The sequence below is a fragment of the Aspergillus ambiguus genome (assembly GCF_047715705.1).
Source record: "Aspergillus ambiguus strain CBS 117.58 unplaced genomic scaffold BDV59scaffold_30, whole genome shotgun sequence".
In the NCBI taxonomy this organism is placed as follows: Eukaryota; Fungi; Ascomycota; class Eurotiomycetes; order Eurotiales; family Aspergillaceae; genus Aspergillus; species Aspergillus ambiguus.
The window spans coordinates 1-255,122 of NW_027395543.1; the positions used below are offsets into that span (position 1 = coordinate 1).

The following is a 255,122-nucleotide window of genomic DNA, read 5'->3' on the forward strand; positions in this document are numbered from 1 at the left end:
TGGTGGTTGAATTAGACAAAAATTTTGACGCGGTCAAAAACGCGAGAAAGTGGCGGGTCGCTTGTAGTGGCGGGTCGCTTGTGAAATACGTTAACTGGGATTCGAGTGATGGTTTCCCATTTAGGTAAGCATTGCGATTGCCTCTGATGAATTATATACGAAGTACGTGTCCCACAATCATGCAACGTCTATGATCTAAGTCAGGAACAAACATTCATGTCACATGGCTCATATTTCAGACTGAGATTCGGTCTACTAGGCAGCTTCATTCTCTCTCATGCCGAACCGTCGGCTGCATCAGATAATATTCATCACACTTGGGCATCGCCTAATAGCCACCACGTCCGGATAAAGGACGTTGGGAATCAGCTGATATCCTGAATACCTGTTTATTAAAAATATTTGTGCTGAGTTGTCAGAGCTCGAATTTCAGAGATTCCTTATTGCCCCAGGAGTTAGCCTCAACAATCCCCATTGCCTGATGCCTAGGCTTGGATCATTGGCAAGTCTTCGTACACATAGAGTGGTGGCACTTTGGGAGCACAGGGCTTCCTACATGGGTGACTTTGTTAGACTATATGTACATCCCCATACAGTCCGTCTTCAAGTAAGCCCACGCCTCCTCAGTTCAGGAATTGATTAATTCACTGGTGGGTTATAACTACAACTTCTAGGTTCTGTCTGACACGAAACTCTCAACAGTAAAATTAATGCCCAATCATGACATAGTGTTATGCTGGGATTTCTCTATACGCTGCCTAACCGCTTCTCCAGGGAACATATCACTTGCAACGAGGAACTCCATTCCTTTCTATATGATTCAATTAATTCTGCGGATTCTATCACAAACAATGGACGCACCCTTGCATTCTGAAGAGATCGCAATACACATCAGTGCGATAAATCCAACATCGTATCTAGCTAATGGCAATCGGTCTGATTCAAGTTTCCTCCAGTGAGTATCACTATCGACTTTATTGATATTGCAGTCACATTTAACCAGTTCTCTGAAAGAGAGGTGTAGTTGTTAGACCAGTAGACAGGTAATATATCCTCCTGGCTTCGTGGGTGGAGGAGTATTCTAAGGTGGAGAAACAATGCTGGGACGTCAGACATTTTCTAGCATGACCTCCATGCGCATGAACCCCTCCATTGTTGGTAAAATTTTCACAACACATGTGATGGAAGCAGGTGGTAATAGACTCAAGGCCGTATAATTTGCATAACGACTCACTGGTGTAGTATAACACGTAGAGTTATTCGACTCAAGCTCGCCATTCCCCCTTGATAACCAATATACATTTCGGCTAAGAACGGTATCCTCCAGCATCAACCGTAAAAACCCAACATTAGATTGGTTAATGAGAAACACTGCTCAATTTTCATAGTCATAGGCCACATACTCTATCCTCGCTGCTGCCTTTGTGCCAAAATACGCAGCAGTTGGTCGAAGACAATAATCAATAAGTTGCAAGTTTAAATCGGGCCATGCACTATTTAGCATCCAGTATATTGCCCCGGTCGCCGGACGATCTCCATTTTGACGATTTGTCAATGCTTCAAACTGGGCACGCGTAGCCTCGTAGTCCATCATCTGTGCCTTCCGAAGAAAATCTTCTAGTCCCGTAGGGCTCCCGTACCGTGCAGATATGGCTTTGTTGTAAAGGGACAGATCATAAAATTGAAAATCATTTCGAGATATATAAAGACCCCTTATTAGGTCGGGCCCAGAGACCTTTCAGGTCTTGAGGGGATAAAACTCGCTTCAAACTACCCATCTCGCGTGTCCCAACACCTCCATCCAGTTCTGACCCGAAGCCAAAGGCAGCTCCCATGTGATTTTCATACCAGTAGTTTGGTGGTACCCAGTCATACGGCCTATCCATTTTCATTCCAGATGGGCCTAACTCTTCGGGGTAGCCTTTTTTACTGGCGGAAACAATTATGGGGCTTGGCCAATCCACGCAGTGCGCTGACATATATTGAAGCGGATCGATCGTCGCGCCAGTAGTCTGATCCCATCAGAAAACCTAGCATAGATGGATGGGTTTGCATCATCTCGGCCTCGTAAAGGATTGATGCTTGAGCAAATTTATAATCGTTGTCTGCCGATTTCTCACCAGCAGCATCGCTGATATGCGGTCAATGTCAGCTGTGGATGTGCATCCTGAGAAGGATTCATACATTCCAAGCCTCCCATTTGTCACAACACTCGAAGCCCGCAAGCACTATCAGGCCTATATATAGGGTCTGCAAGTTCGTAGAATTCTGGGTGCTTTTGCTTTCCCTCAAAGAGAACGGTATTGAGCCCCATGTCAAGCGTATATTGAACAATGCCTGCTAGACGTTTTTGGTCGAAGCGCAAGAATATATCTGGTGAGTAACCTGCCCCTTCCACAAGAAATCGATGGCCATTTATACTGAATACGATATCAGTGTAGTCGTTCAAGCGAGACGTTATCATGCGAATACCAAACTGCTTTGTGGCGCTGATTTCCGAAACTTGATTTCTTTCAAGAGGAGGCATTTAACGTCACATAATAAATCGGCTGCTCGCCCCTTGTAGCAGGCCACCGGAGTTTTGGGTTTGATAGATTGGAGGTTGTGGAAAGTGTCGATGTACCATGCGCCGGTACGCTGAAATTTTGAAATAGCTCGACCAGCTGCGAATCATTGTCACATTTAGTTTTCCCTTGAACGACTCCCTGAACAGATAAGTTACTGTGGTTTTCGAGATCCATCACAATCGTGACTGTGACAGCTTTTTCCACATTGCCATTCCGGACGTTCGCTTGAACTCGGGCAGGCGACATAAATATCGGCCCAGTACGTTTGAATTTCACATCGCGCCAAATCCCGGTGAGATTGTCAGGAGGGTATAGATTTCAGCCGATAAAACCCACGGACAGGTGACGTAGGTAGTTTGTGGGATAGGCCTTGACGCGCAGTGTGTTTGAGCCTGGTCGGATAAGGTTGGTTATCTCATATCGATGGCCAGCATAAGAGCCTTGCTGAAATGAACAGGACGCTACCCGGATTCTGTTAAAAAATTATATCGGCCTTTGACGTTATATCGTGAATAATTAGAAAAATATGCTGTCTGTTAGAAGGGTCATCAATCTTCAACTCTTTGTCAGGTAACCAACATTCCTGAAAAAGCAGGAAGACTTATTCCCTCTAGCTTATCCGAGTAGAACAGCATCGTCGTTGTAGACCACATTCTCTAAAAGCCCTGTGAGAACGGTTTTTCAGCGGCCATTCCGGTACCAGGAAGTTACGTCTAGGCCAGGCAATGATGACTGTGTCAAACTTTTTGACACTTGAACCGAGGATTGGAGGTGCCAACCAGAAACTATAAGAGTGTCGCCTGGTAATGCAGCGACTATTATCCCAAACAACCTTCAGGCCGCATAAATGATATATTTCATCGACATCTCACCATGGAAATACCCAAATGTGACATACCATGGAGCTGGAACCACTGAAGGTGAGGTAAACAGCCCGAGATGGTTCTGACGTCACATTTACAAAATCACGCGTTTCATCACATGCCAACGGAAAAATCCGCTCCTAACCTTTTACGCAGTGTGCTTAACTTCTTCATTTGCTGCTTGGTGCCCGGGCGAAAGCAGTTACTTTGCCAAAACCTTTATGGAGTATGAAACTCTTTACCCGAGGTGTACTTAAAGCAACAGGCAGGCCTGCACTACTCAGATGTCAACCATAGCCTTAATTTTGATTGTGCTGATACTATTGCCCATTATGCCCAGGATACTATCTAATAAAGAAGCGGGTATTTCCCTGATGCATACAAATAGGATGTCGTATCACAGGTCATCTACGATCATATAACGCTTCTCCAAATGTAACTTACCTGGAGTATTTCTAATGAGATGATACAATGACACTATCTACTTCAGTCAATAGAACATGAACTGGAAGGATTACGTTACGGGAAAAAATGAATAAATAACAATTGAAGATTATGCCTTCGCTAGCGCTGCTTCAACCACCTGAGAGTGCTGTATGAGGACCTCATCTTTCAGTCGCCGGCCGATCAACTGAATATGGCAGGGTGCGCCTTCAATTTCCTTTGGTTTATCTGTTTTTGTTGGCACACACCGTAACAACTGGTTGTGTGGGACTCACATGCTGGAATATAGGGAACATTGCGGATATAGGGAGCGTCGGAGACTTCATTAGCTTGACCGAATGGTAATATGGATGCAGGATACTACAGCGCTTAGTTGAGTGCGGTAAGACGTGTATAAGTGAAATACCTACATCCACTAAGTTTGCCAGAACAGTATACATTGGGGCGCCATATGTGTCGTGAGGGACAGCAGTAGATTGGTACCCTGGGGCCAATATAACGTCCAATTGGTTCTCGAGGAAGACTTTTCACATCTTTGCGGATATTTCTGATCGCTTCACATTCAGGTCATACAACTCACTGAGGGTTGGCTCTGGGTCTGTTCCTTCTGGATTGTAAGTTGTCCGCAGAGATGGAACCCATGGTTCTGCTCCACGCATAATATTAGTGACCTGGGTTTTGTCAGGGTCCATGTTGAAGAAGCGGAATGAGGTGTCATGGGCTGCAAAAATGGAAGGTGTCTTTCCGGAGAGGTCCACAATCCGGTGGCCAGCAGCCTGGAGCATCCTACTTGCTGTATCCAGGGTACGTTGCATGCACGGATGTAAAGGACGGACAGGATCCTCTGGTAGGAGACCAATAGTCAGACTCGACTGGGAGGGGGGCTCTCTCCAAGCGATCCCCAGGGCTGCATCATCTAGATCATCAGGGTGCGAATTAAAAACTACTTTCAAGAAAAGCTCTGCATCCCGCAGGGAACGACACAATGGCCCTGCAACAGCAGCAATCCCGGCAAGACCTGGACGGCCTGCGCTTGTTTGGCCGCCGTAAGGAATTCGGCCAATGCTTGGTTTGAAGCCAATCACGCCACAGCATAAGGCTGGAATTCGAATGGACCCAGCGATGTCAGTTCCCACACCGAGGATTGATCCTCGTTGGGCTATTAGAGCACCTTCGCCCCCAGTACTACCCCCCGCTGTCAAATTGAGACGGTGTGGATTAAGCACACGGCCGAACACATTATTGTGTGAGTCGGCTGTCATCATGGTCTGCGGAATGTTCGTCTTGACATACAGCACCGCTCCTGCTTCCAGCAGGATCTCAACGAGAGCGGAATTGTGTGCTTGAGGGGGACGGTCAAGGAAGGAAATAAAACCAAGCGAGGTGGGGACGCCTTTTACGTTGAACGATTCTTTGAGACTGATAGGAAGGCCGTGGAGAGGACCAACTGGATTTCCAGTCTTGGACAGGTGATCGTCCAACTCCTTGGCCCGGGCTAACGCGATATCGAAGAACGTTTCAGTCAAGCAGGATGTCAACTGCTGGGCAATAGCGGCCCTCTTGCAGAAGGCCGTGGTGACTTCCACCGCACTCAGTTCGCAAGACAAGAGCCTCTTCAGCAGCTCGGTAGCATCGGTAACCCCAGTTATCAGGAGCTCTCGATCGGATAGAATACCAGACTGGCGAGGGACTTCCAGGACGTTCTGCATCGCTCCTTGTGCAACCTGATCGAGGATTTCAGGTGATAGGCGCCACTCCAGTGGGATATTAGCCGCAGCTTCGGCCTGCTTGGCCTGTGCTTTACATTCCCAGACAGCTGGCTTCATGATGGATTGGGATCAGATTTGTCCAATGTAGAATGTAGAAACGAACTGGGGAAGTCGACCTGTAGATACTGTGCGCCCCCTCATATGGAATTAATAATAAGAGGGGAAGAGGGGTCAGCGGGGAATTGTCCGTAGTCGATTCAAGGAGATCAGTAAGTGGCCAAGCTGGATAACTGTCGGAGTTACCTGTAAGATTGTCCTGGAACCCATAGTGGGCACCATGTGTTTGCGCATAGAGGTCTATAGCACGGCAAGATACTCATAAAGCTGTTGATTTGGTTTCAGCTTCAGATTGAGTGCAGGTAACTTAATACTACCAGATTTCGCGGTCTTCGAACGCCGCCGACGGCAGAGGTTCGCCAGATACCCGAAGAACCGATAACCATGCTACTGGCTGGTCTTCTTTGCCACTTCCTCCAGCCATTTGTATATGACACTGGTATCCGTGGGGCTTTTTGGGTCATATTCCAATAGTCTACGAGGGAAACTTACCTAAGCTTCTGCGGTTTACAAAATGCATGCATGTGGTCTGTAAAACTTTGAGTTTGGATGACAAGAAATGCGGAGTACCTTATGTCGTTCAAGTCTCCCTATCTCAAGAGCTGTGGTATTTTTGATTGGAAAGTAGTCTTAATATAAAACTGCTACTGCGGGGGAAATCCTTAGTATGTCCTTCGAGCTCTGTGCCTATTGAGAATCTAAGTGGGCAGAACAGGGTATCTGTTGCAGTTATGGTGTCCAGATGGGGTATTCATGCCTTTTGTGAGATGAGTATCGACGGTCATGGCTTAGGGATATTAAGTTATCGCCCTCGCCAAGTGCCTCATTTTTACTAGATGTAGTATCATTTGCCAGGATCTATAACTCTTCCATATAAGTGTATAACGACATTTTCCTGGATCGACAAACGGCTCTGGGCGGGTGTCAAGGAGCCGACCTAACATAGCCAATCCCAGTATCCGCCCTGGTCATGATACCAAGCCCACCAATTTGCCTTTGTGAGTCCTGGATGCCAGTGGGTATATTCGTCTAGTCAAACAATAGAGTAGGGACTGACGGCAATGAATGAAACTTGGTGGCCGGGAATCACACGATCTCGATGGCCATCCAAAAGCATCCGTTCTCATGAACACTTTATCCGGGATCAGTAGACTCTAACAAGGATATTAATATCAAACTCCTCTCAATCCCACGGTTTTGACAGTTTCCGGGCGTCTCACACCATTCAATGAGCAGGCTACAACAAATCTACTGCGTCGGGAACCAACCGCCTGCGGAACCCCGCAGATTCAATTGGCAGAAACACAGGACGTCGGTCGTAAAGGGCCAACCAAACGATCACTTTCATTCATGATTATCCAAATTCATACACGTCTCTGCTTTAGGTGGGTAGTCAATTGAAGTGTACGATACGCGCAATCCTGGTAGGACGGCAGGATGATATCCATGGAACCATCGGACAATCCGCATATGACAGCCTATACGGTAATACCATGAGTAGACGTCATGGTCCACCGGATATATCAGATTATTGGTTTTATTCTTTTAGTTAACAAGGGGAGTCGTCAAGGGCCTCAGGCGGTTGCACTGGTATGTGGTATTACCGCATCCGGCGCCAGGGATGAAGATGCGTTACTCGGATCAATCCACAGTCGCCCCTAGATTCATTGGCCAGGAACCAATGGCTAGCCCATCTGGGAAGATGTACGATGCGACCTTAATATTTTGCAGGCAATAGAATGCATTGAAGCATTCCGATCCATTGTCTCCTTGGCAATATATCGCAGGGCCATGTGGAGTTGGCTTGTTTCTATGCTACTACCACATTCCCCTCCCTAGAATGCCATCTGACGTTAAGGGATCATCATAATACCGTGAGCCGATATGGTCCTTTAGACTTTGGTTCGTTCTTTTCTGCCCTTGTTTTATTCCTCTCCCCAGATGTGCTGGGATCGAAAGAATCAACATGCGGAGACCATGGCTTCTCATCCTGGCGCTGCTGGTCGGCGTCCAGGCAGTTGATATGGAAATAGACGACCCAGGTAAGACACTAGCAACTATTTTTCAGGTCTTTATCATAATCTAAGACCGCCTAGAATCCATCAAGAAGGCCGCCCAGGTGGTTGCAAAAAACATGCTCTCCTTCTATACGGGGTACCGGCCGGGCGATAATCCTGGTAATCTTCCCGACCCGTACTACTGGTGGGAGGCTGGTGCTATGTTCAACAGCTTGGTCGACTACTGGTATTACACGGGAGATGACACATGGAACGACATCACTATGCAAGGGCTCCTATGGCAAGCGGGAGACACTGGTACATTCATGCCTACTAACCAGACAAGGACCGAGGGAAATGACGACCAGGCCTTCTGGGCATTTGCTGCGATGTCTGCTGCGGAACGCAACTTTCCAAATCCCCCGGACACGTCTCCTGGTTGGCTAGCCATGGCGCAGGCCGTCTTCAATACACAAGCTGCGCGATGGGATACCGAAACCTGTGGAGGAGGGTTGCGGTGGCAGATCTTTACATTCAACAACGGCTTCAACTACAAGAATACTATATCAAATGGTTGTTTTTTCAACCTGGCTGCGCGGTTGGCGAAGTATACGGGGAATCAGACGTATGCGGAATGGGCGGAGCGAGCGTGGAACTGGACGACGGCAGTCAATCTAATGACGAACGACTGGCTCTTTTACGATGGAACAGACGACACGTCGAACTGTACAACGTTCAATCAAATTCAATGGACGTACAATTCGGGCGTGTATCTTCTCGGAGCGGCCAATATGTACAACCTGGTAAGCGTTGCATCCACACAGTAGGGAATCCAAAGGCTAATTCCATTAGACCGGAGGCGACCCCATATGGAAAGAAAGAACGGAGCACATCCTCAACGCCACGGAAGTCTTCTTCCAGAAAAACATCATGTACGAGCGGGCGTGCGAGCCTATCGACACGTGTAAGGTGGATCAACGGTCTTTCAAAGGCTACTTAGCGCGCTGGATGGCGCAGACCACTCAGATGGCGCCTTTCACGTTTGACTGGGTCATGCCAAAAATCCGCGCGTCTGCGAAGGCAGCAGCTGAGACTTGCACTGGTGGCTCCGACAACGGGATGTGCGGGTTGAAATGGGCTCAACGCAAGTGGGATGGCATGAAAGACGTCGGGCTACAGATTGCGGCGCTTGAAGTTATTCAGTCGACGCTGATCAGCCGTGTGGATCCGCCGGTGACGAACGACAACGGTGGTACCAGTAAAGGTAACCCCGGCGGAGGCTCAGAGCCAGCCCCCCCAACACCCCACAGTCTCACGATGGATATCACGACAGCGGATCGGGCGGGGGCAGGGATCCTGACGGTACTTATGTCGGTGTTTGTGATCGGATCCACCGGGTGGGCATTGTATGAATAGGACAACGCGCAGGATACACATACTAATTATTGTTTATAATGTCGTTTCGGAGTGTATAAGTGGAATATATTTAGAACAAATCAGGTCGAACAACAGAGTATCGCTTGCAATTCAACGGAAATGCGTCAAGGCGGTTGGTACATCCATCCTCTCTACCTGCGAAGATCACGGAATCGAAGGCCGAGAGGCCACGGATGTGGATATCCGGAAATGCTGGGAGTGTCTGCTTGTCCGCTCTCCTCACTGACCGGCCGCCACTGAGGTCGTAAAAGAGGGGAAATGAGGGGATGGCTGGCTCTGTGGGCGAGTACCGCACAATACCTCGGATGACTCTGGCATAAAATGCGAGCGAGAAGCTCATCCTCTTGTTACGCCGATCATCCTTTCGGATAGATCACCGTCACTTGCGTACCAGCTGTAGCTATCGAAAGGTCCCTCCTGATCACATATCGTCCATCAAACCATCAAACAAGGTCATCGTCGTCATCATTATGTCCCCGGCTATGCCTCTGTCGGAGGTGCACATCCCAACGCACTGTAAAGCGGGTGTAGTGGTCAACGAGGGTCCCAATTTTGAGGTTAAGGTAGAAATGGTCCCTGTGCCGAAGCCTGGTAAGCTCCTGCTGGAGGTCAGTGTAGGGGGAGGCGAGAGTTAGAAACCGGGCTAACCCCCACAGGTCCCAACGACATTTTGATCCGGTTGAACGTGACGGGCCTCTGCGCCTCAGATATCCACTATATGCAGGCAGACCTAGGCACACCCCCCATGTCGACTTGGGGGGTGCGCTCCCCGGGCCACGAGGGGGCTGGAGTGGTGGTCAAGGTCGGCGAGAACGTTACCAACTTCAAGGTCGGCGATCGGGCGGGGATCAAGCCGGTGTTGGACACTTGCGGCAACTGTGAGCACTGTTGGAGTGACAAGGAGACGTATTGTGCGGCTGGGATCCAAACGGGACTCATGGCTCCAGGTGAGACCTTCGCGCTTGTGACAGAAATTTCCGCGACTAAGTCCTCATGGTAGGAACGTACCAACAGTACATCGTCTCCCCGGCACGATACGCTTCGCCCATTCCCGACTCAATCCCGGATGAGATTGCAGCTCCCATTATGTGTAGCGCGTCCACCATCTATCGGTCGCTGAAGGAGAGCGGGTTGAAACCGGGCCATTGGGCAGTGTTCCCCGGTGGAGGCGGCGGCGTGGGCATTCAGGGCGTCCAACTGGCCAAGGCGATGGGTATGCGACCGATAGTCGTTGACACGGGGGCATCAAAACGTGCACTGGCGATGAAGATGGGGGCCGAGGCGTTTGTGGACTTCGTGGAGACGCCAGATGCGACCAAGGCAGTGGTGGAAGTGGCCGATGGCGTCGGAGCTCACGGAGTGTTCGTCACAGCGCCCGCAGCCTACAAAGTAGCCACGTCGTACGTGGGAGATCGCGTGGGGGCGGTGGTGATGTGTATCGGGCTGGGGAAGACGGGAACGATCCATCTGGGCGAGGATCCCTTCCGGTTCATCGTCCGCAACCTCTGCATCAAGGGCACGATGGTCGGCAGTCGCGAAGACACGGCACGAGCGTTGGATTTTGCGCGTCGCGGACAGTTGCAGCAAATCTGCGAGGTGTATCCGATCGATCGTCTTCCCGAAGCAGTGGAGAAACTTCGGCGAGGAGAAGTGGCAGGACGGATTGTGGTGGACTTTAATCAGTAGAGAGAAAAGGAGAAGATGAGCGGAGAATTCGAACTGGGGAAGGAGGTCTTGAGGAGGATGAAGTTATACCGTTGGGCTATTTGGGGGGAGGAAGTTTCCGCAAAGGTTGTAGGGCTTTATGTGTCACGGGGGCTCCTGGTCCTTCCCCCTTCGGAGTCCCATCCGCATGATTGATCGGGCGGAACTCGAAGATTATAGCATTTATATACATCCTACACCCTCTCTGATGCTCGCTTTTACCAAGTATGGCTATTCTTTGTTGTCACTTGGCTAATTGGTCTAGATCGCGTGGCCCATGAGAGCATATTCTTCAAAATATATCCTCCTGCACCACGTGCGCACAGTGGTGGGATTTCTATTTTTTCGCGCCAGCCATCAACGTCGTAAATACAAGTGCCTGATGACCCTGGATATCTGCTGAACGAAGAGGACCATCGATACAAATCAGTGACAAGACATGGAACCAAAGTAACTGTGGAGAGCATCCGGGTCGCCTGGCAAAATAGTAAACAAAAAATAAGAATCTAGGACGTTTACAGCTAGACGTCTCTACATCACCCATATCTCTCATCCCCTGGACTTTATAATAATGTCAGAAGCCTTTCGTTCCAGATACGGCCTTGTTGGAATTACAGCCGGTCAACATACGAAACCATGTGCGAGAAAGGGCAGGGTCAAATTGCCCTGGTACTATTTATTTGAAAGATCGTTTTCTCCGGTAAACATGAAAGTAGTCGACTTCTTACACGGACAGGCTCCTCTATTTTCCGAACCTACGGAGCCCCGTACGACCGGAAGGAAGGGACTATCATTCGGTAATGTAACCCTGATGTCGACTGCAGAATCATTCCCCTTTGAGGAACTTGAGCAGACGTTTCGTCTATACCGAAAATGTCATTCCGCCGTCCAGTGCCGGAAAACCCTCATTGTAGTGAACGCAATCCTCATCTTCCTCACCACAGAATGGATGGCAATGCGCATTTATTCTCGACATGTGCGAGGAGTTGGATTAGCGCTGGAGGATACTGTTACCTTGCTGCGTTGGTACAGCGGTGGTCTGTGCAGAAGAGAACGATATGCTGACAAGTTACGCACAGGTTGTGTTCTATGGCTTCGTTGGTGTGAGCATTTCGAGTAAGTGCTTGCTCTGTTACATTCGGTGACTGTTCCTATGTCTAGTAATTCCCCAAGTGATCCTCAGTGGAGGCATGGGGCACCATATATCAGAATTAAGCCCCTATCATACGATAAGACGGCTCAAGGTTCGTTTTGCATCAGACCCTTGCGTGATGGTGTGTGTAACCAAGGAGGTAGCTCTCTTTTGCTTCAGAGGTGCTCCCATGCCATTTCCCTAGGTCTTGTCAAAATTGGAATTTGCCTTATGCTTGCTCGAATATTCTTTGTCAAATCATTCGTCGTCTGTACCTATCTAGTGGTTGGCCTCGCAACATGCTGGGCGATCATGACAACACTGATTGGAATTTTGATATACCATTCAGTGTCGATGAATTGGGATCCCACAACACCAGGAGATGCATGTGGTGATCAGAACGCAGCTTTCTTTGCGGTTGGCATTGTGAATCTCGTGGACTTCTTCATCCTTATAGTGTCAGTTCCCATGCTCATGAAACTGCAACTGCCCATGGCAAACAGAATGGGATTGATCGCCATCTTTAGCATTGGTAGTCTGTGAGTCTCTTAAGTTATACCAATAATGCCTCATCCTATTATTAATTAAATAACAATGATATTTGGCGCAGTCCGTTTGAGTGAGGTTCTAGCAGTCGATTTCACCGACTTTCCATACAGCGCTTTTGCCTTCCATGCCTGCTCGGTTGCGGAAGCCGGAGTTGCCATTATTGTCGCATATAGCATTCATCTACGACCGGCTTTCGATCATCTCTTCTGTCGACTGACTAATTCCCTCCGATCAACTGGACGCGGGGCAAGTACGCTCCAGATACTAAGTTCACGAATAGCAAAGTTCCCGGCAGCTCCCAGGCTGGCAGGCTGTATCCAGACTTCGAGATGTGGCCTGTCCTTATGGATGCGCAAACGTCCGTGGTGGGATCAGCTCCTCATTCCGATGAGGGGCATGATGGAGATGGAGGAGTATTGGAAAAGGTGCCTTCGAAAGATCAAATTTTGGTCAAGACAAAATTTACAGTCCATGGGTAATACCCCGCCCTTTCGTTGGTAATTTGCTCACTACTTGGACATTCACTAGTGCTTGAAATTGTGCTGAGACATCATGCAATTGTGTTTTATGTGATGGGACAATATATTTTGAATATATTATAGCAAACTGGAAGCCCTATATATGAAGGAAGCGAAGAGTAACTCCTTTGATAATCGCCTCAGGAAACGAGGAACAACAGGGTTCACAAGGCGCCAATCATAACCAAGAGTTCTTTGTAATATTCCCATAGTAAACCTAGCTTCATATTAGAAACTTGACTAACCAGGGTCTCAAAACCCAGTGGCACAGTGAGAAAGGAAGAAAGTCTTGTTAACATAAACAAAACTTTAAACACACAAGCCACAATAAATCTTCCGCAGCTTGGGACACAGCTTTACACACAAAACAATTTAGATTAGGGGGCCTGAGAGCATTATCCCCACAAGCCCCACAAAGTTGAGATGTCAGGAAGAGAGGCTGTGGTGAGTAAAGTGATCAGAAAGACAGGGGTCTGAATTGCAAGACCAGGCTTGTCAGATACAGCGAGTCCCGTTGCGAGTATACGTAGCAATAGCTTCTCCAACTATACAATTACGCACTGTTATAGGAGAGGACAAACGTCCCAGTGTTACCTCCAAAGGTCCGTCTTACGTTATTGCAGTGCTTGGAAGTCATCATGATGAAACATCTGTCCCTAGGTGATTTATCTCGCGTCCTCAACTAAAGCAAGTAAAGCGAACAGAGATAATACGTGCCAGCAAACTAATGCTACAAAAGCTCAAGGAATATCTAAGCATCTTGGTGTTGATCGGGAGCTGCAGATGCCGAAATAACTACCTACACATCCGATAGCACATCCGACGCCATAAGTCCCAAGAAAAACTCGCTTACAGAGCTTGGACCTAGAATCCTGCGGCTGGCTTGGTTTTCGTCTTGACGCAATATCCTGGTTCGCCAAGTTGGTGTGAGGCCCGGGGAGGAGATGTTTCGTAGGGGACAGGATGTAGGTAGTACACTGGTATCGCATACGGAGTACTAACAGGCATCTACTGCGCATGTCGCTTCTACCAAAACGATATCTTTTCGCCACCGTTTTGTAAATTATCAATAATAGGCAATCGTCTCTACTTGATTCTTTCCGAGCATCATCAAAGAGGCAATTTGAGGCTTGTTGCTACGTATGGCCATAACAAAACAGAGGAGACCTGTTGAAAAGCAGCGCCTCTTGCCAAGAGACTGGGATGATCGTGACTGGAAATAGCAAGCGAAAAGAGGCATGTGAGTGGTCCCCTGTAATGGCGTTACATATATTCCGAGGAATAAAATTGAAATCCTGGGCTCGTGACCTAATTTCTACTGACTAATAGAGGCCCGCCAGCGGGCTGGGCTTGGCCTCTTGCCCCAGACCGAAAAGGTGGACTATCCCTCGGCTCGAGATTCTGGGGTTTCTGTGGGGTCGGTGATGTTGGGCGAGAAGCGAATGCGGGGAGATGATCAAATGCTCTTCATCTCTTCTCAGGGCTGTCCTTGGAGAAATGAATATTTCGTACCTGTATTGCTGTTGACTGCGAGCGCTGTGCATCTTCCACATAGTCCTTCTTGCTCGACATACCAAGCACCAGAGGAACACCGAATATTGCAGTTTACACCCAGCATTCCTTCTCGGAGGGTAGAGAGTTAAATTTACCACATATCTCTGAGGTGTCTATTGGCCCCTGCACAGCCAGGATGCTTTGGTGGCTGTCAGCCTGGTCAACCACGGACGAATCCAAACCGACTGCCATGGCGCCAGCGTGGTCCTTGGCAGTTAAGCCAAGGCCTGAGCCGGCGCTCGAACAGTCCGAAAACGTCGTCCAGGATCTCGGGGACAAGTCCAGATTGGGCATCTCTTTCAGCCAAGATCCATGGCTGCTTGTAAGCGAAAGTCAGTTGGGAAGATGGAAAGGTGGAATCTCCGCTGATTCGACCTGATAAATGTGGTCCTGACAGTCATTCCCGCGTGGCAGCTCTTTGCCCCCGCGAATGATGAGCCGGTCGAGCTTTCCATGCCTGTCCATCTGAAATGACACGCGGTATCGCATCGAAGAGGGGGGAGCTAACCCTAAGGATGTCCATCCCCACACTCGTCCAAATGCCGCATCTCTGAAGCGATAGGAATACCAACCTGCCTTCCTCTTACTGACCATTCACCTCTGGAGTAGATGTTAAAATCTGATCTCAGTCATGTAGGATCCCCACCGTCCGATACTTTCCACCCCGGATTCCCCCCATTTTGTCCCCACGCACCCATCCGAGCATCACTCCCGTTCAGTTGCCCGGCAAATCCGACCAGAGTTTGCTATCCGATCAACAGTAGAGCTATAAATTCTTGAAGCCCCCTGTAGGATTCACTGATCCGCGTTTCAGTCATCCCCTCCTTCTTCGTTCATTTCTGGTGGAGTTACCAGCAGCGGCGTAGCATGGCCTCAGACTCTCCTCCCCCTCCGGACGTCGCGGATGAAAAGGGCATGTCCCAACACAAAGAGAATTTTGCTGTGCATGCCGCACACGAAGCTGCCGGACATGATCAGGCGGCGACAGATCAGTATGGCCGGGCGCTGGTGGAATTTGATCGGTCTGCGGAGCGGCGGTTGCGATTGAAGATCGATTTCTATATTGTCCCAACGGTGGCGCTACTTTACCTCTTTTGCTTCATTGATCGCGCCAACATCGGTATGAAATTGTGCCCCCATGACGAGCCTTCGTTTGTGTTTTCTGTCCGTATACGCCGTACTGATCGCTTTTTTCTTGAAATCTAGGAAATGCCAAGTTGGCCGGCTTGGAGGAAGATCTGGGTCTCAAGGGCAACGACTACAACAAAGTTTTGTCAGTTTTCTACATATCCTATATCCTCTTCGAGGTCCCATGTAATGTGGCCTGTAAGTGGATGGGCCCCGGTTGGTTTCTTCCATTGAGCACGGTCCTGTTCGGCGTGTGCTCTCTTTGTACAGCATTTGTCCACAATATCCACGCGGCATCCGGCGTCCGATTCTTGCTAGGGATTTTCGAGGCCGGTATGATGCCAGGGATCGCCTATTACCTGTCCCGGTGGTATCGGCGTAGCGAGCTGGCCTTCCGCATTTCCCTTTACATCGTCATGGCGCCGCTTGCCGGTGCGTTCGGAGGTCTGTTGGCCTCCGCGATTCTGACTCTCGACCATTTCGGCGGCCTGAAGACATGGCGGATGATCTTCGCCATCGAAGGCATCATCACCATAGGCCTCGGTCTGATTGCTTTCGCTACCCTCACAGACCGACCGGAGACAGCCCGCTGGTTGACCGACGAAGAGAAGGACCTGGCAATCGCGCGTCTCAAGTCGGAGCGTGTGGCCACCACGGAAGTTTTGGACAAGATGGATCTCCCCAAGATGCTGCGCGGCATCTTCAGTCCGATTACCTTGGGAACGGCCTTCATCTTCCTGCTCAACAATATTACCGTCCAGGGTCTCGCCTTTTTCGCGCCGACGATCGTGAAGACGATCTATCCGCATGCCACCGTCGTCTCTCAGCAACTACACACAGTACCGCCGTATGTCGTGGGTGCCTTCTTCACCGTACTGTTCCCCTTACTGAGCTGGACATTTGATCAACGCATGATATTTTTCGTGATCGGACCCCCTCTGATGATGGTGGGCTACATCATGTTCCTTGCCAGCAAAGTCGCCATGGTGCGATACGGGGCAACTTTCCTGATCGCGAGCGGTGCCTTTGCCTTTGGCGCTCTTTGTAACGCTCACGTCTCCAACAATGTGATTTCGGATACCGCAAGATCAGGTGCGATCGGCACGAACGTCATGTTGGGCAACGTGGGCGGGTTGATCTCCACGTGGTCATTCCTCCCCTTCGATGCGCCGGACTATCATATTGGAAACGGGCTGAATCTGGCGACTTCGTCCATGACTATGATTCTGGGAGCCTTAATGTGGGCGTGGATGAAGTGGGATAATCGCAGGCGGGAGAAGACAGATATCGACCAGGCCCTTGCGGGCATGTCGCAAAAGCAAATCCAGGATCTCGACTGGCGCAATCCAGCTTTCCGGTGGAAGCCATAGCCGGATATATGTACATTTGCTCTGTTCGCGCTTTCCACATAGCAGTTTCCTGTTTCCTGTATTCTATTTAGGTCTCACAACCTGGCCGGATGACCGCTGTTCATCTATCTACAGTTAATGAAGAATGAATCTCTTGAACAGCCGTACAGTTACGAAATGTAAGGTGAGTGGAGCCTCCCTAGAAAAGCTATCATTCTTATACGGCGTACTGCGTACTCGCCATAACTACATAGGTAGTGTGGGGGTATACTGCGGATGGAACCGACAGCTTGACCTCCCCCCATCAACTCTTATCAACTCCGACCGCATGGTTGGCGTAAGATCCAAGAGAAGTGGATCTCTTTTCGAGGTCTCGTGAATGGCTAGCCAGCAGTAGTAGGTACACCCACCTTTCCCGGGATGGTTTGACTGATATAAACCACCTGAATCCTTCGGACCTTGACCGAGCCCCTCATTACATCGGCTGATCCGATATTGAGCGGTAGACGAGGGTGTTCCGACATCGACGATATTGATATTGAAGAGATTATCATAATAACAAATTTCTTTCCTCAACCTTCCGCATGACACCCACATTACCAACTGGCCAAGACAGAGAAGATAGAATAAGCTCTTTGGACAAGAGAGCTTTTACGACATTCCCTTGGCGTCAGGGATGGCTCCATCGGGTCAGGCATGAGTAGCGAGTAAGAATGACGAGAGTGGGAGCCTAGTCATACTCCCATGCTAGACAATTTTCCCCGTGGAGGAGAATGCGCTCCGCGTCCGCTTCCCCGCATCTCCTCGGATGTTGTGCGAGACGATCATCGGGGGTATTGTTCTTATTTTCTTTCTGGGCCAAAGAAAGCAATCAGACGGTGAGGTGCGAAGGTTGCAATGCAGATATCCAAGCTATTTAAATGGACCCCGGACCCTCCATAGTAACTGCAATGAGTGTTCCTAATCTTCCTCCACTGAATATCACACATTAAACACCCTGCTAGTCTCTTCTCTCTTGACCCTGTTTGTGCCTGGCATCGTCTGCTAGTCCCCACAGACACCATGGCGGGTGGTTCGAAGAAACCGATCAACGTCTTTCGCTTGGGGAACCTCGATGACCCCAAGCAGGTCTTCAACTGGCGTTTGTGGTTTGCAGTGGTCTCCTTTGGCTTGATGGGCGCTGCCCGTGGTGTCGATGAGGGTTTAATCTCGGGAGCTTTCAACTCTAAGGACTTCCAGCGAACGATCCATTTCGATTCCTATAGCGAGGTCGAACAGACCAACATCAAGGCAAATGTCTCCGCTATGGTGCAAATCGGTTCAGTCGGCGGTGCTCTTTTGTAAGTTCTTATCGGCCCCGTAAAGCTAGCATGCAGTCGGACTAACACCGGGCAGTGCGTTCTTGGTCTGCGATCGCATCGGCCGTATCTGGGCAACTCGACAGCTCTGTGCTCTGTGGATCGTGGGCATCGCCATTTTCATGGGTGCGAACGGGAACCTTGGGGCAGTCTATGCCGGTCGTTTCATCGCCGGGTTAGGAGTAGGCCAGACGGTGGTTGTCGGGCCAGTCTATCTGGCTGAGATTGTATGCTCCTCGTCCTCCCTTTAATATGCATACCCATGGACGTCTTTGCACTAATTCGATATACAGGCACCTGCCTCCGTACGAGGTCTGTGTACGTGCGTCTTCACTGGATTCGTCTACCTGGGAATCGTACTGGCTTACTTCACCAACTATGGCTGCGAGGTCAACCTGGGCGACAACACCCACAACCGATGGGTGAGTAAATGGGCGGACGTCGAGAACTATGCTGACCGCATATAGGAAGTCCCTACTAGTCTCCATATCATCTTCGCCGGCCTGATAGCTCTCCTCTCCTTACTCCAATACGAGTCTCCTCGCTTCCTCGTCAAGAAGGGAAAATACGAACAGGCGCTGAAGAACCTGGCTCGCGTCCGAAATCTCCCCCAAGATCATGAGTACGTGGTCAACGAGATCCAGGGTATTCAGCAATCCCATGACGCTGAGATGGAGGCCACCATGGGTGCCGGACCTCTCGGAGTGATCAAGGAAGCATTACTCGTCCCCAGCAACTTATACCGGTTGTACCTTGCTGGAATGGCACAATTGATGTCCCAATGGTCAGGAGCCGGCTCGATCACCCTCTACGCCCCGGACCTGTTCAAGATACTAGGGATTACGGGTTCCAACGAATCGCTGCTAGTGACAGCTGTGTTTGGTATCGTCAAGCTGGTGGCCGCTGTCATATGCGCACTGTTCCTCGTAGATGTGATCGGTCGCAAGCGGGCCCTACTCATCGGCATCGGTCTACAGGCCATCTCGATGGTGTACGTGGCGGGATTCCTCACCGCAGTGCCGGAGATGGGCATTGTCGATGACTTCCAATTACCTGAAAGCAAGGTTGGAGCCAGTCGCGGGGCGATCGCCATGATCTATATCTCCGGAGTCGGATGGGCCCTCGGCTGGAATTCGATGCAGTACTTGCTGACTGCGGAGCTGTTTCCACTGCGGATTCGCGCGCTCGCCACGTCCATGGCCATGACATTGCACTTCGTCAACCAGTACGGGAACTCCCGTGCCGTTCCAAACATGCTCTTGTCGACCGCTGATGGTGGCATCACCCCTAAAGGTACCTTCTGGTTCTTCGCGGCTGTCACAATCGTGGGTGGCCTGTGGGTGCTTGTGACGGTGCCAGAGACGGCGGGTCGGTCGCTCGAGAGTATGGACCGCCTCTTCGAGCTGCCCTGGTACAAAATTGGTCTGTACGGTAACAAGGACGCGGATCAGCGAGATCTGATTTCCGCCAGTAAGGCCCAAGAGGCAGTGGACAATATGGCTCTTGATGAGAGGTATCAGGAGAACAACACGGCCAGAGTTTAGACGGTCATTTTGCTGCTGGTTGCTGATTTGAGGCTTGCTGGGGTGTATGCGCCGTGTTCAAAGAAAACGGATAGAAATCGAACATTGCTTATTCATGTATGGGTATCAAATCTAACCTACTCCGAAAGGAAATGAATTTATGAGACCACGCGCATAACCACTTCCTTTGACGTATTTCAATCAGCGACTCTGGAAATCGCTCTCACAAATTCCATCAGACCAGGCGAGCTTGGGGGTGTTGAGTCCGGTCTCCAGCTTTGCGATCGTGGAGTTTTCTGTTCGTCGCTGGATTTACTGGATTCTCCACGTATATAGGCCCGCGCCGATAACTCTTGTGGCGACAACTCTATCTTGATTTTTTTGCTTGAACCGGCCGATGACACGGCTACCAGCTCACCATGGTGCGGATAAACGGCTGACCACGTCCGAACCTGGTCCGTCGGCGATCTATCGTCGGTCAGTTCCGCGGCTGGTGTCGACTGTTGGTCTTGGCGAATGGCTGAAAGGATGTCGAGCATGGTGAAGTGCGTCAACGCTGCAGCAACTTCACCCTGTAGTCCAATGCGATTGGGAGGTTGAATATCGGGGTATTCTGGCATGATTGTGGAGATATCGAAATGGGTGCCGAAAGGCGGCATTACGGTATTGGTGCGAACCCTGACCTTGACAGAGCCATGAGAGGATGGGAGTTTGCAGCTGAAGACGGATTCAAGAGGCGCCAGGAAGGTTTGGACGAGAGCTTCGACGGTTGGCAGGGTGGATTTTGTGGGGAGTCGGACGGACGAGAAAGGAATAGCCTTGAGCTCGCACTCTAGCCCTGCAGATTGGAGCACTTGACGTATCCCATTCAGAAACGACTCCACCCACCGGACGTGCGAACTATGTTGAAGGTATGCCATGACCGGCCGTAGGAGAAGGTATTCGGGGGTGTGTCGACGCTTCGTAGATAGCGGAGGCGGGGGTTGGGTGCGACGTCGCAAATTTTGACGGTGGGCGTAGGCAAGAAGGATACGAATGGAGTGGGAAACGGAATTGGCGAGTGTGTCGTGTTCATGCGAGTTCGAAGATTCATCTGGAGGAAGACCTTGTTCGACATCTACTAAATCCAGAAGAATGTCCTGCTCTTCCGAAACAGGTATTTGGACAAGGTTTTGGCGAGTTATGACACCTTGATTTCCTAGAATCCTCGCCTCACGGAACAGCTCGTGGAACAATTCCTCCTCGTATAGAGTATCCCGCGCTTGAAAGATGCGATTCTCGATCGATTCGGCATCCTCCGTCACAGACGGTTGTACCTTGGAACAGCCGGATATTGCCCCACGATATTTCACCTGTACTCGCAACATGCGTGTTCGTTGTGGTGCTAACCCTTTGTCCAGGAACAACCGCCCATTGTCGGCCCGTCGTAAGGCTGCAAGACCCCGATCACGGAAGATGGGAGTCGCTGACATGAGTCAGTATATGCGACAGACTGATAGCTTGATTATTATATGGCAACATACCCTCCATGAAACCGTATTGAACTCCCAATGCCTGTCTTTCACGCGGCAATCGGCACACTTTCCAACCCTTGTTCTTGACCGCAAGCACTTCGTCCCAGTACCGAGTCTCTGAAGCGACTTCGGATTCTAATCGTGTCGCAGCATCGAGCAATCGGTTGGCAGCGGCATCAAAGTTTTGTAACCGCCAGCCCCGCGACACGGTTTTGACATCTTTCGTGGTAGATTCGGGTTTGGCGGGTGGGTTGACGATCTCTGTGTTGAGGGAACCGAGAGGGGCGACCTGTTTCAGAAAGGCTGAGATGGAGGTTTCGGCCTGACGGGGGGCATGTTTGGAGAGGAGAAGAGAGACGAAATCCAAGGCAAACAAGGCCTCCATATGGGCCTGCTCAGCGAATTGGGTGATCTCGGCGCGGCGCTTGTACAGCCGATCCAAACGCTCCGATGCATCGACATCCGCGGTAGACTGACCATCAGATTCGTCATCTTCAGCCCAAGGAGCCTTGTTCTTCTCGACTTCGATTTTGGCTCGTAGGTTGTCCTCAGTGACATCGCGAAAGGACCCCCACTGAGCATTGATCTGGGCGATCTCCACCGGTAGAGAGTCCTGGTGTTCACGCTTGTCAATGAGAGGGCGCAGAGGAAGGCTAAGAGAATCTGGCATGATGGGCCCCCAGAGAAGGACGTGGGGGGAAATTGGGAGAGAAGAAGAAGTTGTTGCTGTTGTTGCGTCGTTGACGGGAAGTTGATTGATTGATTGAAGCTACCATTCACGTGATTAATGCGTGTATAGCTGACTCATTACACATAAGCATGTAGCATAGTTCCCCATTTGGTCTAGCGCGGGGTGCTGGGCAGCTCTGATGGCGCTAAACCCAAACCAGCAGAGGTTGTGACATCAGCATTCTTCTGTCGTCTACGAAAAACTCCATCCAACTTCGCCGTTCTTCTCATCTCCAGCGTCACGATAGCTCCGAGGACGCCTGCAAGACGCTCGTCTCCTTTGGATCCCTCTATCCCATCTATTCTCGCCCCGTACCACCCCATAAAATACCCGGAGAAGTACTCTCAACCCGGTCCTCCACGGTGACGTCGATTGCCCACTTTCTCTCACCGGAATTGCTCTTCCCCACTACACCATCATCATCTCTTCATCTCATCATCGTCATCGTCTTTTTCCCCCTCTCCCTCTTCAATTCACTCAAGAGACTGATCAATTGTTGGCTCCTCCCCTCTCTCAATCCATTTCTCCAAGAATTGATCGCGCTCCCCTCACTCCCTTAAACGAATCGTCTTCGCCCACCATGGCCGCGACACAAGCCCCCGTCGTGCCGCCCAAGCGTCGCCGCATCGGAGTTCTGACCTCCGGTGGTGATGCTCCGGGCATGAATGGTGCTGTGCGCGCGGTGGTCCGCATGGCCATCCATTCCGAATGCGAGGCCTACGCTGTCTTTGAAGGATACGAGGGTCTCGTTAATGGCGGGGATATGATCCGTCAATTACATTGGGAAGATGTTCGCGGCTGGCTCTCAAGAGGTGGCACCTTGATCGGTTCAGCTCGCTGCATGACCTTCCGTGAGCGCCCTGGCCGTCTGAGGGCCGCCAAGAACATGGTCCTGCGCGGAATCGACGCCCTAGTGGTGTGCGGCGGTGACGGCAGTCTGACCGGTGCCGATGTCTTCCGCTCTGAATGGGCCGGGCTGCTGGAAGAATTGGTAACCCAAGGGGAATTGACCCAGGAACAGGTCAACCCTTACAAAGTCCTGAATATCGTGGGTCTCGTGGGATCCATCGACAATGACATGTCCGGCACCGACGCCACCATCGGCTGTTACTCCTCCTTGACCCGCATCTGCGATGCCGTGGACGATGTTTTCGACACCGCTTTCTCCCATCAGAGAGGTTTCGTTATTGAAGTCATGGGTCGGCACTGTGGTTGGCTTGCCCTCATGGCTGCTATCAGTACTGGGGCCGATTGGCTGTTCATTCCCGAAATGCCTCCCAAGGACGGCTGGGAGGATTTCATGTGTGATGTCATCACCAAGGTAAGCTGAACGGCCGATCAATGCACACCTTAAGCGCTGACATCAATGGCTTCAGAACCGTAGTGAGCGTGGCAAACGCCGGACCATCGTCATCATTGCGGAGGGTGCCCAAGATCGCCACCTCAACAAGATCTCGAGCAACACTATCAAGGACATTCTCACCAAACGCCTTGGACTAGATACCAGGACAACGGTGCTGGGTCACACGCAACGAGGGGGTGCCGCATGCGCCTACGACCGCTGGTTATCCACTCTGCAGGGCGTGGAGGCCGTTCGTGCCGTGCTGGACATGAAGCCCGATACCCCGTCGCCCGTGATCACCATTCGCGAAAACAAGATCATGCGTACCCCGCTGATGGAGGCGGTCCAAGCCACTAAGGAGGTCACAAAACACATCCAGAATCGCGAGTTCGAAACCGCCATGGCTCTCCGTGACTCGGAATTCAAGGAGTATTACGACGCTTATCGAAACACGGCTACTCCTGATCACCCGAAGATGCTCCTACCACAGGAAAAGGTACGTTGTCTCTGAATGGGAGAACTGTCGCGGATGTTAATGTGACTGTAGAGAATGCGCATTGCGATTATTCATGTCGGTGCCCCAGCAGGAGGAATGAACCAAGCCACCCGTGCCGCTGTCTCTTACTGTCTCACTCGGGGCCATACGCCCCTGGCTATCCACAATGGTTTCCCGGGTCTTTGCCGGCACCACAATGACAAGCCGTTGAGCTCCGTGCGAGAGGTTGAATGGCTGGAACAGGACGCTTGGGTGAACGAAGGTGGTTCTGATATCGGAACAAACCGTAGCCTGCCATCGGATGATCTCGCTGGTGTTGCCAAGTGCTTTGACCTGTACAAGTTCGACGGCCTGTTCGTTGTCGGTGGCTTCGAAGCCTATACTGCGGTCAGTCAATTGCGTCAAGCCCGTGACAAGTATGCAGCCTTCAAGATTCCTATGGTGGTCCTTCCCGCGACCATCTCTAATAATGTCCCGGGAACCGAGTACTCGCTGGGTAGTGATACTTGCCTGAACACCTTGATCGACTTCTGTGACGCTATTCGCCAGTCGGCGTCCTCCACCCGCCGCCGTGTTTTCGTTATCGAAACCCAGGGCGGCAAGTCGGGCTACATTGCAACCACAGCTGGCCTGTCAGTGGGTGCGGTGGCCGTCTACATTCCAGAGGAAGGTGTTGATATCAAGATGTTGGCGCGGGATATCGATTTCTTACGAGACAATTTCACCCATGACAAGGGAGCCAACCGCGCTGGAAAGATCATTCTGCGCAATGAATGTGCATCCAACACCTACACGACACAGGTGATTGCTGATATGATCAAGGAAGAAGCCAAGGGTCGGTTCGAATCACGTGCCGCCGTGCCTGGTCACTTCCAGCAGGGTGGCAAGCCCTCGCCGATGGATCGAATCCGGGCGTTGCGGATGGCGATCCGCTGTGTTCAGCACCTCGAGGAATATAAGGGCAAGTCCCCTGACGACGTAGCTGCCGACGAACTTTCCGCCTCGGTCATTGGTGTCAAGGGATCCCAGGTGCTCTTCTCGGCCATGGGCGGCGCAAATGGCCTGGAAGCTACTGAGACCGATTGGGCCCGCCGTCGCCCCAAGGACGAGTTCTGGCTCCAACTGCAAGACACTGTCAACATTCTGTCGGGACGGTCTAGTTGGAGTGACGGACGGCGCACCTGGGCCCTCCATGACAACGCATGAATCGTCGCCCCATTTTAAAATCATGATTTAGACTTCTGGGGTGCAAAACCTGGGCGACAATTGAAGGCTTGCCCGGACAAGCCCATGTAGCCATAACTGCGATGTACCTATGATGATTAACATATTAACTGAATGAAAATAATGAATCTATTATATAGTGCGATGTGGAGAGACAGTTATCGTTTCTTCGTTAAATATGCATATCCAACTACCTGATTACAAACTTGTGCTGTATGTGTTGCATAAAAACATTATACAGAAACCATCCCTGGAAACTCCCAACCAAATATCACAGACCTTGGATTTGCTCCAGCTCATCCAGAAGTTGCACTGTCTCGCCAGGGCTTGCTATCCAGGCTGTTGTTGACGCCAAGCGAGCCTATTGAAGTTAGAAACCGGGAGAGACCTCACGGGAATGTAATGCACACCTTGAAATCATTAGCCCCAGCGGATAGGAACTGATCGCCAACGTGGAGGGTTCGCGTGCGTTCGATCCCACCGAAATACTGCTGGCAGGCCCTCACGCCCCATGATTTATCCCCAATGTCGACAAAGACATCGTTACCTCCTGTTACAGATGAGCGTTCCATATAACACAACCGCGATTATTCCGGGAACCTACCATTGAACGCGCAGAATGGCAGTCGGGAGCCAACTGCCGACCCTTCCACTGTATTCTGCACCACGAGCACCGTCTCCTCCAGGTGTTCACGGGCAATCTTACTACGGTCCAACGGGTACACGCCGACAGCGCGGTCCTTGCGGAGGACGGCGACTGGGAGGTTTAGGTTGCTAGCGCAGGCGCGCAGGGACGATTCAGCAATATCAAGCAGCTCGGTGATGTCGTCCTCTTTCCAGGAAACCATCTCCGGGAGCAGCCATTCGGCGCGCGGAACGTAAGAGAGCAGATGAGGCGAGGAGGCATCATAACGGAAGAGAAAGTTGCTTTCGCCACCCATGACCACGAGCCCCTGACGGTCGGCCGGGGTCAACTCGGGAGAAGCCTTCATCTCATCAAGGAGGCCCCTGAGGCGTTCGTAGTACTTCTCGGCATCGGTGTAGCCAGCCGCGGTAACAATGCCGACCTTGTGGCCCTGACGTAGAAGACGGATGATTCGTGGGATGACAGGGTTGTCGAGGGTGAGGCACGCGCCGTCGTCGTACAAAGTCACGTCTCCATCGAAAGTGACCAGATCCAGGCCGGTGTTGCGCTTGAGACCCAACAGTTGGGCGGAGTTGAGGATCAGGCGGATATCGTTGAATGAGGGCGCGACAAAGCGCCGACGGCTGATGAAGCGTTGACGGTCTTGCCATTTAAACGCGTCCTCCAGCGGCAGAGGCGTGAAGAAGAATCCCACAGTGGGTACTAGCAATTTCAACTTGGATTTTCCGGGAGTATTCTCCCGGTCATGTTGAACTAGACTAAAGGTCAGTCATGGCATAGCAACTCGGAACATCGCGCAGGAGTATTAAGTATTACTGTGATCGCGGATGAGATTCTCAACGTCACGGAAGATCTCCGCGTAACGCTGATGGGTGTCGGCCGCCACCACAGAGAGATTCTCGCTCTGCTCGTGGTATATGGCAGTGGGCTGGGAATGCAGTACAAACGGGACCGCTAGAAGACCTTTGATCCATTCGATGAGTTGATCTCGACGATGTGACTGTCCCAGTGAGCGGATGATAGGGGTGTCTTAAGGGACCCGCCTACCTTGAGAGCATCTGTGGGAGAGGTGAGTTACGATTGCAGCAGGAGGAATAATTGAGACTTACATTCCACACGATATCTGGTCGTCATAGTGGTGGTCCCTTAAGCAAAATTACGCTGTGATGGGTGGAGGGTTGAGGGATGGGGGTGATCGACGGCCGATGTTGTGGTGTTCTTTTGGGCCCCGCATAACGATGCGGATCAGCCAAGACAAAATGCCACACCCCCTGATAAGAATGCCTGTCGTGCAACTTGGGGTGTGAAGAGAAACTGGGTGGGTTTATGACGAGTACGCTGCAAGGGAGATGGCTGCAGGTAGTATGGAGGCAGTAGATTATGTCGGCATGGTCTAAGATAAGCACTGTATGTAGATCCTGAGCTACTGCGCACAATGCCCTTGGCCATCCCTATGCTATGCGCTATGTACTAGCCAATAATCCTCTTGAACTAGTGCACTAAATATTTACCTACTGAAAATGCTTGGCTGCCTGCTCGACGGTCAACAGTTCCTTCAACCTCGCGTCGGTCACTCGGTAAGCTCCTGGTAGCAATGTATGATCGTCTTCGCCTAACATGATCATTGCCAACGCCTTGCCGGACATCAAACAATTCGCCATGCCATACCCATTAAACGCGACAGCGAGATATTCCCCCATCCCCTCCCTTCCAGTGAGGTGCGTTGGGAGCTGTCCCACAACTGGCAGACCATCCGCCGAAAACCCCATTATACCGCTCCAGGAACTAAGAATGGCCCATTTATTGCTGCCTGCGCAACCTAAGAACGCAGGCAGCTTCTCCCGCAACTGAATCACCGATGCCTCTGCTGCGTAGCTGTCATCGGAAGTCAAGCACAAGTCGATACGAGTGTCCTCGCCGCCAAAATAGAAATGACCCGTCTTTGCATTCTGTAGGAGATAGTAGAGACCTGCTGCCCATCGTTTTGAATGCAGGTCGTATTTCGCTGGATAGTGGAACCCCCACGAAAGAGCGTGTCCCCGGTTGGGAATAGAATGGCCGGGATCTTGTACCGTCATAGTGCCCTTGTATGGGTGAACTCGACCCCTGAGACTGGGAAGGAGATGGCCTATATACCCATTGGTGCAGTAGGCCACCTTGCCGGCTTGGAGAGGTCCGCGGGCTGTATGAACAGTATACGGATAAGTGATTGAGGGGCGGTCATATGCAACGGATATGACTGGAGTGAACGTTTCGATGGATAACCTGGACGGATATCTCTCTCGGAGACGGGCAAAGGTGCTAGTAACCAATTTATATGGCCAAACCGTCCCAGCTGGGAGGAGGCAACCGCCTGCACCTTCAATATTATATTGTTGCTGGGTAGGTTAGAAGCTGTGTTCACATCGACCGTCGGGCGCCGTACCTTTAAGATATCTCTACCAATGACAGTATAAATTCCTCTCAGAGACGGATGGTCTCGTTCCATCATGGTGATGCTCTGTTGGAATTCACCAAATGCATCTTCTGTAAGAAATACTCGGAGCTTCTGAACCTCCTCCCAGTCGCATTCGCCGGGCGCATATTCCCGGATCAGCTTCTTCATTTGATTCAAATTGTCGAAGGTAAACTCAACGATCCGTCCGGCCATTTCGGCTCCGTGGACTCGCGCGAGGTGCAGGTACTCTTCGCCAGCATTGGCGGCCATCTGTCCACCATTGCGCCCAGTGGCCCCCGAACATAGAGCGCGAGCTTCAAGGACAGTGACTGTCGCTGTCGGATGAGTTTCGAGAAGGGTCAAGCTGACTGCTAACCCAGTAATTCCAGAGCCGATAACGGCGAAGTCGGTCTGTCGGGGAAGAATGGATGACTGCGCCGTCGCTAGTGCATGGGGTTCGCGCTGCCAGTATGACTGGGTGGGGTTAGAGTTGGGGACACCTGGGTCAGCTGTTAGAAGATCACGAATAAAGGCGACGCTATTCATTTTCCGGAGTAAACGGAGGATAGATAGACCAGATATCTATATGTCGGGGCGACAGTTGCAGAGATTGGACGTGCGGGGAAGCCCTCAATATGTATCCTCGCCTTCGGTTCCCCGCCCACAGAGGGAACAATGTCATCTCTTATCTATAAGAATCCTGATTCTCCGCTCGTACGAGTTTCGAGTATACGTAGCGATCACAGGACACCACAGGTTGGCCCTACCACGGCACCTCCTTTCCATCGTACTGGTTCGGTCCAGGATTATTCTCCCAACCAGGGACATGGATGTTCAGGAATTTCCCATTTTGCTCGCTCGTAGCATTCATCATGATGTTCACCACCGCCTCCGCTCCCGTTGCGACTGGAAGATCCGCGTGCGACCCCCCCATATCTGTTTGAAGCCACTGTCCAAGTAAGCGATAATCCTGCGTTATAACAAGAGAACACTCACACCGGGAGAGACTGCGAGAAAAGTGAATCCCTCGTCCGTTAGGTCTTCCGCATATTGTTTGGTCAGCATGTTCAAGGCAGCCTTGGTGATTTTGTATGCAGGAGCGGGCATCGATTGGAAGGTAGACGCGGCACCGATGGATCCTAACGTGGTAGAACTGCGATCGTCAACATTCGCTTTCTGACAGCCAATCGACCAGTGAGACGTACATGTTGGTCACCAACTTTCTTTCCCCCTTGCGTAAGAGAGGTAGGAATGTTTGAGTGACCATGTGAGTGCTCGTCACATTGGTATGAAACGTGTCATCTAGGTCCTCCCTATGGCCGGCCAGTCAGCTTACTTCCAACTCCATCTAACCTCGTGAGAATCGAACATTTTCTCTACTCCTCCCCAAGTCGATGGCATGGTGCCCACATTGTTCACCAGCACGTCGAGTCCCCGACCATGAAGCTGCTGCTCTACTTGACGCGCCGCCCTCTGGACGCTTGTTCTGTCGGTCGCATCCAACGGGATGAAAACGACTCGACCCGAGGAAGAAGACACTAATTCCGTCAATGCAGGAGAATTGTCACTCCGAGACGTTGCAAAGATAGAGGAGACCTTGGCTTTGGGCAAGGAAGCCAGATGGGTCGCCAGAGCAAGTCCCAGCCCTCTGGCGGATCCTGTGATGAGATAGTTCGCCATTGAGGCAGTCGTTCTTCGGGAGATTTGGTTGTTCGAATGTAGTGGTTGCAAATTATGAGATCTGGTCGTTTGTCCTAAGCCGTTAAACTGAGACTTTAGGTCTGGTGAATGCTAAACTTGTGTGCTTATGTGGTGAAGATGTTTGTTGGATGAGAGTAGCGAGCGGGAATATATATACTCTCTGACATCATGTCTCGTTAAGTCCGGTTATCTCCGCATTACAAACCACCAAGTTCGAGTCTTCATCATCCTCATTATTCTTTTCGCAGAACGAAAGTGTATAGCTGATGGTCTCCTGTCTCAATATCGCTGTTGGACCGTTGACTTCTGCAGCAACTCCGTTCGACGACCGCTCTCTGTCCGATGTTCGGCGTAATCCCATCCGAGGTCTAAACAAGGCCCTCGAACTTCCTCCATCACCAATAATGCATACATGAATAGATGACAGCCCGGGAATCATCCCTGAAGTATCACCACCATGTTGCCCAGAAAACTCTCTACTCTAATTCCTACTACTGCCCGTGCTGCGCCCTTCACCTCTCTACCTCCCTGTCGCGGCCCACAGCGCAGTCTCCCAGCCGCCTATTATCGTGGTGGAACATCGCGCGCAGTCTTCTTCAAGCAGAGTGATCTCCCCACCGACCGTGCCAGCTGGGATGACATCTTCCGTCATGTCATCGGGAGTCCTGACCCTAATGGACGTCAACTGGATGGACTGGGAGGAGGCATTTCTTCATTGTCCAAGATCTGTGTGGTCGGGCCTTCAACGCGACCCGATGTTGACATCGACTATACCTTTGTTGCGGTGGGCGTCAAAGACAGCCAGGTCGACTACTCCAGTAACTGTGGAAACATGATCAGTGCCGTTGGACCCTTCGCTGTTGACAGCCAGTTGGTACCCGCTCAATTAGACGGGAGTACCGAAGCTGACCTTCGCATCCACAACACCAATACCGGAAAGATCATTCGGTCGCGTTTTCCCGTAGAAGACGGTGAAGCGGCGTCCTCCGGATCTTTTGCTATCGACGGCGTTGCGGGGACTGCGGCAAAAATCCAGCTCGATTTTCTAGATCCTGCCGGCTCCCGGACGGGTGTCTTGCTTCCGACGGGAAAGGCGAGAGACATTTTTGATGATGTATCGACCACATGCATCGACGTTGGGAATCCGTGTTGCTTCGTTCTGGCGTCTGACTTGGGTGTGAAGGGTACCGTCACCGCCGACGAGATCGATGCGCATCCAACCCTCCTGTCGCGCCTGGACTCCATTCGACGACAGGCTGGAGTTGCTATGGGGCTCGCACACCAGCCAGACTGCGTTCCTGGGAGTGTTCCCAAGATCGGAATGGTTTCGACTCCGCCAGAAACGCAAGGATCTGAACCTGCGGTGGATGTCCTTGTGCGAGCGCTTTCCGTAGGCCAGCCCCATAGGGCCGTTCCTATTACGGTCGCGCTGGCCCTGGCCGCAGCCGCCAAGGTTCCAGGGAGCGTGGTGGCCAGCGTGACCAGAGCTCCTCCTATCGATGGATCTGGAATCACTCTAGGCCATGCCAGTGGTACCTTGATGGTGGGAGCCGAATTCACTCTCGACGGCCAGCTAAGTCATGCTACTGTGTTCCGGACGGCACGACGCTTGATGGAGGGCCGTGTCTTCTGGAAGGCGTAACTTGTACATTTGATTCTCTACTAGGTAGCATTGTACTTTTACTTATAAACCTACCCTTTGTCAACTCATCCAAATTTGTCCAAGCGTGGCATGTCTGGAGCGGTCGTTACGTACGTACTCAAGAGTACGTGTGCCCGACGATATGCTATTGCGTATGCATAAGTTTATGCTCACAATACTTGCATACCTTGCACAAAATATGTTAGTCAGAAAACACGTGTGTGTTGCCAATGTTTGTATTTGTTTGGGATTCCCCAGGCAGTTTCATTTGTATTCTGGTTTTCGTCCTCCGTGCAACGGACTTTTAAGTTCCCCCTCGGATGAATGAAGAGGATTAATCAACTGTCCTTGAGCACCCAGAAGGCCACAATGGTCGTCCTGGCCAAGCACAAGCCACAATTCAAGGATTATCCTCAGCCCAAGAAGGGGTGAGTTATGTACACATCCACAGACCGAGGAAATGAGTCTGACAATGGTCTCCAGGCCGGATGTCCCTCCAACTTATGACCGCAATTCCAACCCGGGGATTCGTGGCTTTCTGATAAGTGTTAGTGCCTGGTTGTTAGTATTTGTAACCCCAACCAACAAAGTAAGTTGGCTTATGCATCACAGACTGGACTGGGTATGGTTCCTACCCCAGATCGTTTGGTTTAATGCTGGATTTGGAAATCTCCGTAAAATCAAGGAGCATTTGGATTATATAGAGCCGCGATATGATCCAACGGTCATTCCATTGAGTTCGGGCAATCTACTCGAAAGTGAGACGCCCCCCGAACTTCCGGCTCAGCCCGGGCGTCATCCTAGCTCAAAGTATTATTCCGTTGCCGACTATCATGAGCTTTATCTGTCAGGCGCGTTGACGCCTTTGGCCGTCGCCAAGGCGATTCTTCCTATGATCCGACGTGATATGGTCACCGAAGGCAAACACGCCGTTGCCTTTTTTGACAGCCGTGTGGACCTTGTCCTCGAAGCTGCCAAAGCATCTACTCAGCGTTACCAGGAGAAGCGTCCCCTGGGGTTATTCGACGGTGTTCCGACTGCGGTAAAGGGTGAGTTTGATGTTGATGGTTATAAAACGCATCTCGGTTCTATCAACGATTATACGCCGGAACCGACCGAGGACGATCCGTCCATCACTAACTGGTGTGTGCGTCAGCTGCAAGAGGCAGGCGCAATCATACTCGGAAAGCTGTCTATGCATGAGTATGGGTTAGGTACGGAAATCGTCATTTGCTTCTAGGTGCTCCAGCGAGTTAATCTAACAATAATGTACCAGATACTACCGGCAACAACATCCACTACGGGACTCCGCCAAATCCGTATCACCCGGGTTACTACACGGGTGGAAGTTCTTCCGGATGTGCATATGCAGTCAGCACCGGACTCATCCCCATTGCTCTGGGTACGGATGGAGGTGGCAGTGTGCGGATCCCTTCCTCGCTATGCTCGGTTGTAGGACTCAAGCCCACTCATAATCGCCTCTCGCATTACCCTGGAGTGAACTTTGCTAGTACTACGAGTGTCATTGGGCCGCTGGCTGCGGATATTCGCTCCTTAGCTGCGGCATATAGTCTTGTTGCCACCCCAGGCCCCGACACCTTGTTCCCACCGCCTGGGCGCGTCGTTCTTTCACCCTCCTCCAAAGGAAAAAAGGTTCTAGGCATACCAGAGGTTTGGTTCTCTCGTGCCGCTCCTTCGGTGCAGCGTCTCTGCTATTCCCTTCTGGATAAGCTGGTCACCGTGCATGACTACTCTCTCGTACCAATTGAAATACCGTTCCTCGTGGAAGGTCAAACGGCCCATGCAATGACAATCCTGGCTGATGCTTCTGCGGCGCTTACCGACACGACAAATATCACTGCTGCGAACCGTATCCTGCTCAGTCTCGGCCGTTCCACCCCAGCCATAGACTACTTGCTTGCACAAAAGCTGCGTCAGCTGCTCATGCAGCACCTCTCTGCTCTCTGGAAGGATTTACCAGGGATGATTATCGTCACGCCTACGACGGCGTGTGCTGGATGGCGTGTCCAGTCTAAGTCGGAGTATACCTACGGGTTGAGCGATGGCGATCAGACTATCAAATGTATGGAATACGTTTGGTTGGCGAACTTCACGGGCATTCCGGCGATCAGTGTTCCCGCTGGATATGCGGATCCCGAAGATGAGCTGGTCAACGGCAAGGTCCCAGTAGGATTGATGGGTAACGGCGAGTGGGGCAGTGAAGAAGCTCTTCTGCAATGGGGATTGCACGCAGAGGAGGTAGGGTTAGATCTACAAGAGCGACCTCCAATCTGGGAGGATATCGTCCAGATGGCCAAGGAGATTGTGGACGACGGGGGGCGTAACGAGTAGTCCGTTTTTGTGAGGCCTAAGTCAGTAACATTGACCAGAGTGGTTTCATCGAATACGTGCAAACAATATGCAGTTTGCCTGCAGCTTCAATTAACGTTGCCTTCCATTGACTTGTCGCCACACTGCTGCTCAATCATCGGCGAAGAGTCCCTAGTCGTTGTTTTTCGCCCTTCCCGAATAGTCTGATACACAATTGCGGTAGCCCAGAGGACCAAAGCGATAGAACAGCCAATCATCGCCCACATGCCTCTGGTGAATCGTGGTGCAAGATCGGCAGAATAGAAGATGATACTCCACCACGCGTTGACCGCATTATTCCCCATGTTCATGCTAGCGATTACCACAGACCGCTGCCGAGCGTCCCGTGACCTCATAGTATCATTGCACCAAGCAAAAAAGGTAGCCTGGCATGCGTATACTGCACCAGCCCAGTAATATGCCCCAAATACGGTGGCTGTATTCTCAAACTGAGTCAGAATTAGAACCGAAGTAACAATTCCTGTTAGTCCGATAAAGTAGGCCACAAGATAGCGCTTCCCACCAAGTATATCCGTCACTGTAGCCCAAAAGAGAGTGGATACGATGCCCACAGCGGGTACGCCCGTCGGATAGTTATTGAGTTGCGCGACTGTGTAGTGAATAGTAGGATGAGCTTTCATATATAGCGCTAGTAACGAGTTAGAGGAGAATGACTCGGTCTCTCCTGCAATAACCCAGAGGATGACAAAGGCCCACCAATACCACGTGGTGAAAAGTTGCTTTAAAAACGCCCGATTCACGGGGGCTCGATTAGCATTGACGTCCGGTAAGCGCGACATGGCTAGTGCGCGCTCGGAGGCTGTCAGGTACGGTGCTTGCGTAGCAGCCGGGGTATCTGGAAAAAGAAGGAGACCATAGATCGCGATAGGAATGGTTATCAGACCATCAATCTACACCTGCTATTAGTGATTATATCATGTAATGAATCGGTCGCGCCTACAATGAATAACCATCGCCATCCGGACAAGCCCTGTGCACCGTCTAAAGACGAATGGATGCCAGTTTGAATGAATCCCCCAAACATTGTGCCAGCTAGACCCGATGCGGTAAATATACCGCTCCGCTTGCCTAGTTCACTCTCGGTATACCAAGAGCCAAGGATATAGTGGGTTCCAGCAAAGGTACTTGCCTCCGCAAGCCCTAAGAAGAAGCGAATGGCCATAATGCCTTGAGGGTTATGCACAGCCGCTGTGACCATAGTCAACGCACCCCACAGGAGAATCATGGCAGGGAAGAAGATGCGCGGTCGACAGTACGTGATAGCTAAGTTGGAAGGAATTTGCCCTAGGATGTAGCCTACCGTGAAGATGGTGTTGATAACATTGAACTGGTTGCCATGAAAAGCCAACTCTTCCTTCATCCCTGAGACGTAGGCGTTAGACAGGTTTGACCGGTCCAGGTAGTTAAAGAAGTATGTCAAACAGCAGAATGAAAGGATGAAGAAGTCGATTTTCATGACAAGCTTCGTCTCTGCATCCCGGATCGGCCACATTCTGCGGGTATAAAGACGTCTCCCACAAATTGCCGTTGTCAAATATTGCGTCGCATGTCGCCTCCGTTGGAAAACAATCTGTTCCGCAACAGAATCTCTTCGTCTGGGGAAATAATCTCGATGTCTGTTTTAGTGGGGATGCTATCGGGTTGCCATTTTCGGAATTTCTCAGCCGAGTTACATAATATCAGTCATGTGAGCGTCGCTGCTCACGTGCAGGCCACATGAGGGAAACGACAACAAATCGGGCCGGTGTGGATGCAGGTATATGACGTATATATACATGTACAGGGCTTCATTCTGCTGACCGTCTTCGATCGATTGATCAATGTCTTCCGACTCATCCATGTGTGGTCAAAGTTTTAGCACTGCCTCTATGTAAGGATGCCAATCCCGTTGCATCTCGCATACCGCCCGCTGTTGCCCGCTCCCATTGGCCCCTGGTCCGAAGCCCTTCGTTTGTGCTGGCAGAAAACCTCACCGGCGGTGACCGGTATGGTTTGGATTGGCTGCAACCCTTGTAACTTCAACTTCTTCGACACATCATCCCTTCCAGCCAGACACGTCAGGATGCTGCGTGCGCCCTTTAATCCTACCGCTCCATATATGCCGATCTGCAGAAGCTTTGCCGTCGCCGCTTAATTATCCCATGGAATGGGTGTCGGCCCCATTCGACTTCACCCCTCCGGGGAGAATTGCCTAGACATCAAGTCACCCGTTTTAGTACCACCATCCGCTGCGTCGACCATGGCGGGCCATGGCGAAACCGACTTCCTGGACGGGAAGTATGCCTTTTCGAGTGCCCAGGATGAGAAGTCCGCGGTGGAGACCACCAACTTCTCGTTTTTCACAACTCGCCTGGACTCCGTGATCCACGCTTCGAGCCTGTCGTCATTGAGGTCTTTCTATTACCCCTTCGATACGCTCCTGGAGACCGGTACCCACTCGGGACTGTGGTGGTTGGATGTCACTGCACCATCCGATGAGGACATCGAGACGCTCTCTCGTATCTTTGATATCCATCCGCTGACCACCGAGGATATCAAGATGCGCGAGTCCCGCGAGAAAATCGAGTTGTTTGGACCATACTACTTCCTGTCATTACGGCCGCCCCAGCAGATCCAGATGCAAGACGGTGTCGGTACATCGTCCCTCAATTTTTATGCCATTGTCTTTCGCGATGGCGTACTCAGCTTCAACCTGGGAAACTGTCCTCATCCGAGTAACGTTCGTAACCGGATTAAAGAACATCGGAGCCACCTGGCGTTGACGAGCGACTGGATATGTTATGCTTTGATGTGTGTCATTCTGGGCTCCTGTTGAATGCTTTGATTGTGCTAACTGGCTATGACAGAGACGACATCGTGGATGGTTTCGCCCCCTTCATCAGTCGTGTTGAGACAGGTGTTGAGATGATGGAAGATGGTGTTTCAATCACCCGGCCCGATGATATCGGGCTGGCTCTGCAGCGTATCTATCATTGTCGGAAGGAGGTCATGCAGATCCGTCAATTATTGAATGACAAAACCGACGTTGTTCGCTGCTTCGCCCGGCATTGTGATGCTTTTGGCTCCGCAACTGCCGAGGTGGCTCTCTATCTCAGTGATATCCAAGACCATGTTCTGACTATGATGGGCAATCTAGCACACGCCGAGCAGATGTTGTCTCGGTCTCAGTCGAAGTATTTAGGACGGTTATCGTTCGATTCCACGCGGATGCGGAATCAGTTGACTGCGACATTGAGTCGTCTGGCAGTAATTGGAGGTATCTTTGTACCAATGCAGTACACGACAAATCTCTTTGCTGTTAATGTCCGTGTTCCCGGCCAGGACACCAACCTTGGCTGGTGGTTTGGTATATTGGGTGTCATCTTGGGCTTAATATGCTCCGCCTTGGTGATCTTAAAGCGCTTTCGGATCATATAGAACAGCACTTCAGTTATGCGGAGGCAATTATATTAAATCGGATATATTACGCTTGTGGACGCCGTCAAAGCAGTCAAAACTCCTCGATATATAGCCCTAGATAATGACAGTAAAATAGCAAGTGGCGTGTCAAAACCATGTGCACAAGCGTATATGTATTTCAGTGACCATCCACCTCGCTTCCTTGCTCGATCGAATAAATTCTCTTGAAGGACATCCCCCCGTCGAATCCAGTGCATCCAGCATAGAAAGGAAGCCCAAGCCTATGTATTGACTCAATGGAGGATAAGCCACTATTAATGAGTACTCTCGTTACAAACCAGTGGTCTGGAGATGTATGAAAACAGCCTATGGAAGACTAAGCGCAGCCACGACACATACAGCACCCCTTGATGGGCGCAATACAGGTCCTACTGGTACTAAACGCGGTCCCTCCAAATTCCTCAATCACTACTTGGCAGCCAACCATCAGAATTTTGATCCCGATGAATGCCGTAACTATATTAAATTTGTCATCGGAGCGGCGTTGAACTTATCGAAGATCTGTATCCAGACAGATGTGCCGAACATAACTGATCTTCTTGATCTCTTCATCTGGCCAGTATAGGGAACGCAAAAAGTGCATGGTGAGAGAGGCGCATTAACTCTTGGTGCCTTCCGGCCAAGATTTACCCTGTCGGATTGTAAGGGAGGATGATCCATCCTCTACTCTTCCCCTTTTGCTAGATGAATGAGATGCTATGTCGTCGAGCAGTTAAGCTGTGACAGAATGATCTCCGCCGCACTCTTGACAAGGAACCGAAACTGTCCGGACGAGAGTCATACCACCGTCCCCATGTGATTCCAGCCAAAATTGAACCGCAGGGCTGTATTGCCGGGCGATTGGCACGATTCCTTGCCAGGGAGATCATTCCAGGAGTGCTATTTCGGTTTTGAAACTAACAGACCTCAGAGCTCCATTTTCTTCTTCCTCAACCGCGTTAGAGTTAATGGCAACAAACTCAATGATCATGCGATCATGCCCGGAAATAAGCCTTTGCGCAAATTCTGCCGGCCTTTGCTCCCTTCCATTTAGGTTCTTGTCGGTCGACCTCGGTGTCTGCAAAAGTCCTAAAAACATCAGCCATACGATTCTGGAAAGGAAATAAAGCTCCAACTGGTTCTATGATTGCCTTTCTGTGCCAAAGTCGAGAAACAATTCTTTTAATGGAAAGGCTGGGGGCTAGTTTCAAGAAAAGTTTGTTGAACACTACTAGTCGACCGTCACGCTTGTAGGTCTCGTCTCGAAGTCATCATGTATAAGTAATTTTTTATAAGCTCTGGTACGGCAGCATTGTAATGTTCAAGGTATCACCAATGAACAAATGTTTGGACGCGTCTCCAATGAGGGTCATTGAAAAGAGCTGTAACCACTAGAGAATTGGAACAGTCTGCTACACATATTAGGCTGCATGTGACGTCTCCTTTCATGTTCTTCTCTCAAGGAAATCAGGAATACGCAATGTATTGACGTACTATTAATCTGCCCAGAAATCATAGTCGTCCTGGGAAAGAGTCTCGTAGTCCAAAAATAGACTAAAGAGACAAAAATATCCAAAAAGCAACCGAATACCCATGTACTGCAGAGTAACATTGTGTCTGTTGTCCCAGTCGCCCGATCCGCCCTTGTAAGAGGTGCAGAACTGGAACCTGCATCAAGCCCGCGGATCTAATCCTAGAGATATCTGATGTTCCTTGACAGACGCCATTAAAACCTCAATATTCTTTTCTGTTGACTCCCATTCGTTCTCGATTATCGTCCGTACATGCTCGCTGCGTGGTTTGAAGACCGCTTGAAACGGAAGCGGGATAGATACAAACCCTGATCCAAAAGCCATATCATCGACTTTTTCGGGATTTCCGTCATGTCCAATCGCTGGCTGCACGTTGTACGCCCAGAGGATACGTGACATGAGTAAGAACAGTGAATTCCGGGCAATATGCCTACCCGTGCAGACGCGACGTCCATAGCCAAAAAAATTGGTGAAGGTGCCGTCGTCTGCATCTCTTCCAATCCATCTTTCAGGATGGAACTCCAAAGGGCTTTCGAAATGTCTCTCGTCAAAACTCATTGACCAGTGCAACGGTATTACCATAGCGCCTTTAGGAATCTTGTAACCCCTGAATGAATCCTCCTGCAATGTGGCGTGTGGAACCCCTCCAGGTGCCATTGACCTCCATCTAAGTGTTTCCTCGACTACCGCAGCAGTGTATGGGAGGTTTTCTCTGTCGCTTAAAGTGGGAAGCCGGTCCGGTCCGATGACACCATCTATTTCCTGTTGGGCCCTGCTGATGAAGTGAGGATAAGTTAGAAGCGCCAGTATGAATATCTGCATCACGGCACTTGTTGTCTCTAAACCTGCATCTGCCAAAATTCCAAGATCGAACGCTAGTTCTAGTGGGGACATGTCGTGGGCCTGCTTGGATACCACAAACTCCTTGGTCCAGTTCCATACCTTGTTATTCTTGGCGTTATTCATATTTCGCATGTGCTGACTGGCTTCAATCTGGAAGTACTTCTCTGCTGTCTGCTTCCAGGGAGATATGCACATCGGTAAAACGTTGAGGGAGGGAATTGCATCGACAATCCAGGTCCCAGGTCTTGCTGCTATTCCAAAGTTATGCATGACCTCTCGTGCACTCTTCATCTCCTCTTCTTCGCCAGTCGTGAGCCGAAATCCGTATGTGAGAGTATATAGCAAACTGGCGCTGTAACGTTCAAAATGCTTGACGAAATTGTTGGAAGACAGCAAGTCAAGAAGAAGCTGTTTGCTCTCTAGGTCTTGGATGGGATAGTATGTCGATGATGCACGAGGGCTCAAAACAGGAGCTTCCATGCGCTGGTGTAGTCGATACCGCTCGTCATAGCTTCGTAATAAAAGATGCATTCCCTTCGTCAGGTTCTCATTCGCCATGACCATGCGTGGTCGGTCGCTATAGATGCTTCCACGTTTGTCCAAAAGCTCTCGCGCAATAGCTGCATCGGCTATTAAAATGATAGTCTGCCCACCAAACTGGGCGCTCATAATGGGACCATATTTTCTGCTCCATTCATGAAATGTCCTCCATGGCAGAACCTGTGGTGCCTGGTGAATATTACCGATGAAGGGAAGTCGGCGCGGCCCAGGGGGTAAATTTCGATCTCTGTGGTATTCATAGACGATACGCAGAAGGAATAAACCAACAATGATTGTCAACGTCGTGATGGCCATGTTTATCTGATTGGACTCTCGAGGCGGAAGGGATCGAACCTCTGAATATCAACCAAAATTTATCGATTGTGGGCAATTTAAGATTGCCTGTGGAGATTGGCGTTTCCCCTCTCTGATCGGTACAAACTTCCATCACGGGAGAAGTAAAGCAACAGTAGCGCCGACATCTTGAATGGTTATGGGTAGCGATCATCCCGGTTTCGTGCCCTATGAGAGAGTGGACTTACAAATACCCCGGCCGGAGGAAACTGCTGAGTGGCATTATGCAGAGAAAGAGCTTTATATTACTGGATGCTGTGAGTCATAGCGCAAATAGTTCATGCATAGCCGCCGTTGCGCCTAAATTAGGTGCGTTAGTGTAGGCCGTCTGACTGGCCAGAAGCTGCCACACGGGCTGCGAGTTTCTTAGTGGTGGTTTGTGGTGCTGACGTGCTTCTTTAGATAATAGGTTTATGTGCAATCATCCAGAAGGGAGCATTTATCTGTTTGTTCTTCGTTGGCTAGCGCATATAGGGTCGTCTCTCCGACCGGGGTTAATTCCAGACAACGGTCAAAGACACGTATTAGTAACAAATGGTTCGGCAGGAGATCATCTATCATGCACTCATTTTCCAAGTAATGAGCTTAACCGGGTCCACACTATTCGTGAGCGAAGCTCTGGACTCCTGTATTAACGATGTGCCCATCCATATGGCGCCTAGAAACGAGGAGATTCCTCATCCTTGGCAATGTTGTTTTTAATATCAACATGCACCGTTAAGTAAGACATCATGTAGTAGAACTTTAAAACGTCACAAGAGGTCAAGTAGACGTCCTATGATAGGTAGATTCACCGCTGTGCTCTTATTTTGACCGTCTTTAAAATAGAGATAGGGAGTTGATACGATGTACTGAGTGGGGTCGCCAACGAAGAAAAGAAACAAGACAGCCTTTTCAGTAGGAAACTGTGATAGTCGCTATGCCATCTAATGGGCTTTCCTTCCAACGCCATCTGCAATATTCGGCCTCGAGTTGGTTAACACGGATTGTTGGCAGGGTAACCTTCAGCCCAATACTCTTTTCCTACTAACATGTAATTGTGCACAAGTCCCTTCTAAGATGGTCATATGGAGATAAATGTGACGCAATTGTCCAGAGATGGATTCAACGCGTTCTACTGCCTAAGGTAGGTACCTGGTCCTATGTACAATAGTATCGAATATATATGTTATATATCCGCCATAAGCGCTACTCATACCTGAGACAACAAATTCGGTTGACTTTAAGAACCAGTTACTTGCAGATACCTGCAATTGAGGCGCGATTAAAGCAACCAAAATAATGGCTCTACCTATATAATGAAAGTTGTTTCAATGGGTTATCTGTAGTATTCGGTTCGGAACGTCCGGAAATACGGATAGGACACGTGACCTACGGGGTTGGAACTGGCCCCTTCAAGCAATGATAGCGTTGTTTCATCCCTGGGCAATAATGCTAGGGGAATAAATTGGATTGTTAAAACTATCGCGTTTCCCCCACCTGGAAATTATGGACCATGCTACACAGCACCATCAGCCATCTGGTTGGCGCACCTCCAAGGCTTGCCAAGAATGTCGCAAGAGGAAGATCAAATGCAATGGCATCAATCCTTGCAAGACCTGCCAACTTCGACATACACCCTGCGTGTATCGTGACTGGATTCGCCATAGAAAGAAGAAACATCAGGAGAAATCAGAAAAGGACGAATTTGAGCCCAGTGTGGCTGGTGTTCATGCATCCTCGCCTGGCTTCCACCAACAGTCATCGTCAACAGGTCGGCGCAACCCCAGTATGAACTATACGTTTAACAACAGCGTATCTGCCACTGATACAACATCTTCCTCTTCTGAGATTCAATTGTACTATGGCTCAACTTCCCATTTTGCTCTCATGCATGAGATCTATCGCGATCTGGTATCTAACCCCGGCAATTACTCTAAAACGCCCCAGGCCGAGGTGGAGGAAGCTGGTGCAGGACTAGATATGTTCAGCTTTCGGCGAATATTCTTCGGTACTCCAGTCGGCCCTCACGATGCGCTCAGATCTCTCGGCGCGACAGATGTACCCGTCATGTTTCTGCCTTACGAGCTAGCGAGAGTCTTCCTTGAGCGCTACCTGGCGACTTTACTTCATCTAGTTCCGTTTCGATCAAAGGAGTCATATAGAGAGCAGCTTGAACAGCTGTACAATCGAGCCCCAGGGACTGTCGGTGACACTTGGTCTCACTGTATGTTGTTGATGGCGTTGGCGACAGGCTCCCTCGGGACTGAACATTATAGCTGGGGTGATATCCTGTTTGAGCGCGTCAAAACAACCTGCGCACTCTCGGATGATCTCGTGAACCTTCAGACAGTCCAGTTGTCATTACTCATGATAAGTTTCATCCAGAACCTGGGGGTTACCTCGTTGACTGACCTGCTAGAACGCCCATTACCAAACAGACCAAGGCCGGCCAAACTCATCGTTTCTGCACTTGGGCTCCGCTGCCAGAAAAGCCCTATCAGCTGGGTTGCATAAAAGAGCTCCGAATGAGGCCGAACACAAAGGGCATAATTTTGAAGAGCGCCGGACAACATTCTGGTCGCTCTATGTTTATGAAACGTTAGTACCTCTGCAATCATCGCCTCCATGACTTAACTAATGCTTCTACCAGTTGGATTTGTTTTCACCTAGGTCGACCGCGATCTCTTCTCCAGAGGGATATCGGAATTGAACCTCCAGCTGATCCCCTTCTACGAATTCTCTACGATCTTTCAAAGATGATGTCACGCTCTGCGGATGAAATGTTTGGGAGACACCATGACTCGCTACTACACCTGTGGAAGCTTGCACGCTCTATAACTGATGACTACCGCTCATATGATACTAAAGTCCAGGAGACATTAGGGTTCGGAGTTGACAAGTGCCCTCAAACAGGAGAAATTGGTGTCCAGCAGGCCATATTGGTCACTCGTAAGCCGCCCACATATCTACTTTCGTTCGATTTTGGAGCCTTACTCACCACAATAGTGTATTACCACACAATATTGCTTACATATCGACCTTTTTTGATATTTCGTGGTAGGTGGCAGCAAGATATGAAGATGTCCTCCCGTGAGTGTGATAGCGGCGGAACGAAACGTCCCACTGAAATCCCAACTTGGCTGAACGATGCCTGCAACCAAGTCATTGGCGCAGCGTGTCGAACCATTCATTTCTTATATGAAGCTTCTTTGGTCAATGACCTTGTGAAGGTATGCTCAATGGCAATTTGTATATAGACGGCCTTGGAAACGCTGATATGGGATTAGGAACTGCGGTACCACGGATACTTCCTTTCTAGCGCAGCATTTGCGCTCATATTTGACCTTATGCATGGTGACAATCTCGCATCGAGCCACCTTCCATGGATTCATGCTTCAGTTCAATGTCTTTCGTCAATGCGCGCTGGCGACCCCATAAAGAGCTCCATGTCTGCCATACAGACGGTTTTGAGGCAGCTGGATCCGTCGTATGAATGGATTCCACCAGCAACACAAGCAACCATCAAAAGCAACGAATATGGCTACGATTCAGGTACAATAATTCAACATCCGTCGAGAAACACATCAAACAGGTCAGACACGACAGTGTTCGAGCAATTTCGCAATGACTTATCAATGGGAGGAGGGCTCCCCGCTCTATCGAATATGCAGGGTAGTCTGGTCCCAGGGAATATACCCTCGACAAGTGCTAGCGTGGGCAGTGGAGAGGATCTCCTTGACCTTACTTTGTCTGATATGGGTTGGGACTTCGATTTCTCAACCATGGACTTGGAGACCTTTTTTTCCATATACCCGAACATGAACACGCCAACGTCGCGAGAGACTTGATAAATCGCCAATCATCTGAATTTGCGACAATGAAACATCCCGCCGACCCAAAGGGATTTTGACCTGGAGTAGGTTGCTCTGGAAGAGTGTAACCTGTTGTGGATTTTAATATTCTCACGATTACCAAAGAATAACTCCAGTCAAATCTTGTGCACGTGTGGAACAAAATTGATTAGTAGGCACTACGCAAACGGCCCTTAATCAATACGGAGTTTAAGTCGTCGCCTTTTGTTCGACCTTCCACTTATGGAAACGTACTAAGGGGCTCGGGTGGAATCGACGGATCATAGCTGTGAACTATATCACATGTCCCCATTGGCAATTATGCACCGTTTGTTTTAAGAGGGCGTGGGAAGCCAAAGAACTGGTAATAGGTTTGGACGATAAGGGACAGAGCCTCTGAGAGGGTCGAAGTCCATATGACAGATCCACTTGGCTTCTTGAACCATGGCGAATATTTTGAACCTCTAATTGGGGAGTTTAGGAAGCCGCAATAGGTAGAAGGAATCATAAAAGCGGATCCAGATGTCAGATGCTACCCTTGATCAGTCATCCAAAGGTGGATGATTCATACATTGCCGACGTCCAATCCGTGGCAGAAACCGTCGTTCAGATTCTTCGTCTAGCTCCACCACCATCAGTATATCACCGTGCGTTGATATGATTGAGTTACCCGCACAATGCGTTGGAGAATTACTGGAAGTTCTCTGGGGTGGATTATTATCTCAGGACACATGGTTGATATGAGGCTTCGCAAGGAAGCTATGCTAATTAAAGGTGGGTATGGTCTACTGGCAAGGTGATAGATACGATAACAATATTCGCCATCATTGCAATTATCAACCTTGGTTATCCTGGGGTTCCCCTACGGGACGACTATGTGGTGGGATGGATGTGATAATGCTAATTCTAGACCAACAGCGGGGTAATCTATCAACGTCAATGACCTTAATGCCATCCCTATCTCATTAACATAGTACGACTCCAGTCATTTGTTAGAATTGTGGGATTTACTGATTTAATAATGCCTGCTAGCGATCTTTCGGCGGAATGTTGGTCACCCTAATGCGACTTGGTTTTCTCTCATCTGATTAAGTAGCATATTACTGAACTATTCCAGCGAGGCGTCTCCAGACTTTCAGCTTGTAGAGCGAAATATATTGAGGACTAGCATATAGTTAATCGGCCTGATCCATTCTTTTAGTGGTCTTTTATTCTCTATGTTGCTTTCGTTCCTCTTGCCAGTGGATGCTTCTGGAACTCGTGGCACTGAGGGCGGACCGAGGCTGGTAGTCCTGATCAGTGGGAGAATTCTATTCTATCTTATGATTTGCAGGCGTTTTACCTGCCAATGAACCCTCAAAAGGGGAACCAAAGAGCGATGTAACGTCTTGTACTTCTAGTACGGATCCGGCCGAATGCGGCGATGAAATTAGGGGGAGCACAAAAGGCATTAGTTATTTACTTATGCACTGGAAAAGCAACTCCGAACGAATAGGAGACGAGAATGGGCCACCGTGCTGAGTCATTCTCGATCGGGGATGATGGACTTGATGGACATCAGACTTCACTTGTTCATCTTCCACGGCCGTGCTCTTGTTACGACCTACCAGTATGCTAACTACACGCATCCTAGCTGCGCCGGGTAAGTTCTATGCCATTTTCCAGCTCCTGATCGCTTAATTCCATGCAAACGTGTTGTCGGAGCCGACACTGCAACTTGAAGATATTCGGCCGGGACACTCTGCAGCGGCGGTGGCAGCTCCGAACCATGGTGCTCTTCCCGTTGTCCCGAGGGTAGCAATCCATTTTCCAGAGGTTATCCCCTATCGATGATTCTCTTATCCACGGTGGGGCTTCCCGGTTGTCCACCAGACCATTGCAATGGCCTAGACCTTCCCCAGAACAGGAGCGTTCGGCTGCTCGGAATATTCGAACGTGTCTGGAGGTGAAAACCTTAGTATTTCTTCTGGCCGGCCAATAGAACCGGTTTTGAAACTATGGGGCAAATCTTGTACTTAAAGTCATACCTGATCCTACCCGCCCATGTGCCTGGTTTTTCGGTGATTCGGCAGGTAACTACCATGCAATAATTCCTCAATATGGTGCTCTTGGAGCCAGCACTTCCCTCCTCTTCACATTCACTGCCGAACCGGCAGCGAATGGCCTCAGAGCTGCTCAGGTGAGGCATAACTGCACTTGAAATTGTTCAGTTCTGGACCTTGTGACAGCTAATCCTCTCTAATAAAACAGATTGTACAGCTCGCAACCTTTAGGTGAAGGCAATGCAGCCCAGACAAATGGTCTCTCCGTATCTGGTCACAGGAAGAAGGGATCATCGGCCTCTAGTGCTTCAGATCAGACGCTTCCGGCCCTCACCCAACTTGGGCTCTACCGAATAGGCTGTGACCAGGCATTTACGACCTTGTTCGATGGCTCGGAAACCAATGTTATCGCGCATGCGACACTATCTATGTATCACGAACTTTGCGCCAGTGCATTCGGCATGCGAACGATTGGTCTAAAATGTGATGGTTACGAGGTCATTGATTCGCCCAATGTAACAGCAGACGCCACTCGGCATATTATCCGCGATATGTCTCTCCAAAAGGAGCTCGCAGTACACCCGTTCGTTGTGCGCTATCCAACCTTTCGATTTTATGCCGAGATTCCCCTCAAGACTGCAACTGGAGAAGTGTTCGGAACGTACTGCGTAGTCGGCGAGGAGCCACGACCGGTCTTTGAAAATAGCAGTCTTGCCGCCCTCCAGGAGGTCGCCAGCTCCATCGCTTACCACCTCGAGAATGTCTGGACAATACAACAGCAAAAAAAGTCGGATAGAATGCTCAATGCCCTCGTGAAATTTGTTCAAAGCCAATCTGACGCCGTGTACACGGAACAAAGAGCCCGCTCCATGAGCAAGACCTCAGATTCTGCGGCGCGGAGGTCGTCGGGGATCTCTGATATCGAGAGCATATCGAGGACATCTTCAAACGTGACACGAGATATTTCTCCCATGTCGACATGGCATATTGAGCCTCGCACTTCTTTCTCTAGCTCTCGCGAAACGGGGTTTAAGGAGAAGCACCAGGAGCATGTTCGAAGATGCTCTGATGAATCGAGCACCCTAGTTACCGTCTCTGAAGGCACAGCCCTTTCGCCGGGGACCTCGCTGCTGTTTGCTAGAGCTAGTTCATTTATTCGTGAATGCATGGATATGGATGGTGTCTTGTTCCTCGATGCCTCACGAAGTAATTCTCGCAGGTAAGTACTCTCACTTTTTTTTCTTTTTCTTTCGCCCAAAGGGGTAGTAACAGCGTATTAGCTATTCCACTTCTAGTACGAGCGACTGCGAGTATGTTGGAAAAGACACAGACTCTGTTGCTTCTTCAACCCACTCTACGACGCTATCATCCCATGCTCAGTGGTCTGATCAAGTGTGCGAGCCGATGGGCATGGCTGTTTCAGACTTGTCCACAGAAAGCAAAGACAACGTCTTCCGCCTGACCCTGACGGAAGGACTACTTCGTGATATGTTCACCGCGTTTCCAAATGGCGAAATATTTCATCCAGGACAGACATCGGCACCGTTCACCATGACTCCGAGCGGCGATCGAAGACACAGTCTGCAAAGCGTTGAGTCGAAACATGAGTCGAAACAATATCTTCATCATATTGTTATGACTCGGTTAGCAAATGAGTTTCCGGAGGCGAAGTCTCTCATCTTTTTGCCCCTATGGAACTGGGATAAGTCGCGGTGGCTTGCTGGCATGCTTGTCTGGAGTTCTGAACCCCATCGCCTGCTTAGTCTGGACGACCTAGCCTACCTAAAGAGCTTTGGTGACTCCCTTGTTTCGGAGTTCTCGCAACTTGGATGGACAGCAACGGAGCAGTCGAAATCCGATCTCCTTTCGTCAGTGAGTCACGAGCTTCGCTCCCCATTGCATGGTATGCTTGCTAGCGCCGAGCTTTTGCAAACAACCCCGTTGGAACCTGCCCAACAAGATATGGTGACTATGGTTGAAACATGTGGCCTGACGCTTCTCGATACGATGAACTACCTGTAAGTAGTCTTGACGCATTGCAGGAATACCCAGCTGACGTTTCTCGGCAGACTTGACTTTGCCAAAATAAATAACCTAACGCACATACATAAAACGGGCTGCCAGCATGAAGGAGTCGATCTCGATAACCTCGTAACGCCTTTCGACCTGGACAGTATGCTTGAAGAAGTCACAGAATCACTTTATGCTGGCCATCGGTCATTCATAAATGCCTCCAAAATTGCAGGTCGTTATCTTCCAACGGGGACCGGTATGACTGGAAGACCGGGTGGCTCGGAGAATGAGAATCCCGATGACCTATCCGTCGTTGTTCGTATCGAGGAACAAAATTCGTGGGCGATTCGTTCAATCTCTGGAGCGTGGAGGAGAATTGTTATGAATCTCCTTGGAAATGCCTTCAAGTTCACACGTTCTGGTCTCATTGAAGTCTCATTGTCCAAGGTAATGGAGCGCAACGAAGACTACAAGTCGGTATTTGCGCATCTTTCGATAAACGACACTGGGTGCGGTATATCTTCGAGCTTCCTCGAACACAAATTGTTCAAACCATTTGCACAGGAGAATGTCCTGAGCGAAGGCGTGGGGCTGGGGCTTTCTATTGTCTACCGACTCGTGAATTACTTGGGGGGTAGTGTTGAAGTGAAAAGTGAGCCCAGGGTGGGAACCCAAGTCGACGTCCGCATTCCCGTCGAATTTGCGGCAGAGACAGCACTCAACCCTCGTCTCCTGAGATTACCTGATAAGCCGGGTTCCCGCACGATGACTCGTGTATGCCTGATCGGTCTGAATGCCTATGCTGATCTCAAAGACGCTCCATGCGGAGTTCTTAGTGCAGAGGCAAAGCGTAAACTCTCCATCCGGGGAGCTGTGAGCAATGTTCTGCTCAGCCAGCCTGGATGGATAGTCTGCTTTTCCGACTCACTCGGAGACTCGTGTGGCGATATTGCGATCGTGGAGGAATCCACTCTAAAAAAAATCTCTATCGATGGTTCAACTAGGCCAGACTACCGTACCATTATTGTCCTTGGTGAACGAGGCATATCGCTTCCGGGAAATTTTGCAATTGAAGGAGCCGACGTTATCTATCTGTCTCAACCGTAAGTATTCACTATTTCCATCTATGGAACTAATGGGTTAACAGCAGAATAGGATCGGTCCTCGGAAGATTATCGAAGCCCTGCAGCGATATATCGACTCGCATCATGAGGCAAGCCCAATGGCGCAGAGCCCGGTGTCTGGACCATTCTCCGGTGTCCCCCACCGTGGACGCTCATTGTCAGATGCATTCGCCCTTGCCAAGGGTATCGAGTCCCCCCCAGTCATAAAGGAGAATATGGAAGAATTCGCTCCCGTTCCATCCCAGACAGTTAGCCATAAGAACATCCATGTGCTCATTGTCGATGATAATGACATCAATCTTAAAATACTAGCCACTTTCATGCGGAGGATTGGCTGCAGCTACGAAACTGCCACCAATGGTGAGATAGCGCTCGATAAGTATAAAGCCCGCAATGGCCAGTTTGATTACGTCCTCATGGGTATATAATTCACTTTATTGGAGATAACAGCGTATCTGTGCACGGCTAACGATGGAGCAGATATTTCCATGCCCGTGATGGATGGAATCAAATCATCCAGTAAGATCCGTGAGTTTGAAGAACACAATTCGCTCCGCCGCGCTGCCATAATGGCAGTTACTGGGGTGGCATCCAGCGGAATGCAGCAACAAGCATTTGCTGCTGGGATAGATGACTATTTGGTCAAGCCTCTATCTCTTCACGATTTGAAACGAATTATGAACATTGCATGATAGGTATAAAATCACGATAGAAGGTTTTGGACATGTTGGTGCGCATATATCAATTCATATGCAATATTTTGGCCATCTGATCGCACTTTGAGATTCTATCTCATGATGAACTAGCTCTTGTGAGAATGACTCTTGTGAATTATCCTCAAATATTAATGCAGTCCTAATACAATCGTAATCCACTAGACGGACTGGATATTGTGGTACAAATTACTCGTAAATGGATGCCTGTATTACCGGAGATGGCCAAGGTTTTTGTAGCCACTAGCGGTCAATTGTACGTGCTTATCAACTGCGATATGCCGCCCACCAGAATCTCAGGCATTGTCTGCCAATTTCGGAACTAGGGACTCATACGGGATTCGATTGGGTTTCCCTGGCCTCTGCTCCCTAATCTCACTGACCTAGGCCATATATTTGAAAGATATGCGAAAATTTGCTAATAACATTGTGCGAATCATCTATATATCCGTGACCAACGGGGCGTAGAAGCATGTGTAGTGGAGCACTATACAAGATATGGGGGCTTCATTGGTTTTGCCTGAGTGGAGAATAACGGAATTGCGGATATAAGTCTCGACGGCTATACGGGTTTGCGGACAAGAAGATTCTAGCTGATGTCTCTTATTTAAAGGTGTAAGAAAACCAGATTAGGCCTCAGACAACCGACTCAATCTTTATCCTTCTTTGCTAATAATACCTGTGCTCCGGGTTTGTTCACTTTGTTAGCTGTTTGGATGAAGCACTAGGGTATGACTACCAAGGTTCATTAGCTACCCAGCACACATTATCAGCTACCATGGACACATCCTCTTCAAATACGATTGACTTAGAATACGGAGAATCGGGCGTGCACAAGCGTCTGACCGTTACGTTTCGCCATGTCAACGTTCATGTCAAGGCACCCGATGCGGCTTTAGGGGATACGTTACTATCTGTTGCTAACCCGCGGCGGGGCTTGGATGTTCTTCGTAGAAGCAAACAGCCAAAGAGGGTACGCATAATATCAGAGTTGTGCTTGTTTAGACTGCAGGAATGCTTATGAGTTTCCAGTCTATTCTGAAGAACATCCATGGCCAAGTTAAACCCGGAGAAATGGTGAGGTGACTTGACACTTGAATATAGACCCCGGAAAGACTTACTTGGACTAGATGCTCGTTTTAGGACGACCTGGGTCCGGATGCACCTCTTTGCTGCGAGTTCTATCCAACGACCGCGAATCCTTCGATGAAGTTTCCGGTGAAACCTGGTACGGCAGCATGGACCATAGGGAAGCCAGGCGGTTTCGACAGCAAATTATGTTTAATAATGAGGATGACGTGCATTTCCCAACGCTCACTGTCAACCGCACATTGAAGTTTGCCTTGTACAATAAGATCCCACGAGAGCGCCCGGACCATCTGCAAAATAAGCAAGATTTCGTGCAAGACAGACGAGATGGGATATTGAATTCGCTCGGAATCCTGCATACCAAGAAGACATTTGTCGGAAACGAGTTTATTCGAGGTGTTTCTGGCGGCGAAAGAAAGCGAGTGTCGTTGGCCGAGGTGATGGCGGGACAGGTAATAAATACGAGCGACTCTTGATAATTCGTTCACGGCACTAATAATTTGGATAGAGTCCAGTCCAACTATGGGACAATCCTACTCGTGGACTTGATTCAAAGACTGCGGTCGAATTCGCACGCTTGCTTCGCCGCGAAGCCAACGAAAATGACAAGACTATTGTGGCGACTATGTACCAGGCAGGAAATGGCATCTACAACGAATTTGACAAGGTTCTTGTGCTCGCGGATGGAAGAGTTATTTATTACGGACCCCGCAGCCTGGCGCGGCAGTACTTTGAGGAGATGGGCTTCGTGTTCCCTAAGGGTGCCAATATCGCGGACTTCTTGACGTCTGTTACTGTGCTCACCGAGCGTGTCATTCGTCCCGGAATGGAAGGTAAAACTCCTAGTACTCCGGAAGAGTTTGAATCCCTTTACCATGCGAGTACTATCTATTCCGAAATGATGGACAGTATAACTCCGCCTGAAAAACTCAGAAAGGAGTATGACGATTTGATCATGTCCGTGGCATGTGAGAAGAGAAGAAAGCATGTGCCACGCCCCCAAAGCCCATATACGACCAGTTTGCTAAGCCAAATAGCTGCCTGTACAGTGCGGTAAGTTTGATACGATGGTGATTTGGCTACCGATATGGCTGACTATATATGATCAGGCAATTTCAAATCATGGCTGGCGACAAATTGTCCCTTGCGATAAAAGTGATTTCAGCCATCTTACAGGCCCTAGTATGTGGCAGTATTTTCTATGATCTTAAACCAGACAGTACCTCGATCTTTTTGCGTCCCGGTGTCCTATTCTTCCCTGTACTCTACTTCCTTCTTGAGTCATTGGGAGAAACGACCGCATCCTTCATGGGTCGTCCGATTCTCATTCGCCAAAAGCGATTTGCCTTTTACCGACCCACTGCCTTCTGCATAGCAAATGCTATAACGGATATCCCTATGGTAATCGTTCAAGTGACGTGCTTTTCGCTCATTTTGTACTTCATGGCAGCATTACAGATGGATGCAGGAAGGTTTTTCACGTTCTGGATCGTGATAACCGCTCAAACGCTCTGCTTCATGCAGATGTTTCGTGCAATTGGTGCTCTGTGCAAGCAGTTCGGAAATGCATCCAAAATTTCCGGACTACTATCTACCATCTTCTTCGTGTACGGAGGTATGAAAAATTAAATACTGCATAACTTCGTTCACGATTACTGAAGAGAGTCCTGCAGGTTATTTGATCCCATTCGAGAAAATGCATGTATGGTTTCGATGGATTTTCTATCTCAATCCTGGCGCTTACGCATTTGAGGCTCTTATGGCAAATGAGTTTGTGGGCTTAGAGCTCGAATGTGTCGAGCCAGATTACTTCCCTTACGGGATTGGGTATAACGATGCCGCAGCCAGTTCCCGTGCCTGTTCAGTACCTGGCAGTGACGGAAATATGATAAACGGTGCCTCATACATTCGTGAGCAGTATAGCTATTCGGTTCACCATATCTGGCGCAGCTTTGGTGTCATCGTTGGTTTCTGGGCGTTCTTTATATTCCTCACGGCCGTGGGGTTTGAGCTGCGCAACAGCCAAGGAGGTTCCTCGGTGCTACTATACAAACGCGGAAGCGAGAAGAAACGCCCTGTGGATATCACCTTGAAGCCCAAAGCGGACCCCGGTGTTCTTACTTCACCCGCGAAGCAGTCAACATTTACCTGGAATAACCTGGACTACCACGTCCCTTTCCATGGACAGAAAAAGCAGTTGCTTGACCAAGTGTTTGGATACGTGAAACCAGGAAACCTAGTTGCTCTTATGGGCTGTTCTGGTGCAGGGAAGACGACGTACGTTACCGTAAAGAATTTTCGGTAGCTCACAAACTGACTTGTCTAGACTATTGGACGTTCTGGCACAACGGAAGGATAGCGGTGAAATCAACGGATCAATTCTGGTTGATGGACGCCCTCAGGGTATAAGCTTCCAGCGAACAACTGGATACTGTGAGCAGATGGATGTCCATGAATCCACGTCGACGGTTAGAGAGGCTCTTGTTTTCTCTGCACTACTCCGCCAGCCCGCAACTGTAGCTCGGGAAGAAAAACTCGCATATGTTGACCAGATAATTTCCCTTCTAGAGCTCAGTGATATTGAGGACGCTTTAATTGGAGGTATGAATACTTTTACATACTTCATAACAGCATCGTATTAACGTGGATAGTCCCCGGAGCCGGTCTGAGCATAGAGCAACGGAAGCGGGTAACATTGGGAGTTGAGCTTGTGGCGAAGCCGACACTACTGTTCTTGGATGAGCCAACTTCAGGTCTCGATGGCCAATCTGCCTATAACATCATACGGTTCTTGAGAAAGCTTGTAGATGGTGGACAGGCAGTATTGGTAAGTTGGCTGCGCGATCGAGGATCTCCGTGTTGTTAACTTGGCTGTATAGTGCACTATTCACCAGCCCTCGGCAGTTCTATTCGAAGCATTTGATTCCCTTCTGTTGCTCGCAAAGGGTGGTAAGATGGCGTATTTCGGAGAAAGTGAGTACATCTCATGAAGACCCGACCCATCTGAATGAGATCTAATTTTACCCAGCCGGCAAGGATTCGGTAAAGGTGCTCGACTACTTTGCCAGGAATGGTGCCCCATGCCCTCCAGATGAAAACCCTGCGGAGCATATTGTTGAGGTAATCCAGGGAAACACCGAGAAAAAGATCGACTGGGTCGATGTGTGGAACCAGTCGACGGAGCGGGAGCGTGCACTTGCCGAACTGGAATCACTGAACGCTGATAGCAAAGCCAACACAGCGGAAGACGAAGACCAGTCAGATTTTGCCACGCCTCATTGGTTCCAGTTTCGCATGGTACTGAAGCGTCTTATGGTCCAAATTTGGCGGTCTCCGGTATGTACAAATTGAGCTCTATTGTAGCAAGCATGTGCTAACAGGCGGAAGGATTACATGTGGAACAAAATCACCCTGCATATTTTTGCGGCCCTTTTTAGTGGATTTACCTTCTGGAAAATGGGAAATGGTACATTTTCTATGCAACTCCGATTGTTCGCTATCTTTAATTTCATTTTTGTGGCTCCGGGTTGCATAAATCAAATGCAGCCATTTTTCCTACATAACCGTGATATTTTTGAAACAAGAGAGAAGAAGGTAAGTAATTAGTCCCAGGTGCGAAGCCAGGCTAACCCACATTGCTAGTCCAAAACCTATCATTGGCTTGCATTCATTGGTGCCCAGGCGGTTTCCGAGATCCCTTACCTGATTATCTGCGCGACACTCTACTTCCTGTGCTGGTATTACACCGCCGGATTCCCGAACGACTCGAATGTTGCAGGCCAGGTATATTTACAAATGATATGTACGTTCAAGATTTACATTCAACAAAAAATAACACTAACATTGGGTAGTCTATGAATTCCTTTACACATCCATAGGGCAAGGGATCGCGGCCTACGCACCGAACGAGTACTTCGCGGCAATTATGAACCCCATTCTGATTGGTGCTGGCCTGATCAGCTTTTGTGGTGTGGTAGTTCCGTACTCCGCGTTGCAGCCATTTTGGAGATATTGGATGTATTACTTGGATCCCTTCACGTATCTTGTGGGGGGACTTCTTGCCGAGGTTCTTTGGGATGTGGAGGTGAAGTGCGAGCCATCTGAATTGGTTCACTTTACTGCTCCTCCGGGACAGACGTGTGGAGAGTATATGGCCACTTTCCTGAGCGAACAGCCGGGATATTTAGTGGATAACTCCACGTCGGATTGTTCCTTCTGCCAGTACAGTACCGGGGCTGACTACGCAAAGACCTTTAACCTGAGGGAGAAGTACTATGGCTGGAGAGATGTAAGTGCCGCTTTCTTTAACTGGACCTTTATTTGGGTGATTGTGCTAAGTGTGGTTAGACCGGTATAACGGCCCTCTTTTGTATTAGTTCGTATGCAGTTGTCTTCCTGATGATGAAGCTTAGAAGCAAGAAGACCAAGAGTGCTCGGTCTGAGTAAGATGTTGGGAGCCCACATAGGGGCATCAAAATTTTGATATTGGCAGTACTGCTCACCGGTGTATGTCGAGGCACCGGAGCCGATCAGCGCCGTCTCACAATATGGCTAGAAACCTTTGCTATATAAATATACATGGTTATAGACACGCCCAGTTCTATTTATAGTGCGATAAGCACATTGAAAGTGCCAATTCATCTACTTCAAAACAAATAAGATAGATGGGTACTTATGCGGCCTTCATACCCATATTGTTTTAAATATAGTGTTGTTTGTACTAATTTGCTTAAAAACCTGGGAAACAAGTCTTGCTAAATCTGGAAATCTATGTATTATATTTTTATTGGGTTGGAGGTATCTCATCCTTGTATATAAACAGGGTCCATATCTCCAGCCTACCAGGAAGTGAAGCAAACCATAGGGTTGTAAGTAAATCTAGGTGGGATACTAGTGGTATTTGTACCTCTTGCTTTTGTATACTATAAAAATAATAAAACTTAAGTTTATGGAAACATGTAATGCTCAAGAGTAGCTATAGCAATGGATCTATCAACGTGAAACCCTAAGCAAAAGCTCCAACAACGCTCATGCAAAATGCACCCAGGAAAACAAGAATGCACGCACATACTCTCTTCCTCCCCCGCAGAATGCGCCAGCTCTCATCACTGAGAAAATCCTCTGACATAAGTTCTATAAGAGACGCGAAAATCAGAAGGCCCGCAGATATGGCATTCATGATACCAACTAGTAAGAGGCCCACTTCCGAGTCTGGACTGTAAAGAGAGTGGGTTGCGAGGCCAATTGCCTGTCCAATAGGTGTCCTATTAGGAGTTAGTTGCTATGTAAATGATGAAACGTCGCATATTAACATACGTGCACCCGTACACCAAAGACATAAGCCATGGTTGCCAGGCTTTTTCGGGCCAAGAGAGCACAGCAATCCTAGAACCAAGAGCTAGTCCTTCAAATGTTTCTAGAACACGTGAGCCAAGACTCTAAATCATCCAATGCAAGCGACGATTAACTTACGGTGGAAGACAATCGCTATCAGCAGGATCACAAATTCACTCCCAATAGACACACTGAGGGACATTCCAATGAAAACACTGTGAAACAAAATCCCCATCTCTAGCATATAGACCTGCATGATTTCTTTGCGATGCTTCTGGTGCGAACTCAAAAAGCCTTCAGAATTCTGCTCACTATCCTTGATAGGTTCTGCTTGGTATTCAGTTTCATATCGGCGACCTTCAGGGGCAGAGGCGATGCGACATATACGGTCTGCATCTTCCCCTATCTTATTGATTGCACGACTGATGCTGGAAGACCTGCCAATGAAAGAACCCTTGTTACGAAGATGTTGGCGAGAGTCGAGGCCAGAGGGCAATGGCTGGACAGCTTGAGGATTCGAATGATCAGTAATATCGACCCTTGGAATAACACTAACATTTTCTGTACCAGATGACTCGCATATTTGTGCTGGCATACGGCAACAGTGCCGGGATGGGCTGAAGACCATTTCAACAACAGTCACGAAGAATATCCCTGCCAAGGCGATGGCACCAGGCATTTGTGGATAGTCAGTGGTCCAGAAGCCGGACAGACATGGGTCATTAAGAGATGTGAAAGCAGTTGGTAGCAGATGCACAAATGCTGTAGCTATCAAAACCCCGGTCCCAAAATGACTAACACAGAAGAGAAACGACGAAGGTATACGAAGTCGAGGAAACCGTATTGCTAAAACCGGAAATGCGCAGGAAAGAAACGAAACCGCAAGAATGATGAAAAGAGCTCCAACGTGCAGCGAAGTGTTGTATTCGTCGCTACTCACACCCCCGCTTGCACATGTTCCCTTTCGAGGAACGAGAAGAGGCTTATTATCGGAACCTGTAGGCAATAAATTACAAACTTAGACGACTGGTCGTTCTGATGTATTTGAGGGAGAATAATATAAGGGGAAACAAAATACGGAGGATATACCTTGGAAGAGTGAGGGAGCGGAAGGTTTTGTTACACCAAGATTTCTCGCCAAACTCTTATGGGAAATGATGGCAGACGTAATCAAAACGGAGAGAAACCACAATGCCCAGCTCCGCAATTTTTCGCCCAGTGATTGACAGTTGCTTCGGTAGTATGTACTGTGGTGGCCTATGTTCCTTATGGCCATGGGGTGACGGAGGCGTCCTGTTGTTTGGTTAACTGGTTTCTGACAACGAAAGACAAAAGTCAATGTACCTGACTGTGTCAGTGACGCCTCCAGATTGAGGGGTACGAGCCTCTTTGGGTCCTTCGACTGTGAGGTTGTTATGCCCGCTTCTTCAAAGGCAGACCGTGGTAACCCATTCAGCCCGATACCTTGCTTGTGTTCGCGGACATTGGAGATCCCATTCAGGTCTTGGCGGGTGGTCAAGTCCGGAGCCAATAAGGGCGGGTTCTGGTTCCAGTCAAAATGGAGAAGTGTGTCGTCTGTCCGAGATGGGCAATTCATGACTGCTGCTGGAGCGAATGGCTTATATGATACTTTCTGAACAACTCTGGAACCTACAGACGTTTCGAGAGCTGTGGTGGCTGTTACATAATAGGCTTGAAACCATGCCCACGCCCGCATTAAATAAACCCTGTGCCAGCTAAGGGGAAATCGCCCCGTTTTCCAGTTAGAAGGTGCGTAATTTTCATTTGGTTCCGAAAGGGCCCACTTCCGCTGGGCGATTGCGACACTCGCTGGCCGGAGGCCTTCTTGGCAATGACGACGAGTTTTTTCGGCCCGGTTTTCTCCACGGCGGTCGAAATATTTTCCTGCTCATGTTCTCGTACATAGTAACAAGTTATCTTCATCTGGTGTCCGCCTGATGTTATGCAAATATTACAACCTGAACAAATGTACCCGCTGGGACGGTATCCGCGGAAGAGATAGACTAGCACATCATCATGAAAGTACTATACATCCAGGAAATGCTACCTTGTCGACTGAAGATTGCAGGAAAACAATCCCAATGCTTATTACCCAAGGAAAGGGCGGTTTTCTTGAACAAGAACGTACCAGTAGGTCAAGAGTGAGCGGGGCGAGTTCATTCTTTGAATGCTAAATATTAGGAGGCGGCCAAAAGGATGATAGGTCACTTTTCATCACTGCCAATGTCAACCTGAGTCACTGCATGCGTGTGTGAACGAAAAGGCGGTGAGCAAGACCTCATGGATATGTGGTGGACACAACACCATTCCCTACTGGCTTCAAATACAGTCATGTTTGGATGCCCGACGGATGGTTTATCCTGTGCTACAATTTTACGAAATCTCCCCAGTGGATGCTTCATATTCACCACTATTACACATTTGTTAAGGGACCCCCATCGCACCGTGTGGAAAGCATGATAACATTGTTGCGACTATGTACTACACTTGGCCAACCGCATCTGGTAGGCAGGCTAGTACATATATGAGCATTATTGGAAAGCTCATTGGGGTCTAAAAAGCTATTTTCGTCTCTTCAGGTTATTTTGTTCTCCTTGTTGGCTTTAGCGAAGCAGAGAATAGGGTAGGTAAGGGACCATTGACATTCTGAGTCACATATAAGAATGACCGTTTGCCTCTTTTGCCATTAAACTTCAGGAAAAATACCCACATTATTGGAGTCTCGCCGCTGTAGCTGGACAGCGACAGGATGCAACCTTTCCGCACATAAACCGTCAATATCATACTCTGAGCATCATATAGGCAATTTTCGACTAATCAATAGAGCGGTTCAAGTGGTCCTTTCATTCTCCACCATGCCGCCCATCGTATCGGGTGTTGCCGCATTCGGCACCGTTCGAACACATGATATCACCACGGGTAGTACGCTATAGATATTTAAATGCCAGTAAAAGATTAAATCACTAAAGTTAGCGAATGTCTCCAAGGTCCTTGCACCTGAGGTTCTACCAGTCTATCATTCATCATGGGTTACGATTTCACTGTCTTCAAAGGAGCCAGCGATGGATCCATCAAGAAAGACAGTACCCACCGCGAATCTCTGACAGGTGACCAAGTACTCGTTCGGGTGACTCACTCTGGCGTCTGTTATACGGATGTTCACTATCGCCATGCGGATATGGTTCTGGGCCACGAAGGTGCGGCAGTGGTCGAAGCAACAGGCCCCGAAGCTAAAGATCTCAAGAAAGGAGACAGAGTTGGGTGGGGATATGAACATGACTGCTGCGGGAGGTGCTCGCACTGCTTGACTGGGTGGGAAACAATGTGCCCCGAGCGCCAGATGTTCGCCAGTGCGAATCTGGACCAAGGATCATTTGGGACCCATGGCGTATGGCGGGAAGCCTTTCTTTTTAAAATCCCCGAGAGCCTCAGCAATGAAGACGCAGCTCCTCTTATGTGTGGTGGCTCCACTGTGTTTAATGCCATGCATATTGCTGATGTTAAGCCAACATCACGGGTTGGAATTGTCGGTATTGGCGGCCTAGGACACCTTGCCATACAGTTTGCCGCAAAAATGGGCTGCCAGGTGGTGGTATTCTCAGGGACTGAAAGCAAAAGGGAGGAGGCATTGAAACTCGGCGCCACGGAATTCTATGCGACAAAAGGCGCAAAGCAGTTGGAAATTGGAAAGAAACTCAGCCACCTTATCGTCACAACCAGTGTCCAGCCAGATTGGAGCTTATATATCAACATTTTGGAACCAGGGGCTACTGTTTCTCCATTGTCGGTCTCTGACGATGAGTTTACATTCCCATATATGCCCATGTTAGCGGACGGCCTCACCATACAAGGTGGAATTGTCTCAGCAAGACAGGTACATCGAGACATGTTAGACTTTGCCGCATTTCACAATATAAGGCCAATGAAAATGGTCTTTCCAATGACAATTGATGGTGTTAAAGACGCGCTGAAAACACTGGAAGATGGGAAGATGAGATACCGGGGGATTCTTATTCCAACATAGACTCGGTGGAATTAAGATGGGTAGAATAACTTGTGATCTGGAATATACTTTAAGCTAAAACGATATCAGTATATATTATTAAAAGCACATAAGAACAGAACACGCGCTTATGTATTAAGACACATCTGCAGTCAATGATCGGTGTTTGTAACGTTTGCTGATAATGGCATCAAATCCCCACGCTCGACCCAGTTCTTTATGCTCGATGCCAGCCTGTCCTTTGTCTCAAGGAATACATGCTGCCATCCGAAAACACACATATTTCCCTTTCCCCCGCCAAGCCCTTCGAGTTGCTCGCTTGCCGCCTTCCAGTTGGCTCGAAGGCCGGGAATAATATTGTCCATTTTGCAACCCACAAATTCATCCTCGCTCTCACCATTCTCCAGGTGAAACGAATAACTCCGATGATAAGCGAAAAAAGATAAGGCAAGTTTGTCATGGTCTGACTGGAGAAATGTTTCTATATGCCTTTTGTTCTCCAAGCAATCGGACTCATTGTGGACCTTGAGTGGGGAGGGTGACGATAAACGTGCCTTGTAATCTTCGACACTCCCCACTATGCTGTTCCCCATTGCTACAAGCTGTGGATGTGGTTGAGGTTTTGATGAAAGTTCGGAAATTGTAGCCTGCCTGGTATGCCATGTAGCTGGAAGAGTCGTATTCCGCTGTATTCTATCCTCTGGGGGGCAGGCAATATCGATGATGAATATATTGAAATGAACCCCTGGCTGAGTTAGAACTTGGAGTAGCTATAGACCCAAAACCCCTACCTTCAGCGCAGAAATGACGATCAATCATTACAATTTGGATATTGTCCCTCGCCATCTTCTCCCGTAGGAGTAAATAGCCGGGGTAACATGGGACAGCAGAAAGGCCTGTTCCAGACCTTCGCGTCGTATTAACTAGGAGGCTATATAGCTTTCATTAGTGTTTAATCCCTCTCGGCAAAATAAAATTGACATACCTGAACATATTGGTAGGTTGGGAACATCGTATAGCCAGCGAATACAGCCAGGCGCAGCTTAAATCCGACAGCCATACTTGAAGAGCTCTGAATTCCTGGGCTGTACGCTGCACCCGTGCCTTTTTGTACTCCGGGTTTTCGAAATTCCAGTGTCCTTCCATCAATCTGTAGCCATAATCTGTTGCGACTTCAGGGCAGAGCCGCGCGGCTACCGTGCGTTCGGAAAAGAAAAACGTTTTATATTTCGATAAAATGAATGAGTACACGATAAGCCTGACCATGGTCCGACTATCATAAATGTTCCATTTTGTCCGCAAGGGATATATGTCGTAATCTTCAGATATATCCGTGGACGAAGGACTTGAGACCGAATCCGCTGAAGAACAGGGACGAGCGTCAGGTGAATTGCGGGTGTCCGTGTTGACCGAGGACTTCAGATCGTGAGTGGCTGAATCCACTGATGAACACTTTGGGTGGCGATAAAGCACCGTTGAGTCCTTCTCTTGCCACCCTATTAGCCGGACAACGCGGTGTGCATGGGTATCTTTTGCATCAAAACCAAGCTTTGACGGACGAGTGCGGTTATAAGTAAGTTGTGCACAAATTTCCCTGGCACGTTGCTGCGCATTTTCCAAATGTTCAATGTTATCTTCGATCCACGATGGAGCCAATGGGGCTGTAGTGTATGGATCTCGGGATAATCGGTAGTGGAGTGTGAATGCCTCCAGGATCATGCCTGCACGCAGATGGCAGCCAGTATCGCCCCCATGAGCATCAAATGCCATAAATCCATTTTTCTGTGAGCTTTTTGGGTTTCCGCGTAAGAGTTCCTGGAACAACCTGAGGGAGTCAATCGCATCGGACGCTGCACGGACAATGTCAGTGAGCAAGGCAGCATATAAGGCTTTACGCTGGCCTTGCAGCCTGGGCTGGAATGCCGGAAAGATTATATCAGCCATGAGCTCCCATGTAGAGACACTAAAGAGGACACAAATTTGGACTGATTGGAGTTTATCCCTTCCAGGGCGATTTAAGTCTGATCCGGTTCCCAAGCGTTCGGCCAGCAGCTGGCTACTTCGGAGATCTCGAATCTCTTTCCAGGGACTTGGTTAGTCCAATGGAGCCCGAAATTTCCACAGTTCGTCCGGCACAGACTAGAGCAGAAGGCCATGGTTATGCCGGCACCGGAGGGATGTACCGTTGAGCCGGAAATGTGTTTGCTCCATCACTGCCTTGTAGTGTACTTGTTCCAAGTTGGAGTAACCTTGGCCGCATCCATCGTGCTCCTTTGTAGCCAAGATTTTCATGCTGATCCATTAGACACGAATCCTGAGTCCCACTTTGCGTACTTTCGAGTGGTATGTTGTGTTGAAAGAACATTTCACGAAGATCTTCATGTATGATTTCTTATCTGATCGTGACGTGATCCAGGCTATCTCTTCTTTCCCTCACATTACGTAGAAGCTTCGCATCCGAGGTCCGTACTCCGGAGGAGTGGAGCTTTGCAGATACCGAAATGACGATGCCCATCCTTGATGCTGCCAGCGGAAGCATATACTCCCAGGATACTTGGTGCGTTAAATCAGGTTTATCTCGCTATGGACCCTCATATCTATCGAAATCTACAAAATAACCTTTCAACAGGGTGTACTGAGTTATAGTAGATATTAGATGACTTGGTCAAGTGCTGCGCAGAATAAGGAACCGGCCGGCTCGGTGGCTAATTGCCATGGGATTCCGTTCGAATAACTTAGAGAGATCGTTCACATGCATGTGAATGGGATGGCCGAAGACAACAAAAATTGCAAGCCCATTGTTTCATACCCAATAGCTGCCGTTATAGCCGTTGACAGACAATAACATTAGACATTTGATCGACAATCAGATAACTTAACCTGCTCCCAATTCTCCACACACTGACTGGTAGCACAAATAAGCTTTTTGCCCAGACTTCGAAGTCATAAGTTTACCGTCGATCCTCGGACAATTCACTCGCCTAGGTATCGCGAAGGGCCCTTCCCGCTGACATGAGCATAGTGCGGTCCACTTTTCCTACTTTGTCTGGGGCGTGACAATGAATATCATACCTATGTGGGCCCTATCCACAAGGGAAGGAGTAGCTGTTCCTCACCTCCTATAAGTATTTTCAGGAAAAAGGGCGGCAGCTTCGGCAATGGGCTTCCCCTGACACCTAGAAGCATTTACGATCATCGCAGGACACGCAAAGATACTCAGTGCGAAGAGTTTGAGTGTTCCTTTATTGTCTGGGGTTTATTTCCGTACAGATATTGCGGAGATGTAGCCAGCCATCATGTATACTTAATAGATGGAATAAGTGAAACATTTTATGAACTCAAGAGTACGGGATTGAATCACAATTCCTTGACTATGCAACACGCGCGGCTTTCTAAGTATGTAAAACGAGGGTTATCTTCAGCTATGTTAATTCGCTTGCAGCCTGCACTCCATAAAGCTCTGATCTCCCATATTGCTCCAAACTTTCACTAGTTCCAATCCGGCTTGAGCTGCAAGGTCCTGATACTCCACCTTTGTTCGTTGTTTAGCATTAATGCAGGTGTAGACTTGTAGATCCAAGCGGCTCGTAGGGGCATCACCAAAGTTAGCAAGAAGAGGGTAGGGCGCAATGGAAGACTGGTCTTCTAATTTCCCTTCGCTGCTGGGAACAGGAGACTCGTCACAAGACCGATAAGTCGGACACACCACATGCTCACATATGAGCAACTTGCTATGTGGAGTCATCGCAGTTGCACACCCTTTCAATATTCTAATCGCTTCCTCGTCGGGCCAGTCATGGATGACATGACGCAGGAAGTAGATATCCGCCCCATGCAAAGGGGAAGACCGGAAGAAATTTAGCGGAGTAAACTGTATTCCGCCATGTTCCGCGAGGTCGGGATAGTTTTCCGATAGGTTCTAATGCACGTTAGCCTTTCCCGGGTTTACTCTGTGTGGCCCCATTTGGCTTGAATTGGCAATGAACATTACCCTTTTGAATTCAGCTGCAGAGTCTTCCATATCCTGCACCGTTAATCTTAGGTTGGGAAATGCGCGAACGATAGGCATGGTGGCCGCCCCGATTCCACCTCCAACATCCACAATATGCGCATTCTTTTCAGAAGCCCAGGGATATACTGCACCATGGTAAGAGTCCAAACTGATTATTTGGGGACATATTAACTTACAGTTCAGGTACTGCCCTAGATTAAACCCTTTCCCAGCCATGGCCTTTTTTGTTCTGTTGCCAATATCGGTTCTGATGGTGCTAGTATATGCGAAGTAGTCCATTGTAGTATCGTAGGCGATGTTAAATGGCGCCTTGTTAGTATCCGTGGCGTCCTTATATTCGGGCAATGTCAGCGCCTCCCAAGCCCTGCAAGATGCAAATCTGCACTCATCGACACTTCAAATGGTGGTCAGCAAGGGATTATAAGTGCCGATTGTATTAGTGCTTACCAGTGTCCGACAATAGCACGCTTTGCCTCGGACTGAAATTTCACAGACAATGCATTATTTGCGAACTTGTTGGGAGCAATTTCTTCGAAAATGTGGCAATTACAGAGGTTTCTTAAGAATCGTCCAAGTCGATCCGCATTGATCCCTGTTTTGCTTGCCAGTTCATCCACATGACAAGCAATATCCCCTAGAATATTGGGAATGTCTGCCTGGCAAGCAATCAACAGCGCAGTTTCGTCTTGGTACTGTGAACCTCGCGTTAGCGTATCGGAGGATGAGGATCCGGACCAAACATACGCCGTAAGTAACGTCATTTAAGAACCTATTTGGATCACAAAGTGCTCGGAGCATTTGAGAAGCCGAGGAGATTGTTTTCAGTGCATAAGAAGTGGTTGGGTCGTGTCGCCGGTAAATCGGATGTTCCTTGAGGGTTCGCAGAGACAGCGGAGGGTCATTGTTGCAAAGAACAATTTCTTCGACCAGGTCAACGGATGAGTTTATTAATCCGCGAAGCATCTCCAGTTCCTCAATAGTATGTTGATTGGATGTCATGGCTTTGCACTTGAACGCGACTGGAGAGAGCAATCGAAAGGCGCCTTTTGTAGTTGTACTTTTCAGTACGTATGTTCGTACCGACAAAACTACGGCGGGCATTCAGGAGAATATAAGCCATTTTCTGTGCGGATATACGCCGTAAGGCACTGGGTCCAAAACCAATCCCACTGAATACTTCCGAGTGTGGAATAAACCAGTAGGGGGTTGATCAGCACAATTCCTACTTTATTTACAAGCGTTGTAGTGATCAACGTCAGCGATTATCACTCCGAAATCGGGATCGGGTTGTAATCAGCTCTTATGGCTACCTAGTATCATCACCTCTCATTCCTTCCTAATCAAGCATTGTTGATCAACACTTGGGCATTTCATTCGGGTATCCCCAAAAAAAAGTATCCGGAATGGTTCATCCCGAAGTGGTGGATAGAACTGTGGGACATGCCCATGACTTCGGTAGGAACGTGGTCCTACTGGACGGTTTGTCAATACCCGAATTACTGCAAGGGTCATGCATAGGTGTACGACGGGCCTAGACGGTCTAGCAATTAAAGGCACTTGAGCCGTGATTGATGATCACAGTCTCCGCAAGCATCGTCATCCTACGACATGCATTGGACATCCGTGACTTTACGTACGCACTACGTTCAAAAAAAGACCTGAACTGGTCTTTTCGGCGTGGTGGGGTTCACCGTAACGACCAATAAGCGCTCGAATTCCCGCGAGAATTTGGCAAACGGGCCCTTCCTGGCATGTTCCAACGAGTGGAAATTGAACAACCGAGGACCATCATTCTGGTATGGGATCCTGCCCGGTTCAGCTAAGGGGGAGCCAGGTCGAAATGAGAAGATATATTGTGGGAACCGATCCCTTTCCTCAGCGTATGTGCTACATGATTATTATGTACAGTACTGAACCATACCACTAATATGACAGCAGAGTACACTGTGGCCGGCGATAGCTATCTCCTATGGCTGCCCATAGCTATGTCCTTGTTCAATATTCGACTGGTTCTTTTATTCGTTGGTCTCTTGCTATTCATAGGATCTTACTTCAAGAAATCCGAAAGATCCCTACACTTCACCCATCTTGACGGTAGAAAGCTCCGTATTCTACCAGAAGACACTCGTTATCTCCGGTTCACTCATGGGTACGTGGAATCGGCACATTCCGCACACAAGGCTAACAGGATACAGGGGCGAGCTTTCTAAGGCCGCAGAAGAACGATTTGGCAATGATCCTTACCTTTTAAAGAACAAAACCGGTATTGACTTGGTTCTTTTTACACCCAGTCAGTTACGTGATTTCTTCAAGGAGGACGGCAAAGGTAGGTTTAAAATTATTCTTGACTCTACCCGGACTCATATTTTGAATACAAGACCATAGAAAGCGGCAAGACGCAAGCATGGGAAATTATTTCCTACGAAGTCTTGGGCAGTGTGTCGGAGCCCAAAATGGCGAAAGATGGCATCAGACCCGTCGCCATCTGGAACCTCATTTCTCTGCCTTCGAGGCAGCAGGGATGATTGAAGATTTTCAGAAGACATTGAACTGCTGGGCCAAAGGGCTACCAATGGATCCAATGTCCGAGAATCTTTCTCACAGTGAGTTTATGGCAGATAGCATAGCAATCTGCCGGCAATTACCTTTTCGGATGATCGCAATGTGTCTATACGGCAATATGCTCACAGATGAGGTAAGCAATAGCTAGTGTTTTCCGTCAACGTCTTGATTTAGGTGGTCCAGCATGCTGAATATCTCGTATAGAGATATGAATCACTCTGGGATCTGAACAGTATACACGAAAGAGTGACTCATCATACATTCTTCGGGACGTGGCAAAATATGCCATTCTACGATCTCCTTCCTACGCACGCGAATCGTGATTTAGCTGAATATGAGGGAAGATGGAAGGAATTTAATTTGGAGATAGTATACAAGTCAAGGGCGGTAGGTAGCATTCATGAAAATTGGCTGTGCAGAACTGATTCGTTTGCCTTAGACACACACGCCATGCCGGGCTGCTCGAATGTTCGAAGCTGTCGAGAATGGGGACATGAGTATACAGATGGTAAGGAACAGTTTATATGTCTACGATATCGAAGGATCTGACATTCTGTAATAGTACCTCCAGTCGCTTGATGAAATCCTCTTCACAAATATCGATGTTACGTCGGCACAATTTGCATATGCCCTCATTAGTATCGGAAAGGCCTTAGTGTCCCAAAGGCGCCTGCAACAAGAGGTAGAGCATATGCTTAACGAGAAAGAAGACATTGATGTCTACGCCAGAAAGGAGGACACGTTCCTACACAAGGCATACTTGGAGATTCTACGAAGCAATCCACCCATCTGTGAGGGATAGTCTTGATTATTCCTTATGATAATTTGTGTTTGCTAATGCAGCTTGATAGGGTTCACATTTCCCGAGACCACCGCGGTGGAAAAACGCATCGATGGCTACCTTATTCCAGCAGACACAAATGTCCTTATTGATACGCGTCGATTGAACAAGGATTCCCCAATTTGGGGTGGTACTGGTCACCAATTCCAACCGGAGAGGTGGGATCATATCACTGCCGGACAGGCACGCTACAGCTTCCTTGGGTACGGCATGGGACCGCGCAAGTGCCTGGGGAAAAACTTTGCCAATATTATCATCAAGTTATTCTTGATTACAGTGGCCTACAATTTTGATTTAATGGCTGGAGACGGAATCACAGGAATCAAACGGGATCGTTTTACATGTATGCCAGAGCAGGTTGTGATCTTTAAAGAGCGTAGATAGTGGAATATTTTGCGTCAGTGAGATGGATATGTGCTCTATTTCTTGAATTGTTGAATGCAATCTCTTTATTCGGATCGGTTAAATGGTCTCGGGTATTGAAGTTGGCATGGCATACCTCACAGTTAAGCGTGTCATTCACTTGGAATCCGTACCTGGCGTACCTTGGCATGGGTATACCTTCTTTTCGTGTCATATTTGTGAATTTTACCTTACTTCTATACGATCCACTTAGGTATTTTATGGTTTGTTGTACACGGCGGGTTGACCAAAATCTTGTTATATAACAACGAATTAAATCGAAAAGTTGATAGACCCAGCATATATACAATACAAAAATATGAAAATGCCGGGGACATTGAAAGAAAGAAGTGAAATGTAAACAGTTTCAACCAATTTGGAGGTTAAAACCCAGTCCTAACATGGAAGTGTTTACAGAGAATCGCCTTCCCCGCCCTAGTCATGTTTCTTGTTTGACGACGGGACCGATTTTACAATCCAGGAACATCGGTATTGCTTGTGTTCCGCGGGATTAGATCCAGCGTCTTCAGCCATTCGTCGAGAAGGTCCGTAGTCGAGTAGGCCAGTCCCTCGCCCACAACTTCGAGGAGGCAGCCGGCGACAAAAGTAGCATTGATCCCAATACCGAGAAGGTCAGGAACCCATTCCTTCGGGTTTCCCCACCAGAGAACCTCCCAATGAATCTCATCAATAAGTTTGTTGAAGCTCAATTTGGGGAGGCCATAGAGCTCTGCCACAATCCGATCCGTAGTAGGCCAAAGACATTCGGTGAACGCATCAACAGGTGTATTCCCATTTGCAGGAGGGGCTGCTAGATTGGCTCCATCAGACGAGGTAGCCGAAGGGGTGGTGCTGGTGGCGGTTTCCGGTGTGGCAACGGAGGAAGCAATAAGGGTCAGAAGAGCCACGGGACGGGTGAACCTCATATTGAGAAATTTTGCATTTAATAAAGTGGAATTCTCCTATTAGGGTGGATTAGGGGACGAGCGAGATGAGAAGAGAGCTTCTGATTATTGAAGAAATTCTCGAGCATTTATATAGACCACATCTCAGCCAGGACAACACCGAAGCCGGCGGAGACAATAAAAAGGCGTGTAGTATTACTCTGTAGGAACAGGTGGTAAAAAGAAACGAGGCGATATTGTGATCGACAAGAGGCATCATACTATACGTGGTAGTACGGCGTAGGACGATAGGCGTGGATTGCTTTATGGTACAAGCATTATCCCGTGTATGGGGACATCACATGGGCGGATTGCTTTCGGCTGAGAACAAACATATCATCTCATCTGGATGCTTACTGGACGTACATGGTCTAATTGATTATACATATAGTTCATGTAAGGCTTGATTTAAGGCTCGTGGTTTCTCTCTTTCCTTTTATTCCACCCCCCCCTCCTGTCCGTGGCTCACATCCGCATATAGTACGATGAAATCTTTCTGCCTACTCAGTAAAAACAAAGCAAATATCTATATACCGCTTGGATCGGAATATTATGAGTTTCTTCCATCTTGCCAAGAAATGTCCCACGCACACGGGCGAGTACTGCGTACGGAGTACATGCATACTATTCTAAATGACAATAAACGCAAGCAGTGGAGATGCATGAGCTGATCGGCATATCAGATAATCTGATAAGCCACCATCAAGAGCGACCTTACAGGATCCATAGATAGACCCTTTAGGAAGTATATCCGCCGCTAGTGCTGTCAATCACACAAAAGCCTGATCAGGTTTTTTGCACACAATACTACGTAGCGTCGATCAGAATAAACTTGCTGTCCACAAGTACGGAGTACACTAGTCTGACGTTTGCTCCGAGGGCCGGAAGATCCACGGAGGCTCCGCGGACGTACGCCGTAGATCAGCCCTGCTAACAGACAACGCCGCTGTGCCGTATCGCATTCCGTTAGTCTATCATGGAGAATGTACTCCGTATGGTGGCGGCTTGTAATATATTCTGCCTCGGTCACCGAGCTATAAATACATACTAAAGAGGGTAGGGAAGCAAGAAATGGAAATCTTTTACGCAGTACGTGGTTATTTTATAAAGAAATGTGGGAAATGCTGCTGTCGGTAATATTATGTAATTTCCACTATATTCTGGACTGTAGCAGGGACTTGAATTCATCTAAATCTACCATTTTAATGGCCATATTTATACCCTGGATTCCAACCTCTATTCCGACCTGATACCTGGGCTGGCGGTGTGACTATCTGTGAAATGCGGAGGCTGGATCACACCGCGATTTTGTATGGCTAGTTGAGCCTTGGCAGTAATTACTGGTCTTTCCGGTTGACAAGAAGCCACATCCTCGTTTGCACATCACGCCAAGTCTCGCACCAGCTGATTTAATGGTCTACCAAACTATAGTTTAATTTAAGCAAGTAACTTAATAGTATACTTCTCTCTAGGATGACAGAAAGAGAAGCAGCTAAAGGGAAAAAATATCAGGGAGTGAGGGAAATTGCTACCTTACTAAGTTGAAACTTGTGCCGCTGATTTTGTATCTGGGGAAATGCCACTGAGCTTCTTCAGATATAGGTATGGTATTCTGAGATACAATAGAGGAATGCTGTCAGAACGAAGATGTTTGCATAAACCTTACTCTAGCCGTACTCCGTACCATTCTTGCGATTTCTGAAGTCCGCTTTGTGACAACATAGACTCTAGAGCCACCTTAATTTATTTTCTAGCGCCTAATGTGCTCTTACTACCTTACATTACCTACAGTAATGTCCTGGTTACCCGGTTCTATAAATCGGTGGGAAATACCTGATGAATATGAGACTACCAAATCTATCCAAACTAGAAAGCCGCCGGACGATCCAGCTCCTATCCCCATGGTCAAATCATGCCCACACCGCGAAGGAACTTTCACAGTTCATCCTTTATTATGGCTTTCTCGTTTGTGGTTATAAACTTCTGCTTTTTGGCCATGGCAGCAAGAATATCCACAATCAAATCTGCGGCTGCTACCGACGTGGTCTCCGCTGCTGAATCGTACGGTGGGCTGACTTCAACAACATCGGCGCCCACGATGTTCAGCCTCTCGAGTCCTTTAATGTAGCGCTTAAGCTCTCTCGTTGTCCAACCCCCCGACTCGGGGGTCCCAGTTGCGGGCGCCATGCTCGGGTCAAGAACTATCGTCTGCCATTAACATCAAAACATCGGGCACAGCTCAAGAAGGGCCTACCATCAATATCAATGGAAAGATAAACAACGTTCTGTCCCACTACATCGACTGTCCTTCGAATGATCCCCGTCACCCCAATTTCATCAATTTCGTGTGCTCCTATGCGATGGAACCCCACCACCTGATCGTCAATCTCAAAATCACGGGGCCCGAACAGTTTAGTTCTTAGACCGGCATGGACACTGGCCCCTTTGTTAATACATCCTTCGCGGGAGGCATGCCAGAAGAAAGTTCCGTGAGTGATAGCAGATTGTTCTGACGCAATACCAGTATACCCTTCGTACGGATCCCAGGTGTCCAGATGAGAATCCAAATGTATAACAGAGACCGGTCCATATACAGTTTTGAGCGACCGCAAAATGGGCAGTACGATGGAGTGATCGCCGCCGAGACTGATAATTCGGGGGCGCCCCCAGCCATCAGTTTTATTTGTTTCGTGGAATAGGATTTGCCGATAGCCTTGTTCCATCTGTTTAAAAGCGTGCGATGCGTCAAATGGGGTGATAGGCACGTCTCCGCAATCAATGATACTCAATCCCTCGTCGAAGGGGTCTATGCCCCAGATTGTATTGTAACTTCGTCCCTTCTTTTCCCGGGAAGATCCTGCTCGAATTCCACGGGGACCAAATCGTGCACCTGGCCGGTACGATGTGCTAGTATCATATGGGAAACCGAGAATAGCAATATCCAATGGCTGAGATGTCAGTAGAGAGGACGGAGACGATAGAAGATGGATTCTTGACGTATATACCGTTTTATGGTCGTGCGATAGACATCTCTGCCATTCTAGATGGGCAAACGTAACTGGCTGCGAGAATGGAAGATCCTTATCAAGGTCTATAGCGATAAATTAGTTCCGTTTGCCTAGGAGATTAATGAAAGTATACCTTCGATCAGATGGGTGTAGTCTCGGCCAACATTAACCGCGAGCACGGCACTGGTCAGACTCCAGAGCGGGGAGAAAAATTTCATATTGGTGAAACGATGCAATTACTGTGACACTCAAGTTGTCAACTTCCTTATATTCAGGAAAAGTATTTTATACTATATACCCGTAGGTAAGTGCTGGCATATGCCGGCACCCTCATAGACGGGGGCGATAAGACCTCGCTGACGGTTGCCGTCGGCCATCTGGATCCACTAATCCACTCTCCCACGGACCACCCAATAAGAACAAATTGCAGATAGACATTTTGTGGGATACAAAGGTAGCTGATATCCCCTCAAAACTTCCCCACCTGCTGACGATTTCCCCTGCTCTATCGCGATGTCTCCGCGACAACATCCAAGGATCAAGAAGACTAAAACATTTGCAGGGTTGGGCACTGATTTAACCCCGCTGGGCATATTCGATTTGCTAATTATGATAGGTGTTGGACTTGTCGTTGCCGCAAAGTAAAATGCGATGGCAATCGTCCACATTGCCTTCGCTGTCGTCGCAGCGGGGATGTCTGCCAGGGATACAACGTGGATCTATTCTGGATGTCCCACGAAAGTGAGCGTCCATGTTCAATCAAAAGGAAGGCTATGCTAGTGCATGACTTAGAATTGCCTCGCATCTGTCTGTCTACTGAGATTGATAAGATGCTGCAAGAGCTCGAGGAGACGGTGAGCAAAGCAAACCAAGGCACTGTAGGGCCTTTCACTGCATTTCAGGCCATTGACCATGCGACCGAACTTTCTCGAGTGTCTCCAGATTTATATGAAGGGTGTTCAGTTTCGACAGACATACGACCACTACATACCAGTCCACCTAGGCCCTCTAGCGGTTCCGTCTACATCGACTCCGCCGCGGCGGAATTGATGCATAATTATATACACATTGTTTCCAATGTTCTCCAGCCGGTGCACCACCCCAAAAACCCATATAGATCTATCTACGCACCCCAAGCAATGGCCACTGGTCATATTGTGGTTGGCATTGGCGAGAAGCCTTCTCATAGTGGTGTGGCCTTGTCCCATGGCCTTCTTGCCGTTTCTGCATTTTACCTGCATCGACTTCACCAGGAGGACCGACATTACGATAAAATTGCCAGGCTCCACCGCATGAAAGCCATCTCAAATTTAAAAAGTGCACTTCTTATGGGTGAAGAAACCAGTGGTGGTTTGACAGCCTTATTGGCCATGCTGTCATTGGTCTCCATTGATGTAAGAAGTTAGAGTGGCCAACTTAACTACCTACATTACTAACAGTATTACCTAGCTTATGGAAGGTGGGATGACTGAGTTCTGGATTCATTTGGATGGTTGCGAGAAATTGAAAGCATCCTTACGGGATCCTGGGATGCGATCCTCACGACACACTCAGCTCACCAGCATCTGCTCTTTTATGAATATGTTATCGCAATCTACTGCCCCTTATACAATTCCAAAGTTATCATTCGGAGGAAGCGAGAGCCTTGGTGAGCTCCTCAAAAGCTCACCTTTCCTTCCCGATAACCATACTCTGGAATTCACATATGGTGCCACCGCGACTCTCGCTAGCTATTTGTATCTGACGATATCTCTATCTCAGAGTTTCGCATACTTTGAAGTAAACGACCTACCGCCACCACCCAATCTGCAAAAGACCTGTACGACATTGTTTAACGCAATCAGCAGCTGGTCAATATGTCAAGAAACATTTGCGTCCTTGTCAGAAACCGACTATGAGACTCGTTCTCTCATCACGTGCTATGCCACTGCGTTCCACGCAGCTGCCATGATATACTTTCACACCATTTTAAGGTATCCCGCTTCACATTCCAACATGAAGACCTATAACCAAATATGTGTATCGAATCTCCTAGCAGCCGAAGCTCTAAAATTGGCAGACCATGCGAAGAAAAGTTGGAATGTTATGGCGCCTATTGTGTGGCCTGGGTTCATCGCTGCATGCGAGGCGTCGGCAAGCGAACGATTTTTATGGAGAAAATGGTGGACTGTAACGCAAAAATATTGCATAGGGAGCATCGAGACACTTTGGGCCGTTGTCCAAGAGGTATGGAAGGAGAGTGATGAAGGGGCCATTGAGCAACCAGGGTGGCGGGACGTCTTGCGACGACGAGGAAAAAGGGTCATGAGTGGGGGTTGAAAGTCATGGCAGTCAACGAGCCATATTCTGTGGTATACTTTGGCTACGTTTATTGGTTGTGAAGTCATCAAGTGGTGATCATCCATGACTACTACCCTGATTGTTTCCAATTTGCAGTGTATGAACCGCGAGCTTTTGTTTGCATCAGGAAATCGTCCAGCTGGGGTGGGGGACAATGTCCTGCTGAAAATCTTGCCCTTATATGAATTTCAAATACGAGCTCGACAGAAGAGAAAGATAAGTAATTAATCTAGCCACCCTAACCTTCCTAGGTACTGCGTACTAAAATTTGTGGCGTGTGCTTATCGCGCTGACAGTTACCCCGACTATTAGCGGAGATTCCCCGCAGTTGCCCCTCCACAACACATGGTATGTGGGAAACTTCGACGTGGACACTATATAATGCAAGGGATTTGTTTAGAAGACTGAAATCATCTTTTTCTTTGGGAAGCATAACCATGGCAACTTTTTTCATCCTATTTCAGGACTTGCAATCTTGGACAAATCGAAAACTATTGTGCTTTCTCATTTCAGTGCTAGCCTTGATTATACTCTATGTGTTGATCATTGTCCATAGAAATCTCATCGCATCTCCGTTGTCGCCAATTCCTGGTCCAAAGATCTTTGCCTTAACAAAATGGCGACTGGCATATGAGGACTACCGTGGGACACGTACACGAAGTATCAACGGTTTCCATAAAAAATATGGAGATATTGTGCGTATTGGCCCAAATGAAGTCTCCTTTAACAGTTCGGCGGCATTGAAAGCTATCTATGGTGCCGGAAGTGGCTTCTGGCGAGACAAATTTTACCGGATGTTTGATGCGTACGGACGTCAGGTGATGTTTAGCTTTGCCTCTCCGATTGACCATAGAGGTAGTCTAGTCTTTCTTGGTTGATAATCATTCGAAATATATTAACCCAGTACAGAGCGAAAGAAGTTGCTAAATCAAGCTTATTCTAAGACAACGGTACTCTCGCCTCGAAATACAGCCATAATCGAGGAAAAGACAAGACAATTTCTTTCTCTTGTTGAGAGAGAGTCCAGACGTGGAATCATGGAAATTTTCAACCCGCTCCATTACTATTCCATGGATACTATTAGTCGGTTTCTTTACGGAGAGTCCCAAGGAGCGACAACTGCACTCACATCTTCCGATAGCCGCGGTCTATTAGACGATATCATCAACCCCTCTCGTCGGAAGCTCTCATGGTTCATCATCCACTTCCCGCGTCTGACTAACTGGTTATATACACGTACTGGTGTTATGGAGTTGATCTTGACAATGTTTGGGCTACTTCCGATGTCGAAGCCTCCAACCTACACGGGGGTCAGACACCATGCGTTAGTTTCCGCCGAAAATCTCCAAGACCAGAGCATTGAGGATCCAACTGAATCGATTGCGGCACGATTATTCCACTTCATGCGAGCCGGGAAAAAAGGGCCTGCTATGGATTTCTTGGATGTAGCCAGCGAATGTTCTGACCACTTGCTCGCCGGAATCGACACCACCAGTGTTACCTTAATGTTTGCTATATTTGCCTTGTCGCAACAGGAAAATCGCGAGTTCCAAGACAAGCTGCGTCAGGAAATAAAGTCAATCTCTAATGAATTTGTAGTTGATGATGTGGTGAACGCACTCGCTGCAGATAAGCTACCATATCTTGATGCTGTTATCAAAGAGACACTGCGCTTATACGCGCCGCTACCTGGAAGTGAGCCACGCTGGTCGGCGAATGCAGAAATAATCGATGGCTATCATATCCCTGCACACACCGTCGTCAGCATGAGCCCCTACTGTCTTCATCGGAATGAACAAGTCTTCGAAGACCCCTTGAATTTCAACCCTAATCGCTGGCTGGGTCAATCCGAGCAGGTGACGGAGATGAAGAGGTGGTTCTGGGCATTTTCTAGTGGTTCTCGCATGTGCATAGGAATGCAGTGAGTTTAATTCTGGTCGTTCAGTTTTATCTTCCGCTAATTTACAGTCTGGCCATGGCTGAGATGACCACTCTGTTGGCCAGTGTGTATCGCAAATACAAGACAGAAATAGTACCCCAGTTCACGGGAGTATCACCTGGAGTCACCGCGAGATACGAAGTTTTCTATGATGAGAAGTTTGAAAAGATAGAAGAACACGAATGTTGGGTGATGTTTAAAACTTGACTTGGAACTATGCATATACAGTGGTACAGCCACGTCCGTCATATTTTCGACCTCTGGAATGATGATCTAAATTGCGGTCGTCTCTTAGACCTACGGGCAGGCGGCTTTGCATCAATTTTTTCGCAATCTCGGCAATACCAAGAACAGCATCTCCATTTTTAGTGCCATTACAGATAGTCTTGCTCCTCATTTTTGTTTGCTGTGTACTGGTTTTGAAGCTCAACAGGAATGTGCCTTTTCATAACCCACCAAGATGGGAATACAGCAAGACTTATGTCTACCAAGAACAGTCAGTGTACTCCCGAGCGTATTGATGAGAGTCCTGATTGGTAGTTGCAGTTGAGGAAGATGTCGGGATGCCTACTGGGGCAGCTACAGAAAGCATATTGTTCCTTAACATGAAGACTAAAACTTCTCTCACAAAATTTATTGTACTTTAAGTGAAACAGATTGTAATGGCGTTCTGTAAATGGTACCGTTATTATTGATTGAAGATGGGCACAATGGCTAGGCTTTTGAAGGCTGATACACAGGATATTTATACCACCGATTGGCAACCCCTTTTGCTACGTGGCAAAAAAAAAAAAAAAAAAACTGACCATTTATCTCCCATTGCTGATTATAGTTTCAGGTCGCGCAGTATATTATAAGCGTTCTTTAGGTGCCGTTGACTGCGAGTCAGACGTCGGTTGACTGTATTACATACTTCATGTCACCCCAGTCTCCTGGGAGCATTCTCTTGTTTTGCAGCAATATGGCCAAAGGCAAGTATTCACGGTAACCGTATTCATTTAAGTACCCAGATAAATATACCCTAGACCTACATCTATCTACATAGATATTCCCCACAACCCCACCCCCCCGGGGGCAGCCCCCGGGAGCAAAAGTTACCAACTTTTCGCCCTAATACTTTGAGCATGTGCCATAGGTACGCACAATTAGAAGCTCTTCAGTTAAATAACCAGCTAAATATGCTGTTTATCTGAAAGGGACCGCCGATTCTTGTCTTACAACGCGTCAACATTACACTCCGAGGTTACTTGTCATCCGTATTACGTGCGCGATGTACTTCGTGCCTCCGAACGCAACAAATTTAATTCTTGGGTCATATGAATCTCTCATTCATCCTTCATTCTTTTCTGGACATCTGTTTCGCACATGGTGGAATCACCCTGGGTTATCGTCAGTAAGATAGCACCGTCAAATTCGACAGAACACGTGGAGGGCCAAAAGCTCCTCTCTCATGAAGAGCTTTCGAACAGAAAGCAACAAAAAAGTCTTAAATGTGTTAGACCTTTTGTGCTCGCATTAGTTGCAGGAATATTCTGTATTGGGGCATCATCATTGGAGTAGGCCGACGGAACTTACATAACAATTGTGGTGCCCATGTTTCTAAACATTGTAAGTAAACCCCAAACTGAAAGCGGATTTGCAAGACTCTCACATCAATCAAGCACCCATCCTATCTGAAATAAAAATCGACTACCATCAGCAGAACTATAAAGGCTCTTTCTTGCACGAGACAATCTTCCGGCAGAGTCCAAGTCCAGAGGTCGATGCATCCTGGGTCTCACTTGGCTGTAATTGTTAGTTATCTTATATAGTGCTGGTTTCAGTGTGAAAGTACTGACTTATAATGGACAGGCCTATTCAAGTACCCCTGGAGGAAGCCAAAAAAACAGGTTTATCCATACGACACTTAAGAATAAACACGAAATACGGTGGATGATACCCTGCCAATGTTGAAGAAATACACCATTTACACTGCCTAGTAAGAGAATCTGTGCTGGGGATACATTGCAATATGTAGGTTGGCTGATTCCATTCAGGATCATCTCAGACAGGCTTTTCCTTACAATTATGACCACTACCACGCTCTTGGCCAGGGGGCTTTTGCAAATAATGATCATATCGTTCGACGACACGTATGGAAGTATTTGGGCAGTATGGTATAGGTGGTACCGTTACGTATGTTCATATATTATAGCGCATTGTGTGGATATATTCAGGCAACAGCTAATGTGCCCTATCGACATCGGGATTTCGGCCAGGTATGGGTACATCCAGACAATCCTGAGCCATTTGTCGATTTCAACACGGCACATCTTTATCGAAATTTTGACGTAATCTGCAAATGGGCAGAACAACATGGACTTCCAGAAGAGCACCCTCCAGACTTTTTACAGCCACCAAATAATCGTGAATACGTGTATGACGAGATTCCCTGGACTATATTGAAATATTCCACAGCTCTGCAGAAAAATATTTCCAGTATTGTAGATCTCGGCGGTTGAGAACGCAGCATAATCTGTTGGATATAATATGTAATAGAATATGACATACCGCAAGTATCAATTTGATCCACCATACCCTAGGAGCCAATTCCATTTTAACGAAAGTGGTCCCTACTTTGCCATCTTCAGAATTTCTTTCAGCCCTCGCAGATCTGACAAGTTCCTCTTTCATGCCAGATAATTGCTGAGGGTATTCCAAGCCACTCTCTCTATCGGCTGTTCGGATTGTACCCCTACCTGAGCCAGGGTGCAAGGCAGTCCCAAAAATGCGACAAAGTGGACTACTGCCTCACCCGCCTGTGCCTCCTGCCACCCTAGCGTCTCATTGAAAATCGTCAATATTCTGGCTTGGGATTCCTCTGTTTGATGTCTGGTATACCGGAGCACATGAGGGAGAATAATACAGCTTGTGACGCTTATAATTTAGTGTATATATTCATGGGCTTGCCTCCATGAAGGGCTTTTACTGTGCTATACCCCCGCGACGCTTCCCTGGAGATTTCTATTAGCACTTGACACAGAGAGATAGAATGGCAAAGCGATAGTATTACCAGTTGGTGCCCCATCGCGTGGCTGGCGCCAAAGCGCACCCCCCACTTCATGAATGGTAGCAGTGCTTCGCGCGATCCCCGCTGGCATTCAGAGATTCCGCGCAGCAGTTCGGCCTCATTCATTGTGTCCCGTCCAGTTTGATAATCACGCAGGCCGCGCAGCATCAGTCGAAGCCCTGAATCAATAACTTCCTGGGCCTCGGCGGGACATGCGGACACATGCCCTCGACAAAATGGTCGACGGCACGCATCCCCGACGCGAGCCATAAATGTGCAGGTGTTGTAGCAGCTAGCCGAGGGTCTAGGATAATACGTGACGATGCGCCCTGGATATGCGCGAAGTGTTGCTTCTTGCCTTGAGGATTGGTCACGCATGCGACCGAATTCCATTCGCCGGCGCTGAGGCTAGTCGCTACGCAGATCAGCTTGGCCATGGGAGCACGCAGCCGATCCTGACTTGCCACCCCCGTAAGCGGATCTACCAGGCTTTCCATCTCAGAGAGGCAGCGTAGCGGCCAGCATGAGGGCCGCTTTGCACGCATCCGAATAGGAGCCCGACCCGACACTCACCACAGCATTAATGGGCCCGGTCTGCACGCGACACGCGATATCGATAACATCTGAGCAGGGCGAGTGACTACCTACTCTGTTTTTTTGAATAGTTTATCCCCATAATGACTGAGACGCTCTTCAAGGTCGTGAATAATGTCCGTTTTCGTGTCCAGGCTGGTACTCACGAGAAGCAACACCCACTGTGACTGCCACTGTGCGAGAGCATCGGGAATGTCATCTAGATAGGAGGCTCGCAGAATGGCCTCGTGGCCTTCGCGGCCGTCGAGAGGAAGTTGCTGGACGCGCATGGTGCAATGAGTTAATGGCAGAGCTAACGTGAGTGTCATCGTGCGGTTCTCCACTACTCGAAAAGATGCACGACGCAGCCCCCATTTGCTCTCTCGCCCCAATCAGCCGATGAGGGGCCCATAATAGAGATGTTTTGTCAGCAAAATTTACACAGTATGTTCACGCCTTTCGGATTAGCTTCATGGCGGTTTTCTCGGTGCAAGAACAGACAGGCTCAAGTTTCGAAATTTCACAGCCTCGCAGCACCCTATTTTAACAAACGCTTTAACACAAAGTGATGGATGGAACAAATTGTATAAGCTTGAGGATATAAGTCATTCCGTGTTAATTCAAAGAGAAGATGGTGGTTCTGCCCAAAGGTATGGTTAACCGAACGCTATTTTCCTACATGACGGCATGGAGGCCGGCTAATCTATCAGCCAAGAACAATTCTTGCACCCTTTCTAGGCTTTCCCTCTCGAGCCCGGCACCAAAAAGAGAAAGAAGAAGAACAAATCGCCTACGGCGTACATTTAGCAGCAGATTTATGAAGGATGCTGCATCCATGACTGGTACCATAGAAGGATGGCGCAATCTCACCCGCTTTTCTCGTTATCTAGTCACGAAATTAATCAGCCATGTAGCGGGCACCCCATCGGGAAAGTATCGTCGTGGAGATGCCCCGGATGGGCCCAATTTTACCTATGAGGTGCCAAATGAGCCTGCAACATTATGCCTTGGCGGCGGAGACAAGTGAGTATATAAGAGAGATTTCCCCTAGTTATTCGTCGTTCCATCTTAACTGCTTTCAATTGAGCCCTTAGAACCATTTGCAGCTTACAGGGGAAAAGCTACAGTGCAGAAACTTTACCAAAGGTTAATGTACCCTTCCTTCTACAATATGGATCGACTTGGGGCTGATCATTGTGCTCCTAGAACGCATCATGCGCTCGTTTTGGCTTACTTCAGCTCTGCTGCCTCTGGTGGCCGCCGACTGGCAGTTTAAGTCGCGGACTGACTTGTCTCCTCCACGACTAAATATTACTATTCCCGCGACTTCCGATGTGGAACAGGGATATCTTTTTATCGCTCCCTTTGCGGGATTCCCTGATAAGGCTGGCGAAATGCATGGTCCTCGTCAGGCTGCTCCGTATATCTTCCGCGACGATGGAGATCTGGTCTGGTCCGGTTATGGGTACTACTCTATATGGGCCACAAATTTCCAGATGGCTCGCTGGAAGGGTAAGGACATCCTCTTCTGTTTCGAGGGCGACCACAATGCGGGCTATGGTCATGGTCACGGCCATACCACCATTATGGACCAACACTATGAGACCATCCGGGAACTCCGGGCTGGTAATCATAAATTGACTGACAAGCACGAATTTCACATTATCAATGAGGAGACGGCTGTCATTCAGATTTACCAACCTGTCCCCAAGGATCTCACCGCTTGGGGTGCCCGCCCTGAGCAGCAATGGATCGTAGATGCTATGTTCCAAGGTATGTCTTCACAAGCTGATTTACCGTGTGCGCCCTAACTAGGTAGTGTAGAACTTGACATTGGCACTGGTGAGCTTTTGTTCGAGTGGTCCAGCCTGGAACATGTGCTTCCTGACGGTATTCTCCCAGCCCTTTCATCTAATGTAATAACATACTAACAGTAACAGAGGCTGTTCTCCCTATCAATCCCGGTCAGGCCGGTTCCGGTTACAACTCCTCTGATGCATGGGATTATTTCCACATCAACTCTGTCGACAAGGACTTCGAAGGGAACTACCTGATATCGGCGCGTGATGCTTGCGCTGTCCACAAAATTGATGGATCGACCGGTGAGATCATTTGGCGTCTAGGAGGCTTGAAATCCGATTTCGAGCTAGGACCCAACGTCCAGTTCTGCTTTCAGCACCATGCTCGATTCGTCTCCAAGGATGGCAGTAAGGAAATCATATCTTTGTACGACAATTCTGCTCATGGGACGGAGAACGGTCGCGGTCACGAAGTCCACACCAACTCCATTTCGCAAGGTAAAATTATTGAGATAGACACTGCGACTTGGAAGGCATCCATTGTCCAAGCCTTCCAGCCGCCTGATGACCTCCTCTCGAAGTCCCAGGGTAGTACACAGCTGCTTCCCAATGGCAACGTGATGGTTAACTGGGGTTCTGAGGGTGCACTCACTGAATTTCGTCCCGACGGTACACCAATTTTCCATGCTTACATGGACTCAGGCTTCCTCGGCCAAGGTGTTGAAAACTATCGTGGCTTCCGGTACAACTGGACGGGACTACCCAACGAGGCCCCAGCTATTATATCTCTTCGGAATCATATGGGTACCAGCGTGTACGTGTCCTGGAATGGAGACACCGAAACCAAGGTCTGGCGTTTCTTCAACATCATTGATGAGTATGGTTCACGCGAGTTTTTGGGTGAGGTCGAGCGTACTAGCTTCGAAACTGCTTTCCATCTGGAGGGTCACAGAATCAAATCCGTCTCCGCGGAGGCTATTGACGTTAATGGTCGAGTTTTGACCTCCACAGAAGTTGCGAAGACTCAGGATGAGGTTCTCCCCTCCCATTCGGCCTCACATTCCGGTTTGTCGACTCTGTTGAATGATGGTTTGGAAGCTCAACTTAAGCTTGATGATAACAGCCGTTGGGAAGAGTACATGATCCTGAAAGTTGACCGTTTTGCGAAGGAGTAGCAACATTCTGCGTGTTTTAGGTCATATGACCTCCCATCTATGTCCGCTAGGAGGCCTTCCTCGCTGGTTCGTTAGATTAGTATCAATACCTAGCTGAATGTGTACTTGTATGCAAGATTGAAGAGGGTATTCAGTACGTTTCTGTAACCTCATCGATATCATGTACGCGTATGCGAATGGATGGTTGAAATCGGTACAGAGACGGTTGTGAGCGGATCCCCGAGCAACAACACGCAGGGCATGGCTGCAGAAGAGGAAAGGGCGTTATTAAAAATAAAATAAATAAAACAGAACCGATGGAAAGCCATCAATACGGATTGAACAAAATAGAAGTTGGAGCTGTGGGGATTCGAACCCCAGACCTCTCGCAGATCTCATTTCTTCCTCGAGGATATGCGAAGCGAGCGCTCTACCAACTGAGCTACAACCCCGAATGACTGATGTAATCAAATGTTTATTAAATACTTGTAGCAATTCATCTCGTGCTCATTTCTGACAGCCGACGTCATATTGATAATGGATATCGGTGTAAATTTTCGCCCTTGTGGGTTGAAATTTAATATTTTAAGTGTCTTATAGTAATGATTCTTTAATATACTGAATTCTGGAAGCTCAAATCTTCGTATATAGGTACATAGTGTGAAAAACGGTTGTTGTACAACGTGCCGCTCAGTTATATATATATCGAATGATGGTATGTACTTTCCTAGGTTTCTGTCTGTATACCGAAATTCTAAATGAATATAATGATATGTGTTTCGTTCCATTCATCTAGAAGTCAACAAGATAAATATCAAGAAGATATCGGGGGAAACTGGACCTCCATATAATTGATGCTCCCTCAGTGTCTCGAGAACACAGGAAAAGGGTAATTCCGAGGTAACACGTCGGGAATACGAACACCACTGAGTCATGCGAGCTGCGTAGCTAATTAAGTATTCCGTAAAGAATACTGACACATATAGTCTGGATCTGTTAAGCCCCATCGATTTTCCCGGCAGCTTAGTGGAAGAACCACAAACAAATCTGCCAAAATGGCCCGGAAGCGGAGCCATCATGCAGAGTGCCCAAATTTCACCCACCAGAGGAAGGTTATGCGTCGGCAGTCGAGCGGTATAAAAACATCCCACTCACTGGATTAAAACAGGACTCACAATGTTTCTCGTCAACATACGAACAGGAGTACCGGTTCCCAGACGAGAAATGGCTTGCACGGATTGCCAACCCTGAGGCTCAGACTTTTGTTGCTCTGAAACAAGCCCGCAAGGCGAAGAGAGACGATGTATCTGTGCTCCTAGAAAGTGATTGGGTTGGTATTGTGGCATCCCTTGGACCAAGAACCATTATAGGAGATATTTTCCGTGGCACTACACCGTGGAATTTGTTCACCAACCCGGATAATCATAACCTGCATCTGGAAGGAAGCACAAAAGCCAGCGTATACATGCTGACCAGCATGCTAGTTGTTCGAGAGGAGAGGCGCAATGGATATGGTCGCCTTTGGTCGAGGAGGCAGTCCGCAGTGCCCGTCATGAGGCGAGACCAACCTATGCGGATCAAGTTCTTGTGATCGCTATGGTCAAATCGACAAACCGTCCCGCTTGTGCTCCATATATGGCATGCAGTTTTGAGGTATGGGATCCAGATATTATTTTGGAGAGCGGAGATGGGATCGAGCGGTGTATCGCAATGGTGTTAGACATAAGGCTCAGTGAGGGTGACCATACAGGCACAAAGGAATGATTATATAGGTCATGAAATGTAATTAGCATGAATTCAGATATACGGCAAAATAACGAACTTTATTCCCAATACAAACCAAGGAATATTTGTAGATATGGTGCCTCACTTCCTTTTTTGTGGATCATTCATTGTGCAGATGGGACTAAGCGCTACGTTAACAGCTACTAAATTCCAAACCCCAGCACACCCTTAAAGGGTGATGAGGTGGATTGTACCCAAATAAATAGCAGCGAAGGACATGAGGGGGAATCCGATGATATCGGCCATTGGGAAGTATGGCCCATTATACTGCTGTCTCATGAGCGCATTCATGAATTTAGCAACTTGAACCCACTATCCCTTGTATTCTAGAATAATATGCCTGTATCAAGGTTTGATAAATTGACCTACTGATCCGTTATCATATTTTTGCCTCGTTGTCTGGAGCTCCTGTGGGTCTGAAATTTTCGCTCGAGAAGTACAGTACGAAGCTATCTACATAGGCAATGAGCCCTAGTTGGCATGAATTTATGGAATAAAATGATGCATGCAAAAGACGAATCTATTCTCTATCTGATTGTCCTGAAAAACCCGATCCCCATTGCCAAAACAATAATTTTGATGGATCTAGCGTCAATCTAGTATTATCCTCTTTCCTCCTTCGATCATCTTCAAGCCACTGCAATGGATTAAACACATGTCACTTGCCGTGTCTCTTTGGGAAAATTGCTTAGGAGACCGACCGATGCACAACGTGTGCGTACTCAATAAGGCGATCCCGCGATCCTCAAGAATAACGAGAACAGACAAGAACAAAGAATATAGTAAACCTTATAGGTGTACTCGTCGTAGTCCTTTGAACGCAGCACCCAGACTCTGATGGCTATCACAATGCACACGTAAAGGAACAAAGACGCAGTGATAAGTAACTTCACAAAAGTAGTCTGAGGATACGACTTAATTCGCAACCATGCCAAGCAGGCAACTGCTGAATAGACCATGAAGCCTGCCGTGAATCGTCTCAGCTTGATAATCTCATTTGGGGACAGGATGACCGCAAGTGTTCGACGGCCTACTTTGCGATCACCTTCCAGATCATGGAACTCCTGGACATGGCACGTGAGAAAGACCCAGACGGCAAATAATGCGTCCCAGACAGGTGCGATGGTGGCCCCAGAAACATGGTTGCTGATGATGATATCGATCCAGCGGTACATAATATAGACTCCTATACCTGCGAAGGAGTTTCGAAAGAACCAATGATTAATTCGGGGCCATACATAGCAGAAGAGACTCCAAAACTCCCATAACAACAGGAGACGTGCTGCCTCTCTACCAGTAACCTCGTTCACGATTGGGTATGCCCCAAGCCACGAGAGACTTAGACGGATTATAGCCCCTTCTATAGTAAGGAGTCCAGCAGGGATGGGGCGGTCAGGTTTGTTCAGAATATCCTCTTGAACGGAAGTCACCTGATTGAGGATGTCGAAGATGTACGCATAAATAAAAGCGTCAACGAGAGACTCGATAATGATGGCGCAAGTGGTCAAAGTGGACTGCGAAGAGGCAATTAGACGAGCCAAAACACCGACGATCCAGACGACGATCGATGCACCGGTGTTCGATTTTAACATGCGGCTAGTTATGAGAAGCTCGCGAGAAAGGAAGAGGCGACCGTCTGAAAGAATTTCCCCCGGACTTCAAATATACCTATGTTAGAAGTATAATCCTACTGGGCTTCTTATCTCACCTCGAAAGCTTCTTGCTTCTGGATTCATGTTGACCATGTTGTTCTAGGGACATTGAGGCCGATAGTCGTTGAGCTTGCAGCTGAGATAAATACAAGAAGGAGGGGTAACGACGTAGGGAGGGAAAGGCAGGAGAAGAGGAAGAAGCAAAGAAAACAGTATATGTGGGAACGCTTTCATATTTCTACAACTTAGTGAAGATACAATTTGCGCAGCACTATCCCAATCATTCACACAAAAACAGACCAATACCGTGGAAATACTCACCGCGAGAGCAGAACTAGGCAGCTCATATATATGGTGCAGTATTGTGACATAAAATAGGGTATGTACATGAATTCGTCATAACAAGTGAGTACAGTCTTATTAAGTCTTATTTAGTGCTTGCATGTCTGTCCGTGAAGGAGACGAGAAGGATACTGTATATTCACTAAGTCCGAGGTTTTAACGAGAAATGGCCTATAACGTATTTCACAAGCGACCCGCCACTACAAGCGACCCGCCACCTCTGCCCACTATATGAAGTTTTATCGCTTTTATCAACAAAACAATTGCATTTCTATCAAAAAATTAATTAGGAACTCGATTAGGACTACTGGGGGACAGATGCTTGACTGCTCATCGGGTAAGTTTTTCCAGAGGCGTGTATATTCGGGCCGCCGGGATGCTAGCCCTGCTTTGCACTGTTCGCGCCAGCAACAATCCGTGATCAAGTTAATAGCCGTTGTCTTCCTCAAGAGGACTATTTGGTCAGCATACGAGACTTTAAGTGCAGGAAAGCGCCGAGTTTACCTCGTCAAACCAAATATATTTCACTGTGAATCCACCGTTATAAACCATAACTTTCTCTCTCACTACAGTATTTTCGACTATGGGTTCGTACTCGACTCCAATCCCTGATTTTCTTCGCCATTTCTCCGTTGAGGGTAGGGTTGCCCTCGTGACAGGAGGGTCGGGAGGTCAGTTCAAACGAGACGCCATTGTTAAGATATTTGTTTGACATTCATAGGAATTGGGATCGGTGTTTGCACAGCACTGGCAGGGTCCGGCGCAGATATAGTTTCCTTGCAGCTCCCTACCGAGCCAACATTTGTGAAGGTAAAGCCTTGAGAGCAACATATGTTGAGTGTGTACGTTAATAGTTGCGCAGACAGAGGTCGAACGGAGAGGTAAAAGATGTGACATCTACCATGTTGACCTGACCATTCTCGAATCAATCACTCCCGTCATGGAAACAGTACGTTGTTCGAGCATCTGACATCATGCTCCGGTATCTAATATGCTCCCCCCTTAGGTGATGGCAGTCCACAGACCTTCAATAGTCATAAATTGTGCGGGGGTAATTAAGAAGGGTGAAACAACTGAATTCCCTATTGAAGACCTTGAAACTGTTATTAGAGTAAACACAACGGCTAGCATCGTCGTGGCTCGGGAAGCAGTGAAGGCATGGTTGAACCAGCCAGAGAAGCATCCCTTCAATCGCAAGATCATCAACTTCGCTAGCATATCCAGCTTCCAAGGGAATCTACAGAATATTGCTTATGTTGCCAGTAAAGGCGCTGTGCTAAATATGACCCGCGGGATGAGCAATGAGTGGGCACAGTAAGTGCAAATTGCCTGTCATTGAAAAGAACTCCGGGCGCTGATTTTACTAGGCACGGTATCAACGTCAATTGTGTAGCCCCCGGCTATACCAAATCTAGGATGACTGAACAGACATATACTAATGAAATGTACAACGAGCAGCTGTTCAAGAGGCTCCCTGCCAAGCGATGGGGCGAACCCAAAGATCTCGGCGCTGCATGTGTGTACTTAAGTAGTCCAGCGAGCGATTATGTGAGTGGCACCTGTTTGGTTGTCGATGGAGGATACTTGGGAGGACTTCCATGAAGGGATATGCATTATTATCTGATTGCCTACGGCACATAAATGGGAATTGATTCCCTTTAGATGAGCAATCTTTTCCATCTCCAGCAGAGGACCGTGCATAAAAGACACCGCTTTCCAATAATTTAGAATTTTATATGCCTGAGAAAGAAGATCGGGATGCAACAACGGTATTCCCATGAGTGTTTCTGATCCCGGATAAGCAAGTACAAGAATCATCGCCGTGGCGAAGAACCTATGATATTAGCTGGGCTCCCTATCAGCAAGAGAAAACTTACAACAGTATCAACAGTACCACCAAATACGACTCGAAGGATTTGTGCGTGAAAGCCTTCTCCGCTGAGCATATTGCAAGTAGGAATGTAGGCAGTGTTTGGCACCGGGTATAGAGGATCATCCTCACCTGCGGTCGAGGCACGAAAAAGGTGGTTAATACCTTTCAGGACAAACGGCAAAGTCACAATAGCGACCAGACCGTGATATTGAGACTTTAGCTGACCCCGACGTGCATTGGGTAAATGGAATGGCCCGTCGGAAAGCGCACCGTTGGTGGAACGTGCTGGTACCAATAATCTATCTGGTTGCGAAGCTCAAATGCCAGCAACAGAACATATTGTACACCAAACGTTGCGAATCTAGAGAAATTAAGTGTCTCACAATTTAGACCGACTGTGTCCGCAAACTTTTCTCAAAGAGACGACCTCTAGTAAATAATATAGACCGGCCTCTTCATAAACACTGAATGGCAAAGGCACAGGCACGTCATAACAGCGAAGCCCACTGGGAGGAAGTCCCAGGCATACTTGAGCTCACTAAAACCAAATTAGCTTAGATGTAGACGCGAATAGCATATGGATATGAGAACGAAAACTGTTCAATAATACAGCATATCCAAAATATTTGACTGAATGTTTCACGAAAATGTGCCGGATCCATCTCGGTTTCACTCTTTATCAGTACTGGAAAGCCTGTGAGATTGCCTTCCACATTTTAAGAGGAGGCACTACAAAGAGTAGATAGACCCTTACAACATTGTTTAATTTGGTATTTTTTGAGACAATGTATATCTATCAACCTACCTCACAAGCACCAAATATTGAAGCACCGACAGGTCATCCACAGGAGCAATTCTTACCTTGCTTCTCGTCGTCGTCTGCTCGGCGATACACGCACTCGATCTCAAGTTCTTTACATGGTGATCACTCCCGCGTCGCATTAGGTTTTTCGCGGTCGGCACCCCTCACACTTTGTGCAATTAGCACTGTAAAATGTTGTTAGAATGGTACCTAAAGCTAGGGCAATACGGCGGCGAGGGTATATCTCGTCATTGAGAGACACTTCCTGACGCTCTTCTACCCCCGAGAGCTCAGGTAACTCTCCCTTCTGTGACTGGGGCATATTGAAGCGGGGTGGACAGTAGGGGTGATCAAACTTGCTGTATGATGGCCCTTTTGATTGTCTGCGGATGTTCGGTCCGCAGCAAGTTTTGTGTCGACTCTATGGCGAACTATTTCGGGGAACTTCGTTCCGTGGGAAACCATTACCCGAAGCCACTAGCCATGGGCGAGTCAGTGGCTAGATAATCGTGTTCGGACGAGTGAGTTTACGTGTAATAAAACTGTTTTCTTAGCATGCAGAAACATAAAATAAATGGTAATATATGTTAGGTGCTTAAGGATAAGTAGATTTGTAGATACATTCGAGTTAACTAAGGATGTCAGCAATTCGTTCACAAAAAAAAAAAAAGGTTCAATTACGATCAGGATTCCTGAAGTGCGTCACTGAACGGATTGACAAATCCGTAAGATTCGTCGTACACTTTACGACCAGGTATATCCTCTATAGGACCAAATGATAGGCATTACTCGTATATAATCGATTCACTCGGATGATAATTTATTTAATCGAGATGAAATGCATCTTAGCCTTGTATAATGCATGAATAGCTGTTGCTAAATATAATTCATGTTCTAAAACACAAGCCCCCTGAAGGAATAAACAGATTCCAAATTCTCACTATACCGGAGGCTTATATATCATGGGATAGCCAGGATCGCGCGCACCGATAACCTTTGCGAAATCCATGTGCCTAACGCACCCAGAACCGTCAGGATCAGGTATATGGTAATGCAAACCTTTACCAGTTGCGGTTGCGCCAGTCGTAATCAGAGACCAGATCTTCCTCGAATGTGGAGTTTAATGTTTCATGTAGTGGCACCCTGTTAGGCCTGTGTTTTCATCTGTGTTGCTCACGCCGTACAGTATTGGTGTGCGTCCGGATGTGTGCCGTATGAGGCCCCGAAGAATCCCATAAAGTAGTACCAATATGGTAAGCCATGAGATCAACCTAAGAAATGCTAGGATTCGGGCGAGCTGCTCCGTACTCTCGATGCTCCAGGTCCAGCCACACGGGTGACGTGGCCTTCTGAGTGGTGAATTGCCTCTGGGAACGAATTTCATGCCCTACATTTTTGGATTTCGCCAAGACTGACTCGCTCAGGAAGGATAATGTTACCCCCCATTGTACAGGTTGCCACGTTCCCCGCAAATAGACGAGTCAGAGCTAACCTTATCATGAAAGATGCCCCATCCCTCCTGAATCACGCAGTTGGATCTGCGCCAGTGGAGCGGATGCGTTGAGAAGTGCGGGGAAATCGGCTTTAGAGGGCAAATGTGGAGGTGGGATAAGTTGAATGAAATAGCCGTAAACGCCGCGGTGACTGTCCATCGCCTCAATATCCCTTTATCCTGTTCTCCTGTTCTGTTCAGCTCTGTGTTGCAACTTATCCATCGTACGTGTACTTGAATAACTTAGAGCAGAAGTTCCAGACTGGAAGAACGGGATCCCTCAGCTCGACTTTCATAGCTTGACTATTGCTTGTCGGTGAATAAAGGCTGTATCCACACAGAACAGCCATGCATAAGTCACCAGCCGAGGGTACCAAGAAACTTCGACATCGTGCATCGGTTGCCTGCAGTGCATGTAGAGACCGACGAACACGTTGTGTTGTCCCTGAGGGCGAAACCTCGTGCACTCAATGTCGGGATACTGGCCAAGAATGTATCATTAAGCATGACGACCAACGGCGGAAGTGAGTTCAGGAGCTGCTCTACCTATATTAATAGCTGCTGATAAAGATATCTTCTCAGGCCAGTCTCAAAAGCCTACGTTTCGATGTTGGAAGATCGCATCAGCCAGTTAGAGACGGCTTTGCGCCATAAAGAAGAGCAAATTGCAACACCACCAGCGGCGTCACAGACGACCGGACAAAGCCTTCCACACAATGTAGAGAGCAATACCTCTTTTCAAGAACCTGAAGTGGCAACGTTTAACCTTTTTATCCCTTCTATCCCCGAACATGACAGCCATGATTTCCAGCAACAAACCTCTCCACAGATGGCGAGCGATAGCTCAAACAGTAGCTCCCCAAGCAGCAATTCGACACATTTCAGCCGGAAATATTCTATGGTCCATAAGCTCGTGTCGACGAAGGGCCATCTCAGCTATGATCCACTTGCAGGGCGCCTTCGATACTTTGGCCCAACAACAAACTGCCATATTTACTCCGAGCTTGTCGCGGAAGCCGAGTTGACTCGACCGACACAAGAACAGGATCGGCGCACGCAACGCATCTTATCCACACTATCGCAGGAGACTCATGATTACCTAATGGGTTGCTACTGGAATCACTACAATACGGTGATTCCCGTGGTACATCGGGGGGCATTCGATGAGGGCCAGCGAACCGGAGGCGGACAGTTTTACTCTGGTTTCCTGCATATTTGTATATTGGCCGCCGGATTTCGTTTTGCGGACAAGGATCGTCCTGATATAGTCCGGATAATGTCGCCATCTACCTGCGAAAGTTCGTTGCACCGAGAGGCGAAATATATGCTAGACTACGAACTCGAGCGTCCGGGAGGGATTTCTCTGATCGGGGCACTGCTTCTTTTGGGAGATCTGGAAGTGGGATGCGGCCGTGACAATGTCGGTTGGCTATACTCTGGGATGGCCAATCGATTGTGTTTCGATATCGGTTTGCATTTGGATGCTACCGATTTAGGCCTCTCACAGCGTGAAATGGATATTCGGCGCATGACACTTTCTGCCTGTGTCGTATACGATCGATACTGGGCTTTATTCCTTGGTCGCCCAACAGCCCTAAAAATAGATGACTTGGAAATATATCAGCTATCCGAGCAATTCAACACGCTGGGCACAAGCCCTGCCGCCACGCCCCCAAAGACGCTGGAATCAGAGATCTACCATGCCCTGATGGAGCTTATGGAACTCTCGGGGAAGATCACGGAAATAATGAACAAGGTAGCAAAACGGAACCCGACACTGGATCACCATGTATACATTCGCATGTCTGCCCTCGATCGCGAATTGGAGGCCTGGTACATGCAACTTCCGCGTGCGCTGCAATACACTACGGAGAATGTCCAGACAGCTCCGTTTTCATTTTTTTTACTCCACCAGCAGTACTATTCCACAATGATACTGCTACACCGCCAATTCGCCCATTATGAGGAGCTGGTCGAGGATGAGTCAAATTCGCTTTTTAATGGCGAGACCAGCAGCCATTTTTCTGCTCGGTCTCGGGCTACATGCACAGCATCCGCCGGTCGCATGGCGCAGATCTTCTGGCAACATCGTCAGCGTTATGACAGTCGGCGTATCTTTGTGACTGGGCTTCAACACGCCGGGAATGCAGCCTCTGCATTAGTCGCTGCCATTGCATCTTCAAAAGACCAGACCGCCTCTAACACCAATATGAAGTACCTCGAATGTCTCACAGCTGCTTTGGAGGATATGGCGGAAACATACAAGCCAGCAGAGCAGATGGCTGCTGTACTACATGCCGTGCTCGCTGAGCTCAAATATCCGCAGCCTGAAAATAAATCGTCAAGCTTAATCCCTGCCCGACGAGGCAGTTCCGCCGACCGAGAGAATGAACCAGGTTTTGTTCCATCCAAACGGAACCAGTCGAATCGACGCAATGCAAAGTCGACAATGCCACACCATTCTGCGACGGATGGATTTGTTGTCGTCTCTGGTGACGGGAATGATCTCTCCGCATTTGACGATGCCTGGTCCAAGCTTGGGACTCATGATAGTCTGCCTATCGATCCAGACCTTGGGTTTAGGTCAGTCTGGGCGGGAGCGGAGACACCTAGCTTTTCCCCAATCTCTGCGGAGGCTGCATCTCGCCAGACGCACATTCCAGGTACCAGCGATAGTACCGAGATGGAGTTCATGTCCCTCTTGAACGAGCCTGTTGTTGCGGCTGGGGACGAGACGCATGCTAGCATGAATACCGGGCTACCGGACACTTTGAAATCGATACAAACTCCTGCAACACCTGATGAATTCAATACAACGAGCTCCAAAGACGCACGCAGTGTACTGGGTAACAAAAAAAGGCGGTCATCTATTGCCAGGTATTCTGACAGATCAAACCAATCCGACGACATATGGAGTGAGATGTTACGATGAGTAGTTTAGGTTACACTTAGAAGGTATTGTTCTACGCCTTGTTGGCTCCTGGGGTGGGAAGAATTGGTTTGGTGTGTGTGTTGCAATTGTTATCATACCTTAGCGTCATCCACTTTCACTCGATGTAATATGAAATGCCTTGGCGAATATCTGCCAGACTGGGTTTTATAAATTACAATCATTGGATTGTAAAACCACTAAATTGGTCAGCCCACGCTTACCAGTAACTGACGACAGTAGAACCTTACCCATCCCCAATCAAAGCTGCTCCGTACATATAACTGCTCATAGGAGACACCAGGAAGGTGATCATATCTCCTACTTCATCCATCTGCGCCATACGTCCGACGGGTGTCTTAGAGATCTCACGGTCACGCACCTCAGATGGCATGGAATTCAAGACCAGTGGCGTAGCAACGTATCCTGGACAAATGGCGTTGATACGGATGCCCTTGGGGGCATACGCAAGAGCGTCAGCCTTGGTAAGGCCGATGACGCCGTGCTTTGCGGCAGTATACGAGATTACCGGGACATTGAGGGATGTAGCGATGATGCCATACATAGAAGCAACATTGACAATGACACCTCGGTTTAATCGAGGAGAGCTTCGATAGTCAGACAAAGAGAACGGCAGAGGGGAAGGGGAATGAATACTTTTCTAGTTTCTCCTGTTGCTGCATTACCTGAAGCTCAGCTCGACTGCTCATCCACACCCCGTTTAAATCAATGTCTATTGTTTTCTGCCAGTCTTTGATATCATGTTCGGTCGATAAATCTGCCGGTCCTCCGATCCCAGCATTGTTGACTGCGTAGTCAATGCGACCAAATTTGTCGACTGCTTGACCAACAGCGTCCTCTATGGAGACGTGATCTGTGACGTCAATTTTAATTGGAATAGCCTGCAACCCCTGAAACTGAGAGTTTAGGGCTTTGGCCGCCTTCTCGGCGGCTGAAATGTTAATATCCGCTATACCAAGCTGTCGAACGCCATGGCGAGCGAATGAAAAAGCCGTCGCTTTACCGATGCCTTGATGATATTAGACGCCTGTTCAAGAACAAGAGCAAGGGGAATCGTTTCTTACCAGATGCGGCGCCTGTGATAAAACCTACTCCTCGCAGTAAATTGTGCATTGCGATAGAGAGCGTGGTAATGCAGACGAAGTTATATCGGCAAGAAAAGCAATTTCTAGGATATAAAGCCAGATTAGGGCCTCTAAATGGCATAATGTCTGAATTATGCAGGCAGAGACGAGGAAAAGGCTATGAATTCCACAGGCTACCGTTAGCCGAGAACCAAAAAGGAAGTAGGAAGAGCCAAGATTTAATGCTGAGACAAAGATACAAAACCCAAATGATCAGGTGAATGCAAGCTACTCATATTATTCACATTTACCTTGAAGGCTGCCTATGTCCTGGTTCTTGACGACACTTTTTGCGGCATTTTGGAAGCTTAGAGATATGAAACTCTTCTATCACGGCGAGTATATGACAAGTGAGGTGGCATAAAAGCTGCGGGCAAGAGGGAAGCCCGCAGAAAATGAATCAGTCAAATAAATTATCAGCAAACACCTCCAAACTCCAGAGAATACCCAAAGATTAAATTCAGCTAGATGGCGGTTCAGAGACTGCCATGTTCAGTCCACTCTCCACTCGTCGTCGTTGGCTCGGATGTATGTGGATAGTCCAAGCATATCCTTCGCGCCAGTGGCCTTCACGTCCCCGTTGCCCAGGAAGGCAAAACGATTCTTATACCTGTAGCGAATATCGTAATCTTCAAAGCGAGGGTCCTTTATAGACTTGAGGAAATGGATTGTAGATCCTGGCCAGAGGTAGATACGGTTTTTCAGCTTGCCGTCTTTGAACCATGAGCGGCATGCTTCTTGCCACACCGTATTTTTGTGGAATTCGTCAAAGTGAGCGTAGATATCATTCAGTGCATCCTGTTTGACGGACATTGAGCGGATATGCTCCTGCTGCATCTTACGCATGCACTTCACGCTATATTCGATAGTGGTTTCAATCGAAGGTAGAAGGGTGCCATTCGACCATGTGGCACCAGGTCCGACAATGGTGTAGTAGTTGGGGAATCTGCAGCCATATTAGGAAATATTCAGGAATAAAGTAGTGTATTAGAGCCAGCATAGACGAACCGTGGAGCTGATACACCGAAGTACAGGTTAACGCCCTCGCCCCAGTCTTCCTGAATGGATTTACCTTCTCCGTTGACAACCTGGAATGCCGGCTTAAAGGCAACCTTATACCCAGTTGCACAGACTAGGATATCCATCTCATGCTCTACTTCATCCTCTGTAACGATGCCCTTCTTTGTGATTTTCAGAATGTTTTTCATGACGGGTTCCACATTGGGTTTTACAAGGGCTTCGAGATAGCCATCCCCCGGAGAGATACGACGACAACCAGGTGCCCAGGTGGGAATAATGAACTTTTTCAGCTCTTCATGGCCTGGTCCCATACGACGATGCATCTCTTTGGTGATAACATCGCGGAAGATATTTGAGAGTTCGGACCCCTGACGATACATACCAAACAGCCCATTGACCTCTGCCTCGATGCTCTTCCGGAAGGTTAGATGGAAGTCGGGGTCCTCACGAAAGCGCTTCTTGTCTTCCTCGGTGAAGGTATATTGGCGGTTCCCCGGGTCAGTATCCTTACCCTGCGTCACTTGAGCCAGGGCCCCGGCACCGAATGGGGGACTGATCCAAGTCGGGCTGCGCATATATACCTGTACCTGCTTCGCAATCTTCTGGAGCTGGGGCACAATTTGGACACTAGTTGAGCCGGTTCCGATGACGCCAACAGTCTTCCCTGCGAAGTCCACATCATGGTTCCATGCAGAAGAATGCATCTTTGGACCAGCAAAATCATGTAGACCTTCTACATCGGGCCATTTCCAGGTATTCAAGATGCCGGTGCCATTGACGACGCAGTGAGCCCAATCTTGCCAGCGTTCCTTGGTAACTGTATTTTCCAGGGTAATCTGCCAGATGGACTCGTCGTCGTCCCATTTGCACTTGACTACCTTTGTGCTAAGTTTCATGTATTTGCAAAGATCATGCCGTGCCGCGAAGTCTTCAAAGTAGCGCTGGATTTCGTCGCCATAGGCGAAAAAGTGTGACCAATTTGGATTCGGATCGAAGGTGAAGGTGTAAATGTGTGAAGGAATATCGCATGCGATTCCGGGGTATGTGTTCTCGTACCAAGTACCGCCAAAATGTGGATTCTTGTCAAAAAGTGTTAGCTCCCAGGACTTGGGCTCTAACATTCGCTCCATCTTGTATGCAAGACACAATCCAGAAGCACCGGCCCCAACACAGGCAACACGCATCTTACGGGGCTTGGAGTGGTACTGATCGAGCACCCTGTAGGGACCCTCGGGCGTCGCTTCCGGGTAGTCGAAGGTAGGCGCCGGCATAGTTACGCCTGACGGATAGTCACCCATCTTTTGATTTTTGATGGGGAGAATTCTGTGTTCGGATAATGGGTGTCTGAGGCTGTCACGGATAGCGTGTGGGACGTATATAGTTCGAGCGTGTACCAAACAAGGAGGATAAACTGCAGACTTAACCAGTACTATATTGATAGCTATCTAGGACAAAGTGTTCCTATACAAATCCTCCTATGGCCACAGATCAGGGTGAAGTTTGCCATAAGGTTATTGTTTTCCGGCCATGGGGTAGCGTGGTGGCTATCATGGAGCGGGGAATTGAGTACCCTCTGAAAGTTGCATAATCTGAGAGACAGCAAAGATTTTAGCCTGATAAGATATTTCAATAAGATTTTTGTATACAGTAAGTAGTGCAGTTTAGACGCTACGTAATGGCACTGGGCTTGTGAGAACCGTAATCGTACTTAAGCTGGAGATGGTGAACAAAGTACAATGGAGGAAAGTATAATCTAATGTAATCTAACTATAGCCTAGCTCTCGAAGACTCGGTTTCCTGCTTAGCCCACTGCTTCAAGACAGCGCGTTGGATCTTTCCGCTCGTGAGACGCGGAATTTCATCCACCAGTCTAACACCACCCACAAGCTGTTTATGCTTGGCAACACGCTCCCTCATGTATTTATCAATATCTTCCGGGGTCAAGTGTCGACCTTCTTTCAAGCGAACATAGGCCCTAGGCCTCTCCTCACCCGCTGATATCTGAACGCCAACCACGCCGGCGTCAGCGATAGCATCGTGCTCCAATAACACCGCTTCCAGTTCTGCGGGTGCCACCTGAAGAGCGTTGACTTTTATGAGCTCCTTCTTGCGGTCTACAATCCAAAACCAATTGTCCTTCACAACGGCAATATCACCGGTCTTCAACCACCCGTTCCAGTCTAGACTTTCAGCTGTAGCCTTCTCGTTGCGCCAATAGCGCAGACAGATATTTGGGCCGCGCACATACATCTCCCCCGGCTGCCCAGGCTCGACAATGAGCCCATTGTCCCCAATGAGTCTGCACTCGCAATTCGGGATCAGCATGCCAACACTCCCTGTTTCATCAAGCATTCCACCGGGAACTAGGATAGCGCCGCAGGTGACTTCGGTCATACCCCATCCTTGTACGACACGAAGATTGAAGCGCTTCTGGATGCTATTTTGTAACTCTCTGGATAGGGGCGCGGCTCCACAGAGAATGTTCTGCACGCTGCTGATGTCATACTGAGCGGTTTCGGGGCGCTTATCGAGCATGATGAGGATCGGAGGGGCGACCTGGAGGTGGGTGATGCGATATTGTTGGATGGTTTTGAGAAATTCTTCGAACACGAACTTTCGCATGATATATATCGGAAACCCAAGCTTAGGGGCCATGAGGCACGCATACAGCTGGCCTTATATCAAGTTAGGCGCAAGGGTACCTTAGTTGGATCAAATCACATACCGTACGCATGATACAGAGGAAGGAACCCTACCCAGCGCTCCTCAGGGCGAGGTGCATCCACGGCCACATAGGAGGTAGCCTGATCCCTTATGAAAATTGTCTGCGCGACATTTGCAATCAGATTTTGATGGGAGATGCACACTCCCTTGGGCAAACCCGTCGTACCAGAGGAGTAGTTGATTGTTGCGACAACACCCTGCGCTGTGCTGATCATCTCGTCCCATTTCCATGATTGACCCTCTTCTTCGGTGCCGATCATGGCGCGCCAATCATTTACCCCATTGATGGGCCCAGTGGGTGCATCATCAGTGAACAGAAATATGCGGTCCTTGCTTAGCCCTGCCCGCCGAGAAGCTTCAACTGCGTTGTCAATTAGGCTGGGGTGAGCGAGAAGCAACTTCGCATCCGTGTTCCTGATCTGATATTCAAGTTCCGATGGAGTATAAGCCGGGTTTGCGCCACTAAAGATGCGCCCAGCACCTACAATACCCTGATATGCAATGGGCACGAAGAGATGATTGGGAGTGAGGATTAAGACAACCTCTCCTCGCTGGATACCAAGTCTATCCAGACCGAAGCCGAGTCGGCGCACCCATGACAGCATCTGCCGCGGGGATAGACAATGGGCCGGATTCGCAGCATCGATCCAGATGGGCTTGTCGGAAAGGGGCTCATTGGCGGGGTAGATATACGAGAGAATATTGGTTGAGGGAATGTCCAACGGGGGGAAGACGGATTTGTACGACATGGTGATGGAGAGGACCGCAATGTAGGCGAGTTAGACAGGGGTTGATTTCGACTTTCTACCTGTCTCCATTCTTCCCATTTCCCTTTCAGTAACGGTTTTTTGTAGCTAGCAGTCATGTTTATTTTTACCCCATCAAGCTCATGCGGGGGTACTCGGATAATGATATCCTCTACCTCGGTCAAATGCGCCGAAGCTCGGTCAGAGTCGGCCGTACAAATGAGCTTTGCAATCATCAGCAGCCTCCCCTGTTTAATCTCCTACTAAGGACTCTACAAAAAGCCATAATGACGAGGCTCACCAACAATCACGCACTCATATTTGGTGCCTCAGGCATCACTGGATGGGCTATCGTGAACGCGATCCTACACGACTATCCCTCTTCTGATTCCTTCAGCAAAGTCACCGCGCTGACCAACCGCCCCTTATCAGCCGAGCAGGCGCAATGGCCTACGTCCAACAAATTACAACTGGCCTCCGGGATTGACCTACAAAGTGATCCCGCAACACTCGAGAGCGAGCTGCGCAGACACGTGAAGGACATTGAGACTGTGTCGGTGGTGTACTTCTTTGCATATATCATGGATATGACGCCGGCAAACGAGATCGAAATCAACGTACGAATTCTGCAAAACGCCGTTACTGTGGTTGAGAAATTGAGTCCGAAGTTACGGTTTGTAGTGCTGCCGACAGGCACCAAATGGTATGGCGTGCATTTGATCGATGAGTTCCCGTGGAAGAACGACTTGCCGCTGAGAGAGTCAATGCCGAGGATTCCGGAGCCACATGCGTCTCAAATGTTCTACTACAACCAGGTTGACTTGCTGAAGAAAATATCGGATGGAAAGCCGTGGACATACTGTACTGTCATGCCAGACGTAATCATCGGGTTTGTGCCAAACAACAACGTCTACTGTCTCGCACAGTGGCTGGCAATCTATCTCAGTCTTTATCGTGAGCTTAACGGTGAGGGTGCTGAGGTGGTATTCCCTGGAACAATGGAGAGCTGGAAGATTCGGAGCAATGATAGCAGCCAAGATACTATCGCGCGATTTGCGATCCATGCGAGTCTGCACGCGGAGGTCAGTGCAGGTCAGGATTTCAACGCGGCAGATAACTCACAGCCGTCTTCCTGGTCCGCAAAATGGCCAATTATCTGCGATTACTTTGGCCTGAAGGGCGTGGCGCCTACCAACGGCCCTGGCCCGGATCCTGCCCGATATATCATGGAGAATCAGACGGAGTGGGTGAAAATGGAGCCGAAGTATGGGCTGCGGGAAGGTCATGTTGGCAAGAATGAGCGCAGCTTCCAGTTCTTCCCGTACTTCATCATGACGATGTTTAATTTTGACCGTCAGTTGGACATGACGAAGACGCACAAAGCCTGGGGGACAGATAAGGAGGAGATTACGACGCAGCAGGGGTGGCACACTGCTTTTGATCGATTCCGAAAGGCCAGAATTATTCCTTAAAAGACAGATAACTAGAAATGGCAAACATGGTAGTAAGGCCGCTCGTGATCCGATAACTACAGGTTGGACTTTATAGCATTCACATCCAAGTATTCCCAAGTGCACTCATCCACCAGCTCATCCTCCAAGCCATACTGCTTCTTCAGCTTCTGCGCAATGAGATAATACCGCTCATGCCTCTCACGGACCTTTGCCGCGCCCTTGAGCTGATCCCGGCCAACCTGGTGGCGGTGGGCCGCGTCTGGACCATCAGCCAGCCGCACAAAGCGAGCATATGTCCACATCTCCGGCATAGGCGTATGTTGTGTCAGACCCTGTCCGCCATAGAATTGCATGCATTCGTCGATGATACGCGCGATCTTCTCTGGGACTAGGATCTTACTCTGCGCAATTACATATCGTCCGGCTTTGTTCCCGTACGTATCCATGGTGTCAGCCGCATTGAAGACAACCAAGCGTAGAGCGTCAATTTCTAGACGCATCTGGGCGAGGCGTTCAATGTTGCTGTCGAAGTCGCCGATCAAGCGACCGCGTGGCTTCTTGCGTGCGTCTGTCGCACGGATCAAAGCAAACTCGTAGGCGCGCTCACACTGACCGATCAGGCGCATACAGTGGTGGATCCGCCCCGGTCCTAGGCGGCCTTGGGCAATTTCAAAGGCGCGACCTGGCCCCAGAATAACATTGGACGCGGGAATTCGTACATTCTGGTAGATGTACTCGCCATGACCTTCCGGGGCGTGATCATAGCCCATAATGGAGAGATTGCGGGTGATGGACAACCCAGGTGTATCGCTGGGCACGAGCAGCATGGAATGTCGACGCCATGGATTTGGATTGTTGGGGTCGGAGCAGCCCATTAGGATGTAGAGCTTCATCTCTGGATTCCACGAGACGTTCCCGAACAGTTTGCGACCGTTAATAATGTACTCGTCGCCGACCTTCTGCATGTGGATGCCGATGTTTGTTGCGTCAGAGGAGGCCACCTCTGGCTCAGTCATCGAATAGGCAGACGAGAAGTCGCCGTTTAGTAGCGGTTGGAGCCAGCGTGCCTTCTGTTCGTCGTTGGCATATTTGGCCAAAAGCTCGATATTTCCCGTCTCCGGAGCGTGGCAGTTCATCGTCTGGGCGGCCCAGTAAACACGTCCCATGATCTCCGCACAGCAAGCATATTCCAAATTCGTGAGTCCCGGAGACTCGGGGAAATGGTGGGGGAGGAAGAGGTTGAAGAGGCCGCGGGCTTTCGCCTTTTCGCGCAGTTCTTTCATGAGCGGCGGTGTGCGCCATCGGTCCTGGGCTAGTTGCACCTTCATGACAGACTCAGCGGGGATACATTCTTCTTCTACCCACGCATGGACTGCCTTGATCTTCTCAATAGCGATAGGACGGAGTTTCGAGAGTACCCATGCTGGGAGACCCTTAAAGGGGGGAACACTGGTATCAATTTGGGTTGTCATTGTTTATCCGCGTGCCTATGAATTGCTGTTGACAGCACCGCTTCATAGTTCTATTTATTCCAGCAGTGATGTGGGACGTAAGTATGCCGAGGTCATGGTCGGATAATAATAACCGATCTCTACTTCGTCTTAGTTGCCGTACATCATCGTTCAGTCAAGCTGGAATGACACCCTCTGGACAGAAGTGTTTATTAATGTTGAAGAAAAGGCCAGTAACGCTCATACCAATTGTGTCATTTTTAATAATCAGATCGATCCTTTTAAGATTGGCCCGATGCAGGACGTCTTCTTTATCCTCACCCGAGCACACTAGGCTCGACTTCATTTGAGTAGACAGTAGTTAGTCATGGCCAACTTCTGACTCACCAGTCCTACACCTCACGTTATGTTCATATATTTATTGCGGTCCTTTCGAAGTCACGACCGGGTGTGAACCTAAATCAGATACCAGTGCGTGAGACCGCCACGTAATTTAGTGAAGATTTACCAAAATTCGGTCAGGTAATGCACCAAATACGGTGCCGCTGAAGACTTATGCAAAAGCTGTTTCTCTTATTTATAGATTTGGATGTATTTCATCTACATCTGTTCCACCCGAGCGTTCTAAATCCCATGACAAGATGATCTCCTGCAGCCGACACCGGGTAACAGTAGCCGCTCTCCATGTAATATCATTAGGCCATACTACCCCGACTGTTCGCATGATCCGGTCCCTCCTTATGAATAACAATTACAACGAGCCCAAGGGGTAGAGGTAGGAGTCTACATTTGCCGGAAACTATGGCCACTCTGTACGCACCAGCATGGCAGAAGGTATTTTCCTCCAATCGAACTAATGGTCCATGTTGACAGCCTGCCAGTTTATCGACGAGTTTGGGGAAAATCCAAAGCTTACAGGTTCTCTCGACGAAATCCAGCAAACTTGGGATAAGTTGCTATTGAAGCTGGCGACACGGTACCAATTACCACCAACCGATGAATCCGTTCAAACCAGCGATGTAACGCTCGAAAACAGCTGGGCTCGCATCTATAGGCCACCCGCAACCCATTGCACGGAAACAATTGGGATATACATCCATGGGGGTGGATGGACGATGGGCAGCGTGGAGGGGGAGGACGCAATATGCCGGTTGATGTGTAAGAGCAGTGGGATGACGATGGTTAGCGTGTCCTATCGCCTGGCACCACAGAGCAAATGCCCTGCCGCGCTGGACGATTGCGTGGAGGCGGCACTCTGGGCAATTGGGAACTTCTCCGCCTCTTCTATCCTATTAACAGGCACATCAGCAGGAGGAAATCTAGCCTTCGGTGCGGCGTTGCGGTTGATCGACCAGGGAATGGCGGAGAAGGTGAAGGGAGTGCTAGCCATGGTCCCTCTCACCGTACACCCGGATGCTGTTCCAGAGAAGCACAAGATGAAGTACACGTCTATGGATGAACATGCAGACAACACCATTAACACAAAGTTGGGGATGAGGACTTTTTTAGATACGTATGGTGCTACGCCGGAGGACCAATATTTCTCTCCTCTCCTGCACCCCCGCCTGAAGGACCTGAAGAAGGTGTATATCACTGAGAGTGGTTGCGATACGCTACGCGATGATGCACGCCTCATGAAGGATGTCCTTGAAGCAGCTGGGGTGCCCGTGGCATATGATGCCTACCCTGGTTTCCCTCATTACTCGTGGACATTCCCTTCGCCAACCCTGGCAGACCACCAGAAGGAGTTTTTTGACAACATGCTCTGTGCTCTGCAGTGGCTGAATGGTTGATTTTTTTTTTTTTTTTTTGACGGAATATATGGGCATTTATCTGTCCGCAGACATACTATTGGCAAACACTGCACTATCTTCACCGGCCTTTGTTGGATATTGATGACCTGGAGCCTTGATAGACATTCTTGGGTACTACTGTATGGGAAACCCACCCAGTAAATCAATTTCACGTAATATTATTGGGTTACAACTTTTTCGAAACATCATTAAACGTAAAACGATATATCATCGTCAATAAAATCTCACTTAGTGTTCAAGCAGTTCCCAGAACTTTCTTGAAAGTTGCCTCGGTATGCTCCCAAACCTTGCGAGCAAAATCCTTTTGACGGTACTCGTTCATGAGCTTCCCATTGGTCACGTCGGCGCCGTCATAATTCAAGAGATAGGAACCACCACCGACCTGACCATTTGACGCTGTGCTTGTCTGCACTCCCTCAACCAAGGGGACTCCGACGTTTGACGGGGTTGCCGGGGCGGCAGGAGGGTATGCGGCCGAGGTCGAAATGAATAGATTGCGCTCACCGCTCTCCTGCACCGACACAGAAAACGGTCGGGACAGAAATCCCAGGACTGAGCCAGCAATTGACCCAAAAGAACTATTCATCAAGGGGGTGCGAACGATACCAGGGAAAACGTGTGCAAAGCTGATTGACGGATGTTGCGAGGAAAGGTGTTCTATTGCCAGGGAGTTCATGGTGGCAGCATATGTCGCGGCCTTGCCAAATGACCATGCCTTTTGGAGATCGAAGTTGTCTTCGGCGATCTGCCCTTCTTGTCCTGCTGCCAGCACGGTCACCACTCTTGCTGGTGTTTTGGATGCGTTGAGTAAGGGGAGGAGATTCTGCACGAAGCGCATGCGGGAGTAGTATCGGAGGGCATGGTTATTCTCAAGGCCTTCCGTCGTATCTATCGTGAAACATAATCAGTACCTATAGGAAGATGGAAAAAGACCCGGTACAGTACCCCTTTTCGAAGCTGCAAGGTGCCCCGTCGTCATAAACAGTAGATCAACGGTATCCTCCTTGTTCTTGATCACCGCACACACCTCATCAACATTCCGAAGCAAGGAAACATCGGACTGGATGAAATTGAAGGTCCCATTTGGGTTGGCGGCCTTGAGCTCGTCCACGATCCGCGACCCTGCGGCTGGATTGCGGCCCACCAGGTGAATAGTCGGCTGTTTAACTGTACTGGCAAGTTGTTTCGCTGTGTACTCGCCAATCCCACTCGTTCCCCCCACAAAGACGGCGACAAATTGAGGATTGTGCGAGGTGAGCGCAGAGTTGGAGCTGCGCACCTGCGAGAGGCCCACCATGACTGGGGTGTGTGGAAGGATATGAAGAAGCAACTGAATGATGAAACGAAAAAAAAAAAAAATTTTGACGCTGGCAAATAGAGCGTCCGAGGATCGAGCTACCTGTATAATCCCAGACCAGCTGGGCGTGCAGGATATTTGAGAGAGTGAGTCCGCGTGTGCTCGTCAGCGTCGGCGGACGACGAGGCCGAACCATTTGTCAGCGGGAATGTGACGACGTCATCACACGATCCCATCAGTCGATATAGAAAAGGATATCAACCGTCTCACGAAGACGGTCTATTGATCCTGTCGCGTCGAGATAGCCTTCAGCATGGACGGAATTTAAGCCACGTTCCGAGCGCTGCACCACAGAGACCACAGGCCATGGCGTCCCTACGTAACCAACCCACTAAGTAGCAGTACTAATGTATCCAGAGTGTTATGGTATAGCACAACAGGAACAAGAAATGGACATCCACACAATCTTTCAGTTTGTGAATGCCTCGGTCTTACCCATAGAATGACATACTACTGATAGAAGGACGTCTGCTATACGACAAGACGACGAGACGCGTGCCAACTCATTCGGCTCATTCGGCCATGAACGCTCCTTAACGCGTACTACTCGAACAGCTAACATCTGCCAATCGGCGTAATCATTACAGCTGTTCGCTAACTATCTCCTGTAGGTATTAGATAAGATATGCAAGAGTACGGCGCAGGTCATATCGGAGAAACCCGATAAGAGAGCTTCCCCGCAACGAGGTGGTACGGGCAATGCCCACGGCCTCACCCATTGCCATCTTCCCTATTTTCAGATCGCCCACGTAACTTTGTATACCTTCATACCGGCAATCATGGACAATCAAATCGAGCACCTTCTGAGTCTCCAAGCCATTCGCGAGAAGGCTCACGCCGTCTTTCAACTTGCGGAGCAAGGCAGCTTGAGTCATTATGACTACCACCCTGAACGGTTGGACGAAGTTGGCGACTATGTCATGGGTATTATCGAAGTATGTAACTATACCCATAATTTGCTGTTTAGATCGGCCGCCTCCTTTGCTTCCCTGCTGAACGGTCCTCATTAGCGCGACTTCGGACCGGACCGCTATCATTTGATCCCTCCACACGGTCGCTGGCAGCATTTCGAAGTCGGAGGCGTTCCTCGGATCTCGAACCTCTTAGACACTTGGAAGAAAGATGGTTACGACGTCAAAGAGCAGGCGCGGAGCTTGATCGATCTCTTTTTCGTTTCAGTGCTTTTGGATGCCGGAGCAGGCGATACTTGGCGGTATAAGGAACCAGATACTGAGGAGGTCTATACAAGAAGTGAGGGAATTGCCGTCGCATCTCTTCATATGTACCTGGATGGGATGTTTGCGGATCAGGCCTCCCTACGAAAGGACATTGTGCATGGTAGGCAGGATGTTGACGTTTCCCCGGCTGAAGGTGATCTAATAGTCCTCTACAGGTCAAGGTCTGCAAGCATTGAGCCTTGAAACACTCTCCGCCGGATTTCAAGCTGGTAAAGGCAATAATCTGCTTGGCCTTTCCGCTCGTGGAGATATATTGCGCAGACTCGGGGAGTCGTTGTTGAGTCTTCCCCAATTTTTTGGACCTTCGGGGCGGCCTGGTCTGCTTGTGGGTATGGAGCCTCATTCGATCGCTCTACCAACCAATCATTCCTACTGACATTCGGAAAGACTATATACTAGAAAACAGCGAGGGATCCCTAGACTATTCCCTCCTTTGGAGTATCCTCCAGAAGACGCTTATTCCAATCTGGCCTTCAGACCGCACTCATGTTCGGGGTCAACCTATAGGCGATGCTTGGCCACTAAGAGCTTTAAGGCAGTGCTCAGATGACGGGTCTGACCCAGAGACGGCTTCTATACAACCTTTCCATAAACTCACCCAATGGCTAGCATACACCTTGATGGTGCCATTCACCCGTCTCCTATCAGCGCCGTGGGCCAATGCCGAGCTCGGAACGGGTCTTCCAGAGTATCGCAATGGCGGGCTATTTGTCGATATGGGTCTTCTAACGCTGAAGCCAGAAGCTATGGAGAGGGGTTTACAGTCTTCTGGTGGTGGTGACCTTCCGTGCTTCGGGGCAGGTGACGATGAGATTGTGGAATGGCGCGCAATGACCGTTGCCTTATTGGATAAATTACATGAACGTGTCGCAACTAGTGGCCGTTTCGGAGGTACTCGACTGAGTTTGCCCCAGATGCTGGAGGCAGGTACATGGAAAGCAGGGCGCGAACTTGCGGCTGCAAAACGACCAGAAACCAAGTCCAGTCCAATTTTGAACTCGGGTGACGGCACGCTCTTCTAGAAGCCAGAACTTGACTAGTCGAATATATGACGATCTCCGTGGTACGGTCATGACTTCTATGGATCTTTGCGAGCGATATTATCAATTTATATTATATTAAACCGGCGCAGACAGGCCGTCGACTATTACTGTTCTTGCTCAACTGAAACCGTAACGAAGAGGGGGGAGTGAGCAGTCACAGCGATTGATCTTCTCGCCTCATTTGGATTGCTTTTGGTGGAGGCCATGGAGGCTTAGGTATCTTTTGCACTAGAAATTCCAGCTGATTGAAAGGACCAGTGTGAGTTATACGGCGATAACTTTGCACTTCCAACTGAAGTAAAAGTTGGAACTGAACTGGATATCTTGTTTGTGCCCTTCTTCAATAATGATAAATCGTTCGTCATCTCCGTAGAATTCGCTTCTTTCCCTAACCAATATGGCCTGCTAAACATCTAACCTTGTGTTTGGTAATCCTAGAAGTTTTAGTTCTGGGACGCGATGGTACGAAATACTCTGAGATGGAACCTAAATTGATCAATGGATTCGAAGTCTCCCCCTCCGTCTTCTGTGTCGCAGCGGACTTTTCGTTTCAACACATTTAGCCAACCAACCAACCAACCAAAAAGGAAAAAGAAAAAAAATCCATGGGCCGTTGATTGTAAATGCGTTTTCCATAGGGGAATCACGGAAAAACTGGTGGAGGTACTGGTGCCGGGCCATGAGAATCTCGAACAGAGTGTAATCTCTCATAATACTAGATAGATATGCTAGGTTATCAATTTTTCACAAATGGAGAAACAAGGGCCACCGAGATGGGAAGCCCTCCCTGTCCGATTATTATTCTGCAATGAAAACTGCATGGATTGTCAAGCCAAGTCCACAATGGAGATATTTACGTCTACAGGATGGGAATCCTCTACGGAAATGACGATAATGGCAGTCAATCGAATACTACAGAGTAGAACTGAATAGCCAAATGTGATTTCTGTCTGGTTATACAAAATATCCAGTTACGGACACAGTACATTACGCGGACCATTCACGTCAACCTTGGCGCAATTTTGACCCAGTCAATAACTCATTAGTCTGTGCCACGGCATCCATCAGTAAGGCCACCTGCTCTCTTCTGTTGTTGTTATTGAAGCACCGGAGGCGAGTCCAAATTGGAGTCCGGAAAGTGGCTTTCCACTCCATGCCATCCCTGTCCGGTTTGTCAAGCCACTCGAAATGGTAGTTAGTCAACCCCAGTCCCACACATGACTTGATGCTGTCTGCTAGTTTCTGCCCATTATCGGCAACCCAACCAGCACCTCGCACGGTATAGGAACCGAAAAGTCCTTTGTACCATCCTTCACACTTTCCTGTGGGCTTCTCAAGAGGCCAGGGACGAGAATGAGGAGACACAGATTCCAACTTGTAAGTATAGCTTCCTCGTTGGTATGTACCTCCATGCTTCCAACCGTGGGGATTAGGGTCTCGAGCCATATCGCAAGAATAAATGAGGTGCTTAAACGAATCAAGGCATTCTTCCTTGTCGAGCTTTATTGCGCCATTTCTCAGTTGAACTGTGTACTTGTGCGCTTCATGGCTTCCTTCGTTGAAAATGCGCTCATCGATCCAATTCGGAGTCTCTTGTTGGTAGAGTTCCGCGCAAAATTTCGTGTAGGTTTCATCAACAAAGGAGGGGGATATGTACTTCGCGAGGGACTCCCGGTTATGTTCAAAACAATGGAATGAGTCCCGGACCTTGCACACCCCATAGCTCTCACCCATGAGCTCTGTCCTTGCAGAAAGGAGTGCATTCATGACGAAGGATGCTAATGTAGTGTGCCCGAGCTCATTTGGGTGGAAAAATTTCCCCCAGCGATCTGGTAGGCCAAAGCCAATGTCCCAATCATCGTCCGTGGGGCAGCGAGGAGGTGAAATGGCACCTCGCCGAGTCAGACGGGCCAGGGCTTCGGCGAAGGGATTTACACTCTTGTAAAGAATAGAGTTGTAAAGCCTTTCCTTCCACCCTTTCCTATTGGGCGACTTCTCAACAAGATTCAATGATAGTTCATCACGTCTTTTCAGCTCCCTCTCAGGCGTATCTGTGGCCGGTTTAAAGAACTGAAGGTTGGGTTGGTTTGGATCTGGTACTCTTCCTGTCGATTTTGGCCAGCACCTGCAGTAAAAGATTAGTTGATAGGAAAGTATTGTGAAGGAAGCGTACTCACATCTGTCCAGCAATTCTCTCGTGTCTCGGCCATGGGTCCCAGTCCGCAAACCGAATTAAGTAGTTCAAGCCATCTCTGTTTTCGCGAAACTCATCAACAACTTCATTGATAGCCTGGTTTGTCTTTGTGACTAGAGAGTTGAATTTCCTACGATCTTCCAGGGTCATCTTGTAGCCCAATCCTGATTTTGGGAACGTGAAATCCTGTTTGAACGTGCAATCATCGTCCTTATCATCGTCGTAAAAGTACTGCGCATATCCAGCATACACCACGACACTCTTCTTTGCCATTTTATTGTTAATTTCCTTCAATATCTCGCGAATATTCGGCTTCAGAATAGTGTCGATATTCTCTTCGGCTTTCTTGATGGCATTTTGGCACCCTTCATGACGAAAATAGGGAAGAAAAATGCACGTTTTGATAACGTCGGACAAGCAAAGGTCATTACCACCAGCAGTCATTACGACCAGATTCAAGTTAGGGGCTAATGCCTTAGCCTGCTCCAAGATATCGGAAGTGCGCGCGCCGCTGCATGCCACGTATTGGAAATGTCTCACTGAATCGCCAAAAACATGATCCAGAATCCCGATATAGGACTTATCATAGCGGGAGCATTTTACGTCCTCATAGTCATTTGACCATAGGTTGCCTGCACCAATCCCAGCAGTGAAACTATCTCCAATAGCAGCCCATCTCGTAATCCAAGCGGTATTACCGATGCCGCCGTCAGGATTGTGACTATCCACAGCGAATAGCGAAGTGTTCATGGAAAGAGCAGCAGATTTGGCAAAAGGACTGACATTGTCTGGGTTGTATATTGCATACCCAGAAATGAGGTCCACCAGAAGGAGAGGAAGAAAGATGTTTGAGAAAAGGTTAGCTGAAACATGTAATTTCGCCATGTCGAAGAGACCTAAAGGCCGTACGCGAATGTCCACTTGTAACTCCAGATAGGACAGAATGATGGAATGAGTTAGATGTGAAAGAGGAATAGGAAGAGGGATGGTGATTGGAAATTCTACAAGTTCTGAAAAAATAACGTCCTTTTATAGCTTACCTGTTCGCCACAATGATAACTATATTCACTCGAATTAGGGATACCCGCATTATTTATTCCGGAGATTCTCATTGGATATAGTCTCCATATATGTAGATTCACGTAGATGATTAGGGGATTGCATAAACGCCGTTAAAGAAATCCTTTGTCGATCTTTATCTTCCTAGATTTAGTTGGCCACTGGTCCTTTCATTCCTTATGCACACAGTGTATATATGAATGTCATTTAAATGCTTATGTGGGATACGTTAAAACATAATCTCAGATATAACTCAATTTGTAAAGCCCGATGTATTAATTCTAGCCATTAAGTAGTAGGATGAAGCTCTTATGCACTACTCCGGTCAGGTGTACATGGATACTTTAGTTGGCTAAGGAGAAATCCTAATATATAATAGATCAATGTCAGTTTTCTTTAGATATAGGCGAACTCTGCTAGCCGATATGGCTGTTATAGATGTGAGAATGCACTGTCAGGAAAAGTATTCATATAAAAGCTTAGTGAATGGAATACTGCATCATGACGGAATATGTTCTAGCCCTTCTCCCGCATGGTGCGATATAGGATGTCAAATATGGGCCCACCTCCACAGATTAACGGGGGTATATCGCAAATTTTTATACTTAGATACTCGTTGACAGACGTTGGCTGCTATATATGGACAAATAGGGGACACAATTTGTTGAGAAGTCAGTGCCGAATAGTAGTTGCATAATTGATGCCAGAAGAGAGACTGATAATTTTTTAGGTTATCCTTTAACAGTCAATATTTAAGCTTGTTTTTTTTAGGGTTTGAGTGGATTTTCCAGCTGACCTCAGTTACTGGCTATTTCAAGTTTGAACAGTCCCGTTTCACTGAAGTTGATGAATAATGAGCAGAACCTCCATCAATGGAGCAGATCAGAATTTTACCTCGGCAGACTCAATAAATATATAACCAACTTGCCCCCTTTCGCGTAAAGCCAATGATGGGGGAAATGCTTACTTTCCCCATACTTAGCAAAGCCCCATGCCTAACTTCAAAACGAGTTTGTTCTCGAGTAGTTTATGCCTAATAGTCATCATTCCCGTCATGGCGATAGGGAAGGCTACATGGGTATTTGGGAACGGGTTCTACACAGGTCCCTCGACGAAAGCCCACATAGTCATGGCTAGCTGGTCGCTTGTACCCCCAAGAGTGCCGGCAGATGCAGCAGTCGGATTAGCAGATGACGCAGTCTGGGTCTCAATTTGGATTGGTCTCTCATCTACAGCCGGAAACGATGATGCTAATTTATACCAGCCATTGTTGAACTGGTCCCCAGACCAGAACTCCCAGTATGACACGAAGCTTATAATTGAGATATGCGTATATAGTGCTAAATATTTGCCAGGGGCTGTTCTGCAAGCCCATTTGAGTGGTGTGTTGCTGCCAGCGCTTATACGCCAAGTAGGGCTCAACCATTCACTACCAAGCATATGACTTGTCCTACCAGTGCTAACACTATATTTTGCTTTGGTATAGGTGGGCAAACCCAACAATTGTATCTTACTGTGCCAGAAGGGACACAGATTGATTTCAAAGGTCTGGATCTATCTTCATTCTATTATTTAAGCGCCACAGACTCATATAACGTGCAGTTGTTGTCGACTCAAGCAAGGTTTTCCAGGCAGTGTCGATGGACGGAGACGTTGTTTCTGAAGAGAGCGACGGTAGATTTGAATGACGGATATCCGTATTGCGAGACTCCATACTAAAAACATAACTCAGATTTAGACGACAATCTCTTATACCTGTACTCTGCAGATGAATGCTATACGGGGCACGGAACTTGTGGAATCCTTGAAGGCTATAGTGAGAATTTTTGCGTCAAGCCCTATCTTGTTATCCAATGGCTTGCTAATTCGAAGGAAAAAGGCTATGAAAACATTACTATCTATTTAAACGACACAGACCAGCACTTCGGCAAGACGTTGGACCTGTATAGGGGCACTAATTCGACTGGCTTCACCACATCTGACGACGGAAAAACCTGGCATGCCGATGAAGTAATTATTGGGGTCGACAATCTTAGCAATTATTAGCAAACTAGTTGTTGGCCATCAATTTTCTGGTACTTATTACTTTATTTTACTTTGCTATATTTTATTTTATTTTATTTTATTCTTTTTCTTTCTCATATTACGTTTGAACTGTTCTCCAAATTGCTAAACTGCTAAATGAAATTCTAAGCCGCAAGCCACTGCAGTAGTCTCAATACCCTCAGAATTGTAGATAGCTAAGGCCATTCCCATCTTACGCGTAATTCATTACAGTGCATCCTCGTTCCCGGACGACGGGGCCTCATGGTCATCACAAAGAGGCGCCGCTGAATCCCACGATGCTAGGCTTAGTTGTTTGTCTCCAAATGGAGAAGAGGCAATAGCCAGTGTTGATTTTGGGGGAAAAAAAAAAAAAAAAAAGAAAGAAAGAAAGAAAGAAAGAAAGAAAGAAAGAAAAAGAAAAGAAGAAAAAAAAAAGAAAAAGGCCAGGGGGCTCGGAAAAATATGAAAATCGATCGTATTGACCCTCCTTGCGATAATCCATGAGTATATGATACATTTCTTCTGTATTAGCTAGTCTCCGTGAACTCTCGTCTTACCAAACTCATGATATCTCTGTTAACGTATTAGGTAGGTTCATATAAACATTGGTCAGATATGCCGATGTACGATTGGATGCCGAGGCCGTCTAAAGATCTATTCCCAGCTACGACTAATCCTAATATCGACAAGGAAAGAACCACATTCTCTGTTTTTATCAGGCTCTATAGCAATCATTCCACATATTTGTTCTGCGGTGCAGGACTCCTTAGGCACAAATGGAAAATAATGTGGTAGAAGAGGCATTCATACGGAGTCCGTATCATTCCTAGATACGACGGTTCAGGAACTTAACTCACTGTCAGGATGAAACTTGTTCTGATGCACAGAAACTTTTCACCTCTTAGAGTCAGATTCCACTTTGCGGGCAAGTCCGGGTACCCTTTCACGGAACCAGTTGCAGAAGCGGATGTCCCATTCATAAACCTTTGTAATACCACGTAGGCGTCAGGAAGTTACCTGGAGAAGTCCTGTTCGAGGACCGAGAGTGTATGAGTACATCTCCTGGTACAGGAGTAATCGACGGAGGAGAGTCATGGAACTCATGGAGAAAAGCGACTGAAGGAACACTCGTTGCCATAGAAGTACGAGTAGTGGGAGTCCCTGGAATAGCGACGCAGTACCAGTAATCATCCTATGGTTTCGATACTTGTTAGAATTCTGAATCCGAAAATAAACAACTGTCACATGGCAAAGACTTTTACCTGCAACCCTATGCAATTTTCCATGAGACCCGAGTTCCATCGCATGAATTCTATCACTGAGAAAGTACCGAACATTGCAGCAATCTCCTCACAGGACTCCCCGTCGGTTCTTTTGTAAAACGCGACACAATTTGATACAATTCCGGTTCCTGTAGGGGATGGAATTTTGGTCACTGTTGGCGGCATGGGCAACTCACCCGGGGAATAGGCCGCAACACAGTAGCAATAGCCCGGAATTAATCCTTTACATTCTGCACCAAGTACAGGATTCCATTTGTGGAGGTCTTCCTTTTTCAACAGGGGTATTTCTCGGAGAATATGGTCACATGTATCGCTCTGTCAGGGCGCAGTTAGCATAATGCCTGCAATCTCAAGGTAGATTGTGATCTCACCTCGACTGCTTTGTAAAAAGCTTGGCAATCTGTAGGAATTCCAGGTTGCGTGGGGCTTGCAGTTTCACTAGGGAAATCAGGCTCAGGGGCAGTGTGAAATGGTATTTCCATTGGTGGAGGAGTTGCTGGGGGAAAGCTGATGGAAAAGGTCGATGTCGGCCTGACTCCGACACACACCCACCAGCCGATCCATGGGTAGCGGCAGTCCTCTTTGAGAGCAGGGTTCCATTCAAGACTATAAGAGTTTATAAGTATTTCTATCATATAAGAAGGCAGAATTAACTTACAATTCCTCGAATGTCATCCAAGAGTTGTACCTGGTGTAAATGTTGTCGCAGTCGTCACCTGCCTTTACGAGGTGCCATCTGTTACAGTTCTTCGGTTGCCCTGACTGTGTCTTTGTTGGGGGCCGTGCAGTCTCGCTAGAAGACTTCGTTACATTCCACGAGGTAATTGGGTTGACAAACGTGTATGAGAAGTCCTTGGTCGCAGTGGATAGACCAGTCGTTAACACAGGGCCCGTATGCAACGAACGGCTAGTCATCAACTCGGGAGGCTCTGTTCTAGTCGGCGTAGTACTGGTCGTGGTAGTCACCATAGGGCCAACCCCGACACAGTACGATGTATCTATCCAGAAGTTGGAAAGACAGCCAGCTGAGACTGCAGGGTTCCAGAGATAAAAGTCATCCAGAGATATCCCAAACGCAACGTGGATTGACCAGCAAGAATCTCCCTTCTTGCCGGTATACCATTTGTTGCAGTTGGGAGCAGCTCCAGGAGTGGTCGGACGAGATGGTGCTATCTCCCAGGTGGTTGATGTCCCATGTGAGACATTGACCACTCCAAAGAGGAGGGTAAGAAGTCGGAAAAGTGCCATGCTTAAAAACATGCAATGTAGGGATGAGGTTGAAGAATGCAGGAGGTTGGAGACAAACAGTTAGGAGTAGTAGGAGATCCTTTTATATGTGCTGTTCAGGGTTTCTGGCAACTTCCTGTCTCCGTTCACCGTTAGTGAAGAACCTTGGATTTATCGGTTGTTCGTATGTTGAAGAATCATGACTGTACTGTTCACTGTGGATTTTTGAACTGTCTACTTGTGATTGGCGGTTGACCCGTGACTATTTCGGGATATGCCATAGTACGTACTGTAGTATATATGCCGTGTCCTGGGCCATCCTTGTGCCAAGAGCACGAAGGAAAACAGCCTCTAACCACTCCTCGCAATAGGAAAGCGACCAGCACCTCAGACTGCCACATTCTAGTAAATGGCTCCCGTAAGTTTGGATCTATGACTATAGCTGATACTCACCTGAGATATCACGCCACCAGTCGCTATTATCATATTCGCTCGTGGTACCATTCACAGTCCAAGGCCGTGGCTGTCTGGTAATTAAGATCCCCTCTAAACGATAGTCTTCGACGGAAGGTTATTTCGGGTTTCATAACCACTTAGGTTAGTTACATCGACAATCTACTGAGATAGATACGAATGAGCTAGCGAGGTTATTAGGCACTTTTATCAAAAGCGAGGTCCATGAGCTCAATACGAGTACTTGAAGAACTATTGCTAGGATCCGCCCTTCAGAGGAGCCCAGCCGGTCCAAATTCAAAGAGAAGCCACAAGAGGGAGCTAGTAACAAATCACAGTTCGGGTAAGCGACCCGATAGGTAGTATGATGGTAGTACATAAGAGCAACAAGTAATGTCAGTTACAGATTGACGGTTTAGTCATGGATTACTGCATTGATATACCTACAATTTCACCCAACAGTAAAGTTGCATTTTGCTTAACCCACTGGCAAAGTACATCATATCATTAAAGATTCACAGCCCAATTGACCACTACCTTAGACAGTGGGTTTAAGCGTGCTTGTGGAAGAAATCCAGAGCGGTACGGTATCCCCGCTCATACTCCTTGCGCACCTCCTCATCCTCCAGGTTAGAACGAGCCGCCATCCAGCCATGAATCTGAGTGGCGAAGGTCTCCACGTAGTTGGCGACTTTGAGGTTGGCGCCGAACGCCTCGACATCCTTGGGGACCTCATCCTTGGAAGCGAGGACAGCCATGGGAACAGTGACAGACTTGGCATCATCAGGTGCCAGCATGGCCGGGTGACATTGCACTGCGGCCTTGAAGATCTGGTTTTCTTTGCCAGAGGCCAGGCACGCGATCTTCCCGCCCCAGCAGTATCCGAGAATGGACCAGTCAAAGCGACCGCCAGGAGCGAGCTTGTTGGCCTCCTCGACAATCTTAGGGATCTTCGACAGTGTGTTCGGGGGAGCCGCCTTGGTCTGGAAGAAGTTGCCGAGGTTTTGCTTGTGTTCTTCGGTCTGGGGAGGGAACCAGGTGATGTCGGCGGGCTGACCCTCGAAGAAGTCGGGCATGAAGACGCGGTACTTTTTCTCATTGGAAGTGGATAGGATATCAGCTCCCTGGAGTGTCTGAGGGAAGAAGCCGAAGATGTCTGCGCGATGAATGGGTTTTAGCTGGTGATGATCGAGCGATGTAGGGAGGGTGCCACGCACCGTATATGACGAGGATGGCCTTGGTAGCGGATTCCGGACCGGTGACATCTATACAAGTTAAGATTAACTTCGGTAGCCTGAAATTTTGGATTACTTGCAAGTCTTTAGGCCATTGATGGTCTTGTATTCACCCTTGGGCTCGTAGCCCTTGGCGACGACGGGAGGGATGCTGCGAGGGTCAGTGTCGACGCCAAATCACCCCAAACGACCGCATGAACCAACGTACGAGCAGCAAGCCTTGCTAACACCAGACATATTGGAGGGTGAGCAAATGGAACGCAGTGGACGAAAGGTGGAGGCGGTACTGGGAGGTTTGACCGAGAAGAGGGGCCTTCGCAGAGGGATGGTCAGAAGCTGCCTGGAAAACATTGGTATAGGATTAGTGAATGAGGAAAAGAATGGACGCACAAGAAAGCAGTCAGCAAGAGGAAGCACAGGGTGAAGCAAGAATAGAAGGGGAAGAAGTAGAAGACGAAGAATATCGTCGTCGTTGATATGGACATTCGGGTGTTTTCATTTTCCGAACCCCCCGCCAACTACGTCATCGTCGGCATTTTCCCCGGGTAAGCGAACCGAAGCTATAGAGCTCGGTTACTTCACCATGTGGACGGGATGCCCGACCACAGACTGCTAATGACTATGTTCACGATTGGACAGGAGCAGTTTGTATCTTGCTTCGTAGCGTGAGTTGGATCTGTTGGGATGTGGAAAGGCTCCCTAGCATAGTTACTGACATGCCGCAGCTGCAGGGACGGCAAGCCAGTGACCAAAATGGGCAGCAAGACTGGATCTCTTATAGGCCAATGGGTAAAGAACGTATGGGTATCTCAAATAGATAAATCTACTGGTGAAAGACCATCTTGTTTGTCCTACGGGGAGACATCCCTGAGACATGACCAGTCACGCAATATATGCCTGGATTGACATCTTCCTGCCCGAACAACTTAAAGAGCGAGATTCCCGGGAATTAGCTGCTATACCGGTAGTCTCTTCAGCGTAATTGCTTTGCTATTTAGTCATGGGGCTTGTACAGCAACGTCAGAAATGGTATCAGATCCAGTGGTTTGCAGATGAAGATACGAAAGAAGACCGAAAGCTCATCCTGAAACTTGACGCATTAATTGTTCCCTATGCCTTCATTGCTTACTGGACAAAATATATTGACCAAGCAAACATCAGTGAGATTGATCAATTACTCTTTTTGTGGGGTGTACTAATATAGCAGATAATGCGTACGTCTCAGGTCTCTCAGATGACCTAAACCTTCACGGGAACGAGCTTGTCAATCTGCAGACGATATACACGGTTGGAGCAGTCGTTGGACAAGTTCCCTTTGCGTATCTCTTTACCCGCCTTCCCATGTCATGGCTTATTCCCTTCATGGACGTTGCGTGGGGAATCTTCACACTGCTACAATACCGCGTGACTTCCTACCATGAGATGATGGCTTATCGATTCTTAGTCGGCTGGTTTGAGGTATTGCTTAGAGTTCTCTTAGAATTGGAGATAGTAATCCCTGACGAGTACAGGCAGCTTTCTTCCCCGGAATGCATTACATCTTCGGTAAAAATTTCCCCAGTATGTTTAACTGGAGCTAATATCTCAGGCGCTTGGTATCGCGGTGACGAAATTGCCCGTCGTGGGGGCTGTTTTTATGTTGGTCTCACCTTGGGAACCCTGACAGCAAGCTTAATCCAGGCAAGCACTTCAGCACGCCTGGACGGAATAAATGGCCTGGCTGGTTGGCGTTGGATGTATATCATCTGCGCAATAATAACAATCCCAATCGGCCTCCTCGGTTACTTCATACTCCCCGGAACACCCGACAAACCAAACAAACTTGTGCTAAATCAACAGGATGTCGAACTATCCAAGGCGCGGCTGGCGCGTCACGGTCACGCGAATGATGCAAATGACAAGACAACTGGTCGATTCTCAGTACAAACATTGCTGGATATCCTTCTCAATGGGCGATTTTGGGCTCTTCTCCTACTGGATATCTTTTTCTGGAATGGCAGCGTCAACACAACGACGGGAGGCTATCTTCTGTGGCTAAAAAGCCTTCGTCGATTTTCTACCTCTCGACTCAACGAGCTAGCAGCAATATCTCCAGCATTGGGTATCTTCTACACCATTTTTGTTTGTTTTGCGTCGGATTTGGTGCTCGGGCCAGCATGGGCCATTACCATGGCACATGTCTGGAACATTATAGGACTAGTTATATTGGTCATTTGGGAGGTCCCGGAATCTGCGCTGTGGTTTGCCTTCCAGACCACCTATTCTGCCGTTGCCATGTCCAGCGTGCTATATGGGTGGGTCAATACGCAGCTGCGCTCCTCACCAGTCCAGCGATCGGTGACGCTCGTGGCCATTAACATGATTGCGCAGTCAACGACAGCATGGACCCCACTACTCGTATTCAAGACGGTGGAGGGGCCCCGATTCACAAAGGGATACTCCTTTGTTCTGGCGAATGCTATTTGCCTGATCGCATTGGCACATGCGATCAGCTACTTCTCGAAGGAGTACGTCACCTACTCGGCTCTCTTGTTTTAAAAGCTGACATTTCAAAGGAAAGACCAGTCTGAGACGAGCGATAGGAGTGATGTGGAGTCTGGACGCATTGTGATTGGCAAGTAGAGGTCCATTTGAATGTTGCAATGCATCACATTGCCCAGTGATCAACACGTACGGCACCGTTCGCCGTGATGTTTCGCATAATATATTGAATATATACCACTCATAACGCCATCTGGACCAAAAATGAACACGCACGATTCATGTCTCCACCAGACGCGAATCATACCCACTACAGCCGTTGTCATAAGAGCGAACGATATACTACTCGATAATAGTTGCGCTTGATGCGGGGTTAATGGCGAATGAATCCCCTTGAAGATGTAGGGCGATAAATTATCGCACGCCATTGTTCTATGTTTACGCGATGAGGATGGTTGATGGCGATATGCGGGGTTCCTCGAGCGAGATAATTAGCTAGGCTTATATCTGGTCTACCGCCCTCGCATCTTCTGATGTAGACTTGAGACATAGCAGATACCTTCTTATCAACAATGGGCGACATTGGTGGCGATCGCAATGCCAATGACAGAAGCCATGGCGAAAGGAAGCAGATCCTTCTCAATGCTTTCGATATGTATACAATCGGCCACTTAAGCACTGGTCAATGGAAGGTAAATTCTTTAACGAAGTATTTTACATTGAAGGAACTAATAAGATTAATTAGAACCCCAAAGATAAGTCTTCCACGAAGGGGAAGCTAGAATATTGGATTGAACTGGCAAAGCTACTAGAGCGGGGCGGCATCAATGCATTGTTCCTGGCAGATACGTACGGGGGATATGATACCTACCAGGGGAAACTGGACGAATGTATTCGGAGAGCTGCCCAGTGGCCTGTAGCAGACCCGACTATTGTATGACTATCGCTTGAGCGCTGTGTTCAGTCCATGCTGATGTTATTGGTAGCCCATCTCTGCTATGGCTGCTGTGACCAAGAATCTGGCATTCGGCATCACGGCATCAACATCCTTTGAACCCCCCTTTCTTCTTGCTAAACGCTTCTCGACTCTGGACCATCTGACCAACGGCCGTATTGGTTGGAATATTGTCACCTCATGGAAAAAGAGCGCGTTCAAAGCAATAGGACTGGACACACCTATTGAGCATGATGAGCGATATCGCCAGGCGGACGAGTACCTTCGCGTGGTATACAAGTAGGCTTGTCCTTATCATCCAGCCAACGTGGATTCTGACAATCTAGGCTGTGGGAAGCCTCTTGGGCACCAGATGCACTCTGCGCAGACCCCGTAACGGACACATACATTGATCCAGACAAAGTACGCCAGATCAATCATGCAGGGAAGTACTTCTCACTGAACACTCGACACATTGTTGACCCATCGCCACAACGCACTCCCTTCCTCTTCCAGGCGGGGACATCTGCAGCTGGGTCGAGTTTCGCGGCAAACCACGCGGAGGCCATCTTCGTGTCTAGCCACTCCCCAGCCGTGTTACGGCCCAAGATCGACAACATTCGGAAACTCGCAGCGGATCAGGGACGTGATCCCCACTCAATCAAGTTCTTTGCCACCTTTACTCCCATCATTGGGCGGACAGATGAGGAAGCGCGCGAAAAGCACGAGGAGGTAAAAAAGTACGCTTCTGTCATCGGCGGGTTGGTACTCATGAGTGGATGGACGGGGATTGATGTCTCGCGGATTCCGATCGATCAGGACATCACGGCAGCAGATTCCCTCGAGGCGCATAAGGTGACCAGTTTGTTGGATTCGTTCACTACGACTAGCGAAGACATCCCAAAGTGGACACCCAGGGTCGTTGCCGAGAAGGCAGCTATTGGTGGCCTGGGCCCTGTGGCTATTGGCAGTCCCCAGAAGGTTGCGGATGAAATGGAGAGGTGGATTCGTGAGGCGGACCTGGATGGTTTCAACATTGGCTATGTCACGACCCCAGGTACTTTTGAAGAGGTGGTGGATTTACTGGTGCCGGAGCTGCGCCGACGGGGGATCTATGCTGAAGCCGGTGAGGAGGCCTTGACTGCGCGCGAGAAGGTATATGGAAAGGGTCAAAAGGAGTTGCGGGCAGACCACCCTGGAAGTCGGTATAAGTACAATGTTTATACTGAGGATGCTGATTAAAAATTTACCTATGTCCCGATAGCAACAGTTAGCGTTTTATAAAGCGACTCGCACTTTGGGTGAACGCATATAATCTGAAGACGCCCGCTACTGCTGGGAGTTCAACGAACAATTTCAACGAGATCACTGTGCAGCCGCCTGCAGGGGCTTATGTCCTCTGCTTGGAGAAGTGGCGTACTTTGGCAAATCATATTCGACTGGATGAGGATGATCATGTCCTGGTTGAGATAGCTACTGGAAGAGCTAAAGATAAATCGATACGGATGCCCACTCCCCATTATTCCTTCAACCGAGTTTAAATCAGCTCTTAAAGTTTGAAGATATAGCTTCTACTTGGAACGAATTGTTTTGTGCTCTCTCGGCTGCCAATACAGAAAATATATCATGTGCAATACATGCTCTGTGGCAGCGTGCGATTACCTGGGGCCAGATATTTATAATACACAAGGCTAGTCACGCCCCCTGGTGGTTGGATAAGAAACAAAATAGTCCAAATGTTGTAGGGCAAAAAGGAGGGTGAAAATTCTCCAAGAACGAATTGCCCAAGAAGGCTAGAATAATGCGAGATTGTAGGCATCAAACATCCGGACAACCCCGTGTGACCATGTAAACGTAGCTCCCTAATCCCATTGCCTAATCTCTATATGGCTATCGACAGGTGTTGCCTATCATATACCCAGTTCGCTGCTGATCATGATCATGGCCTCGTTACCGTGGAAGAACACTCAGTTAAGCTCGCAGCCACAACGCCTTCCCTAACACCGCCCAACACCACAGCCGTGCATCCACACTGTTTGATGACTCTCGAGCCTCCTTGCCCGAGGATCCATGTCGAAGACAGAATCAAACCCCAGACTGCTTATTTACACCTGCAGTCCAGCCCAGGCTATCTGCAGGTCTGTCCCATGCTGTCATGCATGCGTGAGGCCAATATTTAGTGAAGGCGAATAGGTGGGTTTGCACTGGCTTGTGTCTTTCTTCCTGTCCGAGGGACAATACGAGCTGACAGGATTCCCCCCGTATTGAGACGGTATCATGTCTCTAGCCATCTAGGCTTTTCGCCGAGAAGAACGCAAAAGGCACATGACACGGGAGTTAAATAACGGATTATTTCTATCATTATTCGTGGGAAGTCAAGTAGGCATTGGCATCAACAGAATTGCTCGGACTACATGCGCCCGTCTGCGTGGCTCAAGGCACGCACCCACGCCCTCAGCAGCGCCCAACACCCATGTTTAACCGCCGACTCCCGCTAGCGAGGCCCGAAGACCGGGATTTGACCTGTTCTGTACGGAGTGCATACCTAGTGCGTACATGGATGGAATGGACTCCGTTCCTACCATAATTCTGGTCGCGATAGGTCTGAACGAGGCCCCAAGTTCCCTTGGTCTCGCAGGCAAATTACTTTAGGCCGCAAAGGTATTTTTTTTTTTGAAACGGTGGACTTGGGTTCGGTTAACTAGCCGTGCTGCGTGATCGAAACCTTGCAGGATACAGCAGACAGGGAACAAATCGGCTTCAAACCGTGGGCGTCGAGAACGAGAGACAGGTTCTCGGTCTGATCGGATGAATAAGCTGCGGTCTGGTTTCGTTTGGAATTGAATTGGATTAGGGGAACAAACAATGGGAATTTCAGTTTGGGCTAATCCCAACCATCGAGAATGATGATGGTAGTGTTCCGTAAGAGTCAAAGTTTATGGTTATGGCTATGAATTTGGGAGTACACTGTGGATTTCATTATTTTTACCAGATTCGACGGCGCGCGGGAACGTGTATTTTACTCCCCGCCCCAGCGGACAAAATTGAAAAAGATCAAAACCATTCCGCGCAGGTTTTAGGCCCCAAACTAAAGAATTAGCAGGCAATATTAGCAAACAACAGGAGGTTCGTTCGGTGCGGCGGCCGTGCCAAAAAGGCATTTTCCACGACCGGATTGGGATAGGAGGTATTTTTGGGGACACCATCCGGAACTGATGGAATGAGGGCCGTGGGGTATGAGTGAATCTCCTGGTTCTCAACAAGAGCTTGGAAGAAAGGAGAGACTCAACGGCATACTCCGAGTACAACGTTGATGGTTGCCAGGAGGAGCTGTCACCGTGGCCGCCACCGATCGGCCCTCGTCGACTCCCCACTGACACCGACAGAATGGATGGTGCGGCGGTGGGCCGGGAGAGAACGGAGGTTTATTTTTTTTGTTCGACATGAGGAGAGGGTGCCTCCGTATGCCGGACCCATACTACGATCTAGTAATGAAGTAGTGATGTATCACCTGACCGATCACCACTGCCGAAGCAGTCTATTGCCTGTTTGGGCGAGACATGAACGAGGTTATTGGCCGGAAGAAACGGATGAGATGGAAGTGCTCCAATCATGGGGATCGTTGTGTCTCCTTGCATGACAGCGGACAGTTTTCTTTGACAGAAACAACTCATTCCGTACTCGTACCTGGGGTGGACATGAACGGGACCATGGTTCAGTACAAATCGTTAGTGCTCGAGTCAGTCGCATTCGGAGAACGATGTCCAGGATGCTGTAGTCTAGGGCCCAAAAACTAGGGAGTGAGGAGAGGGGGGAAAGCGAAGTAAAGTGAGAAAAAGAAAACATAATGAACAAAGAAAAAGAATACCATACCAGACGAAAACCGACGAAAACCGACGCTGCAGGCAGACCAGCCAGGAAACACTCCGTGGGTCCGCATGCAGATGGTCTCTCCAGACCAGCGGACAGTGCAGCCAACCATCCGCGGAAGAAAGGAAGTGAAACCTAAATGCTCACCTCTCGCTTGTGAGTGCCCGGAATAAGAGCGGCCAGATGGTCTCGTATTAAGGGAGTTCTGCCAGGGTACTGATTGGTGCCGGGAGGAATGCGAATGGCACAGACTCATCCATACAGACGGTATCAATTGGTACAGTGCGAAGATGACCCGGGGCAGGTCGCGTGGAGGGAACGGAACTAGACTGGGTGGATTGAGGCGAACCAGGGACCGTTTGCCTGCACGGAGGAATGGTTCTTGGAGCCTCCGGGTATCAGATTGTTCTGAGTATTATTGTGATTACTATTATTTTCTGAGACCGATCAAGAATGGAATGCCCCCCCTCCCCGTTATTACCGTTGCCATCTATCCAGACTGATTTTATTTGCGATCTGTCATGCATCGGAGACGCAAGGAGAGAGAAAAGTCTTCCCTACGAGACCCGAGTGGATTAATCGCTTGTTTACCCCTTTCTGGGCTGCCTGGAACCAATCCCACTTTTTATTGCTTTTTTTTTTTTGGCCTTTCCTTTTTTTTTGCCCCCGGCCATCCGTGATGAGATGAATTAGTTCCATCGTCGATTGGACTGACTTGGACTGAGGCTGAAAGTTCTCGTCGGTCACAGTATAGAAAATAAGGAGGGAAAACAAACTGTAGTCTTGGAACGCTTTTTTCTGCTTTTTTTTTTCTTTTTCCCAGGCGTCGATCAACTCGATCGTCCACATTACGGAGCTGGTAAGCTTATTCTCTGCTCCACCAACAGGGAAAACACGCAGCTGTGCATTCCCTGCTGGGTCGGGAAGACCGATCGGCGAGATTGCTCTCCACCGGGGGAAGTTCCCTGAAACTCACAATAAATGTTTCTTTTTCTTCTCGAGCAGGGGAGGCCGGGGCAGTTCGTCGCTCCGGTTAATCTCAGCATCATTCAGCTGGTCTAGAGGTCGCTAGGACGGGAACAGGAAAGATACCGACGACAGTTAAGCGAAGGATCAGGAGACATCCGGTGATGATTCATGGCGACCGGCCAGTGGAAAACACCACACACCCCTGATGACCGTGGATACGGCCGAAAGGTGGAACTTGGGCCTCTTGAGCCCTGTCAACCACGTTGCTGATGATCAGTCGGGAGGGACGATTGACGTTGGTTCCATTCTAGTCGAATTATTGGGCCAGGATGTTGACTTTCTTTTTATAGTTCGGGTGGGAGATACACTGGAGGAAGGGGTGTCTGGCGATAGCAGCGTGAGCAGTTGGAGAATTCCATATGAATCCTGTAGACTGAAACTCGGTGAATCTCCTGCTCTTGACATTCTCGCCTGCCAGGGCCCGAATAAGGAGCAAGACTCAGTATCATGGCCCATACCGAGGCCCTGCTCTTAATACCAAGTGATACCGATCCTGATGGAGGGAGATTCTGCACGCTGATTGGTCCTAAGCCCGAAGCTTTACTAGACTCAATTGCGACTAGTGGGAATGGGTATTTTATCGAGGATTTTTTTCCCTTATTTATTCTGGGGGAGTTGGGGTGCTGCTCGTTGCGTTGAGGATTCAGAACAGGCCAGGTCGATGAGTCGATGGAGAATTGAGAGAGACGCACAATCCACGATCCCATTCCAACCCGGTTTTCCTTGCCTGCTAATTGCTGCCCACCCCCCGGCCCCGATTCTACAAATTCTGATAATTGACTCGTATCCATACCATACGGTACGCATCCCCCCCCCGCGCTGGCCAGACCGGTCTGGCTCTGGTTCCATTCCTGGAGAGTTTCTTTCTTATTCTGCCAGTTCCCTGGATATACAATCATCGATCTTCTGTTTCTTCCATCTTTTCATACATCTATCTCGCCCTTTCTTTCCTGCTCTCCTTGGTGGCTCTATGGACTGTTTCTGACGCGTCTGTTGTGATAGCCAGACCGTCATGCCTCATCTCTAACTCTTCAGCTTGCCGTCTATTCTCTTTATCTGCTGATCCCTCTTCGGCATCACCGTCGATCTTCAGGATATGTCTTGCTAGTGATCCACGAGTGGAACGTTTCAAACCTCATCAACTCTCCCCCAAGAGTCTCCTCTGTAGCTGGATACCTCTCTCTCCTTCGCTCTTCCCTGATCCGTGCTTCTTATCCCTCTTGTGATCGCTGATCTGCGATTCATTGCCCCTCCTGGATCCTCCAGACATCTCTGGAGGTCGATTCTGGGCGCTCGGAAACGACTCGATCTCGTTTCCTCCCGTTCATCCATCCTCGGTGGACACGGCTGATCTGTTTCCTCCGCCGTCGGGCTTTTCGCGTGAGACTGCCGCCAACCTGGCTGCCCTTGCAGTTCCTCCTCCGGGCATGGGGACAGCGCTGGATGCGCTGAACGCCCCGCAGCCGCCGTTGAACTCGCGTCGATCGGGTGCCCCGTCGCTGCCCAGCTTCGAGCTTCCTGTACCGAACTTCTTAGGAGCCAGCGCAGCGTCGGTGAAGTATCCGACTTCCTCCAATTCCCATCCACCGACCAACCCCAGCGTGAGCAGTCTGCTGACGCCGCCGGCGACCTCGCAGACTGGTGAATCGCCGTCGTTGGGTTCTGTCGCCACAACCACTGCGGTATCTGTGTCGCCGGATCTGGCTTCATCATACGCGCCCTACTGGCAGCAGCAGCAGCAGCAGCAGCCACAGCACTCGGCGCAGAATTCCTACATCTCTCGACAGCCGTGGAACCCCGGTCTCAATAATCCCTCCTATCCATCGCGCGATCCTTTTTCTCCCTCGCTGACCCCTCTCCCCCGCAATCCAACGACCTCCCCTCCCGGCACGGAGGCCCTCCCCCAGCCTTACGACATGAATCAGCTTCCACCTTTCCAGCAGTCCCTCCCTGTCTCCGCCGCCAGTCTGCCCTCCAATCCGCAGCATCATGCAATGGCGCATGCCATGCTGACGGCTCAGCACACGCCTACTCCCGCCGCCCACTCCGCCCACTCAGGTGGCCCAGCACCCCCCGCTCCCCTCCCCTCGAACGATCCCTACATGGCAAAGTCGTCTTCCGCGCCCGCCTACGGCAGCATGCAACCGCTCGCCAGCCCATCCGGGGGCGGCTACTCGGCCGCCGCATACCCAGGCAGCGGCGCAGGAGGCGCTCTCCATCCACCCGGCCGCGTGGCATCTAACCCGCATCCCTCACCACATCTAAACTACCAACGGCAGCCGTGGCCATCGTACTCGCTGCCGGCCATGACCGGTCCCGTGCGCACCAACGTGCACAACCCCAACAGTCCAATGTCGCTGGTCGGCAACCTGCAGCCTGGTCTCATGCCAGAGTTCAATAGCGGCTACGTCGCGAGCATGCAACATCTGTACTCCCACCCGGGTCATGGTGGACCGGGTCCGACCAACGACCGGCCCTTCAAGTGTGATCAGTGCCCGCAGAGTTTCAATCGGAACCATGATCTGAAGCGCCATAAGCGGATCCACCTGTCCGTAAAGCCGTTCCCGTGCACACACTGTGATAAGAGCTTCTCGCGCAAGGACGCGTTGAAGGTGAGCATTTCCATCGATATTCGTGAAAGATATTGATAGTGTGCTAATGCTCTCGGCCAGAGACATATTCTCGTCAAGGGATGCGGCAAAGACGTGGACGCATCGAAGCAAGAGCGTGGCGTCAAGGAAGAGGACAAGGACCTCGAGACGAACGGGCTACGCTGATGCAGCCAGCGGCCTTGTTTTTTACTCTAAATTTGATTCTGAGCGACTGATCCGATGATTCATCTGGCGTTCTGCGACGGACCGGTGTTCTGTTGTGTTCGATTTGTTTTGCACGAGGTATATGTATTTGAGGGACGGACTGTATGGAGAATGGACGGGCTCGGACTTTTCATTTCATCACTCTTATTTCTCTTTCTGATTCTTTCCTGTGAATGGTTGGCATTGCTCGATGTATGTACACGTATGTATGGAAGTAGAGGCGTTCATATAGTGATTGAGGGTTGGATTATATGATTAAAGCCCGGCAGTAAACAGTATAGCATAATGCAAGGGGTATGAGAATACTAGATAATAAACGAAACGCAGCACGCTCCCACGCGATGGAAACTATGGGGATTTCGCGAGATATTCATCCACCAGCCCGCGATAATCCTCCATGCCATACGGCTCAAACCACTTCATCGCCCCCTTGCGCCGAATATCCAGCCCAAGGTCCGTGAGCAGCATATCAATATACGGCAGAGCATCAAACACGAAGTCCGGATTCCGCTTGCCGAATCCACCCGGGTAGCGATGCACCCCGAACTGCGAGTGCAGCGCCGTCTCCCAGAGGAGGTCAACGTCGGTGCTCTCGTCCGTGTTCGATAGCGCCGCCTTTACTCCGTCGGGACACGTCTCGCGCGGCGTCGGCGTCAGCTTCTCGCCAAAGTACGCGGCAATCCACAACGCCTGCGCCTGCGCCACCATCGTCGTGTTGATCGTCATCGTGATGCCCATGAACGCGATCGACCGCGACGACGCCAGCCCCGGCGGCACCATGAACCGCGCCAGGCGGAAGGGGTGGCGTGCTGTCGCGGGAGCATTGTCGGTCAGCGGCGCGTACGGCGACGGGTTGGCCGGTGTGGGCTGGTCGACCAGGCGCGGGAAGCGACGCAGGATTTCCGTGTCGGCGGCCTTGGTCAGTTCCTCAGGGAGGGAATCGGGGGCCCATGGGAATCCGAGCGTGGTGTCTAACGAGGCCGGGCGGAACTCGATGTTTGGTGTCGCCTGCCAGCCCGTCGCGCAGATGAGCGCGTCGGAGCCCAGCGGAGTATCGGAGGCGGAGGCGAGATGCACGTTATGGTCTGACAGATGGGAGATTTGGTCGATATGGATGCGCACCTTACCGTCCTTAACGAGGTCAAAGAAGTTGGTCGGGTAGTTGAGAATGCTCAGGCCGGAGGCAATCCAGAACGGCGAGATCCACGGTTTCAACTTCGCCGTTTCCGGATGGGCATCGTAGGAATTCAGCTGGATCACATCGTTGGCTAGCACGGACCAGAAGCTGTCGACGACTTTACGGCCGACCCAGGTGTTATGCAGAAAGCCGCGCGGGCCCGTGTTGGTATCGGCATCGCCCCAGATGCAGGGACTGAAGAAGGTGAGAAATCGTGTCGTCACGAGCTTCTCCAGCCACTTCTTCAGCGGTGTCACATACGGCGGCGCCATCCAGCAGGGGCCGTGGCCGTTCTCACGGATCACCCAGTCCACGTGTGCACCCGCAGTCGCGGCCGCGTACACGGCGTCCCACGCGGACTTGGTGACGCCGAAGACAGTGATGCGCTTACCGGGCTGCAACAGGGCATCCTGGTACTGCAACAGGTCGCGGCAGTGAAAGAGCGGGGCGTTAAAGGCCTCCTCGCCAGTAAAGCTAGGTAGGAAGGGCTGAGAAGTGATGCCCGTGCAGACGATGAGCTTCTTGCTGTGGATAGTGCTGTCGCCTGCGGGCGAGGAAATGCTAAGCGTCCAGGTGTCGTCGTCGTTACGGTCAGCGATGCGCACTTTCGTGTTCAGTCGCAGGTACTGCGTTAGATCGAAATGTTCCAGAAATTTCTCCATGTACTGCTGGATGACCGAGCCCGGGATGTGCTCGCCCTCCTGCACGCCGAACGAGTCATCCATGGGGAAATCGCTGAACTCGTAGGTACCACGCATATTGTTGGATTTGAGCCCGCTGTATAGCCGATGTTTGGCCCAGACGCCGCCGACGGACGAGGCCGACTCGAGCAGGAGGATAGAGGCCGAGGGGTGCACCTGGTGGTAGGTTTTGAGGGCGGCCAGACCACTCCATCCTGCGATAGTTAGCTGGATTGCTTACCAACGTATGTATGCTATTGGAGGACGCTGAGAAGTTGGCTGTATTGGGGATGCATACCTGCCCCGATCACCGTCACGTCGACCGACTCCATGATTGAAAGCTCCCGATGATGTTGCAAGGATTCTGTAAAAAAAGTAAAGTGGTGCAGGAATGAAAAAGCGGAGTGGAAACCGCCGTCAACGCATTATATAAGTAAATCACGATCATCCAGCCTTCGAAGGGGAGCAATCAAACCCCATGCTGATCCCTTTCGGTCTGGCCAAGGCGGTTGGACATGTTTAAGCGCACTGTCACTGGCCAGGAGTTGTTTTAGTTCTAGTCGTACAACAGATGTTCCTGCTGGCGGCAAACGAAATACACTAGAAACAACAGGAATGACAGGGCGTGGGACTTCCGCCGACAACGCAACTCTGGTACACGACATTCCGGCGCAGCTAGGGACGGATTCCCCTAGCGAGACCCACTATCGGGGAAGTCGGGAGACATCAGTGTGGACTGATTTGACCAGAAACCACCGAATGGGTCATGGACAGGTCGAGCAGCGTTGTTCGACAGCCGGTACGGAGCATTTGTGGGCACCTTCAGAGTGGAACTGGTGGCCCGTAATAACCTAAATGCCCGACTCCATATTGGCTGGCCATGTGGCCGTTGTTTCAGCCAGGGAACTAGTGGCTGTCATTATTTCCTGCCATTTTAGTCGTAAAGATCCCCGATAACTTTCTGCAAGTGTGATAGATACATCGGATGTGCATTGTAGCGGTTTGGACAGATAGAGGTCGAGCATGGACTGTTGTGTACATCATGCATGTGAAGAGCAATGAGGACATCATGGGTTGAGTTAGAGTTGACATACGTATTCCCCCTTGTTCTATCTATCAATTGGGCCATCAGATATCATGTTGATGTTCATGCGGTTGCCTCCAGGCCGGTCTTTGCGCCTCTTCCACGGAGGCAAAATCTCTGCCGAAATGAGGTTCCTCAACGACTGGCCCCTTTCTCCTGTGCTGATCCTCCTATATAGAGTAAAGTTCGTCAGGACGATGGGGACGAACGGGCCAGGTCCTCCCGTCAAAGCCCTGGCGAGCCAACGATCCGGCTTTTGCTACGGCTCCACCGACACCAACGGCCAGGACGATAACCATCATTCCGGCCTAATATTAGCTCGCAGATTACCTGTACGCATTCCCGCGGACGGTCCCAAGGACGTAGTTATCGGTCGGATAGGCCTGTGCCGTGTCATCGACTCCATCTTCCTGCTTGGGGCCAAAGCCAGAACGATTTTACGTATAAAAAAAGATGGGCTGACTCTTTGGCTCTTCCGTGGATGGCTCGGGGAGTTTATCTTCTTCATCCTTTGCTTGTCTTGACGTTCTTTCTCACTTGATCTCTTTCCTTTCTTTACCCCTTCTCTATTAAAATCTTATCACCTTCGTTTCCTCTCCCGTTCTTCCAATTCTCTGTAACCATTCCTATCTTTATTCCATGCGGATCAAGATTTGATCATGGCTGGCGGAGATGATTTCACCATTGAGGCCTTCACCCTGCTGGGGATTGCCATTGTGGCCATTGGTATCCGTGTCGTCGCTCGTTGGATGACGGCTGGTCCCAAGAACTTCCAGCTCGATGACTTATTGATGCCCTTAGCGGGAGTATGCTCTTCCATCCTGTTGGCTGGACGCACCCGAGCTAACCAATGTAGGTGGTGTATGGCCTGGAAACAGGGGCCGCTTACTGCGTCGGTGCTTGGTGGCACGGTCTCGCCAACAATTCCATGACCGATGAACAGCGCGCCTCTCTCTCCCCGGACTCGCTGGAGTACCAGCTAAGGGTGGGTGGCTCCAAGACCCAGGTGTTGGGATGGTCGCTGTACACAACGCTGTTGTGGCTACTGAAGGCCTGTATGGCTATTTTCTATTCACGACTGACGTACGCTCACGTTCCTACTGCGCGGTTATGGTGGTCACTAATTGAGAACAGCGCCGGCCTGATGAACATGCGCATCCGCGTAAAAATCGCATATGCCTTCATTGGTGCCACATATATCGCCGTCATTCTCTCCATCCTCCTCGGTTGTCGACCCATGAGCAAAAACTGGCAGATCTACCCCAACCCTGGTAACTACTGTCAACCGGCGGTGTCGCATATCGATGTCTATGTCACTGTGGTCCTGAACGTCGCCACGGATCTGTACCTGATTACTATCCCGACTCCGGTGCGCACATCCCATCAGAGCCCGTGAACAGTACAACCGACTAACTGCCGATAGATGCTTTTCAAAGCCCGCCTCCCTTGGCGCGAAAAGTGCGAACTCCTCATTCTCTTCAGTGGCGGTATCTTCGTCATGGCCGCCGGTATCCTCCGCTGTGTGCTGATCGTCACCGTATGTCCTCGCTCATTAACCGAAAGCCTGTCCAGTGGAATTGACGAAAACTAGGCCGGTGCCAACGGCGCCTCCCAGGCCGGTAGCTGGGCCTGTCGCGAAACATTCGTGGCAGTCATCATTGGCAACGCCCCCATGATCTACCCACTATTCCGACGCGTGGCCAAACGCGCCGGGTGGTACATGACCAACATGACCACCGGCAAGGGATCGAACTCCCAGAGCTATCCGCTCTCCGAGGGCGACCAATCGATGATGCACAGCAAGCGGCGCAAGTTCCGCCACCCGCTGTCTATCCCTGACACCCAGTGGCATACCATCAGCGACGAGCAGATGATCCTCCCGGGGAATAACCGGCAACAACCGCCGACCTGTACGGCAGACTGGGACAGTCAGAGCCAGCGTAGCCAAGACGGCATCAAAGTAGTGCATGAGACGATAGTGCAGAGCGCGATGAAGGATCGGCGGTATTAACTTTCTTTCCTTGTTTCACTGTTCCTCATTCATACCATAGACGCGCATAGTCTACGTACCCCATAGTAAATAAAAATTGGGATAAGATAAATTAAACTGCCCGTATTTCGACTTGATTTCGCACTATAATTTTGGTTCCCCTGACAGGAACCTTGGATGGAGGCCGATGATGGACCAGGTGGGTCGGACGTACCGCCGTTAATTAAACACATAAAATGATCGCTAAATAAAAGCAAATAACGAACGCCACCGCTCTCTTGGCTCTGTGGATGAAAAAGCAAGTTTGTTCCAGTCGTGGTTACTTGATTTCTCATCAGAGGCAGCTTGGCCGAGGGTATCTCTGACCGTGAGTAACAACGTTTAGTATCGGTTGTGCTCTTTGCGGATCTCCATCACGTCGTTATCAGCCACAAAGATCGTGTCCTTCTTCAATGACGCTGTAACGGGCCTTCGCTGCTGGAAAATGGCGGTCAACTCCTCCAGTGTGCGTTTCGATGTCTCCACGAACAAGAAGTATATCACGATCACCTCCAAGGTGTCCCAGAAAATGAACAGGAAGTAGTATTTCCATCCGGCACCGGTGAATGCGATACCTGTCACAAACGTATTATAGAACGAGGCGATGTTCACGAAGAACTAGCCCGGGTTAGTATCGGATAGCCCGGAAGGACAAGATCAAGATACAAAGCCACATACGTTGTTCATTCCCATCCCCTTCGCTCGGCTCTCGTAGCGTAGACACTCCACCGGATACATCGCTTGATTTGGTGTCCAGCCGGCGCTATACACAAAGCCGAAGATGAAGATCATGGCGATTTGGGCGCGCGCCACAAGACCGCTCTTCGCGATGGCCGTGCCTTCCGCGTCGATCACCACATTCGTCGCATTCAGTGCAGCCACAATCGTGAATAGGACAACAATGATACTCGTCGACACGAGCAATTGTGGCCGACGTCCAACACGGTCTGTGATGAGCGCCCCAAACACTGCTCCAATGAACTGCACCACATTCTGCAGTCCTTGCAACATCAAGCGTGTGTCGTTGTTCTGGATGCCGGCGCCAGCGAGCATCTGTGGGTAGTAATACGACACGGGCCCGTTGCCGGACCATTGTCCAAAGAATGCTGGTCCTGGTTAGCACAATATATGTAGCACGAGAGTTGAGCGAATGGCTCACCCATGAATAACACCAGCATCGAGCGATATCGGACCTCACGGCTGTTGAAAAGCTCACGATAATCCCACCAGCGCTTATCGGATCCAACGTTAGAGATATCCTCCACCATCTCACGATACTCGAGCCGCACGATTGGGGCATTGCGGTCACCATCGCCGTGGTAGTTTGCAAGGACCTGGATGGCGGCTTCATGTCTGTCCTGTGAAATGAGCCAACGGGGAGACTGGCAGCCGTCAGATATATGGCTAAGGCTGTGAATTGTGCGGTGTGAACAGTACCTCTGGAATGGTGAAACAGAAAAGCAAGACAAGCCCTGAAAACACCATCTGCAGCCATACCGGGATCCTCCAGCTCATGGTCCCGTCAATGAAGCTCGTCCGCCATGGGATGAATGTCCCAGGAATACCGCCGCCGAACCAGAGTACATTGTACAACCCCGTCATGGCACCACGGTACGCTGGATGGGCCATCTCTGAGACGTAGGATGGACCGGCAGTGGCGGAGGTTGCGACGCCAAAGCCTAGGAGGAATCGACCACCCATGAAAGCGCCGATATTGTTGCACGTAGCTTGGATAATTGTTCCAACGATGATGAACAGTGCACCCAGCGCCATCCCGACCCGACGGCCTGTCCATAGTTTAGCCCATCACGCATTAACGATAAGCGAGGGGGAGAAGAGATGGACCTCGGAAATCAGTGAATGGCCCGGCACAGAATGAGCCCACGATATTGCCAATAGTGTAGATGGCGTACACAATTCCTGTCTCCGGGGTGCCCTTGTCAGGGTCGAAGCCGAAATATTCCCGATACTGGGGGTAACTATTGATCGAGCCCATGAGGGAGCCGTCGTAGCCATTGATGCAGGAGTTCAGCATTGCGACAGCGATGCACCAATACAGCTATCTTCTGGTCAGCCAAAATTCTTTATTAGCAAAGTTAGCTTGATACAGGTGAGCAACGCACCTTGAACATACTCTTGCTCAGCAGCCTGGGCTTCTGTTGCAACATGGCCACCGCCAGTGCGGCGTTATTGACTCCGTGGAGGCGGCCATCATCGCTGAAAGAGGAGGAAGGATCTCGTCCTTCACCCATGGCTATACTTTTACAAAATCAAAGAAGTAATGACTGTCTGTAGGCCAGGACTGACGTCGTCCGCGAGATCGTTCGTGACGGGGATGGCAAATCGGCCATGGATATATACAACGCGGTTCAACCCCAGACAGAAAGGCAGACACCCGACCGGGATAATAAAGACTAGATTCAAGAATCCACCGATGATTGTGAGACCGATCCTGTCGCATGGCATCAAGCCAATAGGACGCCACACAATACAATGGAAGAGGGATTATTTCCATGCAGCCACCACGAGTCCCCCTCAGCCCTGGCTGGAACGGGGTAAGCAGCAACCCCGCCGGTAGTTTCCCCCGCCCCAAAACGGGCAAGGAGAGGGGTCTGGCCATACCATATCTGACCAAACTCCGGGGTACGTTGGCCTTGGCTGGAGCTGGTGCGACAGGGCCGGACCGTCTGGTGCAGGGCATTGGAGGTGAAGATGCGGAGAAAGACTAGCAGTTTGGGTTATTTTTTCTAATCCATTCCACACGGCCAAGGAGTCCCGTTGTTACGGAGAATCACACTCATGCCATCGTGTCCTTGACATCAAAGAAGCATTTAATGACGAAGGTTCCTCTTGTGGGGAGAGAACCACGAGTAACCAAGGTCTTCTTTTCTTTCCGGGGGACGGACCGAGATACCGTCGACCCGTACTGGGGGTCTTGAGAGTTTCACACCTCGGAGTAAACGACCAGGACTCCGGAAGAACTCTCAGACTGGGATTTACCGTTCATCCGGGGAGAGGGGGAGGGTGAAAATGGTGTTCTACGTTGTCGCTGGACTGGAAGGCCATTGTCGTCTGTATCATGATAGGTGCAATTCAGCCACAAATTTCCCCGGGCACGCATGCCGGCTTCGGTACGAGTTCTATGACGGGGATTATCGACAAGTTGGGGAATGTTTGGTCATGGAAATCGCATTTGCTAAACTAGCTTAGAGACGGTGCACTGTTGAAGGCACAATATCCTTGTATAACCACGTAGGAATCAGGCCGATTTCAACTTGTGATTGATTAAAAGTTCATGCGAACAAGAACAGATTACACAGTCTGGAAACAATTTGCGATTCTGTCACAGCGCGGTGACGTAGCCAGACATATCCATACCTTGCCAATGTTGTCTAGATAATCTGGATGATCCTGACCCTTAACCTGACCAACATGGCACTCAGACCGCCATAAATTATGTAACATGAGGCTGCTGCAAGTCCGTCTACGCCAACAGAAGCCACAGGTGAGATGTTATGAAGTGGAAAGGGGGAGCCAGTCACTGCGCGGTGGCGCATCGTGAACTCATTAGTCGGATGCACGTTCCATAACTGTGGCGTCACGGGCGAAGGAAAGAATTCTTGATACAGCAGGATCTAGATCTACCCCTGAGATATCCAACAGCCCTCGCAGCAGACTCGGACTCTGCGCATGGCACATTCCGACATATATTCATCAATTCATAAGATGCGTCCCAGATGCAAGCCCATCCCTGGATAGCCCACCAGAGAACACCACCAATGCGACAGAAAACTCCCTCTTACCAACCATTGCTCATCGCGCCCCCATGAACAATAGCCTGTTTCTCCTCCGGCGTTATATACAGGCTCAATGTATAATGCCGCCCATCAATCATCTCCGAGTCCCCCTGTGGGTTCCCCCACAGGACCAACCGTGTGGCACCTGCAAAAGGCAGACCATACCACAATGGCTGACCATTGACATCACCGCCTTCCCAGTAACTCGCATTGCACGACATACTACTGCCGTACAGCAACGGGTTGAATCCGTTGCAAATAGCCTCCGGGATGTGTAGCACATCCTCGAGTACGAGGACCTGCGGCGATGGATCATTCCGACCGCGACACACGGTCAACTGCACTGTACCAACCCCCTCGACATACAATTCCTCGTGCGGATTGAAGATGTTGTTCTTGATGCGCAGCGTCACCGGTCGGTAGGACGTGAACGAGGCGCGGTCGCGCGCATAGTGGCAATTTCCAGACACCACCATCCAATCGTAACACACTCGATTCGCCGTATGCGCAACTTTGTTCCTTTTGCGGAGATCGGGCTCGGGTGAATCGAGGTCGCGTGAGAAGTCATCGTGGCTGCGCATAGGGCGCATTATGGACGGCTGCAGTGGTTGGCGGCGTTCGGAGGAGACGGCGAGGGGGGGTGTTTGTTCGTTACAGCACGTGGAGTGAGCCAATTGTACCAAATAGCAAATAGCGAGTGTGTAGGTAGACGGACGGTATGTTGTCAGCTAATCCAGCTCGTCCAGGTGGTGTTCACAGGCTGCAGCAGGAACATGTCGCAGCTGAATGCGGCGATCGCAGTCGGCAGTATTCTGATCGCAGCAGGCGGTCAGGGCACGTTGACTCGGTACGCAGTCGGGCGGTGTCTAGAGGCAGTATCCGTACCGCCTACGCTAACTCGAAGGGGAACAGTATCACGTGTCTGGGAGACCAACAGGAGGGTTTGGGAACATGAGGGCAATGGTTAGTTGGTTGCATGAATGAGTGTCGATTTGAGACATCACCAGAAGGGCTGAATGGAGATATGACAGTTCAGTTTTGCAATGCTCCAGCGTGGATAGCGTACATAATGGGGGAGCTTTGATCTGAGCATTGAGTTTGCCTCGTGGGAACTTATATTTTGAGGTATATAAAAAGGAGGAGTTTGTTGTGACGACCTAGTTTAATTACTCTGTAAAATCTGAGCGTAGGAATTAACTTGGTAATGGGGGAGAGTCGGGAACAGCCATGTATTACATGGCTGTGGGATGAGTATGTTCAAAGTGAAAGCATAACCTATCGCCTGAGACGAAAAGACCTAGTGGATGGGAAGGTCTTCCATATTTGTCACACAATAGAATAAAATAGAGCTTACTGTGGCTGTAGTGAAACGACGACGTCTGCTGCCATGGGGCATGACATGAACTAACGCTACTGCATACTGCGTACGTTGATATTACATATGGCTTCACACCATCCTCATTGCTCGTAATTTACAGAAAATTTACAAAAAAAGGATGAGGTTCTCTGTACGAGCCACTATTCTATTCTAATCTAATTTTAAAGCGCTGGCCCCAAGAGGTCTGAAATGGATGCCCCAAAAAGCGCCCAAAACGGTAGCCCGAAAGATGTCTTTGCGCCTGGCCTTGAGGTATTTCTTCAATATGCCCCTTACGTTTATATTATCCAACTTTGCGCCTTTGTCTCAAGTATTGGATGTTGCTGGTAGATCATATATGTCTACACTATGCATATCTTGGCACCATGCCGCCGTGAATGCTACTATCACAGAAAGTTACCATAATTCCTGTAGCTGTATTAAGTCATTATGATAGCTGTACTAACATATCAGCGAGTGGAAATGAGGTGCTGCATATCGCCTAGGTGGTGGTACCTTACCTAGATAGGTCTTCTGGATGTTGTGTCGGGAACCGCTTGCCCTAAACAAACACATTGCGTACCCACGTCATTTCAATACAAACGATGTTTGTTTCTAGAATGGGCCACATAACCTAGTGTTTTTCAAGCTCCAATCTAGCGTATTTTTGTCTATCCTCGGGGCACTTCGGGTATGTTCCTCTATCTCAATTCTGCTGAGACGTGTTCCCGACAGAATAAGACAGAAGACACCCTAGACAGTGGATCTACAGACAATTCATGCATAGCCGAAAAGCATCGAATTATTTTGGGATTTTGCCTGACCTTTGCTGCTATAACTTCCATGCGGGAGTATCAACGCTTTTGCAGGCCATTCCGCCCCCAACGGGCCACAAGAAATCAGACGGTAGCAGAAGACCGTGAGTGGATGACCCGAAAGTCTTGGAGGGTCGCTGACTCTGTTGGGGTGAAGTGTTTCATTGATGACAGTGGCCAGATACGATGCGATCGACATATTGATTGCGCGATTTGGGTTTCCAAACCGAAGCGCGATGCATTTTCCGTGACACCGTGGCACTATCTGAACAATCTAAACAATACCTACGGGAGACTAAAGGGGCTAGATGCAGATAAAAGCTGATCTGTATCGAAGACAGCTGTAGGAACAATGGCTACTCCTTTAATGAACCAATATCAGACATCGTTCCCCGCGCCTTGCCATATCTTAGCGGCTCGTATGCCCCAAGGATGCATTAGTGTCACCTGTACCATCGAGTCCAGACCCGTGTACAGTATGTGGATACTGAAAGGGTATTATAATTGAGGCAACTGATTGAGGTATGGCCCCCGTGTCACCGAACCTGGTCGGTACTAGGCTCGGTCAGGCACCACTTTGCATCCCGATGTAAGAACCGAAGCCCAATTCTCCACGGTGATTCAGGAGATCTCATTGCCCTCTCCTCGAGATAGGCGGAGTCGAAGTTTTCTAGACGTGGATTTCATAGGCGGTCCATAATCCGGATGGAAGCAGATCCTTTCCCTCCGCTATGTTGGGTCCAAAACACACAATCATGTGAGACATAATTTATTCATTCTCATCATACCATTAAATCTGCCGCTCTTCATAATCATGCCTGTTTTTTGAGGTACCAGTAATGACCCACAAATGTTGCTCCTTGGAGCAGCGGATGTATTGGTATCATTGGCTGGAATTCTACACCGACCCAAACATCGATCGGGATAGGTACGAATTGGGAATCTATCACCATATGCCGCGCCATCTTCTATAAATTCGTACTTTGGCGCGGTTCGGTGTTGCTTATGCGGTGTATATGGCATACGGAGTCTATGGTTCATGAAGGTGGGAGACTATATACAGCTAGGCCGCATTAGTAGCCTCTAGTCTGTCGTAATAATACTACGGAAGCCCGCACAAAAATGAAAGTTAGTAATGAAATTCGTAGGGTAGAAGTCAACAAAGGAGTCAGAGCCTGTAAATTTTTCACCATGTAGCTTAGAGTTTGGTTTAGAGCCTAAGCTCCTCTCCACATAGGACGACATTATGTTCCATCTCCTATGGCCTTTTACACAGTAAAACCTTTTAATATTTCTGATGATAACCATGAACTGTTTGTCTGTTTCTTTGTGCACTTTGAAATGCTTTTTAAAAACTACTACTTGCCGTGCTATCTGCTACTGAAGTTATGTATCCACGCCGGGTCCGCCGGAATGTAGATTGATAATCAGGGGAAAATATACGCTGTAATATGAGGTAGTACGGTTTATAATATGGAGAGCTGGTCTGTAGTCGATCCAGGGGCGAGGTTTGACAGTCTTTACATGAGCTGGAATATCGGCTCGGGTACGGAGTAGTGAGGATTGCAATAGGGACGGCAATATATGCTAGCGGCAAAATTTGACTTATATTTGTCCATATATATCGCCACGTTGTTTGCAACGTAAAAGCGTCTCCAGTTGTCGATAATAGGAAAGAAAGAGTAGTCTTGTTTAGGATGCAGACAATGGATGCTGGGTACTGCTTTAACCTTGTGCCCTCGGCGTAGATTTTGTGGACTAATATCATATGTATATATCCATTGGAAATCTAGATAATTAATGGCAGCCTGTTGCAAATATCGGGGGACTTGTTGTGCAACAGTCCGGCGTTTAGTGGTACCAAAGTGTTTCATAATCATATAAATAGGCTGCGTGCTCTCCAGGGGTATTCTGAAGTATCGGGGAACAGCATTGGACTTTGAATGCACCGCATTCCGCGGTCGTATAAAATGATAGTGGACATTGCCGCTTGGTCCAGGCAATAGTCAGCTACCACCAGTACAGTGTCTGATTCAATACAGGATGATGACCTTTTCGTCTGAAAAATGGAATATGACAAGAGTAATCATATATTTTTAAGATTATGCCGATCATATAAAATGCCGTACGATATACTTCAAAATTCATGGTCACCTGATGTTAAGGGCAATTCATCGGCTAGAGGATCTCGCAACTAGTGATGAGGAAAGTTCTTTTTTTCTGCATTTAGATGTTGGCTATATAGGGATACACAGAGACTCGATCAATCTGTATATCTTCCCTGAAACATGGATCCAATCATTGTGATGTTCCGGGACATCAGACAAAGGGTGACGTTTCTCCCACTTCAATGACAGTATTAAGTGACCATATAAACCATGCTGCACAGTTGGCAGATGGCCATTGTATGAAAGAATGGACATGTAGAGTATGTGGAGGGAATAATATTTCCGGGGCATAAAGAAACAAACCCACGGGATGGTTCCATAGGTCTTTCATAGACTAGAACGCTTCCCTTTTCCCTCTGAATGCACCACGAAGCGTTCGAGGGTAGTTCAAGCAGCAGGTGATCGGAAACCGGCGGCGATCCAATAGGAATTAGATAGAGGATAAAGACCAATCACGTCCCATGGTACGAAAACCTCGTGCGGAGAGAGTCAAACTGGTGGCGCCAGAACTAATCTACTAGCTGCATGCAATCTCTCTCTGGGCTTCTGGGCTGTCATGTTATCACTAGCATCACCCCGCTAAAACGACATAGGAGGAGTATTTGCTACCAAGATATACTAGCATCTCATGAGGTACCAAATTAGGTAGGAGTCCTAAATCCCATGACTCGGCCAGACTCTCGTGAGTTCAATGACGGAATCTGTGGAAACGAGACTTGATTCCCAGCCACCAGACTAGCCCCTTGCATGCCGAGGCAAATAGACAAAGAACACAAAAAGAATCTGTCATGCAAAGAGAATGCGTGGGGTGTTCTGGCCAGTAGGATCAATAAGCTAGGGACGGTCGGTTAACTGTACCAAGATTGTGCAGCGGGGAATATTCTCGGCCGAAGAATGGAGGATACATGAGAAGATGAAGATTGAGGTTGCTGCCAGGATAGCCAGACTGGGGCGTATGTATGGGCATCGAGGTCGGGTGGAATTTATTACCGAAAGGCAAAACGAGGGGATACTGGAATGGGACTAGGGGCCTGACAAACTACGGAAAACTCCTTCGCTTCCATCCGACAGAGTCCATCGCGGGAGATAGAAGGAAGCGATTAGGGCTTTGATCCATTTTTAATATGTTTGCGGATGCCGAAGAACCTCATCAGGCTCCAGCACACCATCTCGATGCGATGGGGATGGTTCCCTGCCAGGGCCTTTTAGCACATGGCCATTTTACCAACCACAGGGTCGGGTTTAAGAATTCCGCTCGATGCTCATTCGCTGGGTAAAAATGCCACCCGCTGTGCTTGTTCATCGCAGTTCAACAATGGATCAGACGCAGACGCCAACTGGGGCCGCGGAGGTCAATCGACATTTCCCGCAAATGGTCCATTGGTACGCTTCTTACGTTTCATTCTTAGTGCTGTTCTGGTTTATTCTACGGACAGATCTGATTTGATTAATGCCATTATTATTGAGTTTGAATTTTCCTTATTATTTTCTTTTCTATTTCTTTTTTCTTTTTCTCGTCCCTGTTTTCGTTTTCCTTTTTTATTTTTTTGCGCTTTTCGAATACCCGTTATGTATTTTTATTCGGAAACGCCGTTGCGCTTTTTCAGGATGGACATAGAACACTAACTTATATCCCGAGTGATGTCTCCTTTCCCTCTCACAAGAGTTGTAACGACCGCCTGTTCTTCCTACAACCCTCGCCTGGACTGGCGTAGAGCCATATATGTCTGATCAACAACCTTCTCGCGCTCTAGCCCCTGTACCAGGTCAACCTCCAAGACGATCCATATCCTCAGACGATGTAGTCCCGGGGCGAAAGCATAAGACGACCGCATGTCGGGCGTGCAAGCTGAAGAAGCTCAAAGTAAGTGTCCCATCACAGCTCCCCTCACCGTTCCTTGAATAGACTATAACCTGTCACAGTGTCGTGGTGATCCACCATGCGAGCACTGTATGTCCAATGGTCTCGAGTGTATCGTCGATGAAATGGCCGATATGCGCCGGAAATTTGCCATGAAACGGAAGCTTGACCGTCTCGAGCAAGCTGAAGATGTTCTCCTGCGGCTCCTTTCTGCTTTGCGGGAGAGTGAGAACACTAAGATTGCTCAGCTACTTAATCTTATCCAGAGTAATGCCTCGTTCGCAGAGCTCCAAATATTCCTGGAGCAGACGTTCTCGCCGACTGAGCTTGAAAGCACGCCTGAACTCCGGGAGGTCCAGAGTCATATCTTGCGGCCGTCGGATGACGAGAGTGACGACTCAATGCAGGCCTCTGGCCGTCGTATGATGGATGTCCGTCGTTTGACTGACGTACCCGTGTATCGGGTACCAGCGAAGCCGTGGACATCTGTTACAGACAACGACGATCTTGTGTCTCACTTGATTTCGCTGTGGATCACCTGGACATATCCATTCTTTGATTGGCTCGATAAAGATGCCTTCATTCGCGATATGCAGGCTGGGGATTTGCGCTGTCGGTTTTGCTCCCCCTTTCTGGTCAACGCGATTCTTGCTGAAGCGAGTGTATGTAGCCTGGATGAACTGAGGAAAGAGCCTCAGGGACGAGAAGGTGATATTAACATAGAACTACTGCCAGTACTATTCCGACTATGCCGAAGTGTTCACTGTTCCCGGGGATATGCTTTCACGAGGAGGGCACTTTTACGACGAGGCTCGACAACGGCTCGAGCAGGAAGAAGTGGAACAGGGCCATGTCACTATTCCAACCATTCAGGGCCTTTTGATACTGTTCATTCGGTGGGTTACCGTGAGCGAAGATACAAAGAAACCACAGGCTAACTAGCATGCATAGCATGGTATTGATGGGCAAGGATCGTCTCGGTTGGATGTATCTTGATCTTGCGACGCGCGCCGCGGAGGAGTACGCTGCATCGCACCCTCCACGGCTTCCTAACGGCAAGTCAGAACGCACAGAGGAAAATGTGGTCAACCGTACACTGTGGGGTGTGTTCAATATTGCGTCGTAAGTTGGAAGCCTCCTGGGGCAATTGACATGCTGAGAAATTGTAGGACCGCTACGGTATCCCTAATGAAACATATAGATATTAGTCCACCTCAAAGGGCGCGTGTCCCCATTACACACGAAGACCCTCGAGATAAGTGGTCGCCGTACCCGCGCGATGCACAACCGGTCTGTGGTCACCATAATTGTGTGTTTGACCGGTGGTCCGATTTCTGCTGTATTACGATAGGAATTAGTCGTGCGTTTCACAAGAAGGATAACCCTCCCCCAAAGTCCGAAATGGTGTCTATTGTGAACGATATCTATCGTCAGCTCCAAGGGTGGTACGCCAACCTCCCTGAGTGTCTTCGTATCGAAGCCGCGGAGGTTCCTCACGTCTTGAGTATCCAGTTAGTTCGAATTATACCTTCTTGCCGGATTCCACCAGAGGAAAGTTCTAATGGATTCTCAGTCTGTTTTATCACACCACCGTCTTGCAAATATTTGGCTTCCTCCGCTCCAGCGGTGGCACCGAGCTTGATCCTGAAACTGCCGAGTCGACCCGCCGCCTCTGTATTTCCACTGCCCGGCGCATTTCCTCCCTGCTCAATATCCACCGCGACAAATGGGGCATTGATCGCATGGCTCCCTCGACTATACAATGGGTCACAATTGGTCTCTTCACTCTCCTGGAGGAACTAGACGATCCACACAACCGCAATGCATTTGTGGAACTTTGTATTATTGGACGTGCATTCTCGCGCCGGTTTCCCTTTGCCAAGGGTACCCTCCGCATGGTTCAAGTTTCCGCCAGAGAAACGAAGGTATCATTGCCGGCTGAGACAGATGCGCTGTTCACAGACTTCGAAGCGCAGTCTTGGCGCGAGAACGATGCACAGGGGTTCAGTAGCTTTTATCCGCATTTCTCGACCGTTATCCGACATGGACACGAACGCCAGGAGGGTGACACAATGGACCAATTCTTGGAAAAATGGGATGGCCTAACTCTTGAAGATGGAGAAGACAAGGAAAAGCATGGGGACTAGTTTGATGATTTATGAACCTAATGACTCAGAATGAATATATTCCAGAACGTCTTTGATTACAGGGAAATCGATCCCGAATGACTTCCGCAAGAGCTATATCTATGGTGGACACAGATGTAGGTTACAAAATATATCTAAACCCTCGATTGTCGGTCTGTCTCATCCGTGCTCTCTAATGCCGAATCCGTTTGGAAATCAATGGTTAGCTTTGTTTTCCGGTTAATGTGCATCCTTTGCTCGCGATCTCTCCGTCTATTTTCCCACTTCAGATAAACTCTAATGCCAAGAGAGAGGCATATTCTAAGCACAAAGTAGATCATCCAGGTGTTATATGCTGCCCTTCGTTGGATTAACGCCTGTCACGAACTTGATAATTTGGCGCCTCGGAACTGCGGAAGACCTGAGGTCCAACTAGATTCCCGACGCAGTATCCGACAAATAGCATTGCCCCTGTGCTGGATTTCTTCGTGTATTCAGCTGGATCCCTCACAAGGAGTCCTAATTTCAGGGGTAACATGGGCACATACGCACGCACAAGCCAGAACCCGATAAGACGACCCCGTTTCTTCTCATCAGAAAGAAGTTTTACCAGGTGACTAAAGTGTGAGAACCCATTAACACGCAATTTATAGTCGAAATTTGTGCAATTTCCCGGCTCCTATGGAAATACATTCGATCAAGTCCCAGCTGGAACCTCACCGCTGTCTGTGGATTCTTGAAGCTAACTCTTCCATTCTTGATAGGGAGAGTACCTAATAAATATTTCCTTTTAGGATTCCATAGAAATTGGCCGTCAGCCTGCGGTTGAGTTCTCCCTCCTGGTCCTGTGGACCTGAGATTCCAATGGAGTCAGCGACCTTTGCTGGCTTCAATGGGAGACGGCGCCTATCGGACACTGCGTACGTAGGAATCATATTATTATCATATTATTTATATCTTCTGCTTAATGCCATTTACTGTTATTCGTTGATATGGAGGCTCGCATATGTTTTCTTGCTGTATAAGTAGGGATTTGTGGCTGAATTTCCTTCCAGCTACCATGGTGCCCTACAACGGCATACATAAAGCTAGGTCGGCTGTACAAGAGCTGAAGCTGACACCACCTGGGCACCTAACTTGATGATACTATTGGAGATCAGATCCTCCGTATGGAGGCTTATACTGAGTTCCTTGTTGATCCAGCTTTGGAATTCCATCTCAATAAGCGAGTCCACGCCATTCTCGCGAATATTGCGCTCTTCGTTTATTTCATCTTCGGACACGTTTAGAAGACTGGAAAGCTTTCGTCTAATTTCGTGGGACATCACCACGCTAGCCTGCTGCATGCCCTCAGAGCTGACGAGACGGTCGCGTACATTAAGATTCCGTTCCGTGGGTACGTCCTTCGATATGTTTATTGTGCGTGGAGCTGCTAATTGCTGGAACAAAGGATCTGATAGGTACCTGGGTACAGAATTACCCGCCCCATCAGGTGATGAGGGACCATGGAGGCCGGTTATGACCTGAGAAGATGCCAAAGATAGGCCCCGACCGCTTGTGGCATATTCGATAACAGCCGATGCATCATCGTCTTCCATATCACCCAGGTCAACACTTACAGAACAGAGCCCCAGTGACATTCGATGGCGGATAAGCGCATCCTGAAATGTGCGCGTCGGTTGTGCATCAGATCCATTGCAAAGACCATCTAAACCCTTTATGGGCGATATGGCGGCGAAATAAGTAATTGAAGGCGAGGAAAATACACAGTGGACATTCCAAAGTCGAATTATCTCTTCCTGATGACCTCTTCTTGATGGTCGTTCTGAGATAGCTTCAACAGCGCGATGGCCCACACAAGGACGATAGATTACACCCTTTATGAGTGGAAGCTGCTGCTCTAATTCTGCGGCCAATTTCCGAAGATGCGGCTCATTGGAAAGATCCGAATGAACGAAGGAAACCGTACATCCTTGCTTTTTCAAACAGTCGAGTATGTCGTTGACTGTTTGATCGTTGGTATCAGAGCCAGGCGCTGAGGACAGAAAAATGAGATGCTTGGCACCTCTTCCAGCCAAACGGACTCCAGCCTTGAGGCCTAGAGAATCAACTGCGCCTATCATTATATATGATGCATTTTCTTCAAGCATAGGTGGCTTGAAGTCGGGCACAACGGGCACGGCGTGGTCTGAAGGTCGCATGATGACATTGCCGGCATTTGTATTCTGCAGTGAACCAAAGGCCTTATGCAGCTGATCGTAGCCAAAGACATTCACACGGTCCTCTGTGATATTTCGAGGGTCTGAAATCAGGTCCATGATATCGCCAAAGAGCTGCTGTACTATTCCCGGGAAGTTTGTGGCAATAGAAGGGAGATCAACGCTGGCAAACAGAACACTGTTGGAATTGGTCATTGCAGGGAGTCGTGTCTTTGGTTGAGGGATGCCTGTATTGATCTCTATAACCCTGCCAAATGGTGCGATATAATCGATGGTGGTAGCGTCAGTGGGGCGCGATGAAGGTGATAAAACAATGTCAACACCACCAGGGGCTTTCTGATTTAAGTAGTTTAAGAGGAATGGTGACTGGGCAGAAAAAATATGATCCTTTGCAAGACCAAATTCGCCTATGAGTTTCTCCTTCTCTTCTAGGCTGGCTATGGTGGCGAAGACTTCTACCCCGACCCATTGCGCATAGCGTATCGCAGCTTGTCCTATACTTCCAGTGGCATTGTGGATCAGGACCTTTTCACCGCTCGCCATTTTGCAGACATATTTCAGTGAGTATACAGCTAATGTCCACGATGCCAAGAGTGCTGCAGCATGCTCGAAGGACAAGTGTTTGGGTATTGGGGCGACTAGCCCTGAGTTCACCCGTAATACTGACCTTAGAGCACCTTCTCTCCCGGGTCGTCGGTCGGCGAGGCACATCACTCTGTCTCCACAATGGAGATCCTTCACAGACGACCCCACACGAGTGATGATTCCTGATGCTTCCCCGCCTAGGCCTCCCTGGTGGAGACCGCCTTTGGACACCACAAGGTCCCGATCGCCAAGACTCACTGCCCTGATGTCGATATCAACTTCATTCTCACCTAACCTGTCGGACTGGGCATCATCCGTCACCCAGACGAATTCCAGATCTGCACCAGCAGATTGACGGCCAACAAGCTTCAGCGGTTGTACAGCATTTTCAAACGTCCTTAAAACAGTCTGTGGCAGCGATATTCTGCTTCCAATTATGGACGTGGCATCCCAGTTGGGACTAACCCGGCTCGTCAAGATCAATCCTCCCCCTTCGATGTGATATTCAGCGTTGCGGTTCTGTGAGAGACTAGGAGAGAGAAATTGACGCCGAATAATGCGGAGAATCGCTTCTGCCGGGGTCCAGTCGATAGGGTGTTCATTGGAAACAGAAACAGTGACAAAGTTCTTATCATCTTTTGTCCCTGTGTTTCTCCCACTTCGAATAAGCCCTGCTGTAATGCCAAAAGCGGGATCGATTACAGGATCGCCAGACACCCATATCATATCCTTACACTGGAGAAGGAACTCTCGTATTCTATCCGAAGCAATCATACTATCAGCTGTTAGAGCAGGCTCGTCGTATTCTAACAGAGCCAGGCAAAGCTTGCTAGAAAGGTTGAGAGTAGAAGTTTCTGATAGCGTAGTGATGGACGAGTTGATCCCTAATTGCTCAAGCCCAGCTCTGAGCGTTGGAAGAACAGTCGGTTCTTTCGTATCAGGTAGAAGGATGACCAGACCGGTATCAGTTGGGACAGTTCTAAGAGGTTCCCCTTGAGCGGTGGAGACCATAAGGCTAATTTTTGAGAATTCAGGAATGTCTGAGCTCGGGAACTCGAGATCGATACCGGAAAACCCCGAAGACTGGAGATACCGGCTCCAAGTTCCTGTGGGGACATAGGGGCACCATCGTCGCTCAGACTCCGTGCCTAACCACCACCCAGATAACGGACTGAAGGAGATATTAGTCCATAGTGTATCCTGGCGAACACCCTCGTGGAAAATTAATTTCCCACCTGGCTTCATCAATGAGCGTATGTTTCTGAGTGTCTCGAGCAGATTAGGTGTCGCATGAAGCACATTACTTGCGACGACCAGATCGAAAGACGCCAACTGAAACCCCTGCGCTATAGGATCATTTCCAATATCAAGTCGCTTGTACGTGACAACGTCCCTCCATGGATACAGACGATTTTTTGCCTTTTCAAAAAAGCCAGGAGAGATGTCAGTGAAGACGTACTCCGAAATGGACCGTTCCGTATCCGGAGGAGACAGATAGGCTAGGACTTGGTTTGTAAATGATCCTGTTCCACCACCAATTTCGAGCACACAAAGATTTGATTTATTCCATTTCAAAAGAGACAGAAAATGTGTTAGCTTCTGTTGGATGGTTCCGATTCGAAAATCATCGTCATAATATTGCGTCATGAGATCGTCTTGCCCGAACATTAGGTGCAAGGGATCTATTTCTTTGCGGAAAAAGGAGGCTATTCGCGTTCCCATCCTTATCAAGAGTGCACCATCGCTGTTCATTGATCCGACGCGTTTGTATAACCGTGATTTGAGATCCTTATCATCTGCATACCTCTTCCAGAGATTGAAAGGAACTCTTGGTACAGAGTTGGTCAAAACATCTGCGGCAATGCTTTTGAGTGTGTCGTAGAAGCGATAGTAATGTGGCTCCAAATCAAATAGATCACGGCCTTTCATCTCAAAAAGCGCATCGGTCGAAAGGAGGGTCGCAGCAAGTTGTAGGTCAGTGAACACTTTGCACTCAAAATCATATTGGCGGTTCGGATGTGCTGTGCTTTTGGTAAATCTGTCAAAATAGTGGTTGTCAAGAAGATGAATATCAGGCTGCCATTCAATTGTATAGAACCGCGGTGGTGCTGGGGGCTGGAAGAGCTCTCCACTCGGTATGTGTTTCTCTAGCTGTATACCTTCGAAAGATACTGCAACTTCGGAAAGAGAAGGTTCAGGTACGACCTGAATTTGACAGCGCTGCTGATTGACTGCAGACGCTGTAACCCTGCTGAAACAACGGAACTGGGAATTTGGGCGGTATGAGACCTGGGAGGAGATCCAAACATGGTCAATGAACTTTGGCAAAAACAAGCCTTCTCCTTGCGGAGCTTTCGGGAAGGCATGGAGTGTAACAGCGGCTGAAGTGAGGAAAGATTCCAACGTGGCGGGATGTAAAAGGTGAGGGTGTATGTAATTCTCCGGCATGATTGAGCGGACGTCGGGAACTTCCGAGGTGACTAGGGAGCAACGGTTTTCACACCTACTCATCTTCACGCTTGAAAATTTCTGTAACGTTGGACCCAAGTGCAATCCCGTTGAGGCTAGCTGCTTGAAAATCTTTTCGCAGCTAACTAACTCCTGGCATTGATCCCCCTTAATAAGGAAATCTAGCCATTGTTTATTTGCTTCGCGGTCAACCTCCAATACTGCCTCAGACATATTCTCGTATTCAACTATGACGTATCCAGAACAATGTTCTATCCACTCTTCCTGAAGCTCTTCGTACGAGCTCACGTGGAACCTCCTCAATTCGTTTCGATCATCCACCGGCGTATATGATAAGCATATCTCAACGCCCTGGTTATGGTCTGGTATTGACAATAGTGCGTTTAGAGCCATTTGTGTCACTCGTATACCACGAACTGACCTGTTTTGGTCAGCCGTCTGTAAAGATGACTCGAAAACCATGGCAAGGAAGCCTGCTGGTGGGTATACGAATTGTCCATGAATCTTCCAAGAGTTAGACTAGTTCAAAAGGCACTGAAATGAGGTGTATAATGTTTCTTGGATGCTTACAGAATAATCCTTTAGCCATGGATTCTCCGTGAGGCGCAGAAAATGTCTGAACCTCGGATAACGTGGATCCCAGTCGATTGCTGGAGCTCCAAAGATGTCATGTCGGGGGTGACTGCGGAGACGGAAATTCTTTGAGAGTCTGCTCTCATAGATGACTCGACTGCTGTGATCAAAAGGGTATGGGGGCAAATCTGGGAGCAAGGCACATCCGTCAGACTGGGACTTGGCTCGATTAATCTCGTTTATTTTGACAGGATAGCCTCTTCCAGAGAGACCTGCCACTGTCTGAAGAAGACTATCATCATTTGAAACGTTGCGGTCCAAAGTTGGCCAATAGCCTATATGTGTGGAATCTACCGCCTCTTTGATCGCACTTCGAAGGGTGCTGTGAGCTCCGATCTCGATTATTTCGTCAACTGCTGGAGGACTGGATTCCATACAATGGTCCACTGCGGAATCATAACAAAGAGATTGCAAAGCAGCCTGAAATCTGACAGGTCCTACCATATTTGCACACCAATATGAAGAATCCAAGAAGGTGGCCTTAACTTCGTTCCCGGTGTAGGTAGAAAACATTTCCACTGAGGAAGGATTGTATTCGTCCTTCGGGGTTCTCAATGAGCCCATCGCATTCTGATAATCACTCGTGAAGGCTTTCATATGCGAGGAGTGGTAGGCTTTCCCAACGTTCAGTTTGCGAGCAAATACGCCTTTTCCATCCAGTAGGCGCCTCAAATTGTCGACCAGTTCCACGTCCCCTGAAACTGTCTGGTTCTTGGGGCTATTGAAGCATGCAATAGTTAGCACTCCGTCGGAGTCCATGTGTTTGACTTCATCTATATGATCCTGGAGATCGTCCGCGTTCAGCCCAACTGCCATCATTGCACCTTCATGGCTTATAGACCCATGTACAACTTGGCCACGGAAGTAAGCTACCTTCCAAGCTGATTCCCGGGATATTTTCCCCGCACAATATGCTGCGGCAATTTCTCCGGATGAGTGTCCAACAACTCGAGAAGGACTTATGCCCCAGCTTCCTAGAAGATCAACCATAGCAATTTGAATTGCCGTGCATAGAGGATGGGAAATGGCCGGTTCATTTATCCGAGTGCTGGTTTTATCGCGAGAAATCTCCTCTATGAAAAAGCATCAGCAGGACCATATTGCATGTATTGTAATCCTGCATACCAAATAGTTGCCATTCACTTCCCAGTGACCGGAAATATTGATCAGCAGCTTTTAGGGACCCCAAGAAAGTGGGATATCCAAGGAGTTGTTGGCCCATCCCTGCATATTGAGCTCCTTGGCCAGTAAATACAAAGCCGATTTTTGGTTGATTCCGCCAATAAAATGGTTTTTGGCTCATTTGGGACAATTGATGGTGGAGCTGCGAAACTGAGCTAGCCACGACGCAGGACGACCAGTTGAATCGTGTTCTTCTCTCCGTTAATGTGAAGGCTAGGTCGTCAATAAACCTTTGTTCCTCTTCAGATGACAAATTTTGTTTGCTGTGTATATAATTGGATAAGTGAGCTAATACCCGGAAGAAGGCACTCTCATCAAACCCAGATATGATGAAAAGTTTCGATGGAGATTTTGGCATGTTGATAGCGCCAGCGCCGTATGTGTTCGAAGAAATATGCGGAACTATTCGTGTGGAACTCGACGCCACGTCGTCAGATGTTGGAAAATAAGCGTCGCTGTCTGAGGATACCGGCTGTCCCTTTTTCCATTGCACAGGACTTCTGTATCTCACAGGAATGCCGTGCGTTTTGAGAAAACCGTTTGCATCATCCAAGATGCAATGTGAGTTAGTGCCACTAAGTCCAAAACAACTGATAGAACCTCGACGAAGCCCAGGACGTGGCCATGGCGTACATTCTGTTGGGAATTTCAAGTTCAGCGATTTTGTCTGAATCTTCATGTTTGGTTTCTCAAAGTTGAGATTTGGAGGAATGATGCCGGTCTCGAGAACCAGGATAGTCTTTATTAGACCCGCTATGCCAGATCCACCTTCCAAATGACCAATATTCGATTTCAGAGCACCAACGTACAACGCCGTACTCCGGTTAGCTGTGTCAAATCCGCGGCTTATGGCATGAGCTTCCACGAAGTCTCCGGCCTGGGTCCCAGTGCCGTGGCTTTCAATGTAGCACGTATCGCTCGTATCTAAACCCGCAGAATGGTATACTTTGCGAATCAACTCCTCTTGGGATGATAGGCTTGGATACGTTATCCCCGGCGTACGCCCATCGTGATTAAGGCCTGTCCCACGAATCACGGCTCTGATAGTGTCCCCTTCACTGACCGCATCAGAGAGGCGTTTGACAATTACGGTCCCTACTCCTTCACCTCTGGCGTAGCCACCAGCTCTGTGGTCGAAGGCAAAGCATTTTCCTTCAGATCCCACAAATCCAGAATAACTCATTCCAATCATGTGATGAAGGTATCCGATAGCATTGACCCCGCTGACCACTGCCTATAAATTGTAAGTCAAGGAGTGCTCCATACTTACATGTATAACATTACCAATCTGCCGAGCAGACTTACCATATTACTTTCCTTTGCTTTGAGACTCTGGCAGGCTAAGTGAAGGCCAACTAGACTACCTGAGCATGCCGTGTCAATGGTCAGGCTCGGCCCACGAAAGTCGTAAAACCAACTAACTCTCCCCGAAGTCAATGAGTTATCTGTCCCAGTAGGCTTGTACTTTAGCATTATTTCAGGGTCCATATTCAGGGCATCTGCATGATCGTGATTGTACCCATTCACAAATACAGAGGTTTCAGAGGATATTGCACGTTCCATAGGGATACCCGCTTTGACGAACGAAACCCTTTTGTCAGCCGCTCCATGTCCCTAGCTACTATCGGACGCGATCAGAAAAGATAGGCCATAGAAGTACTTACCATTCTCCAGAGCATGGTACACGTTTTCCATGACAAGACGATGCTGGGGATCTAAACTCAGAAGTTCGGTCTTGTTCATTTTGAAAAATGCTGCATCAAAGCATACGGGGCTTTCCTTGAGGAAATGAGCGTTTTTCGAGTGGAACTGGATATCGTTGTCAATATTCAGAGGAATGGTGTGTTGGTCGGCCAGCTCACTGTTCCTCCATGATTCGGATCTGGATGATAAAACGCCATGGCGTTAATCCTGTCCTTTGGAAAGGGACTTTTTGTCTCCCGCGCGCTCATGAGTAAATCCCAGAAACTGTCCACGTTTTCCGCATCTTGCGGATAGCGAACCGCGTACCCAATTATTGCGAGTGGTTCCATGTCGGTGGCTTCAAACAAACGAACCTATGATCTTTCACACTGTGGTCTCTGTGTAGGGATCTGAGATTTGGGGTGAGAAGTAAAGTCTATTATTTCAACCCTGTGAAAAGATCTGTTCAGCCAGGAATCCGGAATATTCATCTGGCACCAGACGGTGCGGATATATACACATGCTGATCCGTCACCATTCCCATATTTCCCGGATATTGTTTTATCACTGTGAGCCCACTCCCAAGTACAGGTGGGTCTATTTTCAAACTCAGTACTTCCTTTTTGTGCGACCTGCTTTCAACTCTAATTCCCAGCGTCATCATGTTTTCAAAACGCAAGGTAGTAGTATAGTATGGATTGAAATACGTCTGTCATACCAGTTTTACAGAGCGATACCAGCTTCTGCCTTGCTTATTGAGTTTTAATATCTCCGCATTGAGTCATTCTGCAGATGGGGTCTGAGAACCAAGATATGTAGATTACGCCTCACCTGACTCGTGTGCAGACTGTGGGCCTCATAATTCAAGAAGGAATATAGGGCTCTAGGATTAGAAAGAGTAGTCATCCATATCATTGGCTTTTTCAGACCTACCACCATAATGGCCTAGACCATGTTTCACGCCTTGCATTTTGTAGTTTGGGCGAAGGATAAGACTTGACTAGGCAAATCAGCTAATATGAGGATATCTACGGAATAGGTTACTCTTCCCAGAACGAATCGACTTAGAAAGGGAAACTGATGGTGAATCTATTCATATTGCCCTTAAAAGGTAATACACCGGGGAATTCGCTACTTACAAAATAGCGGTAGTCACAATACGCAGCAATACGAAAACTACTAAAACTACTAGAAGGGGACAAAACGAGTAGAATACTTTAAGAGAAGTACACCATTGCTTGTGGAGCATCAGAGAACTGGTCACTCTGGGTAAATTAAAGGACTCTATGAGATCCATTCCACCATATGCCTCCTTTACCCCACCACTAGCAAGAGTTCTCTTATATCATTGCATAATGTTAGGGTAGTCATGACGCATCCTCTTATCAATGACGAACTTGAAACCTCAGTATATTGCCGAAGCCATACTGATATCCGCCAAACTTATTGTATTTTCAGTTGCCACCCATCTTCGGCCTTTTATATGCCCTTCTAGGCAATGAAGTCCTCGTTGAATTTTTCCAGATTAATATCTTTAGTCTTCTGATATAATGCCCTTCGTTGAATGCGCCACAAACCCAACGACAATGTAGGCTCCATAGTCTCATTATTTGCCAGGTGTTAAATTCACTGCCGGATGGTTGCGCGCTCCTCGATGTCGTTTCCAGGGAGTCTATTGTTCCACGGACCAGATTCAGCAATATACTGGGCTATAGGTCAGATTCAAAGATTTTGAAACCGTTGGCTGCTCGGAAAACAGGGACTTTCCCCATCGGGTAATCCGCGGAAAATTCCGGGGTATTGTTATCACGCCGGAAAACAAAGTCAGGCGTAACCGTGATTCCTAGATTGTTCATGTTTGCAACAGCCATAATATGAAGGACATAATGTTAGAGAGCCATGGTCCAGTGGGCGGTGACGCGTACCTTCATCGCCCGGGGATTTGGCATGAAGTTAAAAGTATACTGTAATCCAATTGGGGCCATTTTTGACGTGAAGAATATGCTTAATATTGAACTGAAAGTCTATTTCCAACCGAGGAGTCTCTGCCCACCTCTCCTTGCCAATGGGCTCCGTAAAAGCTTACTCTCCATGGGTATGGAAATATTTTCCGGGCTTTTATAGACCAGTGGCCTATTTTGTATTAGTCCATGTGGAATATGCAGTAAGCCTTATCGGGAAGGGCTTTGAGTTGATTGTAGTGCATGAGGAATATGCAGTAAGCCTTATCGGGAAGGGCTTAGAGTTGATTGCAAACTATATCAGATAGGTGATAAGATCGGTCACTTTCTGAGATGGTCCAATAACAGACATGGATTGAAGTGCCATCATTATTATTCCAAGCTATCGGCCGATTCTCTAATCCTTTGCCACACCAATGTCGGTTTCTGTAAAACTCCCTGCTTATAGGTTACTTTAATATCATGCATAACATGCTGTACAGAAGTGAGACATGTCTTTACCTCTAAGTCAAGGAATATTGGTGATGCCAAAATGAGCTGGTCACCTGAAAGTGTGACGCATCTCTTTTGGATTGAGCCCTCCAGCCCAGGCTCGGAGCACATTTCCATGTGATGATTCAGTATAGCGTTTCCGTCGGGTTGTTTCTCACACCAGTAACGACCAGTATATGCTAGGAGATCATGGATAGTCTTCTTGATTTTTTTTGTGACCGAAGGCATTATTTGAACCGCCATATACCCATTAGGCGCGTAGGTAATGATCCCTCGTGCGTCTTTTCCCATGGGGTAAATGGTCTCTTTACCATCTGGAAGATCTGACCGACATTCAAGAAGTGACCATGATCCAATGAGTAGCTGTTCAATATTCGATTGCCCTGCCATCTGCAAATGTTAGAGAAGATTTATAACAATGACAGAGTTCCCTACACTGTGACAGTAAGACTGGCCTAGTAGTTGAACCGCAGCAAAATATAGGCAAAGCAGGATCGAAGAAGTTTCGGTATTTGTAGATTTGAATGTGCTAAAAAAACCTTTGAAAAGGGGTCTTCTTAATGATTTAGCAAAAATAATTTATAATTATTCACATTCGAGCTGCCATGCTGTCAAATTAAGTAATATTCATGCAAGGTCCGCTGCGTGCACCATTCGCTTAATCCGCTCAATTATATCGGTAGTAAGACCTTGTTCCCAGGGAATAGAATGACCCCCTCTATGCACGATCTCCTCCTTGTCCAGAGATTGGCACATGCGCGCCAGGCCTTGGGACTGGACGTAGTACATGTCATTGCTCGAATAAACGTGAACAGTCGGGATCCAAATCTTGGTAGGATTGCCTATTCCGTATCTGCGCAGAAGGCTCTTGCCTTCCAGTCCCGGGTATTCCGTTCGGTTCATGATTTCAGGAATTTCATGTCTTATTTCATCTGAAATATCCTCACCAGTGACCTCATCGCGGAAGCTTCCGTCATCTAACGCTCGAAACAAGGATGAATCCACATCAAAAGGCATACTAGCACAGAAGAAAACCGCGCATTTTACCGGTAGTTCGGGAAATGGATAACTTAGCAGGTAAGATGCAGCAAGGGAAGCCCCTTGTGAAAACCCTATTATGCCATCGAATGGACCTTCGGCATCTAGAGTCTGGTCGATGATACCAAATACACTGCGCACTTGGTCTGGGGTGGGAAGTGTGAAGAATGAATAATATGGACCAGCCGTCAATCCTTCGACCCCTATACCACAATTAGCATTGAGAATTGAGAATGATGTATCTCAATATGAACCAACCAGGTCCAGGCGCAGATGGAAGATCCCCTTGTATAAAAACAAACTCATATTTGGGACCCAACTCAGAGATGAGAGCCGAAAGCTGGGTCTCGAGAACTTGTGCACTCGATCCTATTCCGTGAAGACAGAGGAAACGCATGATCATGAGTAGACTATAGTTGCGTAATAATTTTCAAGATTCAACAAGCAGAGTATGGGACAGCGCTTGTTCCTTACTACCCTTTGACAATCTCTCCGAGATTATAAACAGGAATATCACACGTAAGGGTTATGTACCATGCACACGCACCAGGGCCTAAAGGGCCATTATATCAGATCCCGATAAGCTTTCGGACAATGGAATCTGCAGGTTTCTTCTACCTTGCGGCCCATACTCAAGAGCCATTTGGAAGGGAGCTCTCTGTCACTTGATAGGAAGTGGACGAGTGGACCGCACATAATTTGAAGAGACACGCTGATAAGGGAATTATGCTCTATGGTGACGTTATATTTATTAGGTCGCGTATTCAGATGGTGCGCATGTAACCAGAAAGAGTAAAATTTCCGTCGATAACGGGATAGCGGTGGGCTCGGTAAGACTATGGTAAACTTTGAGGTATTACCGTCACAAACCCATACACTGTAGATCTGAATATTGTATGACTAACCAATTATCCTAAGCACGATATTGCGTTTATATTTCAAAGTAAATATTATATGAGAAAAGTATATAAGAGATAATCATCGTTTGGCTTTTTGGGACCAGACATATCAAGTAGCCATCAGCGACACTAAAGCAGGAGTTACTCGATCAAGAATATATAAGAAAGCTGTGAGAATTCATAATGTCAGGCATCAACCAGGAAAAGGTTACTCCAATCGCCATTGTTGGTTGTGGTGGCCGATTTCCTGGAGATGCCTCCAATCCTGACCGTCTATGGGAAATCCTTAGGGATTCAAAAAGTACTCTGTCAGAGACACCGAGGAATAGGTTCAATGTGGATGCTTTTTATCATCCTCAGCCAAGTCGCCCAGGATCTCAGAATTTCAAAGGTGGACATTTCATGAATCTGGCGATTGATGCTTTTGATGCCCCCTTCTTTACCATCCCACCTTCTGAGGCGAGGGCAATGGACCCCCAGCAACGAATGTGTCTGGAAGTTGCATATGAGGCGTTGGAAAACGGTGAGCTTCCTGGAACAAAATATATAGGTGTTAAGGACTAATGGTCTTTATTTCCCAGCGGGTGTTCCTCTCAGCAAAGTTTCAGGTTCCCCAACGTCATGTTATGTAGGTTGTTTCAATCATGATTATCGGAATATTTTGAACAAGGATGAAACAACCCTTCCCTTTTACAATGCAACAGGGACAGAAGCGTCTTGTCTCTCTAACCGTGTTTCATGGTTCTTCAATCTGGCTGGCCCAAGCATGACTGTTGATACGGCTTGTTCGTCATCCCTGGTGGCTCTCCATCTTGCGTGCCAGAGTATTCGAGCTGGGGAATCGGAGATGGTATGTATAATTTAATGGAATGCCAATGCAGGAAGATAAAACTAACCAAAATAGGCACTTGTCGGCGGGGTGAATATCATATCGTCGACGGAAATGAATATGCAGCTATCAAATCTACAAATGATATCACCAGACAGCAAATCCCAAACCTTTGATACCAAGGCTAACGGCTACGGCCGCGGCGAAGGAACCTGCTTCATCGTGATAAAATCTCTCGACAAAGCTATTGCAGATGATGACGTGATCCGAGCCGTTATCTGCAACTCTGGGAGCAACCAAGATGGAAATACCCCGGGACTGACGCTTCCCTCAAGGAACATGCAAGAGACCTTGATTCGAAAGGTCTATGAGGAAGCTGGATTGAGAATGGAAGAAACAGGTTATTTTGAAGCCCACGTGAGTCACCAGCATAGATTCGTTGGACTTCCGTTAACAAATTGTAAGGGCACGGGGACTGTCGCGGGTGACTCGACAGAGACACGAGCACTAGGAGAAACGATCGGTAAAGCCAGGCCGCTAGGTCAACCACTCTGGGTGGGGTCAGTGAAGGCAAATATTGGTCACCTGGAAGGCGGGAGTGGATTGGCAGCAGTCATAAAGACAATCTACATTCTGGAGAAGGGAATTATACCCCCGCAGATTTGGTACGAAAGCATAAATCCTCGCATTCGCCTGAAGGAATGGAACCTAGCTGTTCCGACAGAAGTAATGGAATGGCCATATCCCAGTCCACGGAGGGCAAGCGTGAACTCTTTTGGGTTTGCTGGCGCCAATGCGCATGTCATTCTAGAAGACGCAGACTCTTATCTGCAAAGGAGTGGCAGAGCGAGCCGGAAGGTGACCACAGGGTCCATCCACAGCCCTACCAGATCCCAAACCTCCTCCGATGACTCAGGCTTCCTCGGATCGGGGGTAGATGAAAATTCCACCGGGTTGGAGTTGTTCCCGAAGCTAGTTGTATGGTCCGCTCATGAGAAAGGCGGCCTGGAGCGGATGTCAGAGTTATGGAAGGGGTACCTGAGTGGAAAAATCAATGCTCGCAGTCAATCAGGCAACTACAATATTCTCAAGGATTTAGCATATACGGCTGCGAGACGACGCACCCACTTCCCGTGGAGATCATTCGCGGTGCTCTCAAGGCCAGAAGACATGATTTCTGGAGCGGCAGACCTAGCACCCCCGGTCCGAACGCTCCAAAAGCCGAAATTCGCTTTTGTTTTCACCGGCCAGGGTGCGCAGCACTACGCTATGGGCCGACGTCTGATGGAATACGATGTTTATGCTGAGAGCCTACGACGAGCGGATAAATTCCTGAATTCTCTTGGTTGTCCTTGGTCACTTATTGAGGAACTTTTGCGTGACGAGGAGTCATCACGGGTAAACCCCGCTGAATTCAGTCAACCGCTTTGTATCGCATTGCAAGTGGCTTTAGTCGATTTGTTGCGAAGCCTTGGTGTCTGGCCACCGGAATTTGTTATCGGTCATTCGGGAGGAGAAACAGCTGCAGCGTATGCCAAAGGCGCCTTGACGAGCGAATCGGCGTGGAAGGTCGCTTATTATCGCGGCCGGGTATGCTCTGTTCTTCCAGATGTCAAGCCAGAGCTCGGAATCGATGGCGACATGCTCGCTGCCGGAATCGGTGAAGAGACTGCGAAGGAATATATTAAAAATGTGCACATGGGAGAGCTGGTTGTTGGTTGTGTGAATAGCCCCACGAGTGTCACATTATCTGGTGACGTTTTGGCTATCATCGAAGCTGAGAAACTCATTAAGGGTGACGGGCATCTGGCCAAACGACTAGGAGTAAATAGGGCCTATCATTCCGGACACATGAAGGTGGTTGCAGATATGTACCATGATCTTCTGCAAGACGTCCATGGGCTCCCTGAAACTCCCAGTTCCCCCAAAATGTATTCCTGTGTGACAGGAGAATTGATTCATAACTCTGAACTTGGTGGAGAATATTGGGTCACTAATCTACTAAGTCAGGTTAAATTTGCGCAGGCCATGAGTGGACTTATCAAACATACTGATAACCACAGAGTGAAAAATAACAAGGGGTACTCCTCTGTGAATCTGTTGCTGGAGATTGGTCCTCATGGTGCTCTTCAAGGCCCAGTTAAACAAAATCTAAAGGAAGCAGATGCAAAGTGCACCAGCATTTCCATATTGGACCGCAAGAAGGATGCTGCACAGTGCCTCTTGGAAGCAATAGGTGTCCTTTTTCAGCATGGCTACGACACGGATATTTCGGCAGCAAATTTCCCTCCCACCAGCGGAGTCCCAAAGCTTTTGGTTGATTTACCACCATACCCATGGAATCATTCTAACCGTTACTGGCACGAGTCTGCAATTGCTTCCGGTTATCGCTTCAAAAAATTTCCCCGAAAAGACCTTCTTGGACTCAGAGATAATGAGGATAATCCCTACCAGCCGCGCTGGCGCCAATTCCTGCGCCTGTCGGAGAACCCATGGATGGAGGATCATCGCGTGCAAGGGAAGATCATATATCCGGCTGCGGGGATGCTTGTCATGGCACTTGAAGCAACAAGAGAAATCAGTAAGACTGGGAGACGGATTGAGGGGTTCGAGTTGCGAGATGTCTCTATTAAAACAGCTATCATCATTCCCAAAGGGGAAGAAGGTGTTGAGACACTGCTACATATGCATCCCTGGAAAGCGAGGAGTCAGGCCTCCGAGCCTTCTGGATGGATGGAATTTTCCATTTACTCAAGGATTTCTCATGATCCCTGGGTACAAAATTGCACAGGTCTTGTGCGCACAGAGTATGAACCTGAAACAGAGACAGATACATTCACAGATGAAACAGTCCGAACCAATGCGCTATATCATTCTGAATACATGCGCGCGCGGAAGACTTGCCAGCGGCATATACAATCCGATGAATTCTATAATGGCCAATGGAAGTTTGGACTCGAATTTGGAGAGACTCTCCAGAACGTACAGGACATCCACACGACAGAGGAAGAGATGGTATGCTTTGTTAGGACTCCCAATGTGAGAAGTCACATGCCACATGGCTTCACCCATGAGCACTTAATCCATCCATGCACCCTTGATCCTATAATCCATTCGTCCCTTGCAATATTGAACGGTGGAAATGCCGAGAAAGGCGCATCAGTCCCCATATCTGTCGGGCGAATGGTGATTTCTGGAAAGGTCTCCTCAGATCCAGGTACAGTATTCAGTGTACACTCTTCAGCAAAGTCATATGGCCTGAAAGGTGGAGAGTTGTCAATCAGAGCTTCAACGAGAGAATGGGATAAGCCTTTGATCATATTCGACAAACTCAGAGTAACACATTTAAGTGGTGGGAGTTCTACCAAAGATGGCCTTGGGGGAGAAATGAGAGAAATCGCAAGCAAGATGCATTGGGATTTGGATGTGTCGCAATTCAAAGATGGAAACATCGAAAAATTCCACAATTACAGAAGACTCCAGGATACCCGCATACGTTCAGTGGATTCATTTATTCGATTACTTGGTCATAAACACCCAGACCTAAAGATTCTAGAGGTAGGTGTGGACAACGATGAGATTACAGGAAAGCTCCTCGCGTCTCTCAAAGGCCGTGACGGTGAATCAACTCCTTGGCTACAGCAATACACAGCAACCTCGCAGAAGCTAGAGGATGTGGAGAGGCTACAAAAGCTCTTCAGCTCGTGGGGACCATATTTTAGGGCTGTTCAATTGACGCCGGATCGGCGTTGGGAAGACCAAGGTCTGGAACCTCATGGTTATGACTGTGTAGTTGTTAAGACAGAAATTGGCACCAGCGAGACAGATGAGCTTCTTGCTCGACTAAGGCCGTTTCTGAAGGATCAAGGAAGTCTCATTATTCTTCCTTCAAGTTTCCCTCCTGAGTTTCATGGAGTCTTGAACAGTCAGCTCCGCAGACATAAGTTTACGGGGCTTGATTACTCGGGAACCGAAGACGCGGGTGCTGAAGCCGGATCGCTGTCATCCGTTCCATTCCTGATATCAAGTCTGGACAATGGTACCGCTTGTGTCCCAGACGAGATTGTTGTTGTTGGCCCATCAAAGCCCAGTTCAATGTTCCATAGTTTAAAGAAACGACTGGAAGCGCATGAGGTTGAGGCAGTGCATACAACGCTTTGCGGCACGGAAAATATTGATATCGCAGGCAAAAACTGCATAATTATATCGGATTTGGAGCGTCCTATCTTATTCGACATCACAGCTAAGAATTTCTTATTACTGAAACGGCTCTTGCTTGAGTCACAGAGTACGACCTGGGTTACCTCCGGGGCCACTATTGAGTGCAGTAATCCGAAAGCTGCCCTTGTCACTGGGCTCGTCCGCACCATAAGGCAGGAGCATCCAGAAATTTTATTGACAACACTTGACCTGGATCCTACTCAGAGTGATAATGACAGAAATGTTAGCTTTGTCATCCATATCCTTCGACGACATGCAGCAGGAGATATCGATCATGAATTCGCCGTACGAGATGACTATCTCCTGATCCCACGCATCCAACTAGAACGACGACTGAACCATTATTCATCTATTCTTCGAGACGGACCTACACCACAGCCTAGCCCGTTGAAGCAGCATGACAGGAACCTTGCCCTACGCCTTGGAATCCCTGGTTTATTTGATTCAATATATTTCGACGAAAACCCATCCATGCATGAGCCACTGCGAAAAGACGACATCGAGATAGAAGTCAAGGCGTCTGGACTGAGTTCCATTGACCTTCACTCTGCACTAGACCAAGTTCGAGACCCTGTATTTGGACATGAATGCAGCGGGGTGGTTCGCAAAATTGGCTCGAATGTGACCAACTTCAAGATGGGAGATCGAGTCATGACGTGGTGTTCGGGAGCATTTGCTAACATTGTGCAAAGTCCGTCATGCATGGTACAGCACATGTCAATCGGAATGTCGTTTCAGACAGCGGCTTCGCTTCCAATAAATTATTGCACTGCATATCAGGCATTGGTAGAATGTGCACGGCTTGGCGAAGGAGAAAAAGTCCTTATCCATTCTGCCGCAGGAGGTGTTGGCCAGGCCGCGATTATGATCGCACAAAACCTTGGCGCAGAAGTATGCGTGACTGTTGAATCTCGGGAAAAAAGATCTCACCTCATGGAGACGTACGGAATTCAACAGGATCGCATATTCCATAGTCGTCAGGTCAATTTCTCACAAGGAATCATGCGAGTTACAAAGTCTACAGGCATCGACGTTGTGCTCAACTGTTTGTCGGGAGAGTCAGTTCAAAATTCATTGGCGTGTTTGGCCCCATTTGGGCGCTTTATAGAGATAGGGAAGAGGTGGGCCGGTAAGTAAATTATGATACTAATGCATTTGATGTTGGCTAACTTGCCGCAGCTGAGCATTCAGACATCGACGCCCTCTCTACCAAAAATCTGTCCTTTCATTTGGTTGATATAGTCGGGTTGTTTAATACATGCAGTGATCGGGCATCAAAGCTCTTCGAAAACGCAATCAAGTTCTATCATGGAAAGAATTGCCAGCCAGCAACTCCATTGATGGTTAAGGGCTTCTCAGAGATTGCCGATGGGATGCGCCTCCTCCGCAGCGGAGAACATATTGGTAAAATCGTTTTTAAAGCTGATGATTTTGAAACGGTGATGGCCATTCCACCCGCCCCAAAACCCGCAGAATTTCACGCCAACGCAACCTATATCATTATTGGTGGTTTTGGTGGGCTTGGGCATCATATTGCCAAATGGATGGCTGAGAATGGCGCCAGAAACCTAGTTTTCTTATCAAGAAGTGGTGCGAATCAACCTCATGCGAAGAGTGTGCTCGCAGATATTGAGAGCAAGGGGGCGAAGGTCAAAGCATATAAATGCGATATCGGACATCTAGAGCAGGTGGAGAAAGTCATGAACGAGATAACGGCGGAAGGCCAACTACCAGTTAGAGGAATCGTTCAAGCTGCTATGTCCCTTGCGGTAAGTGGGCTGTCCAGTACTGCTATCTGGTGAACCTCCTAATTTGCCTCTCACAGGATTCCACGTTTAGGCAAATGACACCGAAACAATGGGAGTTGAGTACAAACACAAAAGCCTTAGGAACTTGGAATATCCACGTTGCTGCACCAAGAGACGTGGACTTCTTTATAATGCTTTCGTCTGTCTCCGGAGTTATCGGGTTGCGTGGTCAAGCAAATTATGCCGCCGGTAAGCCACCCTTTATATAGGAATTTCTTCTTCGCGTTAATAAGCATAAATCAGGTAATACGTTCCTGGATGCTCTGGCACATTATCGTCGGTCCCAGGGAATGACGGCTATGTCATTAGACGTTGGGGCTGTTTTCGACGTGGGCTACATGGCTCAAAAGCCCGATATGAAAGATGTCATGAGATCTCTTGGCTTCATTGGACTTACCGGGGCTGAGCTGGCTGGAATCATTCAGGCTGGTATTACCGATACTGAGTTTCATCACTCAGATCATGCTCAGGTGATCATTGGGCTAGCATCAGGCGGCTATCTGGCAGCCGAAGGGATTGATCTGCCATACTATTTCTCCGATCCTAAGATGTCACACCTGAAACAGATTGGCGCTACTGGCGAGGGAGGCAATAACTCCGGACCTGGTCTACCGGAGCAATTAAACAAAGCAGTTAGCCGGGCATCTGCCACAGAAGCAGTATCTGAAGCCCTTCGAGCCAGGCTTGCAAAACAGATGATGGTCAATATTGAGGACGTCGATGCATCAAAGCCGGTGAGTGGATATGGCGTGGACAGTCTGACGGCAGTAGATATCCGGGCATGGAGTTTGAAAGAGGCACAGGCTGATATATCCATTCTGGATATCGTTAACAATTCGGCTATCATGTCTCTGGCACAGACTATTGTGGAACGGTCGAGGATACTGGAGAGTAAGAAATTGGAGGATTAGACACCGCAGGCGAATATTACATGATATAACTAGACACGGTAAACATTTAACTATACTTTGTCGCTCACAGAAGCATTTATGCACTCTATCGGATGCCAATAGTGTCTATTTGTACAAGCCATAGACATATCGCTACACATTGACTGTATAGATCGTCTGTCCAATCAGCACACTAATCCGACTGAGTCAGCACCAGCCACTGGCTCACCGCCGTATGCAGTATCAACAATCCAGGACAAATTTGTATTCTTCCAAAATTCCTCATCAACTCCTGATATGGATAATAGACCGCCTCTGCCCCCTCGACCGTCTACGAAATCCAATGAATACCTAAGCAACTCCGAGGAAGTAAAATATGACTCTCCAGATCTGGACAAAGAAGCCAAGGAACCTCCACCGCCATACTACTCTCCTTCGTCCGCGCCGGTCCTAATCCACAGCCAAATCTCCGACGCAGGCCCGCGCCAATCAAACGTCCTTCCTAAGCCCTGCGTCGTTCCCCGTAAGTTCCTTTGCTGGTCTTTTTCTCCTATCAACACCCAGGATAAACTAAATACTCCGCGATAGAGACCTCTCATACCTTCCACGGTACCATCTACCGTCCATTTGCACGAGCCTACCCGCCCGACCTCAGCCAACATGGGATCTCCGCCTCAGATTTCTTGGCGTTTGTTGATGGCCTGAACCAGGTGTGGCTAGCCCATCCCTATCTGCAGGCTACCAGCGCGACAACCAGTCTGCTGGGGTTACTTCCGCTGCTGGAAATCCAATTCGCCGCGCTGGGCGTCCAGGTTGCCGCCGAGTATGGCTCCATCAAGCTGTCGCAGATGCGCACCCAGGCGTATATGAAGTTAGCTAATGAACAGCTGTTTGCACCAAAGCGCCTCCGCGCGCAGATTTTGAAGACCAAGTTTATGATGGAGGAAGCTGGTATTCCTGGTTCCGTGCTTGAATTACCGCATGAGGGATCGTCCGGGAAGGCCGATCGGGCTGACGATACGTTTGATAACCCGGGGGATATCGATACCGTTGGGAAATATAAGTCAGTAACCGGTACTGATGGGGCCAAGCGCGACCCACAGATGAGACGGTTAGAGGCAATCCAGGATTACGTCCTTCCTCTGACTTTTGCGGATTCTCTCCCGCTGTCGGATAACTGGCTGAAGAAGGCTTCTGAGAAGCAGGAACGGTGGTTCTCTGAGAGGCAGAACTCCCTTCTTACAAGTAAGCGGGACAAGGCTGCCAACTTGATTGCCGAAGCGGAGGTTGCCGAGCGCGAACTGGGACTGCAGCTCGACGAAGTGGAAGCTCTGAAGGCTAGTGCCCAGGATCGGGCTAGAGAGCGGCTGCAAGGTCCCTTGGGTGAGTCCATGCAGGGTAAGTTGATCGTACAGGAGGACTTGGAGAAGGAGACGAAGAAACTAGACAAGAAGAGAGATAAACTCTTGAAAGAGAGGGAGAAGAGAGTCACCAAAAAGCTCCGACAAAGCGAACAGCGCATCGAGCGAGTTGAGAAGAGAGAGACCAAGATCGCCCAGAAGGTGATGTGGGTAGTAGTAACGGGCGACGATGGGAGAGGGTTTCAGAATCATCTCTGGGAGAATGCGGATTGTTGATGTGATGATGTCGCATGACCTAATGCCGCGTTATAGACATTATAGTTACTTATTAAATACAATAACATCGGCGCAAAAAAAGGCGTCGAATGATGTTTTATGTAAAACACCCCTTGCCAAAGCCCGAATGCATACAGCTTCCCGCCCATCACAAAACATACCGGAAAAAGGGATTCTGTTTATCTGTTAGGTCAAGGAAGGCAAGCTTGTCCCTTTGGCTCTCGTCCAATTCCAGCTGGGCACGCCGCCGGTTCTCCCTCCAGAGAAGAATATACAACGCCATAGCCGCTGCAATTGTAATGCAGTAGCAAATTACCATTCCCTTCCACAGTTCCGGGTAATGTTGGTCCACAGTCTTGCTATTGACTAGCTGGGGCCCGATGATGTTTCCGACTGTATATGCCACAAAAACACTAGCAGCCATGATGGTTTTCTTCGTAGCACCAGCTACGTTGCTCGCCCCAAGGGTTATGACGAGACTCACAACAGGACCGAAAAATCCTGTCAGGGCGTAGCCAACAACTGGTGCTGCGGGTTTATAGCCCCATTCGGACTTCCAGATTATGATACAGCCTGCGATAACGGGGAGACAGCAAGCGATGAGCATCGGAATACGAGTGTTGGGTATCCGAGAGGCAATGTATCCACAGAGTGGGATAAAAATGAGACAAATGCCGCCGACGGGGAACTGGAACACAATAGAATCGAGGGTATCGAATCCGAACGTCGACACAATCAAGGGACCGAAGCCGGAGATCGCACCGTTAATGGTGTACCTGGGGGGGTTGTAAGCGTGAATACGTTGGATGAAGACATATTGAAGCATGACTCACGCTGCCGCCATCATGATCGCAACAAGGTATAGTTTGATGTCGAGGAAGGATTCTTTAATCTGGTCCCATTTGATCTTCTGACATCGGACTCCAGTCTGACCTTTGCGGAGACGTTCAACAGCGACGACCCTTTCTTCGTGGGTCAGAAACCATGCAGAGACAGGCGAGTCTGGCATGGAGGCGCACCACAGGCCAAACAAGAAGGTCAATGCACCTGCGAATATGTAGATATACTGCCATCGACGCAGAGCACCGGATCCAATCTGTCCAAATGCATAGTTCAGGGCTCCTCCAATGATAGTGAACCATCCAGTGCCGGAAAACCACCATGCCTGGCGCGTAGCCTGCTCACTCTGCGTATAGTATCCACTGACAATGGTCATGAAACCTGTGGGAACAACACTCTCCACGAACCCTATCGATATATATCTTAGCCAGGGTGTCCTTGATATGACAAGACAGTATACTTACCAAGGAAAAACCGCTGCACAAACAGCCCCTGCCAGGTCTTTACGCCTGCTGTCGATGCACAGGTAATGGCCCACAGCATTACAATGGGAGCCAATATATGCTGGGTCTTGAATCGTTGTAGGATAAATGTCATCGGATACAGGCCAGCAAGCATGCCGAAATAGAACAATGAGGTCGCCCAGCTGAGTCTGCTGGTATCCTTTGATGGAGGGGTAGTGGTGTAATCAAGCACCTGCAGCTGAAGATCGGTTGTCATGCCAAAGAGTGAGGCGCTTCCCAGTATGGCCTATGCATCCATTGTCAATGGGTGTTCATGTTGGTTTTCGGAATTATATAACTAACTTTGTCCCAGTAGACGAAGCCATAGCCTAGGAACATTAGCCTGATCTAGAAATGATTCACAAGTGGTCATACCTATCAGCATGGCTGGCATGAAGAACATATCAATCTTCCATAGCACCCGCTTCTCCACGGCGGGGTCAACTTCGATAGCTTCCTCTCCCACTACTGCCAAGGCCGCATCTCTCTCGAATGCAGGGCCATCGACGGACGGCTGCCGCTCTGGGTCGGCCGTGGCGCTAGGGACTTGAATCATGCTTGCCTTGTGAATGAATATTCTACCCGGTCCCTGGCGAAGTCTCCAACGTGTATGTCGGCAGGAAAAATCTAGGGATGGCTAATGTCAAATAACATCAGAAAAAAAGAGGTCCACCAATTCTAAGTCATTTCGGGTTAAGCACAACTTTTACTCCAGATGATGCCGGTGAGCGTGTGGGTAAAGGTACCTGACTGCGTGGGGCGTTCTTGTTCCCTAAAATTCCCGAACGGGAAAAATTTAGCACCCAGTCTTGTCCACTATACCAACTCGTGTCTCTTCTCCGGAGTGTTATCGAAATTGAGTCTGCTGTCAGGTTCCCTTATTTTTAGTAGACCGAAATGTTCTCTGTCGGCATATGATGTACGCAGTACGGTTCTGTAGTCGTGAAATGATTATGATTGAATTTGCCCGCGTCTGCACGATGTGGGCCGGACGGACGATAGCACTCCGCCACGGGAGTGATCTTCTGCCAAACTCCTTAAAGTACTGCGAAGACTTTCTTGAGTACCGCGTACAAAGCTTTGTAGTACATTTACAAAGTTTGTGCTCATATTAACTAGAAACTATGAATTATTAGATGTATGGAATTAACATTACAATAGTCCTCAGACTGGGGTATCCTTTCCATCTTCGAAACAACGCTAATAGAACCGTTCAGCTACTCTTGAACGATCCGCTGCTGTTGACGACGCCAGCGGAGGCCTCGACATCGTCTTTTGGCTGGGGAGAGATGCTGTTCACCTCAGACCGATCCTGTCCCTTCCGAAGACCGGTCAGGGTCATGACCTCGTCTTTGAGGAGGTACATGTACCAATAGTAGGTTCCTGGAAGAGGTCAGTGACATGCAAGTAGTGATCGAGTTCCGGGAGGTCTTACCGACAAACAGACCACCACCCACGATGTTACCCAATAAGGTCGGGATAATGCCTTTCCAGATGTACAAGCCCACACTGATACCGGGAGCTCCGAGCCAGATAGACATGGGGATAAACGTCATGTTGGCAACAACGTGGTCGAAGCCGAGAGAAACGAAGGCAAAGATGGGCAGCCAGATACCAATGATCTTGGACGACAGCTCCCGGCCTTGGATACCAAGGTAACATCCTAAACAGACGAGCCAGTTGCACCCAATACCGCGAAGGAAGACCATGTGGAAGTCGGGAGTGACTTGTTTCTTTGTGGCGAATGTGATGACGGCGGACTTGTACGGTTCACTCGAGAATACATTACCATCTATCCCATTATGGTTAGCTATAGCTTAGGGCATGTCTATCAAGGGCTACTCACAGCCAAAAATTATCGCGACGACGAACAAGGATCCAGCCAGATTACCCCAGAAGGTGATGAACCAATGGAGGAGCATCTTCTTCCACGACAATTGGCGCTGCAGGGCGGCGACGGTAGTGAACTGGTGATTGTTAGTGATCTAGGCATCTGTCATACACTGTGCACCTCTTACCATGAAGGATCCCGTGCAGAGATCCGCTCCTGTCAGAATAATCATGCACAAGCCGTAGGGGAAAACGAGGGCGCTGATTGTTCGAATCAGGCCGGGGGCGTTCTCCTGGAACCACGGCGTCGTACCAGTACTGAGGACGGTTCCACAAGCGAATGCAAGCAGGCATCCTGCAGAGACCGAGCTAAGAAAGACCTTATCGAGGCGCATATTCCCGCGGGTCACCCCCGACCGAGCGACGGAGGCGATGACCTCGGACGGGGTTAGGGCGTCAAAGGAGATGGTGGACATGACAACTGTGGGTATGGATAAGAGAAACCGGGGTAGCGGTTCTTGACAGGAGATGGACACCCCGGAATGCTAGAGGCATCATGCAGGTTATATCCTCAATATCCTCGATGTATGATCCGGGGCGACTTAGGGCTTGGGGTGCGCGGGAACCAATCAGTGGGCCGGGATTGCTTATCTTGGATCGGCACCCGAGCGATTGGGACAATGCATGAATTCCAATAGAGATAAATAAAGATAAACGGGGATGGCAGAGGTAATTGGGACCGCCAGACGAACCAGGTGGCTGCATCTTATCAGCCTTCGTGATAAGGTCTGCTGGGCCTGCTTCATTTCCGCGGAACCACACCCTACATACCCAATGGTCGCGCCGGGATAAGGACGATAGCGGGTGCTTGATGGCCCCAAACCCTAAGACAGACGTCCCTGTCAGCCCCGTCGATCGGATCCTCACCATGATGAACCATCATGCCGGTGATCGTCTCTATCATGCTCAATGGGGTGTGTGCCACTTTTGCCAGATCTGTTCACATACAGAGAGCTTGTCAGTGAAAAGCTTTTAGTCTTCCGTTCCAGATAGCCCGAACAGTGCATGAAGGCGCATGAGATGTCCATCTGGTCCCTGATCCCCGATCCCCGGTCCCCGATATGTGGCCCTGCCCCATGATCTAGATGTTATGGATGAGTTTATGCAACCAGGTCCCATTTATCGATCCATGTCTCTCTTGGTGATACTGACATCCTCTCCTGTTACCCTTGAAATATCAACTATTCCCATTCACCACCGCAGTTGAAGCAATCTATCTCGCTTACTTCTTCCGTTCCCTGTGACATCCTGACCAACCAATAAGTCGGTGCATGCACTTCATTATAAGCAGCGGCGGTGGGACTAGATCCCCCACCGGCCACCACTGGGATCCTACTCAGGCCGTGAACAATAGTTCGAAGGCTGAAGTGGATCTGCAAAGCTGAGCATATGCCGTCTTTGACTAGTCCAAATGCTTCCCTACTACCCTCTTACGACCGATAATCGTAAATGTGGACCAGGCTGGACTATCTTAGTACAAATTGTAATGTTCACCCTCCAGCTGTACGGCGTAGAAAGTTAAGTAGCTCCTGCACTTTCTCACCTCTGATAATGAGAGTACATCCTATATCCGGCTTACCATATATGCACATTTGGCGCCATCTACCGAGCTCAGCCGCTTTTAGCCCACCATCGTGACTAAATAGTGCGGTTCTTGATAGGACCCCTGTCACTTTCCGTTGACAATTAGAATTGTCCATCCATTGGTGTGATGATAGGACCGTCTTATTTATCATGCATACAATATCGGAATCCTTGCTTTGCACAGTTCAGGTCAATGGGTGTCCATACATACACGCTGTGCAGCGCTATTGTCATATGTATGATTAATTTTCTGTAGGAATTGCTAACACTACAGCATAAATTATACAAGCAATAAAGCAAAAAAGCTTCCAAATAATGTTTCGTCATATTCCACCATATTAAACCTGAATAATAACTTCCAGGGATAAGAATCAATTTATCACCGATTTCTTGCTACTACAGAGTAGGAGTAAAATTAGGCATGATCTTAAGGCGGTCTATACGCACCCGCATCCTTCTATTGTTCGGGACAGAAACGATAGTCCTTCTCAATGCCGTTAACGTGGGCATGGGCCTACTCTTCGGATCGCCAGGAATAACAGTTCAAATTGAGTCCCTTCATGGCTGATTATGCCGTGCGCCTCCGAATAGCAGAGAATCAACTCTGCCAGCCCTCCCTATAAACTATGCAGTTCTGGGCGGTCTTGGGTCATCATTTGGTGGTATGGCTTCTGGTGGAATGATAAGATCCGGAAAGAGGGGCAATGGAAGAGATCCAACAACTCTTTTCTGCTTCCCCAAGGCCTCTCCCAGAGCATCTATCAATACCCCGTCGTCAAGATCAATGGCCCACACCATGGTCCCGCCGAGGCATCTTCGGTTCGCATAGTCGATTTTGAGCTTCAAGGTCTCTTTGTCGTCCCAGCTGACCCACTGGTCCATGTCCCACGTAGCGATCTTCACCGCTGCTTGTTTGTCAAACTGAATGGAGACATCTTTGGTCGAGTTGAGAATCTTGTGAATCTCACTAGCGGAAAGGACACCCTCTTGTCCGGTGCATTCACCCTTCCGTCCTCCATCCCTGAAGCGACACCCAGGTGCCATACAACTGGGGCTCTCCATTGTGAAACTCCGCCCATAGAAACCGACACCCATGACCACACGTTCAGGATTGACGTTGTTGCGCCAGAGAAGCTCCAGGCCTGCGTTTATCTCTGTCAAATTGGTGTGCGCGTAGGCCCTATACTCAAAATCATGCACATGCTTATCCCAAGTTCCGTCTATATTAGCGACCAAGTTAGTGCTATTGTCCATCCAACGAATGGGAGTTACGTACGTATGTCATAAGTCATCACGTTGAACCAATCGACGAACGGCTCAATGTGGACGAGGTCGAATCCTCTCAGGTACCAATATGAAGCGGGCTATTTCAAGGTCAGCTAGTTCAAAATGACAATATATAGGGGGCAAGACGCGATGCATGAGCGTACCAGAGTAATTGAGATACCAAAGTACCGACCAGTCTGATTAAGATGCTCGCGGAGCCGCCTTAATAGAGTGACGAAGTTTGTATAGTCTTCTGGCCTACCACCTCGGTCGTCGGCAACGGGATACTCCCAGTCGAGATCGACACCATCAAAATTATTGGTCATCAGGAAACTAACCAGTGACTCAAAGAAGCTATCCTGCGCCGTGGTTGATGCAGCAAGATCCGAGAAGACAGTCCGATACGGACCTGGGTCGTTCATCGACCAACCCCCAATGGCAAGAAATACCTGGAGCGAAGGCTGCCGAATTTTAACTTCCGCAAGCTCTCTGTAACGCTGTCCGGTAGTCGGGTCCATATCCGCGATGCGGAAGGTTGTAGGATTGATCAAAGCGAAAGCGAAGTTGATGTGGGTATAGTATCCTAGGGGAATATCCTTGGCATCCACTCAAATATTGTTAGCCCCTCGTATATCTGATCACTATGAGGTTTTATCAAAAGACTTACTATGTCCGCAAGGGCGCTGGTTGTTCCACGCTTCCCAGTAACCAACCACCTTTGCTGTGGCACTTTTGCCGTTGCATTCAGGAGAGACAACTTTCTTGTCGCCACAGAAATCTGCGCTTGTTCCTGTAGGGCGTAAATTTAGCAACAATAGCTAAATCAGGACTGACTCTATTACTTACCACAGAAACCAAACTTGCTGCAACAGACATTCAAAGGGCATGTGGGGGCGCTTGACCAGTCCTTACCCCAGCCAGGATCGCATTCGCTTTTACGGCCACAGTCAGATGTACATCCTTTACCACAATACTCGGGTCCAAAGCCGCATACTCCATGTCCAGTGGGATCACTTAATATTGTTAGCAGAGCTTATTGCATGCTGGGAAGTGTTGGCAAATGAAGACGATGAGACATACAGTGGTCCGCAGCAACCTAATTTGCAGGGCGTATCCTTAGAGCACGAGTAATCATCATTTGAAAAAGCTAGTCCTTGAATACTAGAGAGGTTGAAGTTGCTGTCAGGGGCCATGTTGCCGGTGACGATGACGCAGGAGAAGTAAAGAAGGATAAGGGACTGCACCACTCTACTTGAGAGCCATCCCATTTTGGAAAACTAGTTGAAGGTACTGCGGAGGAAGGAATCTGTTCTTGAGAGGTAGAAGATATTGTAAGTTTGTGGCTTTACATGCATTGGTGGAAAACATACCCATATATATACCTTTGGATAAGTGAACGTGAATATCACTATTTGATAGCGGAGTTTGTCCTTAGAAGTTTCCATATACCTCATTACCTCATTCTTAACTATACATACGTTCTATTCACCTGTAGATCCTATAGATAATTTCCCGCAAACTGAACTTCACGCAGTGAATGGACAACAGGTCCTTAGCATATAAATAACCCTAGGATCTCCTTCCCTATGGTTGCTTTCCACTGCTTCCATCTCCTCTCTTTCAATTGATCAACCGACTGGCACATATCTGCTCTGCCGTATCATAGCAGCCACCGAAATTCCTCAACAAGTATGTCTTCAATGCACAACCTGTATATGAACACTAAATTTGACAAAGAAGCTACTGCCACTATGGCAAATCACAATCCCCTAGTTGCTTTCATCCTCTACATACTATTTATCCTCGCCACCGTTGTCATTGCCGGACATCCCTTCTGGGAGCAGCACGCTACACCATTCAGTCTTAACTATGTCCGTATGGCGCCAAGTGAATTCCAACAAGTCTGGCCTAACACGAGAGTCCCTTATTGCTATACCAACCACCGAGTAAGGGAGTACCTCGATCTGTACATCAAGTTTGCAATGGGCGCTTGGTACGCTGCTGGTTTGCCATCACACTTCGTTATGGAGGAAATCTCCCGTGAGGAGTGTCTGAGACACCGTAAAACCTCCCTGGAAATTGGCATGTCCGCAAATGCTGGCTGGTATAGCTCCACCGGTATGAGCACAGCTCTCGGGGAAGCGGGACCCATTATGATGCTCGGAATGACCCGCCCTGATCTTTTTGCTTTCAATCTTCCCAGTGTCATCCACGAGATAGGACACGTGTGGGGGCTATTCCATGAACATCAGGACCCTACGCTATGGAGAGGCGACTACAGTCCGTTTGAGTTCCACTGCCCAAATCTGGCCCAGTTTGCGGAGAAAACAGCCGGTCTTTCCTACGAACAGATATGGGGGCAGGACGGTATATGTGTGAACCAGTGGAGTGCAGCAAATAGCCACTTCACAGCGATCAATTTCTTGCCGCTGCCTTGGGCGAACACCATCTCACCACGCGAGGATCTTGCAGGAGCTGACCAGGTCGATTGGAAATCGGTGATGCTTTACGAATCGTCAAGCTTTGCTGTAGATGAGGGGAGAACTGGATTATTCTCCTACACCCGGAAAGCAGGGCCGCCATATATTGAGAAGAACAACGTTCCTAGCACGTGGGACGTACTGGGGATAAAGAGAATGTACGGCTCGCGAGACTCTCAACCACAGCCGATTCTGTACAATGAGCCTAGGAGTCCTTTCTACAGCCTCTTTGCTAAGCTGTTGCCTGAGTGTCATCGCCGATAAATGTTTCCGGTGGACTAGAGGTGTTGAGGAATTTGTTGGTATCTAGAGATTACTCCGCATTATTCGGTCAAATTGTATTCCAGATTATCATCCACAACAAATTGATTCAGGATAGTTTACAAGCAGTCTGGCCTCGTAAAACAATAAGCTAATCCTGTGGGCGGTATGGCAAATCCTGGAGAGCCTTCCTGCACCTATATCACGTGATACGCCACTGCAGTCGTCATCCCGAACTTAGCAGGACAATCAACATCATTGCAGCCATCATTGAGTTCCCATAGGATGACGGGTTAGTACTCGGTCCGGGATGGGCAGTGCGAGACCTCTGCCACATGGTTTGGCGTGGGCTTTAGATGCCGGTAGGTCAATTCAAATTTCTAGGGACTGACAAGCCCGTGCTACCAAGTTAGTTTCCATCTCCACAAGACAGAAGATAAAGACATACTCATACCCATTGCAACCTGGAACAGCACCAGACGAATGAGTCTAGACACAAATTATCTGATGCCTGGGGTGGATTGCCGGATCAGGCAATCCCCACCGAATCGTCTACCGCGAGAACGTCATCGATTCAGCACCTCCACCCATGGGTGAGGGACCGACGGAGTTTCCGTCCTCCCTGACTCTGGGACTGTCTGTTTGAAGAGGAATTGCCAATAATTTTCATTCGAGGACATATTATGCCAGTGATTTGAAGCATAGAGAACATTGGCCGTTTACCGCAGCTTTTATATACATCCGGCTACCGCCGGTGATCTAGAGAACAGCCCGAGAAAGCAATCAATGTCTTTCTTCTTCGGGCGTCGCCACTCTGTTTCGGGAGGAGCGCCAGAAGAGGATGGTCTCATTCGCAGTCAACGAACGAGACGGACGTCGTTGCCCAGCTCCCGAGCTCAAGCACAGGAGTCACGCAGTCGTGGTATGATACAGGATCTCTTTCGACGACGACGGGATTGCCCGGAGGATCCAGATCCTCCGACTGGCATCAGACGGGACCCGGTAAGTGAAATGTTAGCATTGACGGTGATTTACATCCTGACGTAGCATGCAGACAGATGCAGGTTCATCTAGGAAACCGTCCTCCAGTACGTCTACCATGCGCTCCGGCACGCCGAAGCCTACGAGGGAAGATCCAAAGTCCAAGTCGCCAGAGCGACGAGGACACAGTGAGTATGCTGAAACACGCCATAAGAGACACTACGTAAAGCCGTCGGCCACATACCAGCTTACCAAGGAAGATGCAGAGACGCTCTTTTCCGGAGCGCCATACTTCCTCCTGGAAAAGGGAAAGCATGGTCACTTCTACCCCCAGGTGATCTTCCCCTTCGATGACCACGACCCTACGATCCAGAACCTCTGGGACCGGCGCGCCCTCCCTCACCCTTCCTACACGATCTGCACCCTTCACGCCCACCTGCCGGTGCCGGACAAGTGGGTGATTGAGGGGGATGCCCCAGTGCACCTGAACCGGTGGAAGCGCACGGGCGCGCCCAAGCGGGCGACCTTCGACATTGGCATCTTCGAAGTGCCCAACATGCTTGCCAACAACGGCAAAGAGCCCGGCACCATCGGTTTCCGCACGTACTTGGAGTTTCCCGTCGGGGATGCTGTGCGATACGTTGGGCCCGAGAGACCCCGGCCCATGTCGGACTTTCTGCATCTGTCCACGATGCCTGCGGTCGAGGCATACGATCTCATGGAGCACTATAATGACCCGTACTCGCTATGCGAAGACGGCACCGTGCATGACCGGAAGAAGCTTCTCTGTGGCGGACCCAGCGCCTGGCGGCGCATCGGGGTGCGGGATATCGACCTTCGCACGTTGGTCGAACGCCTGCAATTCCTGACCAATTTCCGCCATGAGATCCTCCACGGGCAGAAAACCACGACTATTCTAGACAAGGAGAGCAGCCGTGACCTGTACAGCGGGCTGTTCACGCGGTTCCTCTACCCACCATCCCACTTCATGCTCGTCGACGTCGACAATCCGCACAGCCTCAAGGTCCAGATCAAGGCATTGACCACCGTGCTGGGCACCCCAGGGGCGTGGGTGAACTTCTGTCTGCCGGAATGGCGTCTCCGCGCTGGACAGATCCTCTGGGAATCTACGCCACACGTGGACGGCGATTTTCTGGACCTGTCGTCGTCCAGCGACAAGCCATGGTTGCATCCAACGCTGGAACGCAAATGGCTCCTCGTGCAGATGGTTCTCTCGGCGGAGCTGCTGCTGCGTCTGGATGCCACCGTCCGGGTTGGTATCCTGAATAGCACGAACGACCTGCACGTCTCGGCGCGGGACTTGCAAGACTTCGACCGGCTGCGGAACGGACAGGTCGATTGGTGTTTGGTTTCCGTGCGGCGATTCATGGACTCCTTCGGCATCAGCTATTCTCAGCCAGGGTCGTCGCCCTCGCCCGCCCGGACGTCATCATCGATGTCCCTGCACTCGTTGTACCACGGGAGAAACGGCAACAAGGACGACAAACCCCGTCACCCCCATCTCGCGTGGTTCGACAACCTAACTCATCGTTCGTCCTCGCCGTCACCCACAGCCAAGGCCTCTCAAGCCGAATCGGCATGGCACTGCCACCTGATGCCGTCGCATATCGAGGTGCAGATACAAGGTCTCACGGTGTTTGCCGATAGCATCGGATGGCCGGGGGCGCCCAACCTGCGCGCGCATCTCCGGTCGAAGCTGGAAGCCGACAATGCCGCCGAGATCATCGCAGACGCGTTCAGCCGACCCATTGAGGTCATGCCGCTGGAAGACCCCGCCGCAGCATTCGAGAAAGACGAGATGTACAGCCGCAGCATCTCGCGCCGACGCATCCTCCTGCATGACTCCAAGGCCGATGATCAGGACACGCACAAGATCGGGGGGTGGATCACACGCAGCTGGCTGTCGGGCTTCATCGTGCCCGGCGAGGTCATCAACCACATCCTCATGGCCACCGTGCTGGAAAACGACCCGGAGGCGCTAGCCACCCTGGGCCGTATTGCTAACCTCTACGGCGGATTCGCCTATCACGGCCGCAGCTACTGGAGTAAGGAGTGCATCGTCGGCCGCGTGCTGAGTTGCCTGGATGGATCGCAGGTATGTCTCGGGTGGGCAGCGAGCCCTGTCGTGCCCCGGGACTCGCAGACCTTCGAGCCTCTCGACAACACCTGGTTCGAGATCGGTGTGGAGGCTCCACCGGGCAACCTGGGCAAGCCGCGCATCAAGGTCGGCAACAGGCTCTCGTTTGATTCTACGCCGCTGGGGCTGGGCGACCTGACCAGCGGCGCGTTCTCACTCCCCGTCGACCCCCCAATGGTCGACGCCGACGCGCCGCCGCACATCCGCTTCGAGTCGCTCACCTTCTCGGGCAAGGACGTGCAGCCGCTGGAGGGCCAGCCGCAGGTGGTGGCGCACAAGACGTCGATGTCGTTCACCCTCACCACGGCGACGGACACCATCAAGGTGGCCTTCCCCCTGACGTACAACGTGCGGTTCGTCGCATCGCACGAGTGCCGGCCCCCCGGCGGTTTCGTCTCATACCAGGGTAGTCCGGCCAGCCCGGCGTTGCCGCTGCACCACCACCGGCTTCCGGGCCATCCGCTGCATCGCACGTACGGTTACAAGGTCGTGCCGCTGGAGGCGCTGCGCGGCTCGCACTCGCAGGAGCTGTACTTCGGCAACATCGGTGTGGGTCGGTACGAGGTGATGGTGGTGGATGCCCGGGGCAGTCGCGAGAGGGAGGCGTTTGCGCGGGCGTGGTGTGCATCCGCTGGGTACGATGCCATCATCGGACGGGCGAAGCGGACATGCCTGGCGTGTTGCATTCGTGAGGCGCGAGCCATCAGCGTCAAAGTAGTGATCCGGGTGGGAAACAACGGGGTAAGTCGGGCGTCGTCGATTCAGAGCGTGCCATGAGCTGTGATAGAGTGGTAGACGATGCTTTAGGGCCCTTGTAAATTGTGACATCATATAGGCCAGGCGATTCTAGAGAGAAAAAGAGACAAGTCCGTTCATAATTAGTGTTAATTTTAGCATTTAGCATATTAGCCTGCATGCTTCAACCTCCACCGAGCATCCCTCAAGCTAGCCAGGCGAAGACTAAACCGAAAGTACCGACGGCGCTATCCTAGGGAGGTTAGAGAAGACGAGGAGAAAAAAGACGCAGGACACGTAAGAAAGATAGAGCGCAGAAGGACGAATCCACCGGCACCGTCGAGCATATCCAGAAGCAGCAAAGCGCCCGATGATGGTGAAACGACCGCGCCAGACCTAAGCCTGTGGCCGTCGCGAAGTTTGCAATGACACTGGGGAGACAGAAATAGTAACATCCTCCGAACAAGGGCGCCGTATATTGGTGCATGATACGTCCGCAGTGGTCTAGGATGTCAGGACATGCGGATATCATATGGACTTTCCTTGGATAGAGCCAACCAGCGACCGCCCAGGTTGGACAGTATCTGCATGACTTGCATGGCTGGTACGGCGTACTGTCCATCTAGTACTCGAGCTCTCCGTACTCCGTACTCCATAATAGCCCACAGCCATCCATGGAACCACCGTTCGTCGATGATCAACATCTAGTACTCCATATGTTCCACGGCCAGCACGCACAGTACGCAGTATATCGGAAAGCAAAGCCCAGGTCTTCAGGGTCCTTTCGGACGAAAGGTCAAGAATGAGCCTAGTCTCGTCCAGCCTAAGATTCGGTGGCTTGAGGCCACATCAGGGTGCAAATGGATTGGGCAAATCGACCGTGGTGGCTTCGTAGAGGAGGTTAGACAACACCCACTCAGCACTGCTTCCGCCCCTTGGTATGGGGATCGGATGAATGGCAGCCAGGTTATCATAATCCGTGGCCAATGATGAACGATCGGTTGTGACTTAAGATTTGATTCCACCCTCGGAGAATTCTTTTGCATATCGTGGTGGCGTGGAACGGGGTGAGAATCCTTTGGGAGAGTCCCTGCAGGTGCCGAAGAATCTCTATCTGCTGTCTTAATGTTGACATGTCAGAACGAATGCTTCAATTCTATAGCAAGTCTGTTGCTCATCAAGGATATCCCTTCTCCTGGTCAGTCGCCTGGGCTCGACCAGCCTTCGGAAAATAACGAGTCCTGCATGCTGTCAAATAGATTAGTTCCGACGAGCAGCATGCTACCTTCGCTTACGGGTCCCATCCGATCCCACTAGTCCATGCAGAGCTTGACCAAAGGAGCAAAATCCACGCCGAGCCATCGGAGGTCTCCAGACAGGATGAGGAGATACTCCCTGATGACGCCCCCATGAAGCCATGCTAATTACGGGGTATCACGGGAGGATACACAGCATCAGCGCAAACCGAAGGGGGAATCTCCGGTCGGGGACCATGATGGCGGAGCTTTCTAGTAGGATCATGCTATGTCCTTCCTCCTCTGGGTAACCATTGCGGTCAGCCACGAGAGGACGGGGTTGAGTGAGATGGGGATCCATCGGATATGGTCTGACAAGATGTGCACGATGGTGTTTTAAGTTGGATAGAGTTATGTGGACTCCCTACAGTGTCTTCTTGGATAGCTACGGGGTACATAGACCTAAACTTCCTGCGGTGTAGTTGATTTCCAGCAAGCGAGTCGATGCTAACTCGGCACATCCTTGCAGGCGTACTGTAAAGCGATTAACATTGACGATGGGCAGAGAATAAGGATTAGCTCGTTGAGGCAGGAAGAAGAGATCAGTGTACGTCGTATGCTGGCAAGCCGATCGACTCCTTACAGAGAACGCCTCTATCGGCCGGCCAGACACGCTAGGAGGCCAATATTACCCTTAATTAAACCTTAGCCGTGGCCCACCTTTGACAGATCTGCTTGAAGATTGAATGGAGCAAAAGAATGAGAAGAAGCAAGCTGAACTCGAGACTGATCTTGAGGAAGACGAGAATCTCTAGAAGAAATCCATCTTACGAAGCAAACAAACGGCCACCGAGGTCTGCTTACCCTCTCCCCAGTAGAAACCAAAAATAACATCTCATCTACCTCAAACCAGCACTCAACCGAGGATGGATGGGATTTTCCTTCTGGAATATTTTGATTTGCCCATTCCAGACTTGAAACGCTCATCCTCATTAACGCCACCACATTCCTAGCGGGTCTGATTGGCGAACCATCCGCCAGCGATGACGACGGCCGCCTTCGAGAAGCTCCGCAGACTTCGACTCGAAATCTTCTCATGCTTCAAGGGGAATGTCGTTTGGTCTCCTGAGTCCGGTGTATTTCATCGTGCAGCCTTTGGATGGCACTGGCAGCGTCAACTGCCATTTTTTACTCCCCCAGTCTCCCTCCCACCGAGTCGTCCTTCTCTGCTGCAAGAGGCCTGAAAACAGTCCTCGGTGGACTCCGATCGAAAAGGATTCCCCCCACACCCCCCCACTCCCTCTGTTACAGATGTCTTGTCACAGACCGCCTGGGACCATGGTTGCGTTTGATTGGGGTTGGACCAACGGGGAAGGGTGAAGGGATCAGGGGTTTGTACTGCGTACGCAGTATGTATCTCGTCATATCTCGACATGGAGATGTCTGGTGTCCAGGCCAATAACGGCACTCGGACAGACATCGGCCGAATTCATCGTCGTTGAGTATTTACGATGTGCATCAAACGGAGGATTCAGAATGGCACATGTCCTTCCGTCCTGCCGGGACACTCGGGGCCTCCATTTAAAGAGGATTAGACAAGAATCCTGCCTGCATACATTTGATTGATTGATTGACGCCTGCAAGATTGGAAACTTCTGGGGAATGAGCCCTGCGTCCATGGTTGTGATAGGAATAGTGCGAATAGTACTCGAAGCTAAAAGGCCACGCACGCATGCGTTTCATCTTTCGATTTTACCTACAATTCAGGGTCTTCGTTTGGGATTCATCGTCCCCAGGCTCGTCTATATTTATCTAATTATGGCCATTAGTTTTTCCCCTTTCGTCCAGTGCCATTATCCACTGGGGCTTGTTGGTGAACTGTCATTTGCCTTTTCTGTGATTTTCACCGTGACCCATTCTTTCGTTTATTTTTTTTTCTTTTCCTGTTAATTTAGTTTTGCCTAATTATCGTTTTATTTTTTTCGCTTTCTCCGTATCATCATTATCATTATTAGGTATTATTCCGAGGGTGAGGAGGATTATTATCCTGAATAGTCAAGACTGGGGACATCGTCTGCCCCCTTTCCACCACCCCCCTCTGGAGTTCTTCCAAGCCCAATCGAGTCTCCTGTTAGACTTTGGAAAATTATCAGCAGCATAAAGAAAGGAAAAGAAAAAAAAATCCCACCTCATTTCAAATAAAAAAGCTGGAAAAAAAAAAAGTCCCGAAACTCCTAGATCCCGAGGACACAAGCACATACCTTTCATTATTATTATTATTATTATTATAACTCAATCACTGACTGACTCTGAACTTTGGTTTCCCCTTTATCCCTTCAATCAGACTAATCCAGATCTCCATTTCTCCTGGGATTTATTACCTCATGCCCGTGGAGGTTGGGATCTCTCCTACTTTCTAATTACATGCGACACCTCGAGCTCGTTCGGATTTCCCTTCTTCGGTGGATTCTTTGATTGCCTGTCTATTTATTACCTCTGGATTATTATCCCTATTGCTCTAATTGTCTCCAACCTTGGGCCGAGACACCGCAACGGCCCTGTGAACCGTGGTCTAATCTATCCTCGACTGACTACGACGACATCAACTTCCTTGACGACGCCCACGACGCCCACGAACCAAATGGGAATAGTATAGTTTAATCGGATTATTGCAGTGGCAGCATCCCCAAACCTCCGACTGATCGTGTGAAACATTCCCAAAAGTTCCATCTCTCGTCTGCCGCGCATTGGGTGTGGAGTACATACTTGTTGAAACAACACTGCCTCGACCACAACGACTCTCATCAGCGCATCCTACATTGAACCTCGAGAAGCGGAATCCTCCTCTCACCCTTGCATGGCCCGTTGCTGCGACTGCCACGACCTTCTATAGTCTCGAATTTGGGGTCCGCTAGTCGCAACATCCAGTCTGGACGGTTTCCCCTACCTGGTCCCTTGCGATTTCATGCGGTTTAGGGGCTGATTCCTTCGTCCTGCTCACTGGAGCTATGCCCGCGGTGATCGAAAGCATGACTCCGACTCCGAATCCCCAGGGCGCAGTCATGGACTCGTCGACGGCCGACAAGAAGCGCAACAAGTTAGGATATCATCGCACATCTGTCGCATGCGGTTAGTCTCTTGACCCGGCCTACACCCCCGGAGCGTGGTGCTGATTTGAGGACCATCTAGTACACTGTCGACGACGGAAGATCCGATGTCTAGTGGCCGCCGACGATGCGCAGGGCCGATGCGAGAACTGTATCCGTCTCCGCAAGGAATGCCAATTTTTCCCCGTCGACCAGCAGCCTCCGATGGAGAAGAAGTCCCGTCCGAATTCCCGACTGGAGACCGCTTCAACGGACCCTTCAACCGCCTCCTCGTCCCCGCCGGCCGTGAGTGGCGCGGACCAGGCGGACGCCTTCTTCCCCTACCAGCCCATTCCGTTAAGCTCCGCGCAGGACGTCCCGACGAACTTCAATGCCGCCGCCTTTCCGGGGAATCCCATGACCCCGTATGCGCCAGGTATGTAGGACCTCTCTGGCGAGCCCTGTCATGCATTACCCGCCTCGATATTGACCCAAAAACCTGCAGCAGAACGCCCCATGGGGTCCTCCGAGTTTGCGCCAAACCCCGCGCTCGACCCGCCGGTGCCCTGGGACGAATACACTACGATATCGGACCCCCAGATGCTGGCCGCCTTGTCTAGCACGAAACCGGGGTTGGTGAACATGTCTCCCAATGTCTGGAGCCCGCCGCAAAATGCCATGGCTCCCATGCCCACGACGTCACCCCTCCAGGGCGCGCCCTCGATCCCGTCGCAAGCGCAGACCCTCAGCCCGGCCCCAACGTACGCCGTGCAACCGGACGGATCCGTCTGGCAGATGCCGCCTCCAGCCCGTTCCATGACGTTTCCCGCTCAGCCCGACATGACGACAGCGCCGTATGCCAACCCGGGCCAGTTCCAGCAGCCCATCCCCCCGGATCTCAAACGCCGCATGACGAGTCCGCCGCAGTCGTTCCCCACGAACCCCATCAACCCTCAGAGCCCGCCGCCGGCTGATCTCCAGGCGGGTCCGACGTCCGTGTCATATCCAGGGCAGCCGGCCCCGATGGGCTTCCCCACGTGGCAGGACATGAACAGCATGTCCTCGATGAACGTCGTGCAGTATCCCATGTACACGGGCGACACCACGCAGCAAGCGGCGTTCGGCGGGCCTCCGCCGATGGGGCATCCGGGCCCTGGGCAAGCGCCCCCCTGAGACCCGAGCGTCAGTCACCCCGGTTGATAAGATGTCCGTTTTTAGAGAAGAGCAAAACGGTCACACAAAACAACGAAAGACAAGAAGGATAATACCCCCGGTGCGAGACATTGCATTTATTTCCGTTCTTCCCCCGTCGCGCATGCCTGTGGACGGGCTTCACCACTTCTCCAGCTGGATTATTAGCGGGCGCATAGGATTTTGGGCGGCAGGCATTTTTCGATCAGCTTCATCATTCGTTTTCATCATGAGGACTATTCTTATCATTTCGGGCGCGGATGGCCCCTGGGGCTGGGGCTATCGGGCCTGAGGGCGAGGCCCTATCTACCTCCCTCTACTTTCGTTCTCCCAGCTCGTTACGGGTTTGGGTCTAGTGTTCACGAGCTACGTCGTTAGAATTTCACCAGCTGGACGGGTGTCATCGATCATAGATCTAATGGCGGGATATACAGCCTACCTGCGGATCCATTTGCGTTATTTGGACCGTTGTACGGAGTCCCTTTTTTCTTCCTCTTGTTCTGTTCTCGCTGATAGAAGGATGGGTGAGAGGATCGGGTGGGATCATCGTCATGTCTTATGCATCTTCTTTTCCCTCATCTTTCCTTTGTGGATTTTGCTCTCCGGCCGTTGAGGCCCGTTCATAGACTTTCGATTCTCGAGGAAATATTATCATCATACCCTTGCATCGGCCATTGCTTGTAGATCAAGCTAGGAGTAGATAAGCCAGAGGGTGCATGAGCTATGTATGCAGGGATGGATCGTCTATCTACTACGAATGATGGCTGCGCAAGATGGGATCCGGCGTTTGCTCTCCTCGGCCATTGTGCAGGTGTCGCAGCTCTGACCATCGAGACGTCGGTGGCACGAGAATGCAGGGGCAACTGCAAGCACACGACTCCCGATGGCAGGCCAATGACACTCGAGGCCTTATCAAAAACGGCCAGGCTGGGACTCCGGCAAGGGGGTTCTCCGCGGCAATGTTGCATGAGATAAGGCCGTTGCTCTTGTTGCTGCGATGCGGCTGTCATGATTCTGCGCTGGATTCGACCGACTCCTGTCCGAGGTATGGAGAGGATTCCCGCGTTAATGTAAGTGGAGAGACACCGCCAGATGGAGGTGATGTTCCTCCGGGGGCGCCGGTTGCAGGATGTGGAGCGCGTCGAAACGTCACTCTATCTCCTCCGTAGCCAGTCGCGATAGTCACCGAGTCGAGATAACATCCCGGTCTGATGAGATGACCCCATCGGTGGTGATGTGCGAGTCGGTGAGTCTTATCTCAGTCTTCGCTGTTCGTCGAGTTGGCATGCAAAGTTATCGGGCGGGACATCCTCGTACAAAACCGGCGTCCACGCCCGCTCTTCGTGGCTGTTTGATTTTTTTTGTCGTAGCGTCCAGGGTCGTTGGCCAGTCTCCCTGGATCACGTCTTTTCGTGATCACATGGGGTGATGAGATTCTTCGACATCTTTATATGAACCTGGGAGCACCGCTGGAATGAGACCTCCCTCGCGGCTGGCAGGGGCCGATTAAGTATTCTGCTGCACGGTGTCCGAAGGGCTGTCTGGTTCTCAGTCTCCACGGAGATGGCAGTCGGGTCTACGCTGTGCGCGGCGGATGCCGCGCCTCTCTGGGCCCGAAACTGACTGTCTGTCTTTCTACATGGGACGGGCATAGGCATGTAGGTGGATAGCCACCGCCTGCCTGGCCCACGGAAGTTGAATTGTGATATTCGTCGGCGATATGACCGTGCCCATGCCGGAGCAACAGTCTGCATAAGCCGCCCTGGGTTCCCTCTTTTTCGGTCTACCCGCGGCAACCGCCAGGAAAATCCGTCGACTCGGCCAGACGCGGAGGTGGGGGGAAATCGCATCCCTTTCTGCAGCGAGGTGCAGCAGGGAGATACGCAGTAGGATGTTTGTATGTCTGTGTTTGCTACTGGGGGCGGGTGAGATTGCATCTGGGGTATGTGGACGCTGACCATTGCCAGGCATCCGATTGCGTGGAGGACGACGCCATGGTGGATGTGACGGTTGGACTAGCGCGACAGGCACTCGATCCAACGTCTGTCTAGAAGGTGGACGGGCTGGCTGGACCATGGACGACCATCCGGACGGACTCATTTCTGGGACTACTCATGATGACGAAAAGATGGTCTGATTCAGGTCGATCGCGTCCGGTCTCATACATGTCCAGGGACGTCCGGATACGAGGACCAACTTCGGGACGGAGACTAGTCTCATCCCCCCCCGAATTCCGTTTACCAGTCAGACGGTCGTGGAGAAGAAGCGACGGGCCAAGCCACGCGACATTCCAATCTCACTGGATTCCCATCTAGAGGGGTTCCAGGGGGGGTGGTTCCACCGGAAATGGCGATGCTGCATCCGGACCAATCCTCTCGATGCGGCAGTTAATTGTTCGATTTTGAGTCAGGGTTGCCACTTGCCACTGGACCATGGAGAAGATCGAAGGGACGCGAGAGTGAGAGACAACCACTTGAAGACAGCATCATCACCGTCCGGCGTCCGGCAGTCCGGTGTACTGCGTCTAGACACGGCGGATGTTGACTCGACCCCGTCCGATCGGAGGATGACCACGGCTAATTACATTCTTATCAGCTTATCACCTGCTATCTTGCGTTGACGGTTACCGCGTGGGTATGCTGCAGGTTATCCCGACTAGTGCTGGTGGAACCATGTCTCGCCGGGTGGATCGAACAGGATAGAGTGGACGAGGACACGGACATTGGCTCGTGGCGTCTTTACTGGCGGGTCCTGTCCTGTGCTTTCTTTCCTGCTCGAGATGGAACCGAGGTGGACGGTTGGAAGATGTTCCAACGATTGGGAATTGCCACTGGGAACTACGGGGATGCTGGACGGGATGACGGCGGAGTTGATCAGCCAGAGGTCCATCCCCAGACGAATGAAGACGACCAGGGGAACGGAGGGATCAAGATGATGCCGGCGAGGGCTTGGAACGGGCAGGGAATCTGTAGGTGAGGGTTGGAATGCATGGTGTGTGGCGTGGCAGGAGGAGGGAAGTATATGAAATGGGATGACAAGACGACGGGATGGAGGGCGAATACCGGGTCGATACGAGTCGGGTAAGATAGGGATCTAGGAGGATCGATCGATGTCTCGGTGAGTGCTGCTGGGGAGGGAGTCTTCGTCTCGACTGTTGGTCCAGTATAGTCCATCCATTTGATAGTTGCATGCGCCCAAGCATACGTCTTTATAGTACCTAGTAGACGAAGTACCTAGGACCTAGGTCCCTAGATACCGAGATCCCCAAGTAGATATCTCGGTCGATATTATACAAGACACATTGACCAGTTCGGGGCTCGTCCGAGCGGACCCCGCTGAGAACTGAGTATCCGATGAACGGAGATCTGGATATTGAAGCAGTAGTAGTCGTATACCTTGAGTCCCCTACTGGTATGAGTATCAGTAATACATATACACCCAGTATTACACCGACGGCCCTACTGTCCTCACAGATTATTATTCTACCTGCCCTACAGTCATAATCATCCATCTTCCCCGTCCAGTTCTCAGACTTGAAGTCTTTCTGGTACTTTTCTGGTGTTGCTGACGGACTTCCCGATTGGGTCATCCTGTGACTTCACAACTTCCTCTTCTCTCTCTCTCTCTCTCTCTCTCTCTTCATCTCTCTCTCATCATCTTCTCTCCAACTTCTCTCCATCTCGCTTCCTCTCTCAACTTCCTCTCTCTCTCTCTCCATCTCTCTTCATCCTCTCTCTCCGCCATGCTCTAAAGTCTGTATAATCCCTCCCTCCCTCCCTGCAGCCACTAACGAATCCTCCAGTCTCCCCCCGGCGGCTCCCAAAGTACCTCGTCGTTTACGGCGGTAACGGGAATTCCTCTCGCCTGCTCCCCTCTTTTCCTCCCTCTTCGCCTCTTATCTCCTCCATCTTCTGTCTTTTTCCTCTCTTGCCTCTCCTCTCTCCCTCCCTCCTCCTCCTCCTCCTCCTCCTCATCCTCTCCCCCATCATGTCCGGGTTTCCCCTCGGTCCCGGTCCTGGCCGCTTGCCACCCTCCCACCATCCTCCCCCTCCCACCCTCGACTCCGACGTCTCCCTCAGTCCGGCCGATTCCCATCCCCCCGACTCGCTCCTCCAGGAGTCTCTCTTCCCCGAATGGCGCTCCGGTGCCCCTCGCCCCGGCTGGGATTCCCCCGATGAGATGCAACGCAAGGACCCGCTCGCCACTCAGATCTGGAAGCTCTACTCCCGAACCAAGGCCCAATTGCCCAACCAGGAGCGCATGGAAAACCTCACCTGGCGCATGATGGCCATGAGTCTGAAGCGCAAGGAGCAGCAACGTCTGCAACACGCCCGGTACGCTCCATTCCCCTTCCACTGTCCCTCTCAAACCCCCCTCCGTTACTCATCCTTCAGATCGCCCAACCCGCCCAGTGGAATCGCCCAATTGCGCATCTCCGACCGCGACAACCACCCGCCTTTCTCCCCGGAGCCCATGAACCTCGACGACTTCATCGTCCCCCTCGAATCGCCCTCCGATCACCCTTCCCCGCCTCCGTCCAACCCCCATGCCATCCCCATCAAGTCCGCCGCCCACAACCGCATGGACGATTCCACCCCCGTCCCCGCCTCTTTTCCCCATCCGGCCCAGGACCAGCGGAAGGACAGCGAGTTTGGTTACGTCCCCCGTCGCGTGCGCAAGACCAGTATCGACGAACGTCAGTTCTTCGGTCTGCAGGTCCCGACCCGGAAACGGCCCGCCGAGTCCTCCCCCCAGGTGCCGCCCGTCTCCAACGCCATGTTGGCCGCCCATCACGATGCCGACCTGGCCGGCGCCGTTCCCGATTACACCCTCGATGCCTCCTCGTCCGCCTTTGGCATACATCCCCATCAGCATCCCCGCGCCTCCCACCTGCCCAGTAACCACACCTCCCCCGGCGTGCCCTTCAACCTGGACACCTTCGGCCTGGGTGACGACCCCATCCTCCCCACCACCGGCGCCTATCCCTCCCAGTTCACCTTCTCCCCGAGCGATTCGCCCATGACCTCGGGCAATCCCTTCGCCAACCTCTACGCCCACACCCCGATGGCCTCGTCCCTGAACTCCACCGATTTCTTCTCCCCCCCGCCCTCGGGCTACCAGTCCACCGCTTCCACCCCGCAGCCCGCCTACGACGGGGAGCACAACATCTACTTCGACCCCCCCGCCGAGGCCCGCCAGCGGCGCATCCCCACCTACGTCGCCCACCGCTCCAACCTCTCCGCCTCGCTGCAGCCGCGCTATCTCTTCAACAACAACAACAACAACAACAATCACAACAGTAACAGCAACAGCAACGCCCCGGGTCATGACGCGCCCCCCGGCTCCTCCGGCTCCATGCAATCCCAAGGGTACCCCATCCCGCAGCCGCAGCACGTCGATCCCACCCAGGTGTTGAACCCGGCCGATTTCTCCACCGCGCCCTCCCACTCCGCCATGTTCAGCTTCGGCGCCGATTCCGACAACGAGGACGACGACATCGGGACCGGCCAGTTTACCGACCGCGCCGGTCTGTCCATGCCCGCCGATATGGCCGCCGACGACCCGACCGGCATGCCGTGGGACACCCACTTCCCGGGTTCCTTCCACTCGCTGCCGGGCTTCGGTCAGCATCGCAAGCACGTCACCATCGGGTCCGCCGACCTGATGGACACCCCCGGCGAATGGGGCCCCCATGGCGGCAGTCTGGGCCGCACCCACGGGTCCGCCGCCTCGGTCAGCGAGGTGCGCAACCGGGAGCAGGACCCGCGGCGGCAGAAGATCGCGCGGACCACCTCCACCCCCAACACCGCCCAGTTGCTGCGCCAGAGCATGGCCGGCCCCGGCGGCAGCCATACCTCCCCCAACACCCCGCCGGAATCGGGCCTCAGCAGCGCCGTGCCCTCCCGCCCGGGCTCCCCGAGCGGCGGCCCGAAGAACGGCGACGGAACCAACAGCGGGCCGACCACCTGCACCAACTGCTTCACGCAGACCACCCCCTTGTGGCGCCGCAACCCCGAGGGGCAGCCGCTCTGCAATGCCTGTGGGCTCTTCCTGAAGCTGCACGGCGTGGTGCGCCCGCTGTCGCTCAAGACCGATGTCATCAAGAAGCGGAACCGCAGCTCCGCCAACAGCCTCGCGGTAGGGACGTCGCGATCGGCGAAGAAGTCCGCCCGCAAGAACTCGGTGCAGCAGTCGTCGGCCGCGATCGCGCCCCCGCCCTCGGCCGCTGCCACCAGTCGCGCCCAGAGCGGCGCCGGCGCCGCCGCCTCCGAGTCTCCACCAGCGGGAGGCGTCTCCTCGACGAGGGCGCCCGGCGTGGTGCCCATCGCGGCCGCACCGCCCAAGTCAGCACCGTCCGCGGCCTCTCCCAGTGGGGCGCCCGGACGGCCCGCGGTGCAGGTGGCGCCCAAGCGACAACGGCGGCTGGAGAAAGCGATGACGGAAGGGGAGACGGACGAGGCGAGCAAGTCCGGGGGCCGGTCCAAGGTGGTGCCTCTGGCGCCCGCGATGCCCCCAGCGGCCGTGAACCCGGCCAACCACAGCATCGCGGGAGGACAGGGAGCCAGCCAGGAATGGGAATGGTTGACGATGAGTCTGTGAAGGATGATGCCTGTGACGCTTTGTGATGCACCCACGACCGATAGACATGACCCCGCGACGGTGGAACAGGTAATGGATCGGACGGCGGAGACAGTAATGGATGTCGTCGCGAGGTTTCGTCTTGTTTGATGATTGATTCTTGATTGATTGATTGATTGATTGATTGATTCTGTTTGATACAATCGCGTCTGTCCGGGCCTTTCCTTTCTGTCTTTCCTTTTCTTTCGTTGCTTTGTGAATTAGGGCCGGACAGAAGTGCGCACGTGTGATGTTTTGCAATAGACTTGACTTGATTCTGAGCCGAGTGTAGATGTGGCTGTCGCTGTAGATGTAGAAAGTTACTGGAACGAGTTAGCTCGTCATCGTGTGTGATTATGTAAGCATATCACGTGGCGATAAGATAACATCAACTTCGCTTTCGCGATGGCTTCATTTTCTTATTTTCTTCCGCAACACACGCCACCATGGGCTCCAGCACCAAGAAGAAGAAGGAGAAGCAGAAGGACTTCCAGGTACGCTCCCTCCATTTTCCGCCCATGCCACCCGTCTAACAACACCAGAAAGCAAAGCTCAAGGTCGGCAAGGCCAGGGCCAAACCGGACAACTTCACCGACACCAGCTTCAAGGCCAAAGGTATCGATCTCCACCCTCCTCCAGCGGCCACCATCCACTGACGGTCACAGCAATCACCCTCAACCAGCAGTCCCTCCAGCTGGCGGCGCCCTCGACCTCCTCGCAGTTCGCCCACCATGTCTCCCTGCTCTCGTCCAAGTCCGACGCCCAGCGCCGCGACTCGCTCGCCCACCTCACCACGCATCTCGTCTCGCGGCCCGTCTCCGCGCCGCTCCCACAGCCCGTCAGCGCCCTCCTGCCGCCGCTGCTCCCGCTCATCCTCGACCCCGCCGCCAGCGTGCGCGCCCACCTCCTCCGGCTCCTCCGCGCCCTGCCCGCCGCCGACATCGCCGACCACGTCGCCCAGCTCCTTCCCTATCTCCGCGCCGCCATGACCCACCTCGCCGCTGACATCCGCCTCTCCGCCGTCGACCTCCTCTCGTGGCTCGTCGACGTCGCCGGCCCCGCCGTCGTCGCCTGCCCCGGCGGCTGGATCAAGACCCTCAACTGCTTCCTCTCCGTGCTGGGCTGGCACACCGCCGAGTCCGCCAAATGGTCCGCCAGTCGCGCCTCCTTCGGGAAGGCCGGGAAGGGCTCCGCGAGCAACGTCCTCGTCAAGGTGCTAGCCGGCTTGGCCGAGTTCCTCGCCGCCGGGTTGACCGACGACGCCGCCGCCGCAGCCCCAAACAACGCGACAGACGCTACTACCGGCGCGGTCGTCCTCTCCGCCCCGCATATGATCCCACCCGTTGCCGCCCCCTACGTCTACCTCAATCTCTTCGGGCAGCCGCGCGACGAGGACGGCGAGATGTACGAGACCCGCGAGGACCGCTACCGCGTGTTCGCCGCGCGGTTTCTCCCCGCCGTGCAGCGCGGCCTGGAGAGCGCCCGCATGGACGGCGGCGAGATCGGCCGCGCCTCGTCGGCTGTCACTCGCGTCGTGGGCGAGGCCGTGGCGGCCCACGCCGGTCTCCCCTGACGGTTCGTTCCTCTTACATTCGGCTGGTGTTACTATACTTCATGGTGTATGAACGGTATGTATATAGGACGGCGTTACTGGCTAGCATGAAATGAATCGTATCGCATTATCCCCTTCCTCCCTCGCCCCCCGGTCCTAGTGCCTCTTCCCGTATATCTCCACCGCCGCCACCGACGGCAGCTCCCCGTAGATCTCGTCCGCTAGCACGGCGCGGTCGATCTGGCTGGCGGCGTCCGGGAACGCCATCGACAGCGCCACATACACCACACTGGTGCCGACGAAGCCGAGCAGCCAGCCGAACTGGTACGGGTGGATGCCGGCGCCGACGTCGACGGCGGCGTTGACGGAGTGGATCAGGCCCGGAAGGTTGGGGCCCACGCCGACGAGGAAGGCGACGACGGCGCGCCAGTTGACCAGCCAGGCCGAGCCGTAGCGGTAGGTGGGCGCGGCGGGCTGGTACAGGGCGAGGGTGTCGTAGCGGCGGCGCTTGAGCAGCCAGAAGTCCCAGAGCATGATGGCGGCGACGGGGCCGAGGAAGATGGCGTACGCGGACATGAAGTTGAGGAAGTTGCCGGCCGACGCGAGGATGCGCCACGGCACCAGCGCCCACGAGAGCAGGCCGCACAGGATCTGCCCGCGCCGGAGGTTGACGTAGGCCGGGAACAGCGCGGTGAGGTCGTTGGCCGCCGAGATCGAGTTGGCCGAGATGTTGACGCCCAGCGACGCCAGCGCGAACGAGAACGCCGCGAAGAACCGGCAGGCCCGGCTGGACCAGTGGCTGATCAGGTCGATCGGGTCCCAGGGGATGGCCGCCGTGTGGTAGCGGGCCTGTCCGGCCGACGACGCCGCGATGCCGATGAAGGAGATGAAGGTGAAGACGGCTGGCAGCATGGGGATGTAGAGGAGCTGCCAGCGCGCCGACACGCGCGAGTAGCGCGAGAAGTCCGACTGGTTGACGCTGAGCGTGGCGTAGTTGCCCAGCACCGAGGTCATGTTGGCTAGGAAGAGCCAGCTGTACGACGGGCCCGTGACCGAGGCCCGTTGGTGGAACATGTCGCCGCCGCCTTCGGCGACAAACGCCCAGATGAGGATGGCGATCCAGGCGATGGGCACGAGCACGGATTTGACGAGGAAGAGCCACCGCGCCTTGTCCGGGTGCACGCACAGGAACGGGAACTGCACGACGAAGAAGACCAGGTACCCGATCATGCCGCGGGTGGTGATGCCCTCCTTCTCGGGGATGTCGTTCTCGAGCGTCAGGAAGCTGGGCCAGATGGCGCCAATCATGGCGCCGACGGCATTGCCCCCGTTAACGTTCTGGATGGCGAACCAGAAGATGGCCAGGATGACGCGCGATACGATAGCAAGGTACGACCCCCAGAACCCCCAGCTGGCCCGCGCGATGACGGGGAAAGGGATGTGGTAGATGGAGCCGACGGCGCCATTGGCGGCGATCACGAAGGAGATGATAAAGAAGGAGATGGCGACGATGGCGAGGGATTCGCGCCAGCTGAGACCGACCGCGATGATGCTGCTGGCGAACTGCCAGGTAGCGGCGTTGAAGGCATCGGAGATCCAATACGCTGGACGCAGTTAACACCAGCGGTCCTGCAAAGAAGACCCCGGGGGAACGATACATACAGACGAAGCTGAGCGAACCCCAGTGTCGACGAGCGAGGGGAACGGGATCGAGGTCACGGTTGGTCCAGCGGGCATTCCCCTCCGCGAAGGCCGACTTGGACTGTGCCACTCGCAGACTTGGAAACTTCATGATGATGGATGAAGCGGCGAGAGAATGGCGGTCTGTCGGAGACGCCATCCCATACATATAAGGGCCTCAAGGGATGAGCAGCTCGATGCACGCATGATAAGCAAGACGTTCCCATTGGCGTCGTACAAGGTGATAACAGCCCGCGCTTATCAGAGACGGCGTACCCCGGATCTCGTATTTCGCGTATGTGCAAGATGATCAGATATGTACAGTACCGGATGTTCAGGGACGGCCAACAAGAAAAGAGATACCCAAAAAATAAATCACTGCTTCTCTCCAGGCAGGCGGACATCGTCCCAACCCCGTCCATCTCCGATGCCCGGCAAACTGCCCGTGCGACGGATCCCCGCCCACTCGGTCACATTCATCCAGCCGATCTGCTGGAAGCCCCCGAAGCCCCCGATCCAGTACACCTGTGTGACGACCAGACGGGCCCAGAAGCTTGCATGCGGTGAATGGGGCTTCCCGGGCAACCAGACGGCGGCGTCCGGATGGGTCTTCAGATAGCACTTCTGCAGGGCGACTTCCGTGTTCTTCGGGATGGGGGTCTCGAACGGCTCGATGTATCCGAACAGCGTCACACGTGGCAGGCCGGCCGCAGAGAGGGGGAATCCGGGGAAGAGCGGACGGGTGTCGTTCAGATGATCCCACCAGTCGAGGGAGAGGCTGATATTGGACCCGGCGGCGGTGTTGCGGAAGGTCGTTGCGACACGCAGCGCCAGGAAGGTCGGGTTCCCATTTCCCCCGTGGCCAGTCGGGAGAGCCTCGTCACAGTCGGCCACATATTCGACCAAACTGACGGGATGCCCGGCGACCTCGGCCGGCGCATGCGAGGAGTCCGGTAGGGGATCCGGGAAGACGGTCGAGGCAACCCCGGTAGTGGACAGGGCCAAGAGACGACGGGCCATCAGGGTGGAGGTGAACCACGAAGGAAGAGTAGCGATTTCTGGGTTGTTGACGGCATAGATCACATCGTCGGAGGGAGAGGCGGTGGAGGTGGAGGAGTCGATGAGGGGAGCCTGCGGCGGGGTTTCACGAGGGAAGATGGCGGAAACTGGAAGGAGCAAGCTGTACAGCGAGAGGGTTACAAGGGCGACGGGACGCATGATGAGAAGGGTGAAAGGGACGTTGTAGAGAAGAAGATGAAGAAGAGATGAAGAGAAGGGAGGAGGAGGATGAGGGGAAGAACAAAACAGGCAAATCTTATCTGATCCCGCTAATCCCAGACAGGCGGACGTCACCTGATCCGGAGCTTTGTCAGCATCCGGTTTCGGCGTGGCTGCCTTGACGCCTGAGGGCGGACTGCTGCCTGGTGACTCACTGCATGCCAGGATATACAAACAATTTTAGAACATCGTGTGATCAGAAGATCGTGGCTTGGAGATCCACGGTGCCATCCATCTACTAATGACTCATCGCTTCGTTCGTTCAAGAACCATGGATTCTTTGCAGCAGACGGCACTCCGCCGCCATCTACCGGACCTACTCATAGATCCTGCAAAAATAACCCACTAGAACAACATGTAGACAAATCGGTAGATATCCAGTCATATCGCAAAAATATAGCACGTAAGGAAAGGGAAAAAAAAAAAAAGGATCGAAACTCCTCATCGCAAAGAACCCCCCAAACGAAAAGCACAAACAGACGAGCATACATCATACACCAGTGGAGTGGTCCACTCTTTGCGCCCCCCCGGAGGCCCAACGCAGACGCCCTGGCGAATGTCCACCAACACCCAGGGTATATACAAACTCCGACGAGAACTTTTTCCCGGCTCAAGAAATATCATTTTCGCTCGCGGGTAGTCTGCGTCCTCCTCCGCCACCCTTGCGGGTAAAACAGATAGAAATCCGGCCAGTGGCCGGTAGAAGTAAAGTTATGCAATTAAGAAGCACTTTTCCTTTTACACAGAAGGAAAGGGAAAAGAAAGCCCACCAGTCAACCACGGCCTAGCCCAGGTAGTCCGCGCGAAGGCTAGGGTTCAGCGCAATCTTTCGCACTTCGCTACCGCAGCACGCCCGCTTCGTCCCTGTTGGTCCGGAGAGGGGCACCTGGCAGTTCAGGGCCTGGAGCTGGGCGGCAGTCAGAGACTGGGTGCGGGAGGGCTGGTGTCGGAGGAACAGATCGGTAGTGTTCCCATCCGGAAGCACCATCCCCTCCGTGAAAGTTTTGGCATGCGTCAGATGACGGACATGACCCTGCAGCGAGAGGTCTTCCGACCCCGTGCGGCCACGCTTGCGGCCCGGTGGCGGGCCCCGGAGAATCGGAGGGTTGGGCCTGGCACCCGACAGCGCGCACAAGCTCTGGGCAGCCTCGTGGGTCGAGGCCATGTCCACCGGAGTGCCGAGCGAGAAGCTCGACAGGTCGGGGACGTGACCCACGGCATACGGTTCCGGGGAGCTGTAGACATCACTGAACGAGCCCTCGTCGATGGGGGACACCGCCGTAATCGGTTTGCGGTTCTCCTTGCTTGCGTTGTTCGTGTGCCGGAGAGCCGCCTGGACGGCCAGCCGGGGAAGGAGCCCGCCCGAGGCGGTCGACGACTGCGACGACAGCGTCGACACATCCGAGACCATCGAGTCCGGGGAGGAGGCCGAGGAGGTCGAGCGAGCCAGAGACGACCGCCGCACGATCGGATATCCATCTCCAGTGCTGCCAGTCCTCGGGCAAAACGGGAGGGACGGGCGCTGGTCGAGAGTCGACCGCGCCAGACACATGTTCTGCACCTGAGACATGGCCGCACAGAGATGACGCCGGTGCGCGGGGGGGAAAGGACCAGCACTCGCAGCAGGAGTGGTGGCCACGCTCGACTGGGGTGTCAGCTGTGGGGTGGGAAGCATGGGAGGCCGGGGAATCGATGGTGGAAGGGAAGGATGGAAATTCTCCGACCGCAACATCGCCGTCGCCGGCTCCGTCATCACGGGAGTATGCCGATAGGACACCAGCTCGGACACCGGTGGCAGACTGCACCCTTCATTCGTGGCAAGATACGATCCCTTCGGGGAGACGCCTCGGGGGGAGGGGATATCCGACGCCGAGGCGGAGTCGAACCCGCCCAGACTCATCGGAGTCAACGGCTCGGCCATGTCGACTTCCTCCAGATCCGGAGTCAGTCGCGGGATGACGGTCCGCCAACTCTGACCGTCGGTTGGGGGGGCTCCGGCGGCGCCGGGGGTGTACTTCAGTACAATGTCCGTCCACCGCTGGAACGTGGACTCCGGGATGTGGAGCTTCCAGTCGACGGCCTTGAGGAACATCAACTCATTCTGGTTGATCTCGAGAGTATTCAGGCCGGAGATCTTGCTCCACGCCCGCGCTGAGTAATTCCGATCCTGGAGGTATTTGGAGGCGAGAATCAAAGCCGCCAGAAACATGCGTCGACCACATTGCATGGCCCGACAGCCAGGTTTGATGCGGGACTGATCCTGCGTCAGATCGTGGGATGGCACGTGCGGTTTGACCTTGATCAGATAGTACAGGGCGACCTGCAGCGTGCTGTAGCTCGTCCGCGAGCGGCGGAGGGTCTCCTGGATGAAGGTGCGGAGGGGCAACACCCCTTTGCAGCCAGTGGCGGAGTCACTCCGGTGGGCTACGGCGGAGAGGGGCCAAATGATCTCGACGATCTGGGAGGCAGTATCTGGACCCGGGGGTTAAAATGCTTGGTCCGGCGGGGAGCGACGGAGGCGGAAAGGAATGGTCGCACTTACCGACGAGGTTGTCAACGAAATTCACCTTCCGCTCCGACTGACGGAGCAGGCAGGGCGGAGGGCGGGCAGCGGTGCCGTTCAGGGGAACGGCATGGCTGTTGGTGCGTCGGGGGTGCTTCCGCAACTCCGGGGGCACCGGGGCGTCGGGGATCTTGGTAGGGGCCCGCGGGGGGTTACGGGCCAACCGAGTCGCCGACGAGTATTCCGCGTCATTCTCCCAGATCACATCGACCGGATTCGTCGCGGTAGAGGAGACCGACGCCTGGGTGGAGGCGGCATCCAACGAGAAGACGGACGAGGAGGAGGAAGATGCGGAGGAGAGAGACGATGGGTAAGGGTGCGCATGAGACGTCTTGAATGAAAGAGGGGGGTTTGGATCTTTCAAACCCAAAACGTCCGCTCCTGTCATATCCGAAGGCTATCCAAGCGAGACACTGGAAGGTGTACAGGATCTGGATGGTCAGGGAGAGTCAGGCGGCGCAAGGTATCCGGGAGATTTCAATAGACCGTTGGGCGAATAGACCGTGAACGAGAAGCGACAAGACAAGAATACCGTCTTTGGGTACAGGCGACGGCCAGCCTTCAGGCAATAGACGACACTTTGGGAGAGGGAGGAGAGGGATATAGGTCGGCGAGGCTAGAAGAGGAGTGAGGTGAGGTGAGGTGAGGCGAGGTGAGGTGTTCCGATCACCGGTTATCGAGACACGTCAGGAGATGAGATGATTCACAGCAACGCAACGAAGGCAGCGAAGTGGGAAGGGATCTCAGGAACGACGGAGACTGCAATACGGATGACCGGAACGGAAGGTTTCGAAGCAACCGGGTACATTTTGAGAGAGGAGGAGGAGTCGAAGGAGGCGAGAGGCGAGCCGGGACGGCGAACTGACTATGTAGCAGACAGTGACCGGGTAGGCACTGAGGCTGGACTAGGCAGTCGACGGGCTCAGGAGAAGAAGATCGAAGGAGGCGAGAGAGGATGAGAAAGAGTCAGGAGAGGGTGGGATCAGCAAGTGGGATGACGAAGAGGAGTGGAACGGTAGGCTGGAGGATGACTCGAAGGCGAGAGATGCCTGGCGTGCGGCTAAACGGGAGTCATCAGATGAGATGAGAAGAAGAGACGAGGAAGAGAAGGGGGGAGGGGAGAGAAGAGAGGACGATAGAGATGAGGAGATGAGAGAGAGGAGAGAGAAGATGAGAGGGAAGAGGATGAAGATGAAGAGGGAGAGGGAAGAGATAGAGGGAGAGGAGGCACAGAGAGAGAGAGAGAGAGAGGCAGTGGAGAGTTACTCACGGGTGGCAGTGGCAAGTGGCGAGTGGAGTCAGAGGACACAATCAGAGTCAAGGAATAATAATAGAGCAGAACGGACGATAATGAAGGGACAAAGAGGGATAAGAAGAAGAAAAAGAAGAAGACACGAAGGATAGGAACAAGATAGAATAGATACTGTATCAAAGAAAATCGATAGAACGAGATAGAGAGTCAGATCGAGAGGGAGATAGAGTAGAAGCGAGAGAATGAAGAGAATGCGGATGCACAACCAACCACCTGCTTACGTACGCCGCTTTATGTCCATTGACGCATCCGGCGGTTCCTGCCCAAGGCAGGGAGGCGCCTGCTGACTCATCCCCTATCACAGTCGCCCATTACTAAGGTACCTGTTCCATCCGTCATGATAGGCAGTACATACACACATAAGGGACCTAGTCCTATATCATCTTCAGAACCTCCCTCAGCACCTCCACCACCCCCTCCATCTCCTCCTCCGTGTTATAATGCACCATGCTCACCCGCACCACCCCGTCTTCCCCATCGGTCAGCCCCATCACCTCCCTCACCAGCCGCAGACTATACATATGGCCATGGCGAAACCCAATCTTCGACCGCTGCTCGACTTCCGCCACCACCTGCTGACTCGACATGCCTCTGACCGTAAAACTGACCACCGGCACCCGGACCGCCCGACTCGCCGATCGCTCCCCGTAGACTGTAATCCGCTCGTCGCTGTTCAAAAACGCCAGCAGGATCCCCTGCAGCTTCTCCTCGTGCCGGGCAATCGTCTCCCACGTCGCCGCCGCATCCGGCCCAAAGTATTCCACCACCCGGGGAACACTCTGCGTGAGTTCGTAGTTCGCCCCCGCCAGGTTCAGCTTCAGGTCCAGCGTGTCCGTCGCCTTGAAGAAATGCCCCAGCGTGTCGATCTCGTCATGCACCCGACCAGACGCGTACAGCTGCGAGAGATGCGGCCCATACACCTTGTACCACGAAAACACCTGTAACCCATGCGTCAGCGACAGGTCGGGCGAACGCCACTCCCAGCACAAGCTTGACCCACGTAGAAATCCACCCCGAGATCCTTCACGTCGACCGCCCGATGCGGTGCCAGCGCCACCCCGTCCACACACAGAAGAGCCTAATCCCCGCAGCTGGTCAGTTCTCTTCTCGGCGGAGATGCGAATCGACTGAACCCACCCGAGGGAATTGATGCACCACCTGCGCAATCTCCTTGACATCCACGATCGATCCCAGTAAGTTCGATGTGTGCGGACACGCCACCAGTCGGGTCTTCTCCGACAGCAGCGGTGTCAGATCGGCCGGATCGCAGACCGGGTTCTGGGGATCCGTGGCCGACCACCACTTCACCGCCAGACCCAGTCGCTCGGCAATGCGAACCCAGGGCGCCGAGTTGGCCTCGTGGTTGAGCTTGGACACGATGATCTCATCGCCGGGCTGGAATCGGAGGGCCGTCGAGAGGTTGTGGAGCAGCTGCGTGGTGGAGGGCCCCAGACAGATCTATACGTGTTAGATATCGGTTCGAGGGGGGAAAGAGAGAGAGAGAGAGAGATACCTCTTTCGGCTGGGCGTTGATAAACTTGGCGGCCGCCGCATACCCGTTCTCGAACGCAGCAGTCGATATCTGGGACGTTTTGTAGGTCGCACCAAGCTGTACGTTGCTCCTCGACAGGTAGTCCGCGATTCTAAGACGGTCAGAGCGGTTGAGGCGCAGCATGCCGATCTGGTCTGCCGGCTTACGATTGAATCACCGTGTCCAGGACCTGACTGCCTCCTAGAGGAACTGTCAGCAAGGACTCCCGTAGCCGAGGAGGACGCATGGAGACACAGGTGCAATCCTACCGGCATTATCCAAAAACACCTGCTCTTGGTTCAATGCAGGGAAGCGGGAGCGGGCTTTGGCGATGTCAAACGTCATGGTGACAGGAATCGACCAGTATCTTTACCGATGGACGTAGGAGAAACAGGCGATGTGGACAGAAGTTGGGTCGGAAGCGATGAGAGGGGTAAAAGTGGACGGAAAAGTCGCCCGATGCCGACGCCGATATCAGATAGGAGAGATCGCAACAACGCAACAAGCTATGTTCCAACGGGGTATATTCTATGTAAACAGGTACAGCCAGACAGCGACGAAGTGAAAGAAAAATCCTTATCTTGAAGAGCGACTTCCTCCGCCTCCAGCGCCCCCGGGAGAATGCGTCGCGTCGTGCACCACACAAAGCAGGTATTTCCGATCCGGTACCACCACAATCTCATGCTTCTTGGTCCGCAGTCGCAGGAGCTTGACTTCGTCATCGTCCTCCTTCGCAGATCCGTCGCCGTCGCCGTCGCCGTCGCCGTCTTCACGGGAGATGGTGGGGACACCATTAACCTCCCCCTTGGAACCGGACGAATTGTCCGCCAGGGTCGGTCGTGACAATGCCAGACTCAGATCAGACGCGCTGGAGACGAATGCAAAAACATGAGCGGCCAGGATGTCGGCCTGAGACGAGTGGTCCGATGGGGCTGTGTTGGAGGGCGATTCGGCGGAGGGCATCGAAGGGAGATTGCTGGTCGGTTCGCCTGCGGAGGCATTGGCCGAGGCTCCTGCACTTGGGCTGTTGGTCCCAGATGGTGAGGGAGAGGATAGGAAGCCTGTGCTTTGAATGATGGAGCCGTCCTTGCGGGAGAGAATGAAGGTGGACTGCACTCCCGGACGCGAGGTCAGATGGGAGAGAAGTGCGGTAACATGCTGAGGCACCTGGGGGGGCTGGAGTCGTCAGGGATCAATCAGGAGGAGAGAAGAGAGGGACATACTGCGGGCTGGGTCATGTTGGAGGAAGCTGTTGTTGTTGTTTTGCTCAGGAGTTGATTGTTTGTCCGCTGAATATACCGCGGATAAATGCATTGATGATTAAGTGATAGCTCACCGCCTTCTATGCAGTGCACAAATGCCCAAAGTGGAAAGTGGACTATGATAATGCTAACGGAGTGTGTAGGCTTTCGTCTAAAGATCTTGACTTGCTCATGATCACTGGATGACCTCATGAGCATCTCTCCTGCTTGCATCTTGATTGGAATCGCCACGTCGGTTGTTGTCTTGATCACATAGAGTCACGTGGGTGGCAGGTAGCAAATATCTGGAAGACTGTATACGATTCTTCTCATCGCTCTCACCCTCACGGCCTCCTACCTCGGTACCGAAACCTGCATCACTCAATAGCTTTGTCTCACAAGGGCGGATGCTGTCCGAAATATTCGCACGGAAAATACTCGAGGATGCCACGCGACAATAGGATCTTGTTGGCAATCTTGCGAGCTTTAGTATGTTATCATTCGACCGCAAACCTTCTCGTATCGGATTCCTATCTTTGACAATGGTACAATTCGTTTGAAAAACCGGCCTCTGACTCTTCCGCTCGAGACACTTGAAAACGACAGAAATTCCAACCTTTCCGAGAAAGACCGTTTATCAGTCTGTGGAGCCATCTCTTCTCGATCTGTTGCAGTGCCATGATAACTGTATCTATTTCCGACGCGCAACGGGCCATTCATACCGTGCGATTGATACTACGAAGCATGGACGGCGCTTGGAGACTTTCACAAAAATCACCATTGAATTCATAAAGATCTATGGAGAACAGGAAGTAGGATTCATTGGTCCCACATTCCAGAGTCAAATTGCGAAAGGATGCTGGAAGCAGGCGGTTTTCGATCTCTCCAAGCTATCCACCGTCCAAAAGAACTTCTCCGCGTTCCCACCGAGCATATCTGTGTTCGATCACGGATTAGCCCAGAAGAGTCTCTGGCATCTTTCTCAGCATTACTTTTAACTGGGGGAGTATACAAGTCAACTCCGAACTCGGTGTGGGGCTGCCCCAGAATTCTGACATTTCGACAGTTCCCCACAAGGAAAACGATACTGACAGCCTGGGGCTTTTCCACATACGCAGTACACCAGCGGTTTTTCTGTACCCCGCACCCTTCCGACAGTATCGCAGTCAGAAATACCGACGCAAGGACCATCCTCATTCTCCTCCTCCCACAGGACTGAAAGATAAGACGAAATGGCCAGCAAGCTTCACAGTGCTCCGCCCTTCCGGGCCGAACATATGGGTTCGTTGTTGCGTCCGGACAACCTGCTAGAGGTGCGTGAAAAAATCCGCACCACGGGTGTGTCCGAGGAAGCAGCCGGTCTGCCTGCCGTCGAGCAGGAGGCCGTGAAGGAGGTCGTCCAGCTGCAACGGGATCTCGGTCTGAAGGCCGTCACCTCTGGCGAGTACAACCGCACGCGCTTCTGGGGTCAGATGTGGGATGAGTTTGAAGGTAACATGAGGACGTCGGATTGCTTACGAACATGACTGACGTCTCCAGGAACCATCCGTCTGGAAGACGCCGAGGCCTCGATGTTCCGTCTCTACCACCCGGACGTCGTGAGTCTGATTGAAAAAGACCGCAAGGTCATGCCCGGTGACTCTGTTATCGCCGGCTCCAAGCTGTCGTGGAACCCGGAGAAGTCCCTGTCGAACCTGCACGAGCTGAAGCTGGTACAGGCGGCCCTGCCCGAGAGCGAATGGCACAACATCAAGCTGACCATGATCACGCCGGCCTGGTTCCACATGCGGTACAAGCAGGGCAAGGCCTACACGCCCGAGGCCTACGCCAACGACGCCGAATACTTCCAGGACGTCGCCAAGGTGTACCAGGCCGAGCTGGCGGCGCTGTACAAGGCCGGTCTGCGCAACGTGCAGTTCGACGACCCGGGCATGGCGTACTTCTGCTCCAAGGCGTTCCGCCAGGGCTGGGCCGATGACAAGGACAACATCGGCACCGTTGAGGATCTGCTGGACGCCTACATCCAGCTCTACAACGACTGCCTCAGTGCCATCCCCGCGGACATGCACACGGGGATCCACCTGTGTCGCGGGAACTTCATCGGCGGCCGCCACTTCGCCGAGGGCTCGTACGATCTCATCGCGAAGAAGCTCTTCGAGAATCTCAATGTGAACACCTTCTACCTCGAGTACGACACCGAGCGTGCCGGTGGCTTCGAACCGCTCAAATTCTTGCCCAAGAACAAGAACGTCGTGGTCGGCGTCATCAGCACCAAGCTCCGTGAGCTGGAGGACAAGGAGGCCATGAAGGAGCGTGTCTACAAGGCCGCCGAGTTCGTGCGTTCCGGCAGCGGTGAGTCCCGTGAGGAGGCCCTGAAGCGGATCTGCATCAGTCCCCAGTGTGGATTCAGTACCCACGAGAGCGGATATCCTCTGAGCGTAGACGATGAGAAGAAGAAGCTGGCGCTTGTTCGCCAGCTTGCGGATGAGATCTGGGGGCAGCCATGAGCGGAGACGACGTGACGGTGACATGTGTGAACGTACTATATTAGAGCAGTGTACATATGTGTGATGTAGTAAATGTCTGGCCCTAATGATGATATCTTGTGTTGATGTTGTCCCGCGTAGTTTGCTGGAGATCAACGCTATCACCAAAACATCCAGCATAGAGTCTCTGGTATATATTCCTGGAACACGAAGCCGGTTCGAATAGAACGCACCGTATGTCTTTGGCTGGACAAACAAAAGCAGCCCTATACAACCTCTGCGGCATCACGCATACCAATCCCGCCACCCACCCGCTTAAATGCCGATAATAAATCAGTCCAATCCACTGCATATCTCCTAATGCATACGATAAAACATCCATAAGACGTGGGTTGTGAAAGTGGACCGGAAACCGCGGCTCATAACATGCTCTAGTTAATTATTGGATAGGATCGTCCCGCCATAGCCTCTGCCAACATATGATACATAAACCTAGTGTAGTTAGCTCACGAGCGTTACCCTGTTCACCATCGGCCTCTTCGCGGCCTTTATTCCATCGAGGCATGACACTCTCATCGTTCAAAGTCATCGTGGTGGGTGGAGGGCCGGTCGGTCTGACCGCTGCCCACGCCCTCCACCACGCAGGCATCGACTTTGTCGTGCTGGAACAGCGCGAGTCCGTGGTGCTCGATCAGGGCGCCAGCTTGGTTCTCGCCCCAAGCAGTCTCCGTGTAATGCATCAGTTCGGCCTCCTGGAGCGATTGCGTGAGATTGGCTGCGAATTGCTGCGCGGCAAAGCGTATACCCGCGATGGACGGCTCATCGCAGACACGCCTGCGCTCAGAATCATGCGCAAGAAGTAACCAAGCCAGTATGCCCTTGATCCTATCTCTGCCTTACTGACGCGTGTGGAATTATCCGTGACGCAGCCACGGGTCCGGTCCTATTGCGTTCCATCGCGCTCAGCTTATCGAGGCGCTCTATGAGGGACTTCCCGCCGAGGCGAAACATCGCTATCACCTGAGCAAGAAAGTCGTCGATATCGAATCGAGCGATGCCGGCGTCAAAGTGACCTGCGCGGATGGCGGGAGCCACCACGGGTCGATGGTACTCGGCACAGACGGCGTCCACAGTAAGACCCGCGAGATGATGCGAGCGTTGGCCATGGCAGAGGATCCCACGTGCGACTGGGACGGCGAGCCGCCCTTCACGGCGCAGTATCGCTGCATGTGGTGCAGTTTCCCGCGGCCATTAGACGCGGGCAGGAACTACGAGACGCAGGCGAAGGACCATTCGATCATGTTCATCACCGGGCGGGAGCGAGGCTGGATCTTCCTCTACGAGCGACTGCCCGAGCCCACGAACCGACGAGTGCGTTATACCGAGCAGGACATGGAGAAGTTCGTGCAGCGGTTTGCCGAGTATCCGATTTCCAAGAGACTGAAGGTAAAGGACGTCTATCCGCACAGGATAACGGCTGGGATGGCGAATCTGGAGGAGGGAATTCTGAAGCACTGGAGCTGGGGACGCATTGTAATGGCCGGGGATGCGTGCTACAAGTACACGCCCAACGCCGGGCGGGGGTTCAACAACGGCATCCAGGATATTGTTGTGCTGTGCAACAAGCTGCACGCCATGCTGGAATCCAAAGCCGGCAGTACGCCTGATGTGGCCGCGCTTGAGAGCGTCTTCGCAGCGTACAGGAAGACGAGGAAGGTCCCTGTACTGGCGGATGCGAAGCAGTCGGTAACCATATCGCGCATGCATGCGTGGGAGACTTGGAAATATTACATCATGGCGCGCTATGTGATGCCATGGTCTATAATCCAGTGGTATATGGTGAACTACCTTGCGGCGGAGGGGATACGAAAGTCCTGGGTGTTGGACTATATCCCTGCGGAGGAACCATTTCGGGGCTTGGTTAGCTGGAGACATCCGCTGAAGAGTAAGCTATAAGGGATATGCTGCGCTGCCTGTGCCTTGACATGGCTCGGACGCATGAGAAGGTGTGCTTTCGCTCCTCTCAATACTTAGTCAGGGATGTCTGTCTACTGACACTTAAGATTTTTTAATTGAAACAATGAATTCGTGGTGCACAAGCACTGATAACTGATAAACACAATGGTATCGTCAGAAGAACAAAACAATAGTCAGTATGGGAATGGTTAGGGGCCTAGGAAATCTTCGAGTGAGCGATGATGGTGACGAGATGATAGGAAACGGCCCTCACGGGCAAGTGACAGATATTAGTGATGTTGGTTTTCGTTTCATAAATTCAAACAAAACAAAATGCATGAATGCTGCCAGTTAGGATGATGGAAATGATACCAAAAGTCAAAAGAGCGCCTCCCAATTTTATGAACTGATCCCTGAGCCGTATCAGGCTCTAATGCCCGGACGTTGAGCCCTATCGAAGCTGGATTTATCTGAAGGCCAGCCGAAATCAAAGTCTTCGATCATTTCCTCCAACTCCCGCGCTTGTTCGCCGCTCTCATCGGAGAAACTGCTCCGCCGGCTGGAGCCTGGACTGGCGATCCAGTTCTCCGGTCTGTACGGAGGCCTGTTTTTGCTGCGCTTCCGCCGTTCATCCCGCATGGGGCGCTCGTCGTAGCTGGAAGCATTTGTCATGGACGAAAAGGACCGTCCAGTGTTTGGAGTAGACAGCGACGAGCCCGAACCCCCCAAAAGCGTCTCCACACTCGGCTTGTCTCCGAGGTCGAGAGCTGCAAGAAGAGCAGCTTGGAGGATCTTGTTCTGCCGCTCAAGGTGGGCGATCCGCCCTTCAAGGCTAAGCACATATGCGGATTGGTAATGCCGGCTCCCCCGTGAGTCCTGAGAATAGTACGTGCTCTCGGATTTCTGGGACTGAGGCGACATTCGCTCCAGCCCTCGACTTCTTTTCTGAGGCGTGGTTGGAATCGGATAACCCTGCGAGGACTGTTTCTTCGCGTGGCGCCTTCGTGGAGCGCTAGCATCGCTGACAACAATGGGTGCTGGTTTGAGACACCGCCGTTTGGTCGGGGACTCGTGCTTGTGTGGATCCATGCATTCGTCGTCTGACGACGGAAGAGGGGTCTCGGAGCGACTGTAGATGTCTTGTCCATCATTTCTCTCTCGGGAGATATTCGAGCTCCTCGAGCTGCTGCTCCGAGAGATGGCAGAGCTCCTGTTAGACGTTGAGATGGAAGAACGATTGCTGGCCTCGGATGACGCTTTAAAGTGCAGAGGTGAGCTACAAGAGCGCTTGCCTGTGCCAGGTTGGTTGGCAGGTCGTGGGTGCAAGTTGAGGGCCGGAGGCGATAGTGCGGAAGATGCGATGTCATTGGAGTCTCTCTTTGCCCGCTGTTCCTCGGAGTCTCCCTGGGTCTCGTCACAGTGCTCGTCGAGTCTCTCTGGTATTGTCTCGAATCGCGGGGAGCGCAGTGGTTGCTCTATTGCGCCCTTTGATTTATCCCCGTTGATGTTCAGCTGAGAAGCCGACAGATCCTTCATCCTCAATGCACGTACGCGCTCTGCTCGCGTCTGCCCATTCCTCACGAATGGGGTGATACCACCCTGGACTGTATCTTCAATCTTGCATGGTTCGCCCGGCTCTTTGTCGTCTGTGTTCTCCGTCGACTGCACCAGCGGAGGTTTGGCTTGATCATTCTCTGGCTTTGGAATTGACATAACCTGAGAAGGAGCCTGTGTTTGAGGTGTGGAACCTGATTTGGCTGTCTCGGTCGGCTTTCCGCTGGCAGAAGGTGCCTGGCTACGATTAGTGTTAATCCGAGCGACAGGTTCCGGCAACGAAGGGAGAGGTCTCATAGGAGCGGGGAGCGGGAATGAATTAATTGCACCCAAGGGCAAAGAAGACGGACGGCGGATACTCCTATGCTGTGGGAACCTTTCGTTGATCGGGCTGTTTGTGAGACTTCTGTTTCCGCGCGTAGCCTTCACAGCGGTCTCTCCGCTATGGGTAACCAGGCGTCTAGGGTCCGGGCTCTTCGGCCGATCATTTGCAGCCATTCTAAAATTTAGGTGCTCCGGTTGCATGGAGCCAAACTTTGGACTCTGAAGTGAATCATTGCCGAGGTACCGATTTAGTCCAGGAGATCTACCATTGGAGATACGCCAGGCTGCCTTGCTCGAGACCCTCGGAGGCAGCGTGTCCGGGAAGAGCTTCAGGGCCTGTGATGCAGAAGCAGAGGGTGGCTGAGAGGTAGCCTGCGTGTGAGGGCCTTCTGCAGCTTTCGCCTCCTGGGGCTTCTTGTCCTCGGGCTACAGGAGAGGTTAACATGTATAGCGAGATAAGGGCTCTTTTTCATGCAATGCTTACCTTAGGATCACCACCGGAGGGCGAAGCCGCAGCCTGTGGGTTTTTGTCGCCAGAGTCCGCTTTGGTTGAGCTATCAGGTGTGTTGGAAGGGGTTCCTTCGTTCTGGTCGGGTGCCTGCTTCTTGACGGGCGCCTGTTCAACTGAAGGATGTTCTCCTGGCGGTTTTTCAGGGATCTCAGTTGCCGGCGCAGGAGTTGGATTAGGAGATGGTTGGTAGGGTGGAGGAATGGAATCTTCAAGCTGGGATGGAAATGAGACGGCAGATTGAACCAACGATGTCAATTCCCGCAGGTCAAATGAAGACGGTTGGGTTCCAATAGGTTCATGCGAACGAACCCTCTCAAGGGGGTCTCCAAGCCAAGGCTGGCCAATTCGTTCTACGTCTCTTCTCGAATCGGACTTGACGCTTAGATTCGTGGCAGATTGCGAAGAGATAGTGGAGTCGATACTCGTCTGTGATGGGACAGGCTTCTTGGCCTTTGGAGCGGGAAGAAATCCTTCTTCTTGAAGGGCCAGGAGCTGGCGAGAGGCCTCTTCGGCCTTGGATTTCGGGTCAGTTGTCTTCTTCTGACGTAGGGCAAGCTGCCGAAGGCGGCGATGCCCAGCCTTAAAGATATCACGGGCCCCATTGCCCTGCGAAGGCCCAGCCGACGCGCTCTGAGCCTGGAAGAGCTGCACCAGCTCCGGCACTGCTTCTCGGTTCATGTGTCCATCAGGCATTGGAGACTGGCCATCTCCAGCCGCGAGGGTAGACATGTTGGAATGCCCACGCCTTCCTAGCTGAGAACTTGGTCGATAGATTGGGACGACTGGGCTGGGTGCGACGAGGTCGTCATGCAAATCGTTCCGTTGCTGCATATGGAACCCCGTCAGACTACGGTCGTCGGTCCGATTTCAAATCTGCACACAAGAGACAGGGGACATCAACATCGGCAGCGGTCAAGGAAGTGCGGTGCAGACAGGACGAGACAATCGACGGGGCAAGAGAGGGACTGGTGGTGTTCATCCACAATACCTTTTGTGGGAGCAATGAACCGCTTAGATCCGCCGATTGGTACATAGAAGCACTGCTTTCAACAAGGTATGCAAGGAATTGAAGATAGAAAAGAAAAGGAAGAGCACCCGTCAAGGAGGAAAAGAAGCCAAGAAAGGAAATAGAAAACGAATGTGTCCCGTATGCAGTATGTACAATAGCCCGACGTGTACACGGTTAGTGAGATCAGAGATATGACATCCTTCACCAAAGCAGAAAAAGCAGGAGTCCAGGGTGAGATGCACTGGCGCTTAAGAAGGATTTTGTCGACATCTCGACCTGTCATGCCCCTACATAGCGGGGAAAGTCCCTTTTGGGTGTGACGCCCCAGTGGGAATGCAGAGCAGATGCATCGTCGAATGACGAGGCTTCCTCGTTCTCGATAGATTGGCCGATAGAGTTGGATCTAAGTAGTGCTATTCCGCCATACCAGGATCCGCAGGCATCAAGGACCCAGGAGGGGAAGAATCCTCAGCAGGGCGGGAAGCAAGCAAGGCTGGTGGAGTCGGCTCCAGGCCGAAAGGGGAATGAAACGGAAGGGAGAGCGAGAATCCTCCAAAAAGTAGAATCATCATCCTAGAGGAAACGTTGACGGGGAGGGCGATCCGTCCGTGCTAGCAGTTCGATCGGGATCCAGATGGCGCAGAATGACAGACCGGCAGGCTCCAACCAGACGGGACCAACTGCTCTGATCGCCCTCAGGCGATCCTCCAAGGATCTGGTTCGTCCTACCAGTTGCGCCCGTTTCTTTTTCTTCCCATAGCTTGGTGGCTTATCAGCATACCCAGCAAACAAAGGGGACGAGCTGTCCATTCCCGACGACGTAGGACGTACTCAGCATTAGCCAGTCCCTTCTGTGTGACGTCGTGCCATATTGCTCGGGCTCTCTATTCAAACGTCCAGACAGGGCTTTCAAGGCCGTTGTACGCAAGGGATGTCATCAGCTTTCCACCCTCCAGCCTCCTTAAAAGGGGGCGTGTTGGAACGGGATTCTTGGGAGATCCTGCGGGCCGATGATAACATCTTCATTACTTCTCTGAATCAGACGCGACGATGTGAGCTGTCAAGTGGGCCAAGGAGGAGGGGGAGAAAAAAACAGCGCGTCAAGGCGGGAATGGTGGAGAGTCACCGAAGTGGAGAGACAAAACTCCTGATAGGGAAGAGGAAGAAAAATTTCTAAGAGGACTAGCAGCTGCAGATCATGCACTCCATAATGCGGACTTTAGGAGCCAGAGCGCTTACCAGACTTCCGTGTAGTTGGAACATTCCGGGGGGGTAAAGAAAGAACCTTCGATGAAGTCGACGATGTATACTCTTGATAGGTCACATTCTCTACAGGCCGTCACGTCTCATGATCCAGCAACCAACGAAGATAGAATAGAATTCGAATCAGAGAGGTGTGACAAAGTACGACGGGATAGAACGAAATCGACGAACTAGCAATAATCCTGGTAATAATTGGCGGTGGAACCTTGCCGGATCAACCTAAAATAGTGGCATACGAGACAAATAAGCCCTTGACCGTACAGAGGACCGCTCTACAGGCATCGAGAAGAGTGCTAAACTCCTAGAAAACAGAGAATAGCAAGCAAACTGTCCACAATGTCTGCCTCTCCCGTCGTATTGCACCTGGGTGGTTTGACGCCCAAGCCCTAACTACACCAACGGGATCCTTCGGGATCGTGAAGACCCCGAGTCAGTCCACAATCAATCTGACTGGGTCTCCAACGGATCTCCAGCCGTCATCCACATCCAGACTCCTCAATTCTGAGACTTCGGGATATACATTATTCCCGTGTTCTCCATGCGCGGAAACCGACGCACAAAGGTGGGCACCATAGAGATCGAGGATGGACAGTCAATAGACTAGGACAGTCCTAATCGCCATCATTCTCAAGATTGATAGGCTCCGTTCATATCACGATCCCGTCTTGCACTACTCGAACAATAATGAAAAGGCAATAATACAGCAAGTCTGCTCCCGCCTGCTCCACCCCCTTGCAGACAACAGCTAATAATACGTCATGTAACTGAATCGCGAGTTTGTCTGCATTTCTGACAGAATAGATTTAGATCGCAAGGGGTTCAGAGACATTTTTGTTGTGAAGAATCCGGTTTCATAGATTCATGTAGGCGTTTGGCTCCTGTACATATCTAGTCCCTACCTACATACATCCACGCGCACCTTCATACATCACGTACATGGGAATCTAATCTCCGATCGACCTTCATTCTTCGGTCCCAAACTTGGGGAGGCTTACTCCCAGTAGTTCACTCATGCTGATCATGGGGATCTTGATCTATCCCAGCTGATCGGGTCCATGTATCAATCCAACCTCCGGCGGGGGCTATCCTATGTCCCCATTTCGGCCGCATAGCACCAGAATACACAAAGACTGGGGCTGTGAGTCACCGGAGATGAGTGGCTGCTTGTCCAGCAGAGTACATTCTTCCCGTATATTCTCATTTGGTCAGATCACATGTGCTATCCCGACTGATCAGACCTGCTCCTGTTCGGTTTCTGCGGGGTTAACAAGACAATCATATCTGCCCCATATTAATTTACAGGCAATCAATCGTCCTCCATCAGTATGTATTGTAGACCCAATATATCTCAGATCAAATATTTCCAGCCACTAATCGGCACTTAATAGAAACAGCTCGTCATGACATACCTATCGTGCTCGATATCGTTGTCCCATTGCTGTCAAACAGAGAAGGCTGTCTAATCTTAATAGTCATTAGCAAGCATTATATATACCACTCTCCTGAAAAGCCGCCCAAACTTAGTCTGCCCTTCATATAACATCCTGACGGGTAACGGTTGGCATGCAACAACTCCGGGGTAATTCTGGGGCTTCACGCCGGCAAAGAAACTTTGAACCGCTTCACCCCTCCGAGTGATATACTTCAATAATTCTATTGTTAAAAGTCTCCTGTCATGAGCACTGACCTTGCATATCGCCCCTTCAAACTCAGATCAGCAACAAACTCATGCAGCAGCTGTCACCACCGCTCACAGTTAACTTTAAGCTACCGCTCTGTCAGACGCTCGTACTTTTTCATTATCATCCCAAATACCCTTGACTTTGGCCATGTCAGGCCTCTCGATAAGCTTTATTGTAGTAAACTTTTTTTGCCTACTCAGCCACTTGACTCTCGTTGCCTGGAGACTCGGCCGATTCCATATATCGGCGTCGATATCTGCATCTGTTTGCCTTGCTGAAGCTGGCGCAGGAACCAAACTCAATATCCTAGGCTCATCCCTGTCACAGCACCATCAATAAGACATTCATCCGCTACGGCTTTCCTATAGAGGAAGATAATCTCTTCGTGTGCGTTGACGATGGCCTAGGTTGCTGCGCTGGTCTCTGCACTTTTCCTCACTGAGCCTTTCTCTTTCATGAAGGTATGCACGGTCTTCTCCCTCGTCCAGACCCATCCCCTAGCACTGAGCTTCGTGTATATCTATCACCTTGCACCATTGAACATACATCAGCAGATTCCGAGACCGATATGTCCGCATAAAGTGGAACATGAGTACCTACTAATCTATGGCATCATCTATTTGTCTAGCCTGACACACGAGTCTCATGTTAAGAAACGTCCTCTGTTTATTGCGTCCCTCCCATAACATCTGTCTCTAAGGTATATGCACAGTACGGAACCTTTACCTTGCATCGTAACATACATTTTTCCCGAGGTAGAATAGCCAACGAGTAAGGGAGAACTCCAAAACGCCATATGATGCAGAAGTGCAAGATTCTGAGACAGCGGCGAACATGCAATGTCCAAAACGATGCGGATGGGAAAATGCGAGATGGTACAGGAACAAACCAGGAACAGGAAAATAGGGATGAGCACTTGTATGCAAGCAGGTATGCGATGAGATTGTCACCAATAAATTTTTGAGTCTCCCATGACGACAGCCGGCGGTGGTGCAGGCAATTCATATCTACTTCCGCTTGGGTCGAATAAACGGATCGGCTTCCTTCTTCTTGCGCATCATTGGCGGGCGAACACCGTTGCCGGGCCGCGGTGCTGAAGGTCGCGGTGGGTGCTAAAGTCAAGTCAGCAAGAGGTACTCCATGGGCCATACACTTTACAGTAACTTACGTTCTGTGCACCTGGGCCCGGACCGGAGTCAGACTGCGGACGGTGAGTCGGCTTGTCGTGCCTCATCGGCGAGTATGCCGGACCATCCCTGGATGGCCTAACCAAACCCTGCGACATTCGTCAGCAAAAGGAACAGTAGAGAATAAAGGCCACAAACTCACCTCCATGCTAGGGGGCACGTTAGCATCGATTCTTCGCCGTTGATTCTTAGGACCACTCGGTGCGTTTGGCGGCCGGGCGTTTTCGGGCGCCTTCTTGGGAGGCTTTTGCGAATCTGAGGATGGAGAATCAGGACGCTTGCGCTTGATAGATCCTTTGCCATTCTCGAGTTTGGGCGGGTGCTCCTGTTTCTTAGGCTCGGAATTTGTAGTTATCTGAACGACTGGTACTTTGGGGTCATGACCTCCAAGCTGCCTTGCTCGCTGTTGTTCGGTCTTTTGCTTCTGCAGTTGGGCAAGGTTTTGCTCGCTGCGCACTATTTTTGCCTTCTCATGCTTTGGTAGTGGCTTTGTGGATTGGCACTCTCGAGCGAGATGTCCGATCTGACCACACTCAATGCAACGCTTAGCGGTGCAGGTGATGCGCGTATGCCCCGACTCTCCGCACCGATAGCAGACACCTCTGGCTGCCTCTTTGGCCTCCATGTTGTCACACTTGTGCGTCATGTGAGCGGCGCTTCCACAGTATCCGCACATGCGCGTTACGTCTAGACCGTTAGCACCCCCGGATGGCCCGTCAGGTAGCGGAAGAGGCTGTGCATCTTTCTCAGGCAGAGGTGCAGGGGAGTTTGTGGACGGGGTCGCAGACGCCGACGCGTCAGCATCAAACATGTCAACGTCCTTGTAACCAGTAAACTGAGGTCGCTGCAGGATTTTCAAGACATCGCCCTCGGTGTAGACATTCCTCCGACGGGCGTCTCTGATAAGGCTATTCCAGAATTCACCTTGCTCCAAAGATTGCGAGTTACCGAGGACCCAAAGAGAAGACTTTGCACGGGTTAATCCGACGTTCATACGACGAATGTCCGACAAGAAACCAATGCCCTTGTTCGACGCCCGGACACAGGAGAAGATGATGATTTCGCTCTCTCTACCCTGGAAGGCATCCGTAGTGTTGAAGTCAATCTTGCTAAAGATTTCGTTTCCATAGCGCGCCGCGAATTGGTTCTTCATCTCCCTGAGTTGGCCCTTGTAAGGTGTAATGATACCAATCTTGCCGGCAAAATCAATCGTCCGGAAGTCAGTCGACAGTCGCTCGTATAACTGCATGGCCACCCTGAGTTCTGCCATGTTGATCAACGAGTGTCCTTTCGCAGCACTTTGATGAAGCCCTTGGACATCGAAAAACCGGTACGGGGTGAGCAGTTCGCTTTGATGCCAGGGCCGAGTACGTAGGCGGGTCATGTCAGGTCCATCCTGGAGTTTGCCGTCGTAGAATGTACTACTCGGGAAGGCGCTGATTTCCGGGTGCATACGATATTGAATATCCAGCAGGTGGACATCCCTAGGGTGGTTTGCCTGCATTCTGACGAACAAGCTTTGTTCATACTGGAATCGGGAGGCGACCTTCGAGAGAACGGTAGGGGGCAGCTGCTTGGGATCTCCGACAAGGATACATTTGGAGCAGCCGTACTTGAGCGGAATGAGGGCGCTCAATTCAATAGACTGCGCCGCCTCGTCAATGATTACGGTCTCGAATTCAATACTAAGATTCTGGAACATCTCGTGACCACTTCCGCTGAGGGTGGCACAGATGACATGGGCGCCGTCGATAATCTCCTGCTGAATTCGTCGTCTCGTCAAGTCGGCATCACGGGCAGCAGAGTGATTTTTGTCCCGGGCGTTGTCGATCTCCTGGCTCAGTTGCGTCTTCTTTTTCTTGAGGAGGTCGAATTCCCGTTCGAGTTCAGCCGGAACCGGAAGCCCCTGTGCTCTGCATTGGTCAATTCGAGCGCGTGTCTCTTTGAATGCAGTATCAGCAGCCTTGTGTTCCGTGTAGATTTTCTGCAAGTCTCGTTCCCCTGTTTCCTTTCGCGAGCTTTGATTCATCCTGGCATTCACGAGCTCGTCCAGAGTCACGTCGAGGACGTTGGTATTGATGGCATCGCTTCGGCCCAAACGAATAACTGACAACTTCTCCTCTCGCCCTTGTATCGTCTTCACGCCATTTTTAAACCTCATCACCAACTCGTCAACGGCAGCGTTACTCGGAGCACAGACGAGAAGTTTCTTGGACGTCGTTGTTCTGGCCTGAGGTCTAGCGTTACCGATGCTTGTTGGCCGCGAGATCGCCACACCATGGTTCCCAAGTGCACCGCTCAGAAGAGCGCCTACAAGGGCAACGATAGTCTTGGTCTTTCCGGATCCCGGAGGACCTTGGATAAGTGTGAAGGCGTCATTGTCCAGGGCCGACTTGATGGCCTTAGCCTGGGCATGGTTGACTTTGTAGTTCTCAGCGATAGGCTTCAAGCCGGAATCCGAGTAGTTTAAAATTGGTGATGGCTTAGCCTTTACGATCTCTTCGCATAGGTCATAGTACTGCAGAGCCATAAGGGCCCCGTATTCACGCTCCAGGGGGGTTAACGAGGTTATCCTTGAACCAAATATCGTTGCACCGGGCCCGAGTGAATTGATAAACGGGTTGCCCGGGTTGACCCGGTACGAGATCTCCACAGTTCCTTTTTTCTTGTTGACACCAGATACCCGCGCAAGGCAATGAGGTGCGGACGATACGGATGCTGGGGAGCTTGCCTTTGAAAGCAAGACAATGTCTGCCTCGCCGATACCAAGATCCTTGACTTCATTGATCGGCATGACTGTACTGACTTCAACGAAAGAGTCCACAGATAAACGCGTGGCCACCTTGATTTCAAACGTCTTGAAGGTGCCCTCCTCCTTTGACGATTGGAATCCCTGCCAGGCTTCAAGGATCAACAACGGCTCAAAGGTTCGCTGATACTCGACAGGGTCACGGAAGGTGTTCGAGACCAAGCTATAATCCGTACGTCCTGAGTTCGGTGGCAGGTCTCCATTGGCGAAGAAATCCCAGGCAAGGATAGTACGATGCAGCGAAGAAAGGTCCGGAGCCAAACGAGCACGCATATCTTTCGCCGAACGCACTTGTTTGATCTTCTTGACGGGCCCCTGTTGTTTAAGGGACAGACGTTTACTTTCCTCGTAGGCTTTAACGGCATCAGGCTTCGAACTAGGTTTCGCTCCGAAGAGCTCCTTGTCAAGCTCGTCTTCGCTTTCGGATTCGGACTCGGAGCCAGATGACACCATCATACTTTCAGCTGGCATGCTATGATCCTTGCCTCGCACACCGATTCCACTAAGCCCAGAGCCTTGCTCGGCGGTCTGCTCAGCAACGCCAGAAGCAGGGAGGTTCCGCTTCAAGCGTGCCAGCGCTGCGAGGTCACGCTTCTTCTTCTCTTCTCTCTCACGTTCCCGCTTTTCGCGGAACGCTTGGACATTTACGCCGGATTTCAGGGGCGCTGGCGCTGGCGCTGCCTTGGGAACAGCCGGGAGGACTTTGCCCACCTTCTCGGCTTTCTTCTTAGCCTCGGAGGCGCGCCGCTCTTTGTTGAGTTCGGCAGCATGGGAAAGTTGCAGGAGAACATCATCCGGCACATTCTCATCGAATTCTTCTGCCGACCTGGACGGGCTCGGGGCAGCAGAGGGCTCGGTGGGCTTTGCAAACGCTGTAATTGAGCTTTGTTTCTTCAGCCTCGCTGTTGAAGCAGTTACAACTGGTTTCTTGTAGTACGCCTCGAGAGCGCGGACGAGTTCGGCCTTCTCCCGGAGGGTCAAGATGGTTTTAACAGTTGACTTAACAGCAACCCCTTCTATAAAGCCCAGAGCGTCCTCTTTGACAGTTGTCACGCTGAGTTCGCCTAAACGTCGAAGGATCTTCGATACAAGTCCGACTAACGTAGTCGCCAGATACTCGTCCTTTAGACGAAGCCACTTGACCATTGCACTCATAGTGGCAGTTGGCGATTTCAGGAAGCTCTCGCGCGCAGTACTCTCTTGACTCGGGTCTGCGTCGACAACGGCGCTGAGAAAAACACCATACTGACCGAAGAGGAGATCGGCGAATTGGATACTATCACGGCAGAATTCTAACATGACAGACTTGTCGTTACCCCGGATGTGCCATGACTCAGTTTCGTCGAAAATAGTTGTTAAAGCCTGCCAGAGATACTCCCAGAGTTTTTGAAGGGATAGGATTTCCTTCCGGTCAGCAAGCTTCCGGGTTCTGAGCATACCAGTTTGGCTATCGCAAAGGATGTCGACAATGTCTGTTCCCGTATGTATCATCCTCGGAGCGGAAGCGAATGTTTTCATGTTTGAGATTCGCCGGAAGGACCAGCTAAGCCCGTACATTGTCGTGATGAAGAACGACTGGAGAAGATGGGAGATGGCGTCTCTTCGGGCGGACTGACCGCTGACGTTCTTGATTAGGTCGACGGCGGCTTGATAGGTGTTAAGGTCTGCTGCAAATAGGGCTGATATCAACGCGCTGCTTGTATCTTGGCTCTTGAACAGTTCATCCAGATGTTCTGGTTTGAAATCGGCAAGTCGTTCGATTATTTGGCAAGCGAGATGCGTCAAATGGCCGTAGATCGCATTGAAATGTGTCTTCTCCGAACTTGTTTCCCCTTTAGTCGGGAATTTCTCGAGGCCAACCAGAGGCAGAATGCCAAGTAGGGCAGCAGTGGAAAGGTCCAAGTTGTCTTCGTGGAGATGTAGAATCACTGAGTCCCAAATGGGGGCCGAGTAGGTGCTTACACCATGCTGCAGAGAATTATGTCGGAGGATCACCTCGTAATCGCTCTTGAGGGATTGACATTCAAGAGCAAGCGTATTCCGGATAACATCCATACAAAGCATCGAGATGCCCCGCTGTAAGCTTTGCTCAACGGCAAACTTCGGTGGTTCCAATATTGTTTTAATGTTGGCGCCCACAATATTCAGAGTTTCCGCAAGAATGATGCGGGCAACAGACCCTCTAGAAGCTTCATGGTCGGTAAAACTCCGCAATGTATGTAGCAGCACGTTCAGTCCAACATGAAAACAACGGTATCGTGCGTTGTTAGGGAGAGGCCTGTGCTGTAGCCGGTCCAACAGTTGGTAAACCAGCGACCTGCAGGCCGTCGTTCGGTGAGCATCCCTCAGGGATGACATGAAAGGGTCGACCCATGATAACATGTCCTTCATGGGCGAGTTTTCATATGGCATACCCTCGGTGGCTTGCATGAGGAACTCTTCTAATTGGGGGTTGTAAAAGACTGCTTCGATAATCGCCTGGGGTGATATGGTCTGCATCGCATCCCAAAAGTCCGCCGGTGCCTTCTCTAAGAAGGTCTGAATAGTTCTCAGAAGACTACGGAGAACAGGGAGCGACAGATGGTCGACTGACAGACGGCAGGGATCGATCTCTAGAGCACGCAGGTGATGAGTGATTTGTTCCTTATCCAGCCGCCTCACTATAAGATGCATGCCATGCCAGAGCCTCCCAATGGCCTGCATCGAGTGACGGTCCGAGGCCTCTTGTAATGCATCAAGGAGGCCGTCTTTCACCGCCCAGTCAAACTCCAGCGGGGAAGGAGGCCGGTTATACCGAGACCACGAATAGATAGCCCAGGCGCTTCGATTCGGATTCGAGTCGAACAGAAAGCGCGTGACAGCAGGGATGTAGTCACCGACCTTCAGTTTCCGCTTCGTCTGGATGAGTCTGAATGGCTCATCGAAATACTGCTCCAGCAGGGTATTATTGCGTAGCATGGCATCGCAACTCAAACTCTCGAAGATTGACAGCAACGAAGCGCGGTCCAGCACATTCAGGCCAATCTCCTGCGGGGGTACCTCCTTCAACTGAGCTGTCGCGTGGGTCAAGTTCCTCGTGATGCGTTTGATGTCGCTCTCATCGAGCATCTGCGCAAATTTCTCAATATCCTCATCGTCATAGTTCTCCTTCAGCTGCTCCATCAGCCATATCTTCCCCGTGTAGTACTTCTTGATGCAAAGGTCGCATTTTTCCAGGTTGTCGTCCAGCTTTTTCCAGACCCAATTCTGGAGCTCCTGGACCCCCTCTTCATTGTAAGCCAGGAGGCGCATGCATGATAGAAATTTCTCTCGACGAGTCGTCGCCTCTGCTATCAACTCTGCAACGCTGCGGCCTGATTCATCGACCTGGTCTGGTTCGTCGTAAGGCGCGTGGTCGTCGTCATGTTGTCGAGGGCATAGAAGGTGGATATCGTCTGGGAGGGCTTGAAGCTCTCTGCAACGGGAGCAAAGGCGATTTAGCTGATGCGCAGCAGTATAATGAGGGACATAGGTCTCAGTTACTCACCCGACAACATCCATCACATCCATGGCTATGGTCCGAAAATCGGGTTGCAATCTGCGGCTGCGGTAATCAGAAGGTTCCCAAGCATCCCCTCAGGTTGGCGTCTAGAGAAGTCGGGTCAAAAGCTCGATAGAGAAGTCTCGTCTAGTACAGAATCCGCAAATCCCAGACCAAACGAACCAGCCTCCACACGAAGCCTATATGATCATGATTATCAATTTGTGGCGACGGAGCGGTTGGAGGGAGAGCTTCAATTTCTTCTCAGTCCGACGACAGTGTTGAACAGGGGGACACATGAAGGGACTAGGAGGTATGTCAGGTAGAAACACAAGTGCTGCCTCCCTCCGAAGAGATCCGATACAGATCCACACCGTCTGGCAGCGATACCTAGATACAAACAGAGCGAGGGCCAAAAGCGGTTCCTGCACGAAGGTGTACACACGCGGGAGTAAATCGGCGCCCGGCAGTGTGTCGGCGGTGATTGGTGGGACGTCAGGGCGGTCAGCCAACGCCAGCCACTTAACGCGCGGAGACGCGCGACCACTCACACATCTTCTTTGGGCAGGCGGTCGGGGTGGTTTTGCTGATATTCACTCTGTACAAACTACGTACAACATACAGAGTAGCATACATCTAGATAGATTCAATTCACACTTCTCTTGTTGAGATCTTCCATAATATTAACATTCACATAGACCTCCAAGCATGGACCTCATTACTACATGCTGATCTCAAACGCCCAAGCTGGCCTCCAACCGAAAAAATATTGCAGCATAAGCGGGAGACGAGGCGAGGGATGGATGACGCTTCAGAGAAGAAAGTGCGCATTTGAATGCTTTTGTACAAGAACAGTAGAATAAAGGACGAAAAGAAAGGTAAATGCGGAAGAGATCCAAGGAGTAGTAGAATCAGAATGGGAAGAAAAGAGATTGCGCCAACCCACCAGCCGATTCTGTATACCAAACGCCTTCTATCGGGGAATAGACAATGAGGCTCCAGAGTAATTACTCGTCACACAATAAAAACACAGGTGAAATGCGTTGACAAGAAGCGACGAAGAGTCGTGAATAACGAAATGGAAAAAGAAGAAACCAGACCATCAAGTCAGTATATAGTAACAACTAAATGAAATTACCGTTAGGCGGGTGCGTAGGAGGATCGTAGGGACTCTTCAACGGGCTGTGCGGACTCGGTGGCGTCTGAACACCCAGTGAATCGACGCGGGTCATGTCGTTATGATGCATTCCGTAGTCAGGTTGAACGTGGTCAAATGAATGTCGCGTTCGTTCGGGAGAATTGTGGATATAATCCACTGACTGCGGTTGAGGGTGGGGGGCCATGTCAATGCTGGAGGCGTAGTTCGTCCCCGTGCTGCCATTTTGACTCCGCGGATTGTGGGTGTGGTGTGTGGGAGCGACCGAAGGCGCGTATATCTGTTGATCGTCCGAAAATGGGTCTTGTTTCATACTAGGATTAACTGGTTTCCCCAGATCAGAAGAGGTGGCAGATTCATCACTGAAGCCACCAGAGGCAGCAGCAGCAGCCTTAGGGGGAACGAAGGCTTCATACTGATCCAGGTATTTAAATTTGCCCTGAGTGACCTGCTCACGGATGATGTCGACATCGGTAGGGAAGAACACCTTCTGGACGGATTTAATGGCGAACCGAGGGAGGAGACATATCGTGACGGTCAAGAGCAAGACAACCCAGAACGACAAGGCGCCGTAGACTTCCGAGCCGGATTTATAAAACTGTGCAGAGGCTTCGAACGAGGAATAGATGCCGGTCCATGTGAAAATTAGCAGGGAGCTAATAACATTGATCAGAACCGTCAACCAATCCCATCGATACTGGTTCAGCATGATATAAGTGTTGCTAGCAATGACGGCACTGCTAGCAACGACAATACCCATCCGCATCCGGTCGTTGATATTCAAACCATCGTCGTTCACGAATCTTCCGGGGCTGTACAAGAGGTATGGCATGAAGAAACAGATGAGCGACTGGTAGAACCCGTCGAACATGTATAGCCTACAACGCGTCAGCATAAAATTGGCAAGCCAATGGCGAATGCTATACTCACCAGAACTTGAGCTCCGACCATTCCTTTCTTTCAATGCCTCTCATGTACAGTTGCGGAACAGCTAACGACACCTTGTCATCCACATCCTGATCAAAGATTCCCATTAGGATAACAGGCAATGACGTGAAAACAACGTTGACCAAAACGATATAAGTGTAGTCGAACAGGTAGGAACCGTCAAAATCGTTATAGATTGAATACCAGAAGAGGGCGAATGTCCAGACCAAGTTCTGCAAAGCTCGTTAAAATCATCGTTCGGGGTTAGGCTAGGTGAGGGTGGCATACCTTGTAGAAGAAGTTTGCAATCGTTTCTCCCATACGTCGATAAGAGTATCTTCCATGGACAAGAACAAGGCGCTGAAGAAAGCGGAATTGGCCAATGGCATAGTCGGAAGACATAGCAGCTTGTCTACCTTCTTCACCAATGATACCAACACCGACATCAGCTTCTTGGATCATAGCAACGTCGTTGGCGCCATCCCCGATGGAAAGAGCCATGATGTTGAGACCCTGTTTCACCATTCGCACGACAGCAGCCTTCTGGGCAGGGCTGACACGACAGCACAGGACGGACTTGCATTGCTTGCAAAGCATGAGGAATCGTTGTTTCAGATCGTCGCCCAACATCAACTTGAGAGTATCACCGTCAATAACAACGGCGTGGGTCGCTGGGGGTGGCGTGTGGTCCTGGCGAGCAGCAAGAAGTTCCTCGTCGGATCCTGTCAGGCCGAACCGCTGTAGCTGTCGGTCGAGTTCTTGGGATGCTCGCTCAGGTTGACTCTCGGGGATGTTTAAGACGATCAACTCCATGTCGTTATTCAAAAGATTACAAGAGAAGCCAATGTTGATCGCAGTCTCAACTTTATCGCCAGTCAAGACCCAGAGTTTGATGCCAGCATCTGCAAGCAGGGAGATGGTATCGGGGACACCGTCCTGAAGCCGATCCTCAATAGCAGTGCCACCAATAAGCATGAGCTCTTGTTCGATATCACTCGCCACCTGCTCCAGCTTTTCCTCACGGTCCGTAATCGCAGCCGCAGCAATATCATGCTCCTTGCTCCAAGCACGGTATTCCTCTTCGCTAAGCTTTCGATCTGCCACGCAGAGTGTCCGTAATCCTTCACGGGCAAACATCTCCAAATGCTCGGCGGTCTGTTTCCGAAGTTCTTGCTGCTTTCCAGGTGCCAGGCGTTCATAGATGATACTATCCGCACCCTTACAAAAGAGGCGGATGGTTCCGTCCGGCATACGGATAATCGCACTCATTCGCTTTCTCGATGAGTTGAACTCGAGGGTGTTCAAAACCGTGTAAGTGCGTTCCTCGCCCATGACGTTCACGACGAGATCGTCGCCCTGTCGTCCGAGGAGAGTGAAGCCACAATCTCTGGCTGTCGCGACCAAGGCAGCTTCATCTGGGGACTGCGCCTTGAATTCAATCTGCGGAGGATCACCAGGGGTATGCTCTGTAATCACGGTATGGCAAACTGCAAGCGCAAGCATAAAGTGTTCAGTAGCTCTCTTTTGAGCGGCTCCTGACTGCCCGTCCAGGTCAGCGATATAATTCGGTGCAACAAACGTCAGCTTGTCGTCATGCAAATAAGGATTGTCATGAATGCCGCGGAGCAGTTCGAGCATCTTAGCCGTGTCGGTTGCGATCTTCTCGCGAGCCCTGGCGGCCATTCCATCGGCGTCTCCGCCTTCTCGTCGCACCATACCTATTTGAGCCTCCGTGAAGGCCTCGCCATAGGAAACTCCGTTGACAGTACACTTCTTGAAGTCCATGACGTTTTGCGTCAGGGTACCAGTCTTGTCCGAGAAGATGTACTCGATCTGACCGACATCATCAGAGATATTCCAGGACTTGGGAATACACGCGATTTCGAGTTTGTCGTAATACATGAAAACGTCACTATGGATGAAGATAGCCTGGATTGTGCGAACAATTTCGAGGGAGATGTAGAGCGAGATCGGCACCAAGTTCTGGAACAGGATAAGGGCGACCCAAAAGGTGATGATACCGGTGATCGCAGGGGTGCTTCCGTACGACCCAAAGTCGAAGAAATTGAGGGACTTGTCGCTTCGGCTCCAGGCAACACCGTTGACGATACCCGAGACGAGGCACATGAAGAACAGGATGATGAAGTTATAGATGACGTTCCAGTTCAGAGCCTTGGCGAGCTGTGGTCTCTTCGTCGGCGTCACGCCGGAGTTAAGCATGATCTTGGTCTCCTCGCCGGTGAATAGCACGACACCGAGAGCCCATTCCGTGTTCCGCAGGGAGCAACCACGCAAGAGAACGTTGTTGATGGAGATTGGTTCCACCATCTCCTTGCGAGGGGCCTCGGGGAAATCGGGGTCGCGTTGGTCCCAGCGCAGCGCCCCACTGTAGGCGTACAAGTTGGGGTGCGGAGCTTCGCTATCAATGATGAATTCGGCCTTCTCGCAATCTCTGGCATGTCGGACCTGACGACCGCAGTGCAATGCCTGCCGAACTTTCAAATTGGTCTCACCATCCAAGTTCTTCGTTTCCACATAACAAGCGCCATCTGGATCGGACGTCGACAAAACGATAACATCAGCCGGGATAGGATCGCCGTTGTAAAGTCGGACGAAATCACCGACTTTGATGCTCTTCCAGAAGTCACGTTTGAACCTGGCAGTCCCGGGGGTCTGTTTAGCCATGTCTACCACGCTGCCACCTTTCCGAGGCGGCGTAGGGTCGGGGGTGGGGGCAGAGGCCACCAGGCTATTCCGGGCCTTGTCGGGATGGAGGAACTGGCTTTGCTCCCCATTCGATAAAGGCCAGTCGGAGCGCGCGTCGGGGGTGGGAGACGGAACCGGAGTCATCTGGATCGCATCTTGGTCGAGGCCACCGTCGCCTCGTTGGGAGTACATGGACGTACGCGGCGTAACAGTCGTCATGAAGGACGCGCGGCGGTCGGCTTCTTCGGGTTCCTCGCCGTCCTTCTTCTTATTCTTCTGTACAATATCTTTACCGGTGCGATAGGTCCATACGGTGGCGCGCGTACAAGCTTTCTTGAACCGGCGCCAGAGGGAGACGGTATCCTCGCTCGCATTAACATTGTCCCAGTCGATCAAACGGTAGACCGGGGAATTGTTCAATTCGTTGTCTAGGACGGTCCGTCGCCAATCTTCGATGGCGTCTTTAATCGCGGTGACGACGACGATGACGATCAGGGGAACGGTGTTCAGCGCGGGGGTGTCGACACCAAAAATGGGGAAGAACTAAAAGGGACAATCAGTTGGCTGCGGTTTGGGACCGCGAATCCAGGGCAACAGAGGACATACACCCAGAATGATAATGAACAAGAAATAGATGTTGGCAATGTTGTGAAATTGGAACCAGATGTTCATGGGAACAAAGGTTAACGGAGTATACTTGGCGGTGCGGATTTTGTTTCTAGGGTAATTGGCAATCGGACGACCGTCTTCGTCTCTCTCAGATTCCGGGATCGGGGTATTGAAGTAAATCCTTCGATTCCCGGTTTCCTCATCGCCTTGAGCATCCGGGTTTTCGGCGGTGGGTAGGTTGGACCTGCGCTTCTCACTCTTGGATTCATGGCGCTTGTGGAAGCGGTCCATGATGGAGACACGCTTCTTAACACCGCCGGCACCGGGGACCCGGGTTGTGGCCCATCGTTGTCGCTTGGTGGGCTTGGAGATATTACTGCTCACCTCGCGCACATCGTTCCCCGGTTCATTGGCCTCGGGGTCGAAATTGACAGAAGCCATCTAGGCGAGATGGTTGCCCTCGAGGGGGCATATATCGAACGACCGGGGGGTTGAGACTCTAGATATGGAGGGAGAGCATCCGCCCCAATGAGCTGAACCCTCGACAGCAATGGGAGATCGATTGTATGATGATATAGAGTCGTCGGAGGAGCCGGAAGACGGGGGGGTTTAGAAGTATACGACGGATTCGCGACTGAGGCGTTGAAGAATGGACCGGCCAACGGGTGAAACAGGACGAAGACGACGGTCTATACCGAGTAGGAGCCGAGATAGCGTCCAAATCGACAGCGAAGGGAGAAAGTTAAGGACGGTATGGAGGGTATGTCAGATGGCGATGAAACGGGGCCGGAGGGGGAGGGAGGAAAAGGAAGGCGAGTTACCCGAGAAGGGCCATGGGTCAGCGTCTGAGAGATGACGAGAGATTCCAAGGTAGAATGAAGTCGACGAAGTGGAGAGAAAGGGAGGGAGAGAGAGGAGGGGGAGGTAGTGGAGGGGAAGGAGAGGAGAAGGAGATGGAGGAGGAAAAGGAAAAGTTGAGGTTCTCGAGACTCTGGCCTCAACAGCACTGGGACTGGAGGTCGAGTGTCGTATTGATACCGTACGGGGCCACAGGGGCGGGCGGGACCCCGGCATTGACGCGGTCCCGTACGGTAATTCGGCCCCGGAGAACGCGTAAGTTTCCTTCAATATGATCGATCGTCATCTTAATAATGATCTCCAGCATTTCTCTTTTTTACCCTCGTTTTTTCCCTTCTGCTCATGTTTCATATAAAATTGGGAAATATTTATCCATGGTTGATTCTCAAGAGACATAAAAAATATATATATAAAAATCCTCCGAGAACTAGATACCCATCGGTCAGCTCGCGTCGGCGATGCATTCACTGCCAGGTAACAACAACACAAGGCTTGGAATGCATCGCCAACGTGCATAACCGTATTTTACACCCTCCATCAGCATCAACCATCACCAGCCCCCCTCGTCAGCCTGCAAATAAACCCGCTGCATACCTACACTTGGAAAAAAAGTGTTCGGTGGTGGCGAGGATTGATAATCTAGATATCGGACTCCGGGCCCTCGGAAGAGGCGAGTCATCAACCATCGATGGTTCCCGGGACACGACTTGTTCCAACGGTTGCCTTGATATCATCATGGCCCGGATCCCGAATTACTTCCGCTGAACAAAAGGCCGGGAGTATTCTCCTCGATGCGCGTGCGTGACATGCCTACTACATCAACACGACATGTCCAACGGATGTTCCGGCATGGACCAGGGATGCGCCTCTCATGCATTCACATTGGTGGAATGGTGGTCGCCCTGCAGCAACTTCAATTATTTCCCGACCGGTCTGGAGAGACCATGACCTCAGTGGAAAAAATTAGAATTCGTTATCCTTGGGCGAGTTTCCATGGAACCAGCAAATGTCACGAATCCACCCAGTCTCGGAGAATGGAGTCTGAAACGGGCTAAAAAGCTGTCGGGGACGGCACATGCTGGACTCCACCAGGTGAACAGCGTTATCGTTCTGCTTGGAGTTTGCAGTCGGAAGATGACTTTGGTGTACTCCGTAGCAGTATGCAGTGCATGCACTCCATACAGCGTATTCGACAATTCACTCAATCTACTCCGTACTCCGTACTACATCGGTCGTCGACTTCAATATTGTCTCCGTCGGTACCTCACAACTACCCTACTGCATCGAGTATAGTACGGGCTCCATACTTGCGTGTTCCTGTCTATGCTCGTTCCGGGAGGCTGGCGAGATGATCCCTCCGTCGTTGGAATCAGTCCTCCGTAGTCTTGACTCGGGCAGTTTTCTCGAAGCCTTTGAGCTTACGAGGAAAAAAAAAATTTTCCCCTTGACATATCCGATTCCTCGAACGAGTAAGATACGCCGGGAGAAATCGCTGACTACGCAGTACGTACACTGACAATCTCTTGAGGGGTCGCAATGCAATACGCAAGCCCCATCTTGCCGAGCCGCAAATAAATTGCGCGCCCCCCGATTGTCTTCTGGCCTGATGCAAGGTACCCGCCGACCACTTTTCCCCTCTTGCTACAGAATACATACCCCCCATAAAATAATGATAATAATTATGCTCAGGGTAATTATGACGGATGGATTGCCCCCGATCGACCATGAACTGCTGTGGGGCGCCGTGGAAGGTCCAAGTCCGATCTGCACTCCCTGAGCCCCTTAAGCAGTCCCCAATGCGGTGATGATGTGAGACTCTCTGCCTCTCTCCCGCAAGGAGACCCCTCCGTTGGGAAAGTATCTGCTCTCATGGGAACTCCCTGGGCAGTGCGGAGCCGACGAACAGGATCGCGAGGTGAAAAGGCCACTGTGGTCATTCTTCGTGGACATCTTCCCTCTCCCTGGGTCGGATCGAGTCAGGGAAAAACAGATCGATCACTTGATTCACCTGAGATTCCTCATACCAGTCAGACTGAGGGCGTCGAGAGAATTCTGAGACTCGTATTGCGGTTGGCTTTCTGGAAGGACCGTCATCCTATTCCCCCAATTCACGATCTCTTGTCAGTGGAAGCTTAGTCCCCCGTAGCTTTATGATTGACCATGATTGGCATTGTCAAAGGCTTCCTTTAATGTTGGAATGTAATGAACATCAATAACCTTTTACTACGGAGTCTTGCCAGCCTTAGGTCTCTACACCGGAGACGTCAGACAGCTGTCCTAATTTTTCTTACCTCGTGTCAGCGAGAGATGCTGCACTAAATATACCGGCCGGTTTTCGAGGTTAGTGGAAAGTCATGGGGATACTACAGGCAACTTTACAATAGCTCCATGGAACCAATTCACTCGACACCCATAATCCAGTCTTGAGCACCCTGCTTGACTGGTCTGCCCTCAAGATGATTGTCACCACCGCTTCTCCCGGTGGATTCTGTATCGTCGCTTGACATTACTGTCTCGCCCTTTCCTCCCCTCCCAGCCATCTGTCTGAATATATGACTTCAAGCGGGTGGCCTTCACAGTTGCGTGCAACCCATCCAAAATCTTCATTCGATGCCATAATAGACGTTTCTGGATCGGGTAACGGCTGGAAGCGTATCTGGATATCGAAAAATGCAGGGCCGACTGGAAGACTGGGCAAATGAACGCTTGAGCTAAATCCATCATCGTCAACAGTAGAGTAATCTTTTCGGAACCTCGACAAATGGCTATATGGAAACAAACGGTGAGGACAGTCGCGGTGGACTTTGAGCAAGGCCGTACCAATAACCCCTAGCATTTGTTAGTCTATCTACTGGGGTGTTGGTTCGAGACGTTCAATCGGAATGTCATCACTGAGAACATTAGGGATGTTAGACAGGTTGCATCATCGATCTAGAGATCTAGTTACCCAGAGGTTGAACGGAGCTTCATTGCTTTCTTATGTATATCAGATTATACTTGGATTTGTAGGGACTGGAAAGCAAAGGTGGGGGGGGTTTACAAGTGCCTACTATCGTACTGATGCTGATAAAAGCAGCTGCAGAAATACGTAGCAGAGTCCACATGATATGTTGAGGGAATCGTTCTCTGGATGTTATGATTCTCTATCAAGTTGTTTTGACAATGTGCATCTGTTCTTGCAGCGTAAACACCTTGGACTTTCTATAGGATGTATACAAGAACCTGGGAAGATGGATGAATATATATCGGAGTATATCAGAACCTCACCACCCCGCCACAATATCTTGAGAACACCCCATATATAATCCAGGCAACGTCATACACTATTTAATACAGTCCATCAGTTCCTGGTAGAATTAATCCAAGTCGTCAACCCCGTGCAGATGGCAAGGAAGTATGAGAGCGGAACCCAGCGGCCTCAGGCTGCAAACCCCATCAAACTTCCCCAATATCAAACCCACTTCTCCTCCTCATCACTTACTTGGCTGCCATGTCGCGGAAAATCAGCCACTTCTTCAAGCCGCCTGATTTTTCCTTACCCAACCGAGATCCTTCGTCGGACTCTCGTGAGGATCGCACGGCCCCACCTCTCTCTTTCTCATCGCCCCTCACTGAGCGGCGAGCCAACAATGCCTCATCTCCACAGACCCCAAATGCCGCAGGTTCCCAACTAGAAGCCTCTCTATTGCGCTCGCTCAGTGAGGAGGCCGAAAGCCAAACTTCTCGCGACCCCCTGAAGAGCGGCCAATATGTCCAGAGTGCCTCCTCAGATGCAGCATCGAGCTTCAACTCCACCCAGCGCGTTGTCAAGAACGGCAAGGAAGTAGTGATTAGCTCCGATGGCGAAGACACGGACTCCATCGCGTCTCTGGAAGCGCCGGACACGCTCCTCATGCAGCTTGCCACCCCAAGCAACGCGAATGAGACTGAAACGGCGATCGAGAACAAGTCGACCTCCAATATATCCCGCCGTTCGCGGCCCTCAAAAGAGAAATCGTCCAAGACCCGTGCACCACCCCCAACCTATAGAAACACCCTGGACAGTCTCGTCGTAGAGGCAGTCGACGACAACGAAACAGAGACCAAAATTGCCAAGTTCAAAGCCGCTCAGAACGAGAAGTCCCGAAATAGCAGCGGACCGAACTGGGCTCAGAAGGGCCAGTTGAGCGAAGGTATACTGACCTCAGCGTTTGGCGACCAGGATGGCGAAGGCAGCCTACAGCGTCTCCTGGATGCTGTTCGTCGGACGGAAGCGTTCGATCTGGAAAAGGCCTGGTTCTTCTTCGACTATGGGAACAACATGGCGCCTCCGCTCGAATTTCCCCGCGATTCCTTCTACCCCGACACATACATGTCTGTCCTACGGGGTGAGTGTATTGACATCCGCGCAGTCAAGTAAATACTAACTCTCACAGAGCCGGACTCCAGAGAGCGGGCATTCTTCTCAGGCATAGTTGATGTCGCGCTCTCTCGAGGACGTCTCCCTGATGAATTGATCACATGGTTATTCAACACAGGTTTGTTCACCCGCCACGGCCATACCCACGCACTGACCGTTCCACCGTAGTACCGTCCGAGCCACGGGATAGTCTGAGGCACTCATATTGCAGAGCGCTCAAGGTGGGTCTGTTATACCCATTGAGTATTCATCCGCTTGCTTATCTTTCCCTAGAGCACACGCGCGGATAGCATCCGGTCTCTCATACGCCCGAGTCATATCGACACCCTGTTCCAGCGGCTTGGGGCAACTCCCAAAGCGTTGGCCGTTTGCGAAGAAGTGACCCCAGACGCCCTCCCAAAACGTAACCATTGCCCCCCCCCCCCCCCCCCTCAGCGCTGCTACGCGGTACTAACGGTGGTAGATAACATTCTGCGGGGGGACGCGCAACACCGCAGCTCATTGCTATCTATCCTCGATCTGTTTAGCGGTGCTTCGAATTCGTAGTTAGCCCTAAATGTGATTTATTGAGACCATCTCTGACACAGCTTAGATTTGCCACCGACACGCGCAAACACATCCTCAGCCTCCTATTCCGCCTCACCCTCGACATTTCTCTAACTAGTAACGTCACGATATGCTCAGGGATAGAAAGAGCTATTTCTGCAATACTCGACAGTATCTCCCGTGACGACGATTCCGCTGATGACTGTGTAAGTTCGGCTTAATTCACCTACCAGCTCTTATTAACGACAACTAGAAACAACAGCTCTGCATGCCCGCATACGACACAATCAAGGATCCCGTCTTCCAAAGCCGCATGATCAGACACATTCTCCCAACCTCATCCTGGATCGCGGATCTCCGCGCTCGCCTCGCACTGGCCTTCCTCACCGGCGATGCGGAACCTCTCAATGACACAGCAGACACAATGACATGCATGAGACGAATCACTGAAGTCCTCAAGGACAGGCGATTCAACATGAAACGATATAAAGGCAAGGCTGAAGCCGACTACGACTACGGCGAGCTTGCAGCCACTACGACGCTGCTAAATGTCGTGATCGATTCCGGGTGGTCTGGGCTTGACTTCCCCAGCAAGGATGCCGAGCGGGATTTCAACACCGAAGTGGATACGCTGGCGGACCGAATCAAGAAGATCTTCACTTCGATTGAGGATTCCGGGGCGTCTCATCTCAAGCGGACGCTGGCCAAGGAAGGCCTAGAGGCGTTGCACTATCGGATTGTGTACTCGGTCAGGTCGAAGCCACGTCCGAAGAAGTCTCTTTTTGGACCACGAGAAGAAAGGCAACCCTCGGTCCATACGTGGTTTTCCACCGTCCCTGGGGGCACGAGGATCCCTTTTCGAGGACATGAAGAGGGGTGACACAAGGGGTGAAAGCTCGTGACGGGTCTGGCAAAGCTGTCCGCCAGACAATGCAGTAGATCGTCAGGTAATGGAAATTGAAGTCATAGATGATCAGAAACTCTGTACAATGCTATGCGGACTCCGCCACAGAGGAAGGCACGTAGATACAAGGGGGTAACAAGCAAGGCTGCAACGTAGAACAAAGCGACGTCTAATCGTAGAATCTCCGGTTCGCGTTCTTCCCGAATAGCGTCTCCCGGACGGCGGGAAGAGCGTCGATTTCCAGCAACCGCAGGCGTTCTTCGAAGGTGTTGTTGATCTCGATCTTGCCCTGACCACCGACCACGACCACGCCCCCAGCGCTACAGTCAATGTTAGTAACGATCTCGACGTGCGCAAGACGAGAGCAGGTCAAAACTTACGATCCCTCCGGCAGGGGTTCGGCCTCGTCCAGCTCGGCCGACGTGTCCTTGCCAACCGCGTCCTTGAACTCCTTCTCCGCCTCGCCGATGGCCTTCTTCACGGCGTCATAGTCCTTCTTGCGGGCCCGGATGGCTACCTTCTCCTCATTCAGGGCGTAGAGGCCTTCGAGGATGAGGCCCTTCAGCACGGACTGATATCTCTTAGCGTCTTTGCCAGCAATCCCGGAGATCTGGTCGCGGGCTTGCTGGAAGAGGTCGTCGAGCAGCGCCTGCCGAGAGGAGAGCACGCGAAGACGGGTGCGGTTGGCGAGGGTGGAGCGGGTAATCTGCTGGGACATGGCGGCCTGCTTGAACTTCTTCTCGTAGAGGGTATCGATGGCGGCGGTTTCTTGACGGACGAGCTTGGACTTCTCGATGGCGAACTCCTCGTCGGCTTTCAGTTGAATCTCGCGGGCCTTCTCCAGAGCTTCCTGGCGGATGAAGGCGGTCATCTTGCGGAGCTCACCCGCGACCTGATCATCGGAGAGGGCATGGGTCTGCGACATGGTGGAGGAGGCTGAGGGTGTAAGGAGTCAGCATAGAGCTCCGAAACTGAACACATATTGCGGAAGAGGAGGGGGGAGTAAACCAACCCGGGGGATATTCGAGGAGGGGTAAATTAGTTGAGGAATAAAATAATCAATCGGGGGAGGTTTGGGTTGAACAGGGTGGAATGACAGGAGAACGAGGAAGAGAGAGAGAGGAAGAGACGTTGCAGGCGGATCGGCTGATCACGGCGTGACTTGTCTTATCTCATCATCTTCCCGCCCGCATGAGCTTCTTCCTCTCCTCCTCCTCTCCCCCTCCATCTTCTTCCCTTCCCCAATCTTCTTCTCTTTCTTCTTCTCCATATTGCTTCTCCTCTGCTGGCTACTCATCATGGCGACTCTCGCTCGTGTTCTCCTCCGCCCCTCGCTTTGAATCTTCTCTGCCTCTGTGGCCAATGCGTCAGACGAATCCACCAAGATGGGCAATCTGGGTGGTCTGTCGCCCCAGGGGAGTGTCGCGGTATGTGTAAATGCATTGTATTCCTGGAATGGTCCTGACGGTGCGACTGACGACGTCCAGGTCGGAGTGATCATCGGGTTGATCTCGACGAGTCTTCAGGCCATCGGGCTCACCTTCCAGCGCAAGTCGCATATCCTCGAGGACGAGAAGTTCCCTAACGATCTCCGACGGCCTCCATACAAACGTCGACGATGGCAGGTAAGCCGCTGCATTCGCTGGACGCGCCCAGGACGCCTCTAATAGCCGACAGGTGGGCATGCTGATGTTCGTCATCTCGAACATCGTCGGCAGCACCATCCAAATCACCACCCTTCCGCTCCCGGTGCTCTCCACCCTGCAAGCTTCCGGCCTGGTCTTCAACACCATCTTCGCTACCCTCATCCTCGGGGAACCGTTCACTAGATACTCGCTCATCGGCACCGTGCTCGTCTGCATCGGGGCCGTGCTCATCGCCATCTTCGGCGCCGTCGGAGAGCCGGCGCATACCCTCGACCAACTTCTCGAGCTGCTGCAGCGTCGCAACTTCGTCCTCTGGATGGTGGGGACCGTCATCATGGTGCTGGTCATCTACGCCGGGTCCAAGCTGCTCAAATACCTCACCCCTCCGTCTCGGTCGAAACACGCCGCCGTCCACCACCCCTACATCATCCCCATGGCCCACGGCCGGGTCCGCCTCATCCGCGGTCTCTGCTACGGCCTGATCAGCGGCATCCTGTCCGCGCATACCCTCCTCATCGCCAAATCCGCCGTGGAACTGCTGGTCCGGACCATCGTGGATCGCGTCAACCAGTTCAACCGCTGGCAGTCATGGATCATCGTCCTGGCGATGATCGCGATTGCGCTCCTGCAGCTGTACGCCCTCCACCGGGGCCTGAAACTCTGCAGCACCAGCGTCCTCTACCCCTTCGTCTTCTGCATCTACAACATCATCGCCATCGTCGACGGCCTGATCTACTTCCGCCAGATGTCGCAGCTGGCCGGACTCCATGCCGGACTGATCGCCCTCGGGACCCTCATCCTGCTGAGCGGAGTGCTCTGCCTCTCGTGGCGGTTAGAGGTCATCGACAGCCACGCCGGCGTGACCGTGGGCGGACCCTCCCAGACGGCCCTAGGCCCGGGCATGAGCCTCCTCGAGGACCGCCCCGCCTCCTCCCTCGAGTACCCCCACCGACCCTCCGACGAGGAGTCCCTCCCCGGCGAGCGCGAGCCCCTCCTCCGAGCGCCCTCTCGCCACGCCACCCATCAACGCACCCCCAGCCTCCCCCAAGTCCCCGCGGGCCCGCAACGCACCTCCGCCGACGTCGACCCGGCCTCCATCTGGGCCGAGCTGGACGACTCCGACGACTCCCCCCCTCCCTCCTTCCCGTTCCCCCGCGCCACCGACCCCTTCAAGCCCCGACCGCGCAGCAAGACCGGGTCCCTCGTCCGAGACGGCCCCGGCGGTTCGCTGCGGGGGGGCGCCCCCCGCCCCGGCTCAATCCACTGGACGTCGCAGCGCCGGGTGCCGCCCTCCATCAACGAGGTCCGCCGACAGCGTCGCACCTCCGCCCCGGTGCTGCACGACGCCATTCCCCCAAGCAACCCGATCCAGACCCGCCTCTCGTCCATCGGCCCGTTCTTCGAGGCCGCCCGGGACCGACTCGTCAGCTACGGCACGCAGGAGGACCGCTCCGACGAGCCCTTCCGGACGAGCAATCGCCGTGGCCGTCGCGAATCCGCGTCCGCGTCCACGGCGACGGCGCCGGCGACGTCGTCCCCTCCCGATGTGCCCGCTGGCCCGAGGCGCACGTTGAGGGACGCCTGGCATGCCGGGGTTGAGTATTTTTCGCGGATGACCGGCCGAGATGGGCCGGCTTCACGCGAGGGCCGTGGATAGATTCCACGTCGTTATTTCCTGTTCGATATATACACCGCACGACTGTTTGTTCTTGGGTTAAGAATCGTGTCTGGTTTGGACGGGCAGATGAGACTCCTGATGTACTACGATGATACCTTTGTTTAGATGGTTTGTAGACGTTAGAGCGCCGACCAGGTCGGTTGTAATCAATCAAATTGCCAAATTATACATCCACTACGGAGGACGTTCGAGACTTAAACGCTACATACTACATCACCAGCACGCGACGGACTCGACCATACACATACTTCCTATAGGCACAGGGCCGATTCATAATCACTAGCGGAAAACACAATATACTTCTGCTACCTCTCGATACCTAGCGACCAGGGCCGGAAGGATGAAAGGGACACGACAACGCAAATGAGACAGGAGAGATCAGGATAAACATAAACACGGAGATTCAACGCAGTCACAGACGACAAATTATAAAAGGATAAAAGGGGAACACATGACACAGATCAACAGAAGCCACTCACTTCGCCAGGAGGAAAGATAAAAGGAAAAGAAGGGAAGAGGAAAAAAAAGGAAGAAAGCACCAGAAACACCGCCACGTCCGCACCGTCGTCTAGGTGATAATTAGGAGATGGACGAAAAGGAAATAATTAGTAGCCTCTTTGGAGTCCAGAACAAAGTTGCCCGCATCCTTCGTTTTCATCATCGTTGGTGGCTCCCTTTTTTTCGGTTCTTTTTTTTTATCCCTTTCGGGGGTTCCTCATTGATATAAAACGCATTTCCACAGGCGAAGGCAGGGGGAATGTTGCGAACACCGAGATCAGCAATCCCGAGACATGCACCAGGTTGAGCCACAGCTCATGATATACACAGGTTACATGACAGGGATATGAACTGATGACTTTTTTTGCGGATTTTGTTGAGCGAGTATGTGAATCTCGGTGATATACGGCGAAAGACAGGCAAAAGACAAAAAAAAGAACTCGAGGTGGAGAGGATCAAATGGGTGGCAATTGGATTGGTTGGGTATCAAAGAAAGGCCAGTGGTATGCAGGGCAGTGACCGAGGAGGCGGAACGACAACTTCTCTGGACTCCACAGCTCCCTAGGGCGGATGGTAGACAGAGGACGAACTGTCTACGCGGTGGGTTGATGCTGAGGGGGCATGCGGTTCCCGACGGGCATACCGGGGTACTGACCACCGGCCTGCTGCTGCTGCTGTTGGAGGTTCTGGTAGTAGGCCATCTGCTGCTGCTGTTCGTTGGTCATGTAGCCGGGGTGCATGCCAGCGGGACGGGGCATGGTCTGTTGCTGGGGGTTGACGCTGTTGTGGGCGACGTCCTCGGGGGCCTCGGCGGGCACCTCGGGGGCGTCGACCCCGTTCTCACTGGTGGCCGGGTCGGGAGCATTCAGACAGGCCTGAGGATGATGATTAGAGAGAGGAGAGGACGAAAAGGGGTTGACGGGAGACTTACTTGGATGAGGTTCTTGCCTTCGGCCTTGGTGACGAGCGGTTGCAGCTTGGGGGTGGTGAAGGTGTAGACGAGACCAGTCTCGGACACGACGAGGAGGAGAACCTGAGTGCCGGTGAGGACGGACAACTCATAGGCCTGGAAGAGGTTAGAAGACGACAATTGATGGTGGGGTGGTGACGAGGAGGAAGCCGATGGGCTCAGACGCGACGGACCTTCTTCATGATACCGGCCTTCCGCTTGGAGAAGGTGATGTGGCGACGCGACTTATCCTGGATGAACTTGATCTCGATCTTTCTACGCTCACGACCAGGCTTGTCATCATCATCGTCGTCGTCGTCGGCGCTCATACGCGAACGCTTGGTCCCGCGGTTGTCAGCGGCGCCGTTCCCGGCGGCCTGCTGCAGGTCATCCTGAGTAGGAGACGGGTTCTCCTCACCGACGGCAGTGATGTCGGCCATGACGTGGGGGGAAGATTAGGGGGGAGAAGATTGACTAAAGGAAGAGAGAGGGAGCAGAGGAAGAGAGAGGGAGAAGTTGGAGAATGGATCTGGGGAAGAGAGATGCCCAAAGAGGAATGATGCTGTTGAGGGGGGAGGATGACCAAATCGAGTAACGCGTTTGCTTCGCAGGGTTTGGTTTGGGTTCGAGACGAGAAGAGGAAAGAGAGAAAGGGAAACGAGGGGAGAAGAAGAGGAAGTCGGTGGCGGGAAGGGAAGGCGGTGGGTCAGGTGATCTTACCGTATGCACCTGTATTATTACCGACGTACCAGATAGATGACCGTTCTATGATTCCTCCTCCTCTTTATTCCTATCAACTACTATCCTACGAGGCTATTAAGGCCGTTCTAGATACCCTCGTAGGATTTTTTTTTTATCTTAAGGATAACATCCCTACTGGCAGCCGGGAAGCTTGGGTCAGTATCAATACGTACAGCACACCCTCCTCGATCTGATTGGTGCCGCTCTCCGGCATTCTCGTCCATTCCCATCGCCGCCACGTAATCCTTCCGGCCAGTCACAATCCGGCAATCGCCTCGGAATGTCTGTATCAGGATTCCTTACCAAACGCGCCCATTCCAACGGCCAGCCGCAGTCCCACCGTCCAAAATAGAAGCAGTCACGGTTTAGTCTGTTGGACCCTGAGGTAGTTAGTTATACACGTTCCATCCATATGGAAATCAATATCCACCCCACATCCATCTGTCGACAGAATATTAGTCCATGAGATTCTTTCGTCAACATGCAGCGTTCGGGAACTCTGCAGCATCATGATCCAGGCCCTGAGATCTCGATCCTCTCGGTCCAATAACGACACCGGTATCGGAGATCTTCCTGCACGTCTATCGATCGAGGACGAATGAGTCAACCTACAAGAGGTAGAATTATGCAGGGAACCAGACAAGGAATATGAAGTATACCTACAGGATCCAACGGTTTCCCTCCCCAATATGCAAAGACCACGCACTTGGTGTAAGACATATAACCCTATTCTTTCTGAAACCCCCCTGAAACCAACACTATCTAGACCCGAGATGCAAGACAACAATTTCCATTAAACTAAAATCCCATCATCCGTCTAATCTAGGGCTTAACTCATAATATTCTGGCATAATCACAAATGCGCTAATCTCCAAAGCAACAGCCACCGGGACATGGCCGGAAAATTCTATTTTTACAAATGCATCAAAGACCTCCGCAAGCAAACCCAAAGACAGGGGCAAAAGAAAAGTAGAAGGGTAAAAAAAAAAAAAAGTTCAAGGTCAAGGAAAGGTCGGTCGACTCGTGAGAAGTTCCACATCAATCAAGGGTCTCGAACGAGACATATGCTCTTCGCTGAAAACCACCAGTTCCGATCTTTGACTGCGCCATTCTGGACTCCGCCAATTCAACGCCGGGCAAATGAACAATCAAAACAATGGATGCCGAAGGGGTCCCTGGTCGAATGAGATCCCGGCCGGACCTCTGTTCGTAGCGGACGTAGTGGTGGAGTACAAGACAGAAAAGAAAGGGGTCAAAAGAAGGAAGGAATGATAATCATGTGCAAGAAGCGAAGAGAGTTTAAAAAAAGAAGAATCGAGAAAAAATAAAGGTCTCCACAGATCCCAAGGTCCAGCCTCGGCATCGGTTTGGGTGGTGTGTTCTCACTTGATCGAGAAACTCCGTAATCACTGGTGTCGGTACTGGTTGACGGCGTAGTCTCTCACGCCAGCGCCACCCCCCCCTTTCGGTCCGAGCCAGACAATCTCAATCACGCTGTGGCCCTCGTCTTCTTCCCGCACATACCACTGATGCACGTTGTCACCCACCACAAAGGCCTCCCGCAGGAGCCACCGGTCCTTGGTCACTCCGTCCTGATCCCGCCAGCGGAGCGGACCCAGACGGGCCTCGTAACCCCGGGGATCTTCTTCCCATGTCTTCTCGGCGTGGTCGAAGTTGATCGCATCATCCGGGGTATCCTCGTCGTAGGTGTACTTCACGAGGGAGTAGCCGTTGGTGAACACCCAGAAGGTGCGGGTGGATTTGCCGGTGGAGTTGTTGATGATTTCCTCCTGGTCGAAGACCCAGCGACGGAGAACGGAGCGGCGACCGGCCGCGGCAGCCACGGTGGTCATCTTGACAACATCCTTGGAGTACCAACTGTTCCAGTGGTGGAGGGATTCGATCTTGCGGCCGGACTCGTAGACCCCATCGACCTCACCCTTCATGTCCATCTGGTACAGGGAGGGCCAGAGGGTCAGAGGAGTATCACCGTAGCGCTGGATGCACTGACCCAGCTTCTGGTCACCGGGCTGCTCCCCCCAGGACTGGCACTCGTCGTAGTACTTCTCCAGCACATCGAGAAGGGGCTTGGAGACGAAGACACCGGCGCCACCGAAGGCGATGTGGCCAAAGGTGTCGACCTGCCAGCTCGCCTCGGAGAGGGCCCCGATGTAATGCTTCTTGTTCACATCGAAGAGCTTCAGCTCCTGGGCGATGGTGGGGAGGGAGAGGAAGAAGGTGTCATCGTCGATGAAGCTGACCCAGGTGGTCTGGGGCCGCTTGGTGCGGATGATCTCGGCGAAGGACTGCACCAGACCGAAGTAACGCGCGGTGAAGTCGAGGGGAGACTGGATCAGGGTGAGGTCCAGGCCCCGGTTCCGGAAGTAGGTCTCCTGCTTGGGGATATCGTCGTCGGACTCGGGCACCAGGACGATGATGCCGGCCTTGGTGTTACCGTAGGAGTAGAGGAGCGAAGGCAGGAGACGGTCGAGGCGGTCGGCGGTAGTGGCCAAACCGAAGAGGATCTTGTCGGTCTCGTCGACCTCGTCGTCGGCGGCCACGTCCACGTCGATGATGGGGGGACAAGGCATGGCGGACTCCTGGTTATCGGGGGAGATGACCATGCCACGCTCGAGGACGGTCATGGGTGGGAGCACGGGGACTTCGACCTCCTCGAGGGAGCTGAATTCGGTCTTGGGAGAGACGTGGTGCGGACGGAAGTAGGCACGGGTGTAGTTCTTGCGCGGCAGCCACTCGGTGAAGGGCAAGGGAGGCATGACGCCGGGGTCGACCTCGCAGGTCTTGGAGGCGGGCGAGGGAGGCGGAGCGGCGGTGGGTTGCGAGAGGTGAATCTGGGGGGCATTCTGGGTCACCCGGTCAATGGGGTGTTTGAAGCGCGTGAAGGCGGCATTATCGAAGCGCTGGATGGCGAAGAAGAAGAAACCGATGGAGAAGAGGGCAATGAGGGGAAAGACGGTCTTGAGGCGGAACATGGGCATCTTGGGGAGGGATGGAGGATTGACGGCTTGTTTCAACATGAAGGAGCCGGGATTAGAAGGGAGAAGGAAGGAAAAACATCAATGAACGAAAGTGTGAGGGGGGAAGAGGGAGACAGCACGACTGGACGAGGTCCAGGGCTTTGGTCGAAAGGTGGATGGGGGGGAGAGAGTGAGGGGGGGAAGTAGAGAGAGGGAGAGGTGTGAAGAGGAAGAAGGGAAGAAGAGAAGAAGAGAGGTGTGGTAAGGTAAAAGGTAAAAGGTGACGGAGGGGAGAGCGAGGATGAGAGAAGGATGAAGACAGGAGACGATGGACGGATTGGACCACGGGTTGGGCTGGGGCCAAAGCTCCTCCCAAATGAAGCCGGGTAATTTGCAGTACGGGCGATTCCACCGTGGGAGTGGAGAGAGTCGGGACCTGGAAGACAGGAAAGAAAAAGGGAAAAAAAGGGAAAAAGGAAGAAGAAGAAGAGGACAGCATGATTGATTCCTAATTTATTCTCCCCCAATTTATTTGAATATTCTGGATGGGATTTTGAATTTCTCTTGCAGATCCCCAAAAAATTTAATGTTCCCCACTGGGTATGTGGTATTTTTCAATCCACGATACCCGTATCTACAGGACAACCACCTTAAATCCAAGGAATTCTCCTATAGAATAGACACTTTAGAAATATAGATCCGGGAATACTCGATTACTCCAACTAGACAAACTACAGAACTCCTAGGCTCTGAGGTATGCGGTGCTTCCTCTACCCGCATACGGCACGATGAAGTATGCTGTTTGCGGTAACTCTCAATCTCGTAGAATCGCTGACATCAAGACTCTCTGCTCAAAGCCTACTGAGTAGTTAACTCTCCTAGACAGAGGACAGATAGAAACAAGTACACCTAGACAATTACCCAGGTCTGCGTACCCTCCGACTACACCGTACGCTGTACGTACATCTTAAAAATAATCCAGCGATCAGCGGACTGCCCGCCCTCCCGACCACTCACCGACGCCGCTTCCGCCCCACGGGCCGCGTGTCCCTTTCCGACCACCGCCCATCTGGAGGTTCGTGATTTATCTGAATATTAGTCGTTTCGGATCCTACTGCGTACTGCGTACGCAGCACTCAGAGTATAGGCGTCCATTCAACTACGCCCTCGACTTAATCATCATACGCTGCACCCTTCGTACTCGTAAGTAAGGCAGCCTGTTCTATTTTCTCACCTCCAGACACGGCCTCAGTGGCAAATACTCTCTCAGCCACCACCTGGTCGTGGATCGAAGATCAGCTCAACTCTTCGCCGTCCCCTTCATCCTACGATCCAATAATAAACATCCCGCTGCAGACACAGACGACGCGTCAGTCCAGAGACCGTCTGACGAGGGGCTTCATCCCAGCCCTGTCTCCGTCCGAATACTCCGGAGAGATCTCTCACCCTACCATGTATATCCCTCCAATATCTTCCACCACTTGAGATCCTTCTCCAGTCGATCCCCCTTCGACTCCCCTCTTCTCCCCCCGTACCTCTGCAGGAGGATGCTTCATCCCACTTGGCACCTGTCACACTCAATAGTCCCTCCTTTTTTCTTTTTTCTTTTTTTTTTTTTTTGGCATACAGGATACCCGCAGCGAACAGACGCCAGGTACGTCACCCGTGTAATGCCACCAGATTGGCTTGTCCAACCCATCTGGCCCCCCTGATCTTCACTCTCCCATCCGCGGAACGCCGTTCTCTCCCTTTCTATGGACCGTTCCACCGCCACTGAGATTACGGAGAAGGCCCAGTTCTTGCCAGGGAAGTAGTGTCCGCCAAGATATCCACCTCTGAAGACCCTATTTCTTCTCCCTTTGGGGGGGCAAAATATGGATACTCCCTCCCCCTTTCAGGTCAGGTTCGTTCGACTCGGCCTCGTTGCTCCCAGGGTCCCGGCATTTGTCCGTGTCGTTTGATACAGGTCCGCTCCAGGGTCTAACCACCCATAACCCTCAACTCCCGTATGCGATGCATCGTAGGTTTCGTCTGTTCCCCTCTTCTCCGTTGTACGGAGAAAGTGCCGGACCACCGGTATCATCCCAACGACTCCGTAACTCTAACCATGTCCATCATTTCTGGAATGAGTACGGTTCTCGATCCGTTTCAGCCCTGAACCCTGGTCCTCAGGATCTCCGACGGTGGCCTGTCACCGTCAGTCCATCCGTTGTCTCGTCCATGATTCTCCCCTTGTGCACTGTGCACCCCCGGAGGATACATCTCGGATGGAACAAACCAACCGACAGGCCCAACCGCGTAACGACCGTAATGCAGTAATTGCACCACACTCAAAATACCGCCGGCGTCGAGCTTGGCCGGATAGTTTGGCCCTAGTCCTCAGTCCAGCATGATGCGATATTCCGCCATTATCGAGGTGGATTGGCGAGACTTTTGTTTAATTAAACCCGCCCACGCCATCGAAGATAACGGGAGATTAAGATCCATATCCCGGTGAACGTAGCCGATGGACCCCGTTTCTGAGAACCCGTTGATATCGCCCCTTGGCCTGGATGCAACTGACTTGAACGTGTCTGGCGCGCATACCACATGGGCGCAACCCTGAGTCGAGGCCCATTCCTCGTTTCCGCAGCCCTATCGGGGTGGGTATGCGGCCTCCATCTGGAGATTAAGCATGGATGAAGTGCCCACCGCATGCCACTCAGTCGTGGCCAACTAGATATGATACAGTTGGAGTCTCATTGAAATAAAGCTGGTTGATCTTCATATCCTCCTCCGTAGTTGGATTACACCCGGATGTTGATTAATCACGGATGATCGGTTGGCACCGACCCCGTAGCAGATCAGATTAATTTACGCAGGACGCAGTATATTGAATGAAGTCATCGCTGGCGTCCAATATATATCCATGAAATGACTTTAATCTAACCGTGTCGTGTCATAGTCGCGGCCGACCTTGACGCAGCCTATCATCGGATCAACTACTCGCGGTATCCCACGAGCAGGTCTACAGTATGGCATACTCGTCCACCAACAATTCCAACCACGGATCCCTATCGAAACAAGCAATCTTATCAGCGGAATTCTGCACGTCTAGCCATGGACAAGGTAGAAAACTTTCCGCAAACTACAACGCCCCCGAGCCTAATGCCCGCCCTTCACTGTTTCCGGCCCCCCTGCATTGGGAATAGCCCATACCAATGACCTTGTATCTCCATAGAGCCAATATGGCCTGCCCAATTCAGATTTGCAAAAATGTTCCTGTACATTCTGCAATTGTAATTTTACTCCAGATTTCTGAAAATATGGCCCAATACAGCCTGATCTTACACTGTGCACTGTGTCTGGTTCCAAGGGGAGGTTGAAGTCGCTCTATCACTTCCAAGCTTCCCCCAACCCACGAGCAAACCCCAGACAGAACCAAGCCAAGCCAAGCCAACCAGCAAGTCTAGCCCTTCATATAGCATCCGGCGTAATTGGCGCGTGTGCGCCTACTCCCCGGGATCTAAACCTTCACGCTAAAGCAGACCCCAATCCCGTGGCATGCGAGCCTCATGGCCGCTAGGCGGGAAGATTTGGTCCAAATATCAGAAGTCGGCCGCCCTTGATTTAACTGAGTAATGTGGTAACACAAGGGCCCGAGAGAAAGTGTTGGTCTTGTGTTGGATTCGGTTTGCTTGGCTGCGAGGCAAGGGGCGATGATAGGGAGGACGGAGGATGTCTACGATACCCCACCAAAACATGTAATCGGGGGCTTTGATGATGGCTAGTGAGTCGTACACAGGGGTTATTGCGTTGAGGACGCCAATTAAAGCTTCGACGCGACGTCACCTTGTCACCTTCCCACAGTTGTCCTTGCCAGGTCCGAGTATATACTAGGGATTACTAGAGGGTTCATTCCACTGCCCCTACGAGATGCCATAACACTGGTTATATAGATTTTATTGCAGAATATTTAGATTCATCTACAATTACGTCTCACTCCTCATCTTCTGGATTCTCTCGATCCTCAAAGACCATATACTCATGATCCGCACCCTCATTGCCCATCACGATCTGCCACGCTTCTTTCACCGTATCCAGTACGGAGTCATCAAAAGCGAGATCGAGAGAGGGAGCGGGGAAGGAGAGAATATTATTGGGATGTACGGTTAGCTTAGAGCATGCTTCGTGCAGCCGTCCTAACTGCGTGTAACGCAGAGACCAAAGCACTTCGGCATCAGCATCTGTGGTTGACTCAAGGAGCTTGCTGACGGCTGCCTCAATGAGGGACTGCCCTTCTTGACCCGGGATACTAACGCTGCCATAAACGACACCTGGCATAAAGTTAGCAAAGTCACGCTAACACGTAGTGTGGTTTAAATCAAATAGGATGATAGACTCATGATCAGGCCGTGTTTGTTCATCAACGTGATTACAGGCAATGTAGATAAGTATTTTGGGAAATAGTCATCATATGAGTCAAGGCACTACTTGCGTGTCTTTGCGGGAGAAGGGGGAGAAAACGCTGGAGGGTGACTTACTCTGTCCTAAAGGGCACTCACCAGTCTCACTGGAATGAACCAAGAGGTAGACTGGCGGTGCATCATCTATCTGCCCGAGAGTGTTTCCGGGAAACACTACAACAGCTCCAGCGGGCGACGGTCCGCCTTCCGCCGTGACCGGGAACAGACTCTCGAGTGGCGACGAGATCACGGTAATCGAGCGCGAGACTCTTTCGCACTGAGGTTGATCACGTGCAGGAAGCTCCCAGTTTGACCCAACCACATACTTGGATCGAACCGTTACATCGTTTGATAGACACACTTGAGAATGTGCTTCGGAACCAGCCTCGTCTTCTCCCGGAGGCTTAACTGACTTGATTCCAGTGTTCAACACGTAGATCCCACCGCCCACAGCGAGGGCACGGCAGCCTACTTGGGAGATCTCGGAGCCACCGCCCCATTTCGCGAGTAGACTTCCGAAGCCAGGTCCAAACACGCCAATCGACGACAGATGCCTCTTGACACGAGGAACTGCATACGCAGCGGATGTACGATGGTGGGACGATTGGGACAGGGAGAGGGACAGTAGAGGGTCATGGAGTTCGTCTGGCACCTGGAATTTGGAAACCAGATACTCCGAGAGAGGAATGCCAGGTACATCATCCTCGGGGCTTGGCTCGCCTTCTTGTGACGGCTTGCCAATCGACCGAAGGAACCTCATCAGAGTCCGCTTCGATTTGACACTGATCAAATCATCAGCGAAGATGTCCTCACGGCTACTGGGCACCCGATACAATGATCCACGTGTACCGGTATCATTGTCCGTTGTGCTGGCTGGGGTTTTGTGTATCCACCAACTCCCCACCGCCAAGAACTCCAGCTGTTTGTACACCTTGGAAGAAATCAGGGTAGGCAGTAACTGAGATCGGGCGTATATGAGCTGGGGAGACAGAGTGAGGGAGTATGCGCGCGAGGACGACAGACGCTTGTTGTCCTCGGGGGTGTAGACAGTTACATCTTCAAAAGGGAAGTGCTCGGGTTCTATCTTATCAACACCAGTCAGTAAAATACAGGAAATGCTAGGGAGGAGAGTGTGTGTACCTTGATTTACTTTCGAAGCCCAGTCTTCAGCTTCTTCAAGACTGAACGCAGCTTCGGAACCTCCATAGTATGGGTTTCGGTCCACATGCAGGATGTTCTTACCCGACCGCGAGAGAGCACTGCGAGGCGTTAATAAGGAACAGCTTGTCGGAGGAGGCGCACTCACAGCGCCAAAAGGGACTGAGCTAGCCCGGTGCCCGAAATCACTACATCCCATGGCGTTTCCGCTAGAGACTCCATGGCTGAAGACTATACTCCAAGGACCATCACGTAGGATGACAGGCAGTAGCAATGCTCACTGGACGGACGATTCTGCCCATGGGGGGAGAGCACCGGTTCATCCGTTTCGAAGGAGAAGATGTCGAGGGAGAAAAAAGACGCGGCGGCACAAGCGAAGAAATACTAGTCGACAGACCCGCCCGCCGTCACGTGAGAGCTCCTCTTAAAGCCGCTTTTTTCCCGCGCACAACCGGAGCTTCTTCTTCTCCAACTCACCACTCCTGGTCCTCGCACAGGCGGTCTGTCTTCTCCCCGTATCAGCGCCGTCTAATTGACAGCATGCCTTCACTGGCCCTGCTGCTCTTCGAGGAGTGGTAGATCGTATCTTATCACTCTGTATCTGCTGCTCTGGAATGGAAACATCTGATGGAAGCAGTTCGTTTTGTAGTGATACATTGCGCTACCTATCTATTCGCGATACCTGTCTGCGTTGCGTGCAGGTTGTCTGGATGAGGGTCGTCTCCCGTAGAAGTATAGACAGAAGCTGCCATGGACGATGGTTGAACCCCCAGCCATGGTAAATTATGCAGAGAGAGCGGACTACCGCTGGTCGCGCAAGACTGTATAGTAGTCTCTCGACCCGGGCCTTGAAATGGCTAAAACATGCCCGATGACTAGGAAGATGGATATCGAAGCGATCGAATATCCGTCCTGTTACGGTTCGCATGCGGAGCCGCCTTGAGCTGTGTAGAAGGATCCTGCCTCGTCCGCCTTCACTCGTCGCCTCCCTCCTCCACCACTCGCGCACGAATGATCTTCACTTCGTCCACCGGTCTATCCTCGCCGTTGGTTTTCACCAAGCCCATGCGCTGAATGACTCGCATCCCACTCTTGACCCGACCGAAGATGGTGTGTTTCCCGTCCAGCCACGGCGTAGGGGCCAGCGTGATAAAGAATTGACTCCCGTTGGTGTTCGGACCGCTATTGGCCATGCTCAAGATTCCAGCCCCGGTGTGCTTCAGATCCGAGCGGATCTCGTCCTCGAACTTTTCACCGTAGATAGAGCTTCCTCCGCGGCCGGTGCCGGTAGGATCACCAGTCTGGACCATGAAGTTGGGGATGATGCGGTGGAAGATCACCTCATTGTAGTAACCTCTTTGCGCGAGGGTCGCGAAGTTCTTGCAGGTCTAGCGAGGCCACCAGGTCAGCGTGTGAAGTGGGCGCGATGAACAGGATACGGACCTTGGGTGCATGCGCATTGTAAAGCTCGACGGTGAACGAGCCCTACAGACGATTAGCCGATATTCGCAGAGACGCATGGCACGGGGTACCATGCTTACCATGCTCGTGTCAAAGGCAACATCGGTAGCCATGGTGGAGGGAGAGGTATGCGTAGACAGGTGATGTTCTGTTGTCCGGCCTGTTGAGTTGCGCTACAGGATGGAAGGAAATGTACCCGGGAAGGAAGGCGGTCTTGGCAGCAGCACATCATTCTGCCCGCAACCTCCTCGCATAAACACAACCACCATCAATCTCTTCCTCCTCTCCCTGGCCATGGACTGATCAGGCTTTCGCTTCGTGACCTTGGTTACTTACCCATCCCCCCTCTGATCTCGTTCGACTGCCCACCATGGCTGAGATCAGCCCCTTCGCCCAGTTCCTGGGACAGGCGATCTATCAGTTCACCGCCATGAAGCCGCTTCTCCCCACCTACGGACACCTGCTGGTTTCTGCTCTGTTCCCGATATATATCGGTTCGCATGCCTCGCTGTCGAGGCCCTCTTCCGCCGCGGAACCCCCCAAGAAACACCGAACTGACGAAGGATATGAGTCGGACGGCGCGGACGAGGACGATGAACATGGGGACGACCGAAAGATGGAAGCGCTGGATCCCAGCGATGCACTGATGATGCCGTTGGTCGCCGGTCTCACCCTCGGTGGCCTGTACTTGGTGATCAACTACATGGGAGCTGATCTGCTGAACAAGATCATGGGCTTCTATTTCTCCCAGATGGGCATCGTGTTCGCCGTGGCCTTCCTGAAAGATGGACTGACGGTTCTGAGGTCCTACGTGTTCCCCAGGAGATATCGTCATAAGGGTAAACTCTGGAAGTCGAGACAAGCGGATCACGTCTTTGTGTCTTCTGACTCCGAGACGCCCAGCGTTCGTCGCTCCCCGTTCCCGGGCATTTTCGGCTCGATTCCCCTGCCGGAACCCGTCCTTGTGGCCTTGTGGAAGTATCGAAGTGTCATATACCAGCGTGCCAGGCTCCGCATCAATATCCACCGCCTCCTCAAAGTCGAAACTCCTGTCGGGGTGCTTGATCTAATTAGCGTCCTTATTGCGCTGCCTGTGATTTACTACTTCACTTTCGTCACGAAACCGTGGTGGCTCACGAATTTCCTGGGGTTCAGCTTCTGCTATGGCACCCTCCAGTTCATGTCACCATCGAGCTTCGTAACAGGCTCTCTCCTCCTGTCCTCCTTATTCTTCTACGACATTTACTTTGTCTTCTTCACACCATTGATGGTGACCGTTGCGAAGAACCTCGACGTTCCCATCAAACTGCTCTTCCCGCGCCCCGCGGATCCCAGCGCTCCCACTGATGCCGTTTCATTGGCCATGTTGGGACTGGGAGATATCATTATTCCCGGTATGATGATTGGGCTGGCCCTTCGGTTCGACCTGTTCCTCTACTACAAGCAGAAAGGTGTCCGGAAGGCCCAGGCTGAGGGCAATGCCCAGGAGCTGGTCAAGCCTATGTACCAATCCGCTACCGGGGGCTGGGGTGAGCGCTTCTGGTCTGGCGTGGTCACTCCGCGCACGCCCGAATTAGAGCCTCCCTATCATGATGCCGGGTCCTTCCCCAAGCCTTACTTCAAAGCTAGCATGGCTGGGTATGTTTTGGGCATGTTGGCTACGCTTATTGTGATGCAATGCTTTGACCATCCCCAGCCTGCTCTTCTCTATCTCGTTCCGGGCGTACTGTTGTCCCTATGGGGTACTGCGCTGGCGAGAGGCGAGCTTCGTGAGATGTGGGTGTTTAGCGAAGCGGAGGAAGAGGAAGGAGACGAGAAAGAAAAGAACGACAAGCAGGATGGAGACACTAAAGGCTTTGGATTTTTTAGCCGTCTCTTTGCCGGCAAGGCTGCCGATGAAAAGGAAGAGAGCCCTGAAAAATCTCCCGAGCCGGCCGGCAATGAGAAAGTCTCAGAGGAGGGCAAGAAAGACCTAGACAAGATCTCCACCCCGAACGACAACGACGAAAAAGACGACAGCAAACAGCTGGATCTGTTTTCCATATCGATACGTATACCTCAGCGCAAGAGGCTGCAGAGGTCACCGAAGCCCTCGGACGACGAAAACTGGTCCTTCGTCGGCAAATCCGAGAAGGATGATGAACCTCCTGCCAAGAGACTCCGCAGGAGTGCTAGAAAAGGGGCTGCTTAGGTCCTTTTCGCCATAATATATTATGCATTGTAGACAACTTTTGTTTCTCCATTCTCTGCGATGAGCATAGGGTACTGCTAGAGGTGTCAGGCTTAGGTTTGATTCAGGAAAACCGGAAAGACTTGGGAAGAATCCAAATTGGTATCATGGGCTGCATTTGAATTATTTAAGAGTAAACATGATCAACACTGTTCAAGAATGCGTCGTAGATCCTCCCACCGTGTGGCGGATATGTCAACAACTTGTTTCAGCTCCGGAGTATCCAGCGCCCATCCGCCATTCTTTTCCATCTTCATGATAACAAGTTTGCCCTTGCCGCCCTGCTCTTTATCGACGACGATACACACCCGCTCCTGACTCAGACCTTCTTCGTATCCGTCAGGGTCCGCAAGGATCCATCTCCGCTGGATACCCTGTCTCTTATCCGCCTCGATCTTACGCTCCTCCTCAGCGTCTGGGATGATGACCGCTCTCCAGCCCGCAGCGGCATCGGCTTCGAATACACAGAAGGAGCTCGCAACGGGCAAACCCCGCAGAGACAGCCTGCGAGCATCTGCCACAGCATCCGAGCACACCACCGACTCGGTATCCACGTCCCACCACGCCCGCGGGAGTTTTGTATCCCTCAGAGCGGCCAGGACCGACGCCCAGGCAGCATCGAACGGGTTGCCTGCGAGGGAGATGATCATGACATCGATATAGAGAACCCAGAAGGCTTTAATTTCGCGGTCTTTCTGGGACATCTCCTCCCGCTGTGCGTCCACGTCCATCTGCTCACCCTCGTTGTGCCGCTCCAGGTCCTCCGGCCCCAGGTTTGGCGGCTGGTACCAGATGCGCAGGTCCTCCGCACGGACGAGTCGAGTGCTATGCAGCAAGGAGAGGATCTGGTGCGATAGGGACTGGGCCAAGGCGGCGGGAGGGGCGCCGGGGATGAAGCCCGGGGCGCAGCCGGTACTCAGGGAGAGGTTCGGCACGAGGAGGCTGTGGTCATGGATATGGGATTCGTCGGCATCATCATCGGCGTCCTCGTCGGCGGACTGCTCCGTTGGCTTTTGTGTCGGATCCGACAACTTCCGCCGCTTGTTCCTCGCTGAATCCGAAGCTGAAAACTCCGAGCGTGATACGCTCCATGAAGCGATGTCTTCGGTGGGCAGGATCTCCGCCCTCACGCCGCAGACGGCCGTCGTATCGCCGATTCGCACCACAGCGCTGCCGTTGGTATGCGTCAGGGAGCCTGTATTGGCGGATGTAATGCGAAACTGGGACGGTGAGCGACCATTGGCTCGAATGGAAGGCTGATTGCTTGCTGGTGGGGGTGATAGATGGGCGAGGAGGTATGCGTGAGGTTGGAGTCGGGCGAACTGTGACGGCGGGAGGGAGAGAGACGGAGGAGTCGTTTGTGCGGCGGGGGTTGTTGCGGAAGCCATTCTCGAGACGGGAATTGCCCGATAATGACCGTTCTTGGTGGAATGAAGGAGGAATAAGGCGCGGGGGAAGATGGTCGAGGCCGTTGGAGAAGAAGTTGCGACTTATTTTTTGCGCGGCAGAATACGAAGGCGGTGAGCACCATACTGCATACTGGCTCGTCACCTCTCAAAGTTCACTACTACTACTAGTACTGCACACTGGACAGCATGAACAAACAGCCCATGTCCTCCAGTTCTGAATTTGTTTACGGTACAGGAGTTCTATCCGGGCCACGAATCTATGTGTGTGAGCTAAGGGCGAACTCGTTATGAGAGACATCCAAATCCGGGACACCCCCAGCTGTATGCAGTTAACTACCATGGAGACGTTGAAGGAATTGTCCAAATCTACCAGCGTCGCCTTGCACATCCGCCGACAGAGGCACGACCACATCTGGCGTGCTTGAAGGATCGTCGCCGCTTCTCTATATTTAAATACGAGATGCCGTCGATCCCATTGGACCCGAACGGGACCCTTTTCGGCCTTACTCACCACGCGAGGAGGTGAAACTGGGACATAATGCACATTATTGTTTCGAGAACTGCTCATAACGATCATATTTGTGCAGAAGTCGGCCACAACTCCACAACTCGTGCGGTGCTCGACCATATCCTCCGATTAACTCCGGCGGTGGCTCCAGTGCTACTCATCCACCTCGTCAGCCTGTGTCTCGTGTTGATCGACATCGTTTAAGAAAGCTTCCCCCCGATGGTCAGGTCCCAAACTTCCTGATATGTGTTGATTGTAATTTCAAGTTTCCAAATTTGTCTCCTTCGCACGGTCTAATCTCGTTAGACCCGTACAGAAACGA

At 50.6% G+C, this 255,122-nt stretch overlaps 87 protein-coding genes and 1 non-coding gene across 88 annotated transcripts in view; 39 read left to right on the forward strand and 49 right to left on the reverse strand.

The window, feature by feature from the left end:
* Nucleotides 1–774: 774 nt before the first annotated feature.
* On the reverse strand, nucleotides 775–1,412 carry BDV59DRAFT_183833 (uncharacterized protein). Its single transcript, XM_073690603.1, has 4 exons — nucleotides 1,243–1,412; nucleotides 1,113–1,194; nucleotides 1,025–1,043; nucleotides 775–955 (listed from the first exon to the last, which is right to left on the reverse strand). Exons 1-3 carry the CDS (start codon nucleotides 1,328–1,330, stop codon nucleotides 1,028–1,030), a joined length of 186 nt encoding a protein of 61 aa, XP_073545397.1. The 5' UTR covers nucleotides 1,331–1,412; the 3' UTR covers nucleotides 775–955; nucleotides 1,025–1,027.
* A 2,231-nt stretch (nucleotides 1,413–3,643) lies between these two features.
* Nucleotides 3,644–5,700, reverse strand: BDV59DRAFT_209589 (amidase signature domain-containing protein; the record flags this gene model as incomplete). Its single annotated transcript, XM_073695416.1, has 4 exons — nucleotides 3,644–4,102; nucleotides 4,150–4,234; nucleotides 4,285–4,397; nucleotides 4,455–5,700. 4 exons carry the CDS (start codon nucleotides 5,698–5,700, stop codon nucleotides 3,984–3,986), a joined length of 1,563 nt encoding a protein of 520 aa, XP_073545398.1. The 3' UTR covers nucleotides 3,644–3,983.
* Nucleotides 5,701–7,666: 1,966 nt separating this feature from the next.
* On the forward strand, nucleotides 7,667–9,113 carry BDV59DRAFT_204120 (glycoside hydrolase family 76 protein; the record flags this gene model as incomplete). Its single annotated transcript, XM_073694380.1, has 3 exons — nucleotides 7,667–7,742; nucleotides 7,797–8,500; nucleotides 8,550–9,113. The coding sequence occupies 3 exons, from the start codon at nucleotides 7,667–7,669 to the stop codon at nucleotides 9,111–9,113; spliced, it is 1,344 nt and encodes a 447-aa protein (XP_073545399.1).
* Nucleotides 9,114–9,604: 491 nt separating this feature from the next.
* Nucleotides 9,605–10,820, forward strand: BDV59DRAFT_204121 (zinc-dependent alcohol dehydrogenase; the record flags this gene model as incomplete). Its single annotated transcript, XM_073694381.1, has 3 exons — nucleotides 9,605–9,725; nucleotides 9,791–10,081; nucleotides 10,135–10,820. 3 exons carry the CDS (start codon nucleotides 9,605–9,607, stop codon nucleotides 10,818–10,820), a joined length of 1,098 nt encoding a protein of 365 aa, XP_073545400.1.
* A 4,638-nt stretch (nucleotides 10,821–15,458) lies between these two features.
* BDV59DRAFT_209592 (putative MFS transporter) lies at nucleotides 15,459–17,175 on the forward strand (the record flags this gene model as incomplete). Its single annotated transcript, XM_073695417.1, has 2 exons — nucleotides 15,459–15,711; nucleotides 15,798–17,175. 2 exons carry the CDS (start codon nucleotides 15,459–15,461, stop codon nucleotides 17,087–17,089), a joined length of 1,545 nt encoding a protein of 514 aa, XP_073545401.1. The 3' UTR covers nucleotides 17,090–17,175.
* A 955-nt stretch (nucleotides 17,176–18,130) lies between these two features.
* BDV59DRAFT_209594 (putative MFS quinate transporter) lies at nucleotides 18,131–20,058 on the forward strand (the record flags this gene model as incomplete). Its single annotated transcript, XM_073695418.1, has 4 exons — nucleotides 18,131–18,408; nucleotides 18,464–18,653; nucleotides 18,720–18,848; nucleotides 18,894–20,058. 4 exons carry the CDS (start codon nucleotides 18,131–18,133, stop codon nucleotides 19,968–19,970), a joined length of 1,674 nt encoding a protein of 557 aa, XP_073545402.1. The 3' UTR covers nucleotides 19,971–20,058.
* BDV59DRAFT_89243 (mediator of RNA polymerase II transcription subunit 17) lies at nucleotides 20,059–22,289 on the reverse strand. The gene is made up of 2 exons (XM_073697287.1): nucleotides 21,473–22,289; nucleotides 20,059–21,414 (listed from the first exon to the last, which is right to left on the reverse strand). The coding sequence occupies exons 1-2, from the start codon at nucleotides 22,131–22,133 to the stop codon at nucleotides 20,147–20,149; spliced, it is 1,929 nt and encodes a 642-aa protein (XP_073545403.1). The 5' UTR covers nucleotides 22,134–22,289; the 3' UTR covers nucleotides 20,059–20,146.
* A 7-nt stretch (nucleotides 22,290–22,296) lies between these two features.
* BDV59DRAFT_183868 (ATP-dependent 6-phosphofructokinase) lies at nucleotides 22,297–25,881 on the forward strand. Its single transcript, XM_073690604.1, has 4 exons — nucleotides 22,297–23,514; nucleotides 23,570–24,031; nucleotides 24,083–25,615; nucleotides 25,665–25,881. The coding sequence occupies exons 1-3, from the start codon at nucleotides 22,774–22,776 to the stop codon at nucleotides 25,235–25,237; spliced, it is 2,358 nt and encodes a 785-aa protein (XP_073545404.1). The 5' UTR covers nucleotides 22,297–22,773; the 3' UTR covers nucleotides 25,238–25,615; nucleotides 25,665–25,881.
* isn1 (IMP 5'-nucleotidase ISN1) lies at nucleotides 25,527–27,035 on the reverse strand (the record flags this gene model as incomplete). The annotated part of the gene is made up of 6 exons (XM_073694382.1): nucleotides 25,527–25,616; nucleotides 25,666–25,805; nucleotides 25,860–26,654; nucleotides 26,718–26,901; nucleotides 26,949–26,959; nucleotides 27,011–27,035. 6 exons carry the CDS (start codon nucleotides 27,033–27,035, stop codon nucleotides 25,527–25,529), a joined length of 1,245 nt encoding a protein of 414 aa, XP_073545405.1.
* Nucleotides 27,036–27,412: 377 nt separating this feature from the next.
* BDV59DRAFT_204127 (NAD(P)/FAD-dependent oxidoreductase) lies at nucleotides 27,413–28,884 on the reverse strand (the record flags this gene model as incomplete). Its single annotated transcript, XM_073694383.1, has 2 exons — nucleotides 27,413–28,279; nucleotides 28,327–28,884. 2 exons carry the CDS (start codon nucleotides 28,882–28,884, stop codon nucleotides 27,413–27,415), a joined length of 1,425 nt encoding a protein of 474 aa, XP_073545406.1.
* A 28-nt stretch (nucleotides 28,885–28,912) lies between these two features.
* On the reverse strand, nucleotides 28,913–30,145 carry BDV59DRAFT_183873 (SDR family oxidoreductase). Its single transcript, XM_073690605.1, has 4 exons — nucleotides 29,708–30,145; nucleotides 29,544–29,651; nucleotides 29,335–29,491; nucleotides 28,913–29,287 (listed from the first exon to the last, which is right to left on the reverse strand). Exons 1-4 carry the CDS (start codon nucleotides 30,016–30,018, stop codon nucleotides 29,102–29,104), a joined length of 762 nt encoding a protein of 253 aa, XP_073545407.1. The 5' UTR covers nucleotides 30,019–30,145; the 3' UTR covers nucleotides 28,913–29,101.
* Nucleotides 30,146–30,300: 155 nt separating this feature from the next.
* On the forward strand, nucleotides 30,301–31,812 carry BDV59DRAFT_183875 (PrpF protein). The gene has a single exon (XM_073690606.1). It carries the CDS (start codon nucleotides 30,497–30,499, stop codon nucleotides 31,679–31,681), a length of 1,185 nt encoding a protein of 394 aa, XP_073545408.1. The 5' UTR covers nucleotides 30,301–30,496; the 3' UTR covers nucleotides 31,682–31,812.
* A 238-nt stretch (nucleotides 31,813–32,050) lies between these two features.
* BDV59DRAFT_194800 (amidase) lies at nucleotides 32,051–34,033 on the forward strand (the record flags this gene model as incomplete). Its single annotated transcript, XM_073692455.1, has 4 exons — nucleotides 32,051–32,109; nucleotides 32,165–32,242; nucleotides 32,294–32,895; nucleotides 32,958–34,033. 4 exons carry the CDS (start codon nucleotides 32,051–32,053, stop codon nucleotides 34,031–34,033), a joined length of 1,815 nt encoding a protein of 604 aa, XP_073545409.1.
* Nucleotides 34,034–34,119: 86 nt separating this feature from the next.
* On the reverse strand, nucleotides 34,120–35,564 carry BDV59DRAFT_204131 (putative MFS pantothenate transporter; the record flags this gene model as incomplete). Its single annotated transcript, XM_073694384.1, has 2 exons — nucleotides 34,120–34,962; nucleotides 35,013–35,564. 2 exons carry the CDS (start codon nucleotides 35,562–35,564, stop codon nucleotides 34,120–34,122), a joined length of 1,395 nt encoding a protein of 464 aa, XP_073545410.1.
* A 498-nt stretch (nucleotides 35,565–36,062) lies between these two features.
* Nucleotides 36,063–37,615, forward strand: BDV59DRAFT_183878 (magnesium transporter CorA family protein). Its single transcript, XM_073690607.1, has 2 exons — nucleotides 36,063–36,862; nucleotides 36,919–37,615. Exons 1-2 carry the CDS (start codon nucleotides 36,219–36,221, stop codon nucleotides 37,487–37,489), a joined length of 1,215 nt encoding a protein of 404 aa, XP_073545411.1. The 5' UTR covers nucleotides 36,063–36,218; the 3' UTR covers nucleotides 37,490–37,615.
* A 1,368-nt stretch (nucleotides 37,616–38,983) lies between these two features.
* On the reverse strand, nucleotides 38,984–40,975 carry BDV59DRAFT_89315 (cytochrome P450). The gene has a single exon (XM_073697288.1). It carries the CDS (start codon nucleotides 40,738–40,740, stop codon nucleotides 39,184–39,186), a length of 1,557 nt encoding a protein of 518 aa, XP_073545412.1. The 5' UTR covers nucleotides 40,741–40,975; the 3' UTR covers nucleotides 38,984–39,183.
* A 1,243-nt stretch (nucleotides 40,976–42,218) lies between these two features.
* BDV59DRAFT_89328 (Zn(II)2Cys6 transcription factor) lies at nucleotides 42,219–44,999 on the forward strand. Its single transcript, XM_073697289.1, has 5 exons — nucleotides 42,219–43,131; nucleotides 43,184–43,359; nucleotides 43,412–43,710; nucleotides 43,768–43,991; nucleotides 44,049–44,999. The coding sequence occupies exons 1-5, from the start codon at nucleotides 42,268–42,270 to the stop codon at nucleotides 44,607–44,609; spliced, it is 2,124 nt and encodes a 707-aa protein (XP_073545413.1). The 5' UTR covers nucleotides 42,219–42,267; the 3' UTR covers nucleotides 44,610–44,999.
* A 1,712-nt stretch (nucleotides 45,000–46,711) lies between these two features.
* Nucleotides 46,712–50,483, forward strand: BDV59DRAFT_209602 (uncharacterized protein; the record flags this gene model as incomplete). Its single annotated transcript, XM_073695419.1, has 6 exons — nucleotides 46,712–46,791; nucleotides 46,863–47,860; nucleotides 48,048–48,672; nucleotides 48,724–49,770; nucleotides 49,823–50,211; nucleotides 50,272–50,483. 6 exons carry the CDS (start codon nucleotides 46,712–46,714, stop codon nucleotides 50,481–50,483), a joined length of 3,351 nt encoding a protein of 1,116 aa, XP_073545414.1.
* Nucleotides 50,484–51,282: 799 nt separating this feature from the next.
* Nucleotides 51,283–56,039, forward strand: BDV59DRAFT_209603 (putative ABC multidrug transporter; the record flags this gene model as incomplete). Its single annotated transcript, XM_073695420.1, has 14 exons — nucleotides 51,283–51,477; nucleotides 51,537–51,581; nucleotides 51,635–52,045; nucleotides 52,102–52,646; nucleotides 52,703–53,208; nucleotides 53,267–53,870; nucleotides 53,920–54,194; nucleotides 54,245–54,420; nucleotides 54,473–54,566; nucleotides 54,622–54,929; nucleotides 54,981–55,187; nucleotides 55,236–55,395; nucleotides 55,445–55,881; nucleotides 55,941–56,039. The coding sequence occupies 14 exons, from the start codon at nucleotides 51,283–51,285 to the stop codon at nucleotides 56,037–56,039; spliced, it is 4,062 nt and encodes a 1,353-aa protein (XP_073545415.1).
* A 559-nt stretch (nucleotides 56,040–56,598) lies between these two features.
* On the reverse strand, nucleotides 56,599–58,524 carry zrfD (putative plasma membrane zinc ion transporter; the record flags this gene model as incomplete). The annotated part of the gene is made up of 5 exons (XM_073692456.1): nucleotides 56,599–56,857; nucleotides 56,910–57,009; nucleotides 57,066–57,923; nucleotides 58,017–58,220; nucleotides 58,272–58,524. The coding sequence occupies 5 exons, from the start codon at nucleotides 58,522–58,524 to the stop codon at nucleotides 56,599–56,601; spliced, it is 1,674 nt and encodes a 557-aa protein (XP_073545416.1).
* Nucleotides 58,525–59,973: 1,449 nt separating this feature from the next.
* On the forward strand, nucleotides 59,974–60,972 carry BDV59DRAFT_209604 (NAD(P)-dependent alcohol dehydrogenase; the record flags this gene model as incomplete). Its single annotated transcript, XM_073695421.1, has 1 exon — nucleotides 59,974–60,972. One exon carries the CDS (start codon nucleotides 59,974–59,976, stop codon nucleotides 60,970–60,972), a length of 999 nt encoding a protein of 332 aa, XP_073545417.1.
* A 3,837-nt stretch (nucleotides 60,973–64,809) lies between these two features.
* Nucleotides 64,810–65,962, reverse strand: BDV59DRAFT_204136 (uncharacterized protein; the record flags this gene model as incomplete). The annotated part of the gene is made up of 5 exons (XM_073694385.1): nucleotides 64,810–64,870; nucleotides 64,938–65,088; nucleotides 65,140–65,357; nucleotides 65,411–65,655; nucleotides 65,708–65,962. 5 exons carry the CDS (start codon nucleotides 65,960–65,962, stop codon nucleotides 64,810–64,812), a joined length of 930 nt encoding a protein of 309 aa, XP_073545418.1.
* Nucleotides 65,963–66,885: 923 nt separating this feature from the next.
* BDV59DRAFT_209605 (cytochrome P450) lies at nucleotides 66,886–68,750 on the forward strand (the record flags this gene model as incomplete). Its single annotated transcript, XM_073695422.1, has 7 exons — nucleotides 66,886–67,112; nucleotides 67,159–67,289; nucleotides 67,342–67,658; nucleotides 67,730–67,912; nucleotides 67,965–68,033; nucleotides 68,088–68,316; nucleotides 68,377–68,750. The coding sequence occupies exons 1-7, from the start codon at nucleotides 66,892–66,894 to the stop codon at nucleotides 68,748–68,750; spliced, it is 1,524 nt and encodes a 507-aa protein (XP_073545419.1). The 5' UTR covers nucleotides 66,886–66,891.
* Nucleotides 68,751–69,238: 488 nt separating this feature from the next.
* Nucleotides 69,239–69,694, reverse strand: BDV59DRAFT_204139 (uncharacterized protein; the record flags this gene model as incomplete). The annotated part of the gene is made up of 1 exon (XM_073694386.1): nucleotides 69,239–69,694. The coding sequence occupies one exon, from the start codon at nucleotides 69,692–69,694 to the stop codon at nucleotides 69,239–69,241; it is 456 nt and encodes a 151-aa protein (XP_073545420.1).
* Nucleotides 69,695–71,614: 1,920 nt separating this feature from the next.
* On the reverse strand, nucleotides 71,615–73,029 carry BDV59DRAFT_183890 (agmatinase). Its single transcript, XM_073690608.1, has 4 exons — nucleotides 72,854–73,029; nucleotides 72,718–72,803; nucleotides 71,967–72,660; nucleotides 71,615–71,913 (listed from the first exon to the last, which is right to left on the reverse strand). The coding sequence occupies exons 1-4, from the start codon at nucleotides 72,936–72,938 to the stop codon at nucleotides 71,648–71,650; spliced, it is 1,131 nt and encodes a 376-aa protein (XP_073545421.1). The 5' UTR covers nucleotides 72,939–73,029; the 3' UTR covers nucleotides 71,615–71,647.
* A 464-nt stretch (nucleotides 73,030–73,493) lies between these two features.
* On the forward strand, nucleotides 73,494–75,039 carry BDV59DRAFT_194811 (fungal specific transcription factor domain-containing protein; the record flags this gene model as incomplete). Its single annotated transcript, XM_073692457.1, has 2 exons — nucleotides 73,494–74,114; nucleotides 74,170–75,039. The coding sequence occupies 2 exons, from the start codon at nucleotides 73,494–73,496 to the stop codon at nucleotides 75,037–75,039; spliced, it is 1,491 nt and encodes a 496-aa protein (XP_073545422.1).
* A 1,286-nt stretch (nucleotides 75,040–76,325) lies between these two features.
* BDV59DRAFT_204141 (cytochrome P450) lies at nucleotides 76,326–77,206 on the forward strand (the record flags this gene model as incomplete). Its single annotated transcript, XM_073694387.1, has 2 exons — nucleotides 76,326–76,981; nucleotides 77,029–77,206. The coding sequence occupies 2 exons, from the start codon at nucleotides 76,326–76,328 to the stop codon at nucleotides 77,204–77,206; spliced, it is 834 nt and encodes a 277-aa protein (XP_073545423.1).
* A 3,009-nt stretch (nucleotides 77,207–80,215) lies between these two features.
* BDV59DRAFT_204142 (uncharacterized protein) lies at nucleotides 80,216–80,911 on the reverse strand (the record flags this gene model as incomplete). The annotated part of the gene is made up of 2 exons (XM_073694388.1): nucleotides 80,216–80,456; nucleotides 80,697–80,911. 2 exons carry the CDS (start codon nucleotides 80,909–80,911, stop codon nucleotides 80,216–80,218), a joined length of 456 nt encoding a protein of 151 aa, XP_073545424.1.
* A 924-nt stretch (nucleotides 80,912–81,835) lies between these two features.
* BDV59DRAFT_204143 (arylsulfotransferase family protein) lies at nucleotides 81,836–83,595 on the forward strand (the record flags this gene model as incomplete). The annotated part of the gene is made up of 3 exons (XM_073694389.1): nucleotides 81,836–82,394; nucleotides 82,446–82,511; nucleotides 82,562–83,595. 3 exons carry the CDS (start codon nucleotides 81,836–81,838, stop codon nucleotides 83,593–83,595), a joined length of 1,659 nt encoding a protein of 552 aa, XP_073545425.1.
* Nucleotides 83,596–83,929: 334 nt separating this feature from the next.
* Nucleotides 83,930–84,026, reverse strand: BDV59DRAFT_t134. The gene has a single exon. It is a non-coding gene; the product is annotated as a tRNA-Ala (tRNA).
* Nucleotides 84,027–87,936: 3,910 nt separating this feature from the next.
* On the forward strand, nucleotides 87,937–88,955 carry BDV59DRAFT_204144 (uncharacterized protein; the record flags this gene model as incomplete). Its single annotated transcript, XM_073694390.1, has 5 exons — nucleotides 87,937–88,024; nucleotides 88,075–88,163; nucleotides 88,216–88,302; nucleotides 88,360–88,667; nucleotides 88,721–88,955. The coding sequence occupies 5 exons, from the start codon at nucleotides 87,937–87,939 to the stop codon at nucleotides 88,953–88,955; spliced, it is 807 nt and encodes a 268-aa protein (XP_073545426.1).
* Nucleotides 88,956–92,349: 3,394 nt separating this feature from the next.
* BDV59DRAFT_204145 (fungal specific transcription factor domain-containing protein) lies at nucleotides 92,350–94,452 on the forward strand (the record flags this gene model as incomplete). Its single annotated transcript, XM_073694391.1, has 1 exon — nucleotides 92,350–94,452. One exon carries the CDS (start codon nucleotides 92,350–92,352, stop codon nucleotides 94,450–94,452), a length of 2,103 nt encoding a protein of 700 aa, XP_073545427.1.
* Nucleotides 94,453–94,630: 178 nt separating this feature from the next.
* BDV59DRAFT_204146 (SDR family NAD(P)-dependent oxidoreductase) lies at nucleotides 94,631–95,583 on the reverse strand (the record flags this gene model as incomplete). Its single annotated transcript, XM_073694392.1, has 4 exons — nucleotides 94,631–94,649; nucleotides 94,701–95,057; nucleotides 95,107–95,479; nucleotides 95,535–95,583. 4 exons carry the CDS (start codon nucleotides 95,581–95,583, stop codon nucleotides 94,631–94,633), a joined length of 798 nt encoding a protein of 265 aa, XP_073545428.1.
* A 503-nt stretch (nucleotides 95,584–96,086) lies between these two features.
* On the reverse strand, nucleotides 96,087–97,885 carry BDV59DRAFT_204147 (flavin-containing monooxygenase; the record flags this gene model as incomplete). Its single annotated transcript, XM_073694393.1, has 2 exons — nucleotides 96,087–96,540; nucleotides 96,603–97,885. The coding sequence occupies 2 exons, from the start codon at nucleotides 97,883–97,885 to the stop codon at nucleotides 96,087–96,089; spliced, it is 1,737 nt and encodes a 578-aa protein (XP_073545429.1).
* A 496-nt stretch (nucleotides 97,886–98,381) lies between these two features.
* Nucleotides 98,382–100,087, reverse strand: BDV59DRAFT_204148 (acyl--CoA ligase; the record flags this gene model as incomplete). The annotated part of the gene is made up of 2 exons (XM_073694394.1): nucleotides 98,382–99,289; nucleotides 99,340–100,087. 2 exons carry the CDS (start codon nucleotides 100,085–100,087, stop codon nucleotides 98,382–98,384), a joined length of 1,656 nt encoding a protein of 551 aa, XP_073545430.1.
* Nucleotides 100,088–100,371: 284 nt separating this feature from the next.
* On the forward strand, nucleotides 100,372–101,556 carry BDV59DRAFT_209611 (SDR family oxidoreductase; the record flags this gene model as incomplete). Its single annotated transcript, XM_073695423.1, has 1 exon — nucleotides 100,372–101,556. The coding sequence occupies one exon, from the start codon at nucleotides 100,372–100,374 to the stop codon at nucleotides 101,554–101,556; it is 1,185 nt and encodes a 394-aa protein (XP_073545431.1).
* A 56-nt stretch (nucleotides 101,557–101,612) lies between these two features.
* Nucleotides 101,613–103,010, reverse strand: BDV59DRAFT_194816 (acyl-CoA dehydrogenase/oxidase; the record flags this gene model as incomplete). The annotated part of the gene is made up of 1 exon (XM_073692458.1): nucleotides 101,613–103,010. One exon carries the CDS (start codon nucleotides 103,008–103,010, stop codon nucleotides 101,613–101,615), a length of 1,398 nt encoding a protein of 465 aa, XP_073545432.1.
* A 780-nt stretch (nucleotides 103,011–103,790) lies between these two features.
* BDV59DRAFT_204151 (alpha/beta hydrolase) lies at nucleotides 103,791–104,782 on the forward strand (the record flags this gene model as incomplete). The annotated part of the gene is made up of 2 exons (XM_073694395.1): nucleotides 103,791–103,823; nucleotides 103,871–104,782. The coding sequence occupies 2 exons, from the start codon at nucleotides 103,791–103,793 to the stop codon at nucleotides 104,780–104,782; spliced, it is 945 nt and encodes a 314-aa protein (XP_073545433.1).
* A 172-nt stretch (nucleotides 104,783–104,954) lies between these two features.
* BDV59DRAFT_183895 (uncharacterized protein) lies at nucleotides 104,955–106,249 on the reverse strand. The gene is made up of 2 exons (XM_073690609.1): nucleotides 105,749–106,249; nucleotides 104,955–105,691 (listed from the first exon to the last, which is right to left on the reverse strand). Exons 1-2 carry the CDS (start codon nucleotides 106,098–106,100, stop codon nucleotides 105,039–105,041), a joined length of 1,005 nt encoding a protein of 334 aa, XP_073545434.1. The 5' UTR covers nucleotides 106,101–106,249; the 3' UTR covers nucleotides 104,955–105,038.
* A 470-nt stretch (nucleotides 106,250–106,719) lies between these two features.
* On the forward strand, nucleotides 106,720–108,508 carry BDV59DRAFT_89412 (URC4/urg3 family protein). The gene is made up of 4 exons (XM_073697290.1): nucleotides 106,720–107,095; nucleotides 107,171–107,498; nucleotides 107,554–107,727; nucleotides 107,786–108,508. The coding sequence occupies exons 1-4, from the start codon at nucleotides 106,940–106,942 to the stop codon at nucleotides 108,418–108,420; spliced, it is 1,293 nt and encodes a 430-aa protein (XP_073545435.1). The 5' UTR covers nucleotides 106,720–106,939; the 3' UTR covers nucleotides 108,421–108,508.
* A 760-nt stretch (nucleotides 108,509–109,268) lies between these two features.
* Nucleotides 109,269–111,520, reverse strand: BDV59DRAFT_209612 (SGNH hydrolase-type esterase domain-containing protein; the record flags this gene model as incomplete). Its single annotated transcript, XM_073695424.1, has 4 exons — nucleotides 109,269–109,391; nucleotides 109,498–109,623; nucleotides 109,657–110,566; nucleotides 110,619–111,520. The coding sequence occupies 4 exons, from the start codon at nucleotides 111,518–111,520 to the stop codon at nucleotides 109,269–109,271; spliced, it is 2,061 nt and encodes a 686-aa protein (XP_073545436.1).
* A 4,072-nt stretch (nucleotides 111,521–115,592) lies between these two features.
* On the forward strand, nucleotides 115,593–116,080 carry BDV59DRAFT_183897 (uncharacterized protein). The gene is made up of 2 exons (XM_073690610.1): nucleotides 115,593–115,629; nucleotides 115,682–116,080. The coding sequence occupies exon 2, from the start codon at nucleotides 115,721–115,723 to the stop codon at nucleotides 116,072–116,074; it is 354 nt and encodes a 117-aa protein (XP_073545437.1). The 5' UTR covers nucleotides 115,593–115,629; nucleotides 115,682–115,720; the 3' UTR covers nucleotides 116,075–116,080.
* Nucleotides 116,081–116,827: 747 nt separating this feature from the next.
* BDV59DRAFT_89451 (dienelactone hydrolase family protein) lies at nucleotides 116,828–118,372 on the reverse strand. Its single transcript, XM_073697291.1, has 6 exons — nucleotides 118,329–118,372; nucleotides 118,147–118,274; nucleotides 118,019–118,089; nucleotides 117,921–117,968; nucleotides 117,151–117,859; nucleotides 116,828–117,087 (listed from the first exon to the last, which is right to left on the reverse strand). The coding sequence occupies exons 2-5, from the start codon at nucleotides 118,173–118,175 to the stop codon at nucleotides 117,255–117,257; spliced, it is 753 nt and encodes a 250-aa protein (XP_073545438.1). The 5' UTR covers nucleotides 118,176–118,274; nucleotides 118,329–118,372; the 3' UTR covers nucleotides 116,828–117,087; nucleotides 117,151–117,254.
* Nucleotides 118,373–118,909: 537 nt separating this feature from the next.
* On the forward strand, nucleotides 118,910–120,549 carry BDV59DRAFT_209613 (putative MFS transporter Seo1; the record flags this gene model as incomplete). The annotated part of the gene is made up of 5 exons (XM_073695425.1): nucleotides 118,910–119,098; nucleotides 119,146–119,396; nucleotides 119,450–119,483; nucleotides 119,527–120,469; nucleotides 120,504–120,549. The coding sequence occupies exons 1-5, from the start codon at nucleotides 118,939–118,941 to the stop codon at nucleotides 120,547–120,549; spliced, it is 1,434 nt and encodes a 477-aa protein (XP_073545439.1). The 5' UTR covers nucleotides 118,910–118,938.
* Nucleotides 120,550–125,069: 4,520 nt separating this feature from the next.
* On the reverse strand, nucleotides 125,070–125,663 carry BDV59DRAFT_89614 (uncharacterized protein). Its single transcript, XM_073697294.1, has one exon. It carries the CDS (start codon nucleotides 125,477–125,479, stop codon nucleotides 125,147–125,149), a length of 333 nt encoding a protein of 110 aa, XP_073545440.1. The 5' UTR covers nucleotides 125,480–125,663; the 3' UTR covers nucleotides 125,070–125,146.
* Nucleotides 125,664–126,224: 561 nt separating this feature from the next.
* Nucleotides 126,225–127,415, reverse strand: BDV59DRAFT_89567 (uncharacterized protein). The gene is made up of 2 exons (XM_073697293.1): nucleotides 126,316–127,415; nucleotides 126,225–126,250 (listed from the first exon to the last, which is right to left on the reverse strand). Exon 1 carries the CDS (start codon nucleotides 127,149–127,151, stop codon nucleotides 126,537–126,539), a length of 615 nt encoding a protein of 204 aa, XP_073545441.1. The 5' UTR covers nucleotides 127,152–127,415; the 3' UTR covers nucleotides 126,225–126,250; nucleotides 126,316–126,536.
* Nucleotides 127,416–127,465: 50 nt separating this feature from the next.
* Nucleotides 127,466–129,223, forward strand: BDV59DRAFT_89496 (putative C2H2 finger domain protein). Its single transcript, XM_073697292.1, has 2 exons — nucleotides 127,466–128,864; nucleotides 128,925–129,223. The coding sequence occupies exons 1-2, from the start codon at nucleotides 127,680–127,682 to the stop codon at nucleotides 129,027–129,029; spliced, it is 1,290 nt and encodes a 429-aa protein (XP_073545442.1). The 5' UTR covers nucleotides 127,466–127,679; the 3' UTR covers nucleotides 129,030–129,223.
* Nucleotides 129,224–129,416: 193 nt separating this feature from the next.
* On the reverse strand, nucleotides 129,417–131,257 carry BDV59DRAFT_204158 (flavin-binding monooxygenase-like protein; the record flags this gene model as incomplete). Its single annotated transcript, XM_073694396.1, has 2 exons — nucleotides 129,417–131,140; nucleotides 131,224–131,257. The coding sequence occupies 2 exons, from the start codon at nucleotides 131,255–131,257 to the stop codon at nucleotides 129,417–129,419; spliced, it is 1,758 nt and encodes a 585-aa protein (XP_073545443.1).
* Nucleotides 131,258–132,222: 965 nt separating this feature from the next.
* BDV59DRAFT_183967 (uncharacterized protein) lies at nucleotides 132,223–134,100 on the forward strand. The gene is made up of 5 exons (XM_073690611.1): nucleotides 132,223–132,815; nucleotides 132,866–133,092; nucleotides 133,144–133,378; nucleotides 133,433–133,546; nucleotides 133,601–134,100. The coding sequence occupies exons 1-5, from the start codon at nucleotides 132,669–132,671 to the stop codon at nucleotides 134,018–134,020; spliced, it is 1,143 nt and encodes a 380-aa protein (XP_073545444.1). The 5' UTR covers nucleotides 132,223–132,668; the 3' UTR covers nucleotides 134,021–134,100.
* A 280-nt stretch (nucleotides 134,101–134,380) lies between these two features.
* On the reverse strand, nucleotides 134,381–136,290 carry BDV59DRAFT_209617 (putative MFS lactose permease; the record flags this gene model as incomplete). Its single annotated transcript, XM_073695426.1, has 6 exons — nucleotides 134,381–134,656; nucleotides 134,717–135,144; nucleotides 135,198–135,396; nucleotides 135,476–135,825; nucleotides 135,884–136,097; nucleotides 136,162–136,290. 6 exons carry the CDS (start codon nucleotides 136,288–136,290, stop codon nucleotides 134,381–134,383), a joined length of 1,596 nt encoding a protein of 531 aa, XP_073545445.1.
* A 1,079-nt stretch (nucleotides 136,291–137,369) lies between these two features.
* BDV59DRAFT_183972 (uncharacterized protein) lies at nucleotides 137,370–138,629 on the reverse strand. Its single transcript, XM_073690612.1, has one exon. The coding sequence runs from the start codon at nucleotides 138,423–138,425 to the stop codon at nucleotides 137,838–137,840; it is 588 nt and encodes a 195-aa protein (XP_073545446.1). The 5' UTR covers nucleotides 138,426–138,629; the 3' UTR covers nucleotides 137,370–137,837.
* Nucleotides 138,630–143,703: 5,074 nt separating this feature from the next.
* BDV59DRAFT_183979 (Zn(II)2Cys6 transcription factor) lies at nucleotides 143,704–146,353 on the forward strand. Its single transcript, XM_073690613.1, has 6 exons — nucleotides 143,704–144,039; nucleotides 144,099–144,698; nucleotides 144,772–144,932; nucleotides 144,988–145,158; nucleotides 145,206–145,547; nucleotides 145,610–146,353. The coding sequence occupies exons 1-6, from the start codon at nucleotides 143,899–143,901 to the stop codon at nucleotides 146,181–146,183; spliced, it is 1,989 nt and encodes a 662-aa protein (XP_073545447.1). The 5' UTR covers nucleotides 143,704–143,898; the 3' UTR covers nucleotides 146,184–146,353.
* An 897-nt stretch (nucleotides 146,354–147,250) lies between these two features.
* BDV59DRAFT_194827 (uncharacterized protein) lies at nucleotides 147,251–155,283 on the reverse strand (the record flags this gene model as incomplete). The annotated part of the gene is made up of 17 exons (XM_073692459.1): nucleotides 147,251–149,601; nucleotides 149,701–149,741; nucleotides 149,778–149,895; nucleotides 149,926–149,981; nucleotides 150,021–150,049; nucleotides 150,083–150,235; nucleotides 150,266–150,385; nucleotides 150,422–150,672; nucleotides 150,706–150,710; nucleotides 150,741–150,772; nucleotides 150,803–151,405; nucleotides 151,436–151,939; nucleotides 152,006–153,141; nucleotides 153,194–154,484; nucleotides 154,556–154,824; nucleotides 154,915–155,059; nucleotides 155,113–155,283. 17 exons carry the CDS (start codon nucleotides 155,281–155,283, stop codon nucleotides 147,251–147,253), a joined length of 7,275 nt encoding a protein of 2,424 aa, XP_073545448.1.
* A 2,730-nt stretch (nucleotides 155,284–158,013) lies between these two features.
* On the reverse strand, nucleotides 158,014–158,403 carry BDV59DRAFT_204164 (uncharacterized protein; the record flags this gene model as incomplete). Its single annotated transcript, XM_073694397.1, has 1 exon — nucleotides 158,014–158,403. One exon carries the CDS (start codon nucleotides 158,401–158,403, stop codon nucleotides 158,014–158,016), a length of 390 nt encoding a protein of 129 aa, XP_073545449.1.
* A 1,103-nt stretch (nucleotides 158,404–159,506) lies between these two features.
* BDV59DRAFT_209620 (uncharacterized protein) lies at nucleotides 159,507–167,092 on the forward strand (the record flags this gene model as incomplete). The annotated part of the gene is made up of 32 exons (XM_073695427.1): nucleotides 159,507–159,846; nucleotides 159,905–160,173; nucleotides 160,279–160,569; nucleotides 160,618–160,636; nucleotides 160,667–160,675; nucleotides 160,718–160,764; nucleotides 160,795–160,817; nucleotides 160,902–160,990; nucleotides 161,021–161,085; nucleotides 161,125–161,130; nucleotides 161,164–161,186; nucleotides 161,217–161,448; nucleotides 161,521–161,540; nucleotides 161,571–161,653; nucleotides 161,693–161,742; nucleotides 161,776–161,812; nucleotides 161,858–161,947; nucleotides 161,978–162,023; nucleotides 162,072–162,157; nucleotides 162,218–162,291; nucleotides 162,325–162,388; nucleotides 162,431–162,535; nucleotides 162,566–162,702; nucleotides 162,739–162,817; nucleotides 162,854–162,943; nucleotides 162,977–163,134; nucleotides 163,165–163,191; nucleotides 163,228–165,064; nucleotides 165,215–165,502; nucleotides 165,553–166,142; nucleotides 166,199–166,370; nucleotides 166,425–167,092. The coding sequence occupies 32 exons, from the start codon at nucleotides 159,507–159,509 to the stop codon at nucleotides 167,090–167,092; spliced, it is 6,114 nt and encodes a 2,037-aa protein (XP_073545450.1).
* A 229-nt stretch (nucleotides 167,093–167,321) lies between these two features.
* Nucleotides 167,322–168,779, forward strand: BDV59DRAFT_183985 (uncharacterized protein). Its single transcript, XM_073690614.1, has 2 exons — nucleotides 167,322–167,594; nucleotides 167,660–168,779. Exons 1-2 carry the CDS (start codon nucleotides 167,369–167,371, stop codon nucleotides 168,706–168,708), a joined length of 1,275 nt encoding a protein of 424 aa, XP_073545451.1. The 5' UTR covers nucleotides 167,322–167,368; the 3' UTR covers nucleotides 168,709–168,779.
* Nucleotides 168,766–171,106, reverse strand: BDV59DRAFT_89789 (putative MFS transporter). Its single transcript, XM_073697296.1, has 6 exons — nucleotides 170,756–171,106; nucleotides 170,427–170,688; nucleotides 170,355–170,380; nucleotides 170,013–170,298; nucleotides 169,542–169,956; nucleotides 168,766–169,484 (listed from the first exon to the last, which is right to left on the reverse strand). Exons 2-6 carry the CDS (start codon nucleotides 170,605–170,607, stop codon nucleotides 168,857–168,859), a joined length of 1,536 nt encoding a protein of 511 aa, XP_073545452.1. The 5' UTR covers nucleotides 170,608–170,688; nucleotides 170,756–171,106; the 3' UTR covers nucleotides 168,766–168,856.
* On the reverse strand, nucleotides 171,105–172,413 carry BDV59DRAFT_89788 (formate/nitrite transporter family protein). The gene is made up of 4 exons (XM_073697295.1): nucleotides 172,070–172,413; nucleotides 171,898–172,018; nucleotides 171,487–171,843; nucleotides 171,105–171,434 (listed from the first exon to the last, which is right to left on the reverse strand). The coding sequence occupies exons 1-4, from the start codon at nucleotides 172,355–172,357 to the stop codon at nucleotides 171,265–171,267; spliced, it is 936 nt and encodes a 311-aa protein (XP_073545453.1). The 5' UTR covers nucleotides 172,358–172,413; the 3' UTR covers nucleotides 171,105–171,264.
* Nucleotides 172,414–174,149: 1,736 nt separating this feature from the next.
* Nucleotides 174,150–176,059, reverse strand: BDV59DRAFT_204168 (glycoside hydrolase superfamily; the record flags this gene model as incomplete). The annotated part of the gene is made up of 6 exons (XM_073694398.1): nucleotides 174,150–174,745; nucleotides 174,802–174,889; nucleotides 174,956–175,398; nucleotides 175,459–175,581; nucleotides 175,638–175,804; nucleotides 175,872–176,059. The coding sequence occupies 6 exons, from the start codon at nucleotides 176,057–176,059 to the stop codon at nucleotides 174,150–174,152; spliced, it is 1,605 nt and encodes a 534-aa protein (XP_073545454.1).
* A 483-nt stretch (nucleotides 176,060–176,542) lies between these two features.
* BDV59DRAFT_204169 (uncharacterized protein) lies at nucleotides 176,543–177,535 on the forward strand (the record flags this gene model as incomplete). The annotated part of the gene is made up of 1 exon (XM_073694399.1): nucleotides 176,543–177,535. One exon carries the CDS (start codon nucleotides 176,543–176,545, stop codon nucleotides 177,533–177,535), a length of 993 nt encoding a protein of 330 aa, XP_073545455.1.
* Nucleotides 177,536–178,456: 921 nt separating this feature from the next.
* Nucleotides 178,457–181,448, forward strand: BDV59DRAFT_194832 (uncharacterized protein; the record flags this gene model as incomplete). The annotated part of the gene is made up of 3 exons (XM_073692460.1): nucleotides 178,457–178,534; nucleotides 178,587–178,736; nucleotides 178,770–181,448. 3 exons carry the CDS (start codon nucleotides 178,457–178,459, stop codon nucleotides 181,446–181,448), a joined length of 2,907 nt encoding a protein of 968 aa, XP_073545456.1.
* Nucleotides 181,449–181,558: 110 nt separating this feature from the next.
* BDV59DRAFT_89816 (uncharacterized protein) lies at nucleotides 181,559–182,202 on the reverse strand. Its single transcript, XM_073697297.1, has one exon. It carries the CDS (start codon nucleotides 182,026–182,028, stop codon nucleotides 181,669–181,671), a length of 360 nt encoding a protein of 119 aa, XP_073545457.1. The 5' UTR covers nucleotides 182,029–182,202; the 3' UTR covers nucleotides 181,559–181,668.
* A 2,441-nt stretch (nucleotides 182,203–184,643) lies between these two features.
* On the reverse strand, nucleotides 184,644–185,063 carry BDV59DRAFT_89834 (uncharacterized protein). The gene has a single exon (XM_073697298.1). The coding sequence runs from the start codon at nucleotides 184,907–184,909 to the stop codon at nucleotides 184,697–184,699; it is 213 nt and encodes a 70-aa protein (XP_073545458.1). The 5' UTR covers nucleotides 184,910–185,063; the 3' UTR covers nucleotides 184,644–184,696.
* Nucleotides 185,064–185,548: 485 nt separating this feature from the next.
* BDV59DRAFT_89917 (putative C6 finger domain protein) lies at nucleotides 185,549–187,118 on the forward strand. The gene is made up of 3 exons (XM_073697299.1): nucleotides 185,549–185,770; nucleotides 185,831–186,163; nucleotides 186,233–187,118. Exons 1-3 carry the CDS (start codon nucleotides 185,650–185,652, stop codon nucleotides 186,898–186,900), a joined length of 1,122 nt encoding a protein of 373 aa, XP_073545459.1. The 5' UTR covers nucleotides 185,549–185,649; the 3' UTR covers nucleotides 186,901–187,118.
* A 3,748-nt stretch (nucleotides 187,119–190,866) lies between these two features.
* Nucleotides 190,867–193,687, forward strand: BDV59DRAFT_184004 (uncharacterized protein). Its single transcript, XM_073690615.1, has 2 exons — nucleotides 190,867–191,252; nucleotides 191,313–193,687. The coding sequence occupies exons 1-2, from the start codon at nucleotides 190,906–190,908 to the stop codon at nucleotides 193,516–193,518; spliced, it is 2,553 nt and encodes an 850-aa protein (XP_073545460.1). The 5' UTR covers nucleotides 190,867–190,905; the 3' UTR covers nucleotides 193,519–193,687.
* Nucleotides 193,688–193,982: 295 nt separating this feature from the next.
* Nucleotides 193,983–195,109, forward strand: BDV59DRAFT_204173 (IPI1/TEX10 family protein; the record flags this gene model as incomplete). Its single annotated transcript, XM_073694400.1, has 3 exons — nucleotides 193,983–194,030; nucleotides 194,079–194,151; nucleotides 194,202–195,109. The coding sequence occupies 3 exons, from the start codon at nucleotides 193,983–193,985 to the stop codon at nucleotides 195,107–195,109; spliced, it is 1,029 nt and encodes a 342-aa protein (XP_073545461.1).
* Nucleotides 195,110–195,162: 53 nt separating this feature from the next.
* BDV59DRAFT_209623 (nucleobase cation symporter-1 family protein) lies at nucleotides 195,163–197,040 on the reverse strand. Its single transcript, XM_073695428.1, has 2 exons — nucleotides 196,751–197,040; nucleotides 195,163–196,692 (listed from the first exon to the last, which is right to left on the reverse strand). Exons 1-2 carry the CDS (start codon nucleotides 196,935–196,937, stop codon nucleotides 195,245–195,247), a joined length of 1,635 nt encoding a protein of 544 aa, XP_073545462.1. The 5' UTR covers nucleotides 196,938–197,040; the 3' UTR covers nucleotides 195,163–195,244.
* Nucleotides 197,041–198,156, reverse strand: BDV59DRAFT_89980 (uncharacterized protein). The gene has a single exon (XM_073697300.1). It carries the CDS (start codon nucleotides 197,984–197,986, stop codon nucleotides 197,144–197,146), a length of 843 nt encoding a protein of 280 aa, XP_073545463.1. The 5' UTR covers nucleotides 197,987–198,156; the 3' UTR covers nucleotides 197,041–197,143.
* A 594-nt stretch (nucleotides 198,157–198,750) lies between these two features.
* Nucleotides 198,751–201,152, reverse strand: BDV59DRAFT_90002 (putative G1/S-specific cyclin Pcl5). Its single transcript, XM_073697302.1, has 2 exons — nucleotides 200,589–201,152; nucleotides 198,751–200,518 (listed from the first exon to the last, which is right to left on the reverse strand). Exons 1-2 carry the CDS (start codon nucleotides 200,995–200,997, stop codon nucleotides 198,831–198,833), a joined length of 2,097 nt encoding a protein of 698 aa, XP_073545464.1. The 5' UTR covers nucleotides 200,998–201,152; the 3' UTR covers nucleotides 198,751–198,830.
* Nucleotides 201,153–202,036: 884 nt separating this feature from the next.
* BDV59DRAFT_90000 (putative aminotransferase) lies at nucleotides 202,037–203,912 on the reverse strand. Its single transcript, XM_073697301.1, has 6 exons — nucleotides 203,722–203,912; nucleotides 203,620–203,653; nucleotides 203,435–203,564; nucleotides 203,059–203,379; nucleotides 202,922–202,999; nucleotides 202,037–202,859 (listed from the first exon to the last, which is right to left on the reverse strand). The coding sequence occupies exons 1-6, from the start codon at nucleotides 203,795–203,797 to the stop codon at nucleotides 202,296–202,298; spliced, it is 1,203 nt and encodes a 400-aa protein (XP_073545465.1). The 5' UTR covers nucleotides 203,798–203,912; the 3' UTR covers nucleotides 202,037–202,295.
* A 116-nt stretch (nucleotides 203,913–204,028) lies between these two features.
* BDV59DRAFT_204178 (uncharacterized protein) lies at nucleotides 204,029–204,690 on the reverse strand (the record flags this gene model as incomplete). Its single annotated transcript, XM_073694401.1, has 2 exons — nucleotides 204,029–204,628; nucleotides 204,676–204,690. The coding sequence occupies 2 exons, from the start codon at nucleotides 204,688–204,690 to the stop codon at nucleotides 204,029–204,031; spliced, it is 615 nt and encodes a 204-aa protein (XP_073545466.1).
* Nucleotides 204,691–205,669: 979 nt separating this feature from the next.
* Nucleotides 205,670–207,293, forward strand: BDV59DRAFT_90016 (cobalamin-independent methionine synthase II family protein). Its single transcript, XM_073697303.1, has 2 exons — nucleotides 205,670–206,184; nucleotides 206,233–207,293. Exons 1-2 carry the CDS (start codon nucleotides 205,926–205,928, stop codon nucleotides 207,198–207,200), a joined length of 1,227 nt encoding a protein of 408 aa, XP_073545467.1. The 5' UTR covers nucleotides 205,670–205,925; the 3' UTR covers nucleotides 207,201–207,293.
* Nucleotides 207,294–207,742: 449 nt separating this feature from the next.
* BDV59DRAFT_204180 (FAD-dependent oxidoreductase) lies at nucleotides 207,743–209,135 on the forward strand (the record flags this gene model as incomplete). Its single annotated transcript, XM_073694402.1, has 2 exons — nucleotides 207,743–208,038; nucleotides 208,109–209,135. The coding sequence occupies 2 exons, from the start codon at nucleotides 207,743–207,745 to the stop codon at nucleotides 209,133–209,135; spliced, it is 1,323 nt and encodes a 440-aa protein (XP_073545468.1).
* Nucleotides 209,136–209,558: 423 nt separating this feature from the next.
* Nucleotides 209,559–212,253, reverse strand: BDV59DRAFT_204181 (uncharacterized protein; the record flags this gene model as incomplete). Its single annotated transcript, XM_073694403.1, has 2 exons — nucleotides 209,559–211,439; nucleotides 211,498–212,253. The coding sequence occupies 2 exons, from the start codon at nucleotides 212,251–212,253 to the stop codon at nucleotides 209,559–209,561; spliced, it is 2,637 nt and encodes an 878-aa protein (XP_073545469.1).
* A 3,697-nt stretch (nucleotides 212,254–215,950) lies between these two features.
* Nucleotides 215,951–216,567, reverse strand: BDV59DRAFT_90159 (uncharacterized protein). Its single transcript, XM_073697304.1, has one exon. The coding sequence runs from the start codon at nucleotides 216,481–216,483 to the stop codon at nucleotides 216,145–216,147; it is 339 nt and encodes a 112-aa protein (XP_073545470.1). The 5' UTR covers nucleotides 216,484–216,567; the 3' UTR covers nucleotides 215,951–216,144.
* On the reverse strand, nucleotides 216,568–223,401 carry BDV59DRAFT_184032 (putative tRNA-splicing endonuclease). The gene is made up of 3 exons (XM_073690616.1): nucleotides 223,001–223,401; nucleotides 216,647–222,928; nucleotides 216,568–216,590 (listed from the first exon to the last, which is right to left on the reverse strand). Exons 1-2 carry the CDS (start codon nucleotides 223,021–223,023, stop codon nucleotides 216,709–216,711), a joined length of 6,243 nt encoding a protein of 2,080 aa, XP_073545471.1. The 5' UTR covers nucleotides 223,024–223,401; the 3' UTR covers nucleotides 216,568–216,590; nucleotides 216,647–216,708.
* A 265-nt stretch (nucleotides 223,402–223,666) lies between these two features.
* Nucleotides 223,667–229,352, reverse strand: BDV59DRAFT_184034 (phospholipid-translocating P-type ATPase). The gene is made up of 4 exons (XM_073690617.1): nucleotides 228,390–229,352; nucleotides 225,366–228,326; nucleotides 225,081–225,310; nucleotides 223,667–225,028 (listed from the first exon to the last, which is right to left on the reverse strand). The coding sequence occupies exons 1-4, from the start codon at nucleotides 228,831–228,833 to the stop codon at nucleotides 224,119–224,121; spliced, it is 4,545 nt and encodes a 1,514-aa protein (XP_073545472.1). The 5' UTR covers nucleotides 228,834–229,352; the 3' UTR covers nucleotides 223,667–224,118.
* A 3,388-nt stretch (nucleotides 229,353–232,740) lies between these two features.
* BDV59DRAFT_204184 (uncharacterized protein) lies at nucleotides 232,741–235,075 on the forward strand (the record flags this gene model as incomplete). The annotated part of the gene is made up of 7 exons (XM_073694404.1): nucleotides 232,741–233,617; nucleotides 233,666–233,767; nucleotides 233,818–233,870; nucleotides 233,923–234,052; nucleotides 234,113–234,191; nucleotides 234,242–234,401; nucleotides 234,449–235,075. The coding sequence occupies 7 exons, from the start codon at nucleotides 232,741–232,743 to the stop codon at nucleotides 235,073–235,075; spliced, it is 2,028 nt and encodes a 675-aa protein (XP_073545473.1).
* A 193-nt stretch (nucleotides 235,076–235,268) lies between these two features.
* On the reverse strand, nucleotides 235,269–236,024 carry BDV59DRAFT_194839 (H(+)-transporting V1 sector ATPase subunit E; the record flags this gene model as incomplete). Its single annotated transcript, XM_073692461.1, has 2 exons — nucleotides 235,269–235,419; nucleotides 235,480–236,024. 2 exons carry the CDS (start codon nucleotides 236,022–236,024, stop codon nucleotides 235,269–235,271), a joined length of 696 nt encoding a protein of 231 aa, XP_073545474.1.
* A 296-nt stretch (nucleotides 236,025–236,320) lies between these two features.
* Nucleotides 236,321–238,600, forward strand: BDV59DRAFT_184043 (DUF803 domain protein). Its single transcript, XM_073690618.1, has 3 exons — nucleotides 236,321–236,526; nucleotides 236,587–236,724; nucleotides 236,777–238,600. The coding sequence occupies exons 1-3, from the start codon at nucleotides 236,485–236,487 to the stop codon at nucleotides 238,400–238,402; spliced, it is 1,806 nt and encodes a 601-aa protein (XP_073545475.1). The 5' UTR covers nucleotides 236,321–236,484; the 3' UTR covers nucleotides 238,403–238,600.
* A 914-nt stretch (nucleotides 238,601–239,514) lies between these two features.
* On the reverse strand, nucleotides 239,515–240,310 carry BDV59DRAFT_204187 (MADS-box domain-containing protein; the record flags this gene model as incomplete). Its single annotated transcript, XM_073694405.1, has 3 exons — nucleotides 239,515–239,796; nucleotides 239,853–239,987; nucleotides 240,065–240,310. The coding sequence occupies 3 exons, from the start codon at nucleotides 240,308–240,310 to the stop codon at nucleotides 239,515–239,517; spliced, it is 663 nt and encodes a 220-aa protein (XP_073545476.1).
* Nucleotides 240,311–241,406: 1,096 nt separating this feature from the next.
* On the reverse strand, nucleotides 241,407–244,072 carry gfsA (glycosyltransferase family 31 protein). Its single transcript, XM_073690619.1, has one exon. It carries the CDS (start codon nucleotides 243,647–243,649, stop codon nucleotides 242,018–242,020), a length of 1,632 nt encoding a protein of 543 aa, XP_073545477.1. The 5' UTR covers nucleotides 243,650–244,072; the 3' UTR covers nucleotides 241,407–242,017.
* A 1,897-nt stretch (nucleotides 244,073–245,969) lies between these two features.
* On the reverse strand, nucleotides 245,970–246,438 carry BDV59DRAFT_90295 (uncharacterized protein). Its single transcript, XM_073697305.1, has one exon. It carries the CDS (start codon nucleotides 246,283–246,285, stop codon nucleotides 246,031–246,033), a length of 255 nt encoding a protein of 84 aa, XP_073545478.1. The 5' UTR covers nucleotides 246,286–246,438; the 3' UTR covers nucleotides 245,970–246,030.
* Nucleotides 246,439–247,550: 1,112 nt separating this feature from the next.
* BDV59DRAFT_184049 (putative Rab geranylgeranyl transferase escort protein) lies at nucleotides 247,551–249,616 on the reverse strand. Its single transcript, XM_073690620.1, has 4 exons — nucleotides 249,341–249,616; nucleotides 249,175–249,293; nucleotides 248,113–249,114; nucleotides 247,551–247,905 (listed from the first exon to the last, which is right to left on the reverse strand). The coding sequence occupies exons 1-4, from the start codon at nucleotides 249,412–249,414 to the stop codon at nucleotides 247,568–247,570; spliced, it is 1,533 nt and encodes a 510-aa protein (XP_073545479.1). The 5' UTR covers nucleotides 249,415–249,616; the 3' UTR covers nucleotides 247,551–247,567.
* A 253-nt stretch (nucleotides 249,617–249,869) lies between these two features.
* Nucleotides 249,870–250,813, reverse strand: cyp1 (putative peptidyl prolyl cis-trans isomerase (CypC)). The gene is made up of 3 exons (XM_073697306.1): nucleotides 250,734–250,813; nucleotides 250,636–250,677; nucleotides 249,870–250,580 (listed from the first exon to the last, which is right to left on the reverse strand). The coding sequence occupies exons 1-3, from the start codon at nucleotides 250,764–250,766 to the stop codon at nucleotides 250,167–250,169; spliced, it is 489 nt and encodes a 162-aa protein (XP_073545480.1). The 5' UTR covers nucleotides 250,767–250,813; the 3' UTR covers nucleotides 249,870–250,166.
* Nucleotides 250,814–250,895: 82 nt separating this feature from the next.
* BDV59DRAFT_184052 (aspartic endopeptidase) lies at nucleotides 250,896–253,023 on the forward strand. The gene has a single exon (XM_073690621.1). It carries the CDS (start codon nucleotides 251,024–251,026, stop codon nucleotides 252,842–252,844), a length of 1,821 nt encoding a protein of 606 aa, XP_073545481.1. The 5' UTR covers nucleotides 250,896–251,023; the 3' UTR covers nucleotides 252,845–253,023.
* On the reverse strand, nucleotides 253,024–254,342 carry BDV59DRAFT_184053 (3' exoribonuclease family protein; the record flags this gene model as incomplete). The annotated part of the gene is made up of 1 exon (XM_073690622.1): nucleotides 253,024–254,342. Exon 1 carries the CDS (start codon nucleotides 254,269–254,271, stop codon nucleotides 253,027–253,029), a length of 1,245 nt encoding a protein of 414 aa, XP_073545482.1. The 5' UTR covers nucleotides 254,272–254,342.
* A 127-nt stretch (nucleotides 254,343–254,469) lies between these two features.
* Nucleotides 254,470–255,122, forward strand: part of BDV59DRAFT_184054 (uncharacterized protein) — an 878-nt gene continuing 225 nt past the window's right edge. Inside the window, exon 1 of the mRNA XM_073690623.1 lies at nucleotides 254,470–255,122. This exon is cut by the window's right edge and continues 225 nt beyond it. Coding sequence (XP_073545483.1) covers nucleotides 254,831–255,004 — 174 coding nt within the window. The 5' untranslated portion in view covers nucleotides 254,470–254,830 and the 3' untranslated portion in view covers nucleotides 255,005–255,122.

What these genes read in the sequence shown, in the direction of transcription:
- BDV59DRAFT_209623 (XM_073695428.1), bottom strand. Translation starts at nt 196,937, where the DNA reads ATGTATGGGATGGCGTCTCCGACAGACCGCCATTCTCTCGCCGCTTCA. An exon ending in GGGTTCGCTCAGCTTCGTCT is followed by an intron (nt 196,693 to 196,750) that starts GTATGTATCGTT and finishes AACTGCGTCCAG; the next exon opens with CGTATTGGATCTCCGATGCC.
- BDV59DRAFT_183890 (XM_073690608.1), bottom strand. Translation starts at nt 72,938, where the DNA reads ATGAAATTTTTCTCCCCGCTCTGGAGTCTGACCAGTGCCGTGCTCGCG. An exon ending in CTACACCCATCTGATCGAAG is followed by an intron (nt 72,804 to 72,853) that starts GTATACTTTCAT and finishes TTATCGCTATAG; the next exon opens with ACCTTGATAAGGATCTTCCA. An exon ending in TCTTTCCATTGATATTGATG is followed by an intron (nt 71,914 to 71,966) that starts GTAGGCCCTTCT and finishes GGCAGACGATAG; the next exon opens with TTCTTGACCCGAGCATGGCG.
- BDV59DRAFT_89451 (XM_073697291.1), bottom strand. Translation starts at nt 118,175, where the DNA reads ATGTCTGGTGTTAGCAAGGCTTGCTGCTC. An exon ending in GTTAGCAAGGCTTGCTGCTC is followed by an intron (nt 118,090 to 118,146) that starts GTACGTTGGTTC and finishes TGACCCTCGCAG; the next exon opens with CATCCCTCCCGTCGTCGCCA. An exon ending in GGCCATCCTCGTCATATACG is followed by an intron (nt 117,860 to 117,920) that starts GTGCGTGGCACC and finishes TTCATCGCGCAG; the next exon opens with ACATCTTCGGCTTCTTCCCT.
- BDV59DRAFT_184052 (XM_073690621.1), top strand. Translation starts at nt 251,024, where the DNA reads ATGGCTGAGATCAGCCCCTTCGCCCAGTTCCTGGGACAGGCGATCTAT.
- BDV59DRAFT_183875 (XM_073690606.1), top strand. Translation starts at nt 30,497, where the DNA reads ATGTTGCCCAGAAAACTCTCTACTCTAATTCCTACTACTGCCCGTGCT.
- BDV59DRAFT_89788 (XM_073697295.1), bottom strand. Translation starts at nt 172,357, where the DNA reads ATGTCCACCATCTCCTTTGACGCCCTAACCCCGTCCGAGGTCATCGCC. An exon ending in CGTCGCGATAATTTTTGGCT is followed by an intron (nt 171,844 to 171,897) that starts GTGAGTAGCCCT and finishes ATAATGGGATAG; the next exon opens with ATGGTAATGTATTCTCGAGT. An exon ending in GGGTGGTGGTCTGTTTGTCG is followed by an intron (nt 171,435 to 171,486) that starts GTAAGACCTCCC and finishes GACCTCTTCCAG; the next exon opens with GAACCTACTATTGGTACATG.
- BDV59DRAFT_89328 (XM_073697289.1), top strand. Translation starts at nt 42,268, where the DNA reads ATGGACCATGCTACACAGCACCATCAGCCATCTGGTTGGCGCACCTCC. An exon ending in TCGCTCTATGTTTATGAAAC is followed by an intron (nt 43,360 to 43,411) that starts GTTAGTACCTCT and finishes TGCTTCTACCAG; the next exon opens with TTGGATTTGTTTTCACCTAG. An exon ending in TGGTCAATGACCTTGTGAAG is followed by an intron (nt 43,992 to 44,048) that starts GTATGCTCAATG and finishes ATATGGGATTAG; the next exon opens with GAACTGCGGTACCACGGATA.
- BDV59DRAFT_183967 (XM_073690611.1), top strand. Translation starts at nt 132,669, where the DNA reads ATGGCTGGCGGAGATGATTTCACCATTGAGGCCTTCACCCTGCTGGGG. An exon ending in TATTGATGCCCTTAGCGGGA is followed by an intron (nt 132,816 to 132,865) that starts GTATGCTCTTCC and finishes TAACCAATGTAG; the next exon opens with GTGGTGTATGGCCTGGAAAC. An exon ending in ATTTTCTATTCACGACTGAC is followed by an intron (nt 133,093 to 133,143) that starts GTACGCTCACGT and finishes AATTGAGAACAG; the next exon opens with CGCCGGCCTGATGAACATGC.
- BDV59DRAFT_89980 (XM_073697300.1), bottom strand. Translation starts at nt 197,986, where the DNA reads ATGCGTCCCGTCGCCCTTGTAACCCTCTCGCTGTACAGCTTGCTCCTT.
- cyp1 (XM_073697306.1), bottom strand. Translation starts at nt 250,766, where the DNA reads ATGGCTACCGATGTTGCCTTTGACACGAGCATG. An exon ending in TTGCCTTTGACACGAGCATG is followed by an intron (nt 250,678 to 250,733) that starts GTAAGCATGGTA and finishes AATCGTCTGTAG; the next exon opens with GGCTCGTTCACCGTCGAGCT. An exon ending in ACAATGCGCATGCACCCAAG is followed by an intron (nt 250,581 to 250,635) that starts GTCCGTATCCTG and finishes TGGCCTCGCTAG; the next exon opens with ACCTGCAAGAACTTCGCGAC.
- BDV59DRAFT_90159 (XM_073697304.1), bottom strand. Translation starts at nt 216,483, where the DNA reads ATGAATTGCCTGCACCACCGCCGGCTGTCGTCATGGGAGACTCAAAAA.
- BDV59DRAFT_183833 (XM_073690603.1), bottom strand. Translation starts at nt 1,330, where the DNA reads ATGCTGGAGGATACCGTTCTTAGCCGAAATGTATATTGGTTATCAAGG. An exon ending in GAATAACTCTACGTGTTATA is followed by an intron (nt 1,195 to 1,242) that starts CTACACCAGTGA and finishes TGAGTCTATTAC; the next exon opens with CACCTGCTTCCATCACATGT.
- BDV59DRAFT_184032 (XM_073690616.1), bottom strand. Translation starts at nt 223,023, where the DNA reads ATGGATGTGATGGATGTTGTCGG. An exon ending in GATGTGATGGATGTTGTCGG is followed by an intron (nt 222,929 to 223,000) that starts GTGAGTAACTGA and finishes CTCCCGTTGCAG; the next exon opens with AGAGCTTCAAGCCCTCCCAG.
- BDV59DRAFT_183979 (XM_073690613.1), top strand. Translation starts at nt 143,899, where the DNA reads ATGTCTGATCAACAACCTTCTCGCGCTCTAGCCCCTGTACCAGGTCAA. An exon ending in GGTGTGTTCAATATTGCGTC is followed by an intron (nt 145,159 to 145,205) that starts GTAAGTTGGAAG and finishes GAGAAATTGTAG; the next exon opens with GACCGCTACGGTATCCCTAA. An exon ending in CCTCACGTCTTGAGTATCCA is followed by an intron (nt 145,548 to 145,609) that starts GTTAGTTCGAAT and finishes ATGGATTCTCAG; the next exon opens with TCTGTTTTATCACACCACCG.
- BDV59DRAFT_183972 (XM_073690612.1), bottom strand. Translation starts at nt 138,425, where the DNA reads ATGCGCCCTATGCGCAGCCACGATGACTTCTCACGCGACCTCGATTCA.
- BDV59DRAFT_89917 (XM_073697299.1), top strand. Translation starts at nt 185,650, where the DNA reads ATGCCCGCGGTGATCGAAAGCATGACTCCGACTCCGAATCCCCAGGGC. An exon ending in TCGCACATCTGTCGCATGCG is followed by an intron (nt 185,771 to 185,830) that starts GTTAGTCTCTTG and finishes AGGACCATCTAG; the next exon opens with TACACTGTCGACGACGGAAG. An exon ending in CATGACCCCGTATGCGCCAG is followed by an intron (nt 186,164 to 186,232) that starts GTATGTAGGACC and finishes AAAAACCTGCAG; the next exon opens with CAGAACGCCCCATGGGGTCC.
- BDV59DRAFT_184049 (XM_073690620.1), bottom strand. Translation starts at nt 249,414, where the DNA reads ATGGAGTCTCTAGCGGAAACGCCATGGGATGTAGTGATTTCGGGCACC. An exon ending in GCTCAGTCCCTTTTGGCGCT is followed by an intron (nt 249,294 to 249,340) that starts GTGAGTGCGCCT and finishes AACGCCTCGCAG; the next exon opens with TGCTCTCTCGCGGTCGGGTA. An exon ending in TGAGTGCCCTTTAGGACAGA is followed by an intron (nt 247,906 to 248,112) that starts GTAAGTCACCCT and finishes ACTTTATGCCAG; the next exon opens with GTGTCGTTTATGGCAGCGTT.
- BDV59DRAFT_184043 (XM_073690618.1), top strand. Translation starts at nt 236,485, where the DNA reads ATGGGCAATCTGGGTGGTCTGTCGCCCCAGGGGAGTGTCGCG. An exon ending in CGCCCCAGGGGAGTGTCGCG is followed by an intron (nt 236,527 to 236,586) that starts GTATGTGTAAAT and finishes GACGACGTCCAG; the next exon opens with GTCGGAGTGATCATCGGGTT. An exon ending in ACAAACGTCGACGATGGCAG is followed by an intron (nt 236,725 to 236,776) that starts GTAAGCCGCTGC and finishes AATAGCCGACAG; the next exon opens with GTGGGCATGCTGATGTTCGT.
- BDV59DRAFT_184034 (XM_073690617.1), bottom strand. Translation starts at nt 228,833, where the DNA reads ATGGCTTCTGTCAATTTCGACCCCGAGGCCAATGAACCGGGGAACGAT. An exon ending in TGTTCATTATCATTCTGGGT is followed by an intron (nt 228,327 to 228,389) that starts GTATGTCCTCTG and finishes TGTCCCTTTTAG; the next exon opens with TTCTTCCCCATTTTTGGTGT. An exon ending in TGGTCGGAGCTCAAGTTCTG is followed by an intron (nt 225,029 to 225,080) that starts GTGAGTATAGCA and finishes GACGCGTTGTAG; the next exon opens with GCTATACATGTTCGACGGGT.
- BDV59DRAFT_89834 (XM_073697298.1), bottom strand. Translation starts at nt 184,909, where the DNA reads ATGAAAGGTATGTGCTTGTGTCCTCGGGATCTAGGAGTTTCGGGACTT.
- BDV59DRAFT_89243 (XM_073697287.1), bottom strand. Translation starts at nt 22,133, where the DNA reads ATGCCAGATTCTCTTAGCCTTCCTCTGCGCCCTCTCATTGACAAGCGT. An exon ending in TCAATACGGTTTCATGGAGG is followed by an intron (nt 21,415 to 21,472) that starts GTATGTTGCCAT and finishes GACTCATGTCAG; the next exon opens with CGACTCCCATCTTCCGTGAT.
- BDV59DRAFT_183897 (XM_073690610.1), top strand. Translation starts at nt 115,721, where the DNA reads ATGTTGTCGCAGTCGTCACCTGCCTTTACGAGGTGCCATCTGTTACAG.
- BDV59DRAFT_183895 (XM_073690609.1), bottom strand. Translation starts at nt 106,100, where the DNA reads ATGGTGGGCCTCTCGCAGGTGCGCAGCTCCAACTCTGCGCTCACCTCG. An exon ending in CCTTGCAGCTTCGAAAAGGG is followed by an intron (nt 105,692 to 105,748) that starts GTACTGTACCGG and finishes GTTTCACGATAG; the next exon opens with ATACGACGGAAGGCCTTGAG.
- BDV59DRAFT_90002 (XM_073697302.1), bottom strand. Translation starts at nt 200,997, where the DNA reads ATGACAGGAGCGGACGTTTTGGGTTTGAAAGATCCAAACCCCCCTCTT. An exon ending in TTTCGTTGACAACCTCGTCG is followed by an intron (nt 200,519 to 200,588) that starts GTAAGTGCGACC and finishes CCCCGGGTCCAG; the next exon opens with ATACTGCCTCCCAGATCGTC.
- BDV59DRAFT_183878 (XM_073690607.1), top strand. Translation starts at nt 36,219, where the DNA reads ATGGGTGTCGGCCCCATTCGACTTCACCCCTCCGGGGAGAATTGCCTA. An exon ending in TGGATATGTTATGCTTTGAT is followed by an intron (nt 36,863 to 36,918) that starts GTGTGTCATTCT and finishes TGGCTATGACAG; the next exon opens with AGACGACATCGTGGATGGTT.
- BDV59DRAFT_89816 (XM_073697297.1), bottom strand. Translation starts at nt 182,028, where the DNA reads ATGGACAGTACGCCGTACCAGCCATGCAAGTCATGCAGATACTGTCCA.
- BDV59DRAFT_89567 (XM_073697293.1), bottom strand. Translation starts at nt 127,151, where the DNA reads ATGATTGTATATCCAGGGAACTGGCAGAATAAGAAAGAAACTCTCCAG.
- BDV59DRAFT_183868 (XM_073690604.1), top strand. Translation starts at nt 22,774, where the DNA reads ATGGCCGCGACACAAGCCCCCGTCGTGCCGCCCAAGCGTCGCCGCATC. An exon ending in TGTGTGATGTCATCACCAAG is followed by an intron (nt 23,515 to 23,569) that starts GTAAGCTGAACG and finishes CAATGGCTTCAG; the next exon opens with AACCGTAGTGAGCGTGGCAA. An exon ending in TGCTCCTACCACAGGAAAAG is followed by an intron (nt 24,032 to 24,082) that starts GTACGTTGTCTC and finishes ATGTGACTGTAG; the next exon opens with AGAATGCGCATTGCGATTAT.
- gfsA (XM_073690619.1), bottom strand. Translation starts at nt 243,649, where the DNA reads ATGTTGAAACAAGCCGTCAATCCTCCATCCCTCCCCAAGATGCCCATG.
- BDV59DRAFT_183985 (XM_073690614.1), top strand. Translation starts at nt 167,369, where the DNA reads ATGGATAATAGACCGCCTCTGCCCCCTCGACCGTCTACGAAATCCAAT. An exon ending in TAAGCCCTGCGTCGTTCCCC is followed by an intron (nt 167,595 to 167,659) that starts GTAAGTTCCTTT and finishes ACTCCGCGATAG; the next exon opens with AGACCTCTCATACCTTCCAC.
- BDV59DRAFT_89315 (XM_073697288.1), bottom strand. Translation starts at nt 40,740, where the DNA reads ATGGCCATCACGACGTTGACAATCATTGTTGGTTTATTCCTTCTGCGT.
- BDV59DRAFT_184004 (XM_073690615.1), top strand. Translation starts at nt 190,906, where the DNA reads ATGTCCGGGTTTCCCCTCGGTCCCGGTCCTGGCCGCTTGCCACCCTCC. An exon ending in CAACGTCTGCAACACGCCCG is followed by an intron (nt 191,253 to 191,312) that starts GTACGCTCCATT and finishes CTCATCCTTCAG; the next exon opens with ATCGCCCAACCCGCCCAGTG.
- BDV59DRAFT_90016 (XM_073697303.1), top strand. Translation starts at nt 205,926, where the DNA reads ATGGCCAGCAAGCTTCACAGTGCTCCGCCCTTCCGGGCCGAACATATG. An exon ending in GATGTGGGATGAGTTTGAAG is followed by an intron (nt 206,185 to 206,232) that starts GTAACATGAGGA and finishes TGACGTCTCCAG; the next exon opens with GAACCATCCGTCTGGAAGAC.
- BDV59DRAFT_89496 (XM_073697292.1), top strand. Translation starts at nt 127,680, where the DNA reads ATGGGGACAGCGCTGGATGCGCTGAACGCCCCGCAGCCGCCGTTGAAC. An exon ending in CGCGCAAGGACGCGTTGAAG is followed by an intron (nt 128,865 to 128,924) that starts GTGAGCATTTCC and finishes GCTCTCGGCCAG; the next exon opens with AGACATATTCTCGTCAAGGG.
- BDV59DRAFT_89412 (XM_073697290.1), top strand. Translation starts at nt 106,940, where the DNA reads ATGGACAATCAAATCGAGCACCTTCTGAGTCTCCAAGCCATTCGCGAG. An exon ending in ATGTCATGGGTATTATCGAA is followed by an intron (nt 107,096 to 107,170) that starts GTATGTAACTAT and finishes GGTCCTCATTAG; the next exon opens with CGCGACTTCGGACCGGACCG. An exon ending in GCGGCCTGGTCTGCTTGTGG is followed by an intron (nt 107,728 to 107,785) that starts GTATGGAGCCTC and finishes ACATTCGGAAAG; the next exon opens with ACTATATACTAGAAAACAGC.
- BDV59DRAFT_90000 (XM_073697301.1), bottom strand. Translation starts at nt 203,797, where the DNA reads ATGACGTTTGACATCGCCAAAGCCCGCTCCCGCTTCCCTGCATTGAAC. An exon ending in CTGGACACGGTGATTCAATC is followed by an intron (nt 203,565 to 203,619) that starts GTAAGCCGGCAG and finishes TGACCGTCTTAG; the next exon opens with AATCGCGGACTACCTGTCGA. An exon ending in TGGTGCATCAATTCCCTCGG is followed by an intron (nt 203,000 to 203,058) that starts GTGGGTTCAGTC and finishes TGCGGGGATTAG; the next exon opens with GCTCTTCTGTGTGTGGACGG.
- BDV59DRAFT_89789 (XM_073697296.1), bottom strand. Translation starts at nt 170,607, where the DNA reads ATGATTCAAGTCCCTAGCGCCACGGCCGACCCAGAGCGGCAGCCGTCC. An exon ending in CATGCCAGCCATGCTGATAG is followed by an intron (nt 170,381 to 170,426) that starts GTATGACCACTT and finishes TAATGTTCCTAG; the next exon opens with GCTATGGCTTCGTCTACTGG. An exon ending in TGTGCAGCGGTTTTTCCTTG is followed by an intron (nt 169,957 to 170,012) that starts GTAAGTATACTG and finishes ATATATCGATAG; the next exon opens with GGTTCGTGGAGAGTGTTGTT.
- BDV59DRAFT_183873 (XM_073690605.1), bottom strand. Translation starts at nt 30,018, where the DNA reads ATGGCGAACTATCTCATCACAGGATCCGCCAGAGGGCTGGGACTTGCT. An exon ending in TGGGGAGGAGTAGAGAAAAT is followed by an intron (nt 29,652 to 29,707) that starts GTTCGATTCTCA and finishes GGCCGGCCATAG; the next exon opens with GGAGGACCTAGATGACACGT. An exon ending in AGAAAGTTGGTGACCAACAT is followed by an intron (nt 29,492 to 29,543) that starts GTACGTCTCACT and finishes TGACGATCGCAG; the next exon opens with TTCTACCACGTTAGGATCCA.
- BDV59DRAFT_90295 (XM_073697305.1), bottom strand. Translation starts at nt 246,285, where the DNA reads ATGCGGTGGGCACTTCATCCATGCTTAATCTCCAGATGGAGGCCGCAT.
- BDV59DRAFT_89614 (XM_073697294.1), bottom strand. Translation starts at nt 125,479, where the DNA reads ATGAGTCTGTGCCATTCGCATTCCTCCCGGCACCAATCAGTACCCTGG.